We start from the raw sequence: 243,793 nt of genomic DNA, 5'->3' as shown, positions 1-243,793 counted from the left end.
CATATTCTTGATCCTGCCACTTACAGCTAGTTTGCTTAGAAGTGACAATTCAACTGTGTGCATATAATGATTCGTATTACAAATTTTGATAAAAGTAAGTGTCAATATAAGCGATGATACGACAGTAATCGCTTATTACATTAAACTCATTTGAAATTAAATAACAGCCTAACTACTCCTAGCCTAATAACTCGTAGTACACTGAAAAAATACTTAGCTGGCATCTCATAATATATATATTATTAAGTATATTTTTTCACATAAGTTATATTTACACTGCGTTTATAATATTTATGTTGAATAATATCTTAGTTGATCTATTTTAATAATGTTTGTAATAAATTACTTTTTTATATCGTGTTTTTTATGTTAATGTATTTTATTTTTATATATTATGATATCATCGTAATATCGCCTACGCTTCCCTTCGCTTAAAGGTTGACAGGAAAATAATACCTAATGCGTCAAGTTAGCGTTTTATTATCTAATCTAGTATTTAATGTTTTTAAATTTTATTTTATTAATATAAATTGTTCAAAAGAATGAATAAAATTTAAAATACTATTTGATACTCGTATTATCGCCAAAAGTTTGTGCAAAATTTCAGCTTAATTGATCGAATCTTGAAACTAGTTCAGTTTTCGATCAGAAGATTCGATCGATTGAGATTAATTTGAACCGCACATGAAAACACGTCAAGTAAATTTAAAAAACATTATAAGCTAAATCAAGAATAACCGTTTATTTCAAAAATTAAAATAAGACATACTGGTTTGTATTGTCAGCGGCACCATAATTGTGTGGTAAAATTTCGCTCAACTGGTTGAGTGGAAAACTTTAAGCAGACAGTTGCACTTGCAACCCAGATAATTATAATTGAAGCACTCCCACACCGCGTTAAGTTAAACAAAAGCTTGCAAACTGATTATAATAATTATTATAAGTCAATTAATGAATAGTGTCCTGTGGAATGGTTGAGCACACACAGATTACGAAACGTACTTATTTGAACAAAATATATAACAATGTTATTCAAAAAGGTCGAAACTTTCCATAGTAAATGAGTAAATTGACATAGTCATTCAATTTACTTTAATTACATCTAACATGAATAAAACCATTCCTGAATTATTGATTTTTGCAATACGTTCTATAATCTTATATACGATCTTATATAGATGTATTCAGTTCCTTAACAATACAAATTTCAACAATAATTTACTTGTCAGCAGGACACAAAAACAAGTATCATTTTATGGTTATTAACAATTAACATTTTAATTTGCTCAGATTCGTGTTTTATTTTTTCCCATTCATTTATTAAACAAACGTTATTAAACCTAATGTATTAAAAACATATTACAATATTTTTCTAATACAATAATGATAACTCTTCTTTACAATTGAGGTCTACAATATATGTATTACATATGCCATGCCATTTTCTAATATATCTGTTATGCTATGCACTACAAGCAGTTCTGGATAGCGCTAACCGATAGGAACCTTTACATTCGGTAGCCTCTATTATGAATGAAAAAAGTACTCAAACTCATTCCTAAAAATGAAATAAAAAACTACATAAATCTTTTTTCTAAAGATTGTGTTGTCTTATAAATTGAATAAAAAAAAAATAATTAAATTTGTATCATAAGGCGGAGATGGCCCTGTGGTAAGAACGCGTGAATCTTAACCGATGATCGTGGGTTCAAACCCGGGCAAGCACCACTGAATTTTCATGTGCTTAATTTGTGATTATAATACATCTCGTGCTTTACGGTGAAGGAAAACATCGTGAGGAAACCTGCATGTGTCTAATTTCACTGAAATTCTGCCACATATGAATTCTACCAACCCGCATTGGAGCAGCGTGGTGGAATAAGCTCCAAGCCTTCTCCTCAAAAGGGAGAGGAAGCCTTAGCCCAGCAGTGGGACATTAACAGGCTGTTACTGTCTACTACTGTCTACTGTATCATAAATTCTAATTTGAAATTAATTAGTCGTTTATTACCGATTCGGAACATGGATAAAAAAATAAGTAACTCAATAAGCATATCCTAAATTTTCTTCTCTTTTTAAACCGTAATATCCTAAAAGGCTCCATATAATAGTGACAAATAATAAACCAGAAGTATCCTGAAGTATAAAATTACTCGAGTATCCGTTTTCTAATAACACTGCCTCCCCGTTATTTAGACATATAGATGTTGTATTTGAAGAACATTCTGGAACAAAGAAAGAGTAAATTCAAACGTACATAGTTGCTATTAGTCCCAACATAGGTGATGATAAAATTATTTACCAATACCACCTTATAACACCAAATTTCTGATTCTGGAAAGTCAATAAAAATAATTCCTTTCTTAGGCAATATATTCATTTCGATTAAATATTAGTTAGAATAAAAATATGTTGCGGACAAATTAAGCTTTGCTTATTAATAAATTTAATTCTTATGTTAAAAAAACTTTAAAAAAATAAGATTATGTTGGTAATAAAAAAAATAAGATTGTTGGTCAAAAAACAGACAGGATATATAAATTAATTGCTACGATTTTATAGTGCTTGAATGAGTTTCACTGGTGGCTTTGTGCAAGCTCGTCTGGGTAGGTACCACCCACTTATCAGATATTCTACTGCATAACGGCAGTACTTGATATTGTTGGAACACAACGTAGGTTGGTTGTAGTTGGTTTGAAGGGTGAGTGAGCCAGTGTAATTACAGGCACAAGGGACGTAAAATCTTAGTGCCCAAGGCTGGTGGCGCACATCGTACATGGCCAATGTAAGCCATGGTTGACATTTCTTACAATGCCAATGTCTAAGAGCGTTGGTGACCACTTACTATCAGGTGGCCCATATGCTCGTCCGCCTTCCTATTCTATAGAAAAAAGAAGTTTTCTCTATTTTTATTTGATTTGATAGTTCGTAGAATAAAGCTTTATAGATAATAGTACAACTTGGAAATGAATCGATTGCCTCTGGCAGTTCAAGAAATGATTTTATTAATGTAAGCATAAAAAAATATTATATAAAAAATCTACTGAGTTTCTATCGCGAGTTGTCTCAGGACTAAGGTGTTATTTTCAAATCCAGTGGTAGATTTTTATACCAATCGGTTACATCACAGTGTCAACAAACATTACCGTCAATTTTAGGTTTAAACAACATTACATTAGGTTGTATTGTTCTTAGTTGTCAGGAGTGATTCAGAGTTATCTTATTTAAATATCTTTTTAGGAATGTTATATGTCACTAATACTAATAATATGTTTAATTTGTTATAAATGTAACGTAATATCTTATGTATCCTTTTTTTACAGTCCACAAAAAAAATATTACTTCGTAAAAAATTATGTTAAAACAAAATGAATATTCGATAATTATTTTATCAATAACGCAGACCATATCAACCTTATCAATTGAAAAGATTGGGTCAGTTCGATTTCGAAAAACAGTACTATTTTTTTTTAATTCAACTTTTACAAAAGCGTTACATTCGAAATGAACTCAATTATAACTGGTTTAACCAATAAACGTACAAACAAATTATTATTTCTCTTTAACGGTCAAGGCTTGCTATTTTGAGGAGTAAAAATCGTTGACAAAAATTACGATACCAATTCAGGCAATTTGGTTGATATTTTCAGTTGAACAGCACGGTATAATTCGCTCCAATCCTTCTCTTTTTGATGAGAAAGATGCCTTTGCCCAGCTGTGGGTTATACTCACGTTGTGGGTTATTTATTAATTAGGAATATACTTTTATAAAAAAAAGTGAAAATAACGGTAAACTTCTCTTCATAATTTCATTAAGAATTAGCATTCGAGTTTAATGGATTAATTATAATTAAATGTTAATTCAGAAATAAACATCTAATGACAGAGACATTCACATATTATAACATTATAAGTACGATAGCAAGAAAACATCAAAATTTAAAGGTGTTAAGCAGCAGCGTTTCTTCGAAATAATAAATCTAAGTTTTTAACATTCGATTACAGTCTCTGCATCAGCTACGTAAAAAAATACTACTGCTATATAAAAAAACATTAATGACCGCTAATTTTAAATAAACTAGTCTTCTCAAACGAGCGACCAACCTCACTGGCTTGAAATATTTGTTAACCTTGAATCATAATATTAACTAAAGAAAACAAATTCGACTCACCAATCCAGTCAATCTGACGCCAGTAAACGTTGCTGAGAGCATCCAATCCGTAATAAAAATGCGAGAAGTACTTCAGCGGATAAAGCCAGAGAGGGAGGGATGATATCCGGAGGAAGGCACCAGACATGAGAAAGAGAGGGAGGTCTGCACAGGGCATCACGTCACCCATCATACCCGTCGAAATGAAAAGAGCTCCCATGCCTAGGCCTGATAACAGAAAGTAATATAAAGGTGACTTATGATATATTTATTTATATTTTTACAATTTACGTTTAAATCTGGTATCCGTTTGTAATGTAAAAAAAAAATAGTAAATATTTATCTACAATCGATTTTGAGGAAACGCCTGGGAGACACGACCTTTTCTTCCCGTCCCGTCCCCTATTAAACTTTTTACTAATTACAATATTTTTGGTCTCTCCATTCGTTATATGGCATGACATTTTCATGTTTTTATGTTTTTCATATTGAACACAATTAAATTACCTTATAATAATGTTAACAATTTCATCTCATATTTTAAAATGTTTATTTATCGAAACGAATTGATAAAACAAGCCATTTTAAAAATTATACCAAACTATAATCTACAAAATACAAAACTATAATCCAAAAGAAGAAAAATAATCCGTACGAATCTTCAATATCCTGTTTAATCTTAAATATTGTTTGCATATAAATATCTACTCATTTTAAAGTTCATAAATATTTATTTAACATGAAAAAGCAATTTTATTTATCCATATATCTCAATAAAGCCTGTTTTCAATTGCCGAATATATATAATACCTTATCCAATTTATTTATATATAAAAATAACAAATTATTTTTGAATTATTGAATTAATAGTGATAGCAACCACGCCTTGAGTATAAACATATATATACATTATTTATTATTTATTGTATTAAGATTGTTGTCAATAAAATTAAAAAAACAGAAAAAATATGACAAAGAATTATAGGTACGTGTTAAAATAATACGTACTCTACCTATGTACGAGTAAGTATGTGCTGCAGTAGACCAGCACGGTGGTTTAAGCTTCGAATGATTATCCATTAAAAGACTTTGACTTTTTAATAAGATTATAAATAAACCATATTGCTATTATCCTTACCATAAGCAGTAGAAGCGATGGCCATTGCGATAAGGGAAACTGTAAATTTCACCGCAGTGAGTAAATGGTTCGGCAGATCCACTGCTAATGTCGCGATTGCGACATACGCGATGGGCCATATTATACACCGAGGCACCTTTACAAAAATGATTACAATATTCAAAGTATACATTATCAAATAACCAAGTTGTATTCATAGAGTATTTAGCAAAACACATTTACATATAAAAATCAAAAACATATGAATAACTTTAGTTTAAGACGTTGTTTGCGTAATGTAGATCTAGTTTATATTTAACACACACAGATTTCCGTATATTGTACGTGCGGACAAACATTTATTAAACATTATATATAAATTGTTTCTAAACTGGATTATAAATGCGACGTGAAACTAAAATGTCAACGAAGTATTTCTCTTTCATTTGTATCTCTGTTTAGGTTATGCCTTTATATTCTTTCTTGTACATAGACAATTCATCTACATTTTAGTAGATTACTATGACACGTAAAATAATCTAAATAAAGTCATATGTAATCTCTAGTACATCTCGTCGTCGGCTGTCAAAGTCGGCTGGTTAGGTATCACCCATTAATTAGTAGTACTACTAAATATCAACACTAATTATTTGTATATTCCGGTTTGAAGTATGATCAAGTGAGTTTGGATCGTTCGGTTGTCGGCGCTTCGATGTTACGAGAAATGGTTTATATTTTTTTCAATGCCAAAATCTATGTGAAGTGGTATCACTTCCTTTTAGGTCTAGAGCCGAGATGGGTCTAGAGCCGAGATGGCCCAGTGGTAAGAACATGTGAATCTTAACCGATGATCGTGGCTTAATTTGTGATTATAATTCATCTCGTGCTTTACGGTGAAGGAAAACATCGCGAAGAAACCTGCATGTGTCTAATTTCACTGAAATTCTGCCACATGTGTATTCCACCAACCCGCATTGGAGCAGCGTGGTGGAATAAGCTCCAAGCCTTCTCCTCAAAAAGAGGAGAGGAGGCCTTTAGCCCAGCAGTGGGACATTCACAGGCTGTTACGGTTACGGTTACTTTAAAGGTTTCGCAATTCATGTGTTTACTATAAAGGCAGAGCAAACGTCAGATAGATTAAAAATGATAAGTAAACGAAAGTTATAAAATACTTACTAATGTTAAAAATCTGCTAACATAGAAGCTGGATGCCGTATAGATGCCTGCTTCTCTTTTAAACAAAGTTAGGTCGCTCTCAAAAGCGTACAAAGCGGAATATGAGACGCTGAATGAAACCTCAGAGCAAATTAACCAGAGAAATCCTCTAAAATCTTGGACGCCTTTCTGTGTTGTACCAGATATACCAATATAACATGTATTTATAATGAGTGAAGATATTACCTGCAAATAAAATCAGAATATTACTTAAAACTAAACAGTTTGTAATACATTAACGCAAAACATATCAACTATGTGATTAGATGTTCCATTCGCATTAAAAGATACACATTATGTATGTGTGAGCGCCTAAACACATGTGTAATGCAGATTCATGCTAAACTTAATTTAAAATGTTAAAATATTTTAAAAACGGACGTTTTATAAAAACCATATTTTAACGACTTCATAATATGTTATCTTTTTAAAATCGTTACGTTATCACAAAACAAAACAAATTTTATTGAAATAAATAATTTACTCATTAATAATTAAATATTATTCATACTTAAACGGTTTAATCCGTTCTCCACCTATAGCCTAGTCCAATCAAAGAATGAGTAAAGACAAAGAAACAACTTTGGCATTGAATTGACAGTATCAATTATGGATTCGTAATAAAAAAGGAGTTTTCGGAGACATCAGCTAAGTTCCTGGAACTTTCTAACGAAAATTAAAGTTGATTTAAGTAGTCAAGTAGAATTGTGATCTATTAAGAATAAATTTATATATTAATCAGGAACTATTTATAGTGTATAATTATGTAGCAGATCCGAGCTATTAGCAAACCCCATGGAAAATGTTAAATGACTAAAGATTATTTAGGTGGATATTTAGGATTATTTTACTGGTGGTAGAGCTTTGTGCAAGCTCGTCTGGGTAGGTACCACCCACTCATCAGATATTCTACCGCAAAACAGCAGTACTTGTTATTGTTGTGTTCCGGTTTGAAGGGTGAGTGAGCCAGTGTAATTACAGGCACAAGGGACATAAAATCTTAGTTCCCAAGGTTGGTGGCGCATTGGCTATATAAGCGATGGTTGACATTACTTACAATGCCAATGTCTAAGAGCGTTTGGTGACCACTTACCATCAGGTGGCCCATATGCTCGTCCGCCTTCCTATTCTATAAATAAATAAAGGTCTACTTTAGTATATGCTATGTTCGATTCCCACAACCAGGACAGAAATTTGTGAGCATGAACATATCTGTTTGTCATGAGTCTGGGTGTAATTATCTAAATAAGTATGTATTTACAAAAGAAAAGTAGTATATGTAGTATATTAGTTGTCTGGTTTTCATAGTACAAGCTGTGCTTAGTTTGGGATCAAAGGCCGTGTGTAAATAATGTACCAGGATATTATATATTATTATAGAAAAGTGTAGTTCTTCGACTTTTTATTTTACTTGTTCGACTTGTGAGCAAAAAGTTAATACTAAACCTACTCCCAACGATAATCTCTGATTAGCTCATTTGATAACTTTAAAAACATAACGAAAAATTCATAGTTATATTGAATAATACTCACTGTATTTAGAAATAGCTGAAAAAAGTAGTTCTTAATGTTGCCCTTGAACACGAGTGATGACCGCCATAACAAGAGCTGCACTTGTCTGAACCAGTTCCTTCGACACCTGTGAAATTAAAGACCTAATTTTTTTATGAAATTCAAGAGAATTTCCTTTATAAAATATTGGTCACTAGTTTCAACTTTTAAATTATATTTAATTGGGACATTGAGATCTGTCTTGACGAGCCATTTAGATCTTTTTCACCAAAAAGCAAAGAATAATTTATAAGTACAATTGTATTGGTAAAAAATAAACTAAGAATAACCTCTTTATTATATTTGAACAATGACAATTATTTTTTATATAAGATATTGGCAATGCAATCAATCTAAATTAGAATAAAAAGTAGATGGGCATGTTTAGGCTTCCTTATTCAAAGGGTATTCTACCATATTACGCAGCCTAGGCCGTCTTATTTTATATCTGCGTGTATTTCACATGGTTGTTCCAACTGACATGGTGCCTTAATAGCCAGTTGGAGTTGTTTTGAAATTAATTAAAGTTTAAATGTTCACATACAGCATGTAATCGTGGCTGCTATCACGACCAATACATAACTGTAATAATAAAAAGTCAAAGTTCTTAGACCTCCTGCCCGACGCAATAACGGTTACTCATTTAAAAAATCATTAATGTTATAATTCCAAAACCTTTGTTGTAATACAAAAATGTTTTCAATTGTATTAAATATAAAAACAGTAAACCTGTAAGGTTTTATCATTCTCAAAAACTCTAAAAGGTGAATATTAAATCATAAAATAGCTGTAATTTGTACAAGAACAGTATTGCGCAACATTGCACAACTCTGGAGGTAACGTCGCATACTATACTATCATTACAAAAACATAGCTAGTTAAAAACCTATTAGTTATACGTAATTATGATTTAAGTATGAGGATATTCTGTCACCAACAGCAAAAAAATATATATTAATTAAATTGTAATACCGATTTCTTATGTTCATCGACCTCTAACTTTTTGTAGGCCTTTAGAGTTTTGAAACAAACATAATCTGATTACGACCGGCTTATATGTAGATGAGCAGACGAAACAATTCTTAAAAAATACTCTTTAAAATAGATGTTTTATCACTTTACAAGAAATCGTTACGAACATTTATATTAATTAAATAACTGCTAAAAACAATGTTAATGTTATCAGCATTATCGAAATAAAAAGGATATTTTGTCAAAGAAAAACTTGAAAATAATATCTTCAATACACTTCAATAAAAAAGCACGTTAAGTGGGTATTTGCAATACCTGCACATGTCAATAAAATGGTACAAGCGAGACTTAAACAATAAAATTATTGTTCCAATTAATTAGGTAAATAATTCTGTCAAAAATTTTAGAAATAACATCAGATATTCCAGTCTTTTACTGGTCAATTTTGGATTATTTCGAATTAACATAAAAAAAAACAAATAATCAAAATGTTATAGTATAAATAAGTGCATATGTAGGTATATAGTTCGTAGCGATACAGTGTAAACGGGCTTACCCGTGTAAGTCTCGCTGCGCCGCTACGGAACCAGTTTCGTCTTCATCCACGCAACGGTTAGTTTCCAGACCATAGTTTTTATTACTCAAGTCCATGGAAATGGCCTTCATATAAAATTCCGCTGGATTGTAGTTCTGTGGACAGCGTAGGTTGAGTCTGTGAATCATTTGAAAAACATACATCATAATCACATAACAAATCTATGAAAAACACATGCATGATGTTTATTATTTGGAAATGAAAATTTTCATTATTTTCGATATAAAAACAGAAAACACAACTTTTATTTGAAGGACACTACAAATGTTCAATGACATTGGCTGTAAGTTTTTGATAATAAGAAACCAGCGATGTAGCAGTGTACTGGAACAAGTTACAAAGCTTCTTCTGAACAAATGATAAGATTATTGTCAATATTGGCGAATATTATATCGTTTAGAATAAAAGGTCCAGTCTAATGCAATGCCGAGTCCAATTTTAATATTTTAGGATCTGAGAGCTCTACAAAGGAGTTCTTTTTTTTATAGAATAGGAAGGCGGACGAGCATATGGGCCACCTGATGGTAAGTGGTCAAACGTCAAACGCCCTTTGACACTGGCATTGTAAGAAATGTCAACCATCGCTTACATACTTTTACTTACTACGCTTACTACTGATGAGTGGGTGGTATCTACCCAGACGAGCTTGCACAAAGCCCTACCACCATTAGTTCAGCATTTTGATGTGAAAAATCTATATCTATTTACTGGTAGTAGGGCTTTGTGCAAGCTCGTCTGGATATGTACCACCCACTCATCAGATATTCTACCGCAAAACAGCAATACTTAATATTGTTGTGTTCCGGTTTGAAGGGTGAGTGAGCCAGTGTAATTACAGGCACAAGGGACATAAAATCTTAGTTCCCAAGGTTGGTGGCGCATTGGTGATGTAAGGAATGGTTAACATTTCTTACAATGCTAATGTCTAAGGGCGTTTGGTGATCACTTACCATCAGGTGGCCCATATGCTCGTCCGCCTTCCTGTTCTATAAAAAAAAAAAAATCTATAGGTACCGAAAGCGCGTCAGCTTTGACACTCAAACAAAACACTCAAAACACTCAGACATGACACTCTCTTAATAATAGAAATGCTTCATCAAGTAGAATATGCTTCATCCTATAATTATATTATTATAATATTTTATTGTTAAACTCTATGTTTTTATTTATTTTATCACAATGACCATCAATTACGAAGTTTTACATCTGCCGGAAGTCCCTTGACGGCCACGTTTTTTAATATTAATAAAATATTTTACAATTTTATTTGTATTTTTTTTATTATGATGATTTCCAGTCGTAGGATTTATTAGTTATAAAAAATAAATTATCAAAAACTAACTCTGAACATTTTGACATTAGACATAGGCTTGAACATTAAACAAAAAAGAGAGTGAATAATTTATTGGATATATTTAACAATAATTCTATGAAACATAAATTGACTTGGAAGTGAAAATTTTTATTCAGAAAGTGGGGGTATATATATAAATAAAGTATATAATAAATCAAAATTGCTAATCTTTAAAAAAAATACAGTCTCTGCGGCGCTGTTGCGATGAGAAGACTACGAAAAAAAAATTAACAGTACATTATACTAATTATCTTTTTTTTTTTTTTTGTTTTTTTTTTTTTTTTTTTTTCAGCCTTTTGCCGTCCACTGCTGGACGAAAGCCTCCCCCATAGAACGCCAACCATCCCGATCTTGGCCAGTCCGCATCCATCCCGAACCTGCCACCTTTTTTAAATCGTCGGCCCATCTTGTCACAGGGCGTCCTACACTACGTTTGCCTAAGCGTGGTCTCCACTCCAACACGTGTCTGCTCCATCGGCCATCAATGCGCCTGGAGACATGACCAGCCCACTTCCACTTCAGCGAGCTAATTCTAAGCGCGATGTCGGTGACTTTAGTTCTCTGGCGAATGTCCTCATTTCGGATTCTATCTGCCAGAGAAACCCCAAGCATCGCGCGTTCCATTGCTCGCTGAGCGACCCTAAATTGGTGGACCTGTCCTACGGTAAGTGTCCACGTTTCGGCACCGTAAGTCATTACAGGTAGGACGCACTGATTGAAGACCCTGGTCTTAAGCGACTGTGGGATCGACGATTCAAAAATATGACGTAACCTCCCGAATGCCGCCCAGCCCAAACGTATTCTTCTTTTAGCCTCCTTCTCAAAGTTGTGCCGGCCAAGTTGTATAGTTTGGCCCAGGCAGATATATTTCTGCACAACTTCAAGTGGAGAGCCATTTACGACCACTGGTCTCGGGGATACATGACGGTTTGCCATAATTTTGGTCTTTTCAATGTTCATCCCGAGACCTACTTGTCTTGAAGAATCGCTCAGGCTGTTTAGCATCTCTTCCAAATCCTGCAGAGTCTCCGCCATGATGACAATGTCGTCGGCAAATCGCAGATGTGTAATGTGTTGGCCATTTATATTAATGCCGCGTCCGTTCCAATCGAGCGTCTTGAAGACGTCCTCCAATGCATTGGTAAAGAGTTTCGGTGATATTACATCTCCCTGTCTTACCCCGCGATGCAATTGGATTGGTCTTGTGCTCTGATCTTGTACTTGGACGGTCATGGTTGCGGCTTCGTACAAACACTTTACCACCTGGACATACCGACAGTCAATTAGGCATCCCTGCATGGATTCCAGAACAGCCCAGGTCTCGATGGTATCGAAGGCTTTTTCGTAGTCCACAAACGCTAGGCATAGAGGCTGATTATATTCCTCGGTCTTCTGTATTATTTGCCTTAGTGTGTGTATGTGGTCTACGGTACTGAAGCCTTTTCGAAACCCAGCCTGCTCCACGGGTTGGAAGTCATCGAATTTTCGGGCAAGACGATTCGTGATTACCCTCGAAAACAATTTGTAAACATGGCTTAAAAGTGAAATGGGGCGGTAGTTTTTCAGAAGAGCTTTATCGCCCTTCTTGAAAAACAGCACCACCACACTTCTGCTCCATGTCTTCGGTGTTATACCATTGTGGAGGACGGAATTAAAGATGTTAGCCAGCACTCTCTCAGAACTGGTGTGCCTCCTGCTTTGAGAAGCTCTGAGGTAATTCCGTCATCTCCTGGAGCCTTTTTGTTTCCAAGTTGCCCGAGAGCAATCCTAATCTCGCCCAAATCGATGTCGGGAAGATCGTCTGATAGATGGCGTGTTAGTCTGGCTTGTGGGTCATCCGCACTGTGGGACTCAGGTGGAGATACTCGTGATGAGTATAAATCGCCATAGTACTTTTCGACTTTAGCTAGAATCTCTGGTTTTGAGGTGACGGTTATGCCTTGTATGGTTCTGAGTTTTGTCAGGTGACAACAGGAGGTATGTGACTTTGCAAAAACCTTTGAGCCCCTATTGAGTGCTATAGCATCTTCAATATTCCGGGTATTCGCTCGTCTTGTGTCACGCCTTGTTAGTTTTTTAACCTTCCTGTTAAGTGCCTGACACTCAGATGGCGTCATGTTCTGCTGTTCTCGTCTCCTCGTCATCTCGTTCAGAGTTTCGCCTGAGAGCTTCGACTTACGTCCATTGCTCTTTTGTCGAAAGTAATTCTGGCCTACCTCGCGGATGACACGCACCAGACCGTTGGTGGCGTCGTCAATGCCCTGCCTGGTTTCCAACATGGCAAATCGGTTCTGTAGTTCCAGCTGGAAGCTTTCGCAACCAGCTTCGACCTGAGGCAGAGTTGGTCTAAGAGTCGACTTCATTAACCGCGATCGTTCTATTTATTTAGTGTTAATATTCAGGGTGCTTCTTACCAGGCGGTGATCACATCCAGTGTTTACCCTGTTGATCACGGAGACATCCCTAAATATTTGGCGCTTATTGGATAAAATGAAGTCGATCTCATTCATCGCTATGTTATCGGGGCTTCGCCAGGTCCACTTCCTTTGGGGCTTTTTCTGGAAAAATGAATTCATCAGAAATAATCGCTGAGCCTCGAGGAAGTTTACCAGCATTTGTCCCCGATGATTTCTGCACCCATAGCCGAATTTCCCTACCCTCGATTCACCATCTTCTTGTACTCCCACTTTGGCATTGAAGTCACCCATAACAATTGTGTAGAAGGTATTGGTACGAGACATAGCTTTCACTATGTCTTCGTACATGGCTTCGACCTCTTCGTCAGTGTATGTAGACGTTGGGGCATACACTTGTATAACCTTCAAGGCATACCTCTCGGTTATCTTTAAGGCAAGGTATGCCACCCTCGCCGACACACTGCCAACCTCCACGACATTGCATCTGAGTGACTTGTGGATCAAAAAGCCGACGCCACCTTGGGATGGTTGGTGTCCTTCTCGGAAGTAGAGTAAGTGACCGGCATCTAGTGTCATCGTGTCCTCGCTCTGTCTTCGGACTTCTGATAGACCTACTATATCCCAGTTAATACGACTTAACTCTACTTCCAATTCTGTCAGATGTTCGTCCAGCCGCAGAGAGCGTCCATTATACGTGGCCAGAAACAGTCGCCGTTTGTGGTACCCTGCCGTAGCCCGGGGATTCTTAGCACCCCCCATCGCACCGTTACCATGGCCGGTACCGTGGCCAGGAATAGTGTGATTACCGGGAATTGGGGGCCGTGAATTTTTGTCGTCGCTCATAGGGGGGTTTTTGCCTTAGTCACCACGCTTGGCAGGCGGGTTGGTGACCGCAGTGGCTGGAAATCTTTCACTAATAGCGCTGCTGCCCGCTATCAGGATTTGCATTTTCGGATTCCAGCATTTGTGTGGTTATACCGCCACGATTTCGGTCGCCAGAGCCTCGTTCGTTGATTAGCAGGATGTACCACGAGCAGGTGAGGTTGACGGTAGAGAGCCTAGGTTGTTATCAGCTCCCCTTAAATCCCTCAGCTCCCCTTAAATCCCTTATTATCTCTAATCCCTAATTATCTTATTATAGTTTAAAAGAAGTATATCATATTATTCAGATTAATTTGAAAACTTTGAAGATTTCATAAAAAGAGATTGATCAAGATACGGGCGTGTAAAGGACGCGAGGGTGAAATCTGAAATTCAGCTAAGGCTTTGATTAAAGGCACTCCGAAAATTACGATATATATGCGAACATCTCATACTATATATAAGATTAACATACCAAAAAAACTGACCTCTCAAATGTTTTTTTACAATCCTCTTGTGATCCATGAAACAGCAATTTTCCTTCAGCCATCAATGATATGGAATTGAACTCCTTAAAGAGATCTGATGAAGGTTGATGTACTGAGCAGATTACTATCTTTCCACTTATTGACAATGCCTTTAAGACTTCTACCACGAGAACCGCGTTATAACTATCAAGACCTGTTGTTGGTTCATCGCATATCAAGATTTCAGGATTTGATAATAGCTAAAATGTGTTAAAAAAGTATTGATGTATGTGTTATAGCAGTAGTATAGTATTTAGTAGTTATTATGATAACTTAAAAAGGCAATGAGTGACTTAAGTTACATAATTCCAGTTACTATCAGTTAGCCAAATAGTCAGCTAGATATTATCGTTTTGTCGATTTGTGTATATTAAAAAAATACCTATTAGATTTTGAAAACAAATAATAAAACTTCATTGATTCTTTTACCAATTACTAAATTAAATTTTGTTGAAAAATAAAACAGTTATACAGTGAATGTTTTTGACTTTTTAATTTCCCCACAAAAATGCTTAAAGCTAAATAATTTCAAAACATCATTTCCTTACCGAAGTAGCTAAGGAGAGCAGCCTTCGTTCCCCACCTGATAGCGAACTTATTGGCGAATGTTTCAGCGTCTCCAACTTGAATTCGCGAAGGAGTGATTTTAGCATTTCTTTGTTAGATGATTTACTAACACTGCCTAATTTCATTTCTGTCTGAAATAAAATTAGATATTATTGTGCTTAATTCTAATATTAAAACTATACCCAGAGATCAACAATACTATTTTAGATTGGTTAATAGATATTATTCTATACCAGCCAGAGCTAAGGGCATTCTTAGAACCTTAGATCTCAAGGCTAGAAAGGCAAGCAGAGGCAGTCCAACCATTGCAACGTCTGGCTAGAGTATTTGGAAGATGTTCCGTGCCGATGTACCGCTGAGCCTAAACGTTGTCTATATGTACTTTCTCAATTTATTTTATATTTTTCCTGCGTATCCTAATTACTTCCAAATTCCTGGAGCATTCTTAACTTTCGTAAGGTATGAATATGTATTATATATTAAGGATAATTAATGTTTATTCATACCGCTATATGGATTGGAATAGGGAAAAACATATTTCTTACCACACCCTAGATTAACTATATTATGCATACTAACCATAAACACCAAGTGCTCCTCAACACTAAGACTCTCCACGAAAACATCGAATTGTGGTACAATGTCCACCAAACCCTGTACATCTTTAATATTTTGACCATTCACTTTAATCGTACCGCTATACGGAAGAGTACATTTTCCAGCCATTGTCATAAGAAATGTTGTTTTGCCTGCACCACTGAAAAAGTAACACATCTTTAAAAAAAGGGGAACCCATAAACATTGAATACTGGTTAAAGCCAATTTTTTTAAGGTTTTTAAGGGTCGTTCTTTTATATATTACATTAAAAAAAACTACCTTTATATTCAAGCAGGTGAACGGGCTAGGGCCCATAGACATTGATGCTGTAAGAAATATTAACCATTTCTTGGATTACCAATGCGCCGCCAACTTTGGGAACTATTAAGAAGTAATGTCCCTTGTGCCTGCAGTTACACTGGCTCACTCATACTTCAAACCGAAACACGACAATACTTAGTATAGCTGTTTGGCGGTAGAATATCTGAGGAGTGGGTGTTATTTGCCCAGACGGGTTTGCACAAAGCCCTATCACAAAATAAAATCGAACGACGCCGATTGCACGTCAATCAGAATTTATACCATTCTGAAAACATGATTAACACATTATATAGATGTGTAAAACTAATTAAATGTTAGAGGGTGATTGAAAATTAAATGTTGACTGACGTTGACAGCAGTGTTACATGATCAGCTATTTGATGAGCCTTTCAAAAACCGACCGTTATTGAAGTAATAGGATTAATATAATCTCCTTACCTCGGTCCGATTACTGCGACAAACTCCCCTGTTTTCATATAAACTGAAACTTTAAGAAATGTATTAGTAAATTGTTGTTTTTATAAGGTAACTGACTCTATTTTATATTTTATTCACCATTGTCCAAAACAATCACAGCTGGTTTGGAAGATTTTCGCCGCCACCATGATTTTTCTTCTGAAGTCCATACTTTTAAATTCTTCACTTTAATAACGACATCGTTCTTGGAATATGTCTTTGTTGAATATAAAATAATAAAAATTATATAAAATATACTTCTCATTAAAAAAAATTGAAACACCTCAGGCAAAATATGCGAAGGCAAATACAGTTAGAAATTAAACAAAAAAAAAGGTTTGCACTTGAATGCAGTTCAGTAGCTATATAGTGTATTTTTTTGTCTGATTTTTCAAAAGTAGTCTGGTTCCTACCACATTTTCTACGATCTATTAAGGTTAATAGACTATCTCAATAACTAGAGCACAGTCTATAAACTGACGAGATGCTCTCTTCTGCGGGCGAAATATTTTTTATATAATGCTTATTTGATATCTCTGACATTTATAAACAAACTACTAATGTATTCCTGTAACTAAATTGTATTAATTATATCAAAACATTTTCCTGTTCGTTTCTCGAATGGAAATTCAAAAATGTTTTATTTCAAATTATTCACACCAATTACATTATAAATAGTAGACTATAGTCAAAGTCAATTAACATCTATTAATATTTTTTTTTAGAATTAATTTGATTAAAAAAATAAAAGGATTTGAATGTGTTTTATTAAAAAAAATTATAGCTTTGTTTGATAAGATTGCATGCACTGCATTAAACAAGTCCTACCATCTAATTACCAAATTGACGCCAATATTAAAAAGCGATATTTTAAATCTAAATTTATCACGAAGTATACCTTAGTTAAGTTTTTTAATAGTCCATGTTAAGCAAAATTGATATTAAGGAACAATTTGTTTTATTATGGTTCTTATTTAACTACGTATTATAAATCAAAATTCCCCGCAGCGTCTGTCTGCCAGTACACGATAAATTCAAAAACTATCGAATAGATTTTCATACGGTTTTCTCCAATGGACGGAGTTATTCATAAGGTAGGTCTAAACCTACCTTATGAATAACCTTATGAACAACACCTAAGTGTTGAGTTAGGTATTCATTACGTATTGTTGAAGATGTCGGAAAAAAAAACATCCATGGGACCCTTTATTGGCGCGCGCCGTGACCGCGTAAACAATATAGTTAATATGTATACACACATAATATATAAACGTTTGATGTAAACCCTAATTCTACCCGTGCAACGCCGGAACGGGTAGCTAGTTAAATTATGTAAGACAATTTTGTGTAATTTAATACGTTTAATACCTACGCATATTTCTACTTCATTATTTATATCTTGTCATAGTTTAAGATTGTTATTGACTTGGCGTCGGAATAGGTGATTTATCTCAAGACAGTAAAGTTGAAAACTTGACCTCACTTCGTGTTAACTTTTTTGTGGGTGTTGATTTAATGCTGCCTATCAATCACGAAGGTGTATTTTAAGTATTGCCTAATGAAAAAAGGTTACTAAAAAACTGTAATGAAAAATAATAATGTAAAAAGAATAATTGCCGGCAAATACTACACGTATTATTTACAACACAGAACGTATCATACATTGGTTGTTGTGCCGTACCGTAACGGCCTGTGAATGTCCCACGTTTTTTATTGGTTGTTGTGCGCGTTGGTGGAATACACATGTGGCAGAATTTCACGATATTTTCCTTCACCGTAAAGTACGAGATGGATTATAATCACAAATTAAGCACGTGAAAATTCAGTGGTGCTTGCCCGGGTTTGATCATCGGTTAAGATTCACGCGTTCTTACCACTGGGCCATCTCGCCACTGGACCATCTCGTTTTACTTAAGACGATATCCTACTAATCCGTTCCGGTACCAATTCCGATTTCCGATTTCCAACTGTGCAGAACATGTTATGCATTTTCTATTTCATCACTCTTGTAATCTGATTGGTGAGAGGACACAGAACAATCGACTTACATGCTTATTGAGGTACGGAATTATAAATACTGCCAAGTTCTAAGCTTCGGGCTGTTACAGAAAATGTAGATACTTTTTTATACTCGGGGTTCGAACCGAGGACCTCAGAATCTGCAGCCGTAAGAGCTAGCCACTAAACCAACGAAGCAGTAAAAGTTAATTATACTATTATTATCATAGAATAAATATTAATATATTTACTGTAATTTATCTAAGATAATAATGTACAAATATTAAATCTAACACGAACAAAGTGAGACCATCATGTTTAAAAACTTAAACTATCCAAAATTAGACACAAAACAAATATTTTAACGACAATCGCTTGCTGTAAAATTGCAAGCACTTTGCAGTTGCACATAAAATACATTTGCTGAACATTCCGTGTGGATATATTGTATGTTTGTATTCTAGTCTTATGAAAATAAATTTTCAGTGACAATTAGGGCTATACCAATCCAATTCGAGGGCAATAAACTTTTAGAATCCTAAGGTACTCTTTGTAAACTGCTTTTCAATACATTTTGAACATTTTGTTCAAAAATTGTTATATTTAGAGAAATGAAAATTAGCAATGTAATTTTTTTCGTATTTTTCTAATTATTATGTTGTATAATTAATTCTCACATTACGTTATTATTTTTATTTTATTTCTTGCCTGAAATCTATTTAACAAGTAACTCAGTGTAATACACCGAGTTGCTTCCCTAAAAACCCTTAATTAACACTTATTAATTATATTATTATCAGCTTATTTACTTATTTATTCAACAAGAAATGCTCAGATATCAGTCGGCTTCGTGATTTTGATGCCATATTAATAATGGGAACCCTTTCCCGGTAACAAACATATGTGAAACTTGATTAAATAATAATGATTAACTTTTCATCAAATCGACTTTAGAGTTAATTTATAGAGTAGAAGCTGCCTTAGGTCGAGGACTTATAACGCGAAATTGATAATGTCTGTTAAATAAATTTGCAAACAAAGTAGCATTTTGATAGCTTTTACATAATAAATATAGCTTTTATATGGTTTTATAATATTCTTGAGACTGACTGTACCCTGGGAGGCATCCGAGTTTATCATTTCAACAGTTTGTTATTTATTTGTATGTAAACGAAAGGACCATGACATCTGATAACACAGCTTACATTGTACGTATAATTACATATGTAACCTACTGATTCATAAATGTTTATTAAATGTCATTATTAAACTATGCTTAACCTTTTTCTTACAAAGTAGATTTGTCTTTGAAATAACATAATTAAATAAGATTTAATGAAGATAAAGCCTTGTATAATAAAAATACATAAACGTGATCTAACCTAAAATTATTTTTATCTGAATAAATTCAAATGTCAGTATAACATTTTAAGTTACTAATACAGTCTTCGAAAATATCTGTTGATTTGATTTGTGTGCGCCATAATTGGTATAAATCATTAAATGTCCTTTAAGTAGATTTGGTGCGGTACTAAGCCTGAATGCTATTTTTCGGATCATACAATATTCTGTCATACAGGAAAATAAAAAATAAAAACTATTTCAATTGTGTTTTCAATGTAATATGTAAATTGTTAAACATATAAAACTGTACATACCTCTTCATCCATTGTCATTTGTCAATACCAAAACGTTTACTTAATTAACAACACAAAACTGTTCTTGTTCACAAATTTTAGTAAATGTGAAAGTATTCTGACTACAGCGACATGTCGTATAAACGCTGTTTGTATGAGATAAAATGAGATAAAAACCCATCTCTGAGTTGCATGTAAACATAATATTATTTTGAGTGAATACAACGCGAATGTAGGGGACATTCACGTTGCATTCACGCCCATTTAATTATAATATTTCTTAATTGGATCTTAATTTTGGACATCGTAACTTATAGGTTAGAAAATAATCAACGCGAGTAATTGCTAGCGATTGTGTCAAGGTAAATTGTTAACTGTAATTTGATAATGACAAAATAATAATAATAGTTACCTGGTATTAATAAATTTTTTTCTTAGTGAGTTAAAATGTGAGCAACATCATAATTTATATAAATAATGGTTTTAAAAAAGCTGCGACCATATACAATGGACAATAATTCCTTAAAATATTTTATAATTATTTAGCATGGATATTGACAAGTGACATTAAATTTCAAAGTTATCTTTTTTTTCGCTGGAAAAACGCATTTACGCGTGCCCCCCACATGAGGTGAGGCCGCCGGCGAGTCCCACATACACGGGTTTGAAGGCGCCGGAATACCCTCTAAAAAACCAGCGGTGCTCATTTTGTCTTGTCGAGGGGACGTCACAGGATCGCTTACGCATCCTACCGTGATGTTACATAATAAATATACAACCCAGGTTCCTTCAAACGAGGCGTGAAGAGGCATCTTGCGAAGGCCGCTAGTGCAGAACGTTTTTCCCGTCTGTACTGGCCGTCGTCGCGTTTGGACTCTACTACCACTTACCATCAGGTGGAGTAGAGTCATTTGCCCTCCCGGCGAATATAAAAAAGACGAACCGACGGTTGGCCCGCTTAAGCGACCCTCCATTCCTAGGGGGTTCCCGGGGTACGGAGTACGCCCCTAACCCAAGCGGCGCTTACACTGGGGGAATAAGGGTGCGCATAGCGTCGGCGCCTCCTCCCCGGTCTTCTTCGGAGCGGGTCAGCGGCGGCTGACCTCGCCTCACGCTCTTGCTCCGCGACCTCCTTCTGCAACATGACACTCTCACAATAAGAGACCATCTCTATCCAACATCTGCCAAGCATAGCGTTAATCACGCTCGACAGCGAGAGGTCTCCGCCAACTATTGCCGCCAGGGTATGCCTCTGGGGCCCCCACGCAGCACACTCGTGGCAGGAGGGTGATATCTCCCGCCTCGCTATCCCGGCAGCCATGTCCGGCAGCACCTGCGTCAGCCTAAACGTGACTGTGCCGCTCCATCTTGTTACCCAGAGATTCAAGTGGGGGCGGACCACTTTCGCTAGGCCTGCTGATGGGGATCCCAGGTCCTCCCCCATCTGCGAATCAGAGTTTGTTGGGCTACAGACCTGATTCGCCCCACCTCTGCTGATCCTGGACGGTCGCCATTCGCCCTAGCTTCGGATTGCTCTCATGAAGTGTCGCCGCCGTCCACGACACCGTACGGTAACCTCGAATCGCTCTCACCGTTATAACTCTGCGGCTGCGGTCTCCGCAGAAGAGCTCTATTACGAGCGGTGCGAGCGTCCACCCATATGGTTGCACCATATAGCGCCATGGAGCGCAGTACACCAGCGTATAAGCGCCGGCATGGTGATTCGACATTAACACATTAGGTAGTAGGCGGTTCAAGGCGGCGGAAAACTATTGTAGAAAATTGTTTTTATTTTAAATATTTATACAAAAATCAATTATAATAAAAACACATAAAGCTATTTGTTCCGTATCTAATCTCTGTTCTCTATCTGGTCGTTTCTAATCTTCGTTTAATAATGGGATTAATTTTATTCCCTTATAGTTTGTAAGGGAATAAAGAGTGCACTTGTTTTAGCAAATAATTGTACAATCTCCTACGCAGCTTGCAGGCTATTTCACTTTTTAATGTATTATAAAGAGCGTTTAATCTTTTCTTAATGTTTTTTTTTTTAATCTCTGTTAATCGTCTCGTCTATATGACAGTCATAGCGTCGGCGTTTTATTTTATCATGTTTATTATTCGTCTTTCTTGATTATTCGTCTTCCTTCTAAGTAATCATTATACTTCAAACATTAATCATCGCTGTTAAGATAACAAGAAAAAAGAATATATTTGTATAACAAAGGAGTCTTATATTTTAAAACTGATAAAATTAATCATTGAACCAATGTTTTAATGCTTGGCTGACGACGTTTCTTATCGTATTCGAATCTGTTATTAATTCATTAATGGGTTATTGGGTCAAAAACTAATAACGATATATTTTATTCATAAAATCTTTTTTGAGATCATCGGCCAAGGACGTAACATTTATGGTTCTATTATAATTATACTATGCACTGAATAGAGAAGACAATGGATACAGCGCGTTGATTTTAACCGAAAGCGGGTTAAAATCCAGACACACACTATCGAGATTTCATATGCTTATTTCATGTTTATAGTTAATCTTGTGCTCGTCGAAGAAACCTGCATCTGACAGGTGTGAATCTGGTACATGTAGACGAGAGAAGGTCATTGCCCAGTAGTGTGAAAATACTTTAATATAGACTACGATTAATTACGAATTTCACTGATACATTTTCATATGGTTACTTAGGTATATATTTTGTAGAAATCATAACTTTTTTCAATTATATATACTTTAGTAGTAAACTAGATTAGGAGTATTTTTAGTTTAGTTAGTGTCGTGTTTGATTAAAAGTAAAATAACTGCAATTAACCGAATCATATTAATATTTGATTTACATTTTCGTTTCATTCTACTCTTATATATTGATACAAAAATTCGTTAATTAGATTAGTTGGTATTGCTACTCAGCCGTCCTTTAACGGTCGAATACTAGTGACATTCTTAGCATTATGATCAGATAAATGTTACATAATGCGACGCGTTCGCCGAAACAAGATCGTTAATATTTTTGAATAGATTTAATTTAAATTATTTATTGTATGTTTTGTAATAACATTAAAAGATAACGAATTCATAGAATAGTTTAGAATAAAATTAGTAACTATATAAAAAACAAATAGTTAATAAAATTTGTTAATTTGTAAATGTTATGTATAAAAAAATAATTAGAAAAATATATTATAATGACTAATTCCAATAATATATTTTTCACCAATTTAAACTTTAACGTACAAAGTTATTTACAAACCGAAACAAATACTTAAGTAAGAGTATTTTCAAACAACCTATTCAACTACCTGTTGAAATATGTCAAAACTATAAAAAGTACTACAAACTGTCTATAATCTTATCTCGATATCTTTCATAAGAATTAATGCCATGCTTATTTTTCGAGTTCGAAACAACAACAACAAATTTTAGAACAAATTTGATTACCATACAAAAGGTTATAGTGAGTCAACCTTAAAAGATAGACAGAACTTTTCAAGAAAAACAAACTTAACCGTTTACGCAGCGCACGCAAAGGAAGCTCTGAAAAGGAATAAATTTTCCCCGTTTTTGCAACATTTTTCGTTCGAAATGACATTTTATGCTTTTTATTTTAAAATTACACTCTCTTCATCACAGATCAACAGCCACAACAGTACAGCCAGTACACACAGTTCAGGCAGCGAGTTACATTTTTATTGTATATATAGATAATTCAACGAATGTATTATTTTATTATGTATGTTTGTTCATTCACGTCCTAATAGAAAGCATTAAGGCAAGAAGAGCATTGAAAAAAAGGGACAATTTCTGAAAGGCTAAAATTTTAATTGAAGTTAATATTCAACGTAAAACTATTAACGAGAAAGAACAACTAAGTGTGACAGTTTCAAAAACACTTCCAAGTCCATCTATTTGCCATTAACCACTTAAATATTTCATTATTATGCACGATATTGTAACTTTATGAGTCAACCTTTATAATTGTTCGGGCTAATCTCGACGCAGAAAACAGTTTGATAGTGGATTGTAATACCAACCGCGTTTATCACAAATTTAACTAGCCTAAATATCGATACAAGCAATGTCAGTCACATCTTATTTCCCAAGGCGCATTGACGATGTAAGGAATGGTAAATATTCCTAACATCACCAATGTATATGTACGGCAGTGACCTCTTACCACCATGCCTCCCAGAATACCTAACTATTTTGATGCCTTATATTGTGTAATGATAATTTTTGGATAATGAGTGATGCTTTGAAACTTTTTGTTTAGTTAATAACACTTCTACTCTTCTTAACGCAGAAGATACGAAACAAATTATTCATAAAAATTATTGGTCTATTGACTAGTTAATAGGTTGGCTGTTTTGTTTTAAGCTTATTGTAATATTTTACCACCTTAATTAAGTATTATAAAACAAAGTCCTTAAATAAAAAACCCGGATGATTTATGAAGAAGGTTTAGATGTATAAGACATTATGGTTTTGTGTAGGCGGGCTGAGTTATGACGATAATTGTTAAAGATGTCGGTAAAACTCATGCCGTCTGGGAGCTTCACTGGAGTGCGCCGCTTAAATCAATAGAGCTTTATATCTACCAATATATATTTTTATGTAGACCATTATTCCTGCTGGGCGAAGGGGTTATGGGTAGCTAGTTCATAATAAAACACTAGACTAGAAGACGAAGACCTCTTCAGGGAATTTATGCATGGAAAATAGAACTGTAGCGATAGGCTGTTTATGGCATAATTAAATTATTTTTACAAAATATTGTCTATTGATTTACTCTTTTAATAATGTATAAAAATATCTTGAAAAAAAACCGATAGTATCTTGTGTTGAAAAGGAAATCAAACGCCATTTTAATCTCAAAACATTTAATTTTAAAATAAACTCACACGCTCTCATACAATAAGTAATACTTATTATAATAAAATAACTCGAATATTATACACTATTATCTAGAATTTTTATATAATTATATATAACTTTAGCCGAAAATGGCACTTAAGACATAAATTATAAAGTTTACAATAACTTAAGGTACTCTACCCACGTAGGCACGATAAAGAAATTCGATGTAAAGAGGCACTTTATGCCGTCTCTATTATTTACGGTATGTAAAAACAAGATAAAATATTAACGAAATCTATTTGACATTTGAAATAAGCAAACAAAATCATGTAATGATCATAATATCTAAAAATAACATTATCTTTTTAAAGAATCCGCACAACTTCTAATAATATTTCTTTTTAAAATAACAAACCGAACAGAATAAATTACTTCTGTTTATACAATAGCTTGATTTTACAACCGCGAAAACATTTCACAATAAATATTTAATATAAATTCGATTATAATAGGTCCTTAAAATTCACGTAAATTAAAAAAATTAAGGCCACAATTGAACACGATACCATTTTAATTACTTTAAGGCACAGACTCAGTATCGCGTCCGGTCATTTTTTTTAACAATAACACTGTTTGGTTAACAAAATCATAAGCAAAATATTTAAAATGACAATAATTTAACTTCAAATAATTCCAATTCGAAATCAACGTTCAAACAAAAATAAAATAATTGTTAATACATTTGAATGTTATTAATTTTAAGGAAAAGTTTAGAAATTTGAAAAACAGATTAATTTATTTATTGTTGAATAGTCAACAGAAATATGTTTATCGATCGAATGACGTCATGTAAATTATATATAACAACAACTAATAAACCACTATAAACACAATTTGATTTGACCACGAGGGTGGATCGAAGTGACCATGTGGTCTTGCACCGTGGTCGGTCAGCAAGCGCAGGATTTGCTTGAACTTGTGTCGCGATTATTTTCTCCGTTTGCGATCTTGTGGTCAAGGGCGAATCCTTCACCATCTTTATCGCTGCTTTGAAGCAGTTTGTCGTTTAGAAGAATCTGGAAAGAAATTACAGTTTTCATTGTAAATTGAATTTGAATTTTAGAATATTTCTTTTCAAATAATAACAGTAAAAAGTCAAAATAAATTTCCGATCCAATAATATAATATATATTCGTAAAACAATATGTAATACCATTGGAGTTATAATAATATGTATTATAAAAGAGGTAAGTTGAGTATTAATTATTTAAGTAATTTTTCGGATAAAAACGAGGATCAAGATCTCTACGAAATAATTACATACTTAAAAAAAGTATTTTTTGATAAGCAAAAGCAAAAACGCCAAGTTCATTTGACTATAGTTTACTATGTCAACGTTGGCGTAGAAAGAATCTTCGCTCCAAGCGGACCTGTCAACAGTATATTAGATATACGATATTCGTATTTCTAATATATTCTAAACATACAAAATGTCTACAAAAAAACGCAACAGCATATCACAATTAAACATAATTAACACTTTGCAATTTTGACCAATAGTTTTAAAGATGTTATTCGAACACGCGCGTTAAGAAAAAAGGACCGGTAAGATGTATATTTAGGCGCATTACAGATTGGACTGCCATGGGTGTAACCTTAGCCATACTTAGCCTTGAAATGAAAGATATAATATTACAAAATGACAATATAATATACGTTTAGCAATATAATTTGTCTAAGATATTTGTAAAAATTATTGGCCGTCGGTCGTCGGCGTGCACAATGGCAACACAGTCCTAATGCATTTGGTAAAATTTATCGTGTTACCTTAACGATTCAGTTTGGTTTTATCCCATAAATAAATCATTCTATGCAAAAAATAAATGCAAAAAAAAATTTAAATAAAACCCAACTCACCATGATAAGTTAAATAAATAAAAATAATAATACAGTTATAAATAAAAATAACTTTTTCTTAATTCATTTTAGCATAAATTCCTCATTTGTTGTTGTTTATTTCATAACATTATATCGATAAACTAGTAAATGTCTATAAATCGATATCATTATAATAACCATTTATGATGACATGGTAACACTACATTGCATAATACTTTTAATAACGCTATCGATTTACAGATTCAAAAACATCGTTGACACCACATTCCAAAGAAAAAAAGATTAAATAAAAAAAAAGTCACTCATTGTAATCAAATTATTTAACACGTATCTTATTTAAAATCTTATGTCATAGTTGGAGTGTTAAATTACAAATATAATAGATACGTAATATTATTTGTTTATAATGTAGTCTTTATTGGACCATATATATAAAAAATCTGCTGTAAAGTAGACATATGAATTTTTAAAAATGCAAAGGCGTCTTCTTCCAGCAAACCTCTATTAAGGATTTAAGAAGGATAGAAATCGGCCGTATATTGCACTTGTTATCAACTTTAATAAAACATAGCTCATAATATATATACATTATGTAATATAGATTCCATCATATTCATTGTTATAAATAAAAATAATAATAATAAACATTCAGAACAGATTATAAATGAAGCTTTATCGCCTTATTTGTATCGAGTGAAAAGACAGTCTTAGCGTGGGATTGGACCATCTATAACTTAACATATTTTCTAGAAACAACGAAACCAGTTTAATTATTTAACTGCCGGTCGCTCGAACTAAAAAACACAGTCTCAACATCTAATGTGATTTTAACGCAAGATAGTATCACTATTTCAAATTTTAACGCAAGATAGTATCACTATTTCAAATTCTTGTTTGTAAGTTATTTTTAATAAGGAATTAAATTACGAGCATTTGACAAGCTATTCGTGATACAATAACAGATTTTTTTTTGTAAAAGCAACTTTATATATGATTTTTTTTTTAATATTATTTCATAAATTATTAGTCAATAAAAACGTTATTGTTGCCTTTTTTGGAACTTGTTTTAAGTGTTTTTAAAATAATTTGGATTAAAAACCAAAATACTGACCTTGTTTTTCGAAATTCGAAAGTTACTTCCATGAACATGACAGCGAATATATATGAATATTCTCGTTCTGATATACATTACATTATACAAAACGAATATATTAAACTGGTGTATAAGGATTAAACGATACATAACATTTAAAAAAAATTAACAATTATAAAACTTCATAACAGTCTTAATCTATATTTACTTATAAGGTGAAATGATGCAGTAATATAAACTTAAGATTTTTTTTTAATACTTATCTACGTGTACAGATTATACTACATATTTTTATATAAAATATTTACTTATACTGACATATCACCTGTAATTTGATAATTTCGAAACTATTGTATAACATAAGTATAAATTAACATAGTTAGTTAGTTAGTAACAGCCTGTTAATGTCCCACAGCTGGGCTAAGGCCTCCTCTCCCTTTTGAGGAGAAGGTTTGGAGCTTATTCTACCACGCTGCTCCAATGCGGGTAGAATGGTAGAATACACATGTGGCATAATTTCAATGAAATTAGACACATGCAGGTTTCCTCACGATGTTTTACATCACCGTCAAGCACGAGATGAATTATAAACACAATTTTTTATAAAAAATAAATCAACATATGATGTTTAATATATATATTTACTGGTGGTAGAGCTTTGTGCAAGCTCGTCTGGGTAGATACCACCCACTCATCAGATATTCTACCGCAAAACAGCAGTACTTGGTATTATTGTGTTCCGGTTTGAAGGGTGAATGAGCCAGTGTAATTACAGGCATAAAGGACATAACATCTTAGTTCCCAAGGATGGTGGCGCATTGGTGATGTAAGCGATGGTTAACATTTCTTACAATGTCAATGTCTATGGGCGTTGGTGACCACTTACGATCAGGTGGCCAATAAGCTCGTCCGCCTTCCTATTCTTTAAAAAAATAAAAAAATATACTATTAGATGAACATTTCTGATGCTATCTTATAAAATATAAACTTACATAACATCTGTTCTTTACGCTCTTTTAAGGAAGTAATTGAAAATAAAAAAATAAATAGCGATTAATTGATAGTTTTATAAATTAGTGTTAGTATTAAAGAGTTCTGATTACTTCATATTATTACATTTTTGAAATTCTTTGTTTACTTTTTAGGCAGAAAAAAAAAACAAATATGTTACAAATTTCGTTAATTTCGTTAATCGTTGTGATTTTAATAAATTGTCATTTAAAGATAAATCGTTTTGCAAAAAATACCGGTTGTACTGCTCCATTTACACAAGATCTTTCTTAAATGATGTTATGACGCCATAAATAAAAAATATATATAATCCTCGTAAAAAGGCGACTGCATCGCTTTATTAACTTAAAACAGTTTATATAGAGCTCTAAAATAGTGTATATTATATGAGTAAAGCAGTGTTTCAAAAAATTCGAATAATACGGTTCCTCTATGGATTAGCTGACGATTTTAAAACGATAAAGAAAGACATGCTAAACTCACCTTATTAACTAATGAACGAGCCGCATCCTCAATATTGATGTTCTCCTTAGCGGAGGTCTCGAACCATCCTGCGAATCCCTTCTCCCGGCAATATTCATCCATTTTTGCTGGTGAATTCACTATACCTTCTTTTTGCTGGTCACACTGCAGGATAAAATAGTAGCAGTTACATTTTTGTTTTATCGAAAAACAAGTACCTACTAAGTTATTAAAAACATAATATCTTCAAGTTGATACTATTTACGGTTAAAACAAATTATCCGGAAAGAATGGTATTTTTTGATAACAAATAATAATAATAATTCATTAAAGCATAGTGTATACCAAGCGCTTCAATGGATAATTATTATATATTCTTAAAAATTATTACCGTTAATATACCGGCATGCACTAGTTTTTAACTAATGGTATGCAGATTTGAACATCGAAGCCGCACACAAGTTATGGAATTGTTACAGAGTAAAAAGGTTGTTACCAATTTTATGCATTGTAAAATTGTTGTCTGGATCTTATTGAGATCAATAGAAAAAAAAATTATAAAGTACACATGTCAAGATGGGCACCAATTTTAAGCTATAATATCGACTACTACTATATTCATAGTAATATTTTTAGTCGTCATTTGTTTATCTCCCTGGAAACTATAAATAGATATATTCACCTTATTTGCCAACAGTATACACGGTATAGGCGACCCATCAGGCAATTGAACTTTGGTATCCAAGTCGTTCTTCCACTTGACAACTGCATCGAATGTGGCTACGCGGGATACATCGAACACTATGAACGCGCCCACAGCCTCCTTGTAGTACACGCGCGTCATGTTCCCAAAACGCTCTTGGCCTATAATATAATGTACTATTGTTACTTTGCGAATATATTTTTATTTTATCACTAAAATAAAACGGAACTTCTAGATCTGCATTAATGAAAATCTGTAACAATTGGAATTATTAGAAATTTGAAACAAGAGGTTGAGAAACTTACACTACACTAAAGATATTTACAATACACTAAAGAGGAACCATTATAAGTAAAGACATGAACATTAGCAAATAGATTATCATTAGAATCATAAACATCCATGAAAACATTAAACCCATATCGTCCATTTTCACTGTTTAACATTCAAAATGTCAAATATTTAAAATAATTTTTTTTAAATATATAGAACTATTTTTGATAAGAGGCCGAAACCAAATGTACGACAAATAACCCCTTAGTAATAGCAGTGTCTTATATATTTTTGAAAGATATTACAGAATTAAATTTTGTATGAGTGTTATGTTTTATTACTTTTATAGTAAAATTTGTAGCAAAAAAAATATAAGAAAAGAAAAAATTCTTAATACTCCTAACATGCAAAATAAGGCTCTGGGAATACAGACTCAAAGACAGAATGAATTGGGGAACAATTATTAAGCGACTGATGAACTGATTACTATATCTTTTTAAATCAACTTTCATAGGACAGACCACTGAAATAAATTGAAACATTTGTGAATTTGTCCTTTCTCGACTCCATTAATTTAAAATAATTTTATCATTAAAGGCAAAACTAGGTTTATGAAATAAAAAGAAACATACCCGCAATGTCCCATAATTGTAGACGTATAACTGTGTTCGCGTCCCAATTAAGGACTTTGAGAGCGAAGTCGACTCCAATCGTCGCTCGATAGTGCTGGCTGAAGAACTGGTGAACATATCTCTTGATGATAGAAGTCTTGCCCGTACCAAGTTCTCCGATCACCAGGATTTTGTATAAATGTTCTCGCCTCTCACCACCAGATGCACCAGACTGAAACAAACAAATAAAGTCAAATAAACTACAAGGTGTGGTAAAAATTTCAAGGTGTGTTCATAAGTAGAAGCAGGATTTGCCAAAGCAATTAGTGGTGCTTATAACCAAAAATAATTCACACGATTATTAGGTTTAAAAAAGATTTACTGTATGTATTATTTTAAAAAAATATGACATGATGATGATGTCCCTTTGACCGATTCTGATATATGAGCCGGCCATTCTCAAAGGCTAATTATGTGCGAAAATACAGGTGGTCTCTTTGCCCTCACGTTCATAATCTGATTGAAAGACCATACGATTAGAGACACTTCAGGCGCAGAAGCAACAGCTTTATGTTTTTCAAGTTACCGGGGTATAAACTAACAACTTCTTACCTCCAAATTGCCAGAGAAATCCTTAATATTTTTTACAAACCTGACCCGGAATTTGAGCCCAAATAATTTAGCCTACATCCTCTTAGGTCTACACCCTTACAAGCTAACTAATAGATCAACAAAAGAGTCAAAGTATACAACTAAATATCAGTTCTTTTAAAGTACCCAAAACTTCTTCGGATGCAAAGAAATATTCCTATGACAACGTTTGAAAATGAATTGTATTTTATGCAAAGAAGTGTCCTGAACAGATTTTTTTTTAATAAATGGTTGCCACATAATTTGCCATATCGTACTTTAAAACTGTGTTGTTCTGAATTAATCAGAAACCTATTTTATAAGATACTAAGTATCCGTCCAATTTCGCGCGAGTATAATAAGGGTATATACATAGAACGTTTATATTGAAGGACAAACATACAAAACTCTTATTTTATTGGGGCCTTCTAGGGACCTTTTCAGGCGCACACAGAACAATGGATAAATAGTTTAGGAATGCACAATGGACCAACATTTATTTACAATATAAACTTTTTTTTTAATTGAAAATACGTATCCCAAATAGACTCAATCAAAGATAATACAAAATCACTCAAATATCAACGGACAACTGAAATGAAATTTTGCATTTATAGTACGGATTGGTAATTTTAAAGGCGCCTCTCTACTTAAATAAATGACAATTTTGTTGGAAACAATTTCTCAGGAAGATTTTTTATATAAAAGTGTAAATTAATAAGGTAAGAGTAAGGACATTTTAAATGACCTAGCATGAAAATTATACAAAAGAAGCCATAGTATCCCGTCGTTAACACAGTAGTAAGAATTACCGAGTAAATCACATAATACTTTTTCTTATGTTTTTTTAATAAATATATAAGTATATATATATATAGTATAATATAAAGTTTTATACTTTATTAAGGTAGTTTCAACAATAAGAAAATGCTTAATTTAAAAAAATATTATTGATTTTAACTATCACTAATGAATGAAAATATATAACAAAATAAAAAGTTACAATATTTTTTTTGTAACGTGTGTCTAATGGTATTATAGATTCTGTTTAAGCAAGTAATCGCTTTTGGGGGCAGGGAATTTGATCTATTAAGAGGTACTATCATTAGTTAATGAAGCCGCAGATAAAGATAGTAGGTACAATATAGACGCCTTTATACATATGCCGAAAGGCAATGACTTCAATGAAATCGACCATAGAAAAACATATCTGTTTTGATAGTAAAGTTTCAATATTATAAGCATTTTTTTTTTTTTTTATAGAATAGGAAGGTGGACGAGCATATGGGCAACCTGATGGTAAGTGGTCACCAAACGCCCTTAGACATTGGCATTCTAAGAAATGTCAACCATCGCTTATAGCCAATGCGCCACCAACCTTGGGAACTAAGATTTTATGTCCCTTGTGCCTGTAATTACACTGGCTCACTCACCCTTCAAACCGGAACACAACAATATCAAGTATTGCTGTTTTGCGGTAGAATATCTGATGAGTGGGTGGTACCTACCCAGACGAGCTTGCACAAAGCCCTACCACCAGTAAAATTGTATGTATTTCAGAACTTGGTCTTATCCCATTTATTTCGAGGCGACATAGTGTAACAAACCCACCTAAACTACCTACATTAAATATTAAAGAGATTTACAAATATTTCATATTAATAGTATAATATTTTATATATTTCATTTGTTTTCTCATATTTAATTGACTTTGTTATAATTTATAAATAAATATCGTCGCAATATTTCTCTGCTAAGTGGTAACTGTCATTTTAAGATGGCAACATATTTTTATTTTTTTAATAAAGGCTGTAAACAGGTCGCTGCAGATTTGGATATTTGGTTTTTTAACCATAATAATAGTGCGTTTTATAATAATTCCAGGTAAAAATAATGAGTAAATTTTTAATCGTCCATTATGCGATGGGAATAATGTTTTTACTTATGGATTTGGCGCCCGCCCCGATACGAATTATTAGGGCTGTAAGTTGTGATGATATTGTTATTGCACTTGCAAAACATTGTCTGCCAAACATTTGCACCAAGATGTAATGTACTTTGTTCTTGTATTTACACCGATTCAGTTACTCGACAAACCGAAACATTGTAATACAGTCGATTAGAATAACCAATAACGGACGGCCACGGATTTGTATAGTAGCTATTTTTTTACTTGTATTTACTTGCAATCAATGTTGTTAAGTAAAATGTTTAATTTTTAATATTCACGCATTGATCATTATCAATAGTAGTAATAAGTGCATAATAATTGTATAGAATGATAATTATAAATAATATTAAATGAGCGATTCTTATAAATGTATATATATATTATGTATATATATTATATTTATTTCTGAAAGGGCTTTATAACGAGCTCAAATCTCAGATCTTATTGTTAAGTTATCTCAACATTATAATGTTTTATTATAATCAATTCATAGAAATACTTAGAATAAATAAAAATAATTAATTTACAATACTTTATAATATATATATACATATATATACATGATATAAATTATAAGTAAATTACGCAGTATCTTCATTATGTAAACCAACACAATATAATAAATGACTAACGGTTAAGTAATATTTTTTTTTATTTGTTACAATATAATATAAAACAAAACTAAAATATGTATTCATTTTCAATGTAATAAAGAAAACTGTTAGCAAGAAACGATTATAATAACGTTTCATAATCCGTAAAGTATATACTTAGTTGAGAATTTAAGTAAAGTCTGGAAAACAATCTACCCATGATTAATCTTAGCTATAGTTTTTCATGTCATTTAATATTTGATGAAATTTAAATTTATATGGCTTTTGGTCGTGCCTACTGACTTCCTGTAAGCATTCCGTAACAGCCTGCGAATGTCCAACTACTGGGTTAAAGACCTACTCTCCCTTTTTTTTTTGAAGAGAAGATTTTTTCTAAGCTAGAGCTGAAACTAAAAACATTATGATGATAATGTCCTTCTCACCGATTTCGACCGCGTCGGCTATTCTCAGGGTAGACTACCCATCTACTCACGCAGGACATATTATAGTGCACAAGTGTGTGTTAAAATATGGTATCAAATTTTAATCAGTTTAATTGTAAATTGAATACTCTGTTCACAATATTTTGACAGTTTAACGATCCTTAGCTATCAAGTGACATATACAAAAGGTATATGAATACAAAGAATATTATTGAAATATAATAGAAGACAATTTAACCCCTAGTTATGACTAAATTTAGTCATTTAGTTCTTTGTGGCTAGAGTTTCTCGTACTTTAATGTGATCCCGACTCAACAAGATGTAGGTATAAAGAGCGACCTCGAATGGTTAATTCCGCAGTTATCGTTAATTCATGTCAATTAACTTACGAACAGACAGAATAGAAATGGAATCAAAGATACTTCGTGCATGAATATAAACAATTTGACAACAATATTTTGTCATAGGAATACTACTAATCCTAAAGTGTAAAGTATATTGCCCAGCCCCAAGTCAGCTCCAAGTAAATAATATAAGGGCTAGTGAATACCGAATGAGAAGTGTTAAAAATGATAAAACATTAAATACTTAATACACACCTCTAAACAAACTACTACACAACTAACTATGATGTAAATGTAATAAATTGTAATGGCCTTAATAATAATCTATCTTCACAGAACAATTTTAAACAAATTATATAAGTTCTTTGATATTTTATTTCATAATTCACGAACACCACGACATTTATCTAATTATACATGTATTATTAGAAAAAAATATGTTTAATTACGGTTCATTACGACGATTTTACGACTTCAGTTGTATTTATATCATCTTATGCTCAATTGTGAATGAAACATCGTGAGGAAATATTCATACCAATAATGCATCCTTTAACCGGTTTTTAGATGTAATCATTAACCACGATCAAACACAATTGTCACATCACGAAGGTTTAATGAGCAAATATTGCAAGAATGATGTATGTTATAGAGAAGTTTAATAAATTTCAATTACCGTAAATCAATTTAATACTTTAGTAGGATTTAAGATAAGACATTATTTAATAGGTATTCAGATAGACTGTAGAATATTAATAATTATAATATAAACGGATAATGATATATAATGTTATTTGTTATTAATTACTAATATATTATAAGTAAATAATGTTTCAGTTTTTAAGTATTTTTTTTCATTTGATAACAATGCATTTAGGCGATTTAGCAGCCGTTCTGCTAAATTAGCGTCTGACGTAGAATTTTATTCGATTTGTAACCGTAATAAATTGTTTGAAATAACGAAAATTATTATTTTTTCTTTTAAGTAATTTTATTAATGGTAATATTTCAAAAAATAGTACTTGACCTATAGCACTTAAAACGTGATTAAGTTATTTCCACGAAGAGCATTATCGTCAATTACAATGTACAAACAACAAATATAATTATAAGCCATAATATATACATCATAATAATACTCGACTAGTTCTAATAAAGGTAAACTAAGAAAACAATCTTTGACAAGTTTTATAAGTAAAAGCAGTTGATAAATTATTTATCTATTATAATAAATAATACGTTTTTGAACATTAAATAAAATAAATCTTTTATAATATTTTTTTATTCAAGACAATTACTAAAATATTCCGATAGAAAGGTACAAATGAATTATGATATTAAATCAATTGTTCATTTAAATGTTAACTAATTAAATGCAATTCACATTAAATATATATTATCACTTATATATATATATATATATATATATATATATATATATATAAGAAGATATAATAGTATATTCTTTATTGAAATTGACAAAACTGTAATAAGTAATAGAAAAGATGTTAAAATGAAGCAAATACAAAAGTTGTACAACCTCAATATGTTTTTGCTATTTTGCGAAATTGAGAATAACCGTTACAATAAGAAGTTTCAAGAATGAAATGAATCGGTCCGAATCAAGAAATGTTGACAACTTCATACGTAAGACGATAATTCACTTTTAAATAAAATTAAAAAAAAATTCAATAAATAAGATATATTCTCAAAATCCAACCGAAGATAAAATATACAATATGTAAGGATTATGTTTAGTAAGATGTATATGTTATTTTGCTAATGTTACCGAACTTATCCAACATATAATGAATTAGAATATATTGCAGGTAATTTTTTAAAGTAAAATAAACAAGGTATTCATGTAAAACTTACACTTTTGATCTGCTTGGGTGACATCTTCATTTATATTATCACAAAACACTAGAAGTAAGAAGACTAGCGGCTATGGAAGATTCCCGACAACGAAACAAAACATTGCATTCCGTCACCTTCTTATACCAGACACTGTCTTATTTTTTTTAATATCAGGTTCTAATTTCTAGACAATCGTGCACCGGTTAAATCCTTGATACTAAATGTAAACTACATTATAATCGCTTGGTTTTAAAAATTAATATGTGAAATATTTATTGTATTTAAAATAGTTACAAAATTTTCTATTATCGTTTATTTTTAGTAAAGATTTAAAAAAAAAAACTTTTTTTATTAATTTTATTATAAGCACGACACGTCACAATCGATTTACGATATTGAAATATTACGTTAGTCCAATGACCGGCTATTTATCGAATGAGTTGGAGTGGCGCTGTCTTATCGGACACCAGATAACAGCTGTGTGGACAAGTACTCACAGATGTCATTTGCTCTGTTCGCGACAGTAAACTAAGTGTCACAAGCCATGGACGCCGTTTATATAGACAGAGGGCACCTACCTGACGTTTTAAAAAAAAGGTTATACATTGAAAAGAAAAATATGAAGACAGTATAACGATAGGACAACGATGCTTTACCTGTATTTGACACAATTCCCTTTTTTTAAATGCACTTTACACGATAAGTTCATCGACAACCTTTTTATGGTGCTATATATTTAAGACAAATTTTATTTGCACTAAATATCATAAATATTACGATGCAACGAGGGAATCGTGATTGCACATCAAATATACATTTTGATAATTGTCGTCGGAATATTGTCATTGTTAGGTCATCATTGGCTTGACCTTAGGGCGATTGATGTCATATCTATCCTAAGTAAATCGTAAAATACATGAAAAAACATTGGGTTGACATTTACGGTTGGCGTGTCTGACGCCCTTCTTTGAAATGTTGTGCTCTTGGATTTGTTTCCCGCCATTCGGGTGGTCCAGGTTTACACAGGCTTACACACTGCTGATAGACGCGCTTAAAAAATACTTCATTCGTATTTAATGAAGTCTACGGCTTAAGACGGAGTAGCTCTTTTGTTTCGTTGCACCACGTGGTATTGTCATTTATGATATATAATACGTCAAATTCCAAAAAAAATATCGTATCCTCTACAAAATATACAAAAACTATGCATTACACCAACTATCTCCACATTAGAAATCTTTAACACAAAAATTGCTAATATCATTTGTCTATAATAAAAACGATCTTTGCCAAATGCTTTATTCAATTTATATGAAACTAAAACATTCCAAATAATTATATACAGAATAATTATAAAAAATAACATTTACAGGATTCGAGACTGCACGCTATAACAAGTAAAACGGGTTTTGGTATGTGTAGGCTGGGTCCTTTTTGATAAGTCGATTTTGAAACGGTTTAAGCAGTTTTAGTTTAATCGAGAGAAAATATATTAGCCAAATATTTATTTATGTATGTATGTCTATTAAAGAAGTTAAATAATATAATCGGCATTTATCTCATGTAAGTGTATTGCAAGACTTGTTCAATCCTATATTTTTATATGTAATTATATATTTTACATCATACTATGTCGAATTGCATCATAATTCATTCCGTAACAGCCTGTAAATGAGATTTTATTTTAATTTTAGTGAAATTAGACGCATGCGGGTTTCCTCACGATGTTTTACTTCACCGTAAAGTACGAGATGAATTATAATCACAAATTAAGCACATGGAAATTCAGTGGTGCTTGCCCGGGTTTTAACCCACGATCATTCGGTTAAGATTCACGCGTTCTTTACCTCTAGGCCATCTCGGCTATACTTCATTATAAATATATAAATTCATTATAGATTTCCGAAGGATAGTCAAATCATTAGCCATATACATACGATTCGCGGACACGCGGATCTAACATATCGTGCATTAATCTATTCTCGTTAAATTTACTGGTGGTAGGGCTTTGTGCAAGCTCGTCTGGGTAGGTACCACCCACTCATCAGATATTCTACCGCAAAACAGCAATACTTGATATTGTTGTGTTCCGGTTTGAAGGGTGAGTGAGCCAGTGTAATTACAGGCACAAGGGACATAAAATCTTAGTTCCCAAGGTTGGTGGCGCATTGGCTATAAGCGATGGTTGACATTTCTTACAATGCCAATGTCTAAGGGCGTTTGGTGACCACTTACCATCAGGTGGCCCATATGCTCGTCCACCTTCCTATTCTATAAAAAAAAAAATTTAACGTTATTATAAAATTAAGTGTCAATACTACGACTACATTTATCATTGACCTATAAAAGCCCATTCAATTATGTCCAGAACTAAACTAAAACCTAACCTTTGTTTTTATTTCATTTCGACAAACTGAGCATAAAACATAAAAACGGCATATTAACATTTACAAATGTACAACGAACATTTACAAGTTTACGTATTTTGTAATAGGTTAGGTAGACTTCTTTCTTATGACGCATTAAATTTAAACTTACATTAAAATTTTCATCTTCAAATGATGTCATTATCGATGATTTTTAAAATAAGAACAGCAAATGAAATATAAGAACGTAATTTAAGCAGCTTAAATTTAAAAACCGATCGATAATTCCTTGAACTACTTAAAAACTATTGTCCAATACAGAGAATGGCGGTTATTGATATAGGGAGGCTTATTGCATAACCATTATAAGTTAGAACATTTCAAACCGCGACGAGGTAAACTTATATGGGGTGTCTAATTACGAATACGCATTAGCATTTACCACAATTTTAGGATTAAAGCGCCGCGCAGCGGCTTTAACTTACTATCAAAATCTTTGACTACAATACAGAGAGCTAAAGATTATAAGCCGAGCTACAATAACTCATCGGGTAATACATAAATATGTACGCATATATATACTTAATATGTCGCAATAATTTACGTAATTGTCTTAAATATGTAAAGGTATAAGTTATATACAAAGTACAATACTTTAAAAAAAGCGGTTACACGTATTGATATTTAATACTTACAAATGAACTAGACCAAAACGACCGATATACTTGAACCTGTTTACAAAATTATTTAATATTTAAAATCTGTACAATACATTGTAACCAACTGAAACTCCAATATTATCGAATGAAAACCAGTTTCTATTTAAATATAAAATGCGACACAATAATCTCTACCATGGAGTCAAAAATATGCAGCTATGAATATGATTATGTTTTATCGTGAATCACATATATATTGTCATTAAAGAAACGTTTCTGCAAGTTCTACACATTTTTTAGATTATAATCGCAAAAAAAGAAACGTCAGCAGTCATTTTAAATAATTTTATGTATTGCTAACCGTCGCTGTCATTCGAATTTAACTCCTGAAAATGTTTATGTAGATATGTAATCCTTCTTAAGATACGAATAGAGAGTACAGTCATATTGTATTTATTTTTTAAAAATCTACTTATCTATCCGTTTCATGACTCGCAAAAAGTAATGGACATTTGTACGTTAACAAAATTTACACCGAAATCATTCGATTGGTATATTTTACATGATATTTCAAAATCGCATCGGTGAAAAGTTGGAACAAGGGGCTATTTAAAAAAAAAAAGATATCCCCTAAAACTATTAGACATTAAAAAAGTTAAATTTTTAATTTTGCATTTGTATATACATAAGTCATTCATGTACATAATTCCTACATGAATAAGTTTTATATACACGTCAAGTAATATAAAAAAAATATTTTACTTTGATATTCATAATACACGAACACGAGACAAACTCTCAAAAATATTTTTGGTAAATAGATGTTAATGAAGGCTAGCTTCCTGTTTAATTAGATTGTAATGAGATTTCTTTAAATTCCGAAAGTTTCTTCAAAAAACTGGTAGAACAGGATCGAAATAACCATAAATGCCAATACGTATTGAATAAATCGTTTCTCGTTAGTTAATAGTCGAATTTATATTCGTTATAGTTTTGCTTAATTTCTTAATAATTATTTAAATAGCTTTTGTCATCTATTATTAATTAATTAAGTGGTAATTATATTGGGCCCATCTTTAATTCATATTGCAGTAAATTTCATAACTTAAGTTATAAATATGTTTCTTATATAAATTCCAGCCGGAGAAAGTCAGTAAACAGTAAATCTTGAATTAAATTTTTGAATACGCCTGTGTTTGAATATTCTAAGAATCAAAAACACTTGCAATGAATATTTACTTAATGCCTTTCAGTATGTCTGCGTCATTTTGAAAAATATGTCGCGAAATATAATAATTAATGACGTATAGATCACACTAATAAAATATTTGCACAAATGTGTCAAGATCGGTCGGATGCAAAGCACACGGGCAGGCAAGCTTGACGTGTACTCACGAAGGGCATCGTAGCGTGTCCACCGCTGTAAACTATCGTGAAATGAAACGTACTGGAATCAACAGGGACGTCTCAGCGCTGAAGCCGCAGCACTCGCACACCGTCAGGTAGCACTCGTCACCGTTCTCCTCGAAGGTCATGGCGCGCGCGCATCGCACGGGCAGCTTTTTCCCACTGACGACTATCGCGGTAAATATCGCGGCGCACAAGCGCCCACACTCCGCTAACACTCACCGGTGGTACGTCGTCATTGTCAGCTTTGTTTTCCGGCTCGATGAGGTCTCCGTAAGCCGGCATCGTGTCCGCTGCGTCTGTCGTGTCCGCACACCCCTCCTCTTCCGTTTCGTTGTTGTCACACGAATGCGGCGGCGCGGGCGAATGCGCAGCCATAGCGAGTCTCTGCCGCGCCAGTAACACCGCCGCCTCCAGTGTCCCCACCTCACCCCCTCCTTCCTCGACCTCATCCTCGTCATCGTCACGATCCTCTGACAGGGCAACTGACGCCTGCGCGACAAACGCTATGCGTCGCTTTAGAGCATCACCCGGACTCGGTTCTTCTACAGGTTTCACGATTTCAGTTTTACGCCGTCGTTTCCACGCCTCTTTTGTAAAGGCACGCATCGCTACTGGATGTTCTACCGCTATAGGAATGAAAGGCGGTTCTGGTGATGCAGATGGCTCTGGCAAAGTGGTATCTAACTTAGATTCCGTAGTGTTGGTGGATTGTTGTTCTTGCTTTTCGGGCTCAACAGATGCGTCAGATTCTGGCTTTGGTAAAACCTGATCTTGATCGGGATCCGAAGAATTAACTTGAGCTTCATGTTGATCACCTTGTTCGGATTCAGGTCCAGGATCATCAGAAAGCGATGGTGTCGTGGAACTTTCTCCTCGCCGCTTTCCAATACTTCCCATTCGTTTGAGTAATCCAGTGGACTTCTTTTTTTCAACGATCGGCGAACTGTCAGTGCTCCGCGAGGCGTCCACCGACTCCGCGCGTAATTTCTTATTTTTCTTGCGCATAGTGCGTTCGTCTCGCGCGATCTCACCGTCCGATACTGAGGATTTATTCGAACCGGTGCGCTTGAGCGACGCAATGTGGAAGGGCGCGCCGGAGCGGAACGGCGAGCGGAGCGTTTGTAGCGTTCGCTTCAAGCGGGATGGCTGGGGGCCGGGGATGGGGGCGGGCAGAAGCGGGGGCTCATCGTCCGGCATGGTGGTGTGTCGAATGCGGCGCGCGGACTGCCGGGCTCGTTCGCCGCCCGCCTGCACACGCAGCGACCTTGCTCCTGATCAGCACGCGTGAACTGAGGATAAACTTTCGACAAGGTCCTTTGACTAATACCAATCCGATAAGGGTGGTATATAATATGTTATACTAAACTGTGACGAATTCAGCTTAATGTGATTAAACTTATTGGATAACGACACCACAATATTGAGCATTATCACGTGTTTACGGTTGGCTTAATCACAATTTACTATTTTAATATTGCATTGCAACTTGAAATGTTGCACTGGAGAGCTCTTAACACTGTAAAACCATATTGGTATTTAACTACAGTAATAGGTTGACTGTAACTACTGATATTATAACGTCCAACGTATAAGTAAACGTAACAGGATTATGAGTTCCTCGATATAATTGCAAGAATTTCATTTCTTTGTATGTGTCTACATTGTGATGGTCTTATATTTCATAGTATTTATTACGTAATTCCATAAATCGTTGAAGTAACGACTATTTTCAGGTATCGGTTTTGCGTTATTAGAACATATAAATATAGTCATCGAGTTTTGTTTACTAAAAAAATTTAAAACATATTTAAGTAAATGGTCAAAATCATTACAAAGATAACCTTTATATATGTTTAGTCAATGTTAATGATAATTTACTGACACACTATATATAAAACTTCTTCCGCGTTAAATTTAAACGTATACATTCTTTGCTCATATACATAAGGAGTACTTGCTAGATTGTTGACTCAAAGTCTGAAGTTACTTAGTTCATTAATTTCCTAAATAAACAACCTATCTATCATAAAAAATCACAATAATCTCAAATCAGACGGGAAGTTCCTGAGTTTAGCTCGTTCAACCATAAAAAATTCTACTTATAATATAAATATAAATATAATATAAATATATATGATAATGTAATCATGTTTAATGATTTATGTTACACGGAATAATACAAAATTTGTCATTTAATCTCTTATTAAATATCATAATATTTCCAAAGACCCATAAATTTGTTGACACACGCGCCTAACTTATTTTGAAAATAAAAAATACGACAAAGGTTAAAAAAAAAAAAGATTAGAACTTGAAAAACTGGTTTGTTCTTGTTACATAATACATATTACTTAAGACAAATATTGTTTGAAACATTTTAAGTTAGTTAAAAGAACGCTTTAGACAACTAAGACATTACGATATTGCGTAATCAAAATGATATGAAAACTTCTGTCATTACTTTTACTTTAGCTCTTTGTAGATAACACAAGCCATGTTTAAAATCTGGTAAGCCCTTTCATGACATTTAATGTAATATATTATGCTACCAGTTATCAAAGGTAAAGATTCTGTTATTCTAATTTGTATGTATACGATTGTACGTATGAGTTAATGTTTTATGTGTGAGTTTATGTGTGTGAACGTAGAAAGAATATAAGCATTATTCTACACGATTTCCTAAAATCAATTTGTTTTAAATACATTCTACTCATGAGAAACTAAATATTGATCTATTTATAAACGTCAAAATATATCACTGACGGTCTTCCTCATTGCCTGTCGACCCTATGATTATAAGTTGATGAACCACGTACCGTAACAAGTTGCATTTGTAAGGAATCCGTCAACGGAAGAGAAGCCCTACAACTAAAACGAGGAGTTTTGATATCGACTAATAAAGATTGACTTTAAACAAAGAACTGTATAACTGTTAGCAGTACTTGGTATTGTTATGTTCCGGTTTGAAGGGTGAGTGAGCCAGTGTAATATAATGTAAGTATAATATACAGGCACAATTGACATAACATTTTAGATCCCAAGGTTGGAGGCGCATTTTTTTTTTTTTTTACTATTAATAGGCCAGCGTTTGACCGTTGACTTGACTGATGTTAAGCATCGACACGGTCTAAGATGTAGCACGCTTGCCTATAAGAAACCTGTTTACTCTAGATTTGAAGACACCAACATTGTACCTATCGGGAAATACGGACTCAGGCAAAGTATTCCAAAGTTTCGCAGTGCGAATGATGAAAGTAGACTCGAAGCGCTTCGTACGTAGGCGTGGAATTTCCACTGTGTACCTGTGCACTTTGGTCGCGTTTGCCTGGCCGTTCGATAGTAAAAAGGGTTTAACATTTGCGATTCTATGGGCGTTGATGACCACTTTCCATCAGGTATCGCATATGCTCGTCCATCTCATCCTACTTATAGGTACTATAAAAAACAAGTTTACTGTTAAACAATAAAGTTGTTCCTTTTACCTTAAATCATATAAGATTGTTATTTTTTAGCTCTCATAAGAGTTTTACTTGAGCACGCTAAATTTAGCTACAATTACCATTTTTTTTAATATTAACTAAAAGATAAGTAGGTATTTATAACGTGTAATATATATGAGTGTTTATTTTTAATCGTTTTTTTACATCTAAAATTTTTATATTTAATTATATATTGTAATATATTTTTTAAATAGTTTTTGTATTTATTCTAATTTAACCAGTGCGTATCACTGTTTGAATAACATTTTATTATCTATAAGATTCTAATAAATACTTCAATTTTATTTATGTAACTGCATTTATGTTATATCATTTATATATATATATATATATATATAACATAATTGTATTTTTTAAATAATCATAAGTGAATGCAAAATGTTTAGTTATTAAATCTAAATAAAGTCATTGTCATAATGATAATTATATATGATATAGATTGAATCAGTAGTTTATGATGTAAAGTGTTATATACACTATTATATATTATATTAAAATGATACAACTTTACGTCCACTAATACTAGTATTTAAAGTATTTTTTATCAACACTATAATAAAATCTTGGCTTGAAATAAACATTTCATTATTGGTTTTTATCAGGATTTGATTACATAATAAATTAACTCTATATGAAACATGATATATTAGAATCTTTTAAGTCATACTGCTAACATTATGCTCATTGCAGTAAATTTATTGTTATTGTCAAAAATTTCACGAACAGTAAATTTGCACTGGTGGTGGATATGACAAGTGTAGCTTTGTTTAGAGCCACCTAGTCGGGTGCTTCTTATTCTACTATTATCATTATAATTATCTAATTAGTTAAATTAAAGTAGTAATTGTCTATGGGATCATCTTGATGTCTTTGCTTAGATTTGTATGTATGAATAGGGTCTGTGCCGAATACCTAAAGTAATTAATACATATATAGAGTTATAAGTGATTTACGATGACTTATTGTGTCCGGCGCTAAACAACAATACTTTGTATTACTTTCGTTTAAAGGGTGAATCAGCTAATGTATCAATTCTTCAAAAAATTACTTTAGAAATTTTCATTTTACAACACAACTGGCAAAAACACGATTTGACGTTCATTATCATACAACGTATTGATTTTTTGATAAACAATTCATTTCTTATTCATAATATTTAGTAAAACAACGTATAGTATAATTATGAAATGTTAGTTGTGAACTGAAAATTTATCAATTATTTTCAACTATTATTAGTAGATCGTATCAACTTCTTTAATTTATTTATCAATATTACACTTAACTAAACCTAAATAAATAAATTATACATAATTTTATTAAAAAGTTTTAACCAAATGTAATCTTACGCAATATTAAGTAATTTTTTCAATAAACATATTCAAGTCGAGTCATTAAAATTATAATTTATTTAAATGTATAGATACCATGGGTATGATGTACCTACTATTCAAATGTTTTATCATTGATATTCATTCATGTGTATAATTTGAGTGTGATTTGTTTAAAAATTAAAATATGTTTTTATTTTTTAAATAAGACCAACATGTACTGTGTGGTCTCTTTGAACCACTTAACAGCATGGCAACATTTAAAACAATCTAATATAAGCCTACAACAGCTGTATAACAATAAAACTTTAAGTTATCGTTAGACGTTAGACTTTCCGTAAAGGTACAAAGGACACTAAGTGAAATGTCAATAGTAAAATAGTAATTGACATTTTAGGTTTATAATTAATTATAAAATCTTGACTTATCACTCTTTGATATCAGGCCCAAAGTAAATTAAGTAAAGAATATAATATTACAATTTTACAAGAAAATCAGTGACAGATCTCAGATACGGATTTTCTCAGATAACAAGACAAATTCGGAGACCTTTTAGGTATTTTTTTTTAATAATATTCGTAATTTTAAGCAGCGAACTATGATTTATGTATTATACTCCCAATTATACTCCCAATGGTATCATCGTTTATTCCTTTATTCTATTGATATAAAGTTTTCCAAAAGTATTTTCTTAATGATTATTTTATGATGTTCAAAGATCACGTTCAAATATATTTTGTTAAAGTTCTACTCAATAACATTATTTGAATAAAAATTGTTGCGAGGAAAAATATGTTGCATGAAATATTCTTCCTTTGGATGGGAAATAAAAGGTTTTATTTGAATGTCAAATAAAAGCTTTTGTACCAATTTAACGTTGTATAGTTGTTATAATCGACGATGGTGTATATACGAATTTTATACACAAAAAATTAGATATTTAATTATAAAGGTGCATCTTCAAAATATAATTAATTTATTCGATGGTTGATGAATCTAAGATACCGTTGACAAATCAAATCATCATTGCAATGCAAGGTACAACAAAATAAGTTTTACGCCAGTGTAAGGTCCTGACTAAAGCTCTAACTATGTACTATTTCAAAACAAAATACGTAATTGTATAAATATTTCCGAATATAATATTTAGAAAATGTGTTTAGCAAATGTTTATCTAAAACTCGAACTCCTGATACATATTACGATATATATGTGATTATATTGAAAATCAGATTCATTATCAACACTATTATATTACAACCAAATTTCAAAATTTAGTCAGAATTATTTTTAAATTCAGTTACCTTAGAATATTAATCATTCTAAAATTCAGACCAGTGTTTGGAAAATTTAGAAAAGGTTGTGCAATATAAATATAACGATAATGGAAGATTGATTTTTATTCTCCTTGTACCAAAATTATATTGTAACGTAGATTTATTCTTCTCAATGGCTAGATATAAAGGGAACATGGTACAAAGATGGGTATTTCATTGTGCTACAGGAAGCATCAATGAGCGTATTAGAATCGTTTATCGTCTAACAGCTGGTTAACTACTTATAGGGTTAGGTTTTTATAACGCAAGTTGTTAATATTGTGTTAGTTGAAATTTAGTAATATAATAAACATTATTAAACATTTTATGCGAAATCTAATTTGTAATTTAATCCGCCGTTCTATTATTCTGCCTAATAAAATTCAAAGCCAAGTGAGTTAATTCCATCCATTACTAATCCTATCGTCTATATTTCTAAGTAAACTACTCCATTACTCACACTTAAACGGCCATTAGTTTGAGCTTCAAAAGCATCTTCAGCCATCATAACGAAACCTTCCAATTTACGCGCACAAATTAGGCAAATATTTAACAGTAATTTAATTTGTATTTCGAATGACGTACTATGATAATTAACATTACACTTCACTTTCAGTTAAATTATATTAATTAAAAATAAATTGTGTTCCATTTTTATAAAATTTATAATTGTCTTGCATTTGACGTCAATTTAAGTATTATATTGAATGTAAATACTATTTATAGATTTAAAAAATCCTTCCAATTAAACAAAAATCACTTTATATTTAAAACCGACATTAATAGGAGCCACTATTAAAGATTGTGGATAACTGTCGATACGAGTATTTATTTTATCGGATAAACCTTATCTAAGTTTTCGATAAGAGGCACGCAAACTTCGTTTACATTATACATTTATTATGTATCATTCATTAGTCAGTATCACAATTCAAAATGTAAAAAGAAAAATGTTAACTATCCATTACTACTAATCAAGGTCAATTTATTAATTTAACTTAATATATCGAATATTTGCTATTTTAATGGTAATTCTGATTTTTAACATATTTAACCGATTACATTATAGAATACATGTATATTTTAAAATAGTACCTGTTTGTTGTTCCTCAGCTAATACCAGTTAAGTGTAAATTCCAATGAAATTGAAAATCTAAAACTAGTTTTTTGACATAAATTAAAGACTAAAAGGAAAATAATGCGGAAGTATATGATAATTTGTGACATAAAATCCCAATTAAAATACTCATCATCAAATATTTTGTGTTTCTTGCCGGTTAATCACGGTAGACCGGCGGTAGCATTTGTGAATTCATAAATACTTCTTAAAATTTTATTTTAATAAAATTAATTTTGATTTAGTTTTCTGGGTATAACAACGATTAAATAACGTGTAATAAACGCACCTGCGAATATCGCTTCCCATTCTTATTGGCTGGCATTGTACTGCACTTTCGCCTATTTCTCGATTCAACTAACTTTTCCTGCTGTAATAATTGCTCGTGAACAGTATGCTTACTCAACTGTTTTATCATTTTAATATGAAAATTAATGGCACATCATTGAAATGTATTTTTTGAACAAATTAAATTCGATATTTAATTAAAAAAACCATTAAATAAGTAACAAATTGGCCCCAGAACAGAAGCGTTTGTTCGAAACAATTGACAGGGCGCAATTATTGTTATCTAGAGGCGCAGTGAAGTAGACATTATTTGCCCTCTAGTAAGATAAGGTCTAAGAATAAATGTATATATGAAGAAATTTATTTCAATCTTTCAATGAACTACGAATCATATAAATCGAGTTCGTCGTTAATGTAAATTTACTTAAAGTTTTTTAAAATGACAATCTAAAGATAATATTATTTACGTGGATGGCGGTCGGTCGCTAGTAAAAAATAAAAACTCCATAGGTACCTAGTGTAATTAAAGAAAGTATAAAACAATCTACGACTTATGTTCGTGAGCAACCGTTTCATTAGATCGTGGCCCGTGACGTCACGTTTTAATCGATGCGCTTGATAAGATAGCATTGTATATGTAGTGTGCCTTCTACTAAATTTTAAGATCAATGATCAGTTTCGCCAAATTGTCTATTTTTACTGACAAATGGATAAGATATAGTAACAAGCCGTCAACTTTCCTACTATGAAATGAAATAAAAAATATCGACCTACAACTAACTACTACTAAAACTACTAAACTAATAAGTATTTTTGTTTAGTAAAAAGATAATTACTGGCATAGCATTAAGAAGAAAGTAAGAAATGATATTACCAACCTCATCTGTCCCCACTAATATTGTAAATGTGAAAGTTGTGTTTCAGTGTTTGGGTATTTGCTACGTAAACACGCTCCAACAGACGTACAAATTTAGCATATCTACAATTAATAATGCCGTTTAATAGAACGTCGACACAAATATATTAAAATATTCGTAAAAAAACTAAATTTATAACGCGTCAAAGAGGCGCCGAGGATAACGGACATACACTTAATAACTATATAGAATTTATAGCATAATAATATTTTATAGTTTTATAGCAAATACATAAGTTAACGCTTTGGGATAACTTTATACCACTAGCGATTCGTATTTAATTATAATTATATATATAATACAGATTTTTCATGTGCTTTATAATTCATCTTAAGCATGCCGTTGAAGAATAACGTCGTAAGGAAACTTGCATGTGTCTAATTTCACTGAAATTCTGCCACATGTGTATTCCAACAATAACTGGAGCAGCGTGGTGGAACAAGCTCCAAACCTTCTCCTCAGCAACAAAGGAGAGGAGGCCTTAGCCCAGCAGTGGGACTTTCACAGGCTGTTCCTTTACTTTTATATACAATTATAGACTTACATCTCCTTAATATATTATAATTAATCAAGTGTAAAACCTGTAAGCTAGGTCACATACGTGACGTCCGCACGACCAGCTCGTATGACCTTTGGGTCGAATTAATTAATCTTCGGTGGTACTATACTGTACTGTCGGTGGCGTAATTTTCCATATAATTTACGAACGCTACTTATTTTGTTTCGATATAAAAATAGATATATGCCTTGACAAGACAAGGCTATTATTGTCATATGAATGAATTCCTTTATTATTAATCACTTCAGTTTTTGTTTAAGATTAAGTATGTTCGTTGGTGAAATTGTCACTAGCGATATTATTCGAAATACATTCAAGAAACGTCTTAGGTCCAATCCGGTTGTATTTCAATCCCTATAAATCCTATTCCTACTAATCTATAGGTATATCAACGATAGACCGAATTCGCTTCATATGTCCGGTATTCAACATATTCGGCAGAATCGCCAAGTATACGTATCTGGGCGGCCTGCAAGCGATCAGTCTCACATCACTGCTTGTATTTAGTGGGTAGCCTAATACTCGGCCAGGTATTTCGCAAACCAAAAATAACGGTAAGAAATGTAAAAGGCAACAAAAAAATGGACGATCCCTTCAGGCATCAAAACAAGCAAGACAAACAACTGAATCACATTGGTTTTTATTATTAAAATAAAATAATTTAATATATATTTTAAAAAAAATCTGCTGTTAAATTTGTTTATGGTACGCTCGCTACATAAAATAAAATGAAATACAAACATTTAACACCCATAAATAGGTAGCACAAGTAGTAATCCGTCAGCCACTCAAGGCGTCAAAAATGTTTTATCTTCATATCCAAAACGAAAATCCTTTAATTACATTTTAATAACAAACAAATGAATATTATGGATTAATTGTTAAACGTTATGCTGAGGTAGAGCCACCACATACGCAACTGATGATGAATAAGTACTTGATCATTTTATGTCAACATGTTTATAAAATTCTGAATAGGAGAGGTTTTATTATTGATTTGTATCACTTTTGCGTCTAATTTTATGTTTTACTAACAACTACAAGTATTGGTACCTATTGGAAAAGATAATGTATTACACAATACTTAATTAGACTTCAATCCTGCGCAAATCTAACGATTTATGATTTAGATTACGCAGATAGCCGATAGATATGAGTAATTTTTTTTATTAAAACAAAGTGTCTATTTGTTTTAATACAACAAAAAATTCAGACAACGTCATATTCCGATTTGAATAAATGTAATTTATATTAAAAGAACTCAGTTAACCACAACACTAAACATAATTGTTATTAATATTATAAAAGAAATAATTCACATCAAAATATTAGCTTAAAATATACAATGAATATAGACTAAAAAATCCTTATAGAATCTGTAGTTGGTAAATATATTTTGTTATTGAGTTTTTGAAAAGAATGCGTACCTTTATATGTTCCATATAATTATGAAGTAATATTTTGTACAAATAAAAGATAGGTGCTCTACTATAATGTATAATGTAAATCTTATTTAAATAAAATAATCTTACGTCTTCTGCTACCTTAAGTACAGATAACACATACGTCTTTTAAGATAAAATGATAAGAATAACAAAAATACTTTTAACCTAAAAACTCTTAATATGATCGCATTCATTGTCAACGCCAAAGTAGAGCCTAATTTATAAAAAAGTAAAACCTTTATAGGTACGTCGTTTGAATTAACGCTATACTGGCACTATATTTAAAATTTTAATCATAAAAAATACTTACCATTTTTAAATTTCGATTATTTCCAGAACCCATTAAATTTTGTACTCTGAATCCTTCAAAGACGATGTAAACACTTTATGACGTCGACATCTCAGTTTCCCGCGCGATGACTGCCGCCATGCGCGTAACACTACACATATTAGGTCGAACAGAACAGATAAGGATGTGTATGTAAATTATATTTATTTCTTATGTAAATGTAATGAAATACATAATCTAATCGAAACGATTTCCCGTAAAACACGCTTAAAATGTCTAAAACCACATCTGTCACAATTCACTCATCAGCGGAGGCTAACATTCGCGCTGAACATAAGAGAGCCTTCCGACTTTCGTTCCGAGGTTTTCGTTTTATTTTAGTTAATAAAAGTATATTTGAGCTAATTACATAATTTATATATAGTCGTTATTAATATAAATATGTAAAGAAATATGTAATTTATATTTTTTAAACTACTTAAATAAGTAGTTTACAAGCGTTGCGCAAACACTTGTGCACTCTCTAATGCTTAATTCTCATAATCAGATAGAACAGCATGCCCGAAACGTCCGGAAATTAAAGGTGCAGGACCAACGGCTTGACTTGTTTTCAGAGGAACAGTAATATAAATAATATCATCTTCCAGACTCCGAGCTGCCACTGAGAAATTTCCGAAGGAACTCAGTAATTTTTTATTAGGCCCACTCGATAGAACCCAGGACCTGCAATCAGGATGCGGCCTTGTAAGTTAACCAAAGAAACTAGACAGTAATTTTTCATTACACTATCAATCGATAGTCACACTAGTTTACGAATTAAATAAAAATAATCTTTGTTCTATTGGGCATATAAAAGCATATTTGAATTATAAAATTACAATATTTAGTTAAACCGGTTCAAAATATTCTACCAAGAAGCTCGTTAACAGCGTCATAATTAGTTGCCTTTGTAAACATTAAAAATAAATGAAGTATCATCAGCATTTGCTGATTTTCATTGTATGTTTAATACAATATCACAAACACCTTTAAAGTAAAAGGAGAAGGTCATTCATATACTAATTCCAAAAATATAACAAAATTAATCCTTTTGGAAAACCAATTCGTAATAAGTACATGTCTTAATACTCTTTATTTTATTTACTTTATTCTCTTAATGTAAACTTTTTTTTATTTTTCTACGATTTTAGTATGAAGCAATGACATCAAACTTCACCGTAATGCTTTAGCTGGTATAAAAGCGTTTCGTGCTCTACACAATCAAATGATTTAGATAAATCACAGAATATGCTAATAGCATTATGTGATTTGACCCATGCATTGTACATAGCAACGACAATATTTGGATTTTCGGACTATGAATATTTTCTTTCAATTTGAAGGTGAATTTTGCTCTCTACTATTAATAAAACCTTAACAAATAATCTAATAAAATTTACTAACAAAATAAAAAACATGTATAATTTTATTATATTTATTAAGAAACAACAAATAAGTAACCCATTTAATTGGGAATTAAATGTTATGGCAATTGTACAATTAAAAAAAAAAACAAACTAACTACATAATATTTAAAACCACAACTAATTAAGATAGTGGAAATTAAACTCATTTATCATAGCATTAATAAAAAATTACTGTAAACTAAAATACTTACTCAAAAGAAAAACTAATATATATAAGTCCACATTTTAAAAATGGAGCTTTTAACCTAAAATTCTTTGAAAAATGCTTCTTAAGCATTTAATCGAAGTTATTTTCTACATATATCCCGGCTGACACCACCTTAAATCTATATTTAACTTTATTATCTAAAAAACAAAAGATTGAAAATTTTGCTAAAGCTCGTAAAAAAAACACAACGGTAAGGTTTAGACGATATGTATTTAAAATGCTGTTAGGATAGGATTACTGATTGAAAGTAAAGTTACGCGGCACTGAGTATATTAGGTGATTTAAAAATATATGTATTACCCATTCATAATTTTAGATTGGTATATACAAGATTTCATAACATACTTAAATAATGCTTGAAATTATAATGGATATTTAAATAGATCTTTCAAAATTTAACCAAAACCAGAGTACCTACCAAACAAATAAAATAAATAGCAAAAGTATCAAACGATTGATTTCCTTTGGCCTTGTAGACGTTGCTTACCAGCTATTAAACACTGATTATACATTCTCCCTTTCTATCATTATTGATATGACATTCGAAAGAAGAAGACAGCATTGTTGGCATAAGGATGTTAGTGAGTAAGACATTTTTCTAGCCACTCATAGCACTCGCTCATTTTTTTTCTTAAACAAGTGTACTCTCATAAACATTTCCTAACTAAATTAACCATAAATTCACAATTCAAATAGAAATAACAGGAGTCAGTTGACGTCATACAATGCTATATTCCAAAAGATCGTATTCTAACAGCATTTGGAACAAATAATACTAATAATTTGTTTATTTTGTTGGAATGGATAAAAACTCACACCATTAACATTAATCTTACAAATTTAATTCATCCCAAGAAATTAAAAAACGACACTAATTGTAAGCACACAGAATAATAAGTTTCACGAAAGGAAATTACTAATCATTTGCAGTTATATGACGAAATTAAATATAGAAGTTACATAGATTATTTAATTTCTTGAAGTCAACTGGAAATCGAAACTAAATAAACACTCAACTGAAAAAGTAACCCTAGGTAAGCTAATTTTATATTGATTTATTACATTTAAAACACTAATTTTCATTTAGTTTTATTTTATATTAAGTATTATTTATAAAAAAAAAATTTGAAGTAGTGTACAAATACCAAATTAATAAAAACTTTGTCTATTTCACTAAAACATAATGTCCAGAAACAATTCATTATCATCACAAAAGGAACGTTACACAGCCTTTATTGTCTATTACTTTATAAAAACGCACAGTAATAAAATAATGAATTTATAACAAGTATTGGCAACACTAAACTCACCGTTCACACTGTAATACAAAAAGTAACTTGTCACTCGATATCAAGACCCATTTGGGCTGTTCCTGTAAGGGGCTAATATAAATAAATTAATACGAACTCTAAAATGTGATGGCTAATGATTGACTTTAATTTAAGTCTTATTACTAAATTAAATTCGTGCATAATTAGATTATAAATAAAGATATAAATCATTTATTAAAATCACAAAACACTTTGATTAATTAATGGTTCTATTAATAAAATAGTGCCTTATCAGAGTAATTTACTTTGTGCTCCAAAATTATATTCTTTTGGCAAACGGTGCCTGTGTGAAGGCAACAAATAAACTCTGTATATTGTAGAAACTGAAAAAGGAGAAAGCAATTTCTCACATTATCAAGATCGCTATCTACGTGATGTTAGTGTTTGTTTATGTTTAATGTTATGTTGATAACGATTAAACTACGATTGTGAAATAAATATTTACAACTATTCTCAAGCTAACCTTAGCACAAAAACCTTGAACGTCCAAAATTGTATAAATACAAAACGTAAAGTCACTGATTGATGAGTTCTACTAAAAAAATTATGAATGTATATATTGAACAATACACGAAAGCATACGTAGAACCTTCTATATCTGGTTAAAGTCTGTTAAAAACCTATTACAAAGATTTTAGGTCAGTTGTCTTACAGCCTTAAGAGGGTAGTTTTAACTCCTGCCTACGCTGAAGCATAAAATGCGATACATTTTCATATGTTAAGAATGTGATCATTGTAGCTGGGACCACACGTATCAAGTTCGGTTTGAGACCCTTGTAGAAGCCCCGCCATCCCTCGTGCCTGCAAAATGTTCAAGTAAATAGATTATTTACTGTAAAACTTACATGACAATCAAATTGTTTTATACTTACCGCATATTTAATAAAATATTCACGATTTTTAATATTTCATACATTAAGGTGTCATTAAAAGAATGTTGCCATATTAAAATTAATTATCTGTCAACGATAAGACATTGTATTAAAAGGCTGTCCAGTTAAATAAAAACAACATTACGATTGTCAATTTGCTATCATTTATTGATCACTCAAATTGAAAAGGCGAATTGAAACATGCCCTAATTATTATATATATTATAAAAATATATACATCTCATTGAATAATGTGGCCAGCCACCAAATGAGATACTAATGATTAGCAAAGGAAAACTAACAATATGCACATCACATGTTTATTGTAACAAAATCTTAGCTTACATGTCAGCAAATTAGTCATTAGCTACGTCAATTGAATTTTTTTTAAGGTATAATTTGTAAAATACAAAGAGAAATTTTCATAATTATTTTTGTTTTTTTTTTTTTTTTATTAATAAAAATGAACCGATAACCATAAATTTAAGTAGTTTTATTACCAACTTATGTTTATAAGTAAATAGACTGCCTGTACATACAAATTAAAGCTGTGTGTTTTAACTAAAAGATTAAAAACTTTTTGCTGACATGTGACATCACTCTTCGGTCATATCATTTTTTTTATTTCATTGATTCAAATCATTAATATGCTTTGTATTCAGCTATATGATATTCTTATAAGAAATTTACCTAAATTGAACTAACATGGGAAGATATTTATTAAAAGTATCTAGAAAATATATTACATTTTAGTCGACGTGGCTAAATCTATTAAAAGCCTCAATGATAGAATAACTTCAAACTTGCTAATTTAATATTATAATAGAATGAGTTATCTTTTTAATATATTTAAAAAGATTACTCACTCTATTATCTACTTTTAAAAATTGATAGAACATTACTAATTTACTAAACAAGTTGAAAGAAATCCTATCTTACATATAAAAGACCTAGCGTCGTCTCACCACACATGTAACGGTTATGTAAAAGATAAAAAAAAAATGTCTTTTACATCTAGATAGATATGAGAAATCTTTAAAAGACATTCTAAGTACTATTATCACAAAAAATTCAATTTACAACTAAGTTACAGCAACACAGCAATGTTGCCAGTTTAAATATGATTTTATCACGATCTGATGGGAAATTGTACCACTACTATTTACTAGAGATTACAAATATGGCGAATATTAGTACAAATTAAGCTACAAACACAACATATGTCGTGAGACAGGCTTCTAAAATCGTTGGCTTAGATATCAATTTTTTTTTTATTGTAAGCTTCTGCATTTTATTGTGTAACGATAAAACGAAAACAAAGCAATACTTCAGGAATTGTTACATTTTCTTAATAAGAAAGCCAACGTTTTTTTTAAGGTTACATATGTATTTTTACTTTCTTAATAATTAAAAATTGTAATTTTAAAGCCAACTGGAACCTATTTCTGTCCCTTTTCATTATACAACATAATAAATATATGTAAAGAGACAGAACTATAATCCCAGGATTGACTTGTGTAAGATTTTTTATTTATAAATTATTAATAAATTACATACCACATTTTGATACAAAACTTATTAATTTAAATATACTACAAATACTATAAACTTATCAAAACCTGTCACAGCTAATAATATAAAAGTCGTTACGATAATTCTTATTACAATAGCTTCACAAATTGTCAAATCAATTCGTATATGTCGAAAATTAAAAAGAAAACGAAAAAACGGTATTCACAAATTAAATAAAAATGCACGTCAAAAAATAATAAACAATAAACAAATTCCCGCTTAAACACATCGCTTACCTTACAAACCACAAGAACGCTATCAGTACGGTGACAGCTGTCAAAATCGAAATATAATGAATGCATACAGATTAAAACAAAAAAAAACAACAACATGGAAATAGTCGCGGACGTTTCCCATCAGATAGAATCGTTATTGGTGAATTTCTCCCATATGAGCATGACGAGGCATATGTTAGGCGTTACATGGAGGAGATACGGCGTGAGGCCCTTGTAGAAGCCCCGGACGCGTTCGTACCTCCAGGTCTCGGTGACGCAGTGCCAGGCGCCGGCGTAGCTGCGGTGCTGGTCCTGCAGGCGCGCGCGCACCACCTGGTACGGGTACGTGGCGCCCGCCGCCAGCAGCTTGGACACCGCCGCGAACGTCAGGTACTCCACCGAGCTCTGTGGGTACATGCCATATACAACTCCTACTTCTCCGACATTACATATATGTTCATCTATGTTATCTGTTATCTATCTATCTTATTCGTGGAACATTTAGATAAAAGCGATTATATTGTAACTAAACATAAACCTAGCAGACTTCGTACTTACTGTTTTTGTATGTATACCAATTGTTATAGCAGTTGTTTGAGAGGCTTAACATTTACATTGTAGGAACATACTTGAATAAAGTACTATTTTATTTTTTATCCAAATGTAGTAGTAAAAATACAAATTGTATTTTAAAGAACACATTGTGTAAAATATTGTGGATATCGAATGAATATTTCATCAAATTAGTATGACATATATATATAATTAAAATGAACAACACACACATACGAACTTACCAATTTAATATCAATAGGTAAGTTCCTGTACTGATTGTACCTATTCTTCATCTCTTCGTATGTCATGAATTGCAAAGCGCCGTGCGAAACGCCGAACATACCCGGAATGAAGCCCTGAAATCAAAAGATATATAAACATTTAAAAAATTCTTAAAGAGCAAATAAGATGACCAGAAAACGATGGATCATAAATCGCAAAAACAGCCTAGACAGCGGTCTTTAGCGGATGACCCGTGTTTAACATACAAACAAAGATTCTGTGATTAAAGCTAAACGACACATACATCAAAGAACAAACAGTCCAAAAGTTGCACTGAACGCTTGAGGATTTTAAAATAAACTTTTTCTGAGAAAAATCTAAGTAGATGGTCACATCAATAGACAAAATTATAGTTACTGGAGTGATACTAGCCCACAATTGGAGTGCCAAAAACCAATAAAATGAAGCTCAACAAGTTGCATTAAAAATCAAGCCCAAATTACTTCTTGAATTGAAATACCTGCTAAGAATTAGTATTTAGATAAACTGTCCTGGTAAACTGTTTAGTTTCTACTACTTAATATACACATAAACAATAAGTATATCAAAATGGTTAACTGGTATGTGGCCTCTCCAAAATCCAACATTTACCGACATTAACAATCTTGCATATTAACAGTAAAGTAAAAAGTACACCACACTTTGCAACAGAATTATTACATTTTAACAAAATTGATTATTTTATATAATTAACCATATTAACATCTTAAGAAGACAAATATTTTCTAATAAATAACAATATTAGTCTGTTCTCAAAAGTTCCTTGAAAATAAGGCAATTAAAAATCATTTTAATATTCCTATTTTTCATAATCTTTTTATAACCAGTTAAAACTAAAATAATACAATTAATTTACAGATATAACTACAATCATAAAACGAATTCGATAATTGTAACCCAGTTTCAGAACGTTGCTCCAATTGATAGTGACGTCACAACAAAGGTTGTCAGACAATTCAAGCTTATCATAAATAAACTTTGATCTGAAGTATTGGACTCCACAACAATAATTCTAACCAAAATGAAACATTAATGTAAAATAGTCCTTACGCATTATATCTTAAGAACTATTTTATGTATACGTCAATTATTTCCAGATCCGATTTAGATTCCGATTTAACCTCTACGACTGATTACGGATTTTATTAATAAAAACTATTGATACAATTCTGCAGTGAATTCAAAAATTTATAAAAAAAAACTGGACTTTAATTCATCAAAATAATGATGACTAAAAAAATTCCTTACTAGCAATCTCAATCCAAACTGCAAAGATATGAAGTCTGGCCTGGGAAGCTGACGTTGATTCAATGCATGTAGCTTTAGAAACGATTATCCGTTAAATAAGATAAAAATTAAAATAAAAAATATTCTTATTGCATATGTTCATATAAATAAATAGAACTTCAAAAATTACTCAGTTTCTTTTAGTTAATATAAAAGTTAATAAATTAAGAAAAAAGGGTAATGAAGAAGTTTATAAATGGAAATAATTTTCTGAAAAAGTGGTTTTAAAATAATCACTGGGTAGTCTTGGGTAATCTTCAGCTATTCTTCATCTACAAAAAATGAGTATTTTTTTTTCACGTCCTCACGTCAAACTACTAAGTCGATCATTATGAATTATTTTTTTTATAAAATAGAACGGCGGACGAGCATATGGGCCACCAAAATGGTAAGTGGTTAACCAAACGCCCTTAGATATTGGCATTGTAAGAAATGCTAACATAGCCAATGCGCCACCAACCTTGGAAACTAAGATTTTATGTCCCTTTTGCCTGTAATTACACTGACTGACTGACTCACCCTTCAAACCGGAACACAACAATAACAAGTACTGCTGTTTTGCGGTAGAATATCTGATGAGTGGGTGGTACCTACCCAGACGAGCTTGCACAAAACTCTACCAGTGAATTTTGCATATACGTTGTCAATTTGTCAGTAATACAGAAAAGGAACCTAACATCTGCCTCCCCTCGCGCCTCACACGCCGCCGAAGCCGCGAACGAAATTTAGTTATTTATAAGAATATGAATTACCAAATTCAAATTTCGAATAACGTCTAAATAAACGTACAAACTAACAAAACACTCGCGTTTTAGGATTTATACTTATCCATGCACATTACGTCATATGAGAAAATTTTAATATCATTTTATTACTATCTTGTCAGTGCGGAAATTAGAAGACAGATTGATGCATTGTCTTGTGATAAAAAAATATTTTTAAATACATGTTTGTATCGTGTACTAATAAAAATATTATGACAATATGTTTACACAAATTATATTGCAAATGAAATTCACCGCAAACTTGAGTTATTTGCAATTGGATTTTTTAACGCGTATATTATATGAACGATTTGAACGCCTATTATTATCCGATTACGAAACGTGAGATATTACTAAATGTCTTCTTTGTTTTCACTTACAATTACAGTAATGTCTCATAGAATCGAATCTAAGTTGGATGGACGCCAAAACATCATAAATATCGCGTTAATTGCCTTAAATAATTCTAAAGTAATATATATACTTCAGTGATTTTCCTGTAATTATGCTATTTATAAAAAACATTATGTAAGAAAAAGTAATTTATGTAAATAAATGTTTTAATTTTCGTAGTAATTCTTTGTATATATTTATTTAAAAAATACTTTCGTGAATATTAATCCACAATTTTATTTGACATCTTGTTTAGAACTTTTTATATATTATCTGTGAAGTATAAAAAAAGATCAATCAATTCCATCGATAAGAATGTGTGTATATTATAGTATATCTGACCTGCCTCTTTCCCTGAGTATATTATAATTATAAATAATAAATATTACTTTAAGTGATAAATTCGTATTATTCGCCTTGTGTAATAATATTAATGAAATTATTGCTCATAGAATACAACACTTTTGCTATATCGAAGGGGTTCAAATTTAGAAAAGCATCTCTTAGTCATGTGCAAATGTTTTGATTCAATTCAAGTCCTACTTGATGTGAAATAGCATCGATGACGTTAAGAGCCAATCGATGAAAGCCTGTCTATAAACTACATGGATGTTCATTTGTCAGGCTGAGCACGAAAGCAATTTAATTAAAGTACGTTTAGATTACTGACATGAATTTTGATATAAAACTTTTATTACAAACAAATTATTGTTATGTTAATATTTATTGTAAGTATTTGAAAGCAATTACAATTGAATATTGGCGATCACTAACACAAAGTTCAACAGCCAGTTGTTAGCCAGCCATATAATTACATATTTACAGCTAGTGTTTTCTAAACATACTCTATGACTTTGTTTTGAAAATATTTTCTTGACACTGTTGCTATAAATCGCATAATTATAATTATACTTATATTATGAAATCTTTAAGATGTGAATATTAATAATACTTGACTACCTCGTTGGTCTAGTAGCTAAGCAAATGAATTACGATTTTTTTTAAAAAAAGAGGAAAACTAAAGATGAATATAAAAATAAATAAAACAGCTAACTCACCCTGTATAATCCTCTGATGCCCTCTGTCCTGTAGATCTTCGACAGGCCATCAACCATGCCCCTATATCTCTTGTGTTCAGCTACATTGAGCTCCCCGCTGTACTGAAGACACAGTCTTGTCTTCACCACCCAGATGGGATTGGTCATCACCAGGGAGAGTATACCGGCCTGGGCAGCGGCAAGCATGTGAAGTCCTGGGCCTAGCGGCGTGCGGGCATTCCCTCCTTGGATCCATGTTTTTATTGCATTATAGCTGAAAAAGTATGCAAAACATTGATTTATTCCGCGGCCTCAACTATACTTACAAGAATATCCTTTTTAATACGTTAGAGAGGGGTGGGGGGGGACAGGTAGTAATTAAAAAAGTAGCTTATGTCTTTCATAGGGCTTCAAGCTTGCTTCATATTAAATTCCATCAAAATCAGTTCAGTGGTTTAGCAGTGAAAGTGTAATAGACAACAAACTTTACACTAATAATATTAATAAAGAAGTATAAATTTTAAAATCATCAAACGAAATGAAGTGAATGAAATGTCATTTACAATCCTCGAGAATCTTCAAATCAAACATAATTCTTAATAAATTGGCCGTATAGTTGTCGGCAGAAAAGAATAGAGCCTCCCCAAGTCAACCTGGGGTGTCGTGAGTCGTACCAGCATACCAGCAGTCGTAAAGAAAGAATATCCTTATGTTGTTAAGGATATTCATTGCAATGTTTTAGTTTCTATGCTGGTATGTATGATACCTGTAGATTTAAATTGTTCGTAGCACGGATGATGATGATGATGATGAAAAAGGGTGGTGCTTACCGAGACGGCTCTATATCCCTAACAATACTTTTTTATCGTTTCGTTTTATTTATTGTGTATTTCGCCATTTATGGATTAACATTAAAATTATATAAATAACATTTAATACAATGCAACATCTGTTTTGAATTGCAAAAGTTTCATAGGTCAGAGAACTATCTGTTCACAAACAATATCAAATTGTCATAATAAACATTGACAATGTCACGTAACTTTACAAGCTATACTTACAATAAGAAATAAAACCCCCAAGCGGACCCGGAGCCCCACACATTCGGAGTGACGCCCCGATACAGGCCGCGCACGCCTTCGTTTTTCACAATGGTAACGAACGCGCTGCCCAGGCCGTCGTACCGCGGAACAGTAGCGGTTCTTCCATCATTAACTGCATTATAATAAAAAAATGTAAACCTCGAATATGCGACATAAATAACTTCGAAGTTGTTCTTGACGTCACGGTAATTGTTGTTATAAGAAATGCATATAGACACTAAGTATTAACAATGCATAAGGTAACCTAACAAGTTCTGAGGACTGGAATATACTACTCAGATTTGCTTGGAATTATATGTTGAGCTGATACCTCTTATTGCTTGCATTGTCAATGCTGCCAAATGTGGTGGTAGTTACCCAGATACCATTTGTACTTCATAAAACTTCATTGAAAGTAATAAAAAAAAAATTCTTTTATCATAAAAATAAATGAATATAAATTGAATTTTAAATAAAATGGTCAGCGACATATTTAAACAGATACTAATTAGTGTTGTGTTGCAAATTACTGTTTAAAATAAACACAAAGAACATGCAGTTTTCATGGAATGTGTCCCAGTTTAATCATCATGTTAATTGATGTACTGTGTGTTAACATAAATAATAATTTTAAAATATCAACATAACACAAAGAGATGTACTGCTTATATCAATCAAGGTTTTACATTCATGTTTATTATGGTTAGTTAGACATCAACTTATATATCACAAAAACATTTATTATTTGGGTCATTCATTTACATTACCTGTATTTGTATAAGATTACATGTCATTTATTGCTTAACTACTCCTAATAATTTTAATTAAAAATAAAACATTTATTAATTTATTAACAGTTATCTTATAGACATTTGTAAATTAGATAAGTTAAACAATGCTGTGTTTTCTTCTTCTCATTGTCAAATCAATGAAGAGAGGATAAATCAGTGTTTAACTTATTTTGAATATTTCTCTATGTAAATTATTATTTCAAAAGGCAATGACGACAGAAGACAGACTTATTGAAATAACCAGTAATTACAAGAAATATATAATAGTATTAGTAAAGGGCCAACAAATATTAAGTTGGCACTTGGCACTAAATATAAATCTAAGATATAACCAAATTGAATGACTTGAAGCAATTCCAGCTAATAAACAATAAAAGTTTAGAAATATGTTATTACGTTCTATAAAATCTATATAGTATAAATATCATAAGATAATCTTACATTTTAGAATAAGTACTTTAAGCAATATAAATATAAATTATATTTGCATTAAAAGTAATATGCACATACCCCATTATGTAGATTCACAAAATAACACTTCTCGAGTCTTGTCAGAGTAATGAAATGTGTGTTCTTTTTTATTAATACATTTTATCATTTAAAAAGTTGGATACTTTTATAAATATTCATAATTTAATAAAAGATTATTTAATAACCAGTTTCCTTATATATTTTATTTTAATACAAATGAAATAAGAAATTTATGAAAAATACTAAATCATACAGACTGAATAAATAAAAGGAATATTGACAATGGGTTTCCATTTGTTTGTTATAAAATATATTCATAGTTTACTGTTTTATTTCTATTTTTTATAAGCATATTTTAATACAATTGATAAAACTCAACATTAATTTATTTTTAGATTAAAATTACTAATAGTATGTTGAAGCTATAAGCAAAACAAATATATGTGTATTATCAAAAGTAAAAAAATGTATTAATTCATAGAACCTGCAGCTGTAAAGCTATAATTCACAATTACATCAGATTTTCGTGTTATTTTCAGATCCACATTCACTCATCTTAACCAAGTTCAAGGTCATACAACAAATACGAACTTATTCGTAAAAGCGTGGTCAAAAAATGAATAAAAGATTTTTTTATACAGGCATTGTCTACAACTAAGGGATACGATTTGTTAAAGTAATTCGAGATTATACTGTGGTATTTATATGACGAAATGACATTTCATGCTTAAAACTGAATAAATACTCACCAGCGAAACGAATTTTAATAAGGTCCAAAGGATGCAAAATTAGTGTTGATGTGACACCACCTGATATCCCAGCTACCAGGTGTTCGTATTTGATATGGCTCAGAAGTGCAAGTTTAGAAGACGACGGATTAGGATTCTTCATTGTAGTCATGATGAACGTAATAAATCACAGGTAAAACATTTTGTTGGGACCGTACTTAAGCATATGCTTGCCGAATGGTATTCCAGGTAACTTTAGCGAAATTTACTAAATAACAATCTTCACTATACATCATTGCTTTCGTAATATTCCGACGAAATGGAATAGGCGTGAACGAAATGATTTCCACATGATTTCTTTCTTGTAATTTTTTTTTGTCGTTCCTCTATACGTTAAACGTTTTATCTAACTCCGATAATAATAAGTAATTATTTTTTTAAATAATGTAAAATCACGTGGGTAATTTGTAACGCAAATATTAATAATTTCATGTTGCAAAAACAAAAAAAGTCACTTTATATTAATAAAATCTAAAAATAGTGTTCCTAAATATTTGCTATAATAACATCAATGATGTATTTTTTTTAAGTATAACCAAGACAAAATATTTGTGCTCTTTTTTAGTTTTAAATGTTTTAAATTTTTCTGATTTAATTAAATCATTATATGTATAAAGTATTATGAAAAATATTCTACAATACATTCCATTTTGCGTAATAAATACATGTTGTAGATAAAATTATCTATGGCAAATTTGGACATTTTCAGACTCTATGATTTTTTGACATATTACAAGAATATATTGCACATTACGTAAATCAGCGAGCAGAATTTCATTTAGTGCCCGGATAGGAGGAAAAATGTTGAAAGTAGCGAGTACTTTGCGATTAGTTTCAAAACAGGGCAATAATGTCCGGGCCCTTGCAACTGCTGCGGCCTATAAGCAAGCCCTAGTTAACGTTCCTCCAACTCAACTTACAATTCTCGACAATGGGATCCGCGTTGCTTCTGAAGATTCCGGCGCAGCTACGGCTACCGTTGGTCTCTGGATTGATGCTGGATCAAGGTACGAAACCTCCAAAAACAATGGTGTTGCGCATTTCTTAGAACACATGGCCTTTAAAGGTACCAGTAAAAGGTCGCAAACTGACTTAGAATTGTTAGTAGAGAATATGGGCGCTCATCTGAACGCGTACACCTCACGGGAGCAAACCGTTTTCTACGCAAAATGCCTTGCTGGCGATATTCCCGCTGCCGTTGAAATACTCGCTGATATTATTCAAAACTCATCCCTCGCTGAACCCGAAATCGAACGAGAACGTGGCGTTATCCTCCGTGAAATGCAGGACGTCGAAAGTAACTTGCAAGAAGTTGTATTTGACCACCTTCATGCTACTGCATTCCAAGGTACTCCATTAGGACAAACCATTCTTGGACCAACCAAAAATATCAAGAAAATTTCTAAGGCCGATCTGCAGCAATACATCAAAACTCATTATCAGCCAGGCAGAATTGTTCTTTCAGGAGCTGGTGGTATTGAACATAGCAAACTTGTAGATCTTGCTAGCAAGCATTTAGGAGGCTTGAAGAACACTGCCCTTGACGTACCTGAATTAGCTCCTTGCCGCTATACTGGTTCTGAAATTCGTGTTAGAGATGATTCAATGCCTCTTGCACATATTGCTATTGCTGTTGAAGGTGCTGGCTGGACAGATGCTGATAATATTCCTCTCATGGTTGCCAACACCCTTATCGGTGCTTGGGATAGATCTCAGGGAGGCGGCACTAACAATGCCTCCTTCCTTGCTAGAGCTGCATCTTGTGGGAACTTGTGCCATAGCTTCCAGTCTTTCAATACCTGCTACAAAGACACTGGTCTGTGGGGTATCTACTTTGTATCAGAACCTATGCAGATTGAAGATATGCTTTTCAACATTCAAAGGGAATGGATGAAATTATGTACAACTGTAACTGAAGGTGAAGTTGATAGAGCAAAGAACCTCCTTAAGACGAACATGCTTCTGCAGCTGGATGGAACTACACCAGTGTGTGAGGACATTGGTCGCCAAATTCTTTGCTACAATAGACGCATCCCCATTCATGAACTTGATGCACGCATCGACTCTGTTTCAGTACAGAATGTTCGTGATGTCTGTTACAAATATCTCTTTGACCGTTGTCCTGCTGTAGCAGCTGTTGGTCCCACTGAAGCTCTGCCTGACTACACTAGAATTCGTGCTGGAATGTACTGGCTTAGAGTGTAAACTCATAGTATATTTATATATTAGTAAATTGGAAATCAGTTAAGATCATTAAAACTCTCTCCCAAATGTCTTTTGTTTTATTATAATAAAACACAATGTCTTTGGTGTATGTATTTATTATAGTAACATAAGTAATAAACATGTAAATAAATAATTCAAACACAATTTATGGTTCTTTTAATTAAATGGAATTATTATTCTTAGTAACAATAAATTCATAATTTATTAATGTATGTTTATGGATTTTCCCTAGGAGGGCTTATATTTTTTTCCTCTAACGTTTCTGGTACACTGGTAACACTAGGTCTATGAATGACATTTGTTGGCTTCTTTTTTCCATATGGCAATACAGGTTCTGAATGACTAATCAAACTTGCAGATGAAATAAATACTGATACTTGTTCTGGTGTTGGGCAGGCAACTATTAATAGGTCATCATATGTAAATCCGGAATTTGCAAGTATTTGTTCCAATTGCACAAAGTATCCAACAACATTATTCTGAAATAAAAGAGATAACATAAAATTTCCTACATAAAGAGCATATGGGATCATACCCCTTGTGGGAAGCCAGTTGTCAAGCTAGTCTAACTTGACAACTGAACTTTGAACGAGCTCAAAGTTTATCTAAAACTGAGCGAGAAAAACAATAATGTGTACTCCAATAATATTTATATGTATATTATTTTATAAAATAATATATAACATTTAACTTAATCTTATAATCAATTACACATTGATTTTTAAGCCTGGTATTCTTTCTATTTCCAATATTATATACTTGTTAGCTTCTTCATATTGTGGACTCTACTCCTGTTGATAATGCATAACATAATATTGCCAGACATAATCTAAAGAGTTTTTGCATAATACCATAACCGAAACTGATAAACGTACGCGGAATAATTTATAGCAGTACTTGCAGATTCAATATAATAAAAAGATAGGAAAATTTAACTTTTCATCCAAACACATTGCAATTTGCAATTGTTGTTTAGATACAACCTTTTGGAATTAAGCTTTATATAATAACAAAAAGGCTTGTAAGTCTCGTTACAACTTGAGGTTATTTACTTTAATATTTTATTTATTTATTGTTAATTTTGATCTAATACTAATATATTTGCAGATTTTAATGTATAAATATATCATACATACTTTTAGGAAATTTAACCAATAATAATTATTCATCCACATACCCTTATAGGTCTAAATAATATGAATTCAGTCTCTTTATTAGCCAAATATAATTGCATTGATCTCTGCAATGGTGCTAGATGAGTCTTAATCCGTTTCTGTGCTTCTTTTACGGCGACCGCCAATTTACCAGGAGTCGCCCACAGTTGAGATTTTAATTGTTCGGGCGGTGTGAAAGTCTGAGCCTTAAAACAGCACAAAAAAATATTTATTAAATATAAATATACATGCTCGTCTGGGTACCGCCATACATATTATTGTAATGCTAATATTGCTATGATTCCGTTTGTAGAACAAGGGAGTCTGCGTAAAAACAGGCAAAAGGCACATAGCATTTTAGTTCACATGGGTGGCGGCGTATTAAAGGTATGAGGAATAGTTAATATATTTTACAGTGTATAATATCTAGTGGCGGTGGTGACCACATTCTCCCACTTGCCTTTCAATTAAAAAAAATAAAGATGGCACTTTTTACAAGATAAGACTGCATAATAGGAAGTCAAACGTGAATATACAATAAAAACTGGCTTTGTGAGTTTATCGAATTTCGTTCTCTAACTTTTATTTTGGACACGCAAAATTATGAATTTCTCAACTTACCTTTTCAATAAATTCAATGAGTGGCCCAGCGAGTATTTCCGTGGAATACTTAATAAAACATTCGCAACAATTCTTCAACTGTCTATCGACTTCCTTTCTGGAATCCAGCAGATGTTCCTTAACCAATGGCGTCCCTTCTAGCAGAAATTCTAGTAAAGCATTGTTACTGTTTAGCGAAAATATCTGTCTCGGCTTTTGAATTAACCCATATGCTGCATTCTTAACGTTGCTGAAATCCAATGTCGTCTCTTTCACAACAAAGTCAACTTGAAAAGGGGCTATTTGCTCTCTTAAAATTAAAAGGTGTTTTATTTGGAACAATTCTCCATCTATATTGGTTTTGTTCGCGGATATCTGCTTCGCTGCCATGTCCACGCTTTGGACGCAAAGCGAAATAGCTTCTTGAGCTAGACCTTGGAAGACGCGTTTTTCTAGACATCTGTAGAGTCTCGATAGTGCTGCAAGAGTTCTTCTAACACCTGGGTACCACATTCCGTGGAGATCGGCAGGGGACGCTTGAGGTCTCCTCTGAGCTTCCACGTTAATGTGGGCAACTTCTTGAGATGTAGCTGATATATCTGACACCACCGAATTGCGGGAATCGCTTCGTTTTAGACTTTGCTCTTGAATAGAAAGGGCTATTTGCTGTAACATTAAAACATAAAAAATATATAGAGTTTAAACAATTTAACAATAACATTGTATGGAAAATTTGACAGGCTTCGGAAGCAAACCGTCCTTTGGAATGCTACTGTTGTTGGTTTCGCACCGTCATTGGGTCATTGCGGTGAACACAATAAAAACCTATACGTTTAACACAACAAAAAATCGTACCGTACCGTAACAGCATGTGAATGTCCCACTGCTGGACTAGAGGGCTCCTTTCCCTTTTTTTGAGGAGGTTTGGAGCTTATTCCACCACGTTGCTCCAGTGCGGGTCAGTGAAATACACATGTGGCAGAATTTCAGTGAAATTAGACACATGCAGGTTTTCTCACGATACAATATTACATAATTACAAATTAAGCCCATGAAAATTCAGTGGTACTAAGGGTTTGAACTCACGATCATCGGTTAAGATTCACGCGTTCTTACCACTGGGCCATCTCGGCTGTGATAATCATAAATAAAAAATCAACACCTACCATTTAACTCGGGGTGGTTCTATCTCTATTCTGCTGGCGACGAAACGTGTTTAGCAGTAAGATGCTAAACAATAATTAAAATACATTCGTAAGTGTCTCACCTCCATCATGAGCAGCTTGTCGGGGTAGGCGAGGTCGCCGGGCGCGGCGCGGTACCGCAGCACGTCGGCGCGCAGGTGCACGTGCGCGCGGAACACGAGGCGCTCCTGCGCGTCCTGCAGCAGCGCGCGCGCCGCCGCGCCCAGCGCGCTCAGCGAGCCTGCGAGGACACACCCGTCATTCTGTTGCCCTTATCCCAATGATCAGGACACCTGCCTGATGTCAATCTTTCGCGGGAATATTTTTACTGGCGCTCGACTGATGGGTTTATTGCATAATTTCAATTTCCCATTCGTAACTCTTACTCCGTATTAAGCAATGATTCAAAATTAGTATTTTAATCTGTCGGAAACCATACGGCGTCCCGGGACTATTCGTACATCAAAAACTATTATATTTAAGAGCAAGACCTGTAATGAGTTGTCCGGTATAATTAAATAACAAGTAACATAAATCAAGTCTACTTGTAATTGTTGCGAGTGTATTAACGATGCCATTAATTACTAACTTATAATACTTTTCTATGATTTTTTTTTGTTTTAAATAATTATGGCAGGCTGACAAATGGGCAAACTCTTACATCGTCAATGCGCCATCAATCTTGGGAACCAAGAATACACGTTTCTTGTGACTGCCGTTACTGACTCGCTCGCTCTTCAAACCGGGTTTCTTCATATTCAAAACACAACAATACTATGTATTGCTGTTCGGCAACAGAACATGAGATGAGTGATACAGCCTGAGTAGTGGTAACTACACAGACGCGCTCGCACAAAGCCCTCCCATCAAGTATTCGTGAACATCGGCAACCACATACACTAACTAGCTTCATTACTTGATTGCGGTTGTATTTCTAAAAACCTCCATGAACGCCAACCCTTTCATACTATATTATTTTCAACTCACGATCATTGTTCACTTGTTCCTCGATGACCTCAACCCTCAGAATTACGCAAAGTTCAGCGAGCGTTTCCAAGTGATTGATGTGGATGATTTGAGGACGAAGGGTTTCATATAACCCGTTGCAAAGTGACTGGAGGTACTCCCTGTGAAATAGTATTAAGTTTTAAGCTCAAAGGATTATTTTAATGATAACGATGACATTCCTACAAAATTTGATCCAGGCAGTAGTTTAATTGGTTAAAGCTTACGTAAAACAGCAATAAAAAATATACCATTAAATATAAAAGGTTATCGCAATTCATAATCGTGATTCCAAAAGGTACATCGAGCCGAATGACATAGATATGAGTACTCACTCGAGCGCCGGCGACGTCTCCGCGAAGAAGTGTGAGTAGAGGGCGCACTCGTCGCGCACGGCCAGCGCCAGCAGTGAGCAGGCGGCGCGCAGCGAGGCGCAGTGGTCGCCCGCCTGGCGCCGCGCCGCCGCCGCCAGCGCGCCCGCCGCCGCGCCGCCCGCCACGCGCCGGCGCCGCGCCGCGTACTCGCGCTGCACGTCCGCCAGCAACGACGCGTAGCTGGCGACACATACCCAAGTACCGCACCTCTGTACCCGAACGCAATCAAAGACACGACCGACTTTACGTGCTTTCAGAAATCATCTTTCTAACTCCAAGCTGCTATTAACAGCTCATATTGGTCCGAGCCAAGAGGTTAAGAAGTAAGAAATCGGGGTTTCATAATCTGCACTTTTTTTATTGAAACTAGTCACACGAACAACGCGGTAACGACTTCAGTGAACGACTACCGAGAGCTATTAGAACGAACAAGTTTTTAAATCAGAAGTACTCGTAACGACTAATTGAATAAAGTAAATTTTTAATTTTCTCGAAATGTATGTGTATTCGATTCCTCAATCGTATTACTTTTCATCATGTTCCAGTTAGAAAAGACACTGAAGAAATATTACAACAAGCACGGGATACAGAGATATATATAGACGGATATGACGGGATACACAGAGAAATATAGATAGTAACATTTTATATACATATTTGATAGTGTACTTACTCCTCATTATCCGTCGCTCTCTTTTCAATTTCACTTATCACCATCCTCAGTTTTGGCGCAGCGGCTTGAAATTTACCAAAATACACCGCGTATGCCGTGTCCATTGCTTCATTCTCCGTTGGCTCGTCAGGAGTGAGTACTTGCTCCGTAGCGTGGTTCAGGATATGATTCACGTATCCGCGAATTAGTGATATGGCACGGCTTTGAAGGTGACGATACTTGACGGTGTAAGTGTGGGCTTCTTTAAAAGTGCTCTGAAATAATCATTAAAAAATGGTATTAACAGCTTATTAATTACAATTAATATATTAATATTTTGCTTTAATCGCCAAGTGTGCCATCATCAAAACGATGGTAATCTTATAATATCATAACTTTTTTTACTGGTGATAGGGCTTTGTACAAGCTCGCCTAGGTAGGTACCACTCACTCATCAGATATTCTACCGCAAAACAGCAGTACTGGGTATTGTTGTGTTCTGGTTTGAAGGGTGAGTGAGCCAGTGTAATTACAGGCACAAGAAATAACATCTTAATTTCCAAGGTTGGTGGCGCATTGGTGATATAAGCGATGGTTAACATTTCTTAAAATGCCAATGTCTGGGCGTTGGTGACCACTTCCTATTTTATATTTAAAAAAAAAAAAGATTTTTTTTGGGATCTTGTTTTAAAAACGAATACATCCACTCCCGAAAGAATACATGTTCCTGTGTAGTTGCATAACAGAGGTAGAAAGTTTATGCTTGTTCCTTGCTTTAATAGTACATGTTTTAAGAAAATCAGTTGTGTTTTTATGATCATACATTTTTGTTCTCCTGACCAATTTCGGCCACGATGGCCATTCTTAAAGGAGACTAGTGCAGGACATATTATTACATAGTGTGTGCGCACACACTTAAAAGCTTTTCATAAAGCCCAAAACATACATAATTTATCAAAAACCGTCTATAAAATAGTTACTTACATTTGCCCGCATGTAGTCCAAACATTCATCGATCTTAGCTAGAACATTGAAAAACTGTTCGCTATTCACCGACATAGTTGTGCTGTTTAAACGTTGTGATAAATGTTCCACTTGGGTGAAATAGTGCATCTTCTGCTTTATATCCTCTCCTAACAAAGTTATTAAATATTAAGTACAAAAATTATCAATTTAAAATGCAATATCCTATTCTTGAATTCTTGATCTTTATATTATATAAATTGGAGTAGTATTTGTTACATACGACTGTAATATAATATAATAAAGAAGCAAAAAAAAAAATGAGAAATAAAAAATATTTTGATAGAGCTTATGTTATTTTCTTCAAAAAATTCTAAAAATAATTACAGTATTATTCAAAAAAATATATACAGTAAATTATAGAACATATATATATGTTTTTATGTCACCTATTGCAGATAATTTGTTTTGATCGGCCAGTAACTGCTCACTCATAGTATGTAATGCATTAGTCTTATTGGAGACAAGATTGTATTCATCAGATAATTTATTTAAATCTGACATGGTTGAGGTTATCTGGAAAATATAATACAATATTCAATCTATAGTCTAAAATCCCTATATTTTTTTTTTAAATAAATAATATTTTCTAGTATTATTATTTTAAAAGTTAAAAAATATACACCTATTTCAATTGAAAAAAAAAGAGAAATAAAAACCTATAAATAAATTTTAATTATATTGTGAGACAATCATAGGTGGAGATCCTGAACCATCTTTGGTATTTATTCTGAATTAATTATTGAAATTTATATTGAAATTTGAAAATAAACTTAAAGTGGATATCAAATTTTTAAGTGCAAAAGTTTAGTGAAGTAGTATATATTGATGAAAAATTGTATCGTTGGTCTAGTGTCTTGATGTAAAGCCGCAGACCCGAATGTCCTGGGTTTTTATTCCCAGGTCGAGCCAATAAAAAAAAGTTATTGGGTTTTTCTGTTAGAAAAGCAAAAAGCACGTAAAGCCAATGGTCCTGCCCCTGAACTCATTCCGGTCATCGTGTCGGATTGCCGTCCAATCGGATTATGAGAGTTACGGATTAGAGAGTGCACCTGTGTTTGCACACACACTTGTGCACTATAATATATCTTACATAGTTGGCTAATCTCCCTTGAGATTGGGCATTATTGATGAAAACCGCCTGCTTGTATAAAAGTAGTTAATCTTTACTCCTTTTACATTGGAATAGGCTGTACATTGATGTTTTAAATTATTAATTATTATTCTTGTAGAAATTCATACCTGATTAGTTAAGGCAACACACTCATTTCTCCTGTCTTCTAGCTGTTTATAGTAAGCTTCATATGGTGCATCATTTTTTTTAATATTTTGCTCATTTAAACTTTCATGCCAATTCAAGAAATCATATACTGTTTCAATCGGGGCTATATCTTCATTATCTTCAGTAGGAATTTCTTTTATCTGGAAATTAATATTATTAAGGGGTATGTTAATATTTAAATTATTATTAAAAATAAAAGATTTACATATAAATGAGGTTAAGGGTATGATAAGTCAAACAATACTGCAGTCTTCTTCTTCAGAATATCAAAGTAATTATGTCGCAAATTATTCTTTAAGCTATATTTATGAGTAAGTCCATGAAATGTTAAGTGTATCTTCTTAATACTATAGTAACGGTATTATAATCTAGCCAGTGTGTTATGTGTATTCCTATAAAAACTAGTTTTAATCACATTTGTACTCTATTCATGTTTTATTATTTTCTTATATCTTATTATCTAAAACTATTTTTTTATAGTGCTTGCCAATTAATTCATATTTAATTGGACCGTATTTATTATATTAGGCGGATAAAACTAATCTTATAACTGATTTTTTAATAAGTCCATACTTTAAGAAACCTCTTAACTTGGTTGTGAAATAAATTCATTTAATTTTTTTGTATGTAGTAAACATTAAAAAGATGACATACCTCTTCATCTGGAGATACACCCTGAATAAGAGATTCTATATCCAATATAGCTTCACGTTGGCTCGAAGATAAGGGCGCTAAAGGATTTTCTGAAGCTTCCCATAATAATAATTTATTCTGTATTTCTTTTAAAGTCATATTATCCATATTGTTTAAAAATTATATTATTATGTATATTTAATTAATTACAATTTTAAATAAGATACACATATTTATTGTGACAACTGACAACCAAGCAATATGAATATACTTTATTAGTGACAAGCGTCACTGTCATTTGTCACTGCCAAGTCTCTTTAGTTTGTGGTTAGTCTTGTCACTGCAAGCTACAGAGCTAGTGTTGCCAGCTTTTGAATTTTTCTCTATTCTGTAACTGATGCCTAAAATCTCTTATATGCTATGGTATTAAAAATTATCGATGTTATACCCTAAGAAAACAAACGAAAGAATATTCCGTCATACTACACTTACATCGTTATATTTATCGTTACTATATTTAGAATTACGATACAGAACATTGTTATTCAACATGAGTTAAACATATCAAACCTAGAAAAAAAAAATTGTGTGCTTGTAATTATCGAATTGAGGTGTTTCATTAAGGCCCTGTCTGGTGCGGAGATTCAACTATTAAATTTTTTTGTTTTCAAAGATATTATACATATTTTTTCATAAGACGATAGAAAAAGGCAATCGAGTATGGGGGAAGGTATTATACACAAAAAGAAAACAATCTAGAAATGAAAACATATTTATTTTGTTTTGATTTCCATTTATTTACCGACGAGCTACGATGTCGCATTTGCACTTTATAATCTAGATTTAGATCAATGTTACTCGGTACAAAAAATATTTTCTGTCTTTAAATAAAATAAGCAAATATTTTTCGGTTTTTACATGTGGTAGGAGATCCCTTGGGTGTTATGTATTTTTGTATTGTTTGTTATTGTTTCTATTTACAAAAAACGGTATTTTTATTATTTATTATCAGCTGTCATGCTCGTTGTCTTGTTTGATGTGGATTGTGGACTAATACTCAAACTAAAAACGTCCCAATTAAGACGTATTTCAGTTTTCAATTTGTGCGCTCTAGCATAATATCTGCATCTTTTTACATTAAAAATGTCATTGCTTATACTCCGTAAACTCTGCAGACGCAACACCTTGTTCAGATGAAATATGATATAATATGATGAAATATTAGTTTCTTTAAAATCGTATTCGGGATAAGTCATGCTATTATTTAAACAGTGCTCGAATAAAATAATCCCTCGAAGTCTTTTTCATTTAAGTAGATAACATAAAACCGTTTTTGTATTTTTGGAAACTAAATATAGATTTTGTCACAAAGTGATTTACAGTTCAGAGAAAGGCACCAGTTTTAATACTTTAAATAACTCTGGTTTTTTTATTATACTTTTGATAATGTTTTTCCATAGGTATAGAATAAGTTCATATATTTATAAAAAGTAAGTATTTATGGTAATATAAAACAAGGAACCTTTAACAATAAAAGGCTTATTCTTTGATGCCGCTATAAAGGTGCGTGTGCGTGTGTTTTCTTTATATAGTTACTATTAAGACCAGCTTAAAAACAATAGTAATAAATTAATTTTATAAAGCTTCCTTTTTTCCTTTTTGGTATATTATATTTTTATTAATACCATAGTAAATGGCTTACATGGCATAGCAAATATGCCTACTGAACTATCTAAGGAACACTCGATAATAATTTGCATTTCAACAAAACAAATATATTTTTTTAAATGACCTTATATAATTATTTTAAAAAATGATCATGTAATAACAAAAACGCGCACTGATTTCTTTAATCGATTCTTATTCGATAAAATATTTTATTATTAATTGAATGTGGTAGTTATTTTAAAACGTTATTATTTATTGCAAAAACTAATACAATACCAATTTTTTATTTTAGTGAATTATTTGTTTTGAATTATTGATAACACTGCGTGGAAAGATGATAGGGTAGGGACTAGGGGGTAGAGGTGTAAATAAAGGATAATAACAAACAACATTCTATTAATTTTGCATTTATTGGGTACGAGGAACCTTCTGGTCAACATAAGCTACATTGGACATTCTGTTTATAGTATATTTACAATATCAGAATCATATATCGTTAATCTAATAATGGAGTTAATTACTGCATATTCACAATAATCAAGACATCACCTATACACATACGTAGCCTTGTACAAAATACTAATCTACTGATAGCAACGGTCGCTGGGTTTGTCCTCGTATAGAACTTTAATATATAATACGATACACATGACCCGACCCAGCCACTTTGTTCGATTATTTAACGATAAACAGTAAAGCAGTTTAAATACAGCAATATTTAACTTATATTAGACACGTCTCGCGGAGCGTACCATATCATTTCATCGTTTCTAGACAATATACCATTGCCTTCAAACACTCTTTATTTACATTCCGACTCACGATTCTATTACAACTTGTACTATATACAAACAATTTTAATCATTAAAAAAATACAATATTAAATCGCTATAACCTCTATTATTCGTATAAGTATAGGGCTGGAATAAAAATAGTTTTTTTTTTAGTTTTAGCGTGCAAAATTCTCTAAAGCCAACGTAGGCGAGGCTACATCCTCGCAACGACTAAAAAACGACGCATTATTACACTAACATCAATTACAGATGAATACATCCAAACATTTAATTAACTGTATCAATTAAAAGTATAACTAAAGGACAAATCCACACATTCAAGAACGCTAGACAGATCATTAATCTTGAGGTTGACGAACGACCACGTGCAATTTATTTGATAAATATTATAAATACTGAAAACTTGCCGAGGGTTAATAATGTATCGAAAAACCTACAATATTATGGATTCGACTGGGAGATTTCATCTCACAGTATTTATAGTTTAAAAATCAATAACAATATACAACAAATGTCCTTTTTATAAACTTGGATGAAATTTTAAATCGATTCGATTCACTGTTTAATTTTTTTTAAATTTAACAGCGTGTGTGGATAAAGAATAATGCACATCATATTAGGAAGACATTTAGACGAAGATGAAGGAATCTTAATTGTATTTTTCCAACCAACCAAAGCTTTTACATTATATTTCTACCGTATAAAGCTAAGAAAGAGTTAGATCAGAGGTCTATCTAGTGAGTCATTCGTTTATCTTATGGAACCTCAACCTTTGCGACGGATAATCTATACGCACCCGTGTTGCCATAGGGCCGAGTCTAGAAAACTACTACAATGTCATTTTCAAATGTTACACGATAAAACTCGATAAATAACTTAAATCAAGATACCTAATAAAATTATAGAAAATAAATTAACAGTCATTGTTCAATGCGTAGATATATTCAAGTATTATATATTTGTTATAACCACACGACTTACGAGATACTTTCTTATATGGAATACGTTACGGATAGTGATGTCTAGACGTTAAGCCCGAACATAAATATAGTCTTACATCGTTACACTAAACGGGCTCGTTACCAAGACGCATAGCGAAAGCACGGCAGTTAGCACGATTCTGCACTCTAAAGATTAAATAACAGAAAAACTATATTTCTATAAATCCAAGCATAATAGTACAAAAGGATCAGCGCGCGGCGACTTCTTGGAGCAGTCGTCGCGCAGCAGTGACGGGCTAACTATATACGAATGGTGTACAGCGTACGATGTCCACGGGCGACGCACGGCCCCGGCGTCGACGCGATCGCGGTGCATCCGCGTCCCTCGGCGGGGCGGCGGTCGTCCCTTGTTAACATATGAATTAACATAGCACAGCCATAATGACTCCCTGGGTCCCGCGTGGAGCGTACGCCGAGGGGAAAGGCCGGAGGAGGCGAGCCGGCGACGGCCGGCAGGCGGTGTCACGGGCTCAGGGCGCCGGCCTACGAGACCGGGGGCTGCGGGCCCTGCGGCTGTGGCGGCGGCTTAGTGCCGGCGGCCGGTAGTTGCGCTAGCGTGTCCTGGCTGGCATGCGCGCGCAGGTAGCTGTTCTCTACTTCAAGCTGGTTAATTCTCTCCATGAGTTCAGCGATGCGTTCTTTAAGGACTTCCACTTCCTCACGCACCGCAAACATCAAGTGGCTCTTAACCAGATCCTGTAACAAAAAACAAATTTACTGTTAGACTTTTATGAAAATAAATAAAAAATACTGGCCTTATCTAATTAAAAACAATATCGTTTTAAAATAAGCATAATGAAACTTCATGAACATTTGTAAAATCACATACAAACTTTTAAAGAAATATGTACATATAGCGTATATTTAAACAATAAACTAATAATTTAATTGAATATTTTCTACATATTAGTCGAACGTTTAACGAAAGATCGTAATATCTGCTTGTAATGAGGCCGACATATCCGAATTATAGACGTAATTAAATGTAACACAAATGTATATTTTACACGTTAAAATAACATACTTTTGTATCAGGCACGACCACGTAACAAGGGTTTTTCTGTCCCTTTTGTCTGATCTCGTAAAGACAACCATCACGAGGTTTAATAACGTCAATCATATTTAGGCGTTGAACTTGTTTTTCGGGGTTATTGGACACACGTTATAAGCCAACGGCGGCTACAATGCAACTGAGGACAGTTGCGATTGCGAGTGGCGCGATCGAGTAACGTCTACGCGTCCTACCGGGCGACTGATGGTCTGCGTTCGCGCATGCCCTATTTAAAATGGCGGCGCACACGTCATCGCCACGCGATCCGCGTGTGGACCCTGTACTTTACAACACTGATATCAACAAAGCTCTTGTTTTCAGATTCTGTAAGTTGATAATATATTCTAACGAGAACAAACAATACATGTTTTTAAGTATTTTACTTTTCAATTAGCAACATATGGCACATTTATAATTATATAATACATATTATATAAGATGTTATTAATTTATCGCTTTTATCACAATAACCATGATTTCTAATAATATCGTGGCTAATATATAATAATAGCTATCGTGGTTGTATAACACATTATTTATACATACCAAAAAATCAAGCAGATTTAAACATTAAGGTACAAAAGACAATAGGTACTCGTAAGTACAAAATTCATGCTTATACCTTAAAATGAGATTTATTTGAGCACGCACAATAGAGGAAAAAATGTACATAAAATGTCAGAGGCAGACACGGGCAATAACACAAATTTTAAATTACACAGATAATGCAGTAAGAGAATGGGATATATCATATCGTTTTATAAGAGCGAACAAATATACTATAAATACTTTAGCGTATGGTATGAAAACGATAGAAATCTAGTAAAACGACAACTGTAAGTAGGTGATTTTCCATAGCACAATTACTATCCTCTAAACCCTTAATCAGTTTAGTTATAGCTCAGTTATATCCTGGCCGAAACACAGTCGGCCACGTATTCAGAATTCAATTCGATGTATTGTACTGAGTTAGCCGTGAACATTATTTAACAGGACTTAAAAGAATAGAAATAGGACGATAGTAAAATGCAGTAGGAAGTTTTGGTAAAATAGTGACAATAAATAAAATAAGCTTTTTTCAATAGACACGGGAATGTAGATGAATAAAGAAAAATAGGAAAGATTTCTTTTAGGATCAGACAAATCATTTTAAAACAGAGCTACTCATCTTCCAGATGTATATTAGCGACGCTCTAATAAGATAGAAAAATATTCAACTACCTAACTACAACTCAAACAACGATGAAATATCTATATTTGGTGCGAACTGAAGATTATCATATTACATTCATACATTTACAGAAATATTCATGACGATTTATGAATAATACTACATTTCAATACTTAGTATTTAGTTCCAATAAAAATCAAATAAGGATTGTTCGTTAATTAAATATAAAAACGACCTTTTTACTAAAGGTGAATATTTGGTTTATTATAAAATATTTATTTTAATTTCTGAGTAAGTTATAAAGTTATATAAAGAAAAAATAATTTTATTAATAAATGTATGCAAGTACCTTGACAAGCAAGTTTTAAACGTATAAACGAATATTAACTGCATGTTGGCACAAAAGTGACCGTCTATTTTCGCACCTTGTAAAGATGAATATGATTAACTGTGGGTCAGCAAACAGGTTTGTCGCGACTCCATTTCAGAAAAGAACAATTACAGTTAATATCGATTCGATAAGAATAACTGACCTGATAATAACTAAACCGCGTTAATATCTATTAAATACGTTAATTGAAAGTAAGAATGAGGACATAAATAACTTAATCAAAGAAATGTTATATGAGACAAGTCATTTAATCTATTACCAACGACGGTATAGTTAATATATAAATAAAAGATGCAATTTGAAAAATGTGTCTCCTCATTAACAACAACGAGCTATTTTTCCATCCGCCTACTTGGAATCTAGACTTTATGACGTGCATGAGTCAAGGTACATGTGCAGACGAACATAACACTAAATGTGGTGTCAGCTGAATGTTCTGACATTATTATTAGCACAGATTAAAAATAAAACGAAGTGATGTGATCTTGTATTAACGTGGGTGCTGCGACCTCCAATTAGAATGGAAGAATTAAAGTCTTCAGCGCTACTAGTTTTCGCCAGTTTTGCTCGGTAGAACTGCGTCAGGCTTGTAGATTGACGGGGCGCCTATTCCTCCATTAAAATCAAACAATATTGATAGTCAATTGAATACCTCACTCGCTTCTAAGCAACCTGCGCAAGGCGTACAGGAAACTGGTGATTAGACTCACATCACTCAAGTGACAAATTAGCACAAACATAATTTAAACACTCGGTTATCGCATGTGTCAATGTTAGCATGTTAGTAGGTAAATTAGATAATGATAAAGAGCACGAGAATTGCGTTAAGAGGACGAGATAAGATGAACGAGTTGATATTATCGATATTAAAACAGAATACCAACAGTTAGCTGGAGAGTAATCGGAATCAGTGCAATGTCCCCGTCGCGAGTGCAGTGAACTTTTTCGCAGTCACGTACAAAAATACAGATGCGATGATATAATGGACCCAAGGGCATAAGATAAAAACCTGCCGAGTTTCATTAAACGGCGATCGAACTGACAGGAACAGTGATCACTCGAGGATTTCTGTTAAAATATTTTACGAAACCACAATTTCGAATCTTTATAATGACTAAAGAGAACATTACAATTAGAAAGAAAATTACGATTTAAGGTTAATTGCAAGCGTACAAATAAATAAATCACACGATCCATGAATAAAAAAAAAAGATATTATATCTTAAGTACTATTTCATGTTATCGTAAAAATCTAAAATATATCAAAAAGATAAACAATGGTAAAGTAAAGTAGATAAACGTCCGCATGGAAACGAAACAAAAACAATAACAACATTTTTGTTCGTAGCGCAAAAAAAAAATGATATTCAAATCGTGAATATAAAACAACAGGTTTGACTGGAGGAATAGGTAAACAAGACAGCGAGTCAAAACGTAGTAGCGACCGTAAACTTTATGCTTCGGTGACATCATCGCCATATTAAGCAGCTAGCGCGGGTGATGCTATACAATTGAATATAAAAATAACACGATGAAACGTTTGCGTGCTGCTAATGACACAATTAATACGCAAATTCTTTTGTTTACAATATTACGATAATAAAAACAATTGTTATTGTTTTTATAATGTGAAATTGCGTTACCTATGTCTGTTATGCACTTAGAAAAAAAAATACGAAGAATGCAAGTAAAAAAAGCACTATTTAAATATTAGTTACATAAAAAAATTTATTGAAATGCATCAAATTAAATGTGTGACAAAATGAATTACGAGCAACAATTTCCACAGTGCACGCACAAAATATAAGTAATGTGTGTTGCAGAATATAATTGTATGTAAGTATATGATATTGTTTACGATAGGTTTACACGTGAAAATAATATTTTGCCTATAAAATTGTTGCACTGAGTTATTTCAAAACCATATGTTCAAACACTGCCGTAATAGTGCCTCGTTATTGTTATTCTAAATATATTCACACAGCTGAAATTCATCGTGCTATTTTTATATATGACACAATTTCATTATAGTGAGTTAAAGTTGCCACGAATTTTAATAACAATAAATTAATTAATAGGCCACCGAAATTTAAGGATTCATAGGTAAGTTATTCAAATCAAGACAGATCGTGAAGAACAGTTGTGTTATTTGAAAGTAGTGCGTAATAAATGATTATAACTTGTTCTATTATAAATTCGTTTATAATGTTAATATTAAAGACCTATATATGTCTACGCATAAAATAAATATCGGTTATTATTAATAAATAAAGGTCTGCATATTTTACACATGATAAACTAAACTTTGTTTAAATTATCCTAACAAATAAATAGTTGAGATAAGGAAAGTTACTTATGTTCTAATATAAATTTAAAAAAAGTGCGAATAAATTATATGACCAACATCCACGACATAAAAATGAGCAGACTTTTTTATCAAATTACACATAATTTAATGTATTAAAGCAAATTTGATTATTATCCATTTAAAAACAAAGTAAACATGTATTGACGTCGTCGACTTATCGTCAAGTGATAAGAAAATACGACTTTAAGTGAGAGCAAGTAAGGGTCATTGCAATAGTAAAACTCTTGACCTAAAGAGTACGTCGTTGACACGAAGCAACTCATCCTTACGTATCCTGATATCTTAAGAAATACTGACCTCAGAGATGAAAACATCATTATAGGTGTTTATGAAGATGTAAAGGTTCTTTGGCCTTACGACAAGGACACAATACGATAAATCAGGATTAAAGAAAAAATGATGCGTTCAACATAATTACTATTTTACGATAATATAATATGAAAAAGCGAGACAATAATTATTGTTTTATGATATGCGTAATAAATATGAGTTTTTAAAGGAAGAACACGGAAACTTTAGTTTTATTACTGAACGAGGGTGACTAAGGACTGAGTTCTAACAAATAGGTAAGTAAGGGACTAGACGGTGTGGCAATCGCAAGGTGATATTTTGTATCGTATATTTTAATAATTACATTGGTTACATTAGAGGATTAACATATATATACATTTTTCTGTATAGGTTAACTACATACTCAGATGAGTACTGTTAACAAGAGAAACAACATCACTGTTTGTAATTTAGAGAACAAAGGTTTGCGGTAGTCACGTGGTAATCTTTAGAAAACGAACTTAGAAAGTAGTAGCATTTGAATTAGAGTAAGCACTAGATCTCAACAAATTGCCAAGGGTTCGAAATGTTTTGAGTTACGAGAAACTATGAACTAGAAGGTGACGGTAACCGACTGGATGATAAAGAAGATCCGGGAACTTTGGCACATTTTGGAGAAGGCCTATGTCTAACAGAGGATAACGATTGGCTGATGCCGACGTTGTTATAGGGACGCATTTGAATTATGCCTGGTAAGCCTACAACTCATTTACCCGTAAGCAAAACGATATATTATACATATACTGACAAAAGTAATATTTAATCGGTTATTATTTTTACTGTTATAAATACCAATTATACTTAAAAGTACTATGAATGCTTTATAATGTATGTATATGTATACTAATCTATACAAATATTATAAATGCGAAAGTAACGATTTCTGTCTGTTACGGTTTCACATCAACACTTGTTATAAAACAAAAAAAAAACTTGAACATTAAGTATGAATATAGGCTATTTTTATACCTAACACCTGACTCCACGCCGCCTAACACGAAGCCGCGAGCGAAACTTAGTAATGTATATGAGTTAGAAGTTATTTTCAGCCTAGATTTATGAAAAATAATGTTTACAATATCACCTGATAGCTCATAGGATAAAACGACAGATACGATATAAATCTATTGATAATTGAAATCAGTTCAACAATCATTTCATGTATTTTTCCACTGTAGGATTAAACGTGGAAACATACAATGTTTGCAAATATCAGATAAATATTCCATTGAAATATTGATATTGTAATCTTATTTATGTTTTTCAATAAATATTAGTTTTTGCAAATATTGTTTTTTTATTGGAATGAGTTTTTTTTTATATTATTTTATTTTATATCAAGCTAGCAAAACCCAACAGACCACGTATTTTTTTTAAGAATAGCTATGGCGATCGATTGGTGAAGTAAATCATAAAAGCCTTCACCATAAAAAACTATATATTATGTATATGCCAACTTTCGTAGTTATCGTGAACGGCGTCGAAGACTTTATGTGAAACGGATACATACAATTATATATAATATATATATGCAATAATAGACAGGCAGAACAAACATTGTCGAATGAGAGGTTGTTTAATGAAGGAAACAGAATATCATTTCATTTTATAGCCCACGATTTCAAAGTTAGTGTGAAAATAAAGAGCAATTTGCCGTTTTGCCACTAGTATTCGCGACTCAAAGTTAGCACGCGACAGCCCTTGCGTGACCCCCTGATGTCCGCTAATCTTTATCTTGCTTCAACTAACCAATCGACAGTGTAATCAGTTGAGCACGTGTCTCCACTCCAGTGGCACAACGGGGCCAGCTTTCCTTCCGTGTCTATTCTTAGTCCCGGCAGGTCACGCCTGGTTCATGCAAATCACGTACACAAAGCAAATTAGCATACGGCGGCGCTTGAACACAAAAAATTACTATCACATTTAATTTTCATCGGTTTCAACGAGGGTAATTTTCATTGAAAAGATTTATGTTAAAAATATTATATATATGAGAATATGGCTAGCGACATTTTTGTAATAATTATAACCATAACAGATAGTAAGAGTATATAGCCAGACCAAAAGAAAGCAAAACAAAACATAAAGGGAGACGGGAGAAATCCCTGGGGGTGGTTGTAAAAATTAAACAAACTAGACGTATAACATGCGGTGTGTCAGCGAATGATCAAAGAAAATATAAAAAAAGATAATTTCACGCGAACAACTTAGGGGAAACGGGGTCAGTAGTGTGAGCTATGGATCCTAAACAGCAAATGGACGAATCTTGTGTAAACACATAACTGAGTGATGTAATACGTGAAGGCGTGTGTGATCTTACGAAACGAGCAAAAGTAAAAATGATAAAACGAGTAGAGACTTTATTCTCAACACAAATTTACGCTACAGTTACATTTAATAGCGCCCCAAGGTAAACTGGTGTCACATTTTTCACGTGACTGTGTTTGTATCGTTATGTCGTAACCTATTAATAGCCAGAATTAAAAATCAGTACTTTGATTATTATTCTAAATAACGTTTGTACAATTATGCAAATCAGATATCACGAGTATAGGTATCTAATCTTGTTTAAAACATACTTAAAGAATATAACCAAGTTGATGATAATATTATCAGCGTGTTTAGTCTGTTACAATAATTATTCTACATAAGGTAATTCATTGCAGAAAACAAAACCTAGATAGAAATTCAAAGTTTTTATATTATAATACTGAAACAAATAGAAAGCTTAATAGATGTGATAATAGTAATAAACAAATTACTTTTACTGTCAACAACATTAAAACGATACAAACCAAGCGTGTAAACAACATTAAAGCCGTTGGGTTATTAGAGCAAAAATAATCAGACGAGCGTACTGGACATGGAGTGATAAAAATACGTTGTGATGTTAGTGGGCATTAGGGCCGGATTGGGGTCAATCGCTTGAGGCCATCTGTGGCTGCTAATTATAGACGATGCGCGTCGACTCCAATAACGCACATCTATGAATCTCAATTGCAATCACGAAAATATCACGGGTTGTGGAAGACCGACGTGATACAAACAATAACGAAAGTGATACAGGAATCATTGCGAAACGTTTCACGTATGCATTGCATGAGCCGATAGAACAAAATTATTACTTAGCTTGTATCAATTAAAGACTATTTTCTAATATTAAAAAAGCCGAATAATTATGACTCGGAAATGCCGTACTTTTTTTTAAATAAATAAATAAACGTCATCAAAATATAACTAGCAAAAGTATTAATTATATTTATTATACAAAAAATTTTTATATAAAAAAATTATTTTGATATTATAAACATATAAATTATTAAAATATTATATTAAGACTGTTTTCATTTCCTGGTTACTAAAAATAGGTAAATTATTAGTGTCAAGCTTCTCCGAGATCATGTAACGGAACTTTGCAGTGTCTCGCGGATGAATTACTATTATAATGAAGGACTGCAAAGAGTAATTGTCATTTTCATTAAACACGCTTGATAATTAATAACTCACACGATTTTTTTTTGCTTTGAATTTCTTAACGATGCAACACTTCTTGAGAAAATAGTGTAAAAAAGATATGACCCTCAATGTTTTGTAACTGCTATGATATTTAATGATGATTAATATTTGTAACGTTTACATTAATTTAAATATTTAATTTTGAACGATTATTATATCAACGTAACCGGATGTTTTGGTTGGGTGAATAAGCTCTTGATTGCTAAATTTAGGTTTATTTTTAGTTAGAAAAATACTTCAGGCCACACAGCATTTTCTGTTTATTGAAATCCATTATGTTTTAAATTAGTAGTTCCATAAAGATATGTATTTGTTTTGGCGATAAAAGTTTAATAAACAATGATCATTACCTTCTACATTGTTTATAGTTATAGTCCAATAACGGTGTAAAAACTCCGGCATTAACAAATAAAACTGTTGTTAATATTAGCTCTATTTTCGAATTATTACCAAGTGCAAGAACTCAAAAAGACGTTATGAAATCACCTTGTTATGAAATAAAATCAACTAACACACCCGGAGATACCTAGTTACATACTATTTACGAACAAGAGCTCATTACTTGTTATTTATTGCTGATTTAGATAGATTAACTCACATGCCCTTAATTAATATACATAATATTCTTCTACTAGATTAGAAGAATACAACTTTTCATTTGAAGTATTTTTTCCATGAAATACGTGGAAGACTAGAAATGTTGAGTTTTCATTCAATTGAAGACTACATTTTATATTTATTCGAAAACGCTAATGGTTAGATATTTCTCATGAAACTAATTTGAGATCTGTGCAGGCTTTTTATCAAACGAGCGGCTGTTTTCTCAGCCGTGTGCATACCGTTTCGTAGAATCGGTATCGAGCGCATGCGGAACTTATATGGCACACTGACACAGCACCGTCTTGCGGTGAAGTACGATTAGATTGTACTATTGCGTTAGATCTTTGATGTGCACGAATACTGGAAAAATATTTTTTATCAACCGAAAATTACTTTATAAGCCAACATCCATCATTAACACTGATGTAGCATTTAGTAAATAAGGCTATCAAATCTGGTATCTCACATGTGATACATATTATATTTGTTTATTAAACAATCGGATCCGAAATTAATATAGTTACACAAAGATTGCAACAATAAAACATGGGCTAGTGTCATTTTTCATTGTGGCAGAATAACTTTCTTTATTATTATTTATTTCAGTGCTATAATGATTAGAGTCAATAAAGCCCTAATAGCTGTCTATGGTAATCGGAGGTTATCGTCAATGTGTGGTATTTTGTGGCACAACACACATACGGTTAATGTGTAATGTTGTTTTGACTATTTAGTTCATAAGGAATTAATTGCACATATTTTGTGTGTAAACAAAATGTATTCTCTTTTGTTTAGTTAATAATTACTTTCTATATGTTTCAACGAGGATGCAAATACAGAAACTTACTTTAACTAACTTACTTTATTTATTTCTGATCAAAATGAATTTATTCTCCCTTAATTACGAAAATCCTTTCGGAATATACTACTCTGAGAATTACGAGTAAATTTAGCGTTGATTCTATGTAGAACCGTACTTTCGTTAAGATTAAAGTAGATAAATATGAAATCAACATGCCTAAGTCGCGTGCAAACTTTTATGTCAATACAAATTCAAGTGCAAAAAATCATAATATTTGTACTAGTATTGTAATAAATGATCTGCAAACATCCTTCACACATATTGCGAGCTCTCATAAGCTTGTCTTTAAATTCATTACATTCGTTTAAAGAACCGATGTTTTCTTGCTAGCATTTTATTCAGTAATTTCCTCTATTTACAACCAATTAAGATAGTACAGAGCGGCAAATATTAAACATAGCTACGTAAACTGGTATTATATAGGATAACATTAAATAAATGTTTTATATTTATCACGTTTTATGCGTCGTATCAAGCTTATCGCTTAATCATTATAAGAATTACAAAATACGTTAATAATAACCGTAAGCTATTCAGTATTAATTATTATGCTTTTAATTATTATTTTTACATTTAAGTTTTTTACTTTTTAAATTTTTAAGTTTGAGTTAATATAAATATTAAGTTGAGTTAATTATTTTTTTTTGCAAAATATCTAAAAAAAATATTCCACTTTCTTTTTGAGATTTCTTAGATGTTTCTTTGTTTATTGTTTATCGTTAGCATGTCATAATTCTCGACGGTGATTTTAATAAGTTACGACTTTTTTGTAACAAATAATTATCTGCGGTAAACTTAACCGGTCAATGAAACGCAAAATTAGTTACGCCTTAAATCTTATAGATGTTGAACAAGGATAGCAATCAAAGTGTAAACGATTCAATCTAACTAAAAGTAGCAAAACAACAGTAGATAATTTTAATATTTTTAACAAAGATGGTGAAGCAGTTCTTCATGTCTCGTATGAAATTTATTCTATAACTATGGCGAAGAGTCAGTCCTCTACAAGGGAAATGGAGTCTACACAGGTATGCCTGCATCTCGTCAAACTCGCTTTACCATCACTGGAAAAGGTTAACTTTTACCAATCGACACTTCACTACTGCGTATTGTAAATTAAAATGTAAAATATTATAATTTTTATGATAAAATAATCGAATTCCTTTAACAGAAAATAAACAAGACTTGTTTTCTTACCACTAGGCCGAGATGGCCTAGTGGTAAGAACGCGTGAATCTTAACCGATGATCGTGGGTTCAAACCCGGGCAAGCACCACTGAATTTTCATGTGCTTAATTTGTGTTTATAATTCATCTCGTGCTTAACGGTGAAGGAAAACATCGTGAGGAAACCTGCATGTGTCTAATTTCATTGAAATTCTGCCACATGTGTATTCTACCAACCCGCATTGGAGCAGCGTGGTGGAATAAGCTCCAAACCTTCTCCTCAAAAGGGAGAAGAGGCCTTAGCCCAGCAGTGGGACATTAACAGGCTGTTACTGTTACTGTTGTTTTTGTATATATTGACGATTGTATTTGTATATAATATATATAATATAAAAATAATGTGAGATCATTTATTACTTACCATAGCTTGCTCGATCTTGTTGTCGATGGCCACGGCGCTTGTACCCGATGCGCTGTAACAAAAACAATCAATTAGATATACATTATACTAAATATACTTGCACTAATAATCATATTACTTATTTATACATATGTAAGTAAATTTTATTATTTACTCGTTATATTATGTTTAATTATGTCATAGTTGAATATAATATAGTCCTTAATATATAAAAACCGTAACGGAACATTGAATATCATATGATGAATTCCTAATTATTTACGTACGGATGCAGCCGTGTCCTGTTGAATACAAAATTAACATTAAAGTCATGCTTGCACGCGAGTAATTCCCACACATTTAGGTCATTTCCCAACGATACAATATAAATTACATTGATTTGCGTTGAAGTTGCATTTAAAAACGCATTTAATTAATTTTTCTTCATTGCTATCGTATTGGAATGCTCGCTGTAAAGTTCTTATCAGTCGTTTTTAAATGTTAGATACGGCTAGTTCTTTTTTAAAATGTCAATCAAGGACAAATACAAAGGACATTAAAACACCGGGTAATAAAAAAGGAAATTACTCGAAAATTAGCTATATATGCAGAATATCTCTTTGTACAAGTTGGTTTCCGTTTGTTTACATTAACATAGAGTCGAGAATAAAACAGAAGATCTGTGACCCACAGCGACTTTGCGTTGCTACAAAGAGAACAATAGATGAATATTATCAAGTCTTGCTTAGTTTTGAGATACCTTTAACCTCTAATTTATAGTTAATGAAAGTATGCATAACAGCGCCGACAAGCTATAACGGTCATTCTCATTATGCAAGGAATAAATTATTATATATTTGGTGCGATATTTTTATTTTATTTCTCGTAAAAAATCATCTACTCTTGATACCTGACAGTAATGAATGGCTCGAATAACCTGTTCAGTCGGATATGTAAAATGTCGAGCGAAATGCAAATGCAAGAGAAAGCACTTCAATTTTGACTAGGACATAATGGTCGAGGGGTATTGATTAATTATATTTGCGAACATAAAACATAAACCATGAGACGGTTTACAGTTTCACAAACACACACGAAGTTTAACCACGTGCACACTAAACACACATTGTGCCGACACACTCTACTTGGTGGCATCTGGTGGTGCCATTATTGTCGGACTTATCCATTATGATCCCATCTCGCTCGTGTAATCATCCGGTAGCTAGTATGTGGCACGTTGCACGGGTATGTACTTGACTTTCTCCGGCTTCGGATTCCGTGCCGCGTCAATGAGGTGAACAGCACAGCGCTTAAGCTGGGCCAATTGAAGCATTCAGAATAACCGTGGCGGCGATTGCGTATCGATTTCGACCAGTTCGTTACTGAACTGAAGTATTGAATAACGCTCGTAGACCGCATGACCGCCGTTGGTGACGTACATAATCGATATCTTTAACAAATCAGCTGCGAATACAATTGAGGATTAAGTGACTAATTACTATGGCATATTCGAAAGCTAAACTGAAGACATGGGAGACAGGAAAATAAAAACAAAACTGGCTTTCTCTTGTGATTTCGTTGAAACAAGTTTTAGCGTTTGATTATGTAAGTTGGTGACAAAATTGCACACAGAAACGGAGCATATGAAGAAGTTCAATTGGAAAACAAAAATATAGGCGAAAGTATTACCAATGCTGGCTACCATCTTGTCTGACAATGAACTATAAGAAAATACTTATTATAGCTTATAACGAACCATGGCTGTTATTATTTAAATAATCATATAATAACTATCAATTTTTCCCTAATTGTAAACATTTTTATATTAAATTAAATACGAAAAGCGTTAACGTGTATAGTTAAAAGTTTTGTAGTGTCTGCGTTTCATAAAAACGAGCTCTAAGTGGACAAAGGGCAGATAATGGTTTTGTCATCACGCACGTGTATATTTTCTTAGCCCTTCACTTTACTGCGTCATGAATAGAATTTCAACAAAGATCGTATTGTGAGTTTTAAAAATGATAAAGAGTTGTGAAGTGGGACGAAATACTTTTTTCGCATCAATTAAAAATCAATAAATTTAAAATGTAAATGATTTTTTTTTCTACTTCTTGCATGCAATATTTATTACTCATACCAATTTAGTTATGTTGAAAATTAGAAAATAAAATATTTAAAAAATGTGATATCAATTTAAATTCACACTGACGTAATAACTTGAAAATGGTAATTTAGCTTTGTTTAATATGAGTCAACTCGTGTTATCCAAAACAAAAGACAATAGGTATAAAATTAAGTATTTGACTGTATATATAATAATAAAATACTATATCAACAAAGAAAAGCAAATCGTATCAAGTTTATTGAATCATTCACGATATATTGAACAATACTGCTTAGAAGACAAAGGTCGTTAATTAAAATAAGAAAGTATCATAAAAGTTTATTTCATAAGTAATACTAATTACGAATGCAGGTAGAGTAAATCCTCAAATATGAATAGATAAAAAAATATAATGATTGATGGATTCATACATAACAAATGCATAATACTGTGACTGTACTGTACTGTGCATAATACGACGGTTCGTGATAGACACTTGAATTTACATTTAAAAATATATATTAAGATCGAAATAACAAAATGCATTATACTCAAAGCTATTTTGTAATATTGTGTGAAGTTAGATATAGTAACAGAGTTTCGTGCTGCAGTGCAGTATGTTATCGTGAGGCGAGCGGCCTGCGCCACTTCCAAGGTCGTTGAAGGGAAATCGACGGGTGTCGATGTCGACATGCCCGCCATCAGCTCATGACGACCGTTACATCTCGTCGTTTCCTAATCCCGCACTCGCTTCGGCGTCAATTAGCAATGAAAATGGTGCAACGATTATATTCAATTAAAGATTACCGAAATTATTATAACTGTTTTCCATATTATGTTATATTAGCCTAAATATGATACGGAATTAAAAAACAAAAAAGAGTAATAAATATATTTTTAAATAATGTAGTGTAATCGATCTACGAGAGAAAAAATAAGTGACTGGGTTAACAACGTAGAATTATTTAAAATGTATTTATTTTCCAAACAGTGGATATTCATAATAAAATGAATTGGACACAAAGGGCAAAGTGGGCCAGTAAGGGTATGCGATTGGTCACTCGTTGTCACGCAACAATTCTCTCCCTGTTTTAACTTTAATAATAACAAATCGTGATTCCTATTTTGAATGAACTAATCGTCTCAGAAAACAATATAGCTTAGCAAATTTGTATTGTATTGTAAAGTATGTTTTATTATATAATTAAGTATTTCAAAATAAGCACGTCTTCGTTAACTGAACTAGTGTCATACATTCAACTCAAAAGCATAGCTTAAAACTGATGAAGGTTTTTTCGAGCATCTAAAAGATCAATGCCAATGTCTAGGCACCGCGAGGTCAACGACGACTTCAAATATATTGACATGTATAACGTGGCATGTTAAAACTATTTGGAGCTTAGTGCAGTGGATCGATACAGCAGCAGTGAGACGATAGAGATAGCTAGGTTCAATAGGAGGCGCTGACGTCAACCATTCACATTCATTTGTCTGGCTGCAGTTGGAGTCATTGCCGTGGAACCTTCACCGACTTACCGGTTCGCTAATCAGCTGAACTTCGCCACATCCTTCGCTACGCCATTCCTCCACTTCGCTGACATAACGAAAAGACGCACTGCGTCAGACTGAAGCGATATCATAATATAACATAATACTCACACAGGGTAGAAATAGTCGATGTACTTGACGACGACTTCTCTGAGCAAATCCTGTTTGTTCATGATTGACGAGTAGCTTGCACTTATAAGTTTAGTTTGCATGGCTCCCGTTTCGGTGAGCGAATGGTTTCCAGCCTTCGGTTGTAGCGGAGCCGTTTTTGCGAGTGAGTTTGTGAACGTTGTGCGTGTTGAGGTAGAGCTGTATTAAGTTGTAAGTTTAAAGACGCGGGCGAGCTGAGCGACGCGTTGCGGCGAACTGGGACCGGGGCCGATGCGAGGAACGCGCGGGAGGGGGACCGCACAAGCGGCGCGCGCACGGCTCTACCTACTACGGGCTACGATGGCGCCTCCAAACACCTAGGCAACGCTTTTGCGACACACCCGCTTCGCCTCGCCGGCCGTACTTAAAATCGAGAATGAATCCATAACTGCCGAATTTTTGCATTTAATGCTCGCTTTGAATTATACTATCGTTTAGGTTCAAGGATGGCGAGATTTGGTCAGTTTTTTGTTAAGCGCTGAAGGTAAATACAAAAATAAAACAAAGAAAACAGGTATCGGGAGCTAAATTTAAACCGGTTTTATTTAGAGTACAAGCTTTAAAAGATTTAAACGTTGTTTTTAGTATAATTATAAGCATGATGTAATGGAGCGAATGAAATTTATTTAAACATTTACAATAATTAATTATTACAATGTTAAGAAGCTATCAGTTTTGCTTTGTTTTTATGTTCGTTAGAATAACTAATGCTTGAAACAATAAGTAATAGTTATTAGGAGTTTTTCCTATATGGAAATAAAAATATTTACAACGTTTATTATTCCGTAAATCTGTTGTACATATAACAACAAAAACTTCCATTTTATGTTGAAAGGAGTGAACTTATATATCAGAAATTATATAAAATTTGAAAAATATGTATATTTTTTTACATTTTCTTGTCAATTGCCGAAATCTGTCGTTATATATGTAACTCAATCGTTACAGTCGACATTTATTTATGATAGGCATCTCACTACGCTAAATTGTCATATTTAATTCAATAGATATAGATAAACAATATAAGATAAAAGTATGTATCACATTGGTTTAAATTGCTATTGAACTTATAGTTAAGTTAGCAAGTGAGCAGCATAAAATTATTATCGGAGTCATTACGCAATTGCTTCCGCGCATTGTTCTCTTAGCGAAAAATTGAAAATAAATTTTGTATTTATTACTAAGATAATGATAGATGTACTTTAACAGCTGATAAAATGAAAATCAAATAAATTACTCTTCCGAATTTCAACAACGGCTTTGAATAACATTAGCTTTGTTTTTTTTTTTAATCTCGAATAATAAATATCAACTTTACATCTGATGAATGAGATTAAGATTTAGTGTTTTACAAAAAACAGATCACTAGCAATTGAATCAGAACCAAAACGATATGGCGTCATCTCAAGGCGTGTAAACACTGGTGATCCGCTAATCAATAAACACAGTTCATATGATAATACAAGGTTGGTAAACGAGTATTGGTCCCAGGAATATATTTCCATTTAATAATTGTAGAGTACTGTTTGGTCTACCCACACTACGAATTCCTCATTTGACAACCTTGGTAACAATTTCCATCTATGTTATATACGGTTTTTATTGAATTTATGAAAGAAAGCTACTTAATCGGATTTAATGAAAATCATTTGTTATTTGTGCTACTTTTTGTGTCGGATGTAATAGGTTTGAAGTCGCCATCATCATTAGCTTTATGCGAGGCGAAATAAATATTTACATATATTTGCATATATATAATCACAAAAAAATATTACAGAAAACAATATATCGAAATAGGAAAACCCTCAAAACGTCGAGATTTGTCGAAGGACTTGAAGAAATCGGACTCGAAAAATATTAGTTTAAGATATATCCAAGTTTTATCAAAAATATTGCACTTAAATTGAATTTAAGACGAGGATCTTGTGAAGAAATTTATAATTATGACAATGAACAGAAACATAATAAATATGTTTTTTTTTTACAAGACAATCTGAATACTGGTGCAATAATTTAACTCGAAGACGTACCTTACAAAACTCATATTATGAAACTATCACTTTACACGGTTGGAAATATAATAATGAGTTATTTTTGCTACTGACGCGTGTATGTTTGGAAACAACGCGTTGAATAAATTTAATTTCCGTGCAATGTGTACAAACGTTAGTGTGCTGCCAACTACATGCGCTACGATAGTTTAACTTGCCGAGTAAACAAAGTTCTTGGTATTATGCGATTGATTCTGATAATAGTATTAATGCATTGAAATAATAATTTTTACTGGTATTTTAATTTCTTAAATAAATTTGCCTCATTATGTCACGGTTTTTTTTAAATTCTTTGAAATGTATGAGGTGATTGCAAACATCGTTATATCACTGAGTAGTAATTTTTTTTTTGTAGATATAAATAATTTTTACCATGTTGCTATATGATAACGGCTTTATTGCATCGTTCTTTTAAATATTAAATAATAACACATTGATATAGTTTTCACTGTAATAGGTAACAGCTATAGGTCAATATACGGACTACTGCTTTGCGTAGGTCTCCCTTCCTTGAGAATATTTATTCCACACCGTTGTTCCTATGTTGATTGGTGGATATACATGTGGTAGACTTTCATCCAACACATACAATTTTCCTCAAGTTTAACCTTCATTGCTAACCACGAGATAAATAATAAACATAAATAAAGCATATGAAAATTCAGTATTGCTCGCTCGGGTTTCAACTCACAAAATTCGGTTAAAACTCACGTGTTGTAATCTTGTAATCTCACTGGTCTCAATCTTGGCTCGGATTTCATTGAATAATATGAAATCGTTACAACCATGGGTACATACACTACGTGTAATCAAACAGAAGCATATTAACAAGGCATTTACAACATAGATCTGTTTATATACAAGCACAAAGTCAGGGTCAATGTTGTGTATGTAAACAGAGTCGCAATTGCTTGACGAGAGCCAATGAATATGTATTACGCGATCGGAGCATTTGACGACGATACAATATTATATGCGATGCATTATACAGCGTACTTTTATTGTTTACTGCGATCAATAATCATCTTAATTACATACTAATCGATCTCGAGTTTTAATCAATACCTAAACCGAACATAACTAAACATACTATAATTAGTAAGCTCTGAATCTTATTATTAAATTGTTAGACTGTGTTGTTAATATCTATTATGCATTGATTGTTAAGCAACACATGGTTTCATCTCAAAATAATTTTGGCACGAACAACGAATGTATTAATTACATATTCCAGAAATGCGTTCGTTTTAACTCGATTACAACTATAACATATATAAATTGCACACATTTATAACTACTACAATTATGTACTTTTTGGTAAGGTGTTATTTATACATAAAAAAACCTTTTTGAAGTAATAAGGTTAAGTAAAATAACGAATATAAGTATCAATGTTACGACCAAATATGCAAGTCATATTTCTTGAAGAATGTATAACAATAGTAATTTTAACCAGTAACTCTGTATAGCCTTAGGCAACAGTAATTTATTTAATACCTCGATGACGCTATATAAGCAATGAGTTGATGCAAAAAGCCAATTAAATATTACTTAGATAAAACCTTGATATTTATATATGTGTAAGGTGTGGTTGTAGCTGAAGTAACGATAACAAATAACTGAGCTATCGTAATCGATTGTAATTTAAACATAATCCTAATAATTTTATGTTTAATCCGAGCGAGATAAATTTAGAATTGTAGGTACATACTCGTATCTTAAAAACTTAATAGAGACTAGAAGAGTTTAAAAAAACTTTTTAAAATATTTCATAGTGTTATTTCTATGACGAGGATGTATTTAAAATTATCAATAATAGAAAAATAAACATCTACTTTTGACTCGGCTTGTATTAAGTAAATCGCTGCTATGAGTACTTGTAAACGCATAACAATAATGCGCATATAAACATACATAGAATATACTAGAATCTCGATTCTAGGCACAATTTTAAACATTTGTATATCAAGGAAAACGGCTAACCACAATATGCCTATAAAATGTCTATAATAATTAATATAAAGATATTAATTACACATGAAGGTTAATTGTATATTAAAATAATATAAATGAGATGAGTTTGATTCTTTTATTTAAATGATAACGAGGTGTAAAAGTTGTATTATGTAAAACCCATTCATATCCCATGATAAAAATAACTTTTGACTTTACATTTTAAATAAACTTAAAAACGAATGGCCCCTTAAGTCCCGCAACTCAGCAGTTCAAGCTTTTTTTATCACTCGTTAATCCCGAAATGTATAAATGAAATATGTATTCCATATTTATAAAGATTTTCATTAAAACTTGCCTAGTAAGTTTTACGTCAAGACACGTCACTGTCTCTCGACAGTGTATTAGCTATTAATGTATATATTTAAAATATGCCTAAAAATGATTACCAATATATGCATCTGGATTAAAAAGATCATTGCGCATCACTGCAATTAAACGTAAGCGAAGATTATTTATTTATTACAGGTGAAAAACCACTTTTTGCTTTCCTCATAGCGTAATTATGAAACAATTATCATTGTTGTCTAAACAGGTGCAAACGATAATCAAAGTGGTTACTAAAACTATTCTTATTAGAATTTTAATTATTGCGAATTTATTATAAAACTTATGTTTTATTTATAATTATGTTTTTTAAAAAGATAATCATTTTGTTATGTATTATTTGTTTTTTTTTAACATAATGTTGATTTTAGATACATATCATACTTTTTTTTTTTTTTTATAGAATAGGAAGGTGGACGAGCATATGGGCCACCTGATGGTAAGTGGTCACCAAACGCCCTTAGACATTGGCATTGTAAGAAATGTCAACCATCGCTTATAGCCAATGCGCCACCAACCTTGGGAACTAAGATTTTATGTCCCTTGTGCCTGTAATTACACTGGCTCACTCACCCTTCAAACCGGAACACAACAATATCAAGTATTGCTGTTTTGCGGTAGAATATCTGATGAGTGGGTGGTACCTACCCAGACGAGCTTGCACAAAGCCCTACCACCAGTGATGTATACTTAATCGTATACAATTTTAAAATCACTTTAGGTTGAAATTCAATGTAACGCCAGCGGAAATACTAACAATCTATACAGCTATACCAGAAAAAATGCAATCATTTCGTTGTAAACTGATTCCTGTAATGAAATTTGTATACATATATATTTAGATAACATAAACTAATGCATAATGTAACTTATCATAATGCATATCAATTCATTCTATATAATCTACGAAATGTCATTATCAAATGAAAAATTGCCTCAAGTGATTCATTCTTGGCTACATCCTTATTGTCACAATAGGGCTAAGTTGAATAAATTGAAGTTTCCGTTAGTTTCGGGTTGTTGAACGATAATGTTACACAGATTATACATCTCGGTCATAGTCAAGATATATTTATATTAATTAATAGCCTTCTTTTTTAAAGTCAGCTAAAAATATCTAATTAATCTAAATGAGACGAATAAAATATGCACGGCATGTGGAAATACAAGCTTATGATTCAATCATAAAACATACTCGTTATTAAGACATACATACATTATATAATATATAAACGTAATGGTCACGCATGTACGATATAAGATAATATAACATATTATATATATATATATATATATATATATATATATATATATATATATATATTATAAAATACGAAAAAAGGCAAAATACATACATAATTAATCGAATATATCAATACATTTGTTTATCTAATCGTGCATAAATAACTGTTTCAATTATATATTTGTGTGCGTAAATGCAATTATTTATACTTTATTATAATACAACACGGTTTATTATATCCAAGGTTAATCTGAATGATGAAACGCTTTATGACGAATTGTAAATTTAAAAATTATTCCCTTTATTCACATATGGAGACGATTTATAAAATTATACTTGGTATGAACAACCTGTACAACGCAGTTAGAATCACGTACTCCACACATAACAAGGGGTAGATAAAAACAATAAGATATCACACGAAGTGATAGAGACGAAATGACTGAGATAACGTAACAAATAAATAGACAATAAAGGTAGCATTATCAATTGTATGATAAGGACAGATTAAGATTGATCGATAAGTGTTACCAATAAGATATAAACATATTCTAATTAATAACACATGTTGCACTTACGAACACCAAGTGTTTCGGCGAGCACAGTTCGTTCGATTCGTTTCAGTGGGGGAGGTTTTCTGGTTGGTATCTGGCGGTAAGTTCAACTTAAAGCCCGCTATAGACTTCCGCCGTTTCGCGGCTAGGGCGCGAGACGCTAGGTCAGAGTCGTGCACATGATCCGAAGAAGGTGGAACATGCGAACAGGTCCTGATATGCGCCTGCGCTGTTGCCACTTGAAGCAGTTTGCTCGAAAGACTACGCCGCCCTAGGGCCTCACAAGTTGCACACCGTTTCTCCTCCATGAAAGTCCTCGTGTGTCCGACACGCGCACGTCGCTTGCACTGAGCGCGTATTGTTTTCCAGCGGACGTGGTAGCTTAACTGATGTCATCCGACGAGCGACACGCGCGCTAACGCTCGCACTCGCTACTCATAAAATTCAAGACTAAGTTCTTGACTGACCGCAAAATCGATCGATACACGACCGAAATAGGCTTAATGCGATAATAGGAGCGCGATAAGGTGTACACGCGAATAAGTGTATTGACCTAAATGGTGAGGCATAAACACGGCTTCGGGGCGACCTCGGCGGGCGGCTATGCGCGGGCGTCTCGGTGCAAGCGACTGCGGTCACCACTACAAAGCACCCCCGCCGCCCGGCGTAATCCGAACGTGTGCTACGATATCGATGTTTGCGGTGAATAATATGACAAGCATCGAGTGACCCAACATAAAAGCATCATGGCATAACGCGATCTTAGCATCTCGACCATTCCGCTGGATTTCATCCAGGTATCTATTATAAATTATGATATCATTTCAAGTTTATTTCTTTCGAGAGACACACGCCGAGTGTGGTAACGAGTAATTTTACGTTAGATAATAAAATCACAGAAAGCTCTTGGTAGTGAATATTTTGGTACACATATTTGTCAATGTTGTTCTATTTATCTTACAAGTTTAGTGCAGAATTAGGAAAAATATTCAGGCCAAGGAAACATTTAGCCCCAGATAACTGATTTAGAAAACACAATCTTCAAAACATATTATCATCATACTTTTCCTTTGATTCAAGAGCATTTACGTGTTTTTATTTAACTTGCAATGTTATATTTTTATTTTTTTAGGTAAAATCTGCAAGCTGAATTAGAACCACTTCCACTTATCCAAAAGAGTTTAAATTTTACGTGTTTGTTCAATCCCGATGACAATATATTTTTATGATAAGCATGACCTGATTCTATACTTCTATACTGCTTCAGATGTAGGGTAACAGCATAAATAAAACATTTTCTATATAAAAGATTGATATTTAAAAAACGCGTTTTTCAATTAATTTATTTCAATTTGTTTGCAGTCATATCATAATAGGTGGTCATATGCCGTACATTGTTTATTTTTGAGCAAGGCACGTGAGGTGTAAAAGATAAATCAAGTGTAATGCCAATTTGATCGAACCATATTTGACAACAAAAGAATTGGCAATGCATCGGTTCGGCACGCCTCTTAATATCAGTATGAATGGTATTGGCAACAGGTGAAATGATGACAAACGCGCGTATCAAGTCCGATCGAAACAAATTGTTGAAGATTCACCGCTATACCTATATTACTACAGCCGTACTTTTACGTGTCGAATATTTTTTTTAAAGTCCATATAATTGCAGATACGCTACGAACCCGTCACCTAATGAAATGACCATTACCTTAACAATAATATTATATACGTGTCTTTTTTTTCAAAAGTTTTAGACGTATATATTTGGCTGTATAATCATTTTTATTTATAATATAATTTCTCATTTTTTTACTATGTTTACTATCCTTGGTTTAATACTCTTCGCGTCTTCAAATTGCATACACCTGTCAGGGGTAAAAGGACATACTTAACACCTCATCCTCGCGCAGGCGAAGCCGCTGTTAGAAACTAGTATATAAAATTCGTAGGTATTTATCAATACATATTATTTGTATGTCTTCTTTTAATTTATTCATTGCTTACATCTTCTAGCGACTTTAATTGTTATTGTGTACTTTGCCCTCTATGGAAGTATAATATTGTCTTATATTGGAATAAGACCGCCTTGAGACTTAAATCTTTTTTCTGTATTCCTTTCTTCTCGTGTCAATGGTGTATAATAAATGGGCTTTTATCGAACATGATATTCTATAATTTTTGAAGGATAGGCATTATCCACTCGCCTGTTCGTTATCGTTATCTTCATATTATTAGAGTATAAAGTTTAACGATTTTGATTAAATTTTCGTTTTTTAATCGTATATGTTAAAACATTTTATTACGTTATACGACAATATGATTTTGAATTAAAGTGTATATGAAGTTGATTCTTAAAATAGGAGTATTATATTATTATAGAAGTATTAGAACAAATAAAGTGTGAGGTATTAAATATTAATTACATCAAAATTAAATCAAAGATGATGCTACCATGATGAACATTTAATATTAGATAACTTATTTTGTAGTCTGCCCTTAACGACAGGCATCGGTGGAATTTAATAATAAAGAAAATAAGAAGTACGGTTAGCACGAAAATATTAATTAGGTATATTTACTTACTAACGTTTATTTATATATTACTTTATATAAGTAGGTAATAAATATTTAGGTAATAATATTAAAATTATTCCACGGTGTGAAGATTTAAATTTGGGTAATTTTAACTGCCAATGTCAAAATCCCATCCGTTTCGCAGCGAACGATTTATCTGGTTGCAAGTCATTTAGAATCGAATCGAATTGTAAGTTAATTCGAATGATATAGTTTAAAAGGTAATTTTCATCTTTATTAAACGTTTAAGATAACTAACATATTTATCTGAATAAGGAATAATAACGAATTGGGAGACATTGGCTTCGCATATAACCTATAATTTATTCTAATATGTAATAGATAAAAACGGTTTTGAGTGCACACTAGTATATAGACATGTACTATTAGGGACACTTCGGCCATTTTGTACAATATATATATATATATATATATATAGGAAGGTGGACGAGCATATGGGCCACCTGATGGTAAGTGGTCACCAACGCCCTTAGACATTGGCATTGGTAGATATGTCAACCATCGCTTACATAGCCAATGCGCCACCAACCTTGGGAACTAAGATTTTATGTCCCTTGTGCCTGTATTTACATTGGCTCACTCACCCTTCAAACCGGAACACAACAATATCAAGTAATGCTGTTTTGCGGTAGAATATCTGATGAGTGGGTATACCTACCTAGACGAGCTTGCACAAAGCCCTACCACCAGTAAAAAATATATACACCTTTCTCGTTTATCGTCCTTTCTGTTAGTGAAAACCTTATCAAAATCTGTTGTACAGACAGAGACAAATAAACTTTATTTTATACCATTTAGAGATGGAGATGAAAAAAAGATATGACGTAAATAACACATTTTTACAGTAGACTAACTTTAGTGAGATTAATCTTCAATGAATCTATACTGGTAAAGTCGTTTGTCCTGGCTAACCATATCAACTCACAATCAAATCAAATAAAATGTTGAAATTTGGAAAATATATTTATCTTAAAGCGGATGCTTAGACTAAAAGGAAGATGACACTATGAATGAATTATACCCGAACGAAGTCGGGACGGTAAGGAAATATTGATATAAGCTTTTTACTAGTTTAAGAGCTAAATTTGTTATTGAATTAAAACATATTATCATATCCAAGAATGACATGATTATATTAATCAATAAAATAAAATCTAATGCGTTATAAGGAATACAATAATGATATATCATGAGGTGGAATTACAAAGTAATTATTAAGATATCCGTTCAGTAATCGTTTGATTCTTAATTTAGCTTTTTATTATCTGTAATATTCTGTTATCTTGTAATATTTTTAGGCAGACATTTCTTATATAAGCCTGTTTATTAAATTAAAAGAGAAACAAGTTGTATTTAAATGTGACCTTGAGAGAAAACATTTAAATTAGAAAATCGTAGTAACGGTAAAAACGTAGGTACGTTTTTGAATATCACGATATTGGACGCCATACATGTATCCATTTCATAGAGGGCTTTATTTTTATGCTATCATTTTGCTTTGTTATTAAAATCAAATCAAACATACAATTTTTATTAGCTATAAATTAATATTTTAATACTTCGATACAGTATTATTTGTATGTTGCGAGTCCTTATTGCGTTAAATTGTCCGATGTAAATAATAGATAGGCAACCAATTACCTCGCTGTTGCGATTGAAAATTTACCATCTACCAATTGTCGGTGTTTATCTGTCTCGTTTATTACTTATACCTTAATTAAAGCTTATCAAGTCGCGCAACGAGGGAGCGGTGATAGGTGCTTCTGTGGTTACCTTGAGACATGACTGTTATAACAGCCTTTCTTTAAACCAGTGAAGCTAGTGTTGCGAAATATTGTATCACTTTGCTTCGCAACAGGAACTTTTCATAGTAAATAATTCATATCCATTAATGCAATATTGGCATGACCTATTTTTTTTGTTCAGTATATTGTACATTTTATCCTCTGCGTAAGTTATGTTAACTTTAAAAAGCCATTTTCATATTTCAATATGAAGTAAAATTATTCTTAAGTTAACTGTATGTACCTACGAACTCGCATAGTACAAATTTTATAAAAATCACTAACCTGTCAAGTACAATACTCATATGCCTATTGAGATTTGCCTTGAGATCTCTTCGCGTGTATTGATGCTGTGAGGGCGAGTGCGGGGGCTGGGGCGCGGGAGGCAGGCCTCCTGGCGGAGCCCGCTTCCCTATCAGCACCCGCAACTCGGCCATCAAAGTTTGCACCATGCGGACACGACTTATCACCACCGTGTAACGCACACTAGTGTCGAAGATTCCTCAATCAATCGCCTTGCCAAGAAGCATTGGCGCGGCGGTTGCATTGCCACTTGACGTCACTACTATTGCACGTGATGAATAATGAAGCATCGATATCGACTCGGGCGTGTATACAGGTCGCGTGCGGTAGCCGCACTGTGCGTCCGGAGTCGACTCTGACCTCGCCGCTTTTTATAAGTGCCCGATGAGTGCGCAAGGTAGTGTACGAGAGAACAAATTTTGCGTTTATATTTAGGCGGGAATAACGTGGACTACACATGATATGATATCTAATAAATATGTAGACAAACGGGTGCCTACGAGCTCACGAGCTTTTTGATCTGCCAGCAAACAAACCTCAATACATATGAGAGATACAAGGCCAATAATATAAAATTATATATATCAATACTTCATTAATGTGTTGAATATTCAACAAAATTTTAATCACAAAAGCAACGTTAAAATGCAGATCAGATGCAATAATATTCAATGTTTAAAAAGAAAATATCTAACTTACACATTGAATTCCAATAAAAATGAAATTCAATGTAGGTCACAAGAGAGATGAGTTCAATATATAATTTCCGGAATCAATTTAGATCAAGGTCATTCATAAAAGCAAACATGACAAATATTATTCAAGTAATTTATTTAATAATAACAATTCACAAAATAAAATATAGGTATTACATACGTTATCTTGTACGTAGTCTGACATTGATAGCAAGTTATTGATTTATAGAAAGCTGCAATTGATGTTTTTAAATGAAAAATAAATATTTTGTTCAACGAATAATAAAAGAACTTATTATCATTGATATTATGTCATTGCTTTATTATTATTACAATAACACGCTTCAACGTGTAAAATGTGTTTAATAAAATTTTAATGTAAATTATCAAGTTATTGTGTGTGGTTTGACCGAATGCTTTTCGATAGACCCTTAGGTATATAATGTAAATGTAATTTAAATACTTATTATCACTAATTAAAAAAATCTTAATTGTTTCAGTTTGATACAACAAATTAAAATAAACAAAAAAGGCAATGACAGTTAAATAACAGTGCATTTAAAATAACCGACTTTGAACGTGAATCGTGAAACGGCCCGGTTCACGGAGAGGTAGAAATAGCACCACCTGACGCCACAGGAAGTGTGGACGAGCGAGCGCACTACGATGGCAACTTCGACAATAATAAACTGAGATCGAGTGAAAAGTTTTTCTAAAATTACACAATTGAACAAAATAAAAAACAAATGACGCTTATGGAACATTCCACTATTTGATTTGATGTTAGTTTTTTGTGTCATGCGCAAACCGCAATGAATTACTGATTCACACCCTTTGGAAACTCTACGAGTCAAACGTATTAACTGAGATTTTTATATGCTAACACTATATAGTACTGTTATAATATGCTATAATATAATAAATTTGAAATAACTATGTCCGTATTTCCAAGTCCTAGCGGAGCCGTAATTGAAAGGCAGTAGCCGCTTTCCATAATTAACAAGCGAATAGCATTACGTATTTTGTATCTATTAACTCATTATACATGCAAAAACAAATGCACCGTTGTGTAATTCTGATACAATGTCTTCTGTTGAATTAACAAGACCATTCATTTCTAAATGTATAACAGTATGATCCTACAAAATCAAACTTTCTCCTATCAAACGATGAATATCAAGATTATTGAAGCATAATGGACAAGCGTAGACTAATGCTTCCGACCATTGCAATATTGGAAGGAAGTCTGTGTGATTTCCTGGCCTCATCCAACACTCGTCTTAAATTTTGAATTCAGAATATATCAGTCAGCGAATGATAAGCATAATTTGCTAAATATTTTTCATATATTGTAAAGATGAAATATCTAATTTACTATCTAAAATTGAATAACTTTCTATATGAGAATTATAATTATAGCACTGCACTTAATAATAATAATGTTAAATTTACGTCCTATTTATTGCTACTAGTAACAGGCTACTGGTAACTTTATAACTACTTGTTGAAACACGAAATGGAAAGTAATTTAGTCTTTGATTAATTATATATCGAGGGATTTGTACACTGCCGTATTTCATTTATAGATAACAAACACATATAGACAAAAATTATTACCAAACAACAGCATGTTTTATACGTGTAAAAAGTATTCGGGTTGAGGACGCGGAAGCATGACCTAGTTAAAGCATCCAAATACAAATACCAAATGCTCGGTAAAGAGGGAAACTTACAAATGATGTTTCAATCGGTCTTCCAGGGTACTGATAGATAGTTTTGATTTATAGTAGAACTTTCAGACACTTTCGCGAGAAATATATTTTTTATTACGCTAAAATACGGACAATACGTCTTCCCTTACTGGGAATCGTGTACACACTGAGTTTGCGCGTCCCTATTCCCAGCGTCCTTGCGTGAATGGGGCGGTATGGAGGGTGGCGCCATAGCTCGTGCAACGTCAATCAATATACGAGATGAGATGCCCAGCTAATCATCAACTAGTCGAATATGACTGATGTTTCCTTAATAAATATTTGTGTACTAAAAAAAATTACTAGTTCTATTCTCTTCCAGACATTTTTTTTTTTTCAAAATAATAAAATTAAAGACACTTTTGCGTTTTTACGATAGATGTGGATATTACCATATGTGAGGTAATTAATTTCGCAGGATTTAAGTGTACAATATGGATATAGTTAAAATATTAGAATTAGCGAAATTATTTAATGTTTTCTTATCACGTTCTAAAGATGTTTTTTGGTTACTAAGTGCTAACATTGCATAGATTGGCGACGTTTTAAAAGTTACAAAAAAAATGTACTCGTAGATTATAAAAAAATGATATATGAGAACTTTAGATAAATATTTATATATATCATTAATCGGTATAAAACTAATACCATACTTATTTTTAACGTTTTTTCGGCAAATAAAAGTTGTCTACATTTAGCAATTGCAATAAGATATTATATATTTTCGAGATATTAAATGAACGCTTTTAAAATACGCATAAGAATACAATAACAATCGATCGTGGTTGTCTATTTTTCTTCATTTTTCATTGTTTATAAGATATAAAAGGGAGTAAAACTATGCCTGGTGTCGGCTTGGGTAGCTTGTATAATAGTAATATATAATGATTTAGTTCGTATTCTATGTATTCAAGCACCGTTCATTGTTTGTATTTTATTGTTGTAGGTAAAGTTGTTGTTGGAACTAGCGCGGCTGTCTCTGTCATAGTACCATAATAGTACAACAGATGGCGCACCCGAGCTAACAGATATTATTTTAGAATAAAAATAAATAAATAAAGAGACGTTGCAAAGCAAGCTGACATCAGCTAGTTAAGATTTAATTATTTTATTTTAAGTTTTGTAACATTTTACAATAAACTGACAAAAGTGTTGTAAACATTAAAAAAAAATATTCCATGTACAATAATAATAATAATATCCTGGGATATTTTTCACACACGGCCATCTGATCCCAAATTAAGCTTGTACAGAGCTTGTATTATGGGAACCAGACAACTGATATACTACATATACTATTTTTCTTTTGTAAATATATACTTATATAGATAATTACATCCAGACTTAGAACAAACAGACACGTTCATGCACACAAATATATGTCCTGGGTGGGAATCGAACCCACAACCTTCGGCGTGAAAGGCAAGCATCCACCAATCGGCTCGTCAGGAAGCGATTTACATATTATTTTGCTGTTATGAAGTCGAAATAAGACGTTAAGCCGATATTGTATGGATTAGAAAGAAATGTCAAAAGTACCTATATACTAGACTTATAAAAGTGAACGCCGATATACGCAACAGGTTATAAGTATGCATCAAAGCAGAGTGCAGATGCAACAATGTTGTGTAATACAACGTAAAGACATTTTTATTCAACTCCCCATATGTTTTCGAAATTTACTGACACGATCGACTTTACCGGTAAACGTTAGGTGATTATTTGAACAATAATCTGTCTTCCACTTTTGAGTGTCCAATCAAATATGGCAGTGTTTATCTAAATAAGGTATACAAGTAAGCCCGTCTATGTATACTATTAGCAGTTTCATAGATAACCAGGTAGGTTCTTTAGTTATAAATTATGACATAAATATTTTTAATGAAAAATTTTAGACTACCGTTAAATGGTGTTTACTCGATTTAAAAAACAAAGATCAAAAATATATGGATTCATTGTAAACTTTGATGTATAACGAAATATTTTTTAGTGAAGTCAAATGTATTTATTGCATGGAACCCTATTCAAAGGAGCTTAGTTAAAAAATTGTTATATCACGTGTTAGAACATTTTGTATCCATATAAATGAGATGATGCTTCAGTCGTGACTCTAATAAAAAAAGTTAAAACAAAAAAAGACATACAAATAACAACAATATTAGGTTGTTTAAATTAAATGTGTTAATATGAGCACGATGGCCGCAATAGGCAATGTTACGGTAATGCAAGGGATTATTTACCATTGTGGTTACGGAAAATGTACATTATCAGAGATGAGAAATATGACTCTAGGGATACATTCGTTATCATCTATTTCATCTTGCTTTACTAATTAAACGAACCCTTTCGAAAACAATTAATACATTTCTGTTTTTATAATTGTATGCATGAAAAGGAGTCGTTACTAAAATACATGTACAGATTTAATTAAAATTATAATATAAAAATTAATTGAATACCACGGAACAGGACCAACTTTTATTATTAAGGTCACTGAAATAATAAATATCATTGGCCCCAATAAACATTTTTAACAACGTTTGAAATAATTAAAGTCAATCACGAGTAAAAAAATATATATTATTAAATAAAATTTGGATATTATTAAATAATTCTATTGTATAATTAAATTTTATTGTATAAGCCGAGATGACCTAGTGGTTAGAACGTATTCGTAATTCGTAACAGCCTGTGAATATCCCACTGCTGGGATAAGGCCTCCTCTCCCTTTTTGAGGAGAAGGTTTGGAGCATATTCTACCACGCTGCTCCAGTGCGGGTGCGGGCCAGCTAAGATGTTAGCAATTTGTGAAAATTTATTGAAAAACCTTGCTGATATGAGATTTTACCGAAAGATTATCACCTGTGATGAAAAGTGGGCTTACTGGCGAAATCCGAATAACCGTGCCCAATGGCTAGGTCGCGGTCAAACTGCTTTTCCGGTTGCTGCAAGGGGGCAATTTCATAAAAGCCCATGCTTTGCGTTTTTTGGAATTTTGAAGATGTTATGCATCACGAATTTGTTCTTGATGGATGCTCTATGAACTCTGAATTCTATTGCGAACAACTGGATAAATTGTACGCCAGATTATCAGAGCGTTATCCTGCTTTGACTAACCGAAAAGGAGTTTTATTCTTGGTTGGTCTTTGGTTCGAACTCCTGCCTCATCCATCATATAGTCCAGACCTCGCGCCATCAGATTACTACTTCGTTCGATCTATAGACCATTTTCTTCAAGGGAAAATATTTGATAATTTTGCATAAGTTGAAATTGCGGTCCAAGAGTTCTTTGACAGCCATCCCAAGGAATAGTATCACTGTGGGATCGAGCAATTGGCTAGCAGATGGCTAATGACTGTTGATAACAATGGACTATACTTTAAGTATTAATTTCATTTTATATCAAAGAAATAATAATACAAATATTTGGTTAAAAACGGTAATTTTTTTAATACATCCTATTAAGAGTCCAACAAATTGCCAGAGAAACTGGAGATCCAAGACAATATGTACTAAATTATTTACTACTAGTTTATCTGTGATCTTTTATCGAAAATTAAAAGTAACTTTTGGAATTATAAAAAAAAAAAACGAAAAGCTATAACAACTATTAGAAAAAACCGAACGATATTGCAACGGACGCTCAATAAAAAGGCCATAATAGAGTTATTAACTAAATTCGGTAAGATACAGTATCTAATGATACTAATAATATGATATAACTGTATTCGAATGCGGACTGAGTTAACTCAAGTTATGCAACTTCGTTACGTGCGGTTGTAATGACACGCACTATCTCTCATCATATCGAAACGCATCGTTGCGAGAGCTGACAGCTGATAGGCAGAGTTGGACTTGAACAGTACGAGTTACAAAGAATTTGTAAACTACAATCCATACGAATACGATATAAAATTCATAAAATATTCTTAAATATAGTAATATTTTTAATTGAAATGAAACAACATATTAACAACATTTATATAAAACTTTTTGTTAAAAGCTATTTATGTCGACGAAAAAGATTTCCAGTAACATCAAAGAATGAATCAGGATGCAAAGACACAGGAAGGATAGAGGAGACATCGTAACGACGAAACTTTTTAATTAATTTAAAATAGATAGGCAGACTGGCAAGTGAGCGGTCACCAACTCACTGATTGACATCGGCAACCTAAGAAATATTAACCGTACCTTACATCTTCAATATCCTACCAATTTTGAAAACTAAGAGATGTTATGTCCCTAGTTCATTTTTATTTTATTATTGATTTAACTTTTAATATGAAATAATAATTTTGTCGACAACGTGACAAAAACGATTGGAGAGATAACAAATATGACAAATACGGCACGCTGAAAGCATTTACGACTAAGATTAATATTCCGGGCTGATAAAAATCAAAATACGTGCTATCGATTCTATCATCGACTTTTGCGTAAGACTTGAAGTATCTTACATAATATTATATAGTATCAAAAAAATTATATAAAAATAATCTTTGAAAGACTATAAACAATAATAAAAGTTACGATGGTGTTTAATTTTCGAAGGGAAATTACGCACTAAGAGTGTTTTCACAGTGAAATCAGTAGATATTAGTAGGCAGTCATTAGTGTGAAATGAAATAAACAAGAGGAATTAGCTGGCCAACAGCTCGAGCTAATCTGACCGCAAGGGAGCGGGCGCCACTGACTTTCCCTTTTGTTATTGTGAAAGTGATGATAGCTAATGGAACAAAGCAATGGTTTGCATCCTAATTTCACCCACTAATCAAATGTATCGTGTAATTATAGTTTCTTAGGTTTGTGTGGGTTATATCTTAAGCAATTTATCTAATCATATAATAAAACTGTAACACTGTCGGATGATAAACATTAAGTTAAAAAAAGACATTTAATTAAAATAAGTGAAATTTAGAATAAAACGTTGATTTAATGCTGAATATAAAATGAGATTGTTAGTAATTAAAACATACATAGTATATGCGTTATAAATAAGAAAATGGCTTGAAGAACATTTGTACAGATTCGCTCTGAATGCTAAATTTGAACCGTTGGTAGCTTCACGTTGAATTGAATATTCAAGATGCTTATAAAATCATTTTACAACAATGTATATTATTCTCTTAGCATAACTATAAACCACTATACAAATAAAATTATACATTTGATTCGATTTGAATGTTGGCCATTTTATATAGTGACAGCCTGTAACTTTCAGACCAAGAAGTAAATAAATATGATGAAAGAAATTGATAGTTAAATGAATTCCTTCGGTGACCATATTTATTAAAGATAAGCTGAATTATTTATACGAAGAATGTAAAAATATGTTACGTCAATTTATATTTATCAAAAAAAAAAATCTATAATTTTATAGCTTTAACGAGATAAATAGGACGCAAATTTGTTTATATGTGTAAAATGAAAATGTCTGTGCATTCATTACGAATGCATTTGCTACCTATGTCAAGAAACGCTGAGTTACTGCCAAGTCGGTCAATGCAAACTGTAGTAGTAGAAAGAGTTTGAAGGAACGCATTCATAATAATTATTATCATTTATCTATTGTGTATCTAAGTCGGTGACTCCGTTTATAGAAGCAAGGATTACTGTTTTAGATATTTTAATATATGCTTTCAATGGTTTTAACTTTTGTTTATGTTAACAAAAAACTTTTTTTATATAGAATAGATAGGACGTTCATATTGCCCACCTGATGATATGATGATAAGCCACGATCTTGGGAGCTAAGATGTTATGTCCCTTGTGCCTGTAATTACACTGGCTCACTTACCCTTCGAACCGGAACAAAACAATACAAAGTACTGCTGTTTTACATTTCTTGTAGATAAGTAAAAGCGTAAGAACGACATATCCATAAATTGCTTATAACAGCGTGAATATTATGGGAATGTTACTTTAGTTCTATTAATTTACACAAGATAATTAAATCAAAACAAAAAATATTCCGATTTATACGAATCGTTTTTAAATGCACAAGGCCCATCCAATGAAGATTTTATTAATTCATAATATTTTAAATAATATACACACAAATAATAACAATTTAATATATCTTTCTACGCTGAGAAAACAAAATTTTAACATTAGATTTTTAAATAGGTTTTTGCGAAACAGAAACTACGTTTTAAAATAGATATCGCCTTATAAAGGTTAACAAATATAGGTGTGGGCAGTTAGTATTCTGCTCAAGGTTGGAAACGGGTATCGGTTCAAATGGATCTTATCTTTTATGAGAGCTGATATTATAAAAAAAAACGAATATACGGTACACCTTTTGCACAACGCATTATCGCCTTATAATCAAAATAAAGGATGACAATATATTTTGACAGTGTTTGTCCCATTAAATCGATTTCCCAAACATATATTACACGTTAATATTAAATTTCCCTTCTCAATGGTTTGTCTAACCATCAAATATTTTCCGGAAATATTCTCGATATAGAAACAAAAATTATTTTCCAAAATATTCTCTGGCAGATTATACTTGCATCACGAAATAATATATGTAAATACATTTTATGTGTAATGGATGAGGGCCAATTGAATGACATAATTAATACGAGAAATGAAAGGCTATAACTATATCAACATTCACGATATTGATGATTTGATGAATCTTTAGATGAATAGGAAGACGGACGAGCATATGGGCCACCTGATGGTAAGTGGTCACCAACGCCCTTAGACATTGGCATTGTAAGAAATGTCAACCATCGCTTACATATCCAATGCGCCACCAACCTTGGGAACTAAGAATTTAAGTCCCTTGTGCCTGTAATTACACTGGCTCACTCACCCTTCAAACCGGAACACAAAAATATCAAGTACTGCTGTTTTGCGGTAGAATATCTGATGAGTGGGTGGTACCTACCCAGACGAGCTTGCACAAAGCCCTACCACCAGTAAGTTTCTTTAAGCCGTGTGATATAAGCATTGCAGAATAAAGTAGCCCCATATTCAGCCGCGTCGTTAGAGCGTAGTTAAGAATTAAATCTTGTATTAAAAACATCTATCGATACCATCACCACTTTCACATGTCGTTTGATGGCGTGATACCGATCCAGCAGTAATATTGTAATATAATAGGAGGGTTGGCGACAGGCACGCAGACAGACGGTCGGCCTTATGAGTCTGCCAAATCCTTTTTCTAGCAATGTCATAAATGTAAAACACATTGTAAGCCGACTACGAATAAACAGGATAAAGGCAAGCAAATAATGTTGATATTTTAATTCTTTATATAGCTTCGATATTTTTACATATATGTTATTACTTATTAGTATACGTAGTATATAATACTCTCGATTACGACAATGCTGCCTTGACCGATAACATTATTAAAATTTCTTAATAAAACTATACCTCGTATTTACCTGTATATATAAATAAAATACAATCATAAATCATACGATGGCCTCGCAAGCATAATTTAATTTATTTGTGCTATGTTTAACAGTGGGTTACAGTTAAATAACTTTATAATTTCAAAAATAGTTTTCGTAAGCTATACATTTTTTTAATAAACGACATAATTTTCATTGATAAATTTTAATTAGGACATTCTTGTTTCGTACAGTACAAATAAAAAAAAACACGGCAAATTAAAAAATAAATAAATATACTTTTCATTTTTCTTCATAATATGAGGTTTTAATACATAAAACAGTATATAAGTAATTTAGCAAATACTTACTTCTTTTTATTTTCTATAAAAATCGGTCTTATATTTCTTAATTAACTTTTGAATAATAATATTCAAGTTTTAGCAAACGTTTTTTATGAATATGTATTATATTATACGGTTAAACCTAAAAAAATATTGATCTAGTAGGTAATAAAAAAATTTTTTGCCTGTAACGAGTAGATGGATATATCAAACGCTGAATATCACAATTAGAATATGGAAGGACTTACCCGATGAAATTTTTGATGAAACAATATACCGCAAACAGAGTAGCATCGTTGAGCCCCAGTTCGGGCTTGATCCTTGGTAAAACGATAGGCGGCGAAGCGGCATCGGCCGGAGGGCCGCGCACCTCCGGCGTGGCCGCGCTCATGGCGGCGCCGCGCGGCCGCGTGCCCGACGCGTGCGGAGCGATCTTGACGCAGAGTCAGCACCACACGCAACCGCTCCGCATAACACCACCGCCGGCACCAGCGGCGCTCCCGGCACGCGGCTGCACAGTCGCCGGAGCCGGAGCGCGACACCCGCGTCTGTCCTGCGTGCCCACCACACGCTCCGAGTCTCCACGTCGACCCGTCGCCGATTGCTACGGGTATCGATCGCGACGCCGCGCCTGCGCTCTGTCCACTATCCACTACCCTCGCCTCACACGTCCAGCATGAGGAACGCTAGATAGATCACGAGAAAAAACCACGGACAAAACAGATACATGCAAATGGACATCGTTCGAATATTGGGCAACGTAAAATAAATAATTCCGAAAGAGATTTCAGTGATAAACCGGTTGTGTACGATCCAACTGGTTGCACGTGCAGGTCGCGCGTCTGTTTGGCAGCGCGGCGGCACTCTGACTGGACGCGCTCGTACCGCGTGCTCAACGCGCACCCGATATCCGCTCACCACGATATCTATACATACAACAGTACCTACATATGACAAATGTACACCTTGGATTTACATGCTGGAGATGCGATAGCCATAACATCACAAAAGGTTTCAAACTTTCTTTGAGATAGACAAAAGATAGCCTTTATCACCACTACAGATAACAATAAAATAAGAAGTTGTATTTTTTTAATTAATAGCGTTTTTATGTTAATACGCTTATTATGCGAATTATACATTACGTTTAAGTGCGAGTATGTATGGATAGTTTTAAAACTCGAGCGATTTATTGCTGACATTATAAAACATGCAGAGTAGATAGATAACTTTGGCCGTTGGCACGCGCATATTAATTACCTACCAAATAAAAATATGTCATCGAAGATCACTATATATATTAAAATAGACGTAGAAACAACAAAAAGTTACAGAAAAAATAACAGGTATTGAAATCTAGATGTTTTAAATAAACTAATAAAACTTGTTGTAAACTAGGTTAGCATAATTTTCTTATCGCTTCGAAAACAACGAAAATACGCCGCGCTTGAAAAGAACTTTCAGTCACGTGTTACGAGTATTCGTATTGAATCCCTCAAAGTAGAACCACGGTCAACGTCCCCGAAGCGGACTGATGTTCCAAAAGTCGCGTAAGAAAAAACAATCCATCGGAGACGCGGCGCATAGATTTAGAATAGTTTGCAACAGCTACGAGTGACGTTTGTACAGTATGTAGTGATATCCAATTCTTTAAAGAATTAATTTATTATGCTCACTTTAATTTATGTACAAAAGTCCATACTCTGCAAATACGCAAACTGCCTACAGTATAAATATTGAACGGAGGTATTTTCTGTAGGAAAAAGCTTTGTTTGCGAAAATAAAATTACTTGATCATTAATACGAACATTACTGCAGATGTTGGATTTTTATTTGGGTAAGTATTTTATTTCGTTATTTAAATAGAGATTTACAGAGGCTATGTGTTGTACGAGGTGTGAAAATATGTAAACGAAAATTAATGATAGCTGTTTCTATGTGCGTAAATGTAACAGCGCAACGCAATGTGCGTTACATGCAATGATCGCTTCAATAAGCAGATTGGTCACGTCAATTAGTGAATATAATACTGACTATAACAAGCCACGGCGGTCTTCAAAATCAAAAGAAAACATCAAAGTCCAGTACGGATATTGTATCGAATTCAAAGTCTTATAGCATTCATTCATGAGGTATATAGTTTTCATACATTTAATGGTCGTAGATATTTTTTTTGTTGAGTTGATAAAAAATTAGTCATTATTGTAACGAGTAATAACGGTATACGAAGACAACGAGGAAGTCACTGAGATCAATGCAGCAAGTGTCAGGACGTTTGACAACTTTGAACAATAAGCCGAGCAGAAGGGCAACAAGGCGACTAACTTTCTCAGAAGATTGTTCCCGACTCTCTGACAGTGTCCTGGTTGATTTCCAAGAACGTCGACAGATGCAGCTGCATTTCTCAATGATTAGTCGCGGTGTTATTGAAGGCGTAAATTTATTTTACTGAAAATGTTATATCATTTGTCAATAAGTCTTAAAACATTACTCAATATTTCTTGAAATAAATAGAACAATAGAAACAGATATTTTAATTCTAGCAAAAAATCCGTACAATTTGAAAAGTGTTGATCGTGACGTCGCTATTTAGTATACGAGTGTTATTTCTTTTTACAAAATAAATAATTTGCGGTCTGACTTCACAGACCACAAATAAAAAAAACCATAAATGACTGTACTTAATTTTATATAGTAAATTTAATTACACATATTAAAACTAAATTTCCCATACAGTATGTTATAAAAAGTATAGAAATAAGGTTTATCAAGTGTTATTATTACAACTTACATGATCGTTTTGTGATAATCTATTATCATGTTGAATTGGGCATTTTTAATGTTAGCTGAATATATTTTAGCAAATAGTTAGTAACCTTTTAATTTCGAATAATATATCAAAACTGATATCAAATAATAATATTGTTAGTACAAATTGCGCCGCATTCGCCTCTCTTCAGAAACACTAGTATAAATAGTCGGTATAGATTTGCATAATAATAGTTTGTCACGTAATACATAAAACTTAATTCTAGGTATATGATCAGGAACTATAACAACTGGTTATTGTAGGTGACTCTTTGCACGCAATTATATATAAAATAATATTATATAGAGAAAATTACTCGCATCATTTGCAATCAGCGCTATGGTGTCTTAGACCGCGTGCATCGTTATATTGATGCAATGTGACCCACTTGCTATTCTATGTAATCGCCCAGTTCTGTTTAAGAAATCGCAGATCTGCAGGTTATAGTAAAATATAATAAGTCGAACAGCTATCTACCAGCGAACGTATCTTATTTTGTATCTGATAGATTTTCTGGATCCGATGGAGTACTCTGATTAAATACCGACCATAATGTATTTTTAGTGTGGAGCAAACTCAGATAATTCCGAATATAAAATAAAACATGCGCGTAATTTTATGTATGAGTAGAATGTTAGATTTAAGCAAAAGCATTTTGCAAATGACGCAGACTTTAGATTGAGATCAAGTGGAACTGGTTGAATAAAATTGAATTTTAATTATCTTTCAAAAATACAACATGATATCAGAGTGGGATATAATCAAATTATATACACGGATGTTCAAGCGAGAAAGCTGCGAATTGCACATTCAGCACAGCGGTATTATGATATCAAGAGATAGAGATCGAACGACAAGCATATTTAGGCGCGGGTTTATCTCGAGTGTTTAATTTTAACGCCAGCGGCGGTAGCTACCGTATTTACGCAAGTGTCGGCAATTTCCCGCTATCGGCAAGCTGCGCACGCACAGGTTGATCTATGGCGCAAGCTTCCATCATTATTCTCATTACGAGCGACTGTTCGCAAAGACGGTAAGCCTGTTTCGTGCCAAATATTGGTATCTCAATTTTACCAAATATTCTGTACATTGTTATTTAAAAACTTAAAAAATCTTTTACCCCATTGTTCATTAAACGAGTTTAACCAAAATCTGCAGCACCGAATTATACTTTAATTTGCAAAAGAAACATTTTATATTTGTCGTTTAAAGAATTCGAGTGTCAATTGGTACACACATTCAATATTTTACAGCAACTATAATTCTTCGATTGGTTCACGTGCGGTTATATTTGCGAAGTTATTTCGGGAGTAAATTCATTTAAAGTTTCGTGCATAAACAAAAGTCAACGGAACCGATTTTAGACTTTATTGTTCGTAAGCAACTTGCGATGGAATAGTGCAGGTAGAATTACTACAAAGAACAATATACAGCGTAGGTGAGTGTTGGGAAAGAATGCGATAAAGTGTTTGAAACGTTATCAGAGGACTGCGCCGCCGGTATCTTATTACTGATACTAAATACTTGTGTGTACAGGCTTAGCTGATCTGACTATGAAATCGAAAATACCAGATTGTTTATATATCGTTGTTGTATTTGCTAATGTGAAAATATATTTAGGAATTCTTAAAAAATATATATCTATTATTAATCCAGTTGCACCAAAGTGCTTATGTTACGGCTAGCCATCTTTACTCAGTGTTCACGTAAGTTATGAAGTCTAAAAATAGCATTATCTGTATGAAGAACAAACATTTCGAGTACACGCCCGTATCCCTCATTGTGTAAAGACACTTCAGGTGTGGAGTGACGACATTGGTAGACAAACATGAGTCAAGAGTTACTTCACATGCCCTAGCTGAAACATTGTCGAGTGTTCCGGATTTAGAAACAATAACTCTTATAAGATATTTTGGAACTTGGAATATTTGGAACTTATCATTTATGTCATTTGGTTAAATATAAAATAACTGTACTTAATTGTCTCAAATTTACATAATAAATTACTTCATTCCGCACAAAAATATTTGAGGATCGTAAATTTTACTTCATTATTGTAAAATATAAGTTGTCGTTACAGTGCTACTTATACAGGAAGCCCGAGAGAACCATCCTATCATCTGTGGGCGATGTTCTCACGCCACCGTTTATCTTTCGACAACAATTAGCGCTAGAAATGAATCGGCGTTCTCAGTAAACTGCATCCATAAGGTTTAGTTCCGCGAAATCAAGACTGGGTAAATTGATCATGAGATGTGGGTAAGATTGTGACGATTGCTTCTTTGTTATACAGTTTTAAGAAATTTTCTTGTTACCATCTATTTTCGCTTAACACCATTTTCTAAATTGTTCTTATTTAATTCTATACGGGCAGAATTGTTCGAATTAAACTTTTCATCTTTGTTTATGTCATATACGTAGGTATTTACAATCATCATAAATATGGCTATCAAAACAAAGATGGTTTCATTGTAATTGGGTCAATGCCTTCTTTGTCCAGTTAAATGTCCTCATTAAGTTATTTTAAAAACAATTCGTCAGAACCACACTTGAAATCAAGTCTCGCTTGCAACAAATCAACAGGAATCGTATCCGAACTCGAGTGAAGACGTATTATTTCTGTAAACAAGGACACATCAGGCAACATTGTAAGAGGCTTGAATTCCTACTTGTACCTTATATAAGTTATTACCCGATGACAAATGTTAATGGACAATAATTATTGAAATAGTTCGAATTTCAAATATCTTATTTTTCAATATTATAAATCTAGACTAACTTTACAAAGCTGATTAGTTTTTTTGTTTAATCGTGCTAATCTCAGAATCATAACAGTCTGATGTGATAAAATCGCTTCCCATTAGATAACCTCTTTATTAAGAATAGTTATAGAATACATAATATCACGCTACGACCCATGGGGTGACGCAGTTAAGTTTAACGCAAATCAGTGTGGAGCAGCTAATATTTGCTAATATTATAAATGCGAAAGTGGGTTTGTTTATTAATTTGTTTGTTACGCTTCCACGTATCGACTACTAATAAGAGACTAAAATTTCATCATGATCCTTTATCATGAAATTTTGTATATACGTTCAAATAAATACATAGCATACTTATCACCCTTCCCACATGCGGTGGAAGCCGCGGGAGGAAACCAGTATTAAATAAAATACACATTAGGATTAAATTAGGTGCTGATATTTCTAGCAAAAAATATTAAGTGTTGATTCTCACGTTATTCATGATGTAATGAATTTGTGTATTATTCAATATGACCTTTGTGAAATTCTTTGTAAATTTGTGCATACGTCTTTTATAATAAGAAATGTTTTTAATAATATGTAAGTATAATTGAAATCGTCGATTCAGAGAGCTGTAATAACATAAAAAAACTCTTACAAATTATGTAGGGTTTATTTTGTTTGTTCGTAATTTACGGATTCATCGAAAAACGAATTAATATAGTTTTGATTGATAAATTATGTTCCAAAACGGACACCCTCCATATAGATCTACTGGTGGTAGGGCTTTGTGCAAGCTCGTCTGGGTAGGTACCACCCACTCATCAGATATTCTACCGCAAAACAGCAATACTTGATATTGTTGTGTTCCGGTTTGAAGGGTGAGTGAGCCAGTATAATTACAGGCACAAGGGACATAAAATCTTAGTTCCCAAGGTTGGTGGCGCATTGGATATGTAAGCGATGGTTGACATTTCTTACAATGCTAATGTCTAAGAGCGTTGGTGACCACTTACCATCAGTTGGCCCATATGCTCGTCCACCTTCCTATTCTATAAAAAAAAAAAAAGTTTTTTTATATGTTGTATATTTTTGAAACCTATGCCTTGTCAATGTAGTCGAAGAGAAAATAGTCAATCCTGACGATCACTGCCAAGAGATTTGTGAATGTCTTCTATTAAAAAAAACCTCTACGACATTACGACATACATATATATCAGTCGCGATATATGCAGATAGATAGCTTAGTTTAATCCTGATTCATATCTCTTTTTTATATAATATCTGTTTATATCTAATTATTACAACAAAACATCATGAAGTGTAACCTTAATTTTATTCGTGCAAGGTCAGGGCTAGTAGTGATTCCAATACACACGGGAAAATACTCATTATCACAAACATTAGACAGCAAGCAGCATAAATCTCAAGCAAATTGATAATGCTTGAAATTTTTATTCTTTTATATATAATTTGTTTATTTTACTATTTACATTTATATTAGCATTTAATACACATAGATATATAATATGTTATTTTTTATGGAATTGTGACCCAACACAGTTATATATTACTTTACAAAAACGTACGTCTGTTAAACAATTCGATAGGCTTAATTTATTACACGCCGACTCAGTAACTCTGCCAAAGGGAAAATTCAACATTAATTACTTTCAGAGAACTTCACACATTATAATTGTTTCTGGCACGAAGACTGAGCGTTACTATTTTTTTATTACCTGTTTTCGGTCATCATAATTATCTTCAAAGCGAAGACTTTTTAATTGCCATTTCTATGAGTACGTTTTCCTAGTAAATGTTAAGTGTGATGATCGGATGAACACACTTTTTCGACCAGAAAGTGATTAGAGAACGGTGAAGGAAAAATCAATCAACTTTGTACCATTGTGTTGCAGTAGTTGCTATGGAGACGACGAAAATATACACCAGCCGACGTGTGATAAGCAATTTATTTTGTAAAATTATTTATAGAGTTTATTAATTCGAACGCGACTGTAACTTCACAAGTAACTTACATGACAAAGGCCCTAGTATTCATATAAAATTTTTTATTTTATTTCGTTTATTTCATAGCGTCCGAAATCTAAAGTTAAGATGTTAATACCTCACAAATATTATATTACCTAGAACTTAGTACAAATTCCAAGAATAATAATTGCAAACACTGACACATTGAACGTGGCGAGACAGAAACGTCTCACAAAAGGAATCTCCGTAATCTGAGCTATTAGTACTCCTGTCACTTTGCAGACCACTAACCCGAGGAGTTCTTTGATCAATAAGCATACAAAATGAACGCCTTTTTCGTCGCTAAAATTATCATTTCAGGGGTTAATAACACAACGGCAAATCTAAGAATAACAGGGTGTCAAAACCCGAAGACCGTGACTGAGGACCAGGGAGGAAGTTGCGATTAAAATAAACCTGGCGATACTAATGAATTTAATTAATTATTTCCTCAGGTCTTACGGACGTAAACGGGTTGTAACATGTCATTTGATATTATGTTCTTAATAGATAAGAGGGAAAGTTCTGGCGATATGTCTTTAACGGGACAGTTAGAATGAGTGTGAATTGTTTGACTTTATTATAACTATTCATATTTCTGTTTTCTTTTAAAGACAATGTTTTCGCTGTTTTACAAAAGAGGTTTAATCAGCAAAACCTAGTAATGTATTGTAATTTAGATTTATATAAAGTATTTCATATAGATGATGTATTTGCTTATGTCGTAGGTATTTTATTTCAAATCGTATTAGGAACGACACATTGAGGACCTTATCGGTTTCTTTATTACACGCAAACAAAAGGAACTTAAATATAATTTTTCTCTGCACAACATCAGACGGAAAGCACCGAACATTGATTCAATGAACAAGTAATAATTCTATTCTGGGACACAAATCAGGGATAGTCACAAAAACTACATCTACGTAACCAAAGTTACGAATAAATTTATTAAACATAATTATTATACAAATGAGAGTGCATGGAGCAAAGCATAACATTTGAATAAATCAAAAAGGTTTCGTGTATTTTGTGTGCTAACGGCTAGTTAATTAATGCTGTTCCGGTTTCAGTTATAGTGCAAATTAAAAAGATAATTTATATCCGATAAGCTCGTTTTTTATCGAATTTCTTTATATAAAAAGAAATTTATTATTTTGTAGATAAAAACGTAACGAACGTATTATTTAATCAAATTTTTTTTCGTTTTAAGCCCAAATAAAGTTAACGTCTAGCATTATGTAATTCATACGTTACATTTTTCCATTAACAAATATGACTTTACATTGTGATTGCATTGATATTATATAATTATGAATATAGTATCGGAATGCTGATATATAAACTATTAATTTAAATAGGCGTCGGGTTAAGATGCTTAAGCGGACAGATTTAATGCATATTTCGCACAGTGAAGACTTTTGTTTTTTTAGTATACAGAAACATACAAGCCTACACAATTTTCTCAGCGCAAAGATTAAACGACCTCAACAATGTTGCAGACACAGATTAATGAAAGGTGATTCAATTCTGAGAGAATACTTAAATGAACGGACAATAGCAATTAAAACAAAAAGTTCAATGAACTTATTATAATAATTGAATTAAAATACGTCACAGTTAATAATACTAGAACTTTGTCTAAAAACGTAGAAAGATCGGTTTGCAATTTGTTATTAAGATTGACCTTGTCTTTAAGTCCATTTTTCTCAGAATTAAAAATCACGGGTATAATTTTTTGTTAGCTTAATTTTTCACATCAACTTATAATATAACAAAGGATTTTTTTTAGTAAAATTTGTTGTAATATATTTAAGATGCATTAATCTGGATAAAAAGTCGATAAATCTAAAAATGCTGATGTAACAATTAAAAAAATATATAGGCTTTAACAATTTCAATAGTAAACTAGCTAGTGAGTGTATCCATTGCGACTTCGTCTGTGGTTACACACAATAACAAATTATACAAATCATTGTGTCTTAGACTCGTGAGGGCCACGTCACCGATACCAGCGCCTAGCAATTTTCCCCTACCTATAATTTGTGAACTTGTTATATTATATTTAAATGCAATTTTACTCATTTTGATATATTTTTATGGATACTTCTTATTTGAAATTTTAAATCCTCTTGATTACAGAAATTTACGGTTTAGGCAAGCAATCCTAAAATTAGAAAAAATCTATGGGAATTGCGTTTTAATTTTGTATCTTATGTGTCGACGTTTTCAGGAAAACAATTATATTAAAGAATTTGTTTTATAAATTTTATACTTCATAAAATTGCGGCAAACGAAGTTCAATGCCTTAATAATTTCGGAATTTTTCATGATTGATTCACTTAGCTAAATAATACTCATAGCGGGGTATTACGTTAATAAAAGGTTGGGCTGTATTCAAGGGCCGAGGCGTTTATAAGAGCAAATGTATGTATGTGCCAGCTTGCAAAATAACCGGTTCATTGCGAGTAGCCATAAAGTTATTTCGTTACGAAGAACCATCTAGTAAGTTTCAAGCTGTGGCAACACGAAATAGCAGGAGACGATTAAATGCTTGACGTATAAAGCATATTATTTTCGTTTTTCTGCCTGCGGAAAACGTTTTAAGTGATTTATAAGAAAAATAAGACGCATCATGTTCTCGCCGGCGAAGCGCCGGAGGCAGTCAGGCTATCATTAAAGGAGCTCTGACATCATCGCTGAAGTTACACGAGCATTGTTGTTATGCAAAGCGTTAAGCGAAAGAAAAGATAGGTTATCAGATATATTTGACCCGGGGAGAATTTTAAACGTATTTAAAACATGAATCTATATATACTTGTATTCGTATAATTGCATGTAGGTCGCGAGTTTTGAAGTTCAATGCCGTCGGATTCGTATTACGTGCTGCGTATTCGTTGGTTCATTGGTTTAAATGCGATCAATTTTGCAAGCATCGTGTTAAATGATCCATCGGTCCACGTTCGTATCGATTAGCGGTCTTTAATGGCTGTAATAAAATAAATCATAATAATTGATAGTTCGAACAACAAACTGCTGACGTTTATTTTTACGAATGAACGGAAGCGCAACGAATTATCATTTCACTTATGTTCTTAAATATTGTTTTATGTTATTTAGTATCACCTGACCACGTGATATTTTATATTTAAGTAAAATTCGTTTTATTACTATATACTGCTGAAATTAGTACTCTGTCTTAGTAGTTTAGAGACATGACACCTTTGACAGAGCGGTTCTAATCTTAAAGAAGACGAAACGATCAATAAGCACCACGTTAAATGTTCTACGCAAAATCCTCCTCTCGTTAGGATTAGAGGTTATTCCATCACGCTTCTTGATGGATATATATTTCGAAGAATTCAGTATGAGATAAATTGTATTTTATATACAAATTAAGCACATATAAGCTCAGTGATGCTTACCTAAATTTATAATCTTTTTTTATACCTCTTATCTTCGGTGAAGCTGAAGCTGAAGAACCACGTGTTTTATCCACTGGGCTCTCTCGGTACAACATGGACGAAAAATTTAAAAAAGTAATCATAAAAATACTTACTTAAGCGGTCACGTTTTTTCTGGTAAGTCCATCGAAGAAATTGTTGTTAAAAAAAAGCCAGTGTTCAATGAACTTACGCATATGTGTGAGTGCGAAATACTGTAACATTACTGAATAACAACCATACATACATGATTTACATTCACAACTACTTAAACATGGTACGAAATGATCACGGCGTTCTTTAACCTTTCTAGAATGTTCTTTGAACATATTACTTTCAGATATAAACCTCACAAAAGTATGTAGCGATGCCGAAGTTTAAGAAAACAGATATGTAAATTTAGTACATTTAATATTCGATTATAAAAATCGTATGCTGTTTATTCACAATAATAAAGGTACAAATATTAACGCTTTAATTGCCTATTGTCGATTGTAGACGAAATTTGATTCACGGCCACATAACTGTATTGTAATATCGTTTTTCGCGTCATGATGTGATAAAAATCATTGTTTAAAATTAAATCGAAATTATCTACTCTGCATAGTAATAGATTGTAAAGCGACATTTGGGTCAACTTTGCTGAAGAGCTAACTGTATACATAGTGGTTTAATTTATTTATCGATACTGATTCTTTAGTGATTTATTAAAAACTAAATATACTTAAATCTCAGTTAAACGTTTGTCTTAACCAAATTAATAACTTTTCTTATATTTTTTGGTCATTTTCGTGTTTAATTATTAACATATTGACAAATTGTTAACATTATAGAATCTATTTTGAAGTATGTATAATATTCATTAAATATTTGAATATAAAGCGAGTAAAGCTGTAGGAGAATTTAGTATGTACGTAGCCGCAGGAGGTATCTATACATTTTAGTTATTGTGAGAGGTGATGTCATTATTTTTTGCCATCGTTCCGTTAATGTGAGATGAATTGCTTTTTGTGCGCTCTTAACAAATGGTACTTACAAGACTTCGTTTGTATTTAAATATAGACCGCTGTTAGTACCTACAGTTGTTCTTAATTATGTGCAGGTGGTTAGCAACGGAATATTAAGAAAAATCAATAATATTCAAATCGTCTAATATAATTTTTATTACAAACATTTTGCATGTATACGGAAGCAAATCTACTATCTAGTGAACTAGTTAACCAGTTCCTTATATGTAAATGTAACAAATAATTCTTTAAGAAGTATTGCCAGCTTGAAAAAAAATAGTTTAATGTGACATTTTATTTTTAAAAGATAATGTTGCTAAGACCGGATAGCGGTAAAATGTAAAATGCTTACTAATTAAAGCCGATGATGATCTTTCTTGGCACTTGACAACTTCTATTCTTGTTCGTGGCCAAATTAATCGGAGCCGTGAAAAACACTTGACGAAGATAGATTTACTTTGTAAAGTTAAAACTATTATCTATTACATTGCCTTAAGGTTCAGATTATTGTGAGACTCAACCGGAGAAATTAGTTTAAAAATTGGCAGGAAGACATCAGTCACTCGCAAGCTTAGTGGGTACTGACGCTCATTCTCATTCTTAGAATATAATAATAATACAGGCTCGTGTATGTCAAAATATATAAATATATACTATTTTTATATTTTTGTACTTTCTAAAAGCCCTTAGTTGGCCTAGTGGTTAGAACGCGTGAATCTTAACCGATCATCGTGGGTTCAAACCCGGGTAAGCACCACTGAATTTTCATGTGCTTAATTTGTGATTATAATTCATCTCGTGCTTGACGGTGAAGGAAAACATCGTGAGGAAACCTGCATGTGTCTAATTTCATTGAAATTATGTCACATGTGTATTCTACCAACCCGCATTAGAGCAGCGTGGTGGAATAAGCTCTAAACCTTCTCCTCAAAAAGGGAGAGGAGGCCTTAGCCCAGCAGTGGGACATTAACAGGCTGTTACTGTAACGTACGTTATAACAACAATAAATAACCATTGAGTCTACGAATCTGGACTTATTTGTCTTTTTCAAAGCGTTACTGGTTCGCCCGTAAAGAGTTGCGAAATGCGAAACAGCATGTACAAAATGTAGCAAAAATCTATTAAATACAATTTATTATAACGATTGTTACTATGAACTATTAATAAACAAGCAGGATAGAAATAAATTATCAGTATTCGGATGTTAGTAACTACCGCGTAGTTACGGCTGTGTAAGAAGATATATCAATAAAAGAAACATTTTACTAGCAGAGGTGCCGTCGTTTCGCTGCATATCAATCAGTAATGATATATACTGATAACAATAAAAGATGTTTGTAAAAACGGACGGCTATAAGCCGACCTGCGTGAGTCTTTCGTTATTTAAAGGAAACCATAAAAACTGTAGCGAAACAAACAGACCACCGCAGTGAGTCGCTGCAGTCGGAAACTACGCGGTGTTCTGTGACCACTAAAAATAATGGTATGTAAGGCGGTGAACGCTGAATGTATTCCCCAAAATAAACACAATTCATCCAGTATATACCAGCCAAACGTGTTAAAAACATTTTGTACTACTTGCCAAATTTGCTTTAGGCACGGTCTCTTGGTTTATCATTTTGCAGTTGAATTTTTAGCAATGTTATCGTCATCCTGTACTATCTTGGCATGATACTATTTCAATGAGATGCTAATGTATTACTTGGCAGGCAGGCTTCTTCGAATTTAATCTATAAGATTTATTTATTATTTATCTGGCGAACAACAATAACGGTAGACTTGAAAATGTTTAAAAAAAAAAGGCTCCTCAGGTATTAAATATTTGTTCGATATGGCGTACGAGCAGGTGTCGCTATTCAAATTTCAAAAATAGTTTTTATATTTAGCAATAAAACTTAATAATTCTTTTCATATTCATAGTTCGTTGCTTCGACAAGTGCATTCAAATTAGTTCACTCCCGGAAACGGAATTCCGTAGGAGACCATGATATTTACGAAACACTCAGGGCCCCTGCTAACAAAATTGGTCCAATAGCGGGAGAGTAACAACAACGTGATCCGTGGAGGAAAACATGTCCAGCGCCCGTGACCTAGGGTTTTGTTTGCGTCGCGGTGGCCGTCCGAAAGTACCAGACAGCCTGTCGCCACGAACGGCGGACAAAGACGGATATATCGACAAACGCTGCGCGAGAGAGGGACGGCGCACCGCCATAGTGCAAATATAAAAACTTAGCGAGTTGTGGTGCGTGACGTAAGTCGAGCAATCATAAAACATAAAGCAAAACTTTATTATGATCGATAAGAATGACTTTAGACATATGTATCTACATTTTGTTGAGTTATTGTGATATTATTATAATGTATTACTGGTTATGAAATGAGTTGTTGTTACGTCTTTATTTGTGTGACTCAAACTGTTGTATTAGAACCATTTTTCACTTGTTAATTCAAGTAGCGTGCAACTTCAAATTACTGTTAAATTACTTGTTTTGTTTTGGCCAACATTCAAAATCTTTGAAACCATGAACATTATTCAAGAAGTAGCGACGTTACTGAAATAATCAGAAAATAATCACATGAAAGACTCATATGTTTTATGAGAGAAAATCTAGAAGTAAAAAAACACATTCGTAAATAAAAAACCACGACTTACTTTTCAAATTTATCTTTTTTATATAATTCAATTTTTACTTGAACGTTAAGTTGATAATGAATAGACTTATATAAACAAAGAGATTGAGGAAACAATTTAATGAAGGCAATTGTCAAGCTATTTAACTGTAATTGAAAAATAAACAACTCTAAGGTGTTTCAAAGGTAATAAAAATGAAGTGTCTAGTCCTAGTTAGATAATCGCATAGTGTCGCATGTGCATTGAAATCGTTTAAGTGCACGCTAATAAAAGTTATGTGAAATAAGCGGCTTGATAGTGATCGGCGAATAATAATCGCCTTAAAAGGAATAGGATATGAGAAACAAACTCAAATAAAGACGCAAATTGGTGAAAGTAAAATAAACTTGGCGAATAAAATGTTAATAATAAAAAGCGAATCAAGCGATATCTTCTACATAGTCGTGAACAGTGACGGAATAAATGACATCATCAGGATAGTAGTATTGAGGTTAAGTTTCGAAAAACAGGGAATGACGCAATCGGTTAATACAATGGTGAATATTATGTTTTTTTTTTTAAATTGTATGAATTGTGACTTTGTTTATGAAAACGATTCTTTGGACCCCAAACAAGTCATTAAATATTAAGGCTCCAATGGTCCAAAAATATTATGTGTGACAGCAACGATAATGACCGTTGAATAACGAATTGTTTTAAAAGTTGACATTTGGATGTTCTCATTTTGTTTTATAATATGCATAAAAATCATATTAACAGTTAATAATATTATTCGTAATAAATATTTATATTTTCCCCTATGACATAAACTTAATGTGTGATATCATAACCAATTATAACGTTCTGACACTACATAAAATCTAGTTGTGGCAGTTAAGTATATATCTAATATAATATATAAGATGGAGTAATATGTTTATGCAAATATGTATGTTTTAAATTGAACAAAGTTTTACAAAAAATGAAATTATTAAAAAAAACATTTACACTTTTCAAGTTTTACAAAATTCAAATTATAGAACGAGGCACATAATTTCAAAATATATATTGTCAAGATGTATAAAAATGTAACGATATAGAAATATTTAAAGAACAAGCTACTTTGAAATGTTAAATTGAGTAAGAAGTAGTAAGGCATTGAAGCCTTACTGTAAAGCTCACTTATAAGTAGGTTAAGTACGCCTTAATACCTATTCCGAAATGGACCGCAATTGGATTTGCTTTCCGTATATGTAATTGAAAAGTAAGTCACCTCACCGAATGGTAAACATAGAAATAACGCAACAAATCAACTAAATAGTTTCGTAATTATCACCAAAAAAACTACATATAGCCTTTCCACTGTTAATATTCAGAGGCGAGCCAAAAACAAACTTAAAAATAAAAACTGGGACCGGTTTAAGAGAATGACACAAACCCACGCGGCCTGTTTTAGAGCACTTACATAAATCGCAGCAGCCGCTTTTATCGCTAATAAAAACTATTTTAAATTTATTTTGGGTGTTAATTTATCAAATACATAAAGCAGGTCTGTTGGCGCAGTAAAACAAATCGCGAGGTATCCGGAACGTGAGACAGTTGACACGGGATTTCAACATTTCGTAGTCTACGGATCAAAGTTTTGTCATGGAATGCATAAATCACTAAGCAGATGACGACATGTATTGCGCAATGCGGTAGAGTGATAGTGTTATAGGAAGCCACAATTTTTGTGACTCATCCATAAATTTGGAAGATTTTCGAAAATATCATCAGATAATTTAAATACTCTTAATTTTTTTTAATAAATTCTTATTATTACTTGTAGTAGGGAAAATCTACAAAATGAGCACATTCTTTTATGAGTAAGACCGTAGAAGTTTTTTTATGTAAGAACGGCAAACGAGCAGGATGCTTACCTGGTCGGCCGACAGAGTGCCACGTTAGCATGCGAAAGCGATCCCGTGGCGCTGACGGAAAGGATACCGCTGGTTTTTTAGTCGGTATTCCGGTGTCCGGGGCGCACTCGGCGCCTTGGACCCCCATACATACCCCCAGTATGTGGTACTCGCCGGTGTTCCCGTGAGGGAAACGCGTAACGCGTTTTTCGAGCGATAAAAAAGGATGCTCACCTGATGGAAAGTGGCTACCACCGTCCATGGACAACTGCAACACTAAAGGGCTTGCAGGTGCGTTGCCGGCTTTTAAGGAATGAGTACGCTCTTTTCTTGAAGGTTTCTAAGTCATATCCGTTCGGAAAAGACGCCAGCGAAAGATACCACAGAGTGGTTGCGCGAGGCAGGAAATGCCTTAAAATCGCGCTGTTGTGGATTTCCAGACAAATTTAGAGAAATTTCATCCTTATCACCTCGATGTCTGGATTCTATTCTATTCTAGCGCGATGTCCGATGGTGAAATTTAAGAGGTGGGACTAATCCAAAGAATTCCTCAGAACATTCTCCGTGATATATGCAATAGAGGGTGCAGAATGATACTACATCTCTACGCAGAGCCAAAGAATCAAGCCAGTCTTCGACAATTTGAACTGCTCTACGTTGAATATGGTCAAAGTGGTAAAGCTCGTAATGGGAAGCTCTCACCCAGAGATGAGAGCAGTACTCCATGTGAGGTCAACGTGCCAACTTGAGTTTTCCCAGTCCGATACTTTTGTTAATAAAGACCTTACTTTAGACACAAGTTTGTTCCGATACTCATCAACGTGTTCCCGAGAAAAATTAGCGCAGCCGGTGTACAAGACGTCTACAGTGCTGTCATCTGCATAGCAGGAATGATGCTGATTTGATTGTTATGCAGCAGAAGTCCGTTGCTGTGTCCGGTTCATAATAGGTAATTAATTATATTTAACGTAGTCGATTATAGCTCAAAACTGTACATCCCTGCGATGCACAATATGTTTAAGAGTGTGTAAAATTTAATTTTAAAATGAATTATATTTTAAATATTGTTTTTAACCATAAATACCAAAAACGTTATACTTCTTTATTAGAAACCATTCGAACAAAAATGTTAAATAAAAACAAAACTAATTAGAACATACACGATTTTATAGCGGATATAAGGCATTGAACTAAAAAGACGATGTAAACTCTTATCAAAAGTTACATAACAACAAATTATAAGAACGTAAACAGTTACATTAGCAACAACATAAAGGGCGTTCAAATAATAACACCTTATGTAGAACAATAATTAGAACTTAAGGATCCTTCAACCGATACTTTAAATTCCAATAATTCAATTGTTAATTAGCGATAATATTGAACGAATATAGGGCACATAGGAATGGACCTTTACGTAACCTTGTAAGATTAATTAGGATTGGTAGTGTAAACAAGTTGCTTTGAGTTTTAGCTTATGAATAACTAGGTTTCGAAGGTGGTACTTTAATTGGGAATCAGTAGAGCAAGATAATTATTTTGACGACAACCTCAATATGGTTACAAGGCGTACACGTGCCCAAATGTTATAAAACAATTTAGATTAAGTTATCACAGTTTACGAAAGCATAAATAAAGTCCTATGACGTTATGTAACGCTAATGAGCAATTATGAAGCTATTAGATATTTAGATATCGGAGAGATTTCTTGACGTCAATGATACTTGAGACCTTAAGACCTTTCTTTCAATGTAACTTAATCATCATTATTGAGTCTATAAGCGATTGAAATGATATTCGTAACTTATAACTAAGATATTCATTTATACAAACTCTTTTAACGTTTCAATTTTAGGTTAGCTTTACTCGTAGTGATTAACAAAGTTAATATGGAAACATAAATGGGAAGTCCATTTTAACCTACAACTACTATTTGCATACATTTTTAAAATTGCAATTATTATTTTATTCGGATACCAACAATAAGGGAACCATCGAGCTGATTACGACGAGGCCGGGAGATGGATAGATGCTTCTTCAATAGCTACTAGTAATCATTCATACATGTTTTTAATTTGTCTGGTGAACGAGTTCAATATATTTGTGCTTAGAATAACAAAGGATTGTTATAATTACGGATATAGGTATATACATATCCTGTGTTTTATTATTATCTTCTAAATACAAAAAGAAACCAAATCACAGCAATAGCTTCATTTTTAGTTATAGGTTAAATATACAATACTCTTAGTTTATTGTGGCTTCCATATTTCTGGTTATTTTAACTGTTTGTTATCATGTTCCAACTAATGTTACGCAGTATGTCTCTCATGATTTTTTTACTGTCAACGCATGCAAAACATCGTTATCGTCGGCAAACAGCAGCCGTGTCAATGTAAACAAACATAGATAACGCTGATAACTGGATTCACAAAGATGGCTGCGAAGGTTTATCGAATGGAACGTGACCCCTTTACGAATTACCCCAACAGTTATCGAGGAAAGACAATAAATGAATACAAATAAACAAAATAATGATACTTATTACATAAAAAAGTATATTAAAAGTATATTATTATAATATACTAGATGTTGTCCGTGGCTTCGCTCGCGCTAGAGTATAAGGAAAGGATAAATGATTGTTTGGAAGTCTATGATTTTAAAGTAAGAAGCATGAAATGTCATTCTGTTTAGAAAAAGTAAGGATAAGGGTTTTTTTTTTAATTTTTGGATTGATGATTATTCTTTTAATAATCATCAGTGAACTAACTGTGAATCCCTGTAGGTTCTATATTTTATAGTGACTTAAATGGCTTGAAGAAAAAATATTTTATACAAATCTTTCGATCTGCGATATTATATGATTAAGTTGCTTAAATACCAACTATTTACGCCGTTGGATATAGTTAATACTGTAAACGAGCCAGCGTACCAATGTATATTTTTTTCTATTAAGTTAAACAAAACTATTCAACTCACTGAAAACTTTATTTAAAGCGGTAAGGTAATGGATAAAATCAAAAACTACTAAAATTATTTTTAAAAAGTATTTCAAGGCACCGTTTAATCTTTATTTCATCAATGTCGGTTAAGTCTATCAAAATATATAAAAAATTTAGTTTTTGTAATTTTAATAATATATGTTGTATATTGCATTCAATTGCTTAGTTTTATTTTAATTTTAATAACTATTTAGATGTTCACGTATAAATCATGAGATGGCAACGCCGCGAGTGAATCGCTAGTAACCTATAAAATTCAAACCAAAAATAATTACTTAAGACTAATTGAAAAAACCGAGTAAACAATTGCAACGTAAAGCCTTAAGCCGCTTTGTGTTTAATTTAGTTAGATTACTTAGTTTAAATAAGAAAAAACTCAAAACAATCAGATGAATCGAAAACGCGATTTTATATTTAACGCAAATTCTATTAATATGTATGTTAGAAGGTTACTCAACTCCGAAAAATCTGGACATCGCGATTCAGAAATTGACGTTTTGAGCACACCGCCATCTGTGGGCTAATGGCCGCGACATATGTTATAACAACAAAAACGTACGTTTTTATAACTTTTGATAGACTCCGGTCGAGTCGAGATTTTGATGAAAAAAAGACTAAACAGAACCTCGAAATGTTTTTTATAATAATTTTTTTATTTCAATATTATAATATAATATTTTTTATTTCAATTTGTAATTTTTAGCCGTTTCCGAGATTAGCCTGGACAAACAAGCAGATAGACAAAAATAAAAAAAATGATTGTTTTGTTTTGGTACTTCGCAAATAGCCAACCTAATCTTTAAAAGAGGCAGTTATTTTGAAATCACATACAGACACTTCAATTTTATTTACATGTATAGATTATGCCAAATACATAATCATTATCACAAGTGTTTCTGGGATGTACTTTTTATGAAAATAGGCGTATTTTCTACGCCTTCTTTTAATGGGACATGTTTGAAAGTTTAAGTTTTTGTAAATCATTTAACACATAAATGGACCTGGACTCCGAGATCCAAGGCCCCTAGGAACTTTGTCATTTGAGGATCCTAATTTTGAAACAGTTAAGGGTATAATTATATTATGTTTAGCTAGGTTGGGCCTCTTGGCTGGTGGGTCCTCTAGAGCGTGCCTTGTAGGCCAAGGCATAAATCCGGGGCTGCACATGAACAGTCAATCAACTACTAAAGAGTGCCGGTTTCAACCTATAAATAATTGTATAAGTGATACAAGTGTAAGTGTCCTGATACTTAGTTTAATTTTTTTCGAATAATCACACAACACATCTGATTGGGGAACTTCTTCGATAGTTTATATTTATTAAATAATACAAAGACTAACTATATACATATAGAATATATACATTTTTTTTTTATTAAATAATAAAAATCATTATCAACATGACGTACTGTGAACACGACGAAATTGAATAACACGAAGTGTCAAAGGAGACATTCAGTGCACGATTACCGAAACAATAAATGATTCATAACATCGCATAATCGTTATCGTAAATGAAGATCGTACCGCAATGCAAGATAGCGGTAATGAAGACCGACTCCTGATAGCATCACAATCGACTATTGTCATGTGTCATTAACTCAACGACGCGGCTACATTCGAATAAAGAATTGCAAAATTATCAAAGTTAATTACATTTAAAGCACGTATTTAAATAAATTATCTAAGGACTTAAGAGTTTTAGAAATGCTAAGGTTTTATTATAATAAGAAAAATAATATTATAACCATGAACAAATAACAAAACAGTATAAATATTCAGCTATCGAACTTTTGCTGTTTTGTTTTGATTATAAAATATTAGATAATGTCTTGTCATCATTTGTGTTTAATGATAACATTTGATGAATTCTAAAAAGTTTGAAATTAGCTTTAAGCAGATGAAATGCAAAGTTATTATACGTTTACAATGTGCCAAAATATTATAATATGTGTTCAGGTGTAGATTGGCAGTTTGCCGACGCGTGCCGTAAACAAGCTATTTCAAATCTCGAATGTTAATTTAATCACGTTAGTTATGAAGTCCTTTATATAGCAGAATGTAGTAAAAGAGGAGAATTAGGAAATTACCATGCTTTATCCAAATATAAACAGAAAGAGTGTGCTTAGGAACTACTTAATTTGGTTCCCCCGTCATATTTTTACTACAGAACTACGAGGCATGGAAAAGATTTGCACACATACATAGTTGACGTATTTAAGACACGTACGAAACGATTTGCTTCCTCGTTTTTGATATTTAAAAAAAACTTTTCGTTACATACGAAACGTATTTATTTAATTTCTTTTTATTCAGTGTAATGAATCACAAGCGTTTAATATAAGATTTTATTCAAAAATTCGGAAACGTCATACTATGATGTCATAGTTTACCATCATGAGTAATGTCAAGTTCAAAATGAGCTGTTTGCCTAGGTTATCTATTGCGGTTTTAAACGAAATGATGCGATTGAATTATGAGGCAAACGCTAAACTAATATTTACTTTAGCTCATGACTAATTCGTTGAACATTAAGTAACCATCACTGAGGTGGATGACCGCCTGTGTTTGTCCATAGCGAGGGCAGGTTGATGTATTTAAAGAGACTACAAAACCGTCGTCGACAAATTTGACGTTCACTCACAATTGTCGGACATTGAAGGTAGGATACGGTGATCTGGTACGTTGGCCGGTGTGACCTATAGAAGTGTTTTATGTTTTGTGACGAATGGTTTTACCACGTACCTCCGATTCGGAAAAGATCTCGCCCGTTTGGAAGACATTGCCTTACCTGAAAAAAAACAAAGAAAATATTTTTAAGTACTGAAATTATACTTCGTATATTGATTAAACGTCATTTAAGATATAATTTATGCAAGTGCAATAGAAGTACTTTAGAGTTAAAAAAAATCGCTAAGAATTACCTTAATAAATATAATAAATTTTCCACCGAACATTAAATATGGACTAATGCTTAAATAATTTGATATCAATGTTTATAATCCTAAATTAATGTTTAATAATAATAAAAATAATAATTAAACACATGTAAATGTAATGTAATAGTGTTTTCATTGCAATTTATGTCATATGCTCATGACAAATACAGTGATTATGTTCAATAATATAATGGACTTGTTCATATTTGTATGTGTCTACAAATCTTCGTGTAGCAACATTGAATCTCATTTGTAGATCGCACTTTACATGTGACAACTGCATGTGAAAATTTTCCACTGTGGAAGCATGGTAACACATTATATTAATATAAGCAGTAATAGTACACAGAGCTATGTACACAGTTAATATAAAATGATGCTATATCGCGATTTTATTTGCGAAGATACGATATTTCGAAGGTAAAACCTTCTAAAACTACCTTCAAGAGGTAACATATATTTAAAAATTACAATGCCATGCTGTGCCAACGAATACTATCAAAAGAACGTTTTAAAGTAATTATTTAAAAACAGAGTGCCATATTAAAGTTGTGAATTCAAACTACGTTCCCATATAATTATTTACACAGCTGTGGTGTAGTATTGATCGATAAGCTGTTATGCATAAACATAGGCGCAACATGAATACACCGCTTTATGTTTACGTAAACGTATTTGGATTTTCGATAAATGGGCAAAATTATCTTATTGCCAAATGAGTATCAATAACCAAATATGAATTTGCACGTGTAAAGTACAGTGAGCACCATTTGTTTTAAAATAATATTTGTCTGTTAATCCATGAACATATTCTTATAAGCTAATATAGTGCTTTTTATTCTCAAGACATTTTGCAAGTAGAGATCATATTTGCACATGAATGAGCATGAAAAATAAATTATTTGGCATCTCTTGTAATGAATAGTAACATAATAAGAAGTGATGCTTGCATAAAATTCAATAGGAAGGAATAGTAGAAGTAATTTTCATGATCAGCGAATTGAGCTCCCCGACCCCGTTGTTATACACGCCCGGTATAACTGTATCACCCTTAGCGATACTATGTCGGCATTGTGCTGCAAACCGTTACGAGTAGGCACCGTCCATCAGATATAAAACATACCGACAGATGGTAACGGTAACCGACGTTTCTTATGCGCTACAGCACTGCCTAAAGACCGAGATGAATATGGGACATTCTAGGCTTACAAGCAGATGATATTTGCCAAATGTTAAATGATTACGTCGACTTTAAGATTAATATACCTATTTAATTTATATATGAGTAAAGGTTTCATTCTAACAATCGGCAAGATCTATTAAAATCGACAGCGTAATATTTCATAATAAATAACCTTGCATTTTAAAATAACCTGCAACCAACAAGGCTTCGCCGGCGTGGATGATCAATAATGTAATTTTTCATTAAAATTAATAAGAATCAGGCATCGGTTTTAATATCTTTAGCATGTCATGTTTTTTGCGCTGTAACTTTTGCAATCAGTGTCAAAAATAAATATATAATTATAAACGAAATAAGATAAAGTATATTTTATATTATTTTTGAATGAAAATTGATATTACTTAAAATAAATTTGACATATAATATTCTGCAGATCACAGGCCGATGATTGCAGTGATGATGAGTTACCATAATCAAACACTCATAACGCTACTAAGGCATAAGATTAACTAGTTAGGATATAGTGAAATTTAGTGAAAAAGATGAGAAAAAGAATATCTGGCGATTATTTCATCTATAATCATAGAGTGGCGGATTTCCCCATCAGTAACGTTTATAATGTAATATTATTCAATTTGTTTTGTTTTAATAAGAAATCATAATGATTTATAACATTTTATAGATAGTTTAAAATATATTTTTTGTATATTTTTTTAATTATACTTCTATAAGCGGACTAGGTCAATGTTAACGGGGTGCTAATTAGAACACGTTTCGCTACTACTTGCGTCCAGACTTGTCAATCTCAATTAGGCCATGAAGTTGATCGTGGTCGGCATTTATGTATATATATTCTGGGGTATTTGATGAACTTCCTAGAATATATCGAATACGTCAAACAACCGTTTTTAACTCTCAATGACAATATATTAACTATTTATTTATTTATATTCATGTCTGACGAAAAAATTAAACAAGTTGTACAGAATAGGATACTAATAATTTTAACGTAAAAATAACTGTGTCGTTTTAAAATATATATTATAAACAATTATGTATATAAATTAGAACTATACGTGAACGTGGATTAAATAAAAAAAAATAAAAATACCCGGATGACCGAGCTTCGCCCGAATAATAACGGATTGAATTAGTCGAAACGCACGTAGTTTATCAAATACTCAAAAATGAGAATACGGGTATTTGATGCTACACAAAAAAGAACTACATAATTCTATTATGTTAGTGTAATATTTAATAACCATTTTATCTAAGTCATATCATAAAAAAACACAATCTGACTTAAGGCAAAATTTTATATACTTTATTGTTAGATATTACGTTCGTATTGTAAGAACAATACGAACGTAATAGTATGTATAATACCCATAAAGCCGCAAGACGATGTCCTGCATATACCAATAGTCATAGCGAACGGTTATGACGTTCGGTTGAACAATATCGATTTTATCATAAATCACAGACGAAGGTAATTTTTGTTAAATTTAATCGACAAACGTTACATAAGCGCCATAATCCTTCGTTTGATAGTGGGGTAAGTCTCTACAGCAATTATCGATAGTTACAAATACTACTATTCAATCTGACCTATATTTCCATTGGATATGGTAACAATACATTGACATGGCAATTATTTTTATTCACCAAATTCAATCAATATTAAAGTTTCTCAAAGTGTACTTTCAAATGTAAGTTTTGTGTAAAAGTATGCTACGGATTTTATATATACTATATATATATTTTTTTTATATTCGCCGGGAAGGCATGACTCTACTCCACCTGATGGTAAGTGGTAGTAGAGTCCAAAAGCGACGACGGCCAGTAAAGACGGGAAAAACGTTCTGCACTAGCCGCCTTATAAACGGAGTACTATTCTTATGTTTTTAAAGCCGATATATTATTTTTATCCTCTTTCAATATTGTTATATGTAGGTACGACAGCAGGTGCAATGGCTGTCATTAGAATATATTAGAAAAACATTGCATAATATTGAATACGTTTTAAAGAAAAAGGGATATTAAGCGTCATTAGTTTTATCTTGTGACGTTTTTTTTGTGTCGAACATGTCTGAAGATAAAATCTCTAAATGAACGAACGAATTCTAAAAAGTTATTGATAAACTAAACGTTTTATTACACATAAACATAAATTGTCGTATAATAATTAAAGCGGTAAGTTTGAATCCACGTAAAATTTAAATCCAATTAAATTTATTATTTATATTTTTTTCCATTGTGATAAAGGCTATAAACTTATTTAATGTAGTATAATTACCTTCACGTCACGTTTTTAATTTATAGTTTTGTTTACAAACATTTCAAAGACATTCGGAGACTCGTGTATGACGTAAATATTTGATAAAATATACAGGTTTAAAAAGCATTTTATAATCATAATAATACATTTAAATTAAACTTAAAGATACCATCGATTTGGAATGTAGACTTTAATAGCAGAATAACAGATAAGGAACTCGGTAGTTACTTCCCTTCCACAAATAAAAATACATATTAAATTAAAGTATTTATTTTACTGAAATTATTATATGTTTAGCTCGAGTAACGCAAATTCTTTGGTTTAGCATTTAGCTAATGAAGCTGTAGTACCCGAGGTCCTAGGTTTATAAGCCGGGTCGAGCCAATAATAAGTTATTGGGTTTTTCTGTCGAGGCATTATCAGTATTCTCCTTTTTTATGTATTCATACTCCTTGGAATCTAAGTACTGATTGCAATGTTACAAATATATTTATCCCAAAATTTTAAAGTCATTTTAACAATATTGAAGTGTGTTCAGAGACAGACAGATTGACGGTGATAGCCACTTTGTAAATCGTTATCGTTAGTAAAAGCCGTGCTTTATGTGACCCTTTTTTTTTTTATAGAATAGGAAGGTGGACGAGCATATGCCCATATGCACCTGATGGTAAGTCGTCACCAAACGCCCTTAGACATTGGCATTGTAAGAAATGTCAACCATCGCTTATAGCCAATGCGCCACCAACCTTGGGAACTAAGATTTTATGTCCCTTGTGCCTGTAATTACACTGGCTCACTCACCCTTCAAACCGGAACACAACAATATCAAGTATTGCTGTTTTGCGGTAGAATATCTGATGAGTGGGTGGTACCTACCCAGACGAGCTTGCACAAAGCCCTACCACCAGTATACCCTATATGACAATACAGTTAAATTCAACAAACATAAAATAAAATTCCTTATATAATAAAGATTTTTACATAAGGAATTCTAGGTTTCATTATCCTTGATTATTTTAAGAACCTTGAATTACGAATCGAGTCGGTTCGTCCTTCGAATATCTTCTTCGAGAGCTCGTGTCGCTATTCTTGCTATTCTTGCAGTAATAGGGCGATCAATGGTAGGTCAAGGTCCATTTGAAAGTTATTAACGTTGATTGTAATCTTGTCCACGAGCAGTAAAAAAAACAGGAAATGTATTAAAAGATAGTCAACCTTCACGGAAAATTACTTCTTACTTGAATAATATTATTATAAGCTTAACCAACAACCCTATATGTTTTATTTAAATGTCAAACGAATGATAGACAATAATCTAAATACTGGTAATATGTTTTCAGCATAGGTTAAATAAATATTTTGTAAATAGATAGATTTTTTAGTTGTATTAATTTGCATAATATGTAAATATTATAAATTTAAAATCAAAATACAGAAATGTTATTTTGAAATACACAAGCACGAAAGTAGTTTTTTTATTTTTTTATAAAATGGAATTTTAATATGAAATGTATGACAGTGTATGAAACGTTTACTGTAAATATCGACCGTTGGCCTTATAATAATTGTAACACGGTAAGCTTACGTAACCTTGATTTGACAGCTGCAAGTCTTTGAGGAAAATTGTACTTATAATAGTAATAAACATAATCATATAAAAGTTGTAATTAGAACTATGCCAGTTACTATGTATTGTTATTATTATTATTATAAACTATTCAATGTTTGTCGTACAATTTATTTAATCTTTCAAACTGTCTATATCATATAAATTGTGAAAATAATTTTTCATAGCGATATAAAACTTGTTACTTAAATAGTATTGTATGTATCATTTTATTTTTCCTTTTGACGATTTATTGTGATTTTCTACTGTATATTGGAAACCATGAATTGGTATTTGTAAATTTTCAGTTTTTTTTTTTTAATTTTAAAGATGCTTGCACATTTTAGGAAACAATAATTATTCGAAAGAATCGTATCTCAATACATTCGACTCTTAAAGTCCTTGTCGTCATCGTCAAATGTCATTGCAATAAAAAAATCAGTTGAAAAATACTCAGTAGCACCCTCGAGACAAGAAGTTGGCCGTATCACGGCCCTGTTTCTTGGAAAGCACGTCAGGTCGTGTCATATTGACATTCTATTGGTCTATATCAGAGTCAACGAATATAATGCACCTGTGCACAAAACAGTACATTTGAGAAACAATTAAAAAGTACTAACTTAACAAGGATCCAAAACCGTAGACGTTAAGACGCCATTGACAGACGTACCAAAAATTATGAATGTATTGAATATACGTATAAGCAAAAAAATCTTGAGAGGCAACGATATTTATTTTGCAAGAGGTCTCGCCTTTCTTTCGAGGTTAAAATCAATGTCTTCATCAATCTTTCTTGACAAACAAGTGTTACATAAATGTAAAAAAGTGATGGAATATACCCAATAGCATGTTTATCGACCGATTTTTTTGTAAGCATTTTGTAATATTTGTGAGAACAGTCAAAACTGAGTTTTATATAAGGAGACTTATACTTCATTAAGTGTAATATCACTATGAAAAACAATGATAGAATATGGAGTATTTTATTGGTTCTTTCTTTTTAGGATTAAAGTAACGGGAGAGATGGTAGAGTTGCAATGTCAACCTTAAATTAATATTAGAATCGCACGAGAAATCAGAATCGTTATCGGAGAAATCGAGAAAAAAAACTATGTAAAAGTAAAACAATGTAATAAGATTTATTGGTAGCGTCTAATACAGTCAATCTGGGCCTAATCTATTATTATATTAATGAATTATTTTATTGTGACGAATAAACCAGTGTAGTCAATAATAATAGAACAATTTTATATTTTAAAGTAACTGTACAATATAAGGAATGGCTAATTGGAATTTAAGGTATTAAACCATACTATACATATTGTTATTGTGGATATTTGATTGAGCTACTGCTCACATCTGGCCAAACTATTTTTCAACTTGTGTTAAGTGTTAATCTTTGTGAAAATGCATGTGCATGTACATGTGTAGATACCATCTATTCATCAAATATTCTAATGCTAAACAGCAATTCGTCGTGTTTCGGTTTGCAGGGAGAATGAGCCAGTGTAACTACGGGCACAAGAGACATGATATCTTAGTTACCAAAGTTGGTGGTGGCGCATTGGCGATGTAAGGAATCGTTAATATTACTAACATCGCCAACGTCTATGGGCAGTGGTGACCACTTATAATCACATAGTCTCCGCCGCCATATGTCCGCCTCCTATCTATTCGATTATATCGACCATGACCAGTTACATTCGTTCCGTTAGCGAGCGACTACTGCTATGCAATGTCAGTGTCCAGCGACATCGCATACTCTGTACCATAAATTTAAACGTAAAAACAATCAAAATAAAATAATAAACAGTTACTACTCATTAAAAATGTCCTTATGAATCCAAACTCATGTTGAATTTAAAAGAAATCCTATCCATTATATAAACATCCAATAAAGTTTGTTGGAAAACAATTTGTCAAGATTATAATTTATTTTTATTTCGACATTGTTATTGTCCATGTTCAACGTGATTATCGTTTACGACAACGTGCTACACTTTACATTCAATTTCCTAATTATAAGTCTATAATCTAATAATCTATAATCTAAGTTTATAGTTAAGGAATTTCTAAGTTATTGAAGGAAACAATCTATTTATAATACGTCATTATTTAGAAAGTCCAGAGTCAATATTATTTTTATTTACATTTGTTAATATGAACAATTATAAGCTATGAATAATGTGTTTTCAAGAATAGATTATTTATGAATTATTTTAAAATATTACGATGAAATAAACTTTAGACAATAAAAAAAATTGCTGAGCTGACAAAATACAAGTCACCGCTAGCGGTAAAAAATAATATGATATAATATATTATTTTTTGCAACTGGTAACTTTATGCAGAGACATTGCAACTCAATTAATAATCAATTGATAAGATGAGGAAATAATGAGTTTAACAAAATCTCATTTTAGATACAAATCACCCGATTATTTGCCACTTTGACCTTTTACAAAATTATTTCTCAAGGCAATTTTCATCGAAACCGGATATTGTGATGATATGTGACATATTTAATCAATTCATACCCGTTTTATAACAACTTTCATAAATAGATTCCCGCACGTGACGTTTCCTGTCTTAAAAATTAATATTGAAATAATGTTCACCATCAAAGTCTCAACGCATATGCGCAATAAAAGCTGAGTATTATATGTGTTACTTTGTTATAAATTGAAAAGCAACGCTAAGGAATGTATGTATATTGATTATATATTGTCAAATTGAATGAATTTTTAAGTTTAAAATATTTCGTAAATTAGTATTACTGAATGTTTAAATGTTTAACTTATTATCTGAATACATAGACAGAAACACAACCGACTCAATTATTTTATCAGATAAAAGATACGTAGCATAGCGTGTAGATGGTTCGGGGCGCTAATATCCAATTGTTTTATTACAGGACACACATTGTTTTAACAGCATAAAATTTGAAAAATTTTAGTTGCGTTTCGATTAATTTAGTCGGCTAAATATTTTAATATATATAAATTGCAGTTTGTAATATCGATATTATTTACAATGAATTATTATCATAATTCGCTTTTCACGGTCCCGTTTATTTAGAGGCGCAGTGAATTCTGTATGACAAAGGATTTGGCGGAATATTACGAGCGGCCCCATGCCTGTTACCAATCCATTCCATATTTTAAGTTGGTTGGTTGAGAATCTTAAATGCTCGTCTTAGTCATATCTTGCTACATCCACAGTTTGAGTTGGGGTGGCATAAATATACTTTGCCGGAACTGCACAGCACTACTTTTACTATATAATAAATACATTTATAATCATAATTGAGAACCATTATGAACTAATTTCTCAATAACTATATTACGTATCTCTTTCTAGAATGTTAATATTCATAAATGCATGTAACGAAGCAAACTCTGATGTCATCTCCAAGATTACTTTCGTGTCAAGACCATTCTTAAGACTGATGACAGATTATGTGGTTAAAGACATTCATTGCGGTTTGGTTTACAAGACATCGTAAACATGAGAATAGATTTCATGTTGAAGAATTCCTGGCGAATAAGAAATTTTGAAAAAAAAAACCACAAAAATTACCAATTTTTTTAGCGGAAACACGAAAAATACTGTTCTCATTTTTAAGACTTTTTCATATAAGCAAAAAGAAACTGAGACATTCATTTCTGTTCTGGCCTTCAGATCGACGATAATACCTATTTAGTTATTATGTGATAATATACAAAGTAAACAAGAACTTTGCAGTTTGTACTAATTTAGAAGGTTCTAGAGCTCAGAAGTGAGCGTTAATAAAATTATGTCCTTATTACGATGAGATTGGTTTCAATTTGAAATGTATGTCCTTGTATATGTCGTAAACAAGTTCCCGTCCTTGCGCGGTCGGGTGCGTAGAGTTCCCAAGGCTAAGGCAACAAGTGGGATTAGTTTCAATGTCATATGAAACTACAGGAAGTTTATGTATTCATTGTGTATGTACATAAGTAGCACGTAACTAAGATTTATTGTTGTTGTTAATATAATGTATAACTTGGTATGTGTATATGTTATTTAACGTTTGTTTACGTACTTATGAATAATTAATGATTGTTTCGTTTCGAATAACGAATTATTTGAGTTAAAGCTTTGACCATAAAATAAGGAAAACGTGGATTGACGACTTTTGCTTCTATAATTACCATAACTACTCGATAATAAGTACTTAAAGAACCAGTCCAGTTAAGTACCTTAAAATGTAACTTTTTTATTTTACTTTATACATCGTGTGTAGTATATTTAGGATTTAGTTATATATTTTAAATGATATTTGTATGCCATAAATTTATAACTTAACTGTTCGAATTTCAAGTTGTATATAACGTATACAATGCACCTTTTCACAAATTCCTCCAGATTTAATCTGGTAAAAGTTGTTTCAACTTTCCTGTCAACAAGAAATTTTCTACTTAAATGACGGGCGGTTACCAGTTCGAGCACGGTAGAAGAATTACAGATTGATTTACCCGTTCCATAATACATTTTCGGCATCATTACCGGTCACGAAGCGTCTTGAACACGGTGCTAGGACCGCCGGGTCGTGACTGCGAACGCTCTCTATCGGAACGCCGAGAAATTTAATGAAACTTTATAAAATATTATGTAACATTTCTTATTTTATATAGGACAGAGCATTTTCTACAAAATAAATGTTATAAAAACGTCAAAGATAATAGTTGAAATGGACTGTTTATTCATGAAAAGATTACTTAAAATCAACTTTATGAGAAAAAAACGGTATCCTTTTTTGTTTAGTACTTTAATGTTCTAAAATTTTCACTGAACAAAAACTTCCCCGAAAGAAAAATGGAGTGTTTTTGCAAATACAAGAGATAAGCTCAGTAAAGATATTATTATTACGATTTTGCTGTTTTCAATATTGTTTATATGAAATATCCTTATTCCATCCCAGTTCATTCCTATCGCTTAAAGGGTTATAACAAATATTTTGTCTCAATTGTATATAAATATGTTAAGACGTTAATTTATATAAGGACGACAAGAAAAAGTTTAAAATATTTATTTGTATACTTTAAAGCAGTCACATCAAACCCGTGGTGTGTTTCTACTGAAATAATGGACAATTTATTGCGGGTTATTGTAATATGGCCGAAAATTTAGATAAAAAAGATTAACTGTTTGCGATTTTTTTTAACTATCGCAATATTTACAAAAACAGACATTGCCAAATGTTTCCGGACAAACTCACCATAAGAAGCGACCTAAAAATAAGTCGACTACGCCTCTTTGATTGACGGCAACCGTAACATGATGAATCGCGAATACCGAAAATATAAGATCGGATTGAGGCTTTTTCCGGACATCGAACTCTACCATCGACCGTTGCTAGGCAGTATGTAACGGGTCATATTGAAGTTTATTTGGGTACACCAAATCGCAATTTGCAAGTAATAATTATTAACCACTTTCAACAAATTATTTGAGTAGTAAATGTAAGCAAGGTTCACAATCGTATGTTGACTTTGGTAATATGATGGACGGTTTGTAGTGTATTTTTGATTGACAATAACCGATTCAACCTGCTTACAAAGTAGCATAAATAACAGTGCATTAAGTAAATTTATTTGATTTACCCATTTCTCTATCTAACGATCAATTATAAGTTTTGCAACGGTATTGTGATTTGTTACCGTTATAAATGTAACAGTCAAGTTATGTTATATCATTTATTATTTAAACTTGTTTTTATTTGGGTTCTGCTGTGAGAAATATAGTACTATTACTACCATATCAAACTAAGCTTTATAAATATACGCTAGAATTTATAATTAACTAAGGGTAAATAGATTAACTTATATAATTATATAAGTTATGTGAATACTTTTGCTATAATTTAATTTTATTATAAAAAAATACTTCGTGAAACAATTTTATATATCATAGGCCCATTTAGTAAACGAACGTTTCTAGGCCACATATACATGAAGTAACCCTGGGTAATCTCGATAATCTATGTTAGTAGAGAGCGTAGAACCGGTGCAAGCTATTAACCCCCCTCATAAAATAAGCGTTTTGAAATATAAACATATGTATAAACTGCTAGTAGAATACAAGTTACTTTTCATGTAATTCGTATATTAATCAAAATATAAAATTAAGACTATAACAGTGCATTAAGTAAATTTATGCTATGAAAGAAAATTTTTTAAAGACTATATAAAAAATCTAAATATGTATATGCATGTATCTTCAACTTTGTTCGCAAACTTCGCAATTTGGCTCTTTGTATAGATATAATTGTATTTAAAACAAATTATTCATTTAGTTACGGGTATATGACAAAAAATAAAACAAACTCACTTTTAAATGTTAAAAGATGTAAATATTTACATGATTATTATTAAGTCTTAAGTTTTTACCCTCATTTTATTTTACAGATGCGGTAAGGTTATGGAATTTTGAATTACATAAATGACTATTGTTTCCCCTTCCCGTGGTCAAAACGAAAATTACTGAGGGCTGATGTAACCACGGCACTTATGCAATGCATACATTTGCATATATGACTAAATGTTATGGTCATAACGGCCTAATACCGGTTTGTATGAAAAAATAACAAGTAATCTCTTGGCAATTTTTAATTTGTTTCTTAACAGTTCTTTTTTCCATTTCCTGTTTTTTAGACTGTGTCTAAAAAGCTGTATCGAATTTAATTGACAATACAAAACGTTAAAATGAAATAATCTAAAATAAATTACCTACATTGATACATCACCTGTTCGATTAGTGAAAGGTGACATAAAAACCTATAATGAACTATTGAGTTTAGATCCTAGATTAATGATGATGAAATATAGTGTTAAACTTTATAGCTTATGAAAAATAATTTCTTGATACGTAAACCTTATCACTTTGTGTCCGGGCGTATGTATAATAATCCCAATTGGTTTTTTTATAGATGGACGAGCGAATGGGACACCTTATGGTCACCGCCACCCATAGACATTGGAGATGTGAGAAATAATAACCATTCCTTACATTGCCAATGCGCCACCAACCTTGAAAACTATATTATATCCCTTGTGCCTGTAGTTGCACTCGGGCTTCAGGTTTACTGGCAGAATATCTAATGAGTGGGTGGTACCCACCCAGAAGGGACGGGCCTGCACAAAGCCTTATCACCAAGAAAATTTGAAATGAACTCAAGACAAGACAAGGTGACTTGCTATACCGTTGAGGTATTGGGGCATATGCTGTTGACATATTTAAAAAAACCAACAAAACATACAAAGATGCTATGAAAGAAAATTCGAGATACGAATACGAGACGTATTCGTATTTCATAAAACAGTTAAGTCGATAAAACTTCGATTTCGAAATAAATTATAAATATGCAAATTGGCGAAAACAATTATTATTTATGCTGACATCTTGTTAGACAATATTTGCCTTATGCGAATTATGCAATTTAATAAAATAGTATTATTGCGTTATGTTTGTCACGCGCGATAGCTTTCAATATATAATTTATTAATAAATAATATTATTTAATGTACGATTTTCGTTTATATTAACAACAATTTAGTTGTTACAATTACATAATAAAAATGCGTTTAAATATTTTATTGGTTTTTGAGCAGAACGAAAAATTATAAATAAATTGTATACCAACCAACTGTTAGTCAAAAATCAACTAATATAAACCTCTTTTCAGGAAATGGTCTACTACTACTGAGCAACAATACGTATTCAATTTATTTTGTTATTGTTAATCTTATTTATTATTTTCTATATTCTCAATCTATTTTCTTCTATTAATCTTATTATTATTAGTATATGTTATCGTATGAATGGTAGTATTTAATATAAATACAATAACAATGAAATAATTATTATATTTAATTATTTTGAACCGCTTATGTAGCAGTTTATACTGAAATGCGATTCAGCAAAGAATTGTTGCATTCTTGCCACCATTACTTGCGGACATAATTTGTAAAATTATCATATTTTTAAAGTTGGAAGTATTCGTTTCATTTTTTGCATTAGTCTTTTAAACCAACACCTTGAAAATTCGTAATAAGTTTGTGCGTTTTAAATAATACATATTATTTCGATTCTTCAAAACATAAGAGCACAAAAAACGTCGAAACAGATACCAGATTACGTGTCCATCAGTAGTGCGCACCGCCGCATCCTTGCCATGACATCCAGAGGCGAGTCAACAACCTCGAGCAAAAAGATTGCGGTTAAAAAAAACGCAATAACTTCCCATTGACAGCCGCCTTCTATTCTCGTCGCATGACATAAGCACTTAGCCGTAGTCCCGAATTATGAGCGAGTTATAACAAACAACGCTGCGCCTCTAAAATTCCGCATTTAGAATGTGTTATGAATTTGTGCAAACGTTTTGAATTCGATAATGGATATATTGTCATTTACATAAACGACCGCATTAAACGTTACAGACGATTACTTATATTATGTAATTGAGCATATTTAACTTGAAAGTCTTATATATTACACAAAAAAAAACTTAGTTCATGGATTTTTATTCAATACCCAGTTTCAATAAATAAGAGTTAATAAAGCATCTCATTAATTAATTTAATAATTAATTTCACAAAATCGTACGTTCTATACAATGATCACTTCGTCGAAGCACCTGTTGGATATCTTATTTGCCTATGATCGTGTTAAAGATTATGAAGTAATAAGTATTGATAGCCTAATTAAGAAAAATCTACAAATTTACACAATAGTAAAACACACTCATAAATAAAATGAGCTGCCACTAAGAGAAGAAACTAAAAATCTTTAACATATTTTTTATTATGTTGATTTATCGCTATTTGTGTAATAATTAATAAACAGAACGTATATACCTATATAACAGATATACAGTACGTTATTATATATCTTAAACCTCTGATTTTAATAACACTTAATTCGGCGTGTATTTAGAAAGTCATCGTGAGTTCAAACTTTCAAATGATGTGATTGTCGCGATGGGTTTTTTAGTCTAAATCATTTTTGTCGAAAATTTGTTTAAAATCATGCACATAATGACCTATTATAATTTCTTCTAACAATAAGCATTTTTAGTAACTGCCTTGTGCACAACTATTTGTGTTATATACGAAAACCACTACAGCAGATTAATGCTTACGCAATGAGGTGAGCAATTATAAATCAAAATTCCCTTTATGCGTAACTTGAAAATTATATACAGATGGTAAAAAGTATATGTAATATTGAACGATATTTTAAATATACTTGAAAAGTTAATGAAAAAGTGATCAAGTGTAAAAAAAAACATACACTTTAAATGTTTATAAATTTGTTTGGTCATATGGTCCTCATAAATTTTAAGTTACACTTGAAATATCTGATCCTCGTTTAAATATTGTAACGATGTATTGCAGCCAACATTGTTGCAATCTGTCATCGCATATCGCACACTTCAATACTGTCGTGTTAACTGACAGTCATTCATTTAAGAGACTGTATGACATGTCATAAGTATTGTTTATGGCAAGCATAAGGCGTAATGCAAAACGCTTAGTGTTTCGCCGTATCAATATTGTCACATATGCTAAAATCCGAAATCTCATAAGTTTATTTAGTTAAAACGTCAAGATCGACATTTTATCAAAAACATGATTAAGGGAAAAGATTTTAGCTATTATTTATTGTTAAATTTTAGTGGCCTCTTGTTCTCATGTGAGCAACAAGCAGATGCTATCAACCGTCATGAGTACTTTATTTGGCCAAGTGGCGACTTTTTTCTCGACATATGAGCACACTATTTATACTGAAGGCAAAATGGTAATTGGTCTTAATAATTGAATAGCAGTAATTAAATTAGCTTAAACAATATTTATTATTATATCACAAACATATATAATTTTATAATACACTATACATACAACAACAGCAAAAGATAAATATGCGGACAACAAATTAAATAATAATATAGTAACAAATTATAATCGTAGAACGACAACAAATTGAAAATGCACTGACACCAACATAACGTAAAACAAAAACAAACAACTAGCATGCATACACAATTTACAAGATCACAATTAACGCACATTCAATAAATTTCGAGAAACAAATATATAACAAACAAAAAAAAAACGACAGAACCAAAACCAAAAATCAATTCTAAATGAATGTTTAAAACCAACACCGTGACATATCCGAAGAGAACGAAATACTAGCTTTGATATTAAAAAGTTTAAGATTGAACCTAAATTATTAACTGCAAATGTTGCTATACTTATGTATACACTTTTTTTTAATATATTTGAAGCTTCAATGTAAATTAATAAATATATATTATAATTAACAAAAAAATGCAAAAAAATGTAATACACTTTTGAACGGTTGCCTTAATGGAACAACAATAATATTTATTGATAGCAGATGATTGCTTCATAATTATGAGTGTAAATATTAAAAGATAGAATTTTTTGTCATTTTTAACCTTATGAATATAGCAACACTGAAGTACTGTAATACAACATTTTTTTCAACAACATTTTTATAGTTACAAAGCTAGTATTCGTAAACCAAAACATCATACTGAGTGAAGCCAAACGTTCCTAACATGGTGCTACCTTGAATGCTGCTGTCTTTCGGAGGGTGGTGGTGAAGGCGCGCGGGAAGTTGCGGTCGAATCACGCGCATCTGCCGCTGTGGTAGGACTGCCGGTACCGCTGCCACCCAGCGCCAACGCCAACCCGCTGATACTGCCGACACATCACCACGTCACCACAGCCCTAGCGACGTACTCCGAAATCGGTACAAACTTACCTGCTCCACTTTCAATATTCCGAAAATGCCTTTACGGTGTTTTGTGTCATAAATTGTGAAAAAATGTTTCTACCTCTATGATAACACACATGAAAACACTGGAGCAGATAAGGCCGCTAAATGAAACTAAGATCGATGTGCTATCACTGAACTAGCCTAGTTAACGATTAACCTAACAATCTTATCATTGTTTAGCTACACTAAAAACGTACACAGTTTATGATATCCCGCCAAGTTTAGATTGTCCATGACTAAGGTGTTTGGTTTAATGTTTATAACTAGGTAGCCGAGCTAAGCAGAACATTCTCAGCGGGGTTAAGAAGTATATAAGCAGTGATGTTCAGTTAGTGGCAAGGCAACGAGGGTGTCAGAATAATTGGGTAACGCAAGCAAGCAATAAATGTTTGTCTATGTTACATAAAGTGACAATAATGTCATGCAAAACCAAAAATAAACATGATCCTAACAATTAAGAGAATATGCATCAACTATGTCAAAATAAACCGTATAATAAAACGAATCAAGAACATTTTACGCACGAAACAAAGAGAAAATTTCAAGGTTCGATTTTCATCTATGTATAAATCAATCTCGCTTTGGATGTATGAAAAGTGGAATGATGATAAATTTACCATTCAGATGCCAATCACGGCGTGAGACTGATAAAGAGCCGGTAGGAAGTCGTCTAGAAATCCGTCACGCAGTAATAGTGGGCGAGAACACGCAATTAGCGGAGATGTTCACGTCAGCGAACGAGGAACGTTCCCGTAAAATAAGTTGCGGATTATGAATGGAGCTGAGTAAAATACCTACGACAGCCAGTTTTTAATGACTATAATATGCCAATAATTTTGCAATGTTATTCTACTTGCACCTAAAATTTCTTTGATAAGGTTTCATTATAATTATATTAAGAAAAAGTTAACTAAATAAAATAATAGAAAGCCCTATTTTCATGTGTCAAAGGTATATTCTTTTATATATTTAGTTGCGACAGTAAAGCCATATCGACCATAATTATGAGTAAAAGCTTTGTTTCGTAGCAGAACTAAAATTATTGCATAATTACAAAATATGTTTCCGACAAGTTGGGTAATTATAATTTCTTAAATACCACGGAATTGAAAATGCTAATTTCCGTGCTACACATACTATCTGCAGTCAAATACAAAGGAAGAATGCGTGTGACGTCATATGGCATGAGGTCACACGTTTGGGCGGAAGTTTACATCGCAACAAAGGACATTAACATTGAATTTTCATCGCCTTAACATAATAAAATAAAAAGTTTTATTACAGGATTTAAAATTGCCAATCTATAAGTAATATAGTCTGTAAAAGATATGAAATCGTTAATTAATTGATATTAAAACAATATTTTAGTTCTTATTTAAACATATATTTAAAAATGTTTTATGTTGTTTGAAAATGTTTTGTTTATATTACATTTAATTCAAAACAAGATTGTTTTGAATTTATTTTTAAATGTTAAAATTATTATATTAAATACCTTGTACAAAGTAGAATAGTACCTACTCACAGTTTAAGAAATTTCAAGAAATATGTGTATATATAAAAAATAGTGAGAATCGCATAAATAAAAGAAATAAAAAATCGTTACGAATGTGTACTAAACCTAAGTGTCATACTTTGATACCCTTAATTTTGAAATTGTGTAAAATTTTACTACACAATTTATAAAATTAAATAAATGTTATAAGAACAACTTTTCCTGTGGCTTTTAGTGTCAATTGAAAGTACAAATTTCAATATTAAGAACCTCTAAAGATTATATATATTTGCAAAACAACACAATCGTATACGTTTTTTGTTGTGAGATTTTTGACATCTTTAAATGTTCGAAGAATGACCTACAGTGACCCGAGCGCTTAAAAAATAACACTCGCAAAACGCTTCGAGCAGACAAAGTTGTTAATTTAAAAATACACCACAGTTTTCTTTTGAAAGATGTTGACGAATGAGTAATAAAATTAATTTAAAGGAATTCATTAAAATCAATGAACAAATAGTAGTTTATAAAATACTATTTTAAATTTACTCCAATTGTTCGCTTATTTATTATATACTTATAGAAATAGAAATGTTCATTTAATGAGATTATGTGTAGTGGAGTTATATGAAACAGGTGCATAATAGGAAATGCAATATGACCTTCTATTTGACACATGTGTAACAGCGACTGATGTCGTGCGGCCTCGACAATGTACATGCTAATAAATTAAACTTTAATCACCCAGAGTATATGAGCGCAAAACTATTTACAATATTATGTGTAAGATTGCGCCATTAGCGTGTTTATGAACAATGTATGAATATCCTATGCTGTTTCGTAAGTATCTTATTTTACGACTATATTTACTCATGTCAAAGTAGAATCAACAAGAAGGTAATAATTAAGATTCGAGTGTATTCGTAATGTTTAAGAAGTGGATTTTTAATGTTTTTCTATTTAATTAAAACAATTGATAGAATATATTAAATCTTAAACCAGGACAAATTACAGTTACGTGGAGACTCGCAGAGTTATTGAACTCGATGGGGCGTAGGCAAATTATGTAATTGTTAAAACTGACATTATTTTAATAGATTTTTAATTTAATTCCACCGCTCATTACTAGCGGTAAAGTATCAAGGTGTTGTGGCAATCGATAATATTAGCAAAGTATAAGTTAAGCATCTTCAATAAGCAATAACACGTTGCATCACCGCGTGCAGTCTATACATATATCCGGAGGGCACAAGGTCATTGGCGAAGGTTAAGAAAGTGAAACGATTAAATCTATAATTAAAAATCTTATTACGCCACCTGTAGACAATGCTATGCAATCTATTGTTATACTCGTCAACATTAACGAGGTGCATAGAAATTAATTAGAAGTATAAATGAAAACATTATTTATTTTTTTGACAACACAATAACGTCATCTTTCATTTAATTAAATTCTCAGTAACCAGAACAAATATTAACTGATTCAACGAGATCGCGGGTTGATATTCAAGCAACATTTAATTTTAACGTGTTTATAATTCATCTCGTGCTCGAATTCTCATGTAATGAAGGAATATATCGTATAAGCTACGTATCGGATGAAAATCTGCCAATCCACACTGGACGTACATGGTAAAGTAAATCTAAACCGTGTCCTTAATAGGAGAGGCCTTTACCCAACACTTGGACATGTACAAGCTCTTGCTAGATACAAAATAACCTTAGCGCAATTAATTGTATTTAAAATAACCACAACAAACAAATAATAACGAGAAATAAGCTCGAACTAAAGTTGATTATAAATTGTGACTATTTGTTTACAAATAAAAACATGCTCTACTTCTTGGTAAATCAAAGTGGAACGGTATTCATTCGTTGAAATATAACAGTTTATAGGTAACAAATGTAAATAAAGACCAGAAGCTACGAGAAAAACGGAATTACCCACTAATTGGTCAATAAAGTATTATTCAGTCTCATGATGATTGATGGCCTGATAAAGCTATTACTGTATACTGCAATACGACACGTACTGCATCTAAAGGTCGAAATTGAAATGAGTCATGGAATCAAATGACAGCTTTTCGTGTCGACACGCTAAAACACCATAAAGTTTCGAACGCTATGACTTGAGACCTGGAAATGTTTTTCAACTACTAGTCAAACTTGGTCTTATAGTAATTTCAAACATTGCCATTATTCTGAAAATATGTGTTACATTATGTTTTTTTATGTTCAACAAATCTTTAGCGTAAAAAACATAACTAGTAACGATGTACCAAAAATAAGCAGAATTATAAATAAAAAAAAATAACACAACGTTATATGGCGTAGTTGTACAAATGATTTTGCCAATCTCGATTTATTTAACAATTAGTTTATTCCTAGATTTGACTGGAATTTAGAGAATTCTGGCATATATTCAAATTAGATGACGACACCGCTAGTTTTTTAGTGAAATTGGCCAAGTCGTTTGAAGACTGAGCAATTGATTGTGTCTAATTGGATAGTTTGTTGGCAGTAAATTTTATTGCTGCTTACATTCAATATATTGTTCGAATATTTGTTTGATCTGAAGACGAATTTACTATACAATGAATGTGAAAACGATATTTTAACCTTCTATAGTGGCATTGATTATTAAAATTCCGGTATCAAGGAAGTTAAATGTTACTGCTCCGTCCCCGTAAGTCGTAGCGAAGTTTAATATAGTGTATAACCATTGTCGATAAATGGGTTATCTAACATAAAAATATTTTTTAATCGTACCGACAGATCCTGAGACAGTAAAATCTTTAGTTTTTATAAAAGTAGTACATGTAGATTAAAATCAATAAATTAATAGTAAATATAAAATAGGGTTCATTATGTTCTAAAAATTTATACTAGCCGGTGCGTGATAAAAATTAAACAATTACGAGTTCAGCTATTCGTTTGTGGTACATCAGATAAAAAAAAGTCGTCTGACGTCTAGTCAAATACTGACCTAAATACCTAAATTGTTTTCTCATACACAAAATCGGTAGACTTACCGCAAGTTTTTTCTTCTTCATTATCTAGTAATACTACATATTACATTTCTACAACCTTACTAATGAGTAAAGTTAAGCCAATAATAGAAAAAAAAGGCGAAGTAATTAATGAATGTAAAAATTAAGGCTTGTAACTAACTAGCCTTTACAGTAAAAAGAGAATTCAATTGATTCCTCAGAAACAGGTAATATTAGTCGTAAAGCCTACATAATCGTCTCATTGGTCCAGAAGCACAAATGCCTGGTTTAGATCTTGAGTACACGGATTCATTTATAGGTCTCACTAACAATTTAAAGTGGATATTTATTATTTATCCGCATCGGTTTAAACATTTTCTTTTAAAGACATATTTATAAGACTACAAAAGTAGAAAACAGATGTAATTTTATATTAATGTTATGAAGGAAATGTCATTGATAAATAAAAGTCAAAGCTTTATTTTGGTTTATATTTGCTTGTTTGTACGTGTCACAAAAGTTATGTACGAATGTATATCCGCCTTGTAAACAACAAAAAGATCACATTTGTTTCAGTAGAAGACATATTAATAACAGCAAAATCAACGCCCGTTTGACATACTGTTAAGTAAAATATTTTAATATTTCGCAAAGTAAATATATGTCGATGAACAAAACATGTTATAAAATAGATAACGTCACCTTTATTACAAATTTAGGATTTCCGTAAAGAATAAATTAATTATTTTACAATAATAACGTGTCTTCTTTTGATGTACTTCGTAAATAATATTTATAAGGTTTTTGTTTGGACGAATTTATAGCAACAGGGAAAATCTTCAATATTAAAAAAGTAATAAATATTTCTAGAAATTATTTAAAATACATTTCAAATATTAGTTGCCTTTATAATCTTAAATCGTATATAGGTTTTTATAATCATAGGTGTAATACTGGTATGTATATAAACCTTTAATTATACTTACAAATTTTAATAATAGTGATACGTTGGTGTGTGTGGCATAGATCCAGATTAGAACATAAATGCGTAAAATAACCGCTGGAAAATAGATTTTATCATTGAAAATGTAATCCTGATAATTTCGGACTTGAGTGAAAACATGCGGTATGTTTCAAAGATTTAGAAGTTACGGCAGGTGTCTGACATTGTAAACAAGGCATAAATAAATATGTCAGTGTGCGTCGCTGTTCGTTTTCAAGAAGGCATTTATCATAGAATATTGTATTCAATATAACTTCGAAATTCCCAAATATATTCCATTTTCAATATATCGCTGGGATTACTCAGTAGCAGAGAATAAAGAGAACAATCGTATTTAAAGTACGTGATCGATAACAACTTACTGATATCATCAGACATTTAGCAGATTTGCAAAATTATTTAAGTTTTCCTAAATTGTTTATTTTCACTCGACTCCCGGCTGGCGCCGAACTCACCTTGACCGCGGTTTTTGGTCGGTACAAATAACCAATCAATGCTGACCTTCCTACCCCCGCGAAATCTTTTAGTACTCAACAAGCCTTGAGGTAGCTCTTTGTGTTTCAAGAGATCTCATTGTAATAGCCTTATCGAAATCCTGCATGCATAAACTATATTTAATCCACGAACTTTCATTCTGTTTTTTCCGGTTAATCGTGAATATATGATACAGTTAAGCTAAATCAATTTTATGGTAAACAGATTTTTTTTGTTTGTGTTTATATCAGTAAATATATTTTATGTTGAACATCACTTTTAATTTAAGAGTAAACAAAAACTTTATTTAAATACACTAATTGATGTAGAGGAGGTGTTTAAACAAAAAATAATTAGATTTAATTACCTCCCTAATTGAGTTCAAAGAACGAAAACAAATTTTCATATTGTAAAGATGTAGACTATTAATTTTAAAATAAGAACAATAGAAAACCTAGTTAGTACTGCAAACTGTAACGAATGGAGGAGTACTTCCTTGTTGTTGAAATTATTTTACGATTTAAACTTATTATTAACTGATTTTGATTGGATGACGCCAAGGTCGCATATAAGGGAATAGACGAGAGGATCGATCGTATCAAGATCTTCGCCACGACAGACACTCGACTTTGATTAACGATTTTTTAAATATAATTTTAAAATTCGTATTATATAACAGTGGACTAATGTTTAATATGGAATAATATTTAAAAATATAATATTACCCTTTCGTTTTAGTTATGTTAAAAGAACATTATCATATTGTTCAACTATATAGAATGCGGTCGCAAAAAATACACAATGAGATAACCTCGAAATGAAAAAAAACAACGACACGAATAATCGTAAACAAGACGAGACGACACATACAATAAAGTGAAGAAACTTTCATTGTGTTGATAGTGAAATTAAAAACAATTACTATGAAAGAGACAAGAAATAAAAAACAACATCGAACGAGTGCTAAAAAAAAAGTGACTCAGTTTAGTTTACGTAAAGTAAAAATAAAAAAGTCGAATTGTATTCCACACAAGCTAGTGGACATCCTTGGCATAATCTGCATCAAATAAATTATTCCGTAGCGTGAAATTAGAATGCTGATTGCGACGGCGACACTAAAATGTTAGTTTCCACTCGGAAATTGTCGAATCGCGCTGACTAGAAGATTTATAATCCCAATGATTATACATTTTCAATTTATGTTTTAATTAATTTAGATTTGAATTAAATATATATATGATGGAACACAGTGATTCAAAAATATAACGGTCGTGCGCGAATCGACATGCGAAACTATTATTTCATAGTTTTATACTTTAAATATTACATGCATTTATTTTTAATGGTCTTCGAATGGTATGTCAAGTATTAATATTTTATATACCAACCTTATTGCTTTTATTTAAAAATTATTTTAGCATTGACACTTATTAATACTTAGAATACTTTAGTTATATTAAATTGACAGCTATATATAAAGTTAAAAATTACAAAAGATCAATTCCTTATGAACTATATATTATGATAACTTTAAATATGCTTTTCACTATATAAAAATTACAGTATATTATGAAGTTTAGCCTGAATATATAAACCAGTCGTTCTAAAATCTACAGTTGCAAATTTTAATATCACACGTCGGTTTTAATGGAAATATCTTTGTTATTAATAAAAATGTATGTTTTATTAATCATTAAGATATGTAGCTCATAAAATTTTTAAAGTAATCAAAAATTATGTTATAATCTTTAAAAATAAGATTTTTTTAAGGCTGGCAGTTAGTCGTTAAAAGTTTATTTCAGTTTTTTTTAAATATATTATACCGTTTTGAAGAGTGTGACAGATAGGAGTACGAATGGTTCCGGTCTATTAAATTACGCAAAGAACTGAAAAACTAACATTCTTGTCGAAACTTATCAGATAAGTATTACTTGAAACGGTGTTATTGAAAGACATCAGATATTCAGTGGTAGATTATAATGAAATGACATTTTTTATTAACATTAATCGCAATTATTTGTTATTAATACTGCATTGAGTGACTTTTCAACCGTCGTTATCACTAACAGATTAATTTAAATTGAAAATTATTAAAATATATTTTAATATATAAGATATTTCTGTGCTTTCAAATGTAGGTTGATCTTTAATTCGAATCGTTAATAGTGTTCTCAAAAGGATTTGTTTTTAATGCTCAAGAATAATCAAGGGACCCGATCATATGAGTAATTGATAATATTCAGTGTGGAGTACCACCCACGGCGTACCAAATTGTGGTGATGACGAATAGCGTCCAAGACTTATTTCGACGCGACCGGGCGCTTAATATATACGTATATTTATAAAGAAGAAACACATTAGCTATTGCTTACAATTGTGTTAACATAGTCTGAAGAAGAATTAATTAGACGCGAATAAAGTAATATTCTTAAATTGATTTGAACGTTGCTGACGCCAATAAGATTTTACTACTGTCCATTGTACTAAATGATTTTTTTGAACCATAATAAATTATTTATCATAATAAGTACCTATGTTTAAAAGTCGACCTATCAGTAATATTTATAGGTACTACTACTGGTTAGAAAAGTCTACTGATAAATATCACCTTGTGCTGAGACACAGAACAAGCGTGAATCAGGATGGTATGCGTGTTGTCAGTAACGGAATACTAATGTGATTAGTAAACAGAGACCCCGATGAGTGAAGGACGGTCATAGAACTCTGTATTAGGGGAGTTCGAGGGGTATGTTAGAGGTCGATAACCTAAACGTAAATAATTTAATTGGTACAAAAATAACACGCATTATTTTTCACTGAAGTATGAACGAGGTAAAAAATAAAATCGATATAACAGTAACAGCCTGTTAATGTCCCACTGCTGGGCTAAGGCCTCCTCTCCCCTTTTTGAGGAGAAGGTATGGAGCTTATTCCACCAAGCTGCTCCAATGTGTGTTGGTAGTATACACATGTGACACAATTTTAATGAAATTAGACACATGCAGGTTTCCTCACGAGGTTTTCCTTCACGAGATGAATTATAAACTCTTGAACATTCAATGGTGCTTGCGTGGTGGTTTGAACCCACGATCATCGGTTAAGATTCACGCATTCTAATCACTAGGCTATCTCGGCTTTTAAAAAAAAATCGATAATACAAATGGATAATTAGAACATGCAGAGCAAGATCCCGACACGGGTTATGAACTTTAACGGTGTATGGACATAGGTATGGGATTGTCAAGGTTGTTTTTCACGCTTTAAACACATTAATTGTGACTCCTGTTCGAATAAAACATTTGAAAAGGTGTTTTTACAACGAGACAATCATATAAAAATAAATTTAAATTAAATACACTTATTTTTAACTAGCATGCGGTCGTAGCGAGATAATATCTTATAGACCTTTCTCAATATATGGACATTCAAATCGAACTAGTTGATCCTGTGATAAGCTCATTCAAACAAACAAGCTCTTGAGCTTTTTATCTTTATGTAATAGTATAGTTGTAGATTAAATTACAACGAAAGCCCTAATATCGTACACGTTGTAAAGTTAATTCAAGCTGTGACAATGTATTACCATTTATAGTATTAAAGCAAGTCGTTGTACCCATTACGGATTACAAATAGGCTTAGCGTTTGTGTAACGATATTGATCGGATAGGTAAAGTTACGGTCAGCGTGACTGTGATAGCTATAACATTAAATACTTATGTAATTCACGATGATTACAACATTTTCACCGATCTACGGATTTGTGCTCGACGTGGTCAGGGTCAGCAGCGTGTTTGGTAAAGTTGTCTAACTGTTCCACTTCGTTCACCATCGCTCGTACAATTGAACTAAAAAGTCGTTTTGCACGATTCTGACATTTAGTGGCAGCTTTAGTAGTGAAACGTTATTTAGTGTTTCTGATTTTCCGCCCACCAACACCCTCACAGGTGCTAGGAAATAACATGATTCCTGGTATCGGTTTAACTAGATCAAACTTAGCAGTGGTTAGTATTGTTATACCATCGTTGATCATTATTATTGTTAATAGTACAATACTAAGTTTATATTATTTGATATGTAAGCGATGCTTTATATTAAGACTTCACTCAATCGTCTAAACAGTCGAGCCAACTTAGACTATTCTTTATTTCATTAAAAAAATGTGGTTAACTGAAAATATCCGTAACTAATAATAACTATCGGCCTTACATATAACGATGTTTATCACATGATTATTGATTTGATCATAATCAGTGATTAAATTTAAAGTAATATTTATAAGAAAGTATGCATAGGGATTGAAATATATTAAAACAAGCCGACGTTTATAGTATTCACGTAACTAATCTGTGGTACGTCACCAAGTCATTCATACAAAGCCAAGTGTAACCTTAGCTCTAGTGCTAATACGTACGGGCAACGTAAGATAATAAATACGAAACCACCCCTCGTGACCGCACAAGGTCGCTCGAGGGAAAGGTCGTGCGTCGAACTTTCTAGTCTTTTACGGGTGCTGAATGGATAACTGATGACGTGCAGTCTATTGAAAGGGGTCAATAACCGGAGATGGAGGTGCTTGAATTACTGTATCAGATATTTAGTTGAGAACATTTTCGCAAATTTATTTATCACTGCTATTTAAGAGACTGACAGCATTGTTTCCATTTTTGTTTAAGACAAAAATATTTACTAATTTAAACGTTTACATTAAATTTGAAAATATTATAATATTGTTTTAGTTCTATGAAGTTACTCATTATACGTAGGAACTTATATTACAGTAACAGCTTGTTAATGTCCCACTGATGGGCTAAGGCCTTCTCTCCCTTTTGAGGAGAAGGTTTGGAGCTTATTCCACCACGCTGCTCCAATGCGGGTTGGTAGAATACATATGTGGCAGGATTTACATGAAATTAGACACATGCAGGTTTCCTCACGATGTTTTCCTACACCATCAAGCACGAAATGAATTATAAACACAAATTAAGAACATGAAAATTCAGTGGTGCTTGCCCGGTTTTGAACCCACGATCATCGGTTAAGATTCACGCGTTCGAACCACTAGGCCATCTCGGCTTTTTAAGAACTTATATTACAGATAACTTAATTAAAGATGTCGAACGTAACACACCAGACAAAAAGATCTTGGCATCCAGTAACAGCCTATTAATATCCCACTGCTGGGCTAAGGCCTCCTCTCCCTTTTTGGGGAGAAGGTTTGGAGCTTATTCCACCACGCTACTCCAATGCGGGTTGGTGGAATACACATGTGGCAGAATATCGATGAAATTAGACACATGCAGGTTTCCTCACGATGTTTTCCTTCACCGAAAAGCACGAGATGAATTATAATCAGAAATTAAGCACATGAAAATTCAGAGGTGCTTGCCCGGGTTTGAACCCACGTTCATCGGTTAAGATTCACGCGTTCTTACCACTGGGCCATCTCGATCTTGGCATATCATCCAACATAACAATAGTTGTAATTGATTATATTTAAGAAGCTTTAAATAGGTTTAGCTGTAAATAATCGACTTATTTCAAAGTAACAAACGTTTTGGTATAACAGTTGCAAAAACATTGGTGCCTTACCGATAACATTACGGATAATTTCCGCCAATATTGTTTATCTCAATTTTCCAACAACGGTATCAAACATCCGCCGATGATTCAGTGGATGCAGGCGTTTAGAATAATATATGTTATATTTAAACGTTTAGTCATTTGAAGATATCGTTGTTGCCTTGCTAAATTTTTTCCCTTCATTTTTATCTAAGTTACACGGTTTTCTTATCGGTTAATGTTGGTACGAACTATGTATACTTAATTATGTCTAACATTTAACATATTAACGATTGCCATCATGTTATTTACGTGTATTCCTATAGTGTACATCCATTTTTCGAAGTGATTAGTGACAAAAAGTGACGAGAGAAAATAAACTCTATGATGATATGACGTGTTAATAGGTTGGTGGGGCAATTAATATATCGGTCATAGTATTAAACAGAACAATCCTTATTCTTAGTTATTAAAGTTCGTAATTATTCAGAGAATTGTCGTGATAGCTAATTCGATAAGCCCGTTTATTATAATAAATATCCCATAATAATCGTTTAATCTTCTTAGAATATGTATACTAGAGAGAGCCGAGATGGTCTAGTGGTTCGAACGCGTGAATCTTAACCGATGATCGTGGGTTCAAACCCGGGCAAGCAGTACTGAATTTTCATGTGCTTGATGCTTTCATGTGTTTATAATTCATCTCGTGCTTGACGATGAAGGAAAACATCGTGAGGAAACCTGTATGTGACCAATTTCATTGAAGTCCTGTCACGTGTGTATTCTACCAAACCGCATTGGAGCGGCGTGGTGGAATAAGCTCCAAACCTTCTCCTCAAAAGGGAGAGGAGGCCTTAGCCCAGCAGTGAGACATTAACAGGCTGTTTCTGTTTACTGTATGTATACTAAACTGACGTGTAACTGGAATACCAAAAAAAGTTAATTTCAGAATTTGACCGCATAATATGACCGGAGATGTTAGACAGACAAAATAAAGACGAAATTATGGACATACAAGCTTTATCAGATTCATTCAACCTTGTTTGCAATCACTTAGCCACTGGTGCTCTTTGTTAACAATAGTCGACCTTCTCACGTAAAACTTCATTCACAACATTCTTTAAGTATGAAGTTGAAATTTGTTTTATTTAATTTTTGCGCGAGCGGGTTTGTGATTTCGATTGTACTATATTAAATTAAAAATCAAAACTTTGTTTCGAACAAGTTAGCAAAATTTTGATATCGTTTAATATCTTTAGATTTCATATAAGGCTATAACTGCAAAAATATATATGTTTTCGCTAGGGTAGTGCTGGCGTATTAATAATTATTTTAATAATCTATACATATTATTTATAAACAAAGTATCTGTTTATTATATATACTGAAAAGATAATCCCAAGGAATTATAACAAAGGTTATCATGCACTCGCATCGTATTAACACAATAATACAACTTTGGTGTTCATAATAAAAGATGTTTGTTTAATGTTACTGTATAGCCCATTTAGTAAGCAGATACGAGAAAATCAAGTACAATAATTAAGGCGAAGGCATATCGAGAAGATAGTAGTAAATAGCGGCGGTGTCTCAACAGGTTGTTAATATCCATGTTACATTATTAGTGGGCAGTTAAATGGCTTAACTGTTTGTGCCGGGAACATTTCGCGAGCGCTTGCTAAATGCGACGCTAAACGCGTTATTTATGTGATTCCGCATTGCGGCCGGTATGGCGAGGACTTTACATTCGTTTTATGGCCTCCGGTCGGTGTAAAGCTATTGAGCTTTGGATACTTTTCGGGTTGTTCTCGGTACTTATGTTTCAAGTTGAGTAATTTTACATTTCATATCTCATTATAGGGAGTGAATAAAATAATTATATTATTGTTTCTATATATAGTTATAACAATTACGTTGTTAACCTACTTATTACTTTTAACACTTATTTCGTATACTGGCTGCATGCCAGAAATAATACGGAATAAGTATTAAGTTAATTCTATAATTTAATGTTAAATATTACAATTTAGTACAAATTCATATTGTAAACAGTGTGAATAAACTTTGATTTAATTTTACGATCTTAGCGAGCTGTAAATCTCCAGGATCAGCAACAATTCGTGGTACAATTTTATCGTCGGCAGTGCTGTATGTTAACACAGTCGTTTGCGTGTATTCGCGCCGTATGTCTTTCTAATACGACGAGTGAATGCGACTTGTATTTGAGGTTCATTTATTTATATGGTTAACAAACATTGCAACCAATTTTATAGCTAATATATTAATAAATTCTAGGTGAGTAATTCTCACTCTTCCTTATGATTGCGAAATTAAATTATTATTTTTTTTATTAAAATTATACACAATCAATCGTGTTTATTGTGTCTAGTTTTATTTTTAGAATGATGTCATTACTTTTTAGCTGCGTTGAGATCACGGATATTAATAACTTATAACTCGCTGCAATAAAAATTGTATATAATTTGCATTATCAGCGTGCTCGTACGAACGGAACAGGACAACAACCTTACGCAGTCTACTGAAATAATAATTAAATTTTTGCAAAAACATATTCATATTTTCAAACGTTTTGGTTATTGATTTTTATTTATTATAACCTTAAATTGTATATATATTTAAATATTTCGTAAAAATTGTAAGTCCCAAGTATTTAGTCAGAGCTGAAATGACGAATGAACATATGTGCAGAAGGAAAAACACCAAGCAATCAATTATAATTATTTAGCAGATCATCCGATGGTTAGGATTGAATCATCGTGGTTTGACGTATGTAGAAGATGAATGACTCGTACCAATTTTAATTAAAGCATTGAGAATTATCGCGTGAGTAAATCGTTTGTTATTGAAGAAGAGATTAGGATAAACTTTATTGGAATTTGAGTGAAAAATACTGCACTAATACTACAACAAGTACATTACTTATTATTAACTGGTGGTAGAGCTTTGTGCAAGCTCGTCTGGGTAGGTACCACCCACTCATCAGATATTCTACCGCAAAACAGCAGTACTTGGTATTGTTGTGTTCCTGTTTGAAGAGTGAGTGAGCCAGTGTAATTACAGGCACAAGGGACATAACATATTAGTTCCCAAGGTTGGTGGCGCATTAGTGATATAAGCGATGGTTAACATTTCTTACAATGCCAATGTCTATGGGCGTTGGTGACCACTTACCATCAGGTGGCCCGTATGCTCGTCCGCCTTCCTATTCTATAAAAAAAAATACTTGTTATAGTTAGTAGTACAAGAATAGTCTACAATATTAAAGAATAGGTTTTAAAATATATTGTAGATGGATTAGCAGTAATTACAACTGGCAAGGATTAAAGCGAAAACTCTAATTACCATACAATATTAGCAGTATGTTATTTGTTTTGAATTAAAAGTTACCATAGTTATGAATTCGATATGTAGGACTGTAGTTATTAACGATGACTGGTCATCTAATTAATCCCGAGTGAATATTTTATACGCCTACCACGTGACTTTACGGAAATCGTTGGAATAGTGGTTCGATTCATTCATCAGATTGTATCGGTTTCCGCGAAGTTACTGCTTAATTACAATGTTCGAAATCTTGCGAAACGGGTTCTCTTTGGATCTTGTGATAAAGATTAATTGTCTCGATTGTTTAAGTAATGTTTTATTTTTATAAAACATACGAAAACGGTATTAAGTTTGTTGTATTAAAAAATAATAAAAAATGAAAGCAATGCGTTTTTTCGATTTTAATAGAATTCTCAGATTGTATAAGTAAATATATATATTTATTATACATTGATAAATAGCTATTTAATCGATTTACACTCCATGTATCATTTCTAAATAAACCCAACATAATATCTATATTATAAAATGTTGAATACAGAAGGACGTCTAGTTTACGCAATAATAAGTATTGTCTGTGGCACCATATTACTCATGTTGCTCTACATTTGCAATGACCAATAAATGCAACCTAGTATTATGTCTTAATGCAACGTTCACGCCGACAAAGGACTCGGGCGATCATTAGGTGTATTTTTGAAATAGTTGCTCAAACATACAAATTAGTAACATAATGTTTTATTCATATCTTTATGATCTTGTGTTTAGTGTTTAGAATGTACATAAAACATTATGTATTAATTTAAAATTCTTCGAATGTACTACGTAGCATTGAAGCAAGGTTGCCTGCTTGTGTACATCGGGGGATATATTTATTTATTTATAGTAGGTATGCGGACTGGCAAAAGGGCCACCTGATGGTAAGTGGTCACCACCGTTCATAAAATTTGGCGCTGTAAGAAATATTAACAATGTCGCACTTATATCGCTTTTATTATTTGGGTTATATATAATAGCTTTTTAAATTCTGTTACAATCACTTTGGAAAGATAAAAGATTTATTTTTTGAGTAAGTTAATGTTAGTGAAAAGGTACATAACATCAGATTCAATAGTTAGTTGTACATATAAGGCTAAAAATACGCCTCGTAAGGTGGCTTGCTACTAAGCGTCATTCTGCCGATTATTTGCGCACGGCCGACGATCACACGGCGGTGCGTGTCGGTCTGTGTTGGTCTTGAGATTCAAAACCATCTTGGTATTCCAAAATACAAAGTGAAAGCGAAAGTATCGCTGCAGCTGCGACGTTTGTGGTGTTATTTAGTAGGATGTGTGGTGGATGTCGGCGTACAATTAAAGTCTTTTAAGGTATACAACTCTCAGGGAAATGAACAAGTTTGATATGCTCGTCTATGTTTATACGGATAAGATCTTGATAAGACTTATCGTGTCATCATGTTTACGCTAACAACTTAATAAAATTATGTATTAACCAACCAACCATTAACCAGTACAGATTGTATATCTATACATATACAATCTATACAATCTGTACTGGTTGGTATTAAAAATATTTTGTAAGGTGTGTGGCAAGTAATGTATATAACTTTAATATTAAACTAAAACACTCACAGGCACGTGAAATATGGGAGTTTTCCTGGAGCTATCAATCAAAATAATAGAGGCAATTTACATTTGACACGCAACGACGCATTGCTTTGATGTTAAGTGGACGCTATTTTGCAATGAAGCCCGTAATAACTGGCGGCGCGTGCGCAGATTGACAGCAGGTAGCCTTCGTTGTATGATACCTAGTATTTACTATGCAAAATATCATAGGTCAAATGTTGTACAAGAGTTAATTAGTGCTTGGTGATTTGTTGCGTAATTTATATTGCTCGCAATTTCGTTTACAAAATTCCCATATTGCACATGCCCGCGGGTAATTTAGTAAGATTTAAGTAAATTACTTAATTTCTGTCTATATTAAAAAGCAATTGACTTCTGGTCAACATCCCACAGCACTATAACACACCACAGGACCATTACACCTAGAATTATAGCGACGGATATGGAGCTCAATCCGCCACGTTGCTTCTCCGTATAAATTAGTGTATATATACATACATACATTCTATCTTAGGATGTTTTTCTTGAAAGTGCAGTACTAGTTTAATTATAAACAAGTTGCGTTGCTTGGATTCGTGCCTTAAGCATCGTTAAGATCAACGTGTTTCATCCAATGGGTCAACAAATGACAATGCATATTATAGAGATCATTGTGAATGTTTATATATCTAAGGACAAAATTATTGTATCTATATATAGGTAAATTAAAAGCCTCTAAACGTGAAGATTTGGAGGTTATTTCACCACACTGCTTTGGGTTGGTATACATATTATTATTTTATTAGCGGTTTACATGTTTTAAGTATATCCGTCATACTTTCAGCACTTGCATCATAAACCTATGATTACTGAAAATTAAAAGGATTTCCGGTAAGGGTCGATAGACGACTGACTCTTAATCCAATCCAAATACTTTTTCTTGCAGTTGTGTTGCAGTGTCTGCGCCGACCCCGAATTGAGTTCGGTTTAAAGGGAAGCGAGTTACGCTCATGATTGATATTATTATATTTTTAATGATATTTGTTGTACCGACCGACACGACTGCCGTTTGTTTATTTTTCAGAAAATAAATAAACCTTTTGGACACCAATCGTTTTTTAATCTAATGGTTAGTTAAGATGAAAAACGAATGAGGCGGGGAACATAAATAGATTTCCTCATAGACCATTAACTAATTTCTAAGAACGGAGGCAGTCGTGAAAAACGAGTTCAAATTAACCGTCAAAGAAATCGTATTTATTGTACTTGGAAAGCTATAATGAAATAACTTTTGTTTGTCCTAATGATGATTAATGTCAGTTACTTAGACAAATTACACTAAAGGTTACTAAAGTAAAAAAAATTGTCATACTCAATATTAAATCAAATAACAGCCCGTAAATGTCCCGCTTATATGTATTATATATACATGCATATATATAAAAATGTGCCGCCACGTGCAGGTTTCCTAACAATGTTTTCCATCGCCACCGAGAGACAAATTGCAAACATAGTTAAGTTTAGCACACGACAAACTCAGTAGCATTCGCTTGGTAATGAATCTTTGTTTTAGATTTTTGTATACTATCAACAAAGAATCTCGGTTTCTAGTAGCTTCTTCGCCTAAGAGAGGATAAGAAGAGAAAGCATTTGTCTCGTGACATTTTCGGCCTGTCAGATTATTTATTATAATAAACAAAACTACTATATACTATAATATGTATATGTATATATGTATATATATATATATATATAGAAAATAATATAAATAATATTTGTGAAATATAATATTCAACAGAGCATTGGCTATGTGGGTTATCTTATTCCATAAATAAAATTATTTTACAACTTTTCTTCAAAAAGGTAAATTTTAAAATTTACCTTTTTGATATTCTCTTTACATTTTTAGTTTGAAATTAACATTTTATATATAAGCTCATTAAAGGAGTTATGGTCTGAAAAAAAAAGGTTAAGTTGTGTTTAAGAACACTAAGATTGGAGGATTCCGTAGAATACGTTGAACATGTTACTCATGAATCATGTAATGTCAAAATATTAAAAAATAAAACATCGACTTTTTGTATCTAAAACAGGATCAAAATATTAATATAAGTGATGAGGAAATATTGCTGCGTGTAGATAGACATTTTGCTTGTCAGTAAAAATTTTGTAATTTTCTATTGTCAGACATGTTTGCAATATTGTATACTATAGGTGCATAAATATAATAATTAGAAAGACAAAGGTTAGGGATTTATAAAGTATGAATATTGCGAAGTTAGGGTTCAGATTATGTGAACGAAACCCTAAACATGATAAATATCTTCATCTTACTAAGATAAAGTGGTGTTTAGTACATTGCAACAGTTACACCGACCCAGATTTGAGCTGCGATAGTGTGGATACGCTCTTACTTTCGTAAGCTCGGAGCGAGACCTTGTACAGGTGTTAATGGCAAAAGAAATCCAGTTTTATTTTATTTTTACATAACCTTTTTAAAAAAATTCAATTGAGAGTCTTGGCAATTAATTCATTATCTTTTTTGTTATTTATATAATTATTACATTACTTTATTAATATTAAAAACAAAGTCTTGAGAAATACGAACATTTCGGCAATTTCATCGGCAGAAAATATTATAGTTCGCAAACGCGTGAGCAACTATATGTGTACTCTCTATGCGTCACTCTGATTGTCGAGTCTGTTGGGTCGGCGGTATCAAGGGAGGTGTTGCCCATACTCCGCGCTGGCCAGGCGTATTGAATATGCAATGGAAATCTTCAGAGAGGTACCCAGGGACCTGGGGGATAGATGATTTATGTGAGAATTGTGGGATCAGAGGCTGCAGTATCTTGTTTTAATAACGCATTCGCGGCCCCTCGGAAAGACATGAATTATTTTAAGTCGAGACACCATAGTGAGTAGTTAAAAAATCTTGACCCCTGTGTCGTGCTTCGCCAAGTATGCAATTGCAACGGTCCCACTAGCAACCCTGCACTTACAATAATTGTAAGTAATTTTCTGAGTTAAAATGGATGAAATTAAATAAATATTAAATAATGCATTCTAGCCAGCTTTAGTATGAAATAAATTTTACATAATTCTATAGATTCGATATTAAAAAAATGTGGAAATTTTAATTTTAAGCAATTTTTATTCCATTTGCGTTTATCTTAAGGTTACTAGGTGAAGTAGACAACTTGGGAGTAATTATTTTGGACAGAATAATTAAATAACTACACGTAAAATAGCGACCTTATAATTTGAGCAACGTTCAAAATGTTCGTGTAGGTGTTCGTAATGCATATAGCAGTAATTATGTATTATATATTATTTAAACTGGTCTAGGATTAAATTGTGAGTAATAAATGCGTACGTAACGCTGTGCGTATTGCGTTACTAGACGTAATCTAAATTTGTTGATGATTGCAGGATTTGATTTAAATAACACGTAATGTATATATTTATTATATAATATTTTGTTGATTTGATTACTTAACGATTATATTGTATTTTTATTAACATTTAGTATAGGTAAATACTTAAAGGTTATCTGCGGCTTTGCTATTATAAAAATAGCTCTGTCGCCCTAAGGGGATTAAGAAATACAATAAAAAATTAGCAGTTACACTCCTATTTTGAGATATATTGTGAAATGCGCTACCGCTAATATTTTATTATACTAAAATGCCATCAATTTTTTATGTAAATCTTAAACGGCATTACAGTTCTTCGATATCCCATTAATTAAATAGTAAACTAATTGCGTGAAAACATAAGCATAGACAGTATTACAACCTTGCTTATAAACGTTTTGCAGGCTATTGGGTATGCAATGCTGTCTTTCTTCAAAACAATAATGACACAAAGAGCGAAATCAGTGTTTAACTAAACCAACGTAAAGCAACGTTACTAAGACCATTAGTTTAAATTACTTTCTTCGAAAATAAATGGTAATTAGTACATATATATTATTAAAAAAAAGTTTATTTCTAGCTCAAATGGTGTGTTTATATATATATAATTTATTATTCATTTTATCAAAAAAAAGTGCTTCAATATTTAAGGCCTGTCTATATACGAATAATATAAAGGATCCTAATCTCCATTTAGTTTGCCTCATTTACTAATCGTAAGAAAAGCAAACAATTCTTATAAAATATGTATTACACATTTATAATAAATTTACCACTCAGCGCCATCTACCGGATACTATTGACATAACTTGATTAAGGTTAGTGCTACCATCTAGTGAATATTATCAACATTAGGTGTTAGCGAGCAACACAAATTAAACTCAGCTGTATACGATAGATGGCGTTGGACGAAAAATTCAATGAATGATTGATGTTTGATTGAATGATTACCCAAAAAAAAAATTCGAGATGTAATAAAATGATGTAAATAGAAACATTAATGATTTGGAGCTACATACTATTTTTAAAAATTAATTGGAAAGTAATTTTAAGCAAATACATCCAGGGGATTTTAACATTTAAAAAAAACTTAAGAATATACAATTATTTGTATAGTGAAAATAAAAACTGAAAAAACAATAAAAAAAAATAACGCCCGAACAGGGACTTGAACCCTGGACCCTTGGATTAAAAGTCCAATGCTCTACCGACTGAGCTATCCGGGCCGATGAAATACTTAGCGTAAAGTTTGATCCAAATTGCCATCTATCCAAAACTAACTAATTTAATATACCTACGAATACCTTAGGATTAAAGCAAAATAATTAAGTGACAAAGATGTTATATAATTTTGTTTGCATTTACGAAAGGAGAAACATTTTTTATAGCAACTAAATATACTTATACTATATGGAGTAATTAATAGTAGTGGTATTAATTACTCCATAGTAACTTTGAAATTACATACAATAATTTAATTGTATCGTATAAAATAAGATTTTATTTTTATTCTATGTATATTGTACGCCTATGCGAAGCGCCATCTATCGTACCCGTACGTTGCAATATGACTACTCGACGATAGATGGCGCTACACGAAAATGAAAGCATTAAACCACTGCCGTTAATTATATATTGAAATAGTAATCATACTGATTGAATAGAACAACTATTAAGATGCAAACGATAAACACAACATTTAGAAGGAGATAGGAGGAAAGTATGTAATGATTTTTCTGATGATATAAGTAATGGTAGCCTTGCCATGAACCATGTAGAACTTCAACCCTGAGGATGGTCTGCCGCTGTCCTCGACTTCTTGGCGGGAACATCGCTAAAATAATCGTAAAACCATCCAAAATATAAACATCACTTTTAAGAGCAAAAAAGTTAACAAACTAAATGTATTATTTTGAATGACATTACGATATATGTAGAAATTGTAGAAAAAATTACTGAATTAGCAGACGCCCGAATCGGTGTTTAAATTATACCAATAATAATAGTTTTAGGTTAAAAAACTATTTACATTAGATTATGAAATAGTAACATCAATATCAGTAAATATCTCATATATTATTTGAGTGGTGTTAGTCAATGCCCTTGTTAGAAACTAAATAAAAACGTCGCGTACTGACGAATCCGAAATTATACAAGTAAACTGCTTAGCAGTACATGAGTCAAATCTTTGTTCAACATTTTATCAGATCACATAGTTATTTTGTTTTACATAAACGTAAATTGGTTTAAACAAAAAAAATAATTGCTTTATGACAGTAATACAACAATAGATATACTATTCCCACCACAAAACGGGCTGATTGTAAAGCTTGTGAATGAATCACGCTTAAAACCATATCTGAGTTGAAGATAATAAATAAGTACATTAAAAAAACTGTCTATAGATATACGTTGTGGTTATATTATTAAAAAAAAACGATGACATATGTGTTAATTATGAGACCATAACGACATTAAGAAATCTGAAAAAATATTGAATACCTTGCGACATTTGCCATAGACTGAGTTAAAAAAAAAAAAAAACAGTGACTCGCTATCGATTAATCGATTCAGCAACGTTTGTGATAAAGCGGATTCGTCAATAGGCGTTATACGTAGTACGACTCACTGTGTGCGTAGAAGACTGTCATCGTACCTGTAACAGACACAAGGTTGTTCGGTTAGTTATTAGTGTATGTTTAATACATTTTATATAGCGTCACATTGCGTTGTTATGCTAATGCACTGAGACTGTTTGTTGATCGTTAAGAACAAAAAAATTGTTACTTTGACTTGAAACTGTAAACATGGAAAGTGACTATATCCTTTATTGTATTTCTTAGATCGAGTCTATAACCGTAATGCTTAACTTACAACGTAATAAAAGAATGCTTACATTTATATTAATCTTATGAATTTAAAACTTAATTATAGTATAAAATGTAACGATTTCAATAATTTTTATAAAAAATAACAATATATTAAAATATGGTTGAGAGGTTTCCCTGTTTATTCGATTTGGTTCAAAAAATACGTAAAGTTAAAGAGTCGACATGCGCTGCCAGCAAAAACGTTAATTTACAATTTGGAGGTTGAATTTTATAATTTCCTATAAAATAAATCACAAGACAACAATTATCTTTATTATATTACGTTAGCTCAACAAGCTGTTGTATCTGGACGTATGACGAAATTAAGTTTCAATAAGACATAAATTAAACTAAGATAGGTATTAACATTAGGTGAAGCTACTTAATGTTTGTATTTTCAACAAGCCATATAAATAATAAGTCAAAAATGATCATGCATATTTTCTCTTTTATAAGAGACGACAAATTATTATTATATTAACATTTATTCGTTATGAAAATGCTTCTAGTACTAATATTTAAGTATTAAGCAGTAAAAAGTTATAAATAGCATAGTGACCGTCGACTCTTTGGTCTTTGGCTTTTAATATTTATGTACTTCGTAATCAAAGACAACGTTAACGTTTTAACATTTAACTTTCGCCGAAATAACTATTTATGGGTGGAAGGTCGGACTTACTATATTTACCACATTCATCAGTTTCCCACAAATCCCTATAATCAATGTCAGACTGAAACCTAAAAGTTGAACTTAATTAAATTAATATGAATCGCTTGAGGTAGACGGAGACATGCCGTGCAATGGGCAAACGTTTTTTCCAGACCAGTATTAAGAAGGAAATATTTAAAGTAATATATATTTTTTTTATAGAATAGGTAGGCGAACGAGCATATGGGCCACCTGATGGTAAGTAGTCACCAACGCCCATATACATTGGCATTGTAAGAAATGTTAGCCGTCGCTTACATCGCCAACGCCCCACCATACTTGGAATAATAAGATGTTATGTCTTTTGTGCCTTTAATTACGCTGGCTCACTTGCCCATCCAACCAGAACACAACAATACCAAGTACTGCTGTTTTGTGGTAGAATATCTGATGAGTGGGTGGCACCTATCCAGACGAGCTTGCACAAAGCCCTACCACCAGTACTAAAAATGATGTCACGAAGCATTTAAATTTTTTTTTTTATATGCGCCGGGATGGCATATGACTCTACTCCACCTGATGGTAAGTGGTAGTAGAGTCCAAACGCGACGACGGCCAGTACAGTCGGGAAGAATGTTCTGTACTAGCCGTCCCCGCCTTGCCGGCCCGCAAGATGCCTCTTCACGCCTCGTTTGAAGGAACCCGGGTTGTAAGAGGAGGGGAACACGTGATATATATAAAATATAATAATGTCGGATAGATTTACAAGTAAATCTTAAATATACATTTTAAAAAGAAAAGTAAGTTGTCTTCGTGCGGGGTTCAAAAACAGATGTTATAATTATTCTGATATAATGTAAGCTGTAAGTGATTATGCTTATCATTTATAGCTCCCTCTGTAGTCTTTATTTGGATAAGCTATTCGTATCAATACTAATATTATAAATTGCGAAAGTAACTGTCTATTATAACACGTGCCCCCCTCCCCCTAACACGCGGGCGAAGCCGTGGGCGAACACTTGTTACATATAAAATTTAATTATAAAATGCGAATCAGTCAATTCATTAGGTAGTTTACTAGTTTACTTCAAAGGTTCTAGTCTATTAAATTTACTGTTAAGTTCAAAATAACTGAACCAAAACTATAAGTTTAGTTAAATATAAAATAAAATAATGTAAGTATCTCTTTATTCTGCAATTATGAAATTAAAAAAAAACGAATATTGCGAAACACGTAGCTAATTAAACAATCTCGAATTCGTTATGCAAACAACTCTTTCAATGAATTTTCGGAAAATAACGGTAAGCGATATATGCATACACCACTAAATGACACATTAGTGCGTGCCAGGCTTCGAAATTTCGAAATCATTCGAGTACTTAATTATTTCTTTTTTATTTTATTTCGCCAAAATATATTATTATTAGTGAAAATTGTAATTCGTAATGAGAATCAAAGTGAAGTAATAATTGAGTATAATTTTAATTTTATATTTACATAACTCTAGGCAGTGCCTGGAAACTTAAAGAAAATGCTTTTTTAGGTTTCTTTAATTGTAAGTGGATGAATTAACAGAATTTTTAATAAGGTAACGGTTTTCCTATAGATATTAAAAAATAAATATCATTGTAGTAATTGAAACAATTCTTTGATTATAAGTGCGATATTTTTTAGAAAAATATTCGAAGCTAAGAAAATCGGCATTGTCTATGTGAAAAAAAAACAAGAAATCCTTACTAATATTATAAATGTGGTTTGTTTCTTACGCTTTCCCTTCTTAGCTATTCAACCTATAAATTAATTAAATTGATAATAAAAACAAATGCGCGACAAGTAACGCATATAACCTACAGGTAAGAAAAATAAAATATTTCTATAAACGTCGAGTGATATTAAATTACGTTGAATATAATCACATCAAAACTTATTTATATACTTAACTAGTTAATTTGAAACGTATTTCTTTAAAATCTAGTGTATAAAAAAAATATTACGACACGTCATTGGTATTATAATAGGTAGAACATATGTACTTTATGTTATATTTTCGATTTAAGGGATACCATTTTATATCAATCCCGAAAATATATAATCATAACATTAGAAGACAAGAGCGAAGAGAGGGAGAGAGAGAGAAAGACGAGATTTCAGATAAAGAAATTTGTATCGAAAATCATCTGTTTCACTAAGTTACCAAAAACAATATGTCGTTACATAACCATACATACATACAATAGGCGTTAGATTAATGTAACGTCTCACATCCTGTCCGTTCTGAGGTTTACCTAAATTATATCTCGACACACATTTCATTATCTATAAAGTTGCCCATAACGAGATTTAGGTAGGTCAATATAACAAAAGATTTTTACGTGACTAGCGACTCGATAAAGTTACGACGGATATCCACGCAAGCCGCAGTGCGAAACAAAGCGACACAACCTGATTAACTTTATAACAAGTGAAATGAACTTCGCTTGCGCAAAAAACATATTTAATATAAGCTGATCCTGTTCATCGGGTAACACCTCACGAGTAATTCTGAAAAATACTGAATTTCCGTGTTCCGTTTTAGAGAGCTAATGATTCTGAAAGCCACAGAACTAAGAGAAATTACTGTTAGATTGTTTGGTTGGCAGCTCACAATACCAATATCTACGAATAGAAGTCACCATATAAAATAAGCCTTCCTAATAAGATTTAACTTAAATTCGTTAAAATAGTCTCACTTTTGTGACAATGTCATATATATATATCTTTGAACATAATTTGACGTTCTAAATATTCCTTTATCGCACGTTGTGTTGTATTGCGGTAGAAAGTCGTCATTACCGGACAACGCCTAGATACTAGACCAGCCAGACGACCAGGCACGATTTTAGTCGGTCATTTCAGTAAATATCTGTCTCAGACTAATCAATACGCTTTTAGACGACCAAACATTTGTATTGTATTATATTCGCAGACAGTTAAACACGTAATATAAGTAGCGTTTATTTGAATATTTCGAATGGTTCAGAAAACCTCGTTGAATGGAAATTATTTATGTTTTATTACGAAATTATTTATGTACTATTGACGTAATCTTTAAGACACAAAGTAGGAAACTATAACTTTTTATATGAGATTTAAATCAAACACCAGATAAAATTTTGTTTCACGATCATTTTCAAAAAAAAAATATATATAAGCGAGTAATTATTTTATATTACGTATTTAATCCGTATATACGTCGATATAAAAATAAGTACAATATAAAATTTCAACAACGATACTTTTTTTTAATATAAGTGAAATGTTTATATTAATTTAATACTATGTAAATTTAACTTAATTGAGTAATTACAATAACAATAAGAAGGTAACTAACACAAAATGATTAACCGTGCAAAGCAAGTAGTCACAACCGATCGTATGTTTACTAGTGTAGTCTGACTGCCAAGCGCCAATGCACTCTACAAAATATTAACTATACGTCCTTTGTGCCTGAAATTACACTGGTGTAGGTGACATTCCATTAAGCTGAGATGGCCTAGTGGTTAGAACGCGTGAATCTTAACCGATGATCGTGGGTTCAAACTCGGGCAAGCACCACTGAATTTTCATGTGCTTAATTTGTGTTTATAATTCGTCTCGTGCTTGACGGTGAAGGAAAACATCGTGAGGAAACCTGCATGTGTCTAATTTCATTGAAATTCTGCCACATGTGTATTCTACCAACCCGCATTGGAGCAGCGTGGTGGAATAAGCTCCAAACCTTCTCCTCAAAAGGGAGAGGAGGCCTTAGCCCAGCAGTAGGACATTACCAGGCTGTTACTGTTACTGAGGTAACATTCCATCACCACATCAAAGTATTGCTATTGGGTGGTAGAATAACTGACAAGTGCATAGCACTTGCCCCCTTTTTTAACGCTGGAAAAACGCGTTACGCGTTTCTAGTGTGGGGGCTGTGTGTGGGGCTCGCCGGTGTCCAAGACGCCGAGTGCGCCCCGAACATTGGAATACCCACTAAAAACAGCGGTACCCTTTCCGTCTTAACGAGGAGAGTCACGAGATCGCTTGCGCATGCTACCGTGAAGCACTTGCCCCTTACGACGGACATGCGCAACAGTAAAAAATACAATCAGCAGTACTAACTAAAAGTAGTAAAAGTTTAGATGAAACGAAATGAAATTATCTCGGAGTAACAAATAGTAAAAATGTGTAATATAGCTCTTACATTAGGAACTCAGTAAAGTTGGGAGCGTAACACGGTTTCGCTTCTAGGTATATTATGCAACAACTATCTATTTACTAATGGGTATTGGAGTTGGATCGAGATTTTAATTTTATATCCTAAAATCAGTACGTCGTTAAAAGTCTTTCCTTTTCAAATCAAATCAAATTAATAAACTGGGCTTTTATATACACATTTCTGTATCGTCAATTTAAAATAACATAATTAAACGTATAAAACTGCTAACACCGGTTCAGAATGTAGATTCTACCAAGAAGAATCGGTTAGACACTAAGTACTAATATCACTATGATATTTGTGTATGAAAATAAAGAGATATATATATACATAGTGCTTTGCTTGGCAGAGGGCTTGAAATGTACTATATACACAATCGTTTACTAAGCCATTAGGTTGGTTACGAGTTTTTCTTTATAAAACCTTGCTATAGAATAATTACTAATTTCAGATCCCACTATCGTAACAGCGATAATGGTATACCTGCAAGTAAGACACAGCTAAGCCTTTGAAAATCATTTAGAAATCATACGACAGCTTTCAGAGAACGTTATTATGGGAAATATTTAGATTATCCTCAGATTTTCAGAAAAACCCTTCGTTTAATTAGAAATTAAATGATTCAGTCAATTAGTGTTTAGTTATTTATTCCTAAAACAGCAAATTATTTATTCCTAAAATAGCATCCATACAAAACTGTGTATAAATATAAATGCTTAACAAGTTCTCATCAGCTGTAGACCTGTACTGTGGTAATATTGACCTTCGAAGTGATTAAATATTTATAATTACGAATGAAAATATAAAACATTTTCGGCAACGCGTGGAGTATAATGTAATATTTCTTATTCTTTGCCATGGCTGGCTAATCAATCCACTTATAAATGAGTCATGCCTGATACGTTTTTTTACTATATTTGAAAATTTTACCTTTCTATAAATATAAAAAACGAAACAGAGTGAAAAACTAGTGAATACAATTAAATATATTAAGCTCAAGTATTGGCCCGCTGAGAAATTTATCAAAAGTATTTAAAAAAATCAACCCATTTAATCCATAGAATGTTGTTGAACTACGCCCGAGGCTTATTTTATTTTCAAAAAGATAAATCACATGAGCTATTAAATTAAAAATAAATATTAGTTTAATTATCTATATTTAGGAATTTAAATACGACTAAAACGACATCAATTAAAAAAATATTAGTTGATGGAAACGCGCATTTGTAATGGGCAAAAGGCAAAAGATATTTACTATGTTAGTAGTTTTCACATGCTATATGTTGTTATGTTGTTTCATCAAGATGATCAAGTACTACATTTCGATTATTATTAGTTTTAAGAATAAACAAAAATGTATTTTTTTATAAATAAAAATGTACGTGCAAAGTTTGAAATATGCCGTTTGGATATTGAACCAATAAGCAATACATGCATTCGTTATTCCTGCTAGTTTTACTATGTGTATATAACATTAAAAAACTTCTAAATTTTATTTGGACTTTTTTGATACTATATGTAAATAAGCTTAAAAATACCTATATATAAAAACTTCATAAAGATGAAACTGTTTGTTCAAAATAATTTAAAGCAAATTATCAATGGCAAGATATTACGCCCGCTGTTATTACGATATCAGTATCACAGCCGGATGTGCTAGAAGATACATTTGTAGAATCAATTGAGAAGTGCATCGTTGATCCTAATAGACCAATAACTAGGTCGCTGCGAACTATAAAGAGATCAAGGTCGAACGAAAATGAAACGTTAGAGACAGATTATTTAGAATTTAACTACAAGTGATTTTATGAAATAGGCACATTGAAAAAACAAACAATGCTTTTCAAATTTAATTCCATGAGAAACGGTTAACATTCAATTCTTCTAAGTGTAGCTAGTGTAATCTTTTACTGGTGGTAGGGCTTTGTGCAAGCTCGTCTGGGTATGTACCACCCACTCATCAGATATTCTGCCGCAAAACGGCACTAGTTGGTATTGTTGTGTTCCGGTTTGAAGGGTGAGTGAGCCAGTGTAATTACGGGCACAAGGGACATAAAATCTTAGTTCCCAAGGTTGGTGGCGCATTGGCTATGTAAGCGATGGTTGACATTTCTTACAATGCCAATGTCTAAGGGAGTTTGGTGACCACTTACCACCTGATGGTAAGTAATGGTAATGGTAAGCCCATATGGTCGTCTGCCTTCCTATTCTATAAAAAAAAAAATCTTCAGCTCCTGATATTGATAGAACCAGTGATTTATGCCAATCCTTGTCAAGATTATAGTGTGAGACACAATAGTAATCTGAGAACGTATTATAGAAACCTATTAGTCTTTATCAATGATGAAATAGCAATTAAAAGAATATTGTACCATAAACAATTTTGTTATTATAAAGTGGCTTCTAAGGATTACTTAGGATACTTGCAAATTATGCTAAAAAGAATATCACCTATGAAAGAGCACAACTACGTAACAATCTTCCATCGTATGTAAAAAATGTGAACTCATTCAACGTTTTTAAATCCAGACTATTAAAATATGTTATTGAAAATAGCTCTACTATAAAATAATTATATATATTGTTCTCATGTAAGAGACTAATGTCTTAATGAAAATTAAGGTTATTTTAAACATACTTAAGGCCACCGCTCAGGTAAACTTATTATAAGTTTGGTATTTTTTCTCCTCAAAGAGTTGTTTTTGTATTGAAGATTATTTTAAATTTTTCATAGCTTATACTAAATAACAATCAGCAATGGATGATACAACATTTTTATAGCATGAAAGTATGTAAGGATGACGTGTTTGTGATAATATTTAAGGTGTAAATCGTTAGTAATATTTTAATGTAAAGATGAATAAATCATATTAGCTTACTATCAAACATTTTCGGGTCCGTTAAGTTTCATGTCATTTGAAATTGCGGTGACTATGTATATGTAAATTTATCCATTTGCTTTATATAAAGTAAATTTCTAAACGAGTTAAGAAAACGAAGTTATTATACTAAAAACAGTTTTACATAAAAATATTTGAACGATCCTTATTTTTTCTAGAAAACGTTTTAATGTAATAATATTTTTGTTACCCTATCAAATTAATTTGTTCATTGCGATAGTAATTTGCGATGTAATCCTTGCACGGAATCCTATGCTGACGGGAACACGTGAGCATATGATTACATATAGTAATAATGATGTCTGTCTGATTAACGAAACAATAAAAACAAAAATCGAAACAGAGGAAGCAGTTGCAAGCAGCCGGTAATCTTTTGTCACGCAAATTGTATAAGTTTGGGCAATAATTAATCAATTACCTGGCTTTTATTGGTAGCGTATTCGAAGTTCCGAAACATTACAAAAAAAAACTGATTTAACGTCCGACAATGGATGTAAAGGAAATTGCATACACGTATAGTTTTTCTGTTATAAGAACTTCACGGATAAGCAACATGAATAATCCAAACTGTTCAATTAATTAATAAATGTCAGTAGGTGTTTTGCACTCAAACATTAATGTAAGTCTTTTTTGTTAGATACGTTGCGTGACTCTTTAAATTTGTCTGTAAACTGTCCGAATTGCCTTGCGATAAAATATACTCCCTGCTCAATAGCATTGCATTGTCAGGGCGATCGGCAAAACGGTATAGAAATTCATGTGATGGAGCGTCATCAAGCGGCGTGTCAACAGGGTGGATATAAAGCGGTAGATTTAAAACCGTCCCCATGAAAATATGAACACGGTGATCAGTCAAAGGGGTTCGAGGTCTATTATTCCTAATTAAAGCAACATTCAAATTTATATACAAGATGAGTTCTTGTTTTTATGTGAAAACGATTATGGTTTATGTTTGTGAATGCGAAAGTTACGCACAATAAAAATATGCAAATATCAATAGTTGCATATCATACTTTATGGCCAACCATCATCATAATTGAGAAAATCGATATGAAAAATGAAGATAACATTATCATGTACCTAATTAGATATTTAAAGACTAGTTTTCCTACATTCGAACGTAGCTTCTAGACTCTCGGCATACCTAAAACAGGTTGGTTCGATACCTGTTTAGGTAAATATAGGTATGTATAAACAACTACATATTTAAATACATAGGAATCCACTCTCCGGGACGGAATGTGGCGTGTCTGAACATACACTATATTTAGATTCTACGTTGAATTCTAATCCTATTGTCTTGTAAGTTAATACCAATTTCTAGTTGTATAAAGAACGCTTAAAGATATTCCTATCGATTTATTCATAGGTCCGTATATTAGTATCAAAAAACATATTGACACCAATAAATACAAAACTGGAAAAAAGGAAGCAACTGATAAGTAATATAAAATATTGTAATTTTGATTTAAAACAACACGTACTACAATATAAAACGACACGACTACAACACTATAAAACGAATTCAAGAGAAAGGAATTTTTCGAAGAATAAATTTTTTAATTATGATAATATTTAAAATACTTACTGTTTTAGTAACGATGTACTTTCGAATACATCCAATGATTTTCCATTATTCATTAACAGGATAGAACTAAATTAAAACTAAAGTTATTTTATACCGCCGGCTGTTTAAATACTGTAAATGATGATAAACTTGACACGAGTGGAATAAAAACTAAATAGAAGCTCGCCTTCTTAATAAAAAATGCAGTGTCCTAGACGAAAGGTCAAAAAGTTTTGAATCCTTCTCTACTTGAACTATCACAAAAAATAGTAATACGACAAAGTCAGACAATTATTCGTTTAAAAAAAGATAGGCCATGACTATCAGACCAGCTGCCCGTGCCGGCTTCGCACGGGTATTATAAAGATCTACATAGAACATTTATATTGAAGGATAAGGTAAATTTTTTGGCTAGAAATCTATTGAGGCGTACGCGGAACAACTCACCAAAGTTTGTAATGAAAATGTCCCACGGCTGGCTAAAGGTCTCTTCGTAATAAGGTTTGGAAGTTATACCAAGCACAACGTAGATTGATTCGGAAACAAAAATCTAACCCGAATGTTCTTATTACAAAAGATAAATGAAAAGATACAGATTATTCCGTGTATGTTCGTATAAACAAAATTCAAATTATAGTGCCAATAGTGTCATTACTATGTCTCGAATACAGCAAATCAGTTGTAGAAAGCACCCATTTTGAGTCCTTAGTCACTTCTAGTCCACTTCTTGTATATTTAGTCTATTAATGCAAGTTCAACGAGTAAGATTCTCTACTGAGACACATGCATCTGCAGTTATAAAATGCATTCAAATATTTTCGTTAGTGTTATTTTTTATTAAAAGAAGATTTCAAGTCTGAGACTGAGGTCGTGACTAACAGATTAGTTAAGTAACACGCGACGCCGGTATGATAAATAATTGTAATTATTAAAGAATTATATTTTATTCAAAATACAATTATATCGGTAGACTAAACTCGTTCCTTAAGTAAATATTAAAGAACTGATGCAACCACATTCTCGGAAGGCTCTCATAGCTTAGTATCTAATCATAGGAAACTGCAAATATAACTAGCATAATTTAAATAGCCACAACACGCAGGCGTAGATATGCGTGCCAAGATGAAAAGCGCGCAAATAAAATTTGCTTCTAGTATATAAACTCTGAAACACAATAAATTATTTATTAACAAGGTATTAAATTGAAAAATCTTATTGCAGCTGTAAAGGTCGGAAAACAATTGACAGACTTTTTAGTCATTTGATTAAAATTAATTCTTTAAATTGAAGATTCTGTAAAAACAAACTTGAAACTCAACGCAAAATACGAACTTGAAGTTTCAAAAAGTGATATGATAAATAGCTATAACATTTAGAGGATATACGCATCAAAATAGCGTAAATATCACTGATTTTAAAAACAGTTTAAAGTTGAAACAGTGATAACCCAGTGTTTGTGTTATATTAAGTTGAATGTGTACGTAAAATCTTCTTCCTTAATTAGTTCTCCTACGTAATGTCTAAGCGCCGGGAAGACGCCACTGACACAGAGCGCCATAGGATAAAATGGGCGTCCGACCAATGCCAAGTTTTTTCATTCGTGCACGCAAATGGGCGTATAGAACTGCGAAACGTCACGAATCGTGACGGTGACCACGTGACTCCAGTACAAATTTATGGGACATCAACCAACATTCCACATATCAAACACAAACAAGATTTGTTTTAATTGTACGATTGAAAGCTTTTCTTATATTTGGGTCCGCCGTAAAAATAAATTAACTGAATCTAGATAATAATTATTGAGTTGGAACGTTTTCAAAATATTTTGTATTTTATGACTTTAAAAACATATTGAAATGTTACTCTGTACTTTGTTTAGCTTCTATGATTATAGTGTAAAGTTAAGTAATTGTAACGTTATATCGCAATATCTAATTTGATTTGACTTTACTTTACAAACATAATAATTATGTATTATGTCATAAGTATGTATGTCTAGCACAATTTTATAAATCTTTTAAGGGTTTTATCAAAGTATATATTAAATAAATATCTTCAAACAGTATTTTTATAAGGAACTTTCTTATGGTACTTATAAAGTTTTCTTTATAAGTTTTAAAGTTGAATGAGAAAAAAAACTTACAACGTAAAATATGAGTATATAATTTCAAGGAAAGCAAAGGAAGTAGTTTCTTTTAAACGTGCAGTCACGTGCCAATTGGGTCAGTCGTCTTGACATCCCGTCAAAGAGCATGTAGGTGTACAGTAAAACTAAATTATAATTATAACATATTTTAAAAGAAAACTCTTCAAGAATTACTCATACGCAAAATATCCCCTGTTTATGCGCTAGATTTAGAAAAAGAATTAGTTAATGAAGCTACACGAACGTCTATATTTAACTATGCAGTTTTTTTTATTTGCATTAATATTATCATTAAGTAATTTAAACTCAAAGAAACTGAACTGAGGATATACAAATTTGAAAGAAGTATATAAAACATCTTTAACCGATATTGCCCTGCCACGAAATAAGTAATTTGTCTTGTTTATATTAAAAAATACTATAACATTAATTACTTAAGAATAAAAATAAAATTATACTTATACATTTCGCTGTTAGATGATATAATTACTACCTATCTTATATAGATATATCAGTTTACTTTTGAAAATTTCTCCTTGGTTACAAATAAACAATGTTTATTTTTAACACAATTAGCAATTACTAAAAACAAGAAACATGCCAAGAATCTTGTAATATAACTAAATTCTTAAAAAATATGAGTCGAACACTTGAGAAAAAATTAAAATAATTTGGCAAGAAATAAAACTTGATGTTGTTATAGTAATTGTATGTACTTACAAGACACGTGAATTCGGCTCTCATGTAATGCCTTATCGTAACTGCCTTGTTCGCAGCACACGCTTTACTTATACCCAACACGAGCTGGTGGAAGAAAGCAACCAATGAGAAGACAAAAACACTATGATCTAACCAAGAACTGGGTTAATTGAAGACAACAGCCATTGCCGCCGGCTAGCATCGAGATTTGATTACAAAACAACTACCAATTAATATTATAATAACCAAATCATTGGCATAAGATGAATTGACTGACTGACCACATAGGAAATCTGTTTAATATGGAATATATGGAGGAAAATCAATCATTGTTTTTATTGCTTGTATTATGCATAGAAGATTAATTTAAAATAAAAGGAGAAGGTACGACAAACTTTCTCCAATAACCGGCGCGGGATGTATTACTTAGGTATCTGCAGTGCGACACCATCTCACATCGATTTCCGAAACGTCTGGAAATAGGCATCCTCCTTAAATTTTCAGATAAAATAGGGACGAAGTAAGAACTTGTTCGCTAGAACATGATGGTCATTTTGAATCATTACTTTATTTGCTTGTGTAGCGACTGAAAAATTTAGTCATTACATACTAAGAAAAAAATTGCTAATTTTATTGGCTACCATGATAAATTATAATGCAGAGCCTTATCTAGCGTTCGACGATACGTTATAAATACAATAAGCTAACGTGAAGTAAAGTAAACGGTACGCGGTTTCCTGGTTGAAGAACATTTTGCGAATATTAAGCACAGCCTTAAAGAAGCAATATTGTGTGTAACAGTTTTTGATAGTATATTATATTGTAGTTTTCCGATGAATATGATGTGACTATGTTTATTTTATTTTTAAATGTGGAACAATAAACATTAAAATGCAACCACAGTTCTGTAGCGAATGATGAAAAATTATAAGAACTATAGTTGAAAAAAATGTAAGAAAAATCTATTTATAGTTTGGAATAGGACAAATAGCTCCAAATGATCCCAAGATTAGGCTTATTATTGGTTTCATATTATTTGCCAATAATATTTAATCAAATGAATAAGATGCCTCTACTCGGCTGCAGTAACTACAATATATTGGTAAATAGCAACAGATTTTTTTATGATAAAATGATGATGATAATGTAGAAGTAAGAATCATATATTTTTAGACTAAAATTTTGACTTTTTCCCTTTATCTTAAGAATATAGGAAAAATGTAGTACAAACACCAATAACATTAAGAATGTAAGTTGTATTATGTGGCCATCAAAAATACAGGGCATGTTAATTTTATGATTTGAAAATACTTTATATAAAGAACATATATGAAACTATAAACTTGTAATTAAAACGTAAATAGCTTGCATTAGACGCAAAATCTCTGATATACCTATATAGAACTAAACGGATATATAAAGATTAGTTAACAATATTTTGATATATTTCAAACTTCAACAAGTAGGTAGTTGCTATATTCTAGCGAGGAGCTATAGATAATAATATTCATTTACAGCACCCACATAAAACGAAACCAGATCAAAGTTCAGTGACATAAAGAGTGAAACTCATTCATCAAAATCACAGTTAGATTCGTAGTAAGTCGAGACGGTTGTTAGAAACAATAGAAGACGAGTGACAGGCGTTGATGACGTCACCTAGAAAGAAGTGTATTAGTTCAGACCGCTTTAATTTCTCTCGTCCCCAATTCGCTTGACGGGCCATTTGTTTGGGTTATATGTGTGAAGTTAGTTTTACCAGTGATAATGATACTGAAGCAGGAAGGCAGTGCGGCTACCGGTTCCGGGAAGCGACCGCAGACGGGGCGCAGACATGAATGACGTCATACAGCAACCAGCCAATTGGGGCAGTGTGTTTAGGGAGTCAGTACGTCACTTGTTAAACGAAATCATATTTCAAAATTGGAATGCGTACTAAATTTCTATGATAGGAAAAAAATGCTTACTAAAATAATATTTAAGTCAGTAGCGAAAATATTAAATATATAGGTACATGTTACTATTTTAAGTTTACGTCATTTATTTAAAACGGAATTGTATTTTAAGTTGCGTGGTAAACATTGTATGTTATTTATTAAATTTATATTTAAAAATTACAAAAACTCCATGTAAAATCTTGTAAGTTTATATAAAGTTTATGGTATTAAAGTGATCGACCTTGATAAAAACATGAAAAAGTGGCGCGAGACAGCATGCCATTGAGACGAGTGGACGCCAAGGTCGCGGAGTCAACGTACAGCAGGACGCCACCTGCCTCCGGCGCCATCGCGAATATGAATAATAATAATTGCGGCACTACGATCCATACGTAAGAATCTTCAAAGACCACAAACATAGCTTTAGCACAAATCTTGCCATATGCTAATAATTTTAAAAATTCTTTATGACTGATAATTATAAGAAGTAAATTATTGCTATATTCAGTCATCCCATTAAATGTAAGAATACGCTGGATTGAATGCCAAATAGAAATATTTACGACCAGGTTCGCAATATATCTATCGAATAACCGTATTATAAAGTAGGTTAGCACTAAAAAATTCAATGGTGGGTTTTAGGTACACTAGCACCGAAGTAACCGAACCCACGCCAAGATGTTCTTAACTATTTATACACCCATGACAGCTTTTGTGAGAGCCGACGGAGCTTTGTACCTAACTTTACTATCTTGATTGATGCATTTAATAGTTTAGAAATTCAACGTCTTGAGAATGACGCATGGTCGTTTCTGAAGAGTTCTAATAAAAATACATCAATCATTTTGCTTCATAAAAGTTTAGTTTACTCACTTGATATTAATTGAAGACGAAGATTTAGGGGAATGTTTTTATATGTAAAAAATAATATTTATTGTTATTTATGCTAATGCGTGTTTCTTAGTCACAGCATGAGTCGCAAGGAGTTATGATTAACAGCATATTCCTGTAGGCGTAGTGGGCGATTGTATATGTTTCCAGAATTGGAATCAGAATATTCCAGAACTTCTTTGTTGATAAAGGGTCGACGTTCGCAGCCCTATGTGTTAATGAAACGATTTATTATATCGATTTATTTAAAATAACAATAATAAATTACGCAACAGTTATACGAATAATATATTCAATTAAACAGTAAATACGTTCTTAAGTATAAGTGTATATGCAAACATTTCAATTTAATATTTGTAGTAATATTGACTACGTCATAACGACCATTAAACCGATCAATGCCAGTATTTGGCAGGGTCTTGTAACAATCGTTATATTAGAAAATATAAATATCTACATAATTAAATGACATGCAACAGCACTAGATATTATAAACTTAAGAACATACTTGGATCGTTAATTTCAATATAATAGCCAACTGCAGGCACGCTATGCAGTATTTCATCGTTAGCTAGTTAACGACGTAGATCTTTTCAATGGTCGGTACGGCCGCCTTAAGCTAACAATATTGGAAAGTGGAAGTTGTTGGCAAATATGTATTTCGGTGAACATTTTGCTCAAGAGCAGTTCTTTCAAGGAAAATTCATATTATACACTCGACATCATTCATTTTAGTAAAAGCTTGTAGCGTTTATGATACATTTTTTTTATTAATTTGATACCTTTCGTCAAGTAAAAATCGGTTAAACAAAAATTGATATATATATTTAAGTTAAACCTTGCGTAGCATGTTTAGTATTGATTTAATTAAGATGATGGTTATTCTAGATTGCAGTGTAGATGTTTTATAATTTTTATAAAATGGAATAAAGTTGGTTTACCCATTTTTGTAAATGGAATTAAATGTTATTTAAAAAACATAAAATAATTTCATATCATAATATTCATTACATTTAAACCACTCCTAAAACCTAGTTAACTGTTTATTTTTTAATATAAACGAGTTTATTTAACGAACTCCTTCTTAGTCCGCTTAATTTTCAAGGCTTGAATTCCTTAAGACAAGACGTAATATTTGTACGGCTTACGTAATGACATTTTCTTTAAATTCGCAATGTTTATACAGATAGGTCTGGCAAGACGCCAATGGTGCTTTTTAATCGGTATATTTCATTAATAAATTGCTTTATTGCCTTGCGAGTGTGGATAGACAGGGACGACCTCTAGAAGGTCGTGGTACATATCGAATAATGGAAAATATAGTAGACGACGAATGCCCGAGTCGAAAATGTTATAAGGTTTCTCATTATCTTACCACTTTGGATCCCTTGCCATGTAATATATAACACAAATGAACGAAATTATCAACAATAAAACGTATTTTTCGCAGTTGAATGCTAGCATTCTATTTTCGTACTATTGTTATATGTCCTGCGCATTATACTTTAAACATACAATGCGACACATGACTAATTCTCTTGCTATGTGTCTTTATACAGAATCACTAATCAATAAAAACATTCCATCTAAACTTGTTTTACTTATAAAATACCGGATTAGAATATTATCGCTAAATATCTTTATGGGGTTCCAATTTATTTCATAACGTTTAATTTTGTGACTTAATATGCATGCCTTTCGAGAGTTACCGATCGTGAATTATACATTTATCTAAGAAATAAAATAACATAGGATAAGACACATTTAAATCGGTACTATCGACGTTATCCGTAGTCTATTACGTATTGAAACTAAAAAACGCTTTGTCATATTTTTTTCAGATTTATGTCAAAAAAATATATATTTGTAATATGTTGTGAACATTACTCGCAACCTAGAACTGTTTTACTTTTACTGTTTATAAAAAAAAAAAAACCTGCTGTCATCTTAAGCTTATATGTTTCATTCGTTATGTTTTAATACGCTAGATATTAATCATTACATGACGTAAAATGTTGTTTGAAAACGCAATTACTTTAACTGTTATTATTTAAATAATGGAAGTATGCCTTTAGACGGTATTAAGAATTTAATAATATATGACTACAATGTTCGAAAACTGAAAACCGAATACCTTTCATGCACAAACAAAGATCAAAGACTTCCAATTTAAAAAATCCAGTATAAAACACTGAAATAAGTATATATAAAGCAAATAAATATATGAAATTAATAACAAAGTTTTAAATGAAAAGTGAATTTCATTCAATTCAATTCAAAAACCGACATAACATCTTATCTTTGTCTACGCCTAACATATATCACCTATTTCTATTACTCACCTAGACCTATTCACCTAGACCTATTGTACTATTTTTTTTTTGTTTAGTAACAATGAAAATATAATATACTTACATGCGTTTAGACAACAGGAACACACGGTAAAACAAATATTGTAAATTAAAATTAACTTAAAAATTAGGAACGACTTTAACACGATATACGTGGTAGTTAATATATAAAAGAAATGTTAGTTGCTTTATGACGAACTGACATTGAATAATAATTGCGCAAAGGAATGCGAACACGTTTTTGATTCAAAATTCCACTTAATAAAACAATGCGTTTAGAAATAACATTTCAAATAGAAAAAAAAATGGCAAAACGATGATTAAATTTAAAAATAAAAAATAAGTTTATACGAGAGGAAAAAATATTTGCAATATAGCCTACATTCCTAACTTTCTATAATACAGTTTCGTTCAATGTGATGTGTATTTTTTACGTAATTTTAAATTAATACACAACGGAGGCGTAGGCAAAATTCAAATGGAGAAAGTATAAATCTAAGCGCTTAATAATTATGCGTTATAAAATCGAAAGCAACTACAACAAATCAATTTTATTGTTGTTAGGTACATACATGGGACGAAAGTGAAATAAAATTAATAAATACGAGCTATCCATAATAAAATTAGATATAACTTTAAGACTTCATCTAAGCTTTAACAACTGCGCTGCCATAAAAAAATATTAAGTCTAAAATAAAAAGATACAATTAATATTTACCTTTAAATAGTATAAAACACAGACGTTTTTCGTGTCCATTAGTTAGAGCTTATTTTCTAAACAACCCGTTGGATTTTAATCCGGTTATCATCATTATTAAGATAAGCTTTTTGTGTATAAAAAGCACATTTAATTTGTTAAATAAAAATATTTTTTATATTTTGAAATCAAGTCGATAACAGGTCTTATATCTTAAATATGTTGTGTAGTAACAAAAGATACACAGTCGAAACGTGGATCTTAAATATGTCTACATAACATAAGAGAGCGCTTCACTTCACTGTACTCATTTTAAGATTTAAAAAACGGAAAAAATAATAATTCGAACATATTTTATTAATAAGCCAACATTTATTAATTATTATTGTATAATAATTATTATTAATTAATAAATAAATAAAATAAGTAAAGGAACATCACGGTTTTATTTAGTTTTTTTTTATTTTTTATTTATTTAAAGTACATATATTAAGATTTATCACAATTTTTAATATAACAAAGAAAAGTAATGAGTAAGTTGTATGTTCATCTGCATTAAATCATCTGAGGGCATATGCCGAGAGAAGACTATGTTATTTATTGCTTCTCCCCGCACCCACTAAGAAGGGCATTCAATATTGCATGATCAAACGCGTTTACGACAATCATAAACATTAAATGTATTTCCTGTAAGATATTGAAGTTTCACGTTTTATGTACGATCGTAGCATTAAATACTAAATACAGCACGTTTTTAGAAATTATCATAAAATTAATTTGACGATTTTGAAAATATAAAGCTAATCAAGACCGATTCTAATGTTGTATATATATACTAACCGTGTACCCTTACAACCGTGTGTTCTTAAGTATAAGAGTTATTTGGGAACCTGTATTATCCATATCCAAATTTTACTTCGATCACCGCACACTATTTGTGTAGACTTAGCTAACTAAAAAGTTTTCTGCAATGAATCCTATATATATCCTATATGTCCACGAAGTCCACGGAATTGCTAATTTTTATTCTATTTTTGGGAGTCAACCCGTTATTGATTAACGGGAACTACCACAAAAACTTACTAAAATGTCAAACCAAAAAAAGCTTGAAACACTTTTTCACGTAAGTTTAACAGTTTTCATTCAAACTTCACAAATTGTTGTGAACTACGTAAGTATGTATATTTTTATAGTTCAAAACCCGAGTTGATCCTGGCGTAGATCTTGACTATGTCAACAAGCTTTAATTAATTCTGGTCATATTTTAATGCTAGGCTGTAATAAATGCACTCAACAGTAACTTCATGTAAGTGGTATTCAAAAATAAACAACTATTTTTTAACAATTATAACATTAATTATAAAAAAATATATTTATTTAATATTAATACTTCAGATGCCTACATATTGGATTCCACCATTTTATTTCATTAATGACTAATGTCCATTGAAACAGTCATTCCTTCATTTAACCCTCAAGTAGTTAAACAGAAGCATCGATACAAATATTTATCCACAAATTCACCCTCTTACGGGATACATTTTGAATTGAAACGCTGTAAATACTCATATCAAGATATGATATGAGATAAATAGAAGATCCGAACGAATCAGTCACATTATACTTTTATCATATCATACTGTCGTTCGTAAATTATGTTTAGATGGTTAAATATAAGACCCACAACCACCGTCAAAAATAAATTTAAGAGCTACATAAAAACATATTAAGCCACAATTAACTGACAGAAGATGCATGAATCTGGCACGCGCTAAAAACCTGATATTGCTCAATCAGAAAACATTTGACGTATTACGTTTATAAAATTCTAGATTACTCATAACCATCTCAGCGTACACGTTTAGGCCATTCAGTGCGATTTACGTTCAACTTTTGTGATAACGCTGTTATGAAATAAAAACTACTACGCAGAAATGGTAGGGTTTTAATCAGAGTTGTTAATGATCGTTCTTGTATCAGCTCAGCGCCCACTGACCTCAGCGGAGTATAGATAAAGGCTATTTCGAGCGACGCGATAAATACAAATACGTAGAATGTTTAACAGATACGCCATTGGAGGCACCGGAAGAGAACGATCAGGACTTGTCATATTCACTTATATGCAGTTTCTGTCAGTGATGCAATTCTTTGACGTCTTCTCATTATTATAACTCCCGAGTAAAGACGTGCATCGCGTTTAATAACTGCATAATTATATTAAAAAAACAAACATGTGACATTCGATTATTTATTATTAAGATTTTTATATTTATATTCTGCAGAATTCTTATCTAAATTGTGCATACGATTATACTGTATGCAGGAGGTACCCGAAAAGAATTCTAGTTATGTTAATAAGTTGGAGACGAGAGACTATATGAGTTTCATAATTAATAAACGCTTTACGACAAAATGTTAAATTTAATTAAATTCATGGTATTACCTACTAGTATTGTTTTTTTCTCACCAGTTTAAATTCGGTCGTATGAAAGGGGCCGTTGGGGTTTGTTTTAAAAATGTTATGCGAGTTTAATTATGTTATACGAAAAATTTTCTAAAATTATTTGGAAACTGACATAGAAATAAAAATTCATAGATTTATATAATTTTTGTCTCTTTCTGACACGTCTAAATACAGCTTACACACATATAAAAAGCTACGATTGTAAAGATTTGACAATTCACTGACTGCGTCCATCGAAACGTATGTGAAGTTGACAGAACCAAGTTAAACAATCATTGGACGAGAATTCCAAGTAAAACAAGATTAGAACATTGACAGGCTAACGACTGCGCGCTGTTTGTTTGATTAAGTATTAATAAACAGTGGTTTAGATAAGTCAAGCACTATTTATAAGACATGTTGCACTGAAAACCGAATCAATATTAATAACTCTTCGCGCGACAACGACTGAGAGAGAGGAGGCTACGACTGCCACACAAATCGGAATCTTAACGGAATAGGAAAGCTGCAGTTTTTCAGTTGCATTTCGTCGAGATCGACAAGTCAGTGAAAGCGCGTTTGCCGTTTGATCTCTAGCTTTACGAGACTATAATTGCACATATCCTGTAAAGCTAACCAATATTAAAAATATATTTTATTGTTTATTTTGTTAAATCTTTAATATGTACCTTAATAAAAATTATTAAAACTACGGAGAGATTACGTTATGAGCGGTTATAGTAAAAAATTGAATATTCAGGTGTGAAGGGATACAATACAGCAATTGCATCTCGGCTTCGGTTCAAGTTGCGTCTGCGGCGAGCAACAAACTTTAATCCCATTAGAAAGTCGTAGATTCGGCTGAGGGGGCGATGACCGGCACAGTTCACGAGACCCGCCCTGTAATTGCGGAACGTGTTATACCGTGTACAACTATAATTGATATTGCACTTTACATAACTAGCTGCTGATAAATTATTATCTTTTTGCATACAACACTTGAGTTGTGACTTGAAAAACTTGTAATTAATAAAAATAATCAATTATCAGCGATACCTATTCGCATTTGTATTATGACAAACGAAAATAAGACAACACATTATTGGTTATTTAAAAAATTAAATTCTAGCATTTGCGATTAAGTAATCGCAAATATCTTAATGGCTCCAAGCTTATGTCTAATATTTATGAAGTCAATGATACAAGCAAAAAATTTCTAATCCAAGATAAATGACCCGTCAGCCAGACGTCGACACGAGGCAAAAAATTCGGTCAGGAAATTACAGTTGATTTTGCGCTATAGAGGAACAAAAGAAATACGGTGAGAGTGAATCTACTTTTGTTTTTTAATTTCTAATATTAGACTGACTATAATATTTCACTATTGGTTGAAAGTGAATAATGGTGTTTAGCTTGACTTGGATTCATTTTTAAAATAGAAAAAATACTATCTAATATTTGCCGCGAAATTTTTGTAATAATCTTATTTTATATCATTTTTAAAACACCACTTTAATATATTTCCGTGATTTATTGTATAAATTTACGGAAATTATACAAACGAGTAATAAATTAGGGAATGCACAAGGTTAACCAAGCATTTTTAAAATGACTGTATTAATAAGCGAGCTGTTGAAAGCAATGCGTTTTATCTAAAAGTGAATTGTAATGCCTTGAGTCACATTCTAAGTAATTTTCAATGTGGATATAAATACATATATTGTCATTTTTACATCTTATTACAATAAACCTGTAAACCTATAACCTGTAATTGTAAAGGTTCTAATTTAAAAAATAATAATAAAATGTATTAAACTCGAAACGCTTACTAATCTATAAATTTAATTGATTTATTACTTCATAAATGTTTTGAATATCACTTTCATAAGAAACCGAACCAATAGATCAACGGGGAAATGTTTAACAAGCTTGTAAGCTTTATAGCAGTCGCAACAGCGCCGATCCATCGTATATGACTGTATCGCATTCTTTGGCTGCTGTGAAATTCTTGCCAGGATATTTTTAGCCCGATCGTCGACATCAAATACTGACACAAAAAAGACCTACTCCAGTTACAAACACATCCTGATGTTATTTTTAGAATTAATGGAAAGAAAGAAAGTCGGGCAAATCCATTGATTTTTATACCTGAAATTCAAATTGGTAATAAAAATCATCAAATAAATATCCTTTATTCAGTATAGAAGCATTACACTAACATATCGATTGTCAAATTAAAAACAACTAACGGTTCGGCAAAGAAAATATGTTAAAACCTGAGAAGCAGAAATCAAAGATACGTCAAATTGTTATTTATTAGTAAAAAATACTTTTGACGTATAAATTACAGTTATACTGTTGACACAAATGTGATTAAATAGTTTTCCACGACGGTGTCCCTACAATGTTATGAACATAATTGTATAATAAATATTTTATTAATGTTCATAGGTTGCTTCAAAATCCACATTTTAACCTTTTTTTAAAACGTTTAAATTCGTCCATACACAAAACACCAGTGTGTCATACATTTTAATTTCCTTTTTGCACAATACTCGGAACGAATTATTCTATTTAAAAACACAGACATAACAGTTGTTTATGTAGAAGGAATATAAATTAAAAAGGGCATTAAACAATTAGCTTTGTAAAAAAACCACTAATAATATTATAATGTGTTGTTATACTTATATCGTACAAAGGAAAGTAATAAATCGTTGGATAGTTCTAAACATAAGCGTTAGATTCACATTTGTCGTAAAACATAAATAAATGTAGTAACGACAAGTCTATAAAATAACAATAAAACAAATTCATTTGAACAATTTTTTTTTTAAATTAAGGTAAAAAATAACAGCAAGTATTTTTCATTCAATTTTAAATAAGCCAAAAAATAAGTTCTAACAATAGATTATCTACAAACAATGGGAATTAAAAGATACGTATACTAAACGCAGGATTTGTTCGATAGAGCAAAGAAATAAGCAAACAATTACTGGACTGGTACCGACAGTGATATAATTTAGTTTTACTGTAACTTTGTGTTTTATTTTAACTTTTTAATCAATAAAGTCGAAAATAAGCCAATGTACCCAAAAAGAACAACATGGTACCACCTGGTGCGGTACCGTGACCTTGGCTTGTTTATGTATTAATCTAAATAATCGATAAGAGTTCACGACTTAGGTATTGGATATTCGCAAATTAATACGCAAAAAGTTTTTGAACATAACAAAAAGTCTCAGAAATACTTTTACGTTATTTATTTTTATTAAATATTTAAATGTAAATGTATCATACAAGTTATCTCAAAATGAGTGCAGGTCTGCACGAATTTTAATGTAACGTGGGTTGAACCGCAAGTGAATCGTTAATGCTTCATGTATCTCATCCGCTACTTGCAAAATGTAAAAAACGAAAATGAGCATAAAACGCTGCCAACTGTCAGATGCAAATTTGAAATTAACGTTACGCATACACGAGGTCGAAATTTCACCAGGCATATCAGCGATGTCAATTTTTATTAATTGCAAATAGGCTCTGATCGCTTTCAACTTAGATAACAAGGTGCGTAATCCAAATAATCAATAAGGCTGGCAACACAGATGGTTAGCATCTGCCCATTTTAAAGAGAAAATGATACGTCATCCCATTCCAATGAATGAGCCTTTTGTACGGTGTTATTCACTTTGTAACCCGTGCATACTTATTATGGCTCGTTTAGGCAAAATAATAGCTACTAAAATGTAGTATTCAATTTAATGATAGTTCAATATTTAGACTGATCAATTTATCAAAGATTTTTTATAGATTCAGTTGTATGACTATAAAAATGAAAACCATTATCTTGTCTTTGTGAAAGAAACAAACATTAGAAAGTGACGAATAAAAACATTAGAAATATTTCGTTGCATTCTCTACCACCTTTATAAAGTATTTTTTTTATTGTAATCTTATTTAATCTCTCGACAGTAACAATGTTATCGAGCCTCGATTGTAAAACACGGACATTGATAGCGAAACTACTTTCTTTTCTTTGAGATTAATTACATGACAGATTTAGGCTTGACCAATAGCGAAATGGCGATGAATAAGAATACTAGCGGTGCCAATGAACTTCGCTTATCGCCGGGAAAGCAAGCACAGCCTCTTGCTACTGGATCACCATAGTGCTACGAAATAAAAACTTATCTACGAAGTAAGAACGAACAAGAAATATGTAGTATAACTAGGAAACGATTCATTGTTCAACAAAATGGCATTTTTACAATCTTAAATATTTATTCCCAGATCAATTAGAATATGCTAATAAAAAAACGTCACAGTGAACTAGATAGATTCGGATGAATTCGGAGATAATCTTGACTAATTATAACGTTTAAGTGTTGACGTAATTTTATAGGATTATATATTGAATTAAACGTTTAAAAGTTACATTTATTATGACTGGCATTTTGCCATTACGAAGACGTTTCCGGCAAACGCCGGCGGCTGTCGATTCGTTCTGGCGACGCCTGAATTGCAAGTAGATGGCGCAGCGGATGCGGCTGTACCATGCGTCATCTAATGTAAGAAAACGTCATTGCTATGGTTTCGACGTCAGTTGTCATAGATCGCAGAAACGACAGTGGAAAATGACAAAAGTCCACAAAAGAGAAATCAAGATAGGCAACTGCGAAATTTCTCTCGATGTTATAATGCACCAGACGAGTACTTTTCATTCGTATATATTTCTACGTCGATATAAAACTAGAACTGGACTGCGCCCGCAGCTTATCAGCCACCTACGCTTTCCACATTGCTATATTCTGCTGTCCAATTACAATGCATTCTCTGCTTTGTGCAATTTGTATTTCTTTACAAAATAAAGATAGCGGACATCTTTGACGATAGAGATTACAACATGAAAATATTTCATTTTAATTTATACTATGGAATACGTATGACGGTCTTGAGATATTTTATAAGATATATAAAATAGCAGAATGCTTTGATAATATGTATTGAAATGAATTAAATAAATTCCGCTCAACCGCATCGGTAAAACTTTATCTGTAAATGTTATTATTAGAAATATCATGGTTACGGAGGTCAATACAATACTGCAATTCCCAATGCCTCTATTATATTCAATATTGCCACACTATTATTGGATTAATGAACCTAAGTATTATTCTTGGCATAAAAGCAATGTGATGATAACAAGTGTTACGTTATTGTGTGAACTAAAACGGCTATTTATAAAGGAAGTTATAATTAGTATATTTATAAAAAAATATTTTCCCAGAAATTTGCAGGAAACGAGAACAGATTTTAATACAATGTAATATGTCTTTGATTATATGAATTTATATTCCCATTTCGAAATTCTGGTAGAAAGGATTAAATGTGGTACTATACGTGGTTATTTATAAATGTTTGCTGTACACGCAAAAAATAAAGATACGTAATTCACAGGGGATAATGGCTGATAGTTAATTTACAATAGCTATCAGTTAACGAACCAAGATATCGATTTATTCGATTTTAACATAAACACGATAAGTTTGATTATAGATTTTGCCACTGACATGCTATGTTACCGTCATCGGAAAATTCGTTTTTAAATGCGAAACATCTACCGTAGTGAATGTATTTATAAATATATAATTAAATTGTCACGGATATTCTGCGTCTAATCGTAAAGTAGTCGAATAAAAATAATTTAATTTATTCATTATTTTAAGATGTTGTGGTCCTTATTATAGAATATTTTTCCTGATTAAATGTGCTGAAAAAGTAGTTTTTTAACCAATAAATAATAAGGAGGTTATGAGTTAGGCGCGTGATAACAGACTTCGATGGTTTAGACTGCTTTATATTTACAGTAATTTCGCAAAATCACATATTTTCTTATCGAAATCGTTTCAATAGTTTCTTAATTATATAGTTATTCATTTTAAATCAACGCTTACTTTCTGAAGTTCTTCTATAACCGCAGAGAGTAGTTTACCGTATCTTTTAGAAAAAAAAAACTAATTGAGTTATTTCGCATTTTTAATGCATTTTCATTACTCGTTTGTAAAATCAAATATTAACAGTAATATTAAATGAAACACTAATCGTAACCATTACGGTTGGTTTAAATATGAAATGTGTTAAAGATCGTTGGCTCCTGAGATTCTTGCACAGGTATTATTAAACGCCCAAAAGTATCATAAAAGTAAGTATATTATAAAACTTCTAAAAGTAAGTATTAGTATTTATTACATATTTTTCAACCAACAAATTGCACGAGAAGGTCGAAGGCAATGAGTAATTAGTGGCTTTAAAATATTCTCGGAATGTACCGGTTATCCTGCAACTGATCGTCTTTTAGACCGAGTTATTTATTCACACGAAAACATCGTATTGTATTCAACTGCATTTTATAATCTAACACGAAACTCAATGTTTAATTTAGTGTTCACGTTCCGAAACAAAGAACTTTTCGATACATTGTAGCGTTTTTATCTTCAATAATAATGTCCAAGTACAATAATGAAAAAGAATACTCAAAATAATATCCAATATTCCTGAAGAATCTTCTTAATAAATAATTATTAATGTTTTTGTATGTTTGTCCTCTATGCGTTCCTAAATCATTCGAAGCCAGGACGGGTAGAATTTGTTAATAAATTATAATTTTCGCGTAATCTAATATACATATAACTTTAAATGCTTAAATATTGTTTCTTTTTTTTATATAAAAATTAATTGTTTAAGTTTGCTAACAAATTAAAATATACTTTATAAACGTTTTCGAATAGTTATTTTACATTCCCTGAGCATCGTAGTGGGAGATTAGGACTCGACATCAATTTCAAATATTTGAGTTTGTCAAATATTTGGAATCTTTTGAAATCATTGCCGTAAAAGAAACAAATGGGAATGCGATATAAACATTATTTCTTCATATATTATTTATTATATGAAAATATCCCGTACAAAATGCAATTTTTATTACTTTTGTTAGCCTCAAACATAATATTGAAAAAAAACTTTTTTTTTTTTAAAAGATTTCTTGTGTTTAAATAAACATACATTTTAGATATCGTTTAGCAAAAATGTTTAGCATAAATAAAAATATCAGTGCTTTTAATCATGAAAAAAGTATGAGTGTTCGACTTCAATCAACGAGTTTTTCAATTCCCATCTGTCCTTGTACAACTTGTCAGTGTCACGCTTCGCCAACCGTCTGTTTGTTTGAAAACAAACGTTATTTATACATGAATAAAATGAAAGAACAAAATTATTACGAGTAAAAACAAGCATAGTACCGGCCCGTCAATTTCCAAAAGTCGAGTCGAGAACTTCCTGTTAAGGAGAACAACTTTGAGAGAATTCCACTATATCGTAGTGGAATTCTCTCAAAATTGTACTCCAACAATCCTCCTCCTACACTGGCGACTAAAAGTTTTATACATCCTAATTTATATTGAACTATAAATTAAAATGGGTTTAGTAGTTAAGAATTGAAAGCGTGACAGACAGACTTACTTTTGCATATTATTATTATAGATAAAGAAGCACAAACTTTAGGTGAAATTTTATAAAAAAAATCAATCTATAATCTGTAATATTATGTTTTTTTCACCAATCTTAGCACACGGCCAATCAATTTAACGATTGTGCCTATATCGTGGTCATCGTTTCAGCTATTATGAAAAACCTTTCACACGTCTATGTGATGAAAAGCATTGAACTCGAACTATCAAGTATCAAGCTTTTCCCCACAAAAGTTTTATCGGTCAAGAACCTGGACTCGGAGATAGAATCTTTATCTATTTTCAGTAACTTCTAAAATTCTTCTTCAATTTAGAATTATGATATGAATTATTAATTTATTCGGAAATGAACGCATTTTCGATTATTTTTAGTCGGGAAGGCACGATATTTTGGTCTAGAATCAGTTTATATTGCTTTTTCATAATTTACTCGAGTCGTACCTATATATCTCGCTTCACCATGAAACAACCTTAGATATAATCGATCACCGCGCTAGACACACTCTAGTATCACCACACATCTACACCACATAATCTAGTATCTTTGGCTCTATATCGGAAGTAAACTTATGACCTTTTATGAGTGTGTCAGATTTGCGTTCATTAAACAAAAATAGTGCAATTTTAATTTTCAACAAAATCGGCAACGAGACTCCTTTGATCATCCTCCTTTATCAATATTCCTAGTAGTTTTCGATATAGCCATCAACGTACTCTAATCCTGAAAAGATTAACGGTCTCAGATCGCGTTTTAGTACTACATTTACGTGCTTTCGTATGTTTTAATTATTGCTATTCTAAGTTTATACTAGTTATAAGATTACTATAGAATAGCTTGAAGTATTTTAATTATTATTACAAATACTTCTGGATATTTAGACGTAACATAACTTTTCTGTAAGTTATTTTAGCCGCCAGGATACATATACGATATAATTCCATCGGAAAAATACCAGTTCTTGATGATTAATATCTACCAAACCAAATACGACATGAACTTAAATTTAACACACAACAAACTTTGTTAGCGACCTTAATTTTAGATCTATGTGTATTATCCACTAAACCATTTATAAAATGAATGAAAATATGAATCTATAAATTGAATAATGAACAAGAAAACAATTCAATATTTCACCGCTTTATTTAATGAACGGTGACGTTTAAAAAATGACACGCAAACTTATAATTGGATCGTCATTAATTCCATTCCATAAAAGTACTAGATAATAAGATAATCTATATTTTACTTAATAATATGAATTATAATAGTCATTCAGTCTGCATATTTTTTAATTCAACGGAAAGTACTAATTTGAGCCAAATATAATGTATATATAATATAAAATATAATATGCATTCCAATTATTATTTATATTTATATTAATTATTATTATTAATTATGCTATGAATTTTATCGAACATTTGTGAATAATGCATATATATAAATTGTACATACGTAAGTATACGAATATGAATTTAAGCGGATAGACCGTGTTAATAAAATATTGCAATGATATAAAAAAAAACATACCACTATATGCTGTTAACAATGGAAATACTTTAACTAGAAAATAAAATAAAAATAATGATTTAATGTTATATTCTGGTTGATAATTGCAATTCCAATGCCGTTCAAATGACTTGTTTTAATCATAACATACCTAACGATCGGCCCTTTCGACGTTTTGACTATTGTCTATACAAAATTACAAACGAATTATTCAGGAAAAACTGAACTAGCGATGAAATCTGCCTACTTGACTTTGTATAGTACAATATCTATCAATAAATACATTCGATGGAATCTACATTAAGGAAATTTATGTAAAATTCTACAACGAGAAGAAATGATAGAGGTTGCGAAATTAACATTAAGCGAAATATACTGTCAAATATCAAATAAACAATTTCTTCTGTATATCGTGGAAGCGAGCGCTTTATTTGACAATACTGAGAATGGAGCGGCATTTTGTGCATCTACTTTCACCAATATTAGCACGCCAATAGATTGCATCGACTTCTAGAAACTACGTGCAGGTGAATCTTTCGAATTATTTTCATCCGAGATCAGAGTTGCATATAATATATTTTATCTATATCGAATTGTGTATGTTTGTAAAACATTGGTTTTTTTTTGTTATCGAAGTTGATAAGCCGAAGCAAATTGGTCAGTAATTAAAAGCAATTTCCTTGTAGTAACTTTTTAATTATTTAATAATATCAGGGAATGGACTAAAAGGATTAAAAAAACGCACTAATATTATGATTCAACAATGTACTTTCTATCACGTTAAAAAATTGGTAATTTTCTTAGGGAATATTGTATCTTTATACATAATATTGCAAGCATATTAATTCATACGTGTCAACAAGATTGAATACTTAGACATATCTAGTACTCACAAACGTTTCGCGACTGAACCATAACATCAGTAATTCAATGTTTCCACTAAAAAGGACATGAAATTGTTAATCACTTTATTGCACGAGTAAAGTGATAATGATTCCATGAACGAGAGTTCAAAAACATGTTTAACAATAGGCTATTGGAAAAACTCGAGAATGTAGAGCTGAGATCAAATTAATTAATTTTTGAACATCTTACATAAGTTAAAATTAATAAACTACCAAGTTATGATAAATTCAAAAGTGTTTACAATATTTTATAAGTTTGGAGTTATCCTATTATTAAATAAAATATTCTTTTTGGTAGAAACCTATACCAATACCTACGTATTATAAGTAAAAATTGTCTCAATTGTCTTTTCAATTATGATTTGAAAGTATTTTGCCTTTGTGGGTTATAGTGTTCATCTAATCAACCATTTATATAATTACGAGTGTATTGTGATGGATATTAGTCGATCATAAGCGAACGACAATCTCATGTTTCACGGCCTTCCGATCTTGACTCGATTACCAACGACGCCAGTGACGTTGCGCTGGCGCCGGATGAGACTCCTGTTGCATTGTGATATCGTCTTGGGAATATTTAAAGAACCTATTAGAATATTAATACATTCATCGCCATTGATGTGAATACCTTAAGTTTTTTTTTCTACTACTGGACAATGGCGATAACTTGTAGATGAGCTTGATTGTTGCCGATTATAATTAATAGTGTTTAGAAAGATGCACGATCTACTTAACAGCGGTACGAAAAGAACGCCCAGTCACTTTTTTAGCTGGCTTATAAGTCGGATACGTTGCTAGTGAGTCACCGGCAACATACCGGCGGGCACCATGCACCGTACGTGTCAACTACCTATTTATGTCGCAGGACGAAGCGCAAATAAACAGCATCAAAGGGACGTCGGATTCCGCTCGGCAGTACGAGCCGCGGCCAAAAGCAAAGAAAACAACCGCCATTGTCTACGGATGAGTTATTTTCGCAAACAGTTATATATAGGTGGTTACTTGGTGACCAAGTCGGTAATTGCAATGCAGTTGGAAACTTAAGTTAAAACATATCATAGATTATATAATGAGTTCGACTATAAAGTCTATATAAATAGAACTATATATGTAAATCTTAAGAGAAAAAATAAATAAACATTAAATGTATCTTTAATTATATTGAGAACTTGAAATATACATAAACTTCCTATTTTATTTCACATTTAAAATACTATGAGGAAATGAAATCACAATTTACAATGATCGAAAGGTAGCTGAAACCAGAAAATGGGTTAATTTAAAAAGTAATTATATTGAAATAATAATATATGCATTAAACACACATTAACTTCTTATATTATTCTTTTTTGGACTATATGTAGTCAGAATAAATTTAATAAATTGCATCTGAAGTTGTTAAATTTTATACATCATAATCTCATTCAAATTTGACATACTTTACATAAAATTTATTCATCAAAAGTATAAAGCAAAAATGAATAAAATAAATTTATTATTATTTATTTAAGTTTTTAAAAATAGTTTTAAATAGATGAACAAGTAAATTTTAATATCAGTATCAGTCTGGAAGTAAAACTTTAATAACTAATTGTTTGTTAAGCATATTTTCATAGAAAGTCCAATTCCATAAAATAATTAAGGAAAGTAGATAAAAATAATCTCATAAATGTAATGAAAGGAATGGAAGCATTAATTAATAAAGTTGAGATTAGATAATTATAATCAAAAATATTTCTAAAGTAATTTTCAGTATAAGTTTAAAACTATCTTAATTATCAATTACCTATTATGGAAAATAATTTTAAAATTTGAAGAATTAAATTATTAGTGTAATATTCGAAATAAAATGTATTACATTGATCATAAAATTGGAATGAGGCACCATGCATTATTTATAATTTTAGACAAAGTTTGTAATCAGTGCATAAAAATTATTATCATTTTTATGAATATCTTATCAACAGATGAACAGCTCATGTAGTAATTGCTTTTATTTTATCAGGAACTTATAAGATAGAGAATGTGTTATGCTAAAAGTTAACTCACCTTTCATCTTCTGGAGGTGGTGCGGGTTGTGGTTCTTCCTTGCCATCTCCAGTGTCTCCAGCTTGCAGTCCATCTTGGGCTACATCCAGAGCACCACTATCACATGCATTCACATTCACATTGCTCATCACTGCTCCACTGATAGCATGAGACACCACCGCACTGACTGGGCTACCGAAACCCTGACTATCATGTCCAGGCTGCACCGCATTTGAAACATATGCAGTGGAATTGACTGGCATTGAAACAACTGGTGAATTAGTTCCTGACACTGTAGCCTCAACGGGCGCAACGCTACTCTGAGACATCACAGGCACCACACCGCCATAGCCCATAGGCATACTGGTTTGCGATTGCACCACATTTGCATGAACTCCTCCCATTCCAACTGGCATAGTCTGTTGCATAGACATCGGAATGTTCTGGTGTGCCATTGAGACTTGAGATACAGGCTGATTAGGAACATATTGCACACCACCCATTTGCCCCTGTCCACTCACTTGCTGTTGTAACATAGTCTGTGGCTGGGTCATATGTGTAGGCATCTGCTGACCAACATTGGGAGGTTGTATATATATGGTATCCGAGGGAGGTATTTGCATGTTGGGTTGATTACCATCTAACATTTGCATACTTTGAGGTGGAGCTGTCATAATTTGTATGTTGCCTTGAGGTACATTTCCTTGCTGTGGTGGCATAGTGTGCACTGGGGCTTGCTGTTGGCCTGCGAGGCTTTGAAGATTCGCAGGCAATGTAGAACCTTGCGGCTGAGTGACCATTGGTTGTAAATTGGTCGGGAGCGTTGCACCTTGTTGTGAAGTTACAATACTAGTCAGCACCTCTTGAGGCAAGGTCTGTCCCTGCTGTGACATTTGAGATTGTTGTGTATGATATTGGGGCACATTGTGTTGGGGTTGAACCATTGGCTGCTGTGATGATGGCATGGTCGCATTGATCATTGATTGAGCATTGGCTTGCTGATTCACCGCTTGGTTGTATTGAGTTTGAGTTACACCCATGCCTTGCTGTTGCATTTGAGGATGTATCCCTGGTACCACTGATTGTTGAGGCTGTGATGGTAATTGGTGCATTTGTGTTTGCATTTGAGATATCTGTTGATTAGTTGCAGTTAATTGGGCAGGTATTTGCATTTGTTGTATGTGATTTGGCAACTGCTGGTTCTGCAATGCTTGTATTTGGGCCTGACTAGACAAATGCTGAAGTTGGGCTTGCTGTGTTCCCATAGTTTGTTGACCTTGTAAATGGTGACCTTGTCCAATGTTGGGTATTTGTGCTTGTTGCATCTGATGGATTTGTTGCGGGTTTGGTTGGCCTTGCATAGGTTGCATTTGAATTTGCTGCATTTGTGGTTGCTGGCCAGGCACTTGGGTTAACTGTCCTTGATTAGGGATGCCTTGCATTTGTGGCATTTGCTGTTGTATTTGCATATTAGTAAGCTGAGCTTGAGGCAAATGTTGACTGATCTGTTGCATTTGTTGATTAGGTATTTGCTGCATCTGCTGCGGCATTTGTTGATGCATGGGTATTTGCTGCATCGCAATACCCTGTGACTGTGCAATGACTTGTTGTAACTGGTGCTGTGGAAAGCTTTGAGGAATTTGTTGAACCTGTTGTTGCTGAGGAGGTTGAGGATGATTCTGCGCTGTATTTTGCATAGTGATATGTGTCATACTCTGTGGATGTTGCTGTCCAACTTGTTGGTTGGTTTGCATAGTTTGGTTTGGCATTTGTTGAGGCATCTCTAGAGGTGGTGATTGCACAGAGACAGATTGATTGACAGGCATTTGTTGTTGCACTATATTAATTGGTTGGGTTAAAGATTGACCAGGGGAAGCCATAGGAAATTGTTTCTGAACACCTTGATCCATTTGCTGCACTGCATTCACTTGATCTTTAGGCCCTTTACTTGTCAGATCATTGCACATATCATCATGTTGGCTGTCATTTATTACAACACCACTATCAGGAGCCTGCAATGTATTAGAATCAGTCACCTCTAAATTGTTGTTAAGTGTGATTGGAGCATTTTGCTGAGTTGTGGTGTGATCAAGATAGTCCATGCACATCCATCTTCCACGGCGGAAGGGTTCAGTGCTTTCTATTTTCACAACTTTAAACCTTTCGTTTCTAACATGTTCTTGTATTTCCTTCATGCCTTCTTGAGGTTTAGAATTTCCTATAAGGTTGATAATGCTGCCTGTTCCAGCATTCGTGACACTGACGTGCATGTCATTAACTTCTGTGTTATTACTATTTGGCACTGCACCTCCAATTTGATTAGTATTAGGTTCCTGACCTACGATCGCAAGACCGTACTGCGAACTGGTCGGGATAACAGGAGCACAACCTAGTGATGCACTGGATGCGTTGTAAAAAACGTCGTCTTTTGAAAAGGTATCTTCTGAATAGCTTGGAGTTTCATTCTCTATGTCAGTCACCCTTGAGATGTCGTCGGTGTGAGATTCATCTAGATCATCAGCGGAGTCTTCGCCTGCATCAGTGCTCACCCGAGAGCCAACAGTCACACTGGTTATCTGAAAGGAAGATATTTTCCTTGGGTTATGGGCGGATTGAAGACTCGTCGGGTGAGTCACTCCTTTCTCTGACTCGTTCAGTCGCAGAGATTCACTCGTAGTACGATGAACAACGTTGTTATACTTGTTTTTTTCACTAGTTTTATGTGACTTTTGAATCAGATTGTCAGCCATTATGCCGTCCGACTCGAATGACTACCTAAAGAAAATTTCACTGTTTATTGGCCTCAGAGACATTTGACAGACTTTAAAATCACAAAAACATATTTAAAATAAAACCATTATACACTCACAATTTCACAAACACAGTAATTTAGCTATTATAGTTCTTAAAATTCATTAGTAAACACACACAGATGTGAACATCTTTCAGACGGCAGCAACATGGCGGCCATTTATGCGCAATGCATTATGGTTGACAATTTGCAGTAGACTATAGACATTTAAGACCTACATTTCTGACAGTGTCGATAAGTCATAGATGTCTCTATAGTCGCATTAAATATAGTAAAACATTATTAAAAGTGGAAACTAAATTATAAAAAATACAGAATTATTATTGAATATTTTTAAATTAAGGAATATTGGAATTGCATTACCTTATTCATTATGATACTTACTTTAAAATAATGGTTAATATAATTGATATAATATTTTACTGAAGCGCGCTTGGCTAAATAATAGTTTTAATGTCAAATCAAATTAATATTAAATGTGGTGGCGTTTATTTATTCTTGAATATACTTATTAGTCATTTTTTGACATTGGACTAAAAACAAAACAAATTTCATTTATACAAGTTAATGCGTTGCATTTTTAAGTACGACACTTTTAAAACACATTTTTATTGCTATTTATTTTACTATCAGAAATCAACAACTTTATGTACCATACCAAATGATAAAAATAGTAATGTAACTAATACTTAAATATTTTGTATCTGTGACACTAAAAAGATAACTCGTTTTTGTTCTATTCGCCAATAGATGGCGTCAAAGAATATTTTCTTAGTTCAATTTAGAATATATAATATAGATGGCGTCGTCATTTAGCAAAATATAATAATATTTTGTTTATTATTATTAAATTATTACTTTAATTCATAAGTCTAAAGATATTTGCAGTGGTTTTTAAATTTGTTCTTTAAATTTTCGATTCTAGGATATCCTAAAATTAAAAAAAGGCTAGACTGTTAATAATAATATAACTTAATTCATTCTCCTTTTTCTTTTTTAATTATCAACTTAATTTCATTATTCGTTTTTTTTAATTATCAACTTAATTGAAAACTAATTATGATGGTAAATTACATTGTTTAGCTATTTATAGATTTAACTATTTAATTGTTGAGATAATTAGGATACGATATGTATAATATTATATTGATTTATTATTAGTTTGAATAAAATTATAAAGTTAAAAAAAAATTGTGTTTAATTTGATTTCTATAAATTAAATACTGTATATTTGCTAAGTTATTTATTATTTATATAATATCTATTGTTAATTATAATTAAATACAAAAATATAGTACATAATTTCATAACTCACATTCAAATGCGGCAAGGAAGTCGCGCGCTATTTCGCGATGAGCGGCTTCATCTCGGGAACTAAGATTCAAGCGGGAGCGCCCCGACCTCGGCTATTACCCGCAAGGTCTTCGGATCACCAGTCGATTTAACCAACATCCCCACCAATCGCCGTGACACTTCTTAAACGAGGATAATTTGCTATTATTTGTAAATTGGCGTATCGCGACGTCCGCTGCGGCCTGTCCGCTTCGCAGTCGTTCGGGAGCACGGGACCCTCCTGGCTTCCCGCTGCCACCGAGTCACGACGTGTAATCCCTAAATAAATAATCGTCACATCACCGACAACCTCAGCCGATCCAAGCGCCAGTCGATAAGATATAGCTCGCGTACAAGCACTTAAACTTTGTAATGAAAATGTGAAAACTCGCGAACGAGATATGTCGAAATCTTTAGATGATATACCAAAGAAGTACGCAGAAGAGGAGTCAAACATGGACGAGGACAGTGAAGAACCAGCGGGATGCTATCGGAGAATGATTGTTTGGTTGCGGATCAATCCGAATCTCGTTATGTTGAAAGTGACTTTGTTTGTGATGTACGGGGCAACGGCGTCTCTCTTGCCTTATTTGACAATACACATGCAAAGTATAGGACTAACTGTGCCAGAAATTTCTTTTGTGTATTTAGCATTACCATTCACGACATTTTTAAGTCCACCTATAACCGGTAAGATTAATATACGGCAGAAATATTGTAAGTAAAGGTTTGTATTATTATTTGTATTTGTTTTAGGTTTTCTAGTCGATCGTTTCGGAGAGTACAAACCAGTAGTGATTACGGCCCTCATACTGAACGCTGCTTTCCACCATTCGCTGCTTTTGATTCCACATCAAGAGACCCCAGGAGTGATGCCATCAGCTTACGTTATGCGACATCCCATTAAAAGGAGCGTTGAGGTATTTCAGATTAAAAAATAATTTAAGCAGCAAAGAGGAAATGTGTCTTCGTAAGTAGTTACGAACTTAACTCTTGTCCTCAGAATTTGAGCAAATGGATCTCATCCGGTCTTAATGGATTAAGCAGTTTTGTCACAGCGCTCTTTGACTTTGTTAAGAGAATAAAGCTAAATTTATGCATATTAATGCTTATGAAGTCAAGGCTTGATTCGATTTACAGTTTTACAACCCGGCTTTACGTTTAAGAGTTTTTTAGGTTTAATGTAAATGACTAAGAAATTGATTATCTTTACAATTAACTTTATGCTTGGTTAATAATATACTTTGATATTGATTAAATTGAACTGCGGTGTAGTTTATATTATTGTTGTTGGAATGAGTTTATGTATCAATTTGTTTATTTGTTTAGATTTGGTGGAGTCCATGTCCTAGCAGGGAATGCCCTGATGAGGATGAACAAGTGGACTTCGTTCTTGACAGATGTGTTGACCACTGCATGTTATCAAGACCTACTGAGAGACCTTCGAGTGATCCAGCTGATGATAAAGACGATCTCAATTTTCATATATCGCACAAGATTCATCCACCGAATCTATCCAACACCAGGTTTAAAATAATAATAATTATTAAATTGCTTACGTCAGTTTACATTAGATTTAAATCACTTTAATAGTCTTGTAAACAGTCGAAAACGATTCTACAAACACTATTAATGTACACTAAGCCTTCCTCGGAGCCTACGAATTTGCTATAGTGATAACATGTACGTTCAACTGTGGCCTGGAAAATGGAAAATGGTTTAAATTGTTTTTATCATAATGAATGTATGATTTACTTTTACTAATTGAGCTTATTAAAGTAGGCATTGACAATATAGTTCAGATTTAAAATAAGTTTCTAGAACATTCGTTTTAAGATCTACGTTAAAAAAGTATTTAAGATACGAATGCTATACAGTCATGTTATATTTTAGTTTCCTTAATATTACTGATGAAGACGAAGATTACAATGATGCAGCATTCTTTTTGATTGAAGTACATGACGATTTAGGGGAACCAAAAGAACAACTTGGAATCGAAATGGAAAGGGTTTGTAAAAAATAAATAATAATAAATATTTGAAATACTGTTGATAACATTTAATTAAATGAATTGCTTTTTTTGTAGGACGACAATGATACAGTAACAGATTTCAGATCAAGGTTTGGCGAGAAACTTCTCCTTGCTCAAGGAGTAAATATTACAGCGCTTGATAAGGAAGATTTGAGATGTGGCGGTCTTGTGATGCTGCACAATATGACCAAACTTTCGCAACAGCGTCTCGAAACCTTATCGGCTGACTGTATGGTGCAAAAATGCGACTTTAGGTAACTATGGCTTTATTACAATGCTTATTATATTTTTTTAAATAAAGGTTTTATTACTCTGCATTTATAACTTTCAGAAAAGGTGGCCCGGATATTTGTCCCCCAGATTACAAAGAGAGCGATGATAAAACATTTTACATTTACTTCTTTCTACGTTTCATGGGAACTATTATGTTATCAGCCGGCGTAACGATTATGGATCCAATTGCCTTGATGATGATTCAAAAATATGGCGGTGATTTTGGTAGAGAGAGATTATTTTCAAGTATTGGAATGGCAATTTTCTCTCCTATAACTGGCATGCTCATAGATATGAGAAGTAAACAAGTTGGTAAGTAGAATTTTGTAATCGTTATCTTCAATGTCAATACGCAGTTAATAAATGTTTGCACCTTGTTACAGGCTACACGGACTATTCAGCAGCTTTCTACACTTATGACGTTTTGTTGTTGATATCAGCCATCACCGTGGCTGTGATGCCTCTCGGAGCGAAGTTACCAGCTGATAATTTGCTACACGATTTAGTGAACATAATTAAAATGCCCCACATCATAGTATTCATATTTTTCCTTTTCGCTCTTGGAAACTTCTGGGGCTTCATTGAGTCGTATCTCTTTTTATATTTGAAGGAACTCGGAGCACCGAACTTTTTACTCGGTAAGAGTCTACTTAACGTATGAGTTACATATTATCAACAAATCAAATAAACACTTCAGCTATTCTGCGACACATACATTATTTTTTTTCGTACCAGTTGGTAAGTGTTTGTTTGGAAATTAAAATCTGATACTACTAAGACTCGGGCTAATCTGTAGGTACTTAAATAAATCTGTAACGAGATAATAATAATAGATCGTAAATTATAATAATCTATCTTCTTTCCTCAGTGCAAAATTACGACTTAATGTTGAAGCCATTGCTTTCAATTGAAATTGAAGTCATGACATTGTTTTTATACATACTTAACTCATGCGCATCAAAAAATATGTATTGCATCTCGCTCATGACGTTAGTAAAAATAAAGTTATGTCAATACACAGGTATAACGGTGACTGTGGGTACTTTGAGCAGTATTCCCTTCCTGTACGGAGCTGACGCCATCACCTCTCGCATCGGCCACGTCAACGTCATCATCGTGGCCTTCTTCTCCCACGCAGCCAGACTAGTTGGTTATTCGTTTATAGAGTAAGTATGTGTTAACAAAGTAATTACAGGTCCCAGGGAACAAAACAACTTAGATCCCATGACGGCCAAATTGATGATTCAAGAAATGGCTTTAAAATACCTTTGTTTTTCGTTCGCTATCTTCAATTTTGCTATCAGGTAGCCTTTTTATGAATCTGCCCTTCTTAAAATAATATATATTATAATTGACTTTATTTAAGATATCGTTTCTCCTGGTATGGAAGTCGACCTTACATTTATCAATTGAAGATGCGATTATAATATTATGGTAATCGACGAAGGGAAGTTTCACAACAATGTTGAACGATATATGTATCTACTGTTACAGATAACAAATATAAATACAAGTTTTATTTTTAGCATCATCTAGGGCGTACTCTAGGAATATTTACATGAATCACAATTTGCTCTGAACGTCTCAACAATTAATGACATAACAATAGTCTGCTTATCTGATAAGGGTTGACGATGTGTATTATTCAATTGTAATAACAGTGATTGAATGATTATAGTGGGAGATATTGTAAGGAAAACGCAATTAACTGTAAGGAATGCAAAGACTAGATATAAACAGCCTTTGAATGTCCTACTGCTGGGCTAAGGCCTCCTCACCCTTTTTGAGGAGAACGTTGTAGAATTTATTCCTCCACGTTGCTCCAATGCGAGTTGAAAATTCAGTGGTGCGTAACCCACGATCATCAATTAAGATTCACGCGTTCTCGACACTGCGCTATCTCGATATGTTTCACGTTATCAAGGACATTATGTTACAGATCATATTAATAAAGACAACTTAACTAACGTGCCGTTCATACGCTGAACCAAATAGCCACCTATGTTATATTTCTTACAAACATTAAAATATAATAAAACAAAATAAGGAATACGACATTTATAAAAACGTTTATTGAAAATCATTTAAAATGACACAAAAAGTATATATATACGCAAGTAAATAAAAATCCGTGGCAATGAAGAAAATCCTGAAATTGACCTACAGCTACATCTTTGCTTACCTATTCTTAAGCTCTCGATGCAAGTTCTTCTCCTGGTCGATGTCAGCCATGGCGGCCTTTCTCAAGGGCAACTATCCTGCTATATATGTATATAATGTAGTGTACAAGTGTTTGTGCACAAATTAATGCAATATTTATTCCTTGACTTGATGTCAGACATAGAACCAACGAAATTAAAGGCTATGATCATTGACATTTATATATTTATTTATGACTCAATTAATTTAAAGTTACTTATAAAACTGATTACGGCAAAACTAAACATATATCATTACAAATAATAAATGACATATAGATATTTTACCTATTGTATGTTAAAAAGTTGAAAAAGGCTCAAGTCACAGTCTCCAGCATATTAATTACTTTCGATTATAGAAATCTCATTAAATATAAGTATTCAATTATTTATCAAAAGTCCGAAATATCTCTTCTACTAAGACAAACCGGCAAGAAACTTAATTGTTAATTTGTTTTTCTTAACACGATTGCACAATATACTCTATATGAGACACAGCAATCGGTAGTTCAATTCATTTCGGTCAGATAATTAAAGTATTAAAGAGATTCGCAATATTTATTATTGCAATATACATTATTTAGCTTTGGTATGTTACTTACAATGCTCGCGTGAAATGCGATTATTTGTTCGATGGCGTTAAAAGGTAATGTGTTATGTTATGTTTGTCTGCATGATTCCTACGAGTCATTTCAAAATGTTGAATCAAGGCGTAGACGTATCAAGGTATACAAATAAGCTCGTTTGTCTGTGCTGTGTCTCGTGGAATTGTATGAGTGAATTTACCCGTACATCATACATGGCTGTTATATAGAAATGTAAATGCTACGCTCCATAGGGCTGTAGCGTGATTATCTAACGCAAAAAATTGGTTCATAATTCACCCGAACATTATTTTGGAATTGTATGTCATGAATAAAATGAAATATATTCTCTTAATGTTAATATTGTCTATAAATCTTTTCATGTTTTGTCTGTTATTCTGACACTTATCGTCATAACGTCCGTTTAAATTATAAAATTTACTGCGTTGAGGAATATTACGCGACGGTAAAGCATTGTCAAGTTTATGAGCACAATGATCAAGTGTGGGTGTCATGTCCAATCCCACTGCGTGTACATCGCTCACTGAAATTATTATATAGTTTCTATGAATTCTATTTATAGAATAAAGTGAAACAAAAAACATATGAAAAGTACTTACGTACTCATAAATTCTCAATAATAAGTAAATTTACCTGGTCGGCTTCAAAAATAAAACAAATATTTTTGTTAATCATAATACACATAATTTAATGTGTGTTGGAAATCGTGTAATCTGAATCGATTTCATATCTAACACCATCTATAATCGTTTTAAGCTGATAGAATTTGTCAATACGGTAGAGAAATATGAACATAAAATTATGTATAACAACCTGTGAATGTCCCACTGCTGAGCTAAAGGCCTCCTCTCCCTTTGTTGAGGTTGAAGGTTTGGAGCTTATTCCACCACGCTGCTCCAGTGCGGGTTGGTGGAATACACATGTGGCAGAATTTCAGTGAAATTAGACAAATGCAGGTTTTCTCACGATGTTTTCCTTCACCGTAAAGCACGAGATGAATTATAATCACAAATTAAGCACATGAAAATTCAGTGGTGCTTGCCCGGTTTTGAACCCACGATCATCGGTTAAGATTCATGCGTTCTTATCACTGGGCCATCTCAGCTGACAAAATTATGAGCTTTTTTATTTTATTAATGGCTGAAGTGACTGTTAAATTTTAGTATTTGCAATAAAAGTTATGAAAGATAAACAGAAAATATCGTTTATGCCATTTTAAACATGATTCTCAGGCCAGTTCGTACTGTCTTTTCGATGTAAGTAATCCTTTTACGACCATAAGAAATTAAGTTGTTAAGGTATTTAAGTAAATTCAAATTACTACATAGTAGTGTGGAATATTTCAGTATCTATGACCTTAGCATTATCGTATGTAACCCTTTATTGATACTGAGTGTAAATAATCCTCATTGTTACTAAACCTATTGTTGATTTTGATTGTTCGAAGTTTCAATTGCCTAGTTGACTTAGTGGTTAGCTTATAATAATAAAATATCACAAGCATCCGTTACAACTCTTAGGACGGGTCAATAAAAAGTTTTAGGTTTTTCTGACAATAATTTATTAGCTCGAAATTCGGAAGTTTGGAAGTGCATTAGCTTGCGCACACACTTGGCACTACAATATCTTCCCCAATGTCAGGATTTTGTAATTCTTGATAAAATCTGTTTTAGCAGAAATTGCACTTTCTGTATTATTTATATCGGCTTCTTTTAGGTACAATATTTAAAAGACTTGTGTTTCACTGTATCTGTAATATTTGTATAAGTCTTTATCATAATTATAAGCATATAATAATCAATATTATCTTTGAAAAGCATACAATAGGTATTTTTAAATCATTAATAAAATATATCTTCCTATAATTTTTTTTTAGAAATTCTTGGTGGTGTTTCCCATTTGAAGCGATGGAGTCGTTATCTGTCCATTTGATGTGGGTCGCCGCTGCCACGTACTGCGCGATGTTGGCACCCAAGAGCTTATTAGCCACATTGATAGGTGTCCTCGGGATGGCACATTTTAGTTTGGGTTAGTATGTATGGTTTGTGCGACTCAGGAGTCATATTAACACTATTTATTTTATATACAAATACCATGTACAAATTTATACCTTAAACAAATCATTCGTAATATATAACTAGATACTATCTTAGGTCGAGGAAGCGGCAGTTTTGGAGGAGGTCTGTTGATTGCTTCTTTGGGGACTAGAGAGGCGTTCCGTTACATGGGACTCATAGCGTTTCTTGGCGGTGTTCTGTACGGTCTTCTGCACTATTTCTGGCTTAGAAAAATCAATATGAAAAGTATTCATGATGTCTCCGATCCAGATACTGGTAAGTGTGTTGATTGATCGTGTTACCAAATATCCATTAAACATTATGATAAAAGTTATTTAAATATGTTTAATTGCTAATTAATATATTCATTTGTTTTTAAATATAAATTAGGACCATTTCATTTTAGCATATAATTTGTTGACTATGTCCATATGTTGTTTTTTTTTTAAATAGTTATGAGTACTGACAAATGTATTGTCTGACGGTAAGTCACCAGCGCCAATGTATATTGGCACCAATGTGTTTTCGCGTAAGAAATATTCCTTACATCGCCAATGCGCCCTTGGAATTCCTTGTGAATCTCACCAGCAGGAGCACGAGACAAGGAGGAATACAATAATAATAAAATAATAAGTATTGCTGTTTGGCGGTAGAATACATGATGAATGGTTGGTATATTAACTGGCCAATAAGATCTAGATAGTTGACATTTGTTAATGGTTAAGGCTATCTTTAAATGAAATTGTAATGTTGTCTGTATTTTCATACTTAATTTGCGGGAAAAGTAAATATAAAAATCAAGTAACCCAATTGAATAAGAGCAAGTTATTTAAAAGATATAAAATTGAAGGAAATATTTATCTTCACAGAAAGTGGTGAAGGAGACAAATTGAATGGAGAACCTCTACGCAAAGATGCAGGGACTATGGTATCTCTTGAGAGACTGCATATAATCACTCGTTTCAACCCTCTTGGTTCATTGCACTCTTTATCCAGAGGCTCCAGAGCAAGGGTGTGTTATGTTATTATAGCTTATATTAAAATTAATTATCAGTTATTATAAAATATTTCCAATTTAAATTGTGAGAAGTTTTGATATAAATTTATTTAAGATTTATTTTTACTTTATAGAGACAATTGTTAATTAAATTATTTTTACGTACTTTATAGATTAAAGTTATAGATATAATGATTTTTTTATAAAATATTTTATTAACTTTTGTACATCACAAAACTAAATACGTAACAAAAAAGTACCTCAACTTTTAATTTTTTGTTTCGTTTGTTACTTTTCCACAGCTTTCCCAAGGCGACATAAACGAATTATGCCGTAGCCGTAGCGGCAGTAACAGTCAGAGACGCTGTAGCAATATTGAGATATCTCCCAAAACACCCCAAGGCTCCGCATCTAAAGTGGATCTCTTGAGATCTGCGCTGGAGATCAACCATCACCATGGCAGAGGACATATATCCAACCCTGTACTATCCAGTCAGAATAGACCCACGCATCAATATAAGGTACTTCGTTTATTCGTTTAATTTATTTATAAATGTATAAATTTATAAAATACAATTATTTCCTTGGTAAATCTGATAGAAGATATATTTAATATCGCTATCGATTCGGAACATTTTTTTTTTCATCCAGATAAGAGAGACGGTGCTAGCGGGAGACGCCTTTTAGGGTTTACCAAATTTCGAATTTCTATAAGACATATCGAATTCCTTCCAAATTCGAGCGCTATGTCGCTGTCGGGCTATATTATTAGATCCAGTATCGAGGTTAGTTTACGAGATGCTGCACATCTTAAGTGCAATACTATACTTCAAGTCCCGTATATAAATAAGCTTCGTTATACATTTTCCAGAGCAGATATCTGGATTCTCGGTTTACTAATAGTATAATGCGAGGATATTATTATTTACAGATCTGAACGCTCCATTATTGAGAAGACAATACTCCATATAATCATGGCTATATATTTTGCACAATATTAGCGCATTAGTTGCACGTTAGAATATCTAAATGTTTATAATCAAATCATCTTGCTAGTTAGATTTATTATTAGAGGTATTTATTATTATACAGCAAAAAAATATTTTTTAGAAAAAGCTAATTCTATCCACTACAGAGGCTTATAAAAAATGTATATAATATATTAAAATATACAACATTAAAAACTAAACATTATTTAGCAAGTAAATACTACGTAAAATTCAAATACAAATTTGTGATTATTTTATTTAAATTAATTATCTTGTCATGGCTTTATGAAAATTTATAGCTTTGATTACAAAATGATAACATATTCAAAAAACACTCAAGAGTATACAAATAAGGAATTAATATTCTCTATCAATTAGGAAGCATGATTTTTTACATCAAAACATTATTATTTGAAGGTTTTAGTTTTGATCGCGATTTTGTACATGTCATTATTAGCAAATCTGAATTCCTTGTGAATTAAATATTTTAAGTTTGAAGTTAATCATTTTTAAGTCATCAATGAATGTCACGCTATAGCGCTAAAATATTGTCACAACATTAAAGAATATATAAAAAGGCTGATGTACTTATTTTAAAATCGTATTGCTTATAAATTGCAAATGTGTACATTGATATAGAAAATAACTTTTGAAAAAGAAAATCACGATATTTTCGCATAAGACTATGTAATACGTATAAAAATCCAATAGCCAAAACCTCTTATTTAGGTTTGTGTTAATTTTGTTTGCTTAATATGAATATAGCGATGTATGTATTAAAATAATTTGATAAGATTTTTTTTGAAATATGTACAACACATATACATTTTCGTAGCTAGCAAACAGCGCGCCCAAGCTAACCCAACGCAACAATATATCCCAACCCGCACTCTCCGAGTACGACCGCCGGAGAGACTCTATTCCAGAGGAAGCTGAAGAGGACCGCCTCGCGCCAGCTCCTAAGCCCGCGAAGACAAAGAGCGACCACTTACCACCACCACCCACATATGACGAAGCTACGAGAGAAAAACGAAAAAGTTGGCATTCCGACGATAGCACGCCGACTTAATCACAACATTCACAACTAAGGATTCTTAAAGTAAACATTTACTTAGATATTTGACATACCTAAAGATATAGTTTTAATAGTCATTATTTTGAAATTGTATCCTTTTTAATAGAATTTGTATGATAATAAACAAATAAAGGTCCGGAGTAAAGGAAAAACACACTTGCGCGCCCGAGTTTAGAAGTAAAAATTGTTCTACGGTTGAGAATTAATCACACCGGCTATTGTTTGTGTACATCACAATGGCCCATAACGTTCTGCGTTCGTACATTATAAAATCATAAAAACATAGGTGTTTTGTATTTTAAATGTTAAGTTTTTTACATATTCTATTTAAATGAAATTTATTTATAGAGTTTCGCAACCATTTTGGTCTGACGAAATAATATGAAGACTATTTTTATTTTATTTTTAATTAAAAAGACATCATATTATGCGTTGAAAATGTAGTAAGGATGATAAAATATAAAAGAATTAAAGGAAAGAATAAGAGATGTATATGTTATACTGTTTACCCAAAATATGTGAATAGATGTGACATTTTTATTAAAGTTTAGAACTATATAACTATTTTTAAATTTTGACTTAGATATATAACTAATAATATATATATATATGCTTTCATAATTTTTATATATAATTTTATTTAAATATTTGGGACAAAGACCCCAAGATAAGGCCCACGGCTCCGCACGCACAAACGTCTAAGTCGACAAACACGAATTATATTCGCGTTATGCTTTTGCGTGACTGAAAAGACTTTGATAAGGGCGAGTAAAAAGTGTGAAAAGGTGGTTTAAAAATATATATTTTTTACATAAATTCTACCAAATAAACTTGCAATTTATTTATTTATATTAAAGTAATAACATTTTCTTTGTATTTTGGAAAGTTCATCCTTTTTTGAATATGTTACAATAAATATCAATGGATTTATATAAGAAAAAACACTTTATACTTTTTACTCGTTTTTGCGTTCAAAGATAGACAAGAGCTAGGAGCAAGGTCTGGGTCGGCGACTTAACTGCAAGTCAAAATATCGTTTAGACATGTAAAAAAATCTAAAAATAATATATATAATCGTGAAAGGCTGAAGCATATATTTACTATAAACAAATAATACCAATATGTAACTTTTGAAATTATTATTATACTTAAGTACATAACAAAACCTTAAAGTTTATCCTTATTTTAATATGTTTAATTGTTTTGCATTAAATAGGTTTTATATTTCGTGCGATTTTTGTATGTCATTTCAAATTAACAACAACCTTCCATATTTCATCTTAAGGGACATATTAAATAATAATAGTAATTATATGTATGCACACATTATATTTACTGCTAAAAAATCTTGAGTTAAAAAGTGTCAAAACTTATTATTGGTACATAATAAAAATATATAGGCAAACGATATTAATTATTTAAGGTTTGTTGCGTATTCAATTTCTGGTAGCAACGTTAAAACTTAAAATCCAATTTCGTTCTACATTTTCTTGCTAAATGTTAACACACATAACATATAAATCACATATAATAGGATAAAACAGTTCTTTTTCAAGTTAAAAAGTTTTTAGTTCAAAAAGGTTCTAGATATCTGTAATAATATCAAAACCATACTATTACAAATACCATACATATGAATTAATCTTGACAAAGTAATAACGAAGTGTATAATTTTCATAGTGAATTAAAACATATATTTAAAAATTATTGTGTAGGTGGAATTCAAACAAATACGCACAAAGAAAGCCCCCTCATTACAAGAAAGCTACAGATAACATTTATAAATGCATTGAATATTAATAACACATTTTCTTGGAATATCGTATATAGAATTTATTTTTGGAATATTTTGTATTTAGTCATTTAGTCATCGCTAGGGCAATTCTTTTGGTCTGTTCGCAGGAAGTAAGTTCGGTTGATGTTGTTCTTATCAGCGGCTGCGTACGCCTTTTCTAAAGTTTCAACAGGTGGGTCTCGCTCTCTGGTTAATATCCATGCATTCCCTACAAGAAATATACATATTGTTTAATTATATTTTCGTGCGTGTACGTACGTACGTATCTGATTTTAAATATATCTTACCTTTACCTTTTATTAACAGAGAATATCATTTAACAGAACTTAAATAAAAAGTAAGTAATGACCTTCACGCATACAAACGTGTATACTATTTAAATTATAATTACATATACTGAACTAAAATGCAACTATTTAAAAGTAAATAAACTACATACTTGTATGGAAGACGCCAAATTCGTAGCAACTCCACACTAGTGCGAAGTTGTCGTAGTCGGTGTCAACGACCCAGTAGGGTGCGTCCACCTTGACGGGTAGAGATGGGAACCGGACAGAGAGCTTGCCTACATCGGACCGGCTCACTTGCATCGCTTCCCCTTTTATCTCGGACTTCATGCCAGTACTGGTGGTAGAAAAATAAAAATTCCTTATGCATTTTGAACGTGATAAATATTAATATATTGGTAGGTATTCTTCAAATATATAGATAATATTTGCAAAGTTTCATTATATTATTTAATACTGTACAAATTAAGCATTTTAATGAATAAATTATTGAATACTTAGTATAAAAATAATATTCGCTTTGTCGAATATAATAGGGACTTGCTACTTTCCAATACGCTGATGGACTGAATTCATAAAAATAAATAGTGACATATTTAAATTATGGAATATCAGATTAATTACTTACAAAGAGCTTATCTGTCTATTGAGGACGCTTATTACACCATTTTCATTCAGATCATAATTGGCAGTGATACACTTGCCTCCGAATTCGAATGCTGCGAAATATTTCTCAGCTTCATACCATTTACCCAAGTACTGAAATCGATAAGACAAATTTTAACGTAAATAAATAGTTTTAAATTATCCCATATTTACTAATGGATTAAAAGCCGTTTTTAACATGAAAAAAATGCATTTTTGCTGTCTATACATATATATATATATATATATATATATATATATATATATATAGCATATACATATATATATATATATGTATATATATATCTAAGCATTATATACAAATTATAATACAATCTAATTTATAATATGTATAATGTATAATAATTTGTTTATTTTATAATACTTAACATGTAAAAAGCGTTAATTATTTATAAATACATAGACGTAAACGGTAACTTATGATTTACTATTTATCACGTTTCAAATTTCACATAAAATAATAATTAAAGAAGTTTCACATAAAAAATTACTATATGAATATATAACATGATGTTGGTGATAATGTCCTCCTGACCGATTTCAGTTACGGCGGCCAATCTCAAGAGAAAATAGCCAACAGTGGATATATACTATAGTGAGCAATCCGGCAATCCGACAGGCCTCAAAGCACGGCCGTGCTTTCCGAGGCACGGGAGTAAGAAAGTAGAAGAAGTACACACTTCCAACTTCCAGATTCCGGGTTGCTACTGAGAATCTTCGACAAAAAAACCTAATAACTTTTCGCAGGCCTTTTTTTGAACCTAGGGCCTCGGGATCTGCGGCCTTATATCTAGCCACCAGACCAAAGAGGTATTCAAGTAAATTATGACAATATCACCAAAAGTACAAATCAAAACATATGTGCCATCACAATGTAACACTGCTACGTTGGTTTAGACGTTGAAATATCAATAAATAAAGATCACGTTAAACACAAGCACTTACTCGATTAGCATTAAAATCACTCATAGCGGCTACATCTGGGCAGGATCCAGGGAACATCATCTGCGCACTGCATACTTGCAATATTAACCCGCAAAGGAAAATAGCGATCGCTCTCAATACTGACATCTGGGGAGAAACAAGGTCATACTGTTACTTTGAGGAATTATCATTTGAAATGAACGATACATTGTTAACGATATCTTTAATATTTTATGAAATTCAATTGATAATACAATTACAAAATTAAAAACAGTGAAATTTTATTTTGCAATAAAAGTATTATATTTTTATTATTATTTAACTGTATCAGAGGTATCGCATTCGTCGTATGTAGCAGTTACTACTTACAAACTAGAAGTATTGTATATGTAGGTATTTGTACAGATATGATTATAAGATTAATTATATCGACTAATATTATAAAGGGATTTGTTTTTTCCAGTTTCTTTCAAAAGCTGTTTTCGATTGTTATAAAACTTTTATGTTGAATATTTATGAAATTACGTAGTCAGATTTATTGTTATATCTGACTTACCTTGACCGACATAGATTTGGTTTAGCTTAGCATTTTGAATCTAACATATTTTTTTTGAATTATTATAATCATCATGATGTAATCTGATAAGCAAAACGTGTATTGAGAGGCTTCAAAGGGTGTTTGGAGAATCTCTTTGCTATAACAACGTACAGCAAAGAGACTTCCAATAGATTTATAGACTATTTTTGGAAGGAATAAAATGAAAAACTAAAAGTTATCTATGTTGTTATATAAAATCAACAAGAATCGTTTCGTTTTATTTTAATTAATGAATTTTTGTATAAGTTAGTTAGAATAACGTACTTTTAAATTATATTACTTGTAACCACAACAATAAAAAACCACAAAGAATAATAATTGCACAGAATAGCAAAAATCACGCCTATAAAAAGATTTGTAGGAGCTTATCCTTGTTGAAAAATTCAAATAAATTATCGTCAGCCTTTGGGCGAAAAACATGAATGTCGTCACATTGAAACTGGTTTTAGACTCATTAACGAGTATATGCTAAGAGGTGTAGAGGTTCTGCGTATTTTTAATTTAAATATTATTAAGTCATCAATCACATATTGGAACAAGCGTATTAAAATACACAAAAGCTTTAATTGTTCTGTCTTAAGTATTGCCAGACGAATGAGACACAAAATCTGTCCTGGTTGGTTCCGTATTTTCTATCATGTCTTTATACCACTAAATAAGGTATTTTTTAATTATTGATATTGGCAGGCAAACTTGCAAATGGGTTATCTGATAATAAGTCGTCACCAACACCCATAGACATATACCCATACTGTAAGAAATATTACCCATCCCTTACAAATTCAATTAGCCGCTAACCTTGGGAACACCATATCATAGGGAAATATGTGTCTTTGTGCCTGTAGTTACACTGGCTCACTCACCCTTCAAACTGGAATGTTACAATACTAGGTATTGCTGTTAGGCGGTAGAATAGGTGTTGAGTAGGATCACCTAGATACCGGTGTTATGAAGCAAGTTACGAATACTAACTGAAGCGAAACATCGTGGCTTTGGCTGCGTTATCTATGCGTTGTGGATGTTTTTACGACTACTTTGGCTTTCTTTAAGGGTTTTTGTTGTTTCTGTTGTGACATATTCTGAACTCGGCTGTGCAAATGGATTGTTGTTTCGTCTTGAGATTGGTTATGTTGGTTTTCACTGTTGTTTGTTGATTTGTTTTTGTTGTTCAATTATTTTCACTTTTTAAATTTATATAGGGTATTTTTGTTTTCTTTTGTTTCGTTTGATTGTTCGTTGGTTTTTTTTTTTTTTTTTTTTTTTTTGATGGACGTCGACACGGAGTTGTCGTCGTCCGACGCAAATGCTGGGCGTAAACGCCCACTTGTGGGCCTTGCGCTCTTTGATTCCGGTTCGGATACGGAGACCGAAATCAGATCGGCGGCGAAACGTAACAGTGCTAGCCGGGGGAAGCTCACTTCCAAGGGACGCGGAACTGGCCTCGCTCGCGCCAAAGCCGAGCTTAAAGCAAAGGCCGCCGAGGCTAGGGAGGAGGCGTTTGAGCGCTCCTTGAGAAGTCGGGCTTTCCGTAAGGAGACGGCTGTAATCGCGCTTGACTCTGAGGAATCCTCTTCCTCGGAGGTCCGTAGGGAGGATCCCCTAAAATTGGGTGCAGAGGAGCTGCGTGCGGAGGCTGGTCGCAATGCAGCACTTATTCTGGAGATTGCCCAGAAATCCAGCAACCTGAAGGGTGGCTTCATCAAGAAGCTCAAAGAATCTGCATCTTCGCTCCAGTCCATCGTAGATGCTCTGGCATCAAGGACCGAGGCGGAAGAGACGCGCAGGCTTCGCGCTGATAATGGCCGCCTGCGCAAGGAGGTGGACAGCCTCAAGACTGAGTTAAAAGCCCACCGCCGTGAGTTTGCAGAAATGCGGACCACGGTGGCAGTGGCAAATGAGGCGTCCACCAGCACTGTGCGGGACACACAGGCTTTGGAGGAATTTAAGGCCTCTATAATGTCGTCGGTGGGCTTTATGATTAAAGCTCAAATGGAAGGAATTCAGGACCGTCTCCTTCCAGCTAAAGTGCTCCGTCCCCCTCTGGCCGCGGACAAGAAACAGGCTGTAGTGCAGAAAACTGCACCTACATACGCGCAAGTGGTCCATCCGACCCCACCACCGAAACCCGCACAGGCGCCGAAACGGGTGCCTGCAGTCGAGTCAGTCCCGCTGGCACCGACTACGTGCCTATCAGCCACCCCGACCACGTCGGAGTCCCAACCACGGGAGGCCCAGGAGACATCATGGTCCACCGTGGTTAAAAAGGGAAAGAAGAAAAAGGCTTCCCCCTCGGCCGCAGCGTCCGCCACAGTACCATCAACAGTGGCGAAGGCTCCGCCGGTGGCCAAACCGAGGCTGGTTGCTCCTCGCAGGGCTGCAGTAATGGTCACTCTGCAGCCGGATGCGCAGGAGAAGGGCGTTACATACGCTCACATACTGGAGCGCGCGGAGCAGGGCGTTAAGCTTCAGGATATTGGAATCTGTGGCGGCCTTAGGGTCCGACGATCGGCGACGGGAGCCAGACTCCTCGAGCTGCCGAAAGCACAGGCGGAGCAGGCGGATAAGCTTGCTGAGAAGCTCCGCACTGTGCTGGATGGTGTCGCAAGCGTCGTTCGACCTGTAAAGCGAGTGGACCTTAAGGTGACGGGATTGGATGATTCCGTCACCAAAGATAAATTGGTCGCTGCAGTTGCTCGTGCAGGGAACTGCTCCCCTGACTCAGTCAGATGCGGAGTGTTGCAGCGTGGTCCCGGATATATGGGAATGGTCCGCGTCACCTGTCCTCTCACAGCGGCGAAGAAGATATCAGATGCCGGTCGCCTCCTCGTAGGATGGAGCTCGGCCAAGGTATGCGTATTGGAGCAGCGCCCTTTGCGCTGCTTCAAGTGTATGGGCCTTGGCCATACGAAGGTGCTTTGCCCATCCAAAGCGGAACGGGGGGGTCTATGCTTCCGGTGTGGCGTAGATGGCCACAAGTCGGCGGGCTGTACCGAGAAACTGCGCTGTGCTGTGTGCGCAGACGCTGGCAAGCCCTCTGGGCACGTGATGGGATCAGGGGAGTGCAACCCCCCCATCACAAAGGGTACGGTGGTCTTAGGCACCCAGACTACCACCAATGTCGGACGGCGCCAGGCCGAGGAGGAAGCTTCAATGTCAACATGAGCACAAACATAAAGTTCCTCCAGACGAACGTCAACCACTGCGCCGCGGCGCAGGACCTGCTGCTGCAGTCCATGGCGGAGTGGCAGATCGACCTGGCTGTGGCCTGCGAGCCATATTATGTCCCTCCCCTACCTAACTGGTTAGGAGACTTGGACGGCACCGTGGTGGTTACTACCCGGAGTGAAACGAGTTCTCTCTCACTCATTGAGAGGGGCTCGGGTTACGTAGTGGCAGGGTGGAGAGAATTCGTTGTTGTGGGTACGTACTTCTCTCCCAACCGCGGCCTGGCGGAGTTCGAGATTTATCTCGGCTCGATCAGAGCTGCGGTGACCAGGCAGTCACCGAGGCCGATACTGGTCTTGGGCGACTTCAATGCTAAGTCACGTGCCTGGGGCAACCCTGCCACGAATCCGCGAGGAAGGGCTATTCAGGTGTGGGCACTTCTCTCCAGCCTGTCCCTACTCAACAGGGGGCAGGTTTACACGTGCGTGCGGCAACAGGGGGGGTCCGTGGTGGATCTCTCTTTCGCCACCCATGTTGTAGCACGCAGAGTGTTGAATTGGAGAGTAGAGGAGGAGGTGGAGACTCTGTCGGACCACAGGTACATCCGGTTTGAGATCTCTACCTCTCGCAGGTCGGTGGAACCCTCTAGGGTGCCAACCACGCTTCCAAGGTGGTCTCTTAGCCAGCTAGATCGTGAGCTGGCCAGGGAGGCTGCCATCGTACAGCGATGGGGTTCCACAGGAAGGTGGGAGGGCGCCAGTGCAGAAGAGCTAGCGGGCCACATGCGCAGTGCCCTCAAAGAGGTCTGCGATGCTGCCATGCCTAGGTTCCGGCATAGAGCTCCGCGCCGGCAGGTGTATTGGTGGTCGCCCGAAATAGCAGAGCTTCGGGCGACGTGCAGCCGGGCGCGAAGGGCTTACGTCCGTTGTAGGAGGCGCAACGGTTTTGATGCGGACTTGGAGGGACAGCTATTGGCCGCTTATCGTCAGCTGAAAAAAGACCTACAGCTGGCGATAAGTCAGGCCAAGGAGAAAGCTAGGGAAGAACTACTGGCGGGCCTGAACCGGGACCCCTGGGGGCGTCCGTTCCGCGGTGTGCGTGGAAAATTCCGCACGCAGGGTGCCCCCGCGACAGAGACAATGTCATCGGATCTCCTCCTGCGCCTGGTCGGGGAACTTTTCCCCCATCCAGGTGAGCATGTCCCTCCACAGATGGTCCCTCGCTCTATGATTGACGACACAGTGGCTCCACCACTGATCACGGAGCGGGAGATGGAGGTGGCCTTCGACCGCTTGAGGGCCAAAAACACTGCGCCGGGCCCAGACGGGATTCCAGGGCGTGTTCTATGTGACGCTCTGGAATACCTAGGCGTAAGGCTTCGGGAGCTGTTCGACCAATGTCTGTGCAGCGGGCAGTTTCCGAAGCCTTGGAAAGAGGGAAAGTTGGTCTTGTTGCCAAAGCAAGGTCGACCGCCAGATTCTTCCTCGGCATACAGGCCGATTGTGCTGCTGAACGAGACGGGCAAATTCTTCGAAAAAATTCTCGCTGCCCGTCTTATTCAGCACCTCGACGAGGTGGGGCCGGGTCTGTCAGAGGCTCAGTACGGGTTCAGGGCGGGTCGATCAACTATCGACGCCCTGGACGCCCTGAAAACCCGGACCACGGATGCGGTGGCCCGAGGGGACGTAGTTCTGGCGGTATCGATAGATGTTGCGAACGCCTTCAATAGTCTTCCTTTCGAGACTATTGGGGAGGCACTCCGATACCACGGGGTGCCTTCCTATCTCAGGAGGCTGTTGGGGGCATACCTCCAGGACCGGGTAGTCCTCTGGGAGGGGGGCGATGGGCGTCTTGTCCGGCGTCGGGTAGGCTGTGGCGTTCCACAGGGGTCAGTTCTCGGCCCAATTCTGTGGAACGTTGGCTTCGACTGGCTCCTGCGGACATCCGTCCTTCCCAGAATGGGGGTGTTGTGCTATGCGGACGACACTCTCATCACGGCGACAGGGCGGAATTATCAGGAGGCGGCTCGCCTGGCCGAAGTCGGTACGTCGCTCACAGTGGACCGCATAGGAATGTTGGGCTTGAGGGTCTCCATCTCAAAAACGGAGGCCCTCTTATTCCACGGTCCACGTCGAGGCCCCCCTCGAGGGGCGTTTATCACCGTCCAGGGGACGGTGATTAAGGTGCAGGCCCACATGAAGTATCTGGGCCTGACCCTGGACGGAAGATGGAGCTTCGGGCAGCATTTTGTCCAACTTGGCCCGAAGCTCATCAACGCTGCTGCTGCCTTAAGCCGGCTCCTACCAAATGTAGGAGGGCCGGAAACGCCATGCCGGCGATTATACGCCGGTGTTGTGCGGTCCATGGCTCTGTACGGTGCTCCCATCTGGGTGGACGCTCTCACCGCTCGGAACAAGGTTCTCTTGCGAAGGCCTCAGAGAATCATAGCGGTGAGGGTGATACGCGGATATCGTACGGTGTCGTGGACGGCGGCAACACTTCTCGCGGGCGATCCGCCTTGGGAGCTCCAGGCGGAGGTGCTCGCGGAAGTGTACCGGTTCCGGGCGGAAGTGAGGTCGCGTGGCGACCGTCCAGGGTTGGAGGAGGTGCTGCGAATCAGGAGTCTCGCCCAGCAAGCCCTGATTCGCAGGTGGGAGGAGGATCTGAGGTCCCCATCAGCAGGCCTGGCGACAGTGGAGGCGATCCGTCCCCACTTGAGTCGCTGGGTAACGAGAAAAGGCGGCACACTGACCTTCAGACTGACTCAGGTGCTTACTGGACATGGGTGCTTCGGTAAGTACCTGCACGGAATAGTCAGGCGGGAGGTAACGCCCTCCTGCCACGAGTGTGGTGCGCCTACGGACACGGCATGCCACACTCTGATGGAGTGTGCCGCTTGGGGGCCTCAGCGCCTTTCCCTGGCGACTTTAATCGGCGGAGACCTTTCGCTGCCGAGCGTGATAAATGCCATGCTTGGTAGCGAAAGGTGCTGGATGGAGATGGTCTCCTTCTGCGAAAATGTCATGTCGCAGAAGGAGGCCGCGGAGCGGGAGCGCGAGGAGAGTGCCTCCGCTGACCCGCTTCGTCGAAGAAGACCGGGGAGAAGACGCCAGCGCTATGCGCATCTTCTCCTCCCGCCGTGAGTGTCGCCGGGGCCAGAGGGTCTCTGTACCCCGAGTACCCCCTAGGATTTGGAGGCCCGCAGAAGCGGGCCAACCGTCGGGACGGCACGGTAGTATGCGCAAGCGATCCCGTGACGTCCCCCGACAAGATGGAGTGGGTACCGCTGGTTTTTAGTGGGTATTCCGGCGCCTTCAGCGCCGGCGAGTCCCACATACCCCCCCACCTTATGTGGGGGAAACACATAAATGTGTTGTTCCAGCGAGGAAAAAAAAAAAAAAAAAAAAAAAAATACCGGTGTTATCAAACTAACCGCGTCACGATAGCATGCGAAAGCGATCCCGTGGCGCTCCTCGTTAAGACGAAAAGGGTACCGCTGGTTTTTTAATGGGTATTCCGATGTTCGGGGCGCACTCGGCGCCTTGGACACAGGCGAGCCCCACATACCCCCCCACTGTTCCCGTGGGGGAAACGCATAACGCGTTTTTCCAGCGTTAAAAAAAGGTGATAACTAACCAGAAGAACCAAACTTGCAGTAAGTAAAGTAAGTTATAATTCTTGTAATGTTATCGTCTTCTATTATTAACAATAACAAACACATTGCGTTTTCTAAAAGCAAAAACAATACAACATTTAAAATAAGAAACGGAGAACCCGTGCGATAATCGAATTCGAAATTTAAAATGATAAAATACTTAATACTACTTTGCTGCAATATATTTCTTATATTATATAAAATGTATAATATTATATAAAATATAAAATAGTATAATCATATTAGTGTAGTTTAAAAAGTAATTTTAATAAAAAAATACTTTATACCAAATAGCAAAATCGGTAATTGTTAGTGAACGGAAATTAAATTTATACTGCTATAAAATTACATGTATTATCTTTTGATTTTAAGCCTATTAAAGGTGGAGTCGAAGTCATTAATTTATTAAAAAAATATTTGTAGCCTTGTATGATACAGCGTTAATGATTTCTACGACATTTAATTAATATCCAGGCGGTAATCATGTCATTAACAGTAGTTATTGTTTGTTTTTCATGTAATACCTATAAGATTAATATGTTAAGATTAAGATAAATATGTTAATAAAAAAAATTTGAAAAAAACGAAATTCTATTTTAAAAAAAAACAATTCTTCGCACGTTTATTCACTCGCCCTTGACCTTGTATCTGTGCTTTGTGGCCTTACTAACAAACATTGAGTAAGTCCATATGTATAGGCAGTCACGGGCAGGTATTTTTTATTAATTTTACATATTCGTAGAAGCGGTCGAGAGGTAGAAAAAATTAAAAACAAAAAATTTTGTTTGACCAGGTATGCGTAATGGATAATTCCGCTATGATATAATTGGAAATATGTATAGAGTTAACAAAGGTACATCGAATTTACACTTCATGTAAATTATTTATTTAAATCACTTTTTTCGATACACGATATCAAATAATGCAATAAAAAAGTTTTTTTTTTTTATAAAAAATAGCTCTGAGACTGGAATGTTTTTAATGAAATGTGGTTAATGTGTTAAATACATAAAGCATGTACTTCAAATTATTTGCTTCGCGTTACCAGTGGAGTTACTATGAAGGTATCTTAAATCTTTCAATATCTTGGTAGGTAAAAGTAAAATGTCATTTATCAAGTTATTATTTTAAAGAAAAAATTTTATAATTAATATACCAATAAAATATATTAGTTTTCGTGCTCTTCTGTAAACTAAGCAATTTTTACGTTCGAAACGTTTTACTCTATAATATATATAAACATAAATTATTTTTTTATAAACGTGTGTTTAAGTTCTCTTTCATATTTATTAGGTTTACTTGTTACTGTTAGGTTATGAGTGCGTGATAACTGGGTGGATGATAAAACAACATTTAAAATAAGAAACTGAGAACTCGTGCGAAAATCGAATTCGAAATTTAAAATGATAAAATACTTAATACTATTTTTGTTGCAATATATTTCTTATATTAAATAAAAATGTATACGTCACATACTATATAAAATAGTATAATCATATTAGTGTAAATGAAAAAGTAATTTTAATAAAATATTTTTAATAGCAAAATCGGTAATTGTTAGTGAACGGAAATTAAATTTATACTGCTATAAATTTACACATATTATCTTTTGATTATAAGCCTGTAAAAGGTGGAGTCAAAGTCGTTAATTTATTAAAAAAATATTCGTAGCCTTGTATGATATTGCGTTAATGATTTCTTCGACATGTCATTAATATCCTTTTGGATGTGATCATGTCAATACTATAAGATTAATATGTTAAGTTTAAGATAAATGTGTTAATAAAAAAAACAGACAAAAAGCAAATTCTAATTTAAAAAAAAAACAATTCTTCGCACGTTTATTCTCTCGCCCCTGACCTTGCATCTGCGCTTAGTGGCCTTACTAAAAACATTAAGTAAATACATATGTACTGGCAGTTACGGGCAGGTATTTTTTTATTATTTTTACATATACGTAAAAGCGGACGAGAGGTAGAAAAAATTAAAAACAAAAAATTTGGTTTGACCAGTTATGTGTAATGGATAATTCCACTATGATGTAATTGGAAATGTGTATAGAGCCAAGTTATTATTTTAAAAGAAAAAATATATGAATAATGTACCAATAACATATTAGTTTTCGTGCTCTTCTTTAAATATAAAATATAAAACTATATAAATATAAAACGTTTTAACCGTAAAAATTATTTAGTTTTACAGAAGAGCACGAAAACTAATATAGTTTATATATATATATATATATATATATATATATATATATATATATATATATATATATATATATATATAAATTATGTTTTTATAAACGTGTGTATAAGTTCTCTTTCATATTTATTAGGTCTAATTTAAATAACAAAGAATCGTTTATAATGGATTTACCTTAACAATGCTAAGAACCGTTATTGTGTGTAAATGTTGTCTCCGTTTTGAAATCTTAAGCATATTATCTTGTTACACTTATTTATATGTAAATTTATTTTTTACTTATGTAAATACTTACATTGACCAATGTTGGTAGTAAGCTTTAAGCAAGGAATAATTTATTGTAAAATTAATTATTCAAGATAGATTATTTAATACAATTTTTAACAGTTTCATGTTTTATATAGTATGATTTAATTGGATGTATATTTTGAGTGATATAGGTATTAGAAAAAAAAAAGTGAATAGATAAAATTACTTTTAAAATTAAAATCAGTTATATGTAGTGAGTATTTGTTCGGTTTTTTTCTAATTGTACGTTTTAATACTACGCTGTTTACAGCATTTATTTACAAATATAGGCGGAATTGAATTAATCAAAATCAAAAACTCAATATGGTGATAATTATCATAAAACTTTGAGAAATGATAGACTTTTTTTATTACAGTCTTGTAGTGTAATTGAGCTATATTTAAATTAATATACCTTAAGTTTGTGCAACAAGTCTCGGTAGGATATACTTATAAACAAGTCGATTTGACGTTCGCGTTGCCGGCGATGTCATTTCAATACACGTATTCAGCCTAGGTCAGGAGGCTGTACGGTACTTTGAACGGTAATCTTGGGCATGAAAAGTATTTTAAATACAAGTATCAAGAATCAAGAATGAGCGAACGTTCTATTTTTATTGAAATTATATGATCTTAATTATATTACGAATATACTTCCTTTATTTAAACAGAAAACGAAATTATACATAGTTGTGAATCTAACTATCTATCTATCGTCTTGTTTGACCCACTAATATTTGGGGCCAGGGAAAGAGAAGGCTATACCTTATGTCAGTCTAAGAAGCTACTGTATCAAATAATATATTGGCGAATATTATATAAAAAGGTTATGATGGCATCGTTAACTCAACATTAATATCTATATTCAAATAAAAGAAGTGGGATGTGGGAGTGCCCTAAAAATAACCATGTTATACTTACTAAATATATATACACAATTATTCATATACAATGTTGATTTAAAAAATTTAAAGACATGCTCTCACATTTTTTACAAATAACACGGTTATGTTAGTTTTGAAAATCATTTGTGACAAACGAAATAACTTTTAAACAATAAAGCATAATTGTAATAAATAATTACGAATCGCGTGGAAATTTTATTTAATTAAGAAACTATTTGCATTAATAATATTTACATCGAGGAAAGGTAGGATTGTACAGGAAGCAATTTTATATTAGTATATAAAGCCTTTTTAGTTGATCCTATAAGATTAAAATAATTAACGCCGGTATTTTATACGCGTAATCCCATAACTTGTTCGAAAGACCGGTGCTTCGATATCGTATGTATACCGTCAACATGATCTTCTTGTCCTATAATTGATTATTAGCAGTTTGTTATGGCTTCGTTCATATAAATAAAGCCTCCCCTTTATTTAAGGCTGTGGAGATAAATATATGAAGCCACAACAAAATTCAACTTAATAATTAATTTAGTATCAAGTAGTCAAATTATTTCAATTAAAGTAACTTTGTTATGGCTATTTCAATAAATTGCTAATTTTATTTGATAATAAAGAAATCAGTATTGATATGTAAGTATTTATCTAGTAATAATTATTTGTCTGATAACTCATTGACAGGTAAGTTGTTATAGATTTTTATCCGAGAGGTATGTGTTTTAGTTAAGTTTCATGTCTGAGTATATTTTACTGATGTGTCTTATATTAATTTTATAGAAAATTATCATCATAAACTTGGTAGAACTTAATGCTTTTAAAATGTTTATTGCAGTCGTTTTGTAGCAAGCTACGTTAAATAAATTTCGATATTAAAATACCTTTAGTAAGCCTAGTAGACGATTATATACATAAATAAGTTTTACGCCTCCAATTGCAAAGTTTGCACCTGCAATAGTTGAAGATAAAAAATCGAATGATATGAATGTCGAAAATATAAATGAAAAAAAGTGATACACAAACCGAATGACGGTGATTCACTAATTCGACGCTTGTATTCTTTAAAACGCTACACTTATTATAGTCAATGTCGCACTACACATATCATTTTCTGATATTTTTCGATCCTTGCTTGATTGCTACCATACAATCCAAGTCACTGTCATTCATATTTCTTTACAACATAAGTTTTCACCTTCCTTGATATTATTAGTGTGAACTAAATAGTAAGAAAAGAACAATAAACAAAATGACACTTCTAACGCTACTTATGTGAAAGCTCGATGCACGTGGTAGCTGGCGCAAACTGGTTTAATTCGGTTTTAGTGACTGTGTGAATCACACTACTACAAACATAAATATGTCACGAAGCTGATTTGATTTCTATATAATAGTAGGATGTATTTTGTATACAGACAGCGCAAATTACATAAATAAAAGCGCAATCTTTCATATTCTTGTACATTACCCGTAATAAATTAACCCGAATCTTGCTCAAACTACAACACATTATGTGTTGGATACCCAATATGTACGTATACAACACAATACTGGACACATACATACACACATTATTAATACATGAACAAGTACATCTCATTAGCTAACTTCTAGTACATTTAAACAGAATGGTTGATGTTTAGTTTATGAAAGCCTTGGCTGGGGTGTTATCGTGCCCTGAGATGGTCTTCAGCTATTGGAAGCCTACACAGATAGGACAGTCGCCAGGGCATCTCAGTAGCTTGCGTAAAGGATGCCGGGGCGGGACCGATTATTGCTTGTTTTTTGTCGCTAGTATGGCACTCAGTCAGGAGTTCCACATACCCATCGTATCCCAATTAACATGGGGTTCGTAAATGCATTGTCAACAAAAGAAAGTTTCGCAAATATATTTTCAAATCAGACTTTTAATTCCTGAGATTAGCCCTAACAAAAATACAAACTATTCAACTTTGAAATGTTACCCTAAAATTTTATTTGTTTAATTGAATACTTAATATAACATGTTAGTTTTGATCTATATTTTTTTCCTAATTGTATTGAAATCCAGTGGCAACCCTACCAATGAACTCGTTTATATAAATCGGTTATTAGAACTCAGAAAGAGAACAGTAGGTATATAAATCAATTCGATACGTGGTATTATGTAAAAGACAGACATGACATGACATGATACGAAAACAGTGCCTATAAAAGTTAAGGCATTATTAATGAAATCTACCGTAACAACCGTAACAGCCTGTGCATATCCCACTGCTGGGCTAAAGGCCTCTTCTACCTTTTTGAGGAAAAGGCTTGGAGCTTATTCCACCACGCTGCTCCAATGCGGGTTGGTGAAATACACATGTGGCAGAATTTACGTGAAATTAGACAGATGCTTAGGTTTACTCACGATGTTTTCCTTCACCGCCAAGCACGAGATGAATTATAATCACAAATTAAGCACATACAAATTCAGTAGTGCTTGCCCTGGTTTGAACCCACGATCGGTTAAGATTCACGCATTCTAACCTAGTTCGAGATGGCCTAGTGGCCATCTCGTACGAACATGAAATATATATTGAAATCTAGCAAGTTATTATAGTTATATCAGCACATTTTTTAATTGTACGTAGCTACTACCTATGAACAGTATTATTATTTTAACAATAACTTAAATACAGTAAGACATAAATATCCTACTTGAAGACAAGGTTATCCAATAAAATATACATTTTACACTTAATTACACAATGCATTGCTGATGTATATACATTCGCGAAATTTTATTAATCATGAATCTGGCTCGAGATGGATATAGTTACAGGCAATTTTTTGTCATTACAATTGTTCATTCCAAGGTTATTTTATCTAATAATTTGACCAAATTAGAATATTTAATGTTTTTTCTTTAATCTAAATCAGATGAACATGAAATTTACACTGTAATTATATTATTTTTGTTTTAAATATATATATTTTAATTCCTTACTTATAGTTTAAAATTTAAAACAAATAATAATTTTGATATTTTTATGGAATTTATAATTTTGTGCAACAATTATTTAGCTATACATTGAAAGTTATATAGGTATATAATTGACTAGTAACCAAAAATCGTCGGTCGTCAAAATATTAAAAAAAATGCTAGCAATTATTCATCGCACCTAGATTCCATATATTGGATTTATCGGACTCCAATATGAAAATAGTTTTTAAAAATTGAAAATACATATGTTAATTTTTTTAAACTAATCGATACGTATATTTCATATTAAACAGTAAAAAAATAAAAATAAAATAGATTTAATATAATTTGTTAAAATAAGAAAAACAAGCTTCATAATATAGACATATAAAACAATTGAGGCAGTCAAAATTATCGTAACTACATAATAACCGGTCATATTATTGTACAATTGTTTTTGAAGTTTGTACCTTATAACGAAACAAATAAGGATGTATGAATAAAACTGTTAAAATAATTAAATAGAAACATAATTATAATTATAACTCACCTTCATAATAATTATTTTTAAATTCGTCTATAGATTAATACACAAATTTATTTATACAAAAACGTCTGTGCGATCCACTAACTGGCCAAGCGTCGACTGTACTGGCGTACATACAACCTACGCGAGATAATTATTAGAGAATACTACCATTTTTATAATCTACTGTGTAATACAGTTTAATCTACCTAAGACGATCGCGGTGGTGGATGTTAACCTTGTTCACGGAGACAAGATTTGATCGTATTTGGTGAGAAAAATTAATGAGTATTAGTTGGTATTACTGACTTTTTATGAAACCTCAGAGATATGATGTGTTTTAAAGGAAAGACCCATCTTTTTTTTTATCTAATAGAAGACTAAACTCTTTCATATTTAATACTGAGCTGCGAACAAGTTTTTGGGGTTACCTACATGCGATGATAAAAACGGAATCTTAAAAAATTGTTCTGGTGTTTGTTAGTAATATCCTACTTTAAATTAAAAAACTTAAAAAATTTAAGCTTTCACAGAAAGTTAAAAAAATTTTTTATCCATTTCTATCACAATCGGTAATTTTCTTTATTTTAGTATTATCGCCCGGTACAGTGTCGAAATCGCCTTATTATATATGATTAAAAGATTTCATTAATTTGCTTCTAGCAAATTAGAACATAACATAGTTTAAATCTATTAAAATAATAAAAAATACTTTATTTAACTCGGTTCTTCTTACAAGCATTTTTAAAATGTAATTTTGATGGATTTGTTTAAATTTAAAGTTATTACAGGTTTTCCCAATCTCACGTTAGCATGCGCAAGCGATCCCGTGGCACGCTTCGGGGCGCACTCGGCGCCTTGGTCACCGGCGAGCCCCACATACCCCCCACTGTTCCCGTGGGGGAGACGCGTAACGCGTTATTCCAGCGAAAAAAAAGGTTTTCCAAATCTGTAAGTAACATTAAATCTAAACGAATGTAGATTCTATCAAAAAGTACCAGAAACTCAGTAGTTACTCTTTAAGTATTTTATTTTATCTATTATGAATGCCAACTATGTTAAGAGCATAACGAAGGAAGTAGGAAGTGTCGAGTTTTGAGATTGTAAATAGCTTCATTGTTGTGTACTTTACAAAAAATACACATTACAAATTTAAAGCAAAAACACGCCGTCTAAAAGATTATCCTGTGGCATTGTACCCAAGACGCTGTTACTATTGTCTCTCTGTACCATCTCTGAATTTAATTACTTATCTACAGCGCCATCTATAAGGCAACATTTGAACCAAAGCTTAAACGCTTGTTATAACACTTGTGTAAAGCGTTCTGATTTGTAACTTAACCTAAAGAGGGCAGCACTTAATTTAGTAAAAGTAAAATAAAATTTGAGAATTTGTAATATTCATTTATTAAAATAATAGTATTAATATGAATAAAAAATATATGAAGAAATAGTACTGAAAAAAATATTTTTATAGCTCAGGATTTGAACTTGGTATTTTTATGAAATACAAGAAGCACTTTTTCGTGCTTTACTTCGACTGGGAGCGTGGCGTCTCCTGTAATCCGGCTACTCGGAGGTCGGGGCCGGAGGATGGTTTGAGGTCGGGAGTCCTGGCGCTGTGTGGCCCATGTTGACTGGACGTCCACACTAAGCCCGGTATTAATATGGACCCCCCGGAGGAATCTGGGGGGTGCAGGTTCACTAAGGAGGGGCGAACCGGGCCAGAGGGGAAACCCAGCAGCCAAAAGTCCCCGTATCGGGCAGTAGTGGGATAGCGGCCGGGAGTGGGCGCTCAGCGACAGCCTGACCAATACAATCAGACCCGTCTCTTTTTGATTTAAGCATACAAAAATGTGGTGAATAGTACAATTATATGTTATCGGTAAACTGATTAACAAACAATAGTGACTTATATTTTTAATAATATAAGTTGAATTTTGTATTACATTTAAAAGTACAAACAATATATGTTTACCTAAATTTCCAATTATTTATTACTAAAGATTTTTTGTTTAAATTTGAGACGACTGGCGCCGCGCCTCTTGTTTTACATTTTATAGATAGTATGTGAGATAACAATTTAGCATTTGTTTTGTATTATTTGTACCAAGTAATTTAATTTACCTTCTAAGATGTAGTTTCTGGTAAAACTCGTGCACCAAGATATTTAAGGAATGCT

General features: G+C 32.8%; 8 protein-coding genes and 1 non-coding gene across 21 annotated transcripts; 2 read left to right on the top strand and 7 right to left on the bottom strand.

Annotated features, from left to right (window-relative positions):
* Positions 1 to 560: 560 nt before the first annotated feature.
* On the bottom strand, positions 561 to 20,504 carry LOC126769009 (protein brown-like). The gene is made up of 12 exons (XM_050487549.1): positions 20,359 to 20,504; positions 16,802 to 16,919; positions 16,685 to 16,733; positions 15,907 to 16,084; positions 15,309 to 15,458; positions 14,722 to 14,960; positions 9,563 to 9,718; positions 8,017 to 8,122; positions 6,445 to 6,669; positions 5,290 to 5,425; positions 4,173 to 4,379; positions 561 to 2,225 (listed from the first exon to the last, which is right to left on the bottom strand). Exons 1-12 carry the CDS (start codon positions 20,374 to 20,376, stop codon positions 2,044 to 2,046), a joined length of 1,764 nt encoding a protein of 587 aa, XP_050343506.1. The 5' UTR covers positions 20,377 to 20,504; the 3' UTR covers positions 561 to 2,043.
* Positions 20,505 to 25,216: 4,712 nt separating this feature from the next.
* On the bottom strand, positions 25,217 to 52,424 carry LOC126769029 (ras-related protein Rab-32). Of its 7 annotated transcripts, none has more exons than XM_050487605.1 (5): positions 52,290 to 52,424; positions 31,278 to 31,488; positions 30,352 to 30,533; positions 29,691 to 29,834; positions 25,217 to 26,280 (listed from the first exon to the last, which is right to left on the bottom strand). In XM_050487605.1, the coding sequence occupies exons 1-5, from the start codon at positions 52,320 to 52,322 to the stop codon at positions 26,155 to 26,157; spliced, it is 696 nt and encodes a 231-aa protein (XP_050343562.1). In that variant the 5' UTR covers positions 52,323 to 52,424; the 3' UTR covers positions 25,217 to 26,154. The 7 variants fall into 7 exon arrangements, with proteins under 7 accessions (XP_050343562.1, XP_050343536.1, XP_050343554.1 ...); XM_050487579.1 differs by lacking the exon at positions 52,290 to 52,424 and adding an exon at positions 49,060 to 49,177; XM_050487597.1 differs by lacking the exon at positions 52,290 to 52,424 and adding an exon at positions 48,114 to 48,247.
* A 2,159-nt stretch (positions 52,425 to 54,583) lies between these two features.
* LOC126769313 (mitochondrial folate transporter/carrier) lies at positions 54,584 to 65,713 on the bottom strand. The gene is made up of 6 exons (XM_050488007.1): positions 65,344 to 65,713; positions 63,312 to 63,465; positions 62,272 to 62,524; positions 58,730 to 58,843; positions 58,192 to 58,337; positions 54,584 to 56,074 (listed from the first exon to the last, which is right to left on the bottom strand). The coding sequence occupies exons 1-6, from the start codon at positions 65,492 to 65,494 to the stop codon at positions 55,930 to 55,932; spliced, it is 963 nt and encodes a 320-aa protein (XP_050343964.1). The 5' UTR covers positions 65,495 to 65,713; the 3' UTR covers positions 54,584 to 55,929.
* Positions 65,714 to 66,103: 390 nt separating this feature from the next.
* Positions 66,104 to 67,752, top strand: LOC126769119 (mitochondrial-processing peptidase subunit beta). The gene has a single exon (XM_050487692.1). It carries the CDS (start codon positions 66,184 to 66,186, stop codon positions 67,585 to 67,587), a length of 1,404 nt encoding a protein of 467 aa, XP_050343649.1. The 5' UTR covers positions 66,104 to 66,183; the 3' UTR covers positions 67,588 to 67,752.
* On the bottom strand, positions 67,520 to 75,783 carry LOC126768790 (conserved oligomeric Golgi complex subunit 3). Its single transcript, XM_050487129.1, has 11 exons — positions 75,537 to 75,783; positions 74,843 to 75,022; positions 73,990 to 74,116; positions 73,562 to 73,710; positions 72,599 to 72,852; positions 71,887 to 72,105; positions 71,534 to 71,673; positions 70,630 to 70,787; positions 69,384 to 70,028; positions 68,786 to 68,968; positions 67,520 to 68,087 (listed from the first exon to the last, which is right to left on the bottom strand). The coding sequence occupies exons 1-11, from the start codon at positions 75,681 to 75,683 to the stop codon at positions 67,824 to 67,826; spliced, it is 2,466 nt and encodes an 821-aa protein (XP_050343086.1). The 5' UTR covers positions 75,684 to 75,783; the 3' UTR covers positions 67,520 to 67,823.
* A 1,791-nt stretch (positions 75,784 to 77,574) lies between these two features.
* Positions 77,575 to 213,476, bottom strand: LOC126768694 (protein bunched, class 2/F/G isoform-like). Of its 6 annotated transcripts, none has more exons than XM_050487002.1 (5): positions 213,408 to 213,476; positions 209,302 to 211,856; positions 153,821 to 153,952; positions 90,855 to 90,906; positions 77,575 to 79,674 (listed from the first exon to the last, which is right to left on the bottom strand). In XM_050487002.1, the coding sequence occupies exons 2-5, from the start codon at positions 211,548 to 211,550 to the stop codon at positions 79,462 to 79,464; spliced, it is 2,646 nt and encodes an 881-aa protein (XP_050342959.1). In that variant the 5' UTR covers positions 211,551 to 211,856; positions 213,408 to 213,476; the 3' UTR covers positions 77,575 to 79,461. The 6 variants fall into 6 exon arrangements, with proteins under 6 accessions (XP_050342959.1, XP_050342952.1, XP_050342927.1 ...); XM_050486995.1 differs by lacking the exon at positions 213,408 to 213,476 and adding an exon at positions 212,150 to 212,266; XM_050486970.1 differs by lacking the exon at positions 213,408 to 213,476 and adding an exon at positions 212,150 to 212,242 and having other exon boundaries at positions 209,302 to 212,055.
* On the bottom strand, positions 175,074 to 175,146 carry Trnak-uuu (transfer RNA lysine (anticodon UUU)). Its single transcript has one exon. It is a non-coding gene; the product is annotated as a tRNA-Lys (tRNA).
* Positions 213,477 to 213,599: 123 nt separating the features above from the next.
* On the top strand, positions 213,600 to 224,884 carry LOC126768785 (uncharacterized). Of its 2 annotated transcripts, none has more exons than XM_050487114.1 (13): positions 213,600 to 214,114; positions 214,181 to 214,344; positions 214,754 to 214,950; positions 215,318 to 215,432; positions 215,511 to 215,710; positions 215,788 to 216,041; positions 216,113 to 216,367; positions 216,751 to 216,895; positions 220,409 to 220,560; positions 220,686 to 220,865; positions 221,459 to 221,601; positions 221,889 to 222,107; positions 223,415 to 224,884. In XM_050487114.1, exons 1-13 carry the CDS (start codon positions 213,826 to 213,828, stop codon positions 223,433 to 223,435), a joined length of 2,334 nt encoding a protein of 777 aa, XP_050343071.1. In that variant the 5' UTR covers positions 213,600 to 213,825; the 3' UTR covers positions 223,436 to 224,884. The 2 variants fall into 2 exon arrangements, with proteins under 2 accessions (XP_050343071.1, XP_050343059.1); XM_050487102.1 differs by having other exon boundaries at positions 213,605 to 214,114; positions 223,411 to 224,884.
* A 627-nt stretch (positions 224,885 to 225,511) lies between these two features.
* Positions 225,512 to 241,760, bottom strand: LOC126769516 (apolipoprotein D-like). Its single transcript, XM_050488376.1, has 5 exons — positions 241,636 to 241,760; positions 227,344 to 227,469; positions 226,361 to 226,491; positions 225,885 to 226,069; positions 225,512 to 225,653 (listed from the first exon to the last, which is right to left on the bottom strand). Exons 1-5 carry the CDS (start codon positions 241,639 to 241,641, stop codon positions 225,514 to 225,516), a joined length of 588 nt encoding a protein of 195 aa, XP_050344333.1. The 5' UTR covers positions 241,642 to 241,760; the 3' UTR covers positions 225,512 to 225,513.
* Positions 241,761 to 243,793: the final 2,033 nt, after the last annotated feature.

Source organism: Nymphalis io, chromosome 1 (genome assembly GCF_905147045.1).
Source record: "Nymphalis io chromosome 1, ilAglIoxx1.1, whole genome shotgun sequence".
NCBI lineage: Eukaryota > Metazoa > Arthropoda > Insecta > Lepidoptera > Nymphalidae > Nymphalis > Nymphalis io.
The sequence above is the reverse complement of the archived record's forward strand: the minus strand, read 5'-3'. Positions and strand labels throughout refer to the sequence as shown.

Excerpts from the sequence above, each read along its gene's own strand:
- LOC126769009 (XM_050487549.1), bottom strand. Across the intron at positions 15,459-15,906 it reads AGGAGCACTTGGTGTTTATG|ACAGAAATGAAATTAGGCAG; the intron begins GTTAGTATGCAT and ends ATTTTATTTCAG. Across the intron at positions 5,426-6,444 it reads TTAGCAGATTTTTAACATTA|GTGCCTCGGTGTATAATATG; the intron begins GTAAGTATTTTA and ends ATTTTTGTAAAG.
- LOC126769029 (XM_050487570.1), bottom strand. The coding sequence starts at position 42,706 with ATGCCGGACGATGAGCCCCCGCTTCTGCCCGCCCCCATCCCCGGCCCC. Across the intron at positions 31,489-41,728 it reads ACAATGACGACGTACCACCG|TCTGGTGCATCTGGTGGTGA; the intron begins GTGAGTGTTAGC and ends TGTTTGTTTCAG. Across the intron at positions 26,281-29,690 it reads CTCGTTCATTAGTTAATAAG|ATTCTTCTAAACGACAAACT; the intron begins GTGAGTTTAGCA and ends ATTTCTTTCCAG.
- LOC126769313 (XM_050488007.1), bottom strand. The coding sequence starts at position 65,494 with ATGACTACAATGAAGAATCCTAATCCGTCGTCTTCTAAACTTGCACTT. Across the intron at positions 63,466-65,343 it reads TATTAAAATTCGTTTCGCTG|TTAATGATGGAAGAACCGCT; the intron begins GTGAGTATTTAT and ends ATTATAATGCAG. Across the intron at positions 56,075-58,191 it reads TGCGTCACCGAGACCTGGAG|GCACGAGGGATGGCGGGGCT; the intron begins GTACGAACGCGT and ends AACATTTTGCAG.
- LOC126769119 (XM_050487692.1), top strand. The coding sequence starts at position 66,184 with ATGTTGAAAGTAGCGAGTACTTTGCGATTAGTTTCAAAACAGGGCAAT.
- LOC126768790 (XM_050487129.1), bottom strand. The coding sequence starts at position 75,683 with ATGGATAATATGACTTTAAAAGAAATACAGAATAAATTATTATTATGG. Across the intron at positions 72,853-73,561 it reads TGGACTACATGCGGGCAAAT|AGCACTTTTAAAGAAGCCCA; the intron begins GTAAGTAACTAT and ends TGATTATTTCAG. Across the intron at positions 72,106-72,598 it reads AGAGCGACGGATAATGAGGA|CTACGCGTCGTTGCTGGCGG; the intron begins GTAAGTACACTA and ends ATGTGTCGCCAG.
- LOC126768694 (XM_050486962.1), bottom strand. The coding sequence starts at position 212,030 with ATGGCTGACAATCTGATTCAAAAGTCACATAAAACTAGTGAAAAAAAC. Across the intron at positions 153,953-209,301 it reads CCACCTCCAGAAGATGAAAG|TATCAGCGGGTTGGCGTTGG; the intron begins GTGAGTTAACTT and ends ATGTGTCGGCAG. Across the intron at positions 79,675-90,854 it reads ACAAGATCGAGCAAGCTATG|GATCTGGTTAAGAGCCACTT; the intron begins GTAAGTAATAAA and ends TTTTTGTTACAG.
- LOC126768785 (XM_050487102.1), top strand. The coding sequence starts at position 213,826 with ATGTCGAAATCTTTAGATGATATACCAAAGAAGTACGCAGAAGAGGAG. Across the intron at positions 220,561-220,685 it reads GATGGCACATTTTAGTTTGG|GTCGAGGAAGCGGCAGTTTT; the intron begins GTTAGTATGTAT and ends ATACTATCTTAG. Across the intron at positions 222,108-223,410 it reads GACCCACGCATCAATATAAG|CTAGCAAACAGCGCGCCCAA; the intron begins GTACTTCGTTTA and ends ACATTTTCGTAG.
- LOC126769516 (XM_050488376.1), bottom strand. Across the intron at positions 226,070-226,360 it reads AATAGACAGATAAGCTCTTT|TACTGGCATGAAGTCCGAGA; the intron begins GTAAGTAATTAA and ends TTCTACCACCAG. Across the intron at positions 225,654-225,884 it reads ATTTGGCGTCTTCCATACAA|GGAATGCATGGATATTAACC; the intron begins GTATGTAGTTTA and ends TATTTCTTGTAG.